The following is a 288,358-nucleotide window of genomic DNA, read 5'->3' as shown; positions in this document are numbered from 1 at the left end:
CTAAATCATGCACACATTCCAAGCAGGAAAAATGACAAAGAAGGTCACACAGAGGTGAAATTACAGTACCTTTCCAAGTCTGTCTCAAATGTAACAAAGATGGATTGCCTGGGCAAAGAAGAAAGAGGAAAATTTATTTTCAACTGTTAAGAATGGTTACATTGAGGGGGAAATAACCTAAAAGCATTCATTAGGGAAAAAGTTCACCTTTTCCTCCGTGTACTTCTGAATCTCTTGCAATAAGTTATTCATATATTGTGTGAATTAAATAATAAGAAAAAATATACCCTTACCTCAGAATGGGAGGGGGAACTTACTGTCCAGATGTCCTGTATGGTGATGTCACTTCCTTTCTTCTTTTGAATCAATGGCAATATTATTTAATTTACTGTGCTGTTCTGTAATTTTAAAAGATTTCACTTACCTTTTTTCAATATATTATCCATAATACTCTAATTGTTGTTGGTGTTTAGTCACTAAGTTTTGTCTGACTCTTTTGTGACCCTATGGACTGTAGCCCACCAGACTCCTGTCCATGGGACTTCCCAGGCAGGAATACTGGAGTGAGCTGCCATTTCCTTAACCCATGTCTCCTGCATTGGCAGACTTCTTTACCACTGAGCTACCAGGGAAGCAATATAGGCAGGTGTTAATTTCCCTACTTAACATATGAGAAAACAGAGTATTAGGGAGGCAGATTGATTTTCCCATGGATATATAGCTAGTGGGCTTCCCTGGTGGCTCAGATGGTAAAGCGTCTGCAGTTTCAATCTCTGGGTCAGGAAGATCCCGTGGAGAAGGAAATGGCAACCCACTCCAATATTCTTGTCTGGAAAATCCCATGGTCGGAGGAGCCTGGTAGATTATAGACCATGGGGTTGCAAAGAGTCTGGGAGGACTAAGTGACTTTCACTTTCACTTTTTCATATAGCTAGTAGTTACAAACCTCATCTATCATTACCACATTCAGAACTTTTTTCTCTAACAGAATGGAATATCCATCTTCAAAATGGAAGGAAACCTAACTCGTAAAATAGAGAATGAAATGTGGGTTATCAGGGTCTGGGGTTTTGGGGAGATGTGGTTTAAGGGTACAGATTTATAACTAGTAGATAAATTGTGGAGATCTAGTGCACAGCATAATGATTAGAGTAAAAAATACTGTATTATGAACTTCAAAATTGCTAAGAGACTAGATCTTAATTAATGTGAAAGTTGCTCAGTCATGTCTGACTCTTTGCGACCCCATGGGCTTTATATATAGTCCATGGACTTCTCCAGGCCAGAATACTGGAGTGGGTAGCCTTTCCCTTTTCCAGGGGATCTTCCCAACCCAGGGATCAAACCCAGGTCTCCCACATTGCAGGTGGATTCTTTACCAGCTGAGCCACAAGGGAAGCCCCCTTAATTGGGCTCACCATAAAAAAGAAATGAGAATTATGTGAAGTGATAGAGGTGTTATCTAATGTTAGGGTGGTAATCATATTGCAATATATAAATGTTCCAAACCAACATTTTATACACTTTAAACTTACATAATGTTATATGTCATCTATATCCCAGTAAAGACATTTTTTTAATGGAAAAAAAGGAAAAATAGAGCTATTGCTGAAGATTCCAGTTTCTCCTCTAAGATTTTTCAATCTAATTCTCAGTCTCTCATACTCTGGTTCAATATTCAAGTGTCAGTCACGTTAAGGCATCTGGATAAGAGTGAAAGGAAAGCGAGAGCTCATCTGTACTTAGATTTGAAGCACTAGAGAAATATTACAAGAATGACTTCAGCATTTGTTCAGTATTTCAGAAAGTACTTAGAGTGTTGCTGTGAAGTCAGTATGTTAAAACATGCAAAGTCTTTAGGAAATTAACTTGCCTGGTGTCGTATTTTGTTTTTGTTTTGTTTTTAGATAACAATATTCAGCAATACTGAGGATTTTGTTAAGGTCAGTGCCTTCAACTTTCCTGTCATTTGTAGTGACTTCACTACCTGAAATATCTGATACATTATTCATAGCTGTAAGGAAACGGCCGTACCTTCTGGTTGGTATTTTAAAATAATGACAGATTCTAGAATGCTTGCTGTAACAGAGAATGTCGGCTGTGGCTAGGGCAGCAGTAATGCTGCCAGTTTCCAGCCCTTTTCTCAGTAACCGGGAAGCAAGCATGTCATTTTGTCAGGGAGACGTTTCTAACCACCAGTACAAGGGGCACTAAGAAAGCACAAGGGCGCCATTGGTTCAGCGGTGGGGTAATTGCCTTCACCGCAGTTTTTGTGCTCCCTCTTCCAGCACTCATTTTTGGATCTGGTCTTGTTAAGTCGCCTGATACGGCAATTTTTAAATCTGAAAGATGAATATGCCTGTCCGAGAATGTTGCTGTGGGACAGTGATCAGAATTGGAAGATGGTTCTGAAAATTACATGACACCCATCTTGCTAATTACTGGCAATTGCCTGTAATTACAGTATGGAGATGGAGAGAAGCTCAACACCCCACCAGTGTGGCTTCTGTTCCGAGCGTAAGCAGAGTCCTATGCTCTCATGTGCTCTGTTATGGGACAAGAAAGTCAGAATAAAGAAGGTAGAGTGGGGATACTTTTCAGTACATTATTAATATAGTAAAGACATGATCATTATTCACAAATTTGAAAATGCTTGGATATTATTATGTATATGCATGAACACTGATGCAAACATATTTGGAAAAAGTATCTTTAGTTACTACCCAAATAGAGAATAGACACTAACTACATATATTGGTGACCATTTATTTCTGTCCTACTGTTAATCATAGGGGGCTCAATGTCATCAAGAAGTAAGGTTAGTTGAAATAGATATTTGACTTCTAGGGAGATTATAAGGAGAGAAAAGAATTATATAGGGAGAAAGAATATGCATTTTCAGATCATTTTAATAGTTTTGTAATATTCAGAAATATTTTCCAAAGACCCATTAATTCTAACACTTAACATTTCTTTTAGGGGACCCTGATTGAATCTTGACTTATTTGCCCAGATGTTTGTAACAAAAGGATCATTATGTTCTTTCATTCTGCGTCACCATTTCTACATAATGGATGTTTTATTTTGAATGAATTGATGAGGCAGCTTTCACAGAAATATCACTAATATACTTAAAAGCACCTTTCACAGCCTCAGAACAATGCCTCCACTTCAGTTCCCAGTTGTCATCCCCACCCCTCTGCACCCCACCTGCTTCAACTTTCACTGTTACAATTCCTAATGGTAGTTTTCCTGAACATTGCCTGTGAACTTAAGTGAAGGAAAATTTATGTCAGGATGTTCCACTGACATAATGTACGCCCAAGAGAGATGCAATCTACAAGGTAGAAAAAGGAGTGCAAGAAGTTAAGTGAGGAGCAGGGCTGCTGACATTCTAAGAGTTTCATAAGTCAAGATGCAACTTCTTGAACTCACCTTAATAAGTTTACATGTCAATCTTCCTTCTAGATTTTATATCAGTTCAGCCAGCTTCCAACACAGACACTCAAAAAAGATTCGTGTGTACTCTAACCTACTCTGTGAACAGTCCATAATCCAGGTTGTCATCAATGTGTGTGAGTAAAATTGCAGAATTACAGGTGATGAAATGGTCATGATAATAGATTCTTTGTAGAAGCTTGAAAGTTAGGGAGGCTTCAGCAGTGAGGGAGCAGGAGAGAGAATTACCCTTACACACTAATTTAATGAGGCCAGAGTTATCTTTAATGTCTCCCAACCAAACTACTTCCCAGGTGGCTCACTGATAAAGAACCTGCCTGCCAATGCAGGAGACATGGGTTTGATCCTTGGGTTGGGAAGGTCCCCTGGAAGAAGGCATGGCAACCCGCTCTAGTCTTCTTGCCTGGAGAATCCTATGGACAGATGAGCCTGGCAGGCTACAGTCCATAGGGTCGCAAAGAGTCAGACACAACTGGAGTGACTGAGCATACATGTACACAACCAAAATACAAAAACAAATGATCCTATACATATACTTAAAATATCTAAAAGTTATATGAGAAAACCTTTAAAATAATTATTCATTGTAAAAATTGGACTTCAACAAATAGAAAAGTAATGTGTTCATAGTTAGAGAGTTCAAGGAATATTGGCAAGGTGTTCAGTTCAGTTGCTCAGTCGTGTCTGACTCTTTGCGACCCCATGAACTGCAGCACACCAGGCCTCCCTGTCCATCACCAACTCCCAGAGTTCACTCAGACTCACGTCCATCAAGTCAGTGATGCCATCCAGCCATCTCATCCTCTCTCATCCCCTTCTCCTCCTGCCCCCAATCCCTCCCAGGATCAGAGTCTTCTCCAATGAGTCAACTCTTCGCATGAGGTGGCCAAAGTACTGGAGTTTCAGCTTTAGCATCATTCCTTCCAAAGAAATCCCAGGGCTGATCTCCTTCAGAATGGACTGGTTGGATCTCCTTGCAGTCCAAGGGACTCTCAAGAGTCTTCTCCAACACCACAGTTCAAAGGCATCAATTCTTTGGCGCTCAGCCTTCTTCACAGTCCAACTCTCACATCCATACATGACCACTGGAAAAATCATAGCCTTGACTAGACGGACCTTTCTTGGCAAAGGAATGTCTCTGCTTTTGAATATGCTATCTAAGTTGGTCATAACTTTCCTTCCAAGGAGTAAGCGTCTTTTAATTTCATGGCTGCAGTCACCATCTGCAGTGATTTTGGAGCCCAAAAAAATAAAGTCTGACACTGTTTCCACTGTTTCCCCATCTATTTCCCATGAAGTGATGGGACCAGATGCCATGATCTTCGTTTTCTGAATGTTGAGCTTTAAGCCAACTTTTTCACTCTCCACTTTCACTTTCATCAAGAGGCTTTTTAGTTCCTCTTCACTTTCTGCCATAAGGGTGGTGTCATCTGCATATCTGAGGTTACTGATATTTCTCCCAGCAATCTTGATTCCAGCTTGTGCTTCTTCCAGTCCAGTGTTTCTCACGATGTACTCTGCATATAAGTTAAATAAGCAGGGTGACAATATACAGCCTTGACATACTCCTTTTCCTATTTGGAACCAGTCTGTTGTAGTTCTTCCTAAATAAATTTATAAAGTCATAAGATTCTAGTAAAATACGTACATTCTTTTTGTAACTTTGAAAACCACACTGTTGTTTAAGATGAATAGTTAGAAAAATCTTTAAAGAGAAGAGCGGTTTGGGGAACGTTACCAAGTTATAATCCTCTGTAATTAAAACAGGATAGTATGGGCTCAGGAATGGACCTACAGACTAATTGAAGAAAAAGTAAATCTCTGAAATATGTGCATGGACATGTGGAATCTTAACATGGACAAAGAAGTTATCTCAAATCAGCAAAGAATGGATGGGTTTTTTAAATAAGTGGTGCTGGAAAATTGGATTGCCATTTTAAAAAGGATAATATTTTTGTACAATGCACCATACACGAAACAAACACCGAATATTTGCGAGATCTTAATGTTTTTTGTGTGCTGTGCTAAGTCGCTTCCGTCGTGTCCAACTCTGTGCGACCCTATGGACTGTAGCCCACCAGGCTGCTCTGTCCTTGGGATTCTCCAGGCTAGAATACTGGAGTGGACTGCCATTCCCTTATCCAAGGAATCTTCCTGACCCAGGGACTGAACCAGTGTCTCTTACGTCTAACCTGAATTGGCAGGCAGGTTCTTGACCTCTAGCGCTGACTAGAAAAGGAGTGGATGGATTTCATTCTAAAACGAAGAAGGGGAAAATTGCTCTATGATTCAAAATTCAAAAGTGATTAAAGAAAATATTGGTGATTTCATTTACATCACAAAACATTTATAACTAAAAGAGCATTGACAACCTTCACCCAAATCAAAATATTGGGGAAATCTATATGGCAATATATAACAGAAAATTTTTCACACATAAGAGAATGCCTAAAAATTAAGAAGAGGAAGACTAACAGAAAAATGGACAAAATATATGAATGAACAGTTAAAAAAATAATTTAAGATGGCCCTTAACTCTATGAAAAGATATTTGCTCTTGGTGATGAGAAAAGTACAAACTTTAATGCTCTTAATGTATTTTGGAGAACATGACTTTCAGTAAAAAAAAAAAAAAAAAAAAAGAATTGTCAAATATTAAATCAGTTCAGTTCAGTTTAGTCACTCAGTCGTGTCTGACTCTTTGCAACCGCAGGAACCGTAGCACGCCAGGCCTCCCTGTCTATCACCAACTCCCAGATCCACCCAAACCCATGTCCATCAAGTCAGTGATGCCATCCAACCATCTCATCCTCTGTTATCCCGTTCTCCTCCTGCCCTCAATCTTTCCCAGCATCAGGATCTTTTCAAATGAGTCAGCTCTTCACATCAGGTGGCCAAAGTATTGGAGTTTCAGCTTCAACATCAGTCCTTCTAATGAACAACCAGGACTGATCTCCTTTAGGATGGACTGGTTGGATCTCCTTGCAGTCTGAGGGACTCTCAAGAGTCTTCTCCAACAACACAGTTCAAAAGCATCAATTCTTCTGTGCTCAGCTTTCTTTATAGTCCAACTCTTACATCCATACATGACCACTGGAAAAACCATAGCCTTGATGAGACGGACCTTTGTTGGCAATGTCTCTGTTTTTGAATAGGCTGTCTAGGTTGGTCATAACTTTCCTTTCAAGGAGTAAGCATCTTTTAATTTCATGGCTGCAGTCACCATCTGCAGTGATTTTGGAGCCCGGATAAATAAAGTCAACCACTGTTTCTCCATCTATTTGCCATGAAGTTATGTGACTGGATGCCATGATCTTAGTTTTCTGAATGTTGAGCTTTAAGCCAACTTTTTCACTAATTAGGTCAAAACTTGTTCATTTGAAATTTAAACTGAAAATATCATTACAAATTCTTGACTTTTTTCTTTTCAAAAACACATATTTCTTTGATACACTTATCAATATAACTTCAAAATACATGATGTGAAAGCAGATAGATATTAAAGGAGAATGCAAGAATCCACAGTTTTAGTTGGAGACCTCAATACTTATGTTTTCTCATCAATACACAGGCACATACAGAATATTTAATGTGATAAGCTATTTTGTTTTTGTACCACACTTTCTTTTACTAACCCTCATTAGTGAATATTTTTGTGGTTTCCGCTAGGTGCTACAAGTGGTACTGCAATCGAAACCATTCTAGCTTTTCATATATATGTAGGTATGTATTAAATATTTTGCTCAACAAATACATTTTAGGTTCCTTGGTACTTTGAAAACCACTCAAAAACATAGAGAATCCAGGGTTGAAACTACTGCTAGAAATATTTTCTGAACAGTCCAAAATATTTTAACTAAATTATGTTTTCTTCGTTATTCCATTTCCTCGTATTTACTTAACCATTAAGTTCACTTCAATAAGCGAATCATGATGGGTCCCTCCATGTGCCAAGCATTGTACTAGTTGCTGTAAGCAACTAGAACACTGCTTAGAAAAAGATACAAACTCTGGAGTCAACCGTCCTGGAATCTTAAGAGTGAACAAATTAATGAATACAGTATGTCTGAAATCTCTCTGTAGAATTTGCAATTCCCTTAATGTCTTGAGAAGTCCCTTTGAAGGTGATAAAAGGGTATGCTAAATCTGAGTGATGGTGGGACATCCAAATGGTGATTCCTACATTCAGCTGATTAGAGAGAATGGCTAAAGATCTGTGAATTGTCATTAAACCTCCTGTTTGAAGTATTGAGAGTATTTGCAGCCAGAGAGAGAGAAAGTATTAGAGAAAATCAGAAGATTGACGGAAACCAGAAAGGGAAAACTACCAGTGGTAAGAAGAGAATCAAGGGAATTCTTTTGGAAAGTCATGGAAAATAATGACTATTTATGTTACCTATGCCACCTATGCCAGGTAACTCCTCCAGTAGATTTTCAGGCCTGCTCCAGGCAGGTGTTGGGATTGTTGTGGGCTAGTTGTGTGCTCTCTGCTTCCATTAGTTAGAATATAGTGTCTGACGGAGAAGGCAGTGGCACCCCACTCCAGTACTCTTGCCTGGAGAATCCCATGGACGGAGGAGCCTGGTGGGCTGCAGTCCATGGGATCGCTAGGAGTCGGACATGACTGAGCGACTTCCCTTTCACTTTTCACTTTCATGCATTGGAGAAGGAAATGGCAACCCACTCCAGTGTTCTTGCCTGGGGAATCCCATGGTCAGAGGAGCCTGGTGGGCTACAGTCCACGAGGTTGCAAAGAGTCAGACACAACTGAAGTGACTTTGCACAGCACTGCAAATTGCCCGATACGACTTGTACGCTCAGATGAACTCTGTCCATCCATATCCATGATTTCAGTGTCCACTACAGTTCACCTGAGGCATTTCCTAGTTTAGGCTCTGCTTGAACAATCCTATCTCTGCCACAGCACCTAATGCAATTGTGACCACAGATTGAGAAAACAGATGTTGGACTTGAAAAAATAGAGCAGGAAATATATCTTCAGTTAACTTTCTCGACCTCCCTGTCGTTTTTAATATCTTGACTTTTATGAGGTGATTTTTACTTCCAGCTTAATTCAATCATTGAATCATAGAGAAGATCACTTATCATTCGTACATCAATTTCATATAGTTTACACCCAATGTTAAATTTAGACATTGACCTTAAGTAAGGGCAATATTTAAAGAAAAACTTTACTCTGAAATGTCCTTTATTTCCTCCCTTTCCATCCCTGAGCACATAAGAGGTGGCCCATTCTGTGGATTTGCAAACCAATGATGAGGTTTTAAAAATGTTTGTAATGGCTTGCTAGTAATGTCAAGTACAGTTTCCAACTCTAAATCACAGTTGCTCTAAAAGTTTCACGTAGGTGATAATTTTCTTTGCTGAGCATTAGAAACTGCTTTATAATAGCAACTCCCACAAAGCCTCTTCAGTTATATGGGTCTGTTAGCATTTTATTTTAAACACCATTTTGACAGGTGTATTATGTAGTTATTATATTTTCCATGCATGGAACATTCTTGACATTCACTTCACTTGCGTTTTCTATTTGGAAAAGAAAAAGTTCAGAAAAAAAAAATTGTCTTCTTGGCTGAATGAGAATAAAAGAGGAGTCCATTTTGTGATGACTTTGTATCATTGACCTGAAGTAAAACAAACCCCAAATTCATTCAGACAACTTTTCATTCATGTAGGTACTCACAGACTCAGTCACTTATTCATGTGTATTATTACTATTTTTATTTTAGCATGCATGGGGCCTTGTGCTAACCATATGAAGTCTAAAGATAAAAAGCTAATTTGTGACTGCACAAAGTTTGTCTTTTTATGTGGGAAGCTGTATTGCAGACAAATAATTATCCCAAAGCAGTTATCAAACACACTGGAAATAAAAGTGGCATAAAGACAAGGATGGTTTCCTGTGTGAGCCAGGAAAAGCCTCGCATAAAAGGTGTTTTTTTCTCACAAGGGTCATAATTCACCAGGTCAATATGGCGAAAAGCTTTCGAGGCTGAGGAAATGGCCCTTGTGGAGGCAGGGAGGCCAGGAAGCACGTGGGGGAGCTAGGTGGCTGAGATAGCTCAGGACAGCTAAGAGAAGCTCAGAGCTGAGCCAGGGGCCAGGACCTGGAGCTGAGTAGTGAGTGGCGTCCAGGTCTTCAGTGGGTCCCCGGGGGAAGGAATTCAGATCTCGGGGCTGCAGAAGTGGGGAGAAACCAGTGATTTCCATAGTGATATCTTTTCATGGTGCTTCAGGCTCTGCTTATCTGACTTCTAAAGGCCTTTCTTTCCACTTCCCCTTTCCTTCCCTCCTTCCAGCCACAAGTGCTGTGTTTTTAAAGAAGCCAAGCGAATTTACCACATTTTCCATCCCTTCCTCCTCTTGCTTCCCTAGGCCATTGTACTTTTCCCTCTGTTTAATTGGTTTGTCTTCCAGTCATCCGTGGTCTTGCCTCCTCGTTTTATTCAGATTCAGCTGAAAGACACTTCCTTGGAAGGTTTTACCTGACTATCTCTTGCAGAATAGAAGCATCTTATCATGTCTGTGCATGCATGCTAAGTCGCTTAAGTTGTGTCTGACTCTTTGCAACCCCATGGACTATATAGCCTTCTAGGCTCCCCTGTCCATTGGATTCTCCAGGCCAGAATACTGGAGTGGGTTGCCATGCCCTCCTCCAGAGAATCTTCCTGACCCAGGGATCCAACCTGCATGTCCTGAAACTCTTGCATTACAGGTGGATTTTTTTTTTTTTTTTAAACTGTCTATCACTGTGCTGTGTGATACTTTGAATTGAACTAGGTGTTACTTGTGTTTGTACCTCGTACTAAAATGTAAGCCCTCCAGGGACTTACCTGGCGGTTCAGTGGTTAAAACTGCACTTCCACTTCAGGAAGCACAGGTTCATTCCCTGGCTGGGGAACTAAAATCCCATATGCCAAGTGGCACAGTCAAATAAAAATATAATTAAAAAAAATATATATATATATAAGCCCTCCAGAGCAGACAGTGCTTTCATTACTACAGCAGTAACCGAAAAGGCCCCTGGGACGTAGGTGAAGGTCAGTGAACATCAGCTGATGGCGAATGCATCAACGACATGTATTTCTGTGTGCACGTGCACACGTGTACAGCTTGTATAGCCCCACCAGAAACGTGAACACAGTACGTGATAACAGAGAAGGAAATCTGGTGAAAGTTGTCCCAGACCCTAGTTTCAGTTTTTGAACGAGCTTCGTGAAGGGCTCTTTACTGGAACTTTCTGTGCTGGGAAGTGGCACCTTTTCCCCCATTATCTCCCCTCAGAGGGTGACAGCCCTGAAATAGGAAAAGATTTGATAAGCAAAGGGCTTGCCAGCTAATTTCTTTCCCTGGGATACTTTGTAGAGTTTGGCGTGAAGCTGACAAAGGAACTGCTATCTGAAGATCTCGCTCTGGCTACCCCAGAACAGCATGCGTTTCCTAGCATCGCTCAATCTTATCTCTGAGGGCTGAGAAAAATCCCATGCCCCGATAACACATCAGATTTAGTCCAGTCTTCCTTAATCAAATTGTCCATCACAGGGGAGGAAGTGGTTGTGTTCAGAGCCTAAGAAGAAGGGAGAAGAGTTCCTTATTAGATGCTTGTGGCACAAGTTCTGCAGCCCCTGTTCATTAAAAATAGTATCCTTTAGGACATCATGGACTTTAGTGGGTCATGTGGGGATCTCAAGTTAGCAGTAGATGGAGGGTATGAAAAAGTTATGTCAGCTGACAATGATTGCCTCTAAAGAGTGGCAATATGGGAGATAGAAATTTCTTTTTCCCTTTTAGGTTATACTCTATTTATTGTTACTATAAAATATTGGCTCTGTTCCCCCATGCTGTGCAATGCATCCTTGTGGCTTATTTTATACCCAATAGCTTGTACCTTTTACTCCCCTGCATATTTCTTTATTGTGGCTAAGTGCTGTTTGACTCTTTTGCAACCCCATGGACTAGCCTGCCCGCCTCCTTTGTCCATGGGGATTTCCCAGGCAAAAATACTGGAGTGGGTTGCCATTTCCTTCTCCAGGCGATCTTTCCAACCCAGGGATCCAACCTGCATCTCCCGAATTGGCAGGTGGATTCTTTACCACTGAACTACCAGGGAAGCCCGTATTTCTTTATACAGTTCTGCAAATTTAATTGTTTCCCAGAATAAAGATGTATTCATTTTGTAATCAGTAAATAAAACAAAGCCCATGTATGCTTCTTTCCTAGTCAACAAATTTAAGAACCCGGCCCTTGTGCCTCCAGGATCTGTTGATTAAAGTAGTTCTTCATTTGGGCAGAATGGGAGCAGGAGTGTCTTCCCAGTAACTGCTGAGCCTTGATTAGCTAGCTCTCTTTAGCAATAAAATTCCAGTGTTACATGGGCACACGCCACCTAGCTAAGGTTTTCCTTTGATGTCCCCAGGAAGTCATTTCTGAGAAGGGTTAATTACCACTCTGCATTGGAGAATCAATCTGATTCTAGCTATTCCCTTTCTCCCTGTCGCCCCTCTTACTGAATAGAGAGAGGAAAATCTGTGCAAAGAAGCACTGGGTTTCATGTTCTTATTCACGCTGACTTGCCATTGCATTTTTGTGCCCCGAACACATAGAACGGTGTTCTTGGTCCTTGTCTGTATCCTTTGCTTAGTTCCTATTTGCTCTATGATGAGTTTGCTGTAATCTCTCTAGACTCTTACCCTCTAACTTCAGGCACCAACTGCTCCACTTCTCCTAATCTCAACCTGCTGCTTACTTTGATGACTTGTATTTCATCTTCTTTGGTACTTCCCTGGTGGCTCAGACCGTAAAGAATCTGCCTGTAAGGCAAGAGACCTGGGTTCAATCCCTGGGTCAGGAAGATCTCCTGGAGAAAGGAATGGCAACCCACTCCATTATTGCTGTCAAGAGAATTCCATGGACAGAGGAGCTTGGAGGGCTGTAGTCCATGGGGTCGCAAAGAGTCCGACACAAGTGAGAGACTGAGACTTTGATATATCATCTCCTTTACCCGGGATGAATATGTAAAGGCTGTGATCGTGACTTTTCACGTGTTGGAGGGTAGGAGTCAAACGCAACAGCTTTCCAGTTAAGCAGCCTTGTTTTCACTCCTGACACGGCTGCCTACTAGCTGTAGGATGTTTTGCTTGGTCCTTCTTTTTCTCACAGGTGAAATGGAATGGGGTCTGGGTAACAGTAATACCAAACGTATGCAGTTATTTCAGAGATTTGATATCATCACAGAAGTAAAGTCTTAGGACTGTGCCTGACACATAGCTGAGATTACAACATTACTAGATTTCTTCACAGGAGTTGTTACCAGGGGAATCATTTCCCCTTGTTAAAGAAATAACTACATGGAATTACCTTGTGGCACCTATTATATTGCTGTTCTAGAAAGGAACAGCTCTGTTGCAAGCCTCCTTCTCTAGGGATTTCCTTGGTGGTCTAGTGGCTAAGACTTCGCACTTCCAATACAGGGGGCCCAGGTTTGATCCTCAGTCTGGAAACTAAGATCCCACATGCCAGGTGGCCAAAACACAAACAAAAACCGGCTGCTCCAGAGGATGGTGGTCCACTCCTGTGAAGTGTCACCTCATCCCATTCACCAAGGTGAATTTCATATATGCCACATAGTCTATATTTCAGGTAAGTCAACTTCAAGCATTAACTACTATGTATAAAATAGAGAAGCAGCAAGGATATGTTGTCTAGCACAGGGCATCATAGCCATTGCCTTGTAATAACTTTTAATGGAAAATGAATTGTAAATACTGAATCTCGCCACTATACACCTGAAGATAATATTGTTTTAATAAATCAATTGTATTTCTCTTAAAAGTTGTGTTTTCCTCAAGCAGCTTTTCCTTGTGATTCGGTAGCTGAAAATTTGCCATGCATTTGTGTAAACACAGATGATGGTTTCTTGCTGTCTGTTCCCATGTGTAATTAGAAGTCTCTTACAAGCTCCCTAACCTGACTCAGAGTCGGAAGATCAGTTTCTCCCTTTTTCCTGTTACAAGAACTTCAACAAGTCTTGTGATGAAATGGATCACAAATTCTTTCAATTATTGGGAGTAAAGGATGCTTCCAGCAGTACTAGTGGTAGAGTCAGTGTTGAGCTAACTCTGTAAGCATGGGTTTAGAGCGGAAATAAACTAGGGCACAATAGAAATGAACGAGGCTGCTTTTGCAGATCCCCTGAACTAGCGCCCACCAGATGTGGAGTACGAAGCCCCGATTTCAGAGAATCTTCTAAAGTCAGCGGTGCCTCTGGTGCTTCTGCTCCAGAGTGAGAAGGGCAGGGAAGAGTCCGAGAGCTAATACCCAATCCCAGAGCCATCAGTGATGGCTCTCCCATTGTGTCTCCTGAAGCACCAAAGCCCACAGGCTGGCCTGCCTCCTATCTTCTGTGACACCCGTAGAGAAGGATGCCATGATCCAGGGCAGAAGTGGTGCCTCCCCTCCTGTTAAAGCGATCAGTGGAATGGATGAGTAATGAGTGAAAGAGCATCAGTGACTTTGCTGCTTAATGAGCTCAGTCCTCTTTGCTACATGTCCCTAATTTCCACAGCTTGCTAAATAAAAGTTTATTTATGTTCCTTAGTGTAAGATAATTTCCGCAAGATGAGCTTTAATAAAGTGAAAGGAGGTAGAAGGAGAAGCTCTACAGGAAACTAATGAAGGCCAAAATGAAGAATGGAAAAAATAATACATTTTTATTAGGGATCCCTGCCAAGAAACCCCTCTGTGTGAGAACAAATCATGAGAAGAAAGATTACTTAACGTTGATGTGTTCTATCTTCAGCAAGAGAGGTGGGTACCCTAGCTATAGGACACTTTATTTTGATTTATTTATTTTTTGCCACACCATATAGCTTGCAGGGATCTTAGTTCCTCGACCAGGGATTGAGCCTTTGCCCCCTGCAGTGGAAGTGTGGAGTCCTAACCACTGGATCACCAGGGAAGTCCCATTACAGGACACTTTAAAGCATACTTGAATTCTAGTCATCATCGTTTGTCACTCTGCCCTACACTTGACTGCAAATTGGTCTTCGGAAATCACAAAAAGCAGACTCTCATGTTATTTAAGCATGTGAAGGAATTTTGCTACTCTGCAGTCCATTAATTGCAGATGCTTTGGTGTTGCCTCTGGGTTACCTACCCTCTCACAACCCTAAGACCCTCACATCTTAAGGGGGAATCTTTTCTTTGATGCATGAGAGAACCACTTTGAGCTTCCTGAGCCATGGGATCCAGATCTGCACCGAGCATCTTTGTTAGGACACAGCAGTCTGTGGGCAAGAGTAGATTTGTTCTGGTGAAGGGTGTAAGAGTCCTGAGCATGGTACTGAGAAGGAGGCTGTGGAGGAGGCTGAGAAGGAGGCTGTGGACTGGTTATTGAAGGAAGATAAATATCTGTGATTTTTATTTCAGTTTGAAAATCCCTAGGGATTTAGAGAAATAGGGAAACAATAAAAAAGTGACCCAAGAAAGAACAACCGATGGAGTAGGAGGAAAACCTAGAGGCCAAAACGTGATTTTGTTTCTAGGAGGAGGGAAGGATCCATGATGTAAACTGCTGTTCTAATGAGATAGGGACTGAGATTTGAGCATTGGATTAATAACACAAAGGCTGTTAAAAACAGGATTTCAATGGAATAATGGGAAATCACTGATTAGCACGAGTGTAAGAGACAATGACTACGATCATCAATTTGAAATACTTCTCATGAGAAGGGGAGCAAATAAATGGGTAGCAGTTTGAAGGGAAAGCATGTGCAAGATAGATTTAGATTTTTTAAATTGAAGTATAGTTGATTTACAGTATAGCAGTATACAATATAGTTGGTATACAGTATAGTTGATTTGCTGTATAGCAAAGTGATTGAGTTTTGCACATACATACACTCTTTTTGAATATTCTTTTCCATTATAGTTTATTCCAGGAGGTTGGATATAGTTCCCTGTGCTATACAGTAGGACCTTGTTGTTTATCTAAATGTAATAGTTTGCACCTACCAGCCCCAAACAAACTCCCAGTCCAGCCCTCTCCCCCTCTCCCCCGGCAAATGTTAAAACAAGTCTGTTTTCTGTGTCTGTGAGTCTGTTTATGTTTTGTAGATCGGCTCATTTGTGCCATATTTTGATTCCACATATAAGAGATATCATATGGTGCTTGTCTTTCTGTTTCTGACTTACTTCACTTAGTATGATAATCTCTAGTTGCAAGATAGGTTTTACTATAGAATAAATAGCAGTATGTTCATATGTTAATATGAATAATCCAACTGAGGGAGGAAACTGATACTATTTGAGAGAGTGAAATATTGCTGGAGTGCTATCCTTGTATAAGTAAGAGAGGAGGGGAGGATGCTTTATAAGGGAAGGCAGATATTAATCTGTTGTAACGTGAGGGAAGGCACAGCATATGAATATAAATGTTGTTCAATACATAGGTGAGTTATAAAAGTCATGAGAAACGATCTTCTGATTACTTCAGTTTTTTCAGTGACTTAAGAAGCAAGATCATCAACTGAGAGTAAAAATGCTGCCAAATGTAATTTGCTCTAAAAAACATAAGGCCAGTTAAAAAAAAGTAAACCCAAGCCTCTTATCATATATCCAAATTCACTCAAAATAAATTATAGATTTATTAATAAGTATAACTTTTAGAAGAAATGATAGAAAGTTTGTGAGACCAAGGGTGTGGGAAATATTTTTAGTCATTATACCAAGCTCATGATTCACTAAAAAAAAAAAAAATCAATAAATTGGATTTTATTAGAATTAAATACTTTCGTTCTACAAGAGATAGTGTTAAGAGGTTGAAAAGACAACCTATGGTCTGGGAAAAAATAAACCACATAGCCAACAAAGGTCTACTATCTAGAATATACATAAAAAGAATGAATCGATCTAGTGTGAAAATTGGTGAAAGAAGTTGAGAAATTCACAAATAGAATAAACGGATGGTAAGTAGGCACATGGGCTTCCCAGGTGGCTCAGTGGTAAAGAATATATCTGCCAAGCAGGAGATGCGGGTTTGATCCTTGGGTAGGGAAGATCCCCTGGAGAAGGAAATGGCAACCCACTCTAGTATTCTTGCCTAGGAAGTCCCACGGACAGAGGAGCCTGTGGGTTACAGTCCCTGGGGTTGCAAAAAGTTGAACACAACTTGGCGGCTAAACAACAACAAACAGGTAAGCACGTGGAAAGATGTTCACCACTCTCAAGGAAGTGTCTTGCCTCTGTACTGCAGGTCTGTGGGAAAAGTGCTTGGTTCTTTCCATCACCATTTAGATCATTCCAATAGCCATTACTTAGACCAGTGGGCTGAGAAAGATCACTGTTCTTTGCTAACAGAGTGGACTTGGGAACCATAGGTCAGAAAAGAAAAAAAAGGAAAAATAATCACAACCAGTGGAGTAGAATTGGTAGAAGAAGATAGATGGAAAATAGCATTATAGTAAGTAAATAAATAAAGGCATCTAAAGGGTTTCAAGTACAGCAGCAAAGAGACTTTCTTGCACAACAAAATCTATCTTCACAAGTAAACATTTTGCAGATTAGTTGAAGAATAGACTGGCCACTATTGAGACCTCAATTATAATAGTTCTCTGAAGGATCAAGTGCCAGAAACCTCTTAAAACATGGACAAAGAATAAAAGGAGCTGATATTCATATGGGAGAAGATAGGAGCCTTGGGGGACCAAGACTTTCAACTTATTAATATATGCATTTCAGCAGTAGAAGAAGGAACAAAGAGTAGAGACAATGAAATGGCATTGAAACATGTAAAATGTCATGTATGAAACGAGATGCCAGTCCAGGTTCAATGCACGATACTGGATGCTTGGGGCTAGTGCACTAGGACGACCCAGAGGGATGGTATGGGGAGGGAGGAGGGAGGAGGGTTCAGGATGGGGAGCAAATGTATACCTGTGATGGATTCATTTTGATATTTGGCAAAACTAATACAATTATGTAAAGTTTAAAAATAAAATAAAATTAAAAAAATAAAAATAACATAATCAAAGAAAAAAAAAATAGTAAAGTTCACTCTGAGAAAGAAAGATCAGGGTTTCCAGACTGAACATGTTGAGCGTTCTAGTCTAAATTAATCAGAAAAGGCACCATCTCCCAGGCATACCTGGTATTTAAGACCTGTGCACTCTAAGGATATAAACCATATATACCTGCAGGCCAAAGGAAGGTAAACACACAAGAAACACAAACTATGACTGCTGTCAGATTCCTCAGTAGCAAAATTTGCACTTAGGAGTCAGAAGAAAAATATCTATACATCATTAAAAAATAAATAATTGAAACAAGAGTTTTACATTTTGGAATGGTATTATTTGACAAATATATCTCTATGTTTATATCCCTATTTATCTGTCTTATCTATCTAAATTTTGAGGAATTTAATTCTTAGAATAATCCATGTGTTAATATTTTCTTCTCTCCTAAAATATATATATTTGAAGCATGCTTCTAACAAAAGAACAGAAACCTCATGAAGAAAAGAAATAGTAAATATGGGATGTTTGGGTGTAGATACAGACAAAGCTGATAGTCAACCTGCTTGCATGAGTACAGCAGTAGTGGTTGTTTAAAATTACTGAAACACTTGGATACCACTCAGTACATGGCTACTAACGTGATCCCTGAACTCTCTCTCACACCTCTGACCCTTGCTACCTGTTCTCTTCTCTATAGATATATGTTGGACCATCTTATAGTCCAGCAACTAAAGGCCTACTGTCTGGACCATCAGAAGGCTTCCAGGTGTTTAAAGTTGTTTTTGTAAAGCCATATGTAGAGTTGTGCATCATGTACTGGGTTGGCCAAATAGTTCATTTGGGTTTTTTCATACGATGTTATGGAAAAACTCCAATGAACTGTTTGGCCAACCCAGTAATTCTCCAACATTTTTGTGCTTCTTGTTCTCTTTCTCTCCCTCTCTCTTTCCCCCTTGGTTAGATTCAATATAAGTTAATCCATTTTTTTTTTCAATCTTCTTAAGTAAACAGTGTCTGCATAATGGAACAGGAATTGATTTCTGTGCTTGCCAACAGAGATTCCGTAATTGATATGCTCATAGTTTCATCACCTGTACATGAGTCCTGCTGCTCCTCCGACTTCCTTGGCTTCTAGATATAGAGACCGGCAAACATAGACATAAAGATTTCAGAAGTAAAATCACACTTTCTAATGTTGTGCAGCCTACTTTTTATGTTTCCTAACAAACATTTTAAGTTTAAATAAAAAAATATTAAAATACTAATACACTATAATTCTACCAATACAATGGTTAATTTATTTCACTAGTTTTATATTCTTAAATATTTAATTTACTACCAGTGTTTTATTATTGTAAACACAGTAGTGAGCACATTTACACTGAGTTTAAATTATTTTCTTAGGGTCATTTCCAACAAGTGGAATTTCTGAATCAACTAAAAGCATAATTTTAAATTATTTGATACACAGAGTCAATTTCCCCTCCAGAAGCCAGATTCTTTGATTATTCAATCAGTGTCTTAAAAATCAAGTTCCTCCATCTGTTAGTGAAAAATTTTTGGACTAATGGGCAATGTATTTTTCTTTTGCCGATTTAATTGGGTAGAAATAGTATCACATTACCTTAATTTGCATTTCTTGAGTTGAAGTCCTTAAAAATATATTCCTTTACTATCCATTCATTTCCCATTGTTTTAAATTGGCCACTTTTAAAAAAATTAATTTTTACTGTGGTATAGTTGCTTTTTGCCACCTAGGAAGGAGGGGCTTCCTAGGTGGCACTGGGGTAGAGTCTGCCTGCCAACGCAGGGGACTCAGATGTGGGTTCAGTCCCTGGGTCAGGAAGATTCCTTGGAGTAGTAAGTCGAAACCCACTCCAGTATTCTTCTGGAAAATTCCAAGTACAGAAGAGCCTGGCGGGTTACCCTCCATGGGGTTTCAAAGAGTTGGACACGACTGAGCACATTCTGGGAGTAGGCAATGGCACCCCACTCCAGTACTTTTGCCTGGAAAATCCCATGGACGGAGGAGCCTGGTAGGCTGCAGTCCGTGGGGTCGCTAAGAGTCAGACACGACTGAGCGACTTCACTTTCACTTTTCACTTTCATGCATTGGAGAAGGAAATGGCAACCCGCTCCAGTGTTCTTGCCTGGAGAATCTCAGGGACGGCGGGGCCTGGTGGGCTGCCATCTATGGGGTCGCACAGAGTCGGACACGACTGAAGTGACTTAGCAGCAGCAGCAGAGCACATTCTACTTCAAACCATCAAACTATCAGTTGTCACTTTACAGTGTTGTGTTAACTGGCCATTTTTCATAAACAAAGTTGCATGGATATTTGGGCTCTTTCTAGCCTTTTGTTATCACATAAAGTAGCCAGTAGTCAAAAATGGCGTTTTAACTTTAAATTAATTACGATGAAATAGAATAAAAAATTTTGTTTCCTAGTTACACTAGCCGTGTTTCAAGTAAGCAAAACAGCCCCCTGAGAATAGGAGCCAACATGCTGGATTGCACTGCTATGGTTTTCCACCATTGCAGAAATTTATACTGGACAGTACTGGTCTTAAATTTCTATTAGATAACACTTCAATAAAAAATTATTAAATTTTTATAATACTTAAAAAATTCATGTAGCTATTACTTTAAAATCTTTTAAATAAAGCCTAACTTAATATCTTCAGATTCATTTGGTATCCAGATATGTGGATTGCATCTTTTCTTTTGAATTGTTACACAGTAAGTCCCCTACATATGCACTTCCAAGTTTCGAACTTTCAAAGATGTAAACGTGCTTGCCAGCCCCATATGCCAGTTCTTGCACTACTATACTTTTTTCATGGTACGGTACTATAAGATTAAAACTGTTTTCTTTATTTTTTGTTTGTTTGTTATGTATTATTTGTGTGAAAAGTGTTATAAGCCTATCACAGTACAGTACTATATGTTAGTTGGGTACCTAGGTTAACTTTGTTGGACTTAGGAACAAATTGGACTCATGAACTCTTGGAATGGAGCTTGTTAGTATGTAAGGAAATTAATGCATATATTTTGTATGGAATTGTGTGAATTTGTTATAGCGTTCTTTAGGTATAAATTATATACCATAAAAATTCACCCCTTGTAAATATTCAGTTAGTTTCAACACATTTATAGAGTTGTGCAACCGTAACTTTAATCCAATCTTAGGATATTTGCTTTACCTCAGAAAACCTCCTGGAGTCTCTGCAGTGAATCATTCAGTTGCGTACGGGTCTCAGCCTCTGGTTCACCCAGAATAAATGGAGAGATTTCAGGCCCCTGTGGCTCTTTGATCTCTGAGAATTCATTGTTAAATCCCTGGCTAGTCAGCTGACCCATTCCCAGTTCCAGAGTGAAGCTAGATGGTTTTGTTTCCTTGCCATTGAGCTCACCATTGAATTAACGTTTGTTGTTCAGTAGCTCAGTTGTGTCTGACTCTTTGCCACCCCATGGACAGCAGCACGCCAGGCTTCCCTGCCCTTCACCATCTCCTGGACCTTGCTCAAACTCATGTCCATTGAGTTGGTGATGCCATCCAGTCATCTTGTCCTCTGTAGTCCCCTTCTCCTCCTGCCTTCTGTCTTCTCAGCATCAGGGTCTTTTCCAATGAATCTGCTCTTCGCATCAGGTAGCTAAAATATTGGAGCTTCAGCTTCAGCATCAGTCCCTCCAATGAATATTCAGGACTGATTTCCTTTAGGATGGACTGGTTGGATCTCCTTGCTGTCTGAGGGACTCTCGAGAGTCTTCTCCAACACCACAGTTCAAAAGCATCAATTCTTTGGTTCTCAGCCTTCTTTATGGTTCAACTCTCATATCCATACATGACTACTGGAAAAACCATAGCTTTGACTGTACGGACCTTTGTTGGCAAAGTAATGTCTCTGCTTTATAATACACTGTCTAGGTTGGTCATAGCCTTTCTTTGAAGGAGCATGTGTCTTTAATTTCATGGCTGCAGTCACCATCTGCAGTGATTTTGGAGTCCAAAGAACTAGTCTGTCACTGTTTCCACTTTTTCCCCATCTATTTGCCATGAAGTGATGGGACCAGGTGCCATGATCTTAGTTTTTTGAATGTTGAGTTTTAAGCTAGCTTTTTCATTCTCCTCTTTCACCATCATCAAGAGACTCTTTAGTTCCTCTTCCTTTCTGCCACAAGGGTGGTGTCATCTGCATATCTGAGGTTATAGATATTTCTCTGGGAAATCTTGATTCCAGCTTGTGATTCATCTAGCCTGGCATTTCTCATGATGTACTGTGCGCATAAGTTAGATAAACAGAGTTACAATATACAGCCTTGATGCACTCCTTTCCCAGTTTTGAACCAGTCTGTTGTTCCATGTTCGGTTCTAACTGTTGCTGCTTGACCCGCATACAGGTTTCTCAGGAGGCAGGTAAAGTGGTCTGGTATTCTCATCTGTTTTGCTGAAAGTTTTCACTTCCATGTTAGGTTCATTTGTTAACAAAATGAGCCACTTGTTATATACAAATAAATAATGCACATATTTATTAGAGAATTATATAGCTTGCTTTCAACATACTAACTTTAAAAGGAAAGAGAAATAGAAAGAGCAGAGGATACATCACCAATTTGGGTTTTGACCAACATCCAGACTTAAATAGCACTGGGAAGTCCTGTGTCACAGCACATCTGGAGTCCCAGTTGGGAAAGGGTCCCAAGCAGCATGTCCACTCTGTGCATGAGACTTCAAAGATTGCAGTTCAGGGTTCGTGCTTATAATCCCAGGATGGATGAAAACTTATATCACCATCAATCTGTGACCAAATTGCAGACCTGGTTTTTTGTTAATGCTGTTTGTTTTGTCTTATAAAACTTGGAATGCTGCTAAGTCTGGGGCTTGGTTGACCAGGCCCTCTCCAGGGGTTCAATAATCTCAAGATTCCTCCCCCCATCACTTCCTTGGTGCTGCAAGTCTTGCACTCACAGCAGGCAGTCACTCACAGTCACTCCTAGTCAGGGCAGTATCCAGCCAGGTTAGAAGCAAGGTCAGAGCCTGGCTCTGCTTTGTCTCTGAAGCCTAAACAAGACTATTCATTTAATTTCCCTAACACCATGTCTTTAAGAATTTTCCACAGTTTGTTGTGATCCACACAGTCAAAGGCTTTAGCAGAGTCAATGAAGCAGAAGTAGATGTTTTTCTGGAATTCTCTTACTTTTTCCTATGATCCATCAGATGTTGGCAATTTGATCTCTGATTCTTTTCTCTGGGCCTTTTCTAAATCCAGCTTGTACATCTGGAAGTTCTCGGTTTACCTAATGTTGAAGCCTGGCTTGGAGAATTTTGAGCATGACCTTGCTAGCATATGAAATGAGTGCAATTATGTGGTAGTTTGAACATTCTTTGGCATTGCTCTTTTTTGATATTGGAATGAAAACTGACCTTTTCCAGTTCTGTGGCCACTGCTGAGTTTTCCAAATTTGCTGGCATATCGAATGCAGAGCTTTCACAGCATCATCTTTTAAGATTTGAAATAGCTCAGCTGGAATTCCATCACCTCCACTAGCTTTGTTTGTAGTGATGCTTCCTAAGGTCCATATGACTTCACGCTCCAGGATGTCTGACTCTACATGAGTGATCACACCATCATGGTTATCTGGGTCGTTAAGATCTTTTTTGTATAGTTCTTCTGTGTATTCTTGCCACCTCTTCTTAATCTCTTCTGCTTCTATTAGGTCCATACCATTTCTGTCCTTTATTGAGCCCATCTTTGCATGAAATGTTCCCTTGGTATCTCTAATTTTCTTGAAGAAATCTCTAGTCTTTCCCATTCTGTTGTTTTCCTCTATTTCTTTGTGTTGATCACTCAGGAAGGCTTTCTTATCTCTTCTTGCTATTCTTTGGAACTCTGAATTCAGATGGGTGTATCTTTCCCATTCTCCTTTACCTCTTGCTTCTCTTCTTTTCTCTGCTATTTATAAGGCGTCCTCAGACAACCATTTTGCCTTTTTTCATTTCTTTTTCTTGGGGATGGTCTTGATCACTGCCTCCTGTACAATGTCATGAACCTCTGTCCATAGTTCATCAGGCACTCTATCAGATCGAATCCCTTGAATCTTTTTCTCACTTCCACTGTATAATCGTAAGGGATTTGATTTAGGTCATACCTGAATGGTCTAGTGGTTTTCCCTACTTTCTTCAATTTAAGTCTGAATTTGGCAATAAGGAGTTCATGATCTGAGCCACAGTCAGCTCCCAGTCTTGTTTTTTGCTGACTGTATAGAGCTTCTCCATCTTTGGCTGCAAAGAATATAATCAGTCTGATTTTGGTATTGACCATCTGGTGATGTCCATGTGCAGGGTCGTCTCTTGTGTTGTTGGGAGAGGGTGCTTGCTATGATCAGTGCGTTCTCTTGGCAAAACTATGTTAGTCTTTGCCTTGCTTCATTCTGTACTCCAAGGCCAAACTTGCCTGTTTCTCCAGGTATCTCTTGACTTCCTACTTTTGCATTCCAGTCCACTATGATGAAAAGTACATCTTTTTTGGTGTTAGTTTTAGAAGATTTTATAGATCTTCATAGAACCATTCAACTTCAGCTTCCGCAGCATTACTGGTTGAGGCATATACTTGAATCACTGTGATACTGAGCTGATGATGTTCTATTTAAGGGGGCTCCATCAGCAGGGAAGGGAAGTTGCTGATTTCCACCATCTGCCCTCCCCTGTTAGACCGACTAACAGGGAAGTGGGGCGTGCTGGGCAAGGATCCTCTGTTATCATCGTAAGTTCAACTGTTTCACAAATGAACGCATCTCAGTCTGTCCTTTGTCTTTGGACAATTTCCAGAGCACTGAAATGGTGGCTTTTGACAGTTTTGGTCAAGCCCTCCTGTTGCTTTTGAGAAGTATATGTGGCCCCCCGCGCTCCATCAGACTTGAGTTATGTAATTTTTGTCACACTCTTTATGCTTCTGGAGGGAGATAGGTCTTGCCTAATTTGGGGAGTTGTTCTTTGGGGGTCCTGAATATTACCTATCCAGGTAAGATAAGAAAACAAATGTTTGGTTTACCCGAGTTTTATTTTGAAATTTCAGAGATGCAGCACCTTGGATGGGCAGGTTTGTAAGGCAGTAGATATGGAAACTGTCAGGACAAGAGCTGTCTCTTCTGGGCTAAAGGGTTTATTTTGGGCCCTTACTGTGATTGCAAATGCTAGCTCAGGTAGCTTCCTCATTTAGTTCCCTTGAATAAGGTGTCTTCTTGCAGTTTTTTTTCCTCAGCGTAAAGATTAGAGAAAAGCTGAACAGTGTGGGAACACACTGAATTTGTGAAAACAGTCACTTTTTCTTTTGTTGGTGGCTTATTTACATTATTAGGTTTGGAACTTTGTATTGAGATGTCATATTAATATAATAGATTCACGGAATACTATGCGGCAGGTTGGATATTTGAGAAGGCCATTGTCTTCCCAGAAGCAAATACATTTCTTTGAAGGATTTCTTCATATCTTTTAAAGGAAAGATGATAACCTAAGACTTAATCCATTGGGCAGTCAATAAGAGTCCAGAGTACGATCCCAATAATTCCCCCAACTTGAACTTACAACAGTGGGAGACACAGGTAGTTAACAGTGGACCTGGGAGAACTGGATGCCAAGATTACCTCTGGGAATCCTCAGGTTACAACAGGCCAGAGGCTACGGATATGGGTAACTTTGTGGCAGTTCTTACACCTTACTTATATTTGTGTGGATGACTTTCTTTATAATGAGAAGAATTCTCCCCAGATCCTTACTTCCAGACTTTCCCATTGCTTACTCAGAAATTTGTATACCTGGTAGCTCATGTTGTTTGGGTGTAAATGTGAATGCATGCTCATGACTGTGATGTTACATTCTGTCTTATGAGTTTGCACTGCCTCCATATAAGAGACTATAAACTCCTTGTAGCCAGGATTGCGAGATAAAATTGAGGGATCCTGGTTGGATTTGAATCTCGGATACCCAAGAAATACGTTGTTAGTATGAGTAGTCCCCAGGTATTGCATGGAGCACACTTATACTGAAATATAATTCACCGTTTATCTGAGTTTTTTCACTGTTTTATCACTGTTTTATTTCATTGTTTATTCACTGTTTTATCCTGATTCCCTGATAGCTCAGTTGGTAAAGAATCTGCCTGCAATGCAGGAGACCCTGATTTGATTCCTGGGTCAGCCAGATCCGCTGGAGAAGGGATAGGCTTCTCACTCCAATATTTATGGGCTTCCCTGGTGGCTCAGCTGGAAAAGAATCTGCCTGAAATGCGTTTGATCCCTGGGTTGGGAAGATCCCCTGGAGAAGGGAAAGGCTACCCACTCCAGTATTCTGGCCTGGAGAATTCCATGGACTGTTCATAGGGCCGCAAAGAGACACGACTGAGCGCCTTTCACTCTTTTTTCACTTTATCCTGATTTTACTGGACTTTTTATATTTATATTTGCTAAATTTAGCAACCTTACTTATAGTATATTGTTCACTAATTCCCATGGTTTCCAGACTTTTCCTAACCTAGTCATCTTCCTCTCGAAATGCCTGCAGCTGTCAACAATCTTCCTAAAATATGATGCTTCTAAGTAAACACGAGAGTCTTGCTGTCCAGATGCCTTGACATCGCGGTAGCATCCTCTGGGCCTGGGTCCCTTTATAGGAGACCACTCCGGGTGAAGGACCGAGAGCTGAGCCCACAGTGCAGAGATGAGGGGAATCCCTGCTGTATCTAGGGACTCTATGTATGCTTCTCTGGACAGTGCAGATTGTGTTTACTCCTCATTTAGGTGCTACCCCAGAAAGAAATAGCTATGTTCCCTGAGAGAATAGAAGGGAACACAGTATGAGGTACCATTCTAAGCACTGTTTCTGTAGTATCTCATTGGAGTTTCACAGCAGCCCTTTAAGACGGCTCTTTGAGTGAGATATCACTATTCCCCCTTGTACAGGCTCAGCATTATTAAGTAGTTTGATTGTGCGAGGTTACAGAGCATTAGGGGCTGAATGTGCCTCCCTCCCAGATTCTTACACTGAAGTCCTGTTCCCCCATGTGATGGTATTAGAAAGTGAGGTGGAAATAGTAAAGTCCCCCTGATGGGATGCTGCTAAGTCACTTCAGTCGTGTCCGACTCTGTGAGACCCCATAGACGGCAGCCCACCAGGCTCCCCGTCCCTGGGATTCTCCAGGCAAGAACACTGGAGTGGGTTGCCATTTCCTTCTCCAATACATGAAAGTGAAAAGTGAAAGTGAAGTCGCTCGGTCGTGTCCGACCCTCAGCGACCGCATGGACTGCAGCCTAACAGGCTCCTCCGTCCATGGGATTTTCTAGGCAAGAGTACTGGAGTGGGGTGCCATTGCCTTCTCCGCCTGATGGGATAGGTGCCCTTAAAAGAAGGAAGAGACCCTCGGAAAAAAATGAAAATAAGTAAAATTTAAAAAAGAGTAGAGGAATTTCCACATGGGATCCGAGATTTTCTTCTCGTTGTTTCTTGCCAGAGTTCCCTGTCCTGCTCGGCTTCTACCTCACAGTTTATGACTCAGGTAGACTCTGTCTACCCGGATGTCCTTTTCTGCTCTCTTGATTCATGAATGTTTCTGATGTAACTCCATGAACTGCAGGCAAGTTCAGGCCCACCCCAGCAGCCTGAAATCTCAAGGTTCCCTACTGAGTTCCTGATGCAGTGTTCTGTGCTCTCGATAGGAAGGTGATAATTAGATGAGGGTAAAAACAGACAGCAAAGCTTTGAATCCAGGATGAAACTGGTGGAACATGTGGAGCATGAGTTAAGAGATGGCTTATTGTTTGGCTAAGAAAACTGAAATTGGGTGGTTCTTAGGAAGAGAAGAGTCCACATTGTTTTGGTCTGTTCCATTGCTCTTCTTTATTCAGTTGCTAAGTTGTGTCTGACTCTTTGTGACCCCATGGACTTCAGCACGCCAGGCTTCCCTGTCCTTCACTATCTCTGAGAGTTTGGTCAGATTCATGTCCACTGAGTCAGTGATGCTATCTAACTATCGTATTCTTTGCTGCCCTCTTCTCTTTCTGCCTTAAATCTTTCCCAGCATCAGGGTCTTTTCCAGTGAGTCAGCTCTTTGCATCAGGTGGCCAAAGTATTGGAGTTTCAGCATCAGTCCTTCCAATGAATATTCAGGGTTGATTTCCTTTAGGATGGACTGGTTTGATCTTGCTATCCAAGGGACTTCAAGAGTCTGCTCTAGCACCACAGTTTGAAAGCATCAATTCTTTGGCGCTTAGTCTTCCTTATGGTCCGGCTCTCACAGCTGTACATGACTACTGGACAAACCATAGCTTTGACTGTACTGACCTTTGTTAGTGAAGTGATGTTTCTGTTTTTTTAATACACTCTCTAGGTTTATCATAGCTTTATGGCTGCAGTCACTGTCTGCAGTGATTTTGGAGCCCAAGAAAATAAAGTCTGTCACTGCTTCTTCTTTTTCCCCTTCTGTTTGCCATGAAGTGATGGGACCAGATCCCATGGTCTTAGTTTTTGAATGTTGAATTTTAAGTCAGCTTTTTCACTCTCCTCTTTCACCCCCATCAAGAAGCTCTCTAGTTTTTCTTGGCTTTCTGCCATTAGATGGTATCACCTGCATATCTGAGGTTGTTGATATTTCTCCCGGCAATCTTGATTCCAGTTTGTGCTTCATCCAGCCTGGCATTTCACATGATGTACTCTGCAAAGAAGTTAAATAAGCAGGGTGTACAGCCTTGACATACTCCTTTCCCAATTTGGAACCAGTCTGTTGTTCCATGTTCTAACTGTTGCTGCTTTACCTGCATACAGGTTTCTCATGAGACAGTTAAAGTGGTCTGGTATTCCATCTCTTTAGGAATTTTCCAGTTTGTTGTGATCCACACAGTCAAAGGCTTTAGCATAGTCAGCGAAACATAAGTAGATGTTTTTTCTGGAATTCCCTTGCTTTATCTATGATCTAGCAGATGTTGGCAATTTGATCTCTGATTGCTCTGCCTTTTCTACACCCAGCTCGAACATCTGGAAGTTCTTGGTTCATGTACTGTTGAAGCCTAGCTTGAATAATTTTGAGCATTACCTTGCTAGCACATGAAATAACCCGATTGTTGGTAGTTTGAACATTCTTTGGCATTGCCTTTCATTGCTCTTGGTGTTGTCTTAAAGGTCAGAGGGATTGTATAGATTTATTGACTGTAGGGGTCCATAGAGAGATGAAGTCTGACATTAAAGTTTCTGAAAAGTCTGTCTGATTAACCCACCATGTTGAAAGGGTTGAATACATTTGCAGTATCTTGTATTGAAGTCAGGGCAATACGGGTATCACAAAGTTCTCTTTTCTTACCTCCGAATGATGAAGACAATGGCAGTATTTATTTCTTTTTTCTAGGCTTTAGGGACAAACTCAGTAAGTGAAACCCTCTGGTGAACAGTAAGGCATAAATACTGAAGGATGCTCACTCCTCCTCATTGCCCAAGAGAGGAACCATGTTTGTCAGAGACACTGTCACAAAGGGTGTTTCTGCACCACGATTTCACTTTCTGTTTTGATTTCTGGCCTTCTGCTGAATCTCCTTTTCTCCTTTTTCAAAGAATCTATCCTCTTGTGTGCCCACAGGGTCTCTATCCCCTGATCAGATTCACCAAGTGATGTCAGTGCCTTGGTCACCTATGCTGTTGTGAGCCAACAGCAGCCAAATCATGTTAAGTTCATTTGATGATAAATGCATTGTTAATGGATCAGGAAGACAAATGGACTCAAGCTGCAAATCCATGTGATTTCATGAGTTTATTGTAAGGGTGAGGTTGGGTCAGTTTCAACATGATATATGGAGAGCATAATTTTTATGACACCAACATTTGTCCAGCATACAATTGAGTTGCAGTAACAGGCATCCAGGGGTAATGAGGTGATTCTCCCATTTTGTGAGTTGAAACTCCAGAGAAAATGTTGTCCTCTATTTGCTGTGGCAGCCACTTCACACATCATGAGCTGCCATTGCCTCTCCTGCAGGGCATGGCCTTCTGTCCCAGACAGAGCTTCTGGGAAACTAGAAAGCTCACCACTGGACTTGCTCGTTTGTTTCCTGTAGGACATTTCCTGACCTAAGCAGTGGCTCTCCAAGTCCACATGCTCTGAAATACCAGTATTCCAGAAGATGTTCAAGGGCACCTTGTATCTGAGGAGGAGAAGGTGGGGCTTCTGATTTAGGCTTTCATTTAAAAATGGATTCCGCTAATTAAAAAAAAAAAAAACAGTCAACCATTGATTTGTGATTTAATTAGAATTTGAGCAGAAAATCCACTTGAGACACATGGATGATCAGATGGGATAGGAAAGAAAAAGGTAACTGACACATTGTCTGGGGCCTGCAGATAATACTGAATTATTGATCCAAAAGCTCTGTATTGTTGTTGTCCCCAAAACAAGCTGTTGTTGTTGTGTGTGTGTGTATGTGTGTGTGTGTATGTTATCACTGAAGGGAACAACAGAAAATCAACTGAAAAAATTGGATTCTGACAAACTACCTTTTACCAATGATGGAACCTTGGGCCATCTAGTGTAGTGATTCTCCTTTTCCTAGTTTTTAAAGAGGGCCAGTAATACCTAGTTCATAGGTGTGTTGTAGGAATAGGAGACATCACAGGTGTGAGCAGATGTTCACAGAAAGAATAGTCACTTTGCCTTTTTCATTTCAGTTCTCATCTAGGTAATAATCACTTAAAGACTGATTTCTTTTGACTGGTTGCTACCAAACCAGTTTCAAAGTGACTGTGTATTCGGTGCCATAAAGAAAAAACAGCACCAGTGTTTTAAGTTGCAACTCAGTCATTTGAAATCGAGAGTTTGTGAACAGAGAAGAGGTGCATGGAGATGGAAGGCAGGATTTCTAGCAAGTTGTCTCAAGGCTCACCCCAGGTTGCTAGGTGAGATGAGTGTGCTGGGCTTCATCTCCCAGAGTCTGTGCACAGACTCAATTCCTGTAGGGACATAGTCCCCGAGCAAGCTTTCCACTTGCTGTGCTGGGAGTCTGGCATTTCTCAGCACTGTCCCTAATCGCTGGTGTCTGATCTCAGCCAGCTTAATATCCAAGTCCAAATGTTGATGGCAACCACTCAGTGCTGCTACCATGCTTGATGCATGAAAAAGAAGAGTCTAGGTTCCCTTGGGGCTCCAGCCAAGGGACCCACACCCTAGCTTAGCCCCACCCCAAATATGACTCCCCGAAGGATGTGGGCAGAGTGGGGCTTGAGATACTTGTCACCCTTTTGCCCAGAGTCCAGGCTGGATTCAGTGGCCTTCATTGGTGTTTTTCCTGGGCACTTAGCTCAAAAACTATAGCTGTGACAGTAATGCTATAACTTTCCTATCTTCAAAGAACTTCCAGTCTGAAAGAAGAGATATAACAAGTATCTTCTCATAGGAAAAGGTGTAGTGCATGTGGAAATTGTTCAGTTAACACCAGGACTGTATTTATTTATTTAAACTGGCTAAAATTGGAAGCTGAAATATATTTAAAGGCCCCAACTGACATCTTTTTGAATGGAATTGGTGAAATTTGGTTAAAATATTTAAATTTTGTGCTTAATTTGTGTGTGTGGTATTTAGTGTAAAACTAATTGATAGTCAAAGGAAAACACTGATTAGATTTTAGGGAGATATGTTTATTAACTCTGCTTTAAATTCTTTAGAAAAATTTATACATAAATAAGAAAACTAATCTAAATTATTCTTATTGTATCCATTAAACATAGCAGTCCCAGAGGACACTAACATGTCAGATTCTATGAATTTAAGATAAATAGAGCTTCATAATAGCTATTAATTCTGAGAATTTTAAAAAAATGAAAATAGGCCTTTCTCCAATGAGTTTAAAATATTCCCGAATTATGATTCTTCTTGAAGACATATTCCTTTGGGTAAGTCATTTAGGGAGGGGAAATGATGGCACCTTAGCAGTTTTAATGATGTTATCAAGGTAGTCTTACTGTCTTTATTATAATATTTATAGTAACTTTGTTTTTTAAAATGTTACATATAATTTATATTATTATTGTCTTAGGCAGCTTGTAGTCTTCCAATATGTAAATAGCTACCTAGTTCCAGACAAGGTCAGCTTCCAGGCAAAGTGAAGACTGAGTTCCTATTCCTGACCTCACAGAGCTTTCAGTGCATCAGAAGAGACAGAGGTTAAACAACTGCTTCTTTACTTATAATGTGATAAACAGAAGAAACAGGGAGTCTTAACGTATCTGGGAGTGACCGTGGGAGAGAGGCTTACCTATTATAATGGTTTACAGGCTGAGACCTAAGAGGGGAGTGAAGGAAATGTACTAGAGGAGAGGGATGATCATTCCATCCAGAACAGAGATCCAAGGAGGAGAGGCCGCAGGTACAGAGGTGAGCAGTAAGCAGAGATCAGGTCATGAGAGGGGAAGTGAAGTGAAGTGAACCACTCAGTTGCGTCCGACTCTTTGCGACCCCATGGGCATCCATGGAATTCTCCAGGCCAGAATACTGCAGTGGGTAGCCTTTCCCTTCTCCAGGGGATCTTCCCAACCCAGGGGTCGAACCCAGGTCTCCTGCATTGCAGGCAGGTTCTTTACCAGCTGAGCCACAAGGGAAGCCCCCTTGTTGGGGGGCTTATGTCATGAGAGGGGAAGGGAAATAAAAACACACAATCATTTATTGACAGAGGGTAACTACAGAGACTGGTTTTAAACAGTGTGCTAGAGGACAGACATATTTAGTAAGGAAAGTAAAAGAAATTTCTGGATGGGAAACGGCTTGAGTAACAGCTGGTCTGGGGCAAATCTTGTGAAGTTAATGCATGGGGAAGATAGGAAAACTGCAGATTGCCTGGGACCAGATGGTGGTGGGGTTTGCATTCCACATGGGGAAATTTGAATGCTGTCCTCATGGCAATGGGAACCCACAGACGATCAGATGGATTTTAGAGAGGCAGCTCTATCAACTTGGGTTAAGCATTGGATGAAGAGTGGTAGCAGTTGCCATAGAGAGTGGAAATGATGAAGGCTCATATGGGAGCGCTGGAAGTGGAGATGAATGGGCAAGAGTAGATTGGAGAGCAATTAAAAAAAATTATCTTCTTGAAGTATAGTTGAGTTTACAGTGTTGTGCTAATTTCTACTTACAGCTAAGTGATTCACTTATATATAAATATATACATTCTTTTTCATACTCTTTTCCATTGTGGTTTATCACAGGATACAGAATATCAGATCAGATCAGATCAGTCGCTCAGTTGTGTCCAACTCTTTGCAACCCCATGAATCACAGCATGCCAGGCCTCCCTGTTCATCACCAACTCCCAGAGTTCACTCAGACTCACATCCATCGAGTCAGTGATGCCATCCAGCCATCTCATCCTCTGTTGTCCCCTTCTCCTCCTGACCCCAATCCCTCCCAGCATCAGAGTCTTCTCCAATGAGTCAACTCTTCGCATGAGGTGGCCAAAGTACTGGAGTTTCAGCTTTAGCATCATTCCTTCCAAAGAAATCCCAGGGCTGATCTCCTTCAGAATGGACTGGTTGGATCTCCTTGCAGTCCAAGGGACTCTCAAGAGTCTTCTCCAACACCACAGTTCAAAAGCATCAATTCTTTGGCGCTCAGCCTTCTTCACAGTCCAACTCTCACATCTATACATGACCACAGGAAAAACCATAGCCTTGACTAGATGGACCTTTGTTGGCAAAGTAATGTCTCTGCTTTTGAATATGCTATCTAGGTTGGACATAACTTTCCTTCCAAGGAGTAAGCATCTTTTAATTTCATGGCTGCAGTCACCATCTGCAGTGATTTTGGAGCCCCAAAAAATAAAGTCTGACACTGTTTCCACTGTTTCCCCATCTATTTCCCATGAAGTGATGGGACCGGATGCCATGATCTTAGTTTTCTGAATGTTGAGCTTTAATCCAACTTTTCACTCTCCACTTTCACTTTCATCAAGAGGCTTTTTAGTTCCTCTTCACTTTCTGCCATTAGGGTGGTGTCATCTGCATATCCCCATGCTATACAGTAGGACCTTGTTGTTCATCCATTCTGTGTATAATAGTTTGCATCTGCTAATCCCAAACTCCCACTCTGCTCCACCCTGCATAGAGCTGCCAAAACTTGGATTTAAACGAAGGGTAAAAGTGTTACTGCAAGGAGATCCAACCAGTCCATTCTGAAGGAGATCAGCCCTGGGATTTCTTTGGAAGGAATGATGCTAAAGCTGAAACTCCAGTACTTTGGCCACCTCATGCGAAGAGTTGACTCATTGGAAAAGACTCTGATGCTGGGAGGGATTGGGGGCAGGAGGAGAAGGGGACAACAGAGGATGAGATGGCTGGATGGCATCACTGACTCGATGGATGTGAGTTTGAGTGAACTCCGGGAGTTGGTGATGGACAGGGAGGCCTGGCGTGCTGCGATTCATGGGGTCACAAAGAGTCGGACATGACTGAGCAATGAACTGAACTGAACTGAAAAGTGTTTTAGGTTTGTTTTGAATTGTTTTTATTTTTCTGGGAAAGATGACCCTCTGGATATAAGGCTTTTTTTTTTTTTTTTTTAAATAGTCTCTCTGCCTGCCTAAAGGGCCAGTTTGAAGAGTTAGAGCCAGTTGGTTCTCCTTTGCTATGACATGTTTCATCCTTCGGATGTTTACAGTTTTGGATCAGAATGTTGGGGAAACATCCTGGAAATGGCTGAAGCCAAGTGGCTGAGGGTGTGGAGCGTGGTCTTGTTGTGTTGTGGACAACTGAGCATGGAAACTGTGACCTAGATGGTGGTCAGGTGAAAGTAACAATGGTTGTCTGGAGCTTCTGGCATCATGGACCCTTGAGGTCACAGGGGAAAAAAAAAAAAAAGCACAACTCAGCAACCTATGTGTTCCTCTCTGACCAGCAGTGGGCCTCACAAGCAGCCATATCTTGAGATTCAAATCTGTGCTATTTCCTGGTAGCATATCCTGAATTTTGCAACCCAGACTTAAAAGTTTCTCTACATTGACATGTCTCTGTTTGCTGCCAGATATGCTCAGTATTTTTCATCATCACATGCAATACTGCACTTGTCTAGTTTTCATTTTTCCCTGAGATGAGAACTGCCAGCTTTCCTTGTTCACTGAAGAGCTGCCACTGTGTACAGATCATGAGAATATACTGCATTTGGCATTTTTCTTTAACTAAAATTGGGCAATTATCTCTCAGAATGTTCAGATAAACTGAAAGAGACAATTCAACTGGGAAAGGTGCTAGTTAAAACGGCAGAGGAGATGCATTCTTGTTATCAGCTTATGAGACCAATTCTAGTGTTACAATAAAAACCAGTGGCAATGCCAGTGAACAGAGAAATACAGAATGAACAGTAAGGCAAGATGTGAGAGAAAAGGAAAGCAAGAGGGATCCTGTAGGAATAGCAGGAAAAACACTGGGGAAAAATAAGTGGGATGAGGGGAGACTTATCTTACATGGTTATGGTAATAGTTTGGATGTTAAGTTACTACAGTGTAAATCTTTGGTGGAGAAAGGCTAGGTCTCTTTCATCTTGCAATTCCATTAGCACCATTCACACTTCAACAGCTCTGAATAAATAATAGTGAATGAATGAATAATGAGTGAAGAAGCAAAATGAAACAGACACAGAATACCACCAGTACTATAAGATGCTTGACTTGAAAGAAGAAATTGTGGAAGCTTAGCTCTGGGGCACAGTTTCCCTTCTGTGTGTGCCCCTTGGAGATGCCTGAATGTGGAGATGGGTCCAGTTGAGAATCTGCATGTTGCTGAATAGCAAATAATCTGTACAAAGACCAGCACCTTTTCCACTTTGGCCTACTTTTGAGATCTGCACTCCTCAAGAAAAAAAAAAAAAAGATAAAAAGCTTGCTACAAAAATGAGTTGCATTAGGAGGTAAGAAGCATGTTAAGGATTCAGACAATGTCACTGAGGGAGTCCATGTGTTTCCTGCAGAGAATTGAGCTGGGAGGAGGCAAGCAGAGGGTCAGCAAATGTACTGAATATAATCAAGGTTTAGCAGCAGAGGCCACTGGATTCAGTTATGCTTTCCCAAGTCACACCTTCAGCATCTCTACCCTCAAATGATGATATTGAGGATAAAGTTATTTTGGGGGCTCAGAGCAGGCCACGTGCTTGCAGCTTGGCAGGCATATCACAATCCTGTGAGAAAAGTAGTGTCGTTATCCCACTTTAGAGTCAAGGAATCCGAAGCTACAGAGGGTGACAACTTACCCAAGGGCACACAGCTGGTAAAGGTTGATGTCATGTTTGTATCCTTTGGGATATAATGCCAAAGGATGTTATACCTCTGATGCCAGAGCCCGTGTAAAGTAGATCACTGCGTGTGGTCTCGGATCCCCACAGTGAGCTTGGATCTCAGATAGTCTTGCAGGGGATGTTTGATCAGCTCAGTATCATTCCTTTAACCCAGTTCTTCTCACACTTTATTGTGCGTATGAATTATTTGGGGGAATGTTTAAGTGTAGATTGTGTACAGTGGGTCCAGAGTGGGGACCCAAGACTCTGCATCCCAACAGGCTCCCTGATGATGGGGCAGCTGCTGGCACAGTCCCACGCTTTGAGACTGTTGCACGGCTCTAAGCAACAGTCAATTCTATTAAATCGAGCTGCAGCCCACCGAGTCACAGCCACAGATACTTGCTTTGATTGGCCGGATGCAGCTGCTGTGTATTACCTTTCTGGGGTCAGTTCACTTAATTAATAAGCTGCATAAGCCATTTCATCAATTTGCCTGCAGTAGATGGAATTACAAAAAGAAATTGGTGTCTCTCCCTCTCTCCCTGATTTCTTTCATGCTCTGGAGCAGGCTGTGAAATAGGTAATTTATGCCAGCGGTTATAGATTACACGTTTATTTAGCTAACTGAGTGCAATAATAGGACCCCACAGGAGGCAAAGCCAGTTATCAGGTCTGTGGAATGCTAAACATCTCTGCCCAAATGTAGTAATTGTGCAGGTTTCAGTTTCCTCCTTATGTAATTTCAGGTAGAAAGGCAATCAATCCTCATGATATTAAATGTGAATCTGGGTGGTGACTGATTGGTGTCCTCGTCAAAGGCTCCCTAGTTCTTTTAGATTGTATTTCTGGGCACATGGGAAAGCTGACCTGAGTGATTAATTCAGTCAGCGATGTATGTCGGGGTGGCTGTAGCAGCGCCGATTACCTCCTTCCGCTGCGTGGGACTCAGGATGAAAGAGACTTGTCTTCTCGGCCGTCTTGGCTGCTGCTGCTCTAAATTTCTTCTCTGGTAATTCCCGACTGCATTTATTTTATACTGATGGAAGGATGGTGTGAAACTATGGGTGTGTTAGCTGATTCCTGGAACCAGCAATCCCCAATCTTTTTGGCACCAGGGACTGGTTTTGTGGAAGGCACCTTTTCCCTGGCTGGGCGGCGTGGAAGGGGTGATTGTTTAAAGAGCATGCCACCTAAATCTCTCAAGTTCACACTTCACAGTAGGGTTCAAGCTCCTATGAGAATCTAAGGCCGCTGCTGATCTGACAGGAGCTGGAGGTCAGGTGGTAATGTGATGGGGAGTGGCTATAAATGCAGATGAAGCTTCACCTGCCCAGCAGCTCACCTCCTGCTGTGGGGACCAGTTCCTAACAGGCCATGGACCAGTACTGGTCTTTGGCCTGGGGGTTGGGGACCTCTGCCTTGGACATTTTGTTTGTTTCTCTGCAGGCAAAGGTCTCAAAGTGACACCACTGGACAGATAGCAAATGTAATTCCTTTGCTGTTAACACAAGTGGGACCAAACCATAGCAAAGCCTGTCTCTAGAGGAGACAAGAAATGGGGCCTTTAGCTCCTCTCTCAGGCTGGTAAAATTCGGAGAGATTACCTTTATGAAGAATATAAATTTAGACGCAGACCTTTTGACGGGCCTGGGACTCTGAAGCTGAAACACCGCCCTCTTTCCGGTCCCTTTGCCTCTGTGCTCTTCCTCTGTGATTTATCTCCCACTTCAAGGCCTTGTTTCTTCCTCACCCCTGTCACTCACCGCGTCAGCTGAGTAGACTTCCTTTGCTTGTCTTGTCACTTCATGAGTCCTCGTGTGCCCTGGCAGTGCTTCAGCCATCAGTATCTGCATTGCCCAGGATGACTTTCTGAGGTGTGCCAGGGCTCCAGAGACACTGAGAAAATTGAATTGTTCCAGGCTTCATTACTTCTTAATTCACTCACTCTTCTGCCAACACTTTTTTCTTTTGCTTTCGTTCCCTGCCCCCACCCTAACTTTCCTCCACAAGCCTAGACTACAAGGAGAAATTTTATTTACTTCTAATAATGGGTTTAGAGTGATATTTAATTTGGTAGCCTCGTTTTTTCCACATTTCATCTTGGATCCGGCCAGGTATGTCCCATCATATTCTGGGTTTTTTCCTCCCCATTTACTGACTCATCGTGTGATCCAGAGTAGAAAGGTACTAACCCAAGCACTTCTATGTGTAATATCTTGTGTGCATGATAAGTCACTTGTGTCTGACTCTTTGCATCCCCATGGACTGTAGCCTACCAGGCTTCTCTGTCCCTTGGTTTCCCATGCAAGAATACTGGACCACTCCCTGCCATGCCCTCCTCCAGGGGATCTTCCTGACTCAGGGATCAAACCTGCGTCTCTTATGTCTCTTGCATTGGCAGATGGATTCTTTACCACTACCATCGCCTGGAAAGCTGGTGTAGTATCTCATTTTTTTTTTTTTTAAACAAATATCAGATTCAAAGAACTGTTACTGATGCTGATCTCCTTATACATGTTCCCATGTGGATCTAAATGAGCGTTTCTGGTGTATTTTCAGGAGTGGAATTGTGTCCTAGAGCAGGGGTCCCCAACTCCTGAGCCACTGACTGGTCTGTTAGGAACTGGGCCACACAGCAGGAGGTGAGCTGCTGATGAGTGAGGGAAGCTTTGTCTTTATTCACAGCCGCTCCCCAATGCATTTATCAACCCAAACACCCCCCAACCCTGGAAAAATTGTTTCCATGAAACTTGTCACTGGTTCCCAAAAGGTACTAAACAGTGCCTGATGTTTTCCTCGCTGGGATTGCTGTCTGTGTGTGTCCTGCTCATCCAGGGCCTGCTTCACTTGCACCCTGCTCATGTGATTGTACTTGCTACTTACTTTCCCCGCCACAGCTGGTGAATGTTGAATTAATGTATGTATAAATGTTAAATTAATGAATGTAATCTTAAATCAGAACTTCTCCACCATGGATCTTATTAAAGGGGAGTGAGGGGCGTGCTGAAGAAGGCTTTCTTCTCTCTTCTTGCTATTCTTGGAACTCTGCATTCAGATGTTTATATCTTTCCTTTTCTCCTTTGCTTTTCGCTTCTCTTCTTTTCACAGCTATTTGTAAGGCCTCCCCAGCAGCCATTTTGCTTTTTTGCATTTCTTTTCTATGGGAATGGTCTTGATCCCTGTCTCCTGTACAATGTCACGAACCTCATTCCATAGTTCATCAGGCACTCTATCTATCAGATCTAGGCCCTTAAATCTATTTCTCACTTCCACTGTATAATCATAAGGGATTTGATTTAGGTCATACCTGAAAGGTCTAGTGGTTTCCCCTACTTTCTTCAATTTAAGTCTGAATTTGGCAATAAGGAGTTCATGGTCTGAGCCACAGTCAGCTCCTGGTCTTGTTTTGCTGACTGTATAGAGCTTCTCCATCTTTGGCTGCAAAGAATATAATCAATCTGATTTCGGTGTTGACCATCTGGTGATGTCCATGTATAGAGTCTTCTCTTGTGTTGTTGGAAGAGGGTGTTTGTTATGACCAGTGCATTTTTCTTGTCAAAACTCTATTAGTCTTTGCCCTGCTTCATTCCGTATTCCAAGGCCAAATTTGCCTGTTACTCCAGATGTTTCTTGACTTCCTACTTTTGCATTCCAGTCCCCTCTAATGAAAAGGACATCTTTTTTGGGTGTTAGTTCTAAAAGGTCTTGTAGGTCTTCATAGAACCGTTCAACTTCAGCTTCTTCAGCATTACTGGTTGGGGAATAGGCTTGGATTACTGTGATATTGAATGGTTTGCCTTGGAAACGAACAGAGATCATTCTGTCGTTTTTGAGATTGCATCCAAGTACTGCATTTTGGACTCTTTTGTTGACCATGATGGCCACTCCATTTCTTCTGAGGGATTCCTGCCCGCAGTAGTAGATATAATGGTCATCTGAGTTAAATTCACCCATTCCAGTCCATTTCAGTTTGCTGATTCCTAGAATGCTGACATTCACTCTTGCCATCTCTTGTTTGACCACTTCCAATTTGCCTTGATTCATGGACCTGACCTTCCAGGTTCCTATGCAATATTGCTCTTTACAGCATCGGACCTTGCTTCTATCACCAGTCACATCCACAGCTGGGTATTGTTTTTGCTTTGGCTCCATCCCTTCATTCTTTCTGGAGTTATTTCTTCACTGATCTCCGGTAGCATATTGGGCACCTACTGACCTGGGGAGTTTCTCTTTCAGTATCCTATCATTTTGCCTTTTCATACTGTTCATGGGGTTCTGAAGGCAAGAATACTGAAGTGGTTTGCCATTCCCTTCTCCAGTGGACCACATTCTGTCAGATCTCTCCACCATGACGCGCCCATCTTGGTTTGCCCCACGGGCATGGCTTAGTTTCACTGAGTTAGACAAGGCTGTGGTCCTAGTGTGATTAGATTGACTAGTTTTCTGTGAGTATGGTTTCAGTGTGTCTGCCCTCTGATGCCCTCTTGCAACACCTACCGTCTTACTTGGGTTTCTCTTACCTTGGGCGTGGGGTATCTCTTCACGGCTGCTCCAGCAAAGCAGAGTACATCATGAGAAACGCTGGACTGGAAGACATACAAACTGGAATCAAGATTGCCGGGAGAAGTATCAATAACCTCAGATATGCAGATGACACCACCCTTATGGCAGAAAGTGAAGAGGAACTAAAAAGCCTCTTGTTGAAAGTGAAAGTGGAGAGTGAAAAAGTTGGCTTAAAGCTCAACATTCAGAAAATGAAGATCATGGCATCCGGTCCCATCACTTCATGGGAAATAGATGGGGAAACAGTGGAAACAGTGTCAGACTTTATTTTGGGGGGCTCCAAAATCACTGCAGATGGTGACTGCAGCCATGAAATTAAAAGACGCTTACTCCTTGGAAGGAAAGTTATGACCACCCTAGATAGCATATTCAAAAGCAGAGACATTACTTTGCCAACAAAGATTGGTCTAGTCAAGGCTATGGTTTTTCCTGTGGTCATGTATGGATGTGAGAGTTGGACTGTGAAGAAGGCTGAGCACTGAAGAATTGATGCTTTTGAACTGTGGTGTTGGAGAAGACTCTCGAGAGTCCCATGGACTGCAAGGAGATCCAACCAGTCCATTCTGAAGGAGATCAGCCCTGGGATTTCTTTGGAAGGAATGATGCTAAAGCTGAAACTCCAGTACTTTGGCCACCTCATGCGAAGAGTTGACTCATTGGAAAAGACTCTGATGCTGGGAGGGATTGGGGGCAGGAGGAGAAGGGGATGAGAGAGGATGAGATGGCTGGATGGCATCACTGACTCGATGGACGTGAGTCTCAGTGAACTCCGGGAGTTGGTGATGGACAGGGAGGCCTAGTGTGCTGCGATTCATGGGGTTGCAAAGAGTCGGACACGACTGAGCGACTGATCTGATCTGATCTGATCTGAGGGGCGTGCCCCTCTGTTGGTTTCCTGGTAACCAATAATCCAACTAGATGTCAGTTTGCTCTATAACTGGTAACATCCCTCTCCCCCCGTTGTGAAAAGTAGTGCCATGTCCTGCCACATGCGGTGGGGTGTCGCTCTGCGACCTTGCTTCAGGCACATAAGACCCCTGCTTCCATTAAACCGTTGCTGTCCATGGTGCTGACTCTGGGCTCTTCAGTCTTGAAGCTGGGCAATTGCAGGGTTTGCAGGCCTGCGGGATGCAGTCCACCATGTTGCCAGTTGATGTTCCTACTAGGAGTGTAAAAGATATGCATTTTCTTACATCCCTGATAGTATTTGATAATATTTCTGTTGTCTAAGTTTTATCAGTTTGTAGGCTTCACTGGTGGCTCAGATGGTAAAGAATCAACCTGCATTGTGGAGACCCAGGTTTGATCCTTGGGTTGGGAAGATCCCTTGAAGGAGGAAATGGCAACCCACTCCAGTATTCTTGGCTGGAGAATCCCATGGACAGAGGAGCCTGGCAGGCTACAGCCTGTGGGGTCACAAAGAGTCAGACACAACTGAGCGACTAACCTATTAATTTGTAAGGATATACATTGGTATCTGTCTTTTCAAATATTATTCTACTGCTTTTACTTCTCAGCCCTCTTTAACTTCTTGGTGAAATATGATAAACCTAAGAAAAAGATAAAATGTCCTAAGTACACAGCAAAGTAAAATTTTAGGACACAACACACTTGTGTAACTAACCTTGAACAACAAAGTCTTATTTTTAATTTATGTTTCTCTGATTATTGCCACCATTGAATTTCCTTATATTCATTACCTATTCGGAGCCTTATTTCATATCCTTAGCTCAGTGTCTGTTGAATTCCTTCTTTTTCTCTTTCTGCTGTGCAAGATTTCTTTTATATTCCAGAAGTTAGTTGTTTGTTTTGCATGTTACAAATGTCTCTTGATGGCCTCCTTGGGTCTTTAGGTGTTTTTAATGTGTAAGTACTCTATTCGATGGAGAACGGGAGAGATTTGTGTTTCAAAAACTAGTGTGCACCCATAAAAAGCCAGGGGCCTAATCTTTAAAGTGAAAAACCTCTCATAATGAAAACTGAGCAAACTCTGAGTAGCAGACAAATTATATAGTGACTTATTTGGTCATGATTGTTCAGTCATTTAGTCATGTCTGACTCTTTACAACCCCATGGACTAAAGCATGCCAGGCTCCTCTTTCCTCCACTGTCTCCTAGAATTTGCTCAAATTCAGGTCCACAGAGTCCATAGATACTATCTTACCATCTCACTCTCTGTCATCCCCTTCTTTTGCTTTCAGTTTTTCCCAGCATCAGGGTCTTTTCCAATAAGTCGGCTCTTTGCATCAGGTGGCCAAAGCATTGGAGCTCCAGCTTCAGCATCAGTCCTTCCGATGAATATTCAGGGTTGATTTCCTTTAGGATGGACTGGTTTGTTCTCCTTGCTGTCCCTTGAAAGGGACCCTCAAGGGTCTTCTCCAGCACCACAGTTGAAAGCGTCAATCCTTTGGTGTTCAGCCTTCTTTATGATCCAACTCTTACATCTGTACATGTATTCTGTACTCCAGTATTCTTGCCTGGACAATTCCATGGACCGAGGAGCCTGGTGGGCTTACAGTCCATGCAGTCACAAAGAGGTGGATACAACAGCAAATAAACAACAATGACAACTCGACATATAAGTTAAATAAGCAGGGTGACTATATACAGCTTTGTCGTACTCTTTTCCCAGTTTTGGTTATAAAGTTTAAAAAAAGACCATCCTTATGGATTTTTCCAGAAAAAGTATAGAGGAAAAAAATTGACACAAACCTAAACTTTAGCTGATTCAGTGTAACACCTGTTGCTCTTCCTTTTCATGAAATTAAGTCTTCTCCTTGGAAAATGTAATTGCTTTACTTTAATCCTATTTCTCTCCCATCTCTTCACTCAGGGGTCTCTGATTGACAGCTTGATGGCCACTAAATGGGTTTTCTTAGAATTAGATCCAAGTGAGTCCACTAAATTAATTGAAAGGGCTGTGGATTTCAGATCACCTGTTCCTCAGCTGTCTTAAAGTTACACACATGTCAGATAGTCTACTGGGTTTAATTTACTTTCTTTTTTGAAACCAAACCATCAGTCAGATTTGTAGAATATAAAAGAAAAAGGCAACGTTTAATTGGAAACTGAGCAAGGACAGACCCCTTGGATCCCAGAGCAACTTTGACTTTGGTGCTCCCAGTGGAAAGTGGTACCCATGTCCGAGGAATGGTGTCAGCAGCCTAAAACTACTAGATGAGCTCTGAAGGGAGAGCTGCCTTGCCCAAGATCTAACAAATAGTGTTTGAAGAGTTCAAGAGCATCTCTCATCCACAAATGGGAGGCTGCTAGGCGTAAATGCAGACTGCACCAGGGAGCCAGCACATGCTGAAATCACTAGGGAGTAAGCACAGTTTCTGTCCTAAGGTCTGTGGAGTTCCTTTATTTAGCTGGGCTTCCATTCCTCCCAAACACACTGATACAGGCTCACACACCTGCCTTTAAAAAGTGCCAGCAACAAGTGCCAGCTCCAAGAAGTGAGGGGAATTGAGACAATTCATTTTATTTCTAGAAATGCTGTATTTAAAAAATTTTATGAACGATATGTCTATACTCACTCATATTTTCAAGTCTTGAAAAAGACTAAACATTTTGAGTTGGGTAATGCTAGTACCTATCATTTTTAGGCTCTGATTGTGTCTGTTGTTTCTGATGAGTATCTTATGTGCCTTGATCTTATTTGTGTTTTGTACTCCTCCCCACGCCCTCTCCACTGTGAGCTGCCACTATAAGCATGAGAATTCCTTGAGGACTGGAGTGATGTGTGGTTTTCAATAGAGAACTTTCATCTGCTCCTATAAAGTGCCTTGAGACACTACACATAAGAAATGACTGTAAATTAAATAGTTTAATTATGCTGGGCTGTTTTAATTACTTTGGACTGCTCAGGTAATTTATTTGAGTTTCCTCTTCTCTATCCTGCAACTTTACCAAATTCATTGATGACCTCAAGTGGTTTTGGTAGCATCTTTAGGATTTTCTGTGTATAGAATCAAGTCATCTGCAGACACTGACAGTTTTATTTCTTTCCTATTTGGACTGCTTTCTTTCTTTTTTCTTCTCTGATTGCCATGGCTAGGGCTTCCAAAACTATGTTGAATAATAATGGTTAAGAGTGGGCACCCTTGTCTTGTTTCTGATCTTAGAGAAAATGCTTTCAGTTTTTCACTGTTGAGAATGATGTTACCTGTGGGTTTGTCATATATGGCCTTTATTATGTTGAAGTATATTCCCTCTATGCCCACTTTCTAGAGAGTTTTATTTTTTTTAATCACAAATGGGTGTTGAATTTTGTCTACATCTATTAGGATTATCATGTGGTTTTTGTCTTTCAATTTTGTTTATATGGTGTATCGCATTGATTTATGTATATTAAAGAGCCCTCGTGTCCCTGGGATAAACCCCACTTGATCATGGTGTATGATCCTTTTAATGTATTGTTGGGTTCAGCTTGTTAGTATTTTGTCGAGGAATTTTGCATTTTTGTTCATCAGTGGTATTGGTCTGTAATTTTCTTTTTTTTGTAATATCTGTGTCTGGTATCAGGGTGATGGGGGCCTTGTAGAGTGAGCTTGGGAGTGTTCTGTGCTCTGCAGTTTTTTGGAAGAGTTTGAGAGGAATAGGTGTTAACTCCTCTCTGGGTGTTTGATAGAATTCACCTGTGAAGCCATCCGATTCTGGACTTCTGTTTGTTGGAAGTTTTAAAATCACAGCTTCAATTTAAGCAGTTTTGATGAGTCTATTCATATTTTCTGTTTCTTCCTGGTTCAGTCTTGAAAGTTGTGCCTTTCTAAGAATTTGACCTTTTCTCCTAGGTTGTCCGTTTTATTGGTGTATAGTTTCTCACGCTGCTGCTGCTAAGTCGCTTTAGTCGTGTCTGACTCTGTACAACCCCATAGACGGCAGCCCACCAGGCTCCCCTGTCTGGGATTCTCTAGGCAAGAACACTGGAGTGGGTTGCCGTTTCCTTCTCCAATGCATGAAAGTGAAAAGTGAAAGTGAAGTCGCTCAGTCGTGTCCGACTCTTAGCGACCCCATGGACTGCAGCCTACCAGGCTCCTCCGTCCATGGGATTTTCCAGGCAAGAGTACTGGAGTGGGGTGCCATCGCCTTTTCCGATAGTTTCTTATAGTAGCCTCTATAAATTCTTTGTATTTTTGTGGTGTCCACTGTAACACCTCCTTTTTTATTTCTGATTTTATTGATTTGAGTCATTACCCACCCCCCCACCTTTTTTTGGATGATGAGTTTGGCTAAAGGTTTATCAATTTTGTTAATCTTCTCAAAGAACCAGATTTTAGTTTCATTGATCTTTCTATTGTTTTCTTCATCTCTATTTCATTCATTTCTGCTCTGATCTTGTGATTTCCTTCCTTTTACTAACTTTGGGTTTTGTTTTTCTTTCTCTAGTTGTTTTAGGTGTAAGGTTAGGTTGTTTCCTTGAGATTCTTCATGTTTCTGGAAGTAAAATTGTAATGCTATAAACGTCCCTTTTCCTCTTCTCTGAAGTACCTGCTTAAATTATTTATCAATTTTTTTCTACTGAATTTCTTGTGTCTTTCATATAGAGACCCAACTATTTAAGATAAGAATAATATTTTTTTGAATACAACACTGCTATTTTTTTCTTAGTATGTGACTTGCCTTAATTTCCCTTACAGTATTTTTTCAGTAATGGAGGTTATTCATTTAATAGTCAAATTTGAGTGTTTCTTCATTTTGTTTAAGGATTGCTTCTTTACAGTCATGTTATAAAGATAATTCATATTTTAAAATTATAAAATTTTATAATTTTGCCCTGCACATTTAAGCATTTTATTCACAAAAATGTTTGTAAAAAGTAGGAATTGCAATGTTATTTTTCCCCATATATGTAGCTAATGTATTTATTTAGTACTGTTCATTGAGTAATACATCTTTTCCCCATTTATCTGAAATACCAGAGTTGACAAGTGTTATGCTAAGTTTCTATATTGCCATCAGGTTGTCCCTGGAATTTTACTCTGTTCCATTGATCTGTTTGTTTGTTACTAAGTCAAAATCTTGCTGATTTCATCAATGGCCTTTAAAAGTGCTCTGTTAATAAATATTTTTTGATAATAGATCTTCGTCTTGTTCTCTATCTAGTCATTTTTCTTTAGTATTTGTCTTTATATTTTTTGACTTTGGCTTTCTCCTAAATTTTAAACTCAACTTGTCAAGTTTTGTTAGTCATCTGTTAACTCTTCTGTTGAAATAGATTGAATCTTAGGTTGATTGTCAGCACACTGACATCTCTACTTTGTCTTCCAGTCCATGAGCATAGTATGTTTCTCCTTTTATTTAGGTCTACTTTACTGGTTTTCAAAAACATAATTTTATCTCACAAAGGATGATACATCATGTGTTTTATGCATAGATATCGTCATGTGTTGCCTGGTGTTTGAAACATGTTTTGTTTCTGCTAATTAAAATACAGCTTTGTTCCTCTACTTCTTACCTGTCAATTTGTTGATAGCTTTGTTTTCATTATACCTGATTAAAAATTTGTGAGATTTTAGTCTCTAAAAATTTGATATTTTTTTTCCTCCAAGAGTCAGGCATTTTTCTATAAAATATTAATAATTAAAAGCATACTACTATAATAACTTACATAACCAAGGAATAAAAAGGTGGTTGAACAATAGGACAGTAGGGGCCTATAGTATAACTAACTTGAACACCTCTCCTTCAGTGATGCTTAAAAATTAGTCCTTATATGACAATCTCTAGTTACAAAAATAGAGGGAAGGAGGACTAAGTTGGGAGATTGGAATTGACATATATGCATTATTATATATAAAACAGGTAACTACATACGGACCTTGGGCTTCCCTGATAGCTCAGTTGGTAAAGAATCTGCCCACAGTGCTGGAGACCTGGGTTCAATCTCTGGGTCGGGAAGATCCCCGGGAGAAGGGGTAGGCTACCTACTCCAGTATTCTTGGACTTGCCCTGTGGCTCAGCTGGTAAAGAATCTGCCTGCAATGCAGGAGACCTGGGTTCAATCTCTGGGTTGGGAAGATCCCCTGAAGAAGGGATAGGCTACCCACTCCAGTATTCTGGCCTGGAGAATTCCATGGACTGTAAAGTCCATGGGGTCGCAAAGAATCAGACATGACTGAGTGACTTTCCCTTTCCCTTTCTTTCACATAAGGACCTACTTACTGTATAGCACAGGGAGCTCTACTTAGTACTCTGTAATGACCTATATGGGAAAAGACTAAAATAGGATGCATGTATCGACATAGGTATACTAGTTAGGAGAAGCCTGGGTATGAGATTTTTAACTGAAAAAATTCTAAACCCGGAATGAAGACACATACCCAGAAGGCTCACCATCTTTCTGTCTTAGGTTACTTCATCAGATCACCCATAGCTTGCCTACCCAGTAACAGAAAGCATAAAATGAAGCCCAGGACCAACTATCCACATTGTTATGTGGCCTGCTTTTCTTTTTGTTGTGTGAAGTTGCTACCTCTGGACCTCAGGATGCAGAGCCAGGCCATTTTGCAGTTTCTTCTAGCAGTTTTCAAAATTCAGAAATTTCAAGGAGAGGATGCAAGGTTCTCAGTGTTTTGGCACACGTTTCTTCATTCTTATTTTAAAATACAAAATAAACGTAAATGGTGCACCAGGGATTCCATGGGCTTCCTAGGTGGTGCTAGTGATAAAGAACCCACCTGCCAGCGCAGCAGATATAAGAGACCTGGGTTCAATCTCTGGACTGGGAAGATGCCCTGGAGGAGGAAATGGCAACCCACTCCAGTATTCTTGCCTGGAGAATCCCATGGACAAAGGAGCCTGGTGGTCCATGGGGTCTCAAAGAGTCGGCCACAACTCAAGTGACTTAGCACACAGGGATTCCAGGTTGCATCTTGGCCTACTTTGTCATCCTGCTTTCCTTTCCTGTCTCCAGCCCCTGATCCTTCCACGTACCCAGGCATTCACAAACACTAGTCTTCTTGCTCAGCACTTTCGATTTTTCTCCAAGTAGATGTTCTCAGCTGACCCTGTCTTGGCTCCTTCCTGAAATAGCTGCGTTTGATCTTAAATTACTGAAATTTATGGCTGAAACATCTAAGTCCATTTGATGTTGTGGATCCTTCTCAGCAAGAGCTTAAGAAGAAAACTTTAAATGGGGAATAAAAATATGATTATGTATGATTTGCTTAAATTTAAGGAGCCTCCCCTAGGAATCCTGGGGAGATGTACCACTTCTCTAAGACTGGCTCCTGCTCACAAATGAAGCTCAATTTATTACTTGTAGCCTTGGTTTTTCTGATGCTAAATTGAGTACTAGAGAATTAATAGTAACAATACATCAAAAACCTAAAACCAATCTAAGTTTCTGCTGCAGAAATTCAGTCGAGGAGAAGTAGTATAAGAATGTTCTGCAAATATTCAGGGTCTTCAGGAATTAAAGGTGATATTATTTCCAAGGACAGCTTAACGTCAGGTTGAAAATTTTAAACTTATTTTGGTAGCTTCAGTTCATCTTAGAACAGTGATTTTCCCCCTTTTCGCATAGCTCAGCAGTTTTGGAGAGGGGACTCTAAACCAGAAGGAATTCCTTTTTCTCTTTCTGCTCTTCTAATGCAGTGGGAACTTAGACTGTGCTTTCTGGAAGTCAGATGTTCTGACTCAACTTTGTATTACTGGTCTCTTTTTTAATGTTGTATTTCTGTTATTTTCAGCAAGTATTTATAGAGTGCCTCTTCTGTACCAGGCACTTTTGCAGATTCCAGGTAGAGAGAAAATTGAGACATTGTTCTACTCTTAAAAAGATACAGTCTAAGAAGAACCATTCAACATTTAGTCCTTAGGTATTTAGACTTGGATTTGTGAGGGAAAATATTTTTTTTTTGGCATTAGAAAACAATACCCAGCTTATGAGACACTGAACTTAGCATGCCTCTAAAATTGTTTTAAATCTTCTTCAGTAAATAAACCTAGCTAGCCCCAATTCTAGGTTTTGAAAATACAATGGAGGTCCATCCAGTCATGGTCTCAGAGTCAACTGGAGAGGTAAATATCTGAACAGACCATTGTGTAATACAAGGGAAGTCCTTTCCAGCTTAGGATGGGCCAAGTAAGATTTCACAGAGGAGATATCATTTGAACTGAGAGAATGAAAGAGTATAGTGCATTCAGTAAAGGGAAGATTTTCCATGTGAACATTTCCTAGGGAAGGGACAAAAGGAGGCTGGTAAGATCATGGGGGCCAGCCCCACATTTTCTGAGAAATTACATGAAATTCTACTGAACGATAGAAAGTGAATGCCTAGAATAAGGATTTTTTTTTTATAAGAATATGTTTCTCGCCATAGATAAGTATTTCAAACAGTGCTTGACTCACAGAAATAGACTGGAACATTCTGTCTCCAGTGAAGGAGAAACTGACTTCTAAACCGCTTTTAATGTCAAGTAACATTTTGTAGCTGTCTGCCTGCATGCGTGAACTGCCAACTCTCATTCATGTTTCCCTGCTCCTTGGGGTCTCTGTTTAGAGACTGTGATCCTGCAACCAGGCAGCTCCTCCTGAGGAAGGTGAAGACCATGTGCCAACTGGAGACTTCGTGACTCCCTTTGCTGTCACCTTTCTGTGCATTTTATTTCAGTAAATAAAGCTTCCTGGTCCAAGGAAGAAAGCTTTGATCACTCGAAGTCCCCTCCGAGGCTAAAAACGGCACCGAAGTTGCTTTTGTGTGGAAATGATAAATATAACTGCTCTAGTCACAGAAAGTATGCCCAGTGCGCTATACAGGGACCCAGCTGTCCCTGACACCCCCGTTTATAAATTACTTGGGAAAGGAAATGAGGGAGGAAGTGACAAGAAAGGCCAAACAGTTCGAAACTGAGGCCCCAAAACAGAAAAGCTTAGCAGGCACTTTGCAAAATTATACCTGGGGAAAGAATCATAGCATTTTAGTACAGTTGAATTGACAAGACAGAATGGAACCAGCTCATTAGCAAGCCTTTTTTAAAGCCTAAGTTCACTTTTTTTTCCCACTGAAATTATCAGCATGGTTTTTCACAGTATTCAAGAATGACAAGTATCAGTATATTTATCAAGCAAAAACTCAGCATTTTAAAATGATTAATCATTCAGTACAGAGAATCTGCTTATGTAACAGGTGAACAAAGCAGGTCCTGTAGGCTGACAGCTGAATAGAAAGTCAGAGAGACCCTCACTCCTCCATGCACTTAATATTTATTACGCCTAGAAGACTTTTTCCCACTCCAGTACTCTTGCCTGGAAAATCCCATGGACGGAGGAGCCTGGTGGGCTGCAGTCCATGGGGTTGCTAAGAGTCGGGCACGACTGAGCGACTTCACTTTCACTTTTCACTTTCATGCATTGGAGAAGGAAATGGCAACCCACTCCAGTGTCCTTGCCTGGAGAATCCCAGAGACAGAGGAGCCTAGTGGGCTGCCGTCTATGGGGTTGCACAGAGTTGGACACAACTGAAGCGACTTAGCAGCAGCAGCAGCAGCAGAAGAGTTTTTAAGAAGGGCGGTTGTATCAGGGATTATAAAAACAATAGGTATTTCTGCCTACAAGGGGTTACATTCTAAGGACAAAGAAAAAGATAAACATAGAATCAAGCAAAATCCCACAGGAGATGGTTGCAAATTAGTGGCAAATGCTAAAGCAGAAATTTAAAAATAGAATGACTGGGTAGATAGAGGTGAGGCTGCTAAGTAGGTGGTCAGGAAGTTCCTTTGAGAAGATGTTTGGGTTTTGACTTGAAAGATTGGAAAAAATCACTTATACAAAGCTGTTGGGAAAGAGTGTCTGAGGAAGTCCGAGTTGCTAGAATCTGAAGAGTAAACTAGCTTGGCATATTTGCGGAACAGAAAGAAGCTATGGAAGTTAGGATTTGGAGAATAAAGAGTTTCAGGAGAATTTCAGAGGAGTAGCTAGAGATTTGTTCATGTAGAGTCTGGATCTGCTGAGGGATTTCTTTTTTTCAAGCTCTGTTGAGATATAATTGACATACAACACTGTGTAAGTTAAAGTTGTATGAAGATTCCACAGTATGGTTAATTAACACATCTTCACCTCACATAATTATCTTTGTTTCTTTGTCACGGTGAGAACATTAGAACTCTACTCTCATAGCAACTTCCAGGTATATGATACAGTAATATTAACTGTAGTCACCATGCGGTATTTTGGATCCCTGGAACTTATCCATCTTGTAACTGAAAATTTATATCTTTTGACTAACATCTCCTCATTTCCCCCACCTCTCAGCCCCTGACAACCACTATGATACTCTGGGTTTGATGTTTTTATATTCCACACAGAATTCAGTGAAATTGAAAACAGTAGAGACAACGCATACGACAAAAAGCTGTCTCTTGGAAAACAAATAATAAAATTGGGGGACTTCTATGGCGGTCCAGTGGTTACAACTTCACCTTTCAGTGTCGGGAGTGCAGGTTTAATACCTGGTCAGGGAGCTAGGATCCCACATGCCTCATGGCCAAAAAACAAACCCCAAACATAAAACAGAAATGATATTGTAACAAATTCAATAAAGGCTTTAAAAATGGTCCACATCAAAAAACATCTTTAAAATAAAATTGAGAAACCTGTGACATGACGGACAAAGAAAAAGAGCAAAAGACAATAATCACCAACATCAGGAATAAAACAGATGGTATCACAACAAATCCTGAAGTTATCAAAAGATAGTAAGTGAATACTAGGAACTATCTGGGGGCTTCCCAGGTAGCTCAGTGGTAAAGAATCCATCTGCCAGTGCAGGAGCTGAAGGAGATGGGGGTTTGATCCCTGGGCTGGGAAGATCCCTTGAAGGAGGAAATGGCAGCCCATTCCATTATTTTTGCTGAGATATATCATGGACAGAGGAACCTGGTGGGTTGCAGTCCTCGGGGTCACAGAGAGTCGGGGATACAACTTGAGTGATTGAGCACACACAAACTATTTTAATTCCTGATTTTACAACTTAGAAAAAATGGACCTATTCTTAAAAACTACAGACAGTAGTCTGGTTGACTAAAAGTCAACCAAATGAAATAGATAGCTCAGATTATTATACAACTATTAAAGGGAAAAGAAGAAGGGGACAACAGAGGATGAGATGGTTAGAAAGCATCACCGATTCATTGGACTTGAATTTGAGCAAACTCCAGGAGATAGTGGAGGACAGAGGAGCCTGGCCTGCTATAGTCCATGGGGTCGCAAAGGGTTGGACACGACTTAGTCTCTGAACAACAACAACAATTAAAGAAGCTGAATTTTCACTTAAAAATCTCCCCACAATGAAATATCCATGCCCGGACAGTTTCATTGGAGAATTTTACCAAACATTTAAGGAAGAATTAACACTTAATTCTATGTAATTACTTCAGAACCTAACTGATTTTATGAAACCAGAATTTTCCTTATATCAAAACCAAAGACAGCTTAAAACAATGCAAACTACACATGAATATTTCTAATGTCCTAAGATATACAAATTCTTGAAAAATTTAGCAAATTAAATCCAAAAATATGTAAAATATGCTTCAAGACCAAGTAGGACTTGGACCAGATATGCGAGGCTGGCTCACCATTCAAAACTCATTTAGGAATTATGCATGGGGAAGAAGGGGACCCAGGTAGCTATAAGATGGTAGCGAAGAAGCCTCCTAGTAATGGTACACAGAGGGATTTGTTTGCAGTGGTGGTTATAAGAAACAGTGCATGAAACAGTTGTGTAGGGATACACACACACACGAGAGCATTTATGAGTGATGAACTTTGAGTAAGCTCTCTGTATTTTAAAGGGCTATTTTAATGCATTTTTATTATTGTGACAAGAGGAAATACATGTTGGTAATGGGACAGGCGACGTGTAAAGGGAGAGTAGCAAAGATGATTCAGATATTGAAGTCACAAAGCTTCATATTAAGAAAGCACAAGAAATCTCAACCACGATAAAGAGGAAAAAAAAAATCCACACTTAGATGCATAGTAGCGAGACTGCACACAACCAAAGAAAAAGATGATCACAGCAGCCATTAAAAAAATCATCTAAAGAGAAATAAGACAGCCGCTTTCTCAGGAGCAAAACAGAATGTAAAAGATAAGTCAGCGATATATCACAGAAGTGCTGAAGGAAACCAAAAGTTGTTCAAAGAGGACAAAATAAAGAAATGTCAGAGAAACAGAAATAAGTTTTTTACCCAGCGAGTTTCATGGAAGGGATTCCAGAAAAGAAGAAAATAATCATAAAAGTATTTTACGATGCAAAAGAAATGGTGAGGCAAAGAATCCATGGGTTACAAGCACTGACAGTATAGAAGAATGTTTTTTAATGTCTAATTTACAGGGTTACAGAAATACACAATATACCCATTTTTAATGCCCGATTCCTTGATAACCAGAATTAACACAAAGTTAAAAATGAAAGGCGGTGTTTGGAGTTAAAACTGACTAAAGCTCTTATTTGTTTAGGAGGAGTATAAGTATATTGATTTGATTGATTTTTTTTGACTGTATTTCATTTTTTTAAAATTTTATTTTATTTTTAAACTTTACAATATTGTGTTAGTTTTGCCAAATATCAAAATGAATCTGCCACAGGTATACATGTGTTCCCCATCCTGAACCCTCCTCCCTCCTCCCTCCCCATACCATCCCTCTGGGTCATCCCAGTGCACCAGCCCCAAGCATCCAGTATCGTGCATCAAACCTGGACTGGCAACTCGTTTCATACATGATATTATACATGCTTCAATGCCATTCTCCCAAATCTTCCCACCCTCTCCCTCTCCCACAGAGTCCATAAGACTGTTCATACATCAGTGTCTCTTTTGCTGTCTCGTACACAGGGTTATTGTTACCATCTTTCTAAATTCCATATATATGCGTTAGTATACTGTATTGGTGTTTTTCTTTCTGGCTTACTTCACTCTGTATCATAGGCCCCAGTTTCATCCACCTCATTAGAACTGATTCAAATGTATTCTTTTTAATGGCTGAGTAATACTCCATTGTGTATATGTACCACAGCTTTCTTATCCATTCGTCTGCTGATGGGCATCTAGGTTGCTTCCATGTCCTGGCTATTATAAACAGTGCTGCGATGAACATTGGGGTACACGTGTCTCTTTCCCTTCTGGTTTCCTCAGTGTGTATGCCCAGCAGTGGGATTGCTGGATCATAAGGTAGTTTTATTTCCAGTTTTTTAAGGAATCTCCACACTGTTCCCCATAGTGGCTGTACTAGTTTGCATTCCCACCAACAGTGTAAGAGGGTTCCCTTTTCTCCACACCCTCTCCAGCATTTATTGCTTGAAGACTTTTGGATTGCAGCCATTCTGACTGGCGTGAAATTCAGGCTCTACTACAAAGCCACAGTTATCAAGACAGTATGGTACTGGCACAAAGACAGAAATATAGATCAATGGAACAAAATAGAAAGCCCAGGGATAAATCCACGCACATATGGACACCTTATCTTTGACAAAGGAGGCAAGAATATACAATGGATTAAAGACAATCTCTTTAACAAGTGGTGCTGGGAAACCCACTTCTAAAAGAATGAAACTAGAACACTTTCTAACACCATACACAAAAATAAACTCAAAATGGATTAAAGATCTAAACGTAAGACCAGAAACTATAAAACTCCTAGAGGAGAACATAGGCAAAACACTCTCTGACATACATCACAGCAGGATCCTCTATGACCCACCTCCCAGAATATTGGAAATAAAAGCAAAAATAAACAAATGGACCTAATTAAACTTAAAAGCTTCTGCACAACAAAGGAAACTATTAGCAAAGTGAAAAGGCAGCCTTCAGAATGGGAAAAAATAATAGCAAATGAAGCAACAGACAAACAACTAATCTCAAAAATATACAAGCAACTCCTACAGCTCAACTCCAGAAAAATAAAGGACCCAATCAAAAAATGGGCCAAAGAACTAAATAGACATTTCTCCAAAGAAGACATACAGATGGCTAACAAACACATGAAAAATGATTGATTTTTAAATTACGTATGAGCGACTTCACTTTCACTTTTCACTTTCATGCATTGGAGAAGGAAATGGCAACCCGCTCCAGTGTTCTTGCCTGGAGAATCCCAGGGACGGTGGAACCTGATAGGCTGCCGTCTATGGGGTCTCACAGAGTCAGACACGACCGAAGTGACTTAGCAGCAGCAGCAGCAGCATGGAAATCAAAAGTAATCATTAAAGAAATATAAAGTGAATTGAAAATTTCCAAACCAGTGAAGAAGAAAAAAGTGGAAAAATATTTAAAACTTCAATATAGTAAAGGAAAGGGGAAATTTTGAAAAACTGAAGGTCAAAGGAAAGAAGAAACATGCAAATGTTGCTGTTGTCACAGTAATAAAAATGCATTAAAATGTCCTATCCAAAGATACAGATTGTCAGATAAGCTAACAAAAAATATAGCTATATGCATGTTTAGAGATGTATATTATATAAAACAGAAGGACAAAGAGAGTCATAGAGAAAGAAAAAATATGTATAGAGATGTTAATAGCCTAAGGAATTTGGACAAGCCATCATAGAATGATTTAAAAAGCTGTGGGGACTTCTTACTTCTGGCACAACGGAGTGAGAATATTGAAAAGCCACTTGCCCCGAATGCATCTGAAAAGTTGGAAAACTTGGTCCCAAACAGCCACAGTAACGCTCAGAAATTCAACTAAAGGCATGCAGCAAAGCATTATGTGTTTATGAAAAATTGCTGAACTTAAGTACAAAGAGTATGAGTGTGTGGCATGCTTGCATGAAGCCGCCTCCTTCCTCCACCAAACTCAGTCAGGAGGGCTTTTTCATCCCAGCGGGTGGGCTTGGAACAATAAAAAGAATCCAGTTGTTCTCCCTTCTAAACCCAAGACGCTGTCAGATGTCCTGGCTGGCTTCTAAGTCCCGCTCTTTCTTCTAAATTCAACAAAAGTCTTTGAGGGAAAAGGAACTACAAAGGACACTCTTTCCCATCTGAGTTTTTGTTTCTTTCTAGCTCTCTTGTTCTGGCAGTTTGTCACAGGTTTGTTATCACTCCAGTCACTTTCAGGCTTTATTTCTAGTGGTTCTAATCATTCTCAGCAAGAGAGTTGGTCTAATTTGCCCAGGCTGCCATTACCAGAAGTGGAAGTCCCTGATACCCCCGCGACAGTGTTCAGAGCCCCTGTTCAGGGTGGAACTTCTCTATTAAATGTACAAGCATGACTTCTCAAGGTCAGAGCATTTAGGTCATCTCCATCCGAAATATTCAAGTTAGGATGTTCACCATTTTCTTAGGGTTCTTATCATCTTCATGATGAGTCCTTTGGGAATTCATGAGATTGACTGGCCTCGTGAATCGTTTGGGAATCAGTAAGCCAGAAATAGTAATTGAAATGTCCATTATCCATAGGTACCACTGTAGAGTAACCAGAAAGAGCCAGGTGAGGGACTTTATGCTTTAGAAGCTATTTAAAGGGAAAATTTAAGGGACAGTGAGAGAAGTGGCTTTGATAAGCTTCAAAGAGGCACTTGAAAGAGATGGGGAGCCTGCTGACTGGGTGGGTGAGTAGAGGTCTCATGGTCATGAGGGCAGTGGTGAGAAATTCAGGAATACATATATAAGTCCAGCAGAGAGACCTGAGTAAAGAAGCACAGGGATCCAGTCCAGGTGCATAGAGTTTGTTTGCTCTATTTATTTTTTGTTTTCCCTTGGCTGGTGGTCAAACACTGACCCTTTTGTAATGGCACCTCTAGATGTTTTGCAGTATTGTAGTGTAGTCTTTAGTCTCAGAATGTGTTGCCATGAGAACCTGAATTCAGACAGACTTTGATTTTTTTTTTTTAACAATGAGATGAAAGCATTTTCCATTCAGGACGTGTGATAAAGCCCTCAAAATTCCCCCACTGGGAAGTCCCAATCCAGGATTCATTTAGAGTTTGAAAATAGTAGCAAAGATATTACAGATAGAGACCAGACCTAACAGTATGACATTACTTTTATTAATAACAATATCAATAATTAGGAGGACTGTGATGGCATCTCCAGTATCAAGCTTCACTCTGCCTCCCCTGAGACTTGTTCAGTCCTGTCCCCTTAATTGCATAGTCTCAATTTCACACAACTTAAAAATGCATTTTCCCATAGACTTAGAATGTTACCTTTAAAAGGCCAGCCTCAGGTAAACTGTAGTACAGTAAGTTCCCTGTATATGAAAGAGTTCTATTCCGATTGCACATTCCTAAGTCCAACAAAGTGAGCCCAGATGCCCAACTAAGACAATAGGCTATATAGTACTCTCCTGTAATAGGTTTATACTACTTTTCACATAAATAATACATTAAAAAAAACAAAAAATTAAACACTTTTATAGGACATTACCCTGAAAAGTATAGTAGGATAGTATGGCGGCGGGCATTGAGTGAGCAGGCAAGAAGAGTTACTGATGAGAGGAGGGGGAAGTTGTGGGAAATGGCAGAGCTGAAGGGTCGTCAGCAACAGGGGATGGAGGGCAGGCTGCAGTTTCACTCACGCCTGATGTTGATGGCACAGGTTCTGGTTCCTTGCTGGATTCAGCTCTATCTATAAAGATAATGTGCTGCTGCAGTCTATACACTGTCCTACGGTAAAGTACTCAAAAGCACAGCCCCTTGTAGAGGAGGCATGCATGTGACAGTATCCACCCGACACATGAACTGATTTATGTGATGGGGCATGCAAATACGAATACTAATATTAGCTTTAATACAATTTATCAATTAAGTATTAAGTATTAAATTAATGTTAAATTATCATATTAAAATTAAATAAATAATTAAAATTAAATAATATTGAACATAACAATTAAGAATTAATTAATACTAATTTTATGTGATGGGGCATTAGCATCTGCGAAAGTTCACAACTTGAAGGTTCATATGTAGGTGACTTATTCTAGTTACTGCGGCATTCTGCAGAGCCAGGGTCTGTATGTGGGCATCAGACTGGCCGTGGTCACCACTAACCCTCAGGGCACTTTTGTGAGAAATTGAAATCACACTCTCTCCCATGTGACGGTAGATGTGTGTGAATTAGAAAAAAGTATGGATGGATGCTTGGTGAGGGGAGTTTGGACTAGCTTTCAGCTGCTCCTCATCCCCTCGGCCAGATATCCTTGGGAAGTGAATTATGTCTGGAATGTCCCTAGAAGCAATCTTATATAAATTTTAGGAGTTGGGCATGTAACTTCCCTGGCACATGGCTCTGGCAAAGTCATTTATCTTTGTTGTTTTGAAGCCTTATTTTGAGGTCCAATTATGGGCTAGAAGATTACACTTCAGAAAGATTCATAATTTTTGCTATAAATAGTAGAATTTTAAACATGAACTTTAACACAGTTGTGTTTGGATGTTTACTATTAATATAGCTACTACTCTGACTTCTAAAAATAATGGCTAACAATTATTTATTTATTTGTTATTTATTGTAGTCATCGCTCAAGCTGATCATGGGTGGCCTTGGCCTGTCATGACTTGAAGTGGGATTTTGGTTTCCTGCCACAGATGGAAGTCAGGCTGCATGAGAGAGAGCACTGAATCCGAGCTGAATGTGACCTTTCAGCTTTGCAGAAAAGCATTTTCACAAAGATGGAAAGTAGTAAAACAAGTAAAGTGTTATGAGGAGGAAAAGCGTACATGTGGATAGATGCATGGGTGGGCTCAGAGAGAGGGTCGCCTCCTTTTGGTTTGAGTCACTTTTATGGGGCCTCTTTTCCTGGGTTTTTTTGATCAGTCATCTTGCTTTGCCTGGTTCAGAGTCCGTATTGGTTCATCTCAGGGTCCTCTCGTGTGTGCCTGAAATCTCGTAGCCAGGATGGAATCTAGTAAGACATCTATGGGTAGATTGATGTCATTCCCTTTTCGACCTCCAAGGAACCTCTTCACACATGTGTAGTTGGGAAGGTCTTCTTGACCTTGAGAATGAGAAATATGTGGCTCTTATCTGGGCAGGGCTTAGCTCCTCCTCTTCATTGTGGAGTATCAGTCCACAGAGGACAGTCTCCAGCTCTTCAGCCTGGGACCTATCTATCTCCTGCCTCAAAGCCAGAGTTCAGTTCAGTTCAGTTCAGTCACTCAGTCACGTCCAACTCTTTGCAACCCCATGAACCGCAGCACACCAGGCCTCCCTGTCTATCACCAACTCCCAGAGTTTACCCAAACTCATGTCCATCGAGTCGGTGATGGCATCCAACCATCTCATCCTTTCTCGTCCCCTTCTCCTCCTGCCCTCAATCTTTCCTAGCATCAGGGTCTTTTCAAAAGAGTCAGCTTTTCACATCAGGTGGCCAAAGTATTGGAATTTCAGCTTCAACATCAGTCCCTCCAATGAACACCCAGGACTGACCTCCTTTAGGATGGACTGGTTGGATCTCCTTGCAGTCCAAGGGACTCTCGAGAGTCTCCTCCAACATCACAGTTCAAAAGCATCAATTCTTTGGCTCTCAGCTTTCTTTACAGTCCAACTCACATCCATACATGACTACTAGAGAAACCATAGCCTTGACTAGATGGACCTTTATTGACAAAGTAATGTCTCTGCTTTTTAAAAAGCCAGAGTGGAAAGTACATAATACATGGACACTACAGGCAAAATATGATAACTTAACAAAATCTATTTTTCTTATTGAAATGGTCTAGACCAAAGACCTTGCCCGTGTGCAATATGGTTTTAGTAATTGTTGCTGCAGAAAGGAAGGAAGGGAAGGAAGAGGGAAAGGAGGAAGGAAGAAGTAACAAAGCAGGAAAAGTAGCTCTGCCACATAGCCATCAAAATGACTCACTGTCTCTGGTGGAATAGCAAAAATCAGAGTTGCTTTGAAGTCAGGCAAATCTGAGTTTGAATTCTGTATCCAGGGTTTATGAACTGGATGGCTTTAGGGAAGTCATCAGTCTTAATAAACCTTAGTTTCTTTACTTGTTTCTATAAAATTGGTCTACACCCTACAACGTTTTTGTGAGAATTAAATAGAAGTACGTAAAAGGCTTTAATGTTGCCTGCTACGAGATGCCAGTCCAGGTTCGATGCACAATACTGGATGCTTGGGGCTAGTGCACTGGGATGACCCAGAGGGATGGTATGGGGAGGGAGGAGGGAGGAGGGTTCAGGATGGGGAACACATGTATACCTGTGGCAGATTCATTTTGATATTTGGCAAAACTAATACAATTATGTAAAGTTTAAAAATAAAATAAAATTAAAAAAAACAAAAAACAAAAAAAAAACACAAAAATACAAATAGGATCTCCCCTCTCTTTATCGGTACAAACATCCACCCAATGTTGAAAGTCAGAAATCTAGAATTCATTCTTGTGCTTCTCTCTTTGCCAGCTCTCCCCATTGTCAAACCCAAGTTAACCCCTCAAAATACTATGCAGGCTAAGGCAGTTGTCTTCCTGAGTTCTGTTCCCACTGTGCTCCTCTTTTGTCTGCATCTTCAAGCTGCCCTCCACCATCTATTTCCTACAAAGCAAATTGTAGACTTTTAAAAACTGGCGTTCAGGGCCACTTACAATCTGGTCTTGCCTGTTCCTTTAGACTAATTTTCTGCCTTTCTCTTCCCTGCACCAACTTTAAGCCAAGAGACTTCTGTCCAGCTTAAAATTCTGTAGGCTTCATTATTGAAACAATGGCTGCGTTAAATGAGCTTTTAAAAACTACTTGTGCCTGCCTCTCTCATCCCCAAGAGGCTTTGTGATAATCCCCTTAGGTGTCCTGTATCACTGCAGTTGATTGAAATTCACTGGGTTTTGATTTTCAGGTATGCTTTCCCCATGTGTGGAATTTCTCCCATCTGCTTCATTCAAAGCAAGAAACTGATCCAACATGCATGCACCAAAAGTCACAAGTTTTACATTTATTTTAGTTCTGCAGTAATTAGGGTTTCTCTCTTAGATTCGGACAAAGTGGAAATACTGTTGCTTCTTTTTATCAGGATGATGGTGAAAGTCATTATTACTACTTGGCCTTATAAAAAGTAATGAAGGGACTTCCTTGGTTGTCCAGTGGTTGAGAATCTGCCTTGCAATGCAAAGGATGTGGGTTCAGTCTCTGGTTGGGGAACTAAGATCCCACATGCTGCACTGTAATTGAAATTGTTCACCTCAGATTGGGACTTGAACCCATGTGCAGAGACTCAGACCTGGCCAAAATCCTGCCTGGGACTTGAAACCCCATGGCTGAGACTGAAATCCTGCCAAAACCCATGGTTTTCCAACTGAGATCACACACCTGGTTTCAGAACCCAACGAAGCTCAGGTTCTTGATGTCTCATGGCATAAAGAATTCAATGAGAAACAAAGTGATAGATAAATGGACTTATTTAAAGAGAAATGCACTCCACAGACAGGGTCTGAGCTGTTGCAGAGGGCAAGTGTGGCCTCGAAATGTGGTGTGGTTAGCTTTTATGGGCTGGTTAATATCATAAGCTAATGAGTAGGAGGATTATCAACTATTTGGGGGGAAGGATGGAGATTTCCAGGAATTTGCCCCCTGACACTTTTTAGTCTTTGATGGTTGGCCTTGGAACTGTCATGGCGCCTCTGGGTGTGTCATTTGGCTTGCTGATGTGTTATAATGAGCATATGCTGAGGACCAAAGGTCTGGTTGAAGTTGACTTGTCTGCCATCTTGGACCCATTTGATTCTAATTAGTTGATGTTGTGTCCTTGGGCTATGTCATTCTTTGAAAGGCTGTGCCCTGTCCCCTTCCCTCCTGTTTCACAACTACTGAGCCATTGCACCACAACTAGAGAGTCCATGAGCCACAATCAAAGATCCCACGTGCTGCAACTAAGACCCTATGCAGTCTAATAAATAAATAGTAAAAAAAAAAAAAAAAGTAATGAAGCTGTGATGCCATACTTACTTTTTCCACTTTTTTCTTTTTCCTCTAATTCATTGTTTGTCTTTTGTTTGCCCTCAGAAGCAGTAATCCTAATGGAAAAAAATTTCCTTCTCTTTGATCTGTCTTTACAAATCAGTTTGAGATTTCTCAAACAGAGAAGTGGATATGGATGAGAGAGGAGTCGAGTCTTAAAACTATACTTGATTTTTATCACCAAGGCTACAACAGTTAAGACTATCCCACCTGTCTTTTGTAAGCTCTTACATAGACAGATATCTTTTTTGGACAACTTTATTTTAGTTATAACCCAGCCACCAGTACAGTAGTAGTAGTATAAAGAGGAGGAGAAGGGGAAGGAAGGGGAAGGGGAGAACTCGGACAACTTGTTCTTATAAGGTGTCCAGGTTGATTTTTCTGTTGGAAATACTACCTGGGAATTGTCATCCTTTTTAGCAAAAGGACACTGAGTATCTAGTACTACTATAAAAATGCAGATCAGATCAGATCAGTCGCTCAGTAGCGTCCGACTCTTTGCGACCCCATGAATCGCAGCACGCCAGGCCTCCCTGTCCATCACCAACTCCCGGAGTTCACTCAGACTCACGTCCATCGAGTCAGTGATGCCATCCAGCCATCTCATCCTCTGTCATCCCCTTCTCCTCCTGCCCCCAATCCCTCCCAGCATCAGAGTCTTTTCCAATGAGTCAACTCTTCGAGCGAGGTGGCCAAAGTACTGGAGTTTCAGCTTTAGCATCATTCCTTCCAAAGAAATCCCAGGGCTGATCTCCTTCAGAATGGACCGGTTGGATCTCCTTGCAGTCCAAGGAACTCTCAAGAGTCTTCTCCAACACCACAGTTCAAAAGCATCAATTCTTTGGTGCTCAGCCTTCTTCACAGTCCAACTCTCACATCCATACATGACCACAGGAAAAACCATAGCCTTGACTAGACGAACCTTTGTTGGCAAAGTAATGTCTCTGCTTTTGAATATGCTATCTAGGTTGGTCATAACTTTCCTTCCAAGGAGTAAGCGTCTTTTAATTTCATGGCTGCAGTCACCATCTGTAGTGATTTTGGAGCCCAGAAAAATAAAGTCTGACACTGTTTCCACTGTTTCCCCATCTATTTCCCATGAAGTGATGGGACCGGATGCCATGATCTTCATCTTCTGAATGTTGAGCTTTAAGCCAACTTTTTCACTCTCCACTTGACTGAGCGACTGAACTAAACTGAATTACTTTACAATATTGTGGTGTTTTTTGCCATATATTCTTTTATATCATCTCTACTTCCCACAACTTGTTCTAGCTTACAGAGTAGGAAGACAGTGCTTGAAGACAGGTCCTGGAAACTCCCACGTGTTAGGAGACCTAGACAGCGCGAAGGGATTCCTTGAGTGCTTCTCAGAACGAAAAACTTCTCATGTTGGTGATCTCCTGTGGTCTCAGCTTGCTTTAAGCTTGTGGCTTAAAGCAGGATTTTGGTTCCCATCCAGGGGTTAAAGGTCAGGCCTCAGCTGAGAGCACTGGGTGGCTAGGGCCTGGTGCATACAGCTTTGCAGAAAATGAATTTCCACAGAAGAACAAAAAGGAGTGAAACAAGTTCTTGTTCAGAAAAAGAGTATGTGTAAATAGGCAAACACAGGCAGACGCAGAGTGTTGCGCCCTCCCAGTAATTTGAATCACTAATATGGGGCATTTCTTTCAGGGTTCCTCTGGCCAGTCGTCTTGCTTTGCCTGGTTCTGGGTCTATATTGGTTTATCTCAGGGTCCTCTCATGTATGCATGGGCTTCTCTTAGCCAAGATGGATTGTAGCAAACAGACATATGAGAAGATTGACATCTTTCCATTTTGGGCCTTTCTGTGCATGTATCAGTTCAGTTCAGTCACTCAGTCGTGTCTGACTCTTTGCGACCCCATAAATCACAGCACGCCAGGCCTCCCTGTCCATCACCAACTCCCAGAGTTCACTCAGACTCACGTCCATCGAGTCAGTGATGCCATCCAGCCATCTCATCCTCTGTCGTCCCCTTCTCCTCCTGCTCCCAATCCCTCCCAGAATCAGAGTCTTTTCCAATGAGTCAACTCTTCACATGAGGTGGCCAAAGTACTGGAGTTTCAGCTTTAGCATCATTCCTTCCAAAGAAATCCCAGGGCTGATCTCCTTCAGAATGGACCAGTTGGATCTCCTTGCAGTCCAAGGGACTCTCAAGAGTCTTCTCCAACACCACAGTTCAAAAGCATCAATTCTTCAGTGCTCAGCCTTCTTCACAGTCCAACTCTCACATCCATACATGACCACAGAAAAAACCATAGCCTTGACTAGACGGACCTTTGTTGGCAAAGTAATGTCTCTGCTTTTGAATATGCTATCTAGGTTGGTCATAACTTTCCTTCCAAGCAGTAAGTGTCTTTTAATTTCATGGCTGCAGTCACCATCTGCAGTGACTTTGGAGCCCAAAAAAATAAAGTCTGACACTGTTTCCACTGTTTCCCCATCTATTTCCCATGAAGTGATGGGACCGGATGCCATGATCTTCATTTTCTGAATGTTGAGCTATAGTTGGAATGTTTTCCTTGACCTCAAGAATGAGAAATCTGTAGTCTCTTATCTGGGCAGGGCATAGCTCCTCCTCCTCTTCATTTTGGAATATGTTTCCACAGGGGACAGACTCCAGATGTTCAGCCTAGGGCCCATCTATCTCTTGCCTCTGTGGAAGCCTTGAAAGTGTCCCGTGGACAGTGACAGAGGCTTCTGCATGTCTTCTCTCATCTCTCAGAGATTTATATAAAGATTATGTTTGCACTTCAGCTTCACGAAAGCCCACTGAGGTTTCATCCTTCTTCTTGGGAAACAAGTTTTCCTGGTTGGAGTATAGAGTTAAGGATAAAAGACCTCCCACCCGCTTACTCCAAGTCCTGGAAGAGATAATGACCTTTACTCCAACAAAGCCTTGGTTACTTTGCTTCTCTGACTCAGCCTGATTCCAATGTGAAATTTCACTAGGAGTCCCTCCCTCCCTGATTCCCAAGGGGTGTCCCAGATGTCTCTACCACAGTCTTTAGAGCTTTACTAACCAATGAACTTAAAACATCCCCTCAAATAAGCCAGTGCCAGGGTCCAAAGCAAAAGAAACTGTTTCCCCCCAAATCCAGCTTCTCTTGGGTTCATTTTTGGCTTCTGGGAGAATGTTTGAGAGTATCAGTAGAAGATATAGAAAAATTCTTAAACTTGTAAATAAATGCATTTACTTCACTTCCTCTTAAGTGCCAATAAAACAGACGGAACAAAAATGTGGGTAGGTAAAGGAAAAAGAAAAGTACATGATACGAGAATTAGTGAAGATACACTATTATCTTATTACAGCTTAATAATAACATTACTGTATTCATAACTTGATACAGCTATTAAGTCAATTGATTTCAGAAGTGGGAAAGAATGTGGACGAATGATGCTGACTCAGCATACCTGATGGAGCTCAAAGTGTACAGTAGGGGAGCCTTGAAGGAAAAAGTTATTCACGCCACAGAGCCCTAGAAAGGCTCAATGATTGGAAGTTCCACCCACCTCTGAAGCTGGGTTCCCAGGCTGGAGTGCTGCCTGGAGGGACAGAAAAGAGAATGGAAAATTTGTTTAAAGGTCAGTTAGACCCATCACTTCATTCTCCAAATTCATACGCCCAGGTAACAGCCCTTCTGTAACCTCATGATGAATTAGGTTTACTTTCTGGAGAAGCTCAATTATGGATCATGTGGTCATGACATGGCTAGTGTGATTGAAATTTCCAACTGAAAACACGTGAATGATGAGAACCTCTGCCTTCTTCCCCTTCTGAAGCCATGAGGCTTTTTATTTTGGCTGTGCCACACAGCATGTGGCATCTTAGTTCCCAGACCAGGGATCAGACCCACACCCCCTGTATTGGAAGCATAGAGTCTTAACCACTGGACTGCCAGGGAAGTCCTGAGGCCACCAGGCTTATCCATTTCGGGTAGATGGGATACTTCCTCAGCCCCAGAAACCATAGCTACAGAGAAGGACATTGGGGTATCTTAATTTAAAAAATCCATTTAACTCCTTATTACTCAGGAGCATTCAGAACCACCTGTCACTTTGCCTTCTGTATGGGCTATCAGGTTGAGGAATATTTTTAGTGACTCACTTGCAAACTTGGACAGCCAAGAAGCAGAGAAAAGCTTAAAGCAGAGCATTTGTTTACAAATTAATGCAAAATAATAGAAAATTAGGGGCTTCTCTGTTGGCTTAGCGGTTAAGAATCCTCCTGCAATGCAGGGGACACAGATTTGAGCCCTGGATCAGGAAGATCTCCTGGAGAAGAAAATGGCAACTCACTCCGGTATCCTTGCCTGGAAAATCCCATGGGCAGAGGAGCCTGGTGGGCTACAGTCCATGGGGTTGCAAAGAGTCGGACACACCTGGGTGACTAAACAACAATGATAGAAAATTAAGCAGCACAATAAAGCTATAAAAATCATCTTCAGAAAATGAAAAAAGGACATTGTTTAACAGTAGAATATGGCTCAGATATAAAATTTTTAAATGGTTATAATAATGTAAATACTTTAGTTAAACCAAAATTTGTGTTATTGTTACCAAATTCAAGCTTGATCTGCTTGCTACATGAGAGGCCAGTAATCCGGAGGCAAGATGTTGATGCAAGGAATAGCAGCTCTGTTCGAAAAGCTGGGCATCCAAGAGATGGTGGACGGGAGTCCTAGAAAACCATCTTATAAGGGTCTGGATGCAGGTTTCTTTTATAGAACAGAGGGGAGAGGAGGTGAGAAGGTTAAGTAAAAAGGCCATACGTCTTGGAAAATATCTCCCGGCTTGGCTAGCACTGGGGAGGGGATGTGTTAATTTCTTTTTTTTCTGCAGCCATTTACAGGTGAGCAGGGTCAGAATGTCTCCGCGTGAGCTGAATAACGGCACTTTAGTTGAATATTCAGGCCGAGGGGCAGGGTTCCCCAGGCCGGCTATTAGGTATGCTTATGGCTGCAGACAGCATCCTTTTGTGATTACAGTAACAAAAGCAAAGAAAAGCAAAGGCTACAATAAAAGAAACAGATTCAATATGGAGTCACATTTTGCTGTTCCCTGTTATAGTATTACCATAGCAGGGAGGTAGAGAAAGAAATGTGTTTATAATCACTATAAGAGAAATTAGTGGTCATCTTCTGTAGTATGAAGTTTCCAGACAGTGTCCACTGTTTTAAAATTCAAGAAATATCTATTAGAGCATATATGAACTGACTCAACCATGCCTAGCACATAATTCTTTGTTTTCAAGATCATTCTAGTTTTAAATCTAAGTAGATCCTGATCATTTTTATCCCTGATATGGATCTCCACTCTTGATTGTCCTGCACTGACATAAAAATGTGATTTTCTTCTAATTAAAAAATTAAAAGTATAACATAGAGTATTTACTGTGTACCATTTTCTCTACTATGTGTCTAAGTTTATGGTCTCAGTTAATCCTTAGGACAACTAGTGACGAAACTATTATTACTACCTCATTTTACAGGTGATAAGAATGAGCCTCAGAAAGTGTGCATAGTTTCCTTTAATTGGTGTTGCGATGATGCTAGCTAAAAATATGGAAGCGTTTTCCAGAAGAAATACCAAAACAAGTTCAAAATATCTGCCTTTAAGAGTAGAAAATAGGAATGGAGAAGGAAGTGTATCAATAATTACTTGCTGTATAACAAACTACCTTATAAAAGCTTAAAATACAACTGAACCTTTTTCTGTTGGATCTTCAGTTTGGGCAGGGCTTGGCAGGAACAGCTCTGTTCCTTGTAGGATCAGCTGGGAGGAGCTTTCATGGGGTTGGAGGATCCACAGTTCTAGAAAATTTGAGAAAATACTGGAAAATGGAAGTATTGGAAAGTGAGGAAAATTTTGGAAAAGTGCATTTGTGTGTGTGTGTGTGTTTGCATCCAGCAGTATTTGCTTTTCATCCAACATCTGATTATCCAAAGTAGCATGATAAGAACTGAGCACCACATTCCAGGGCTAATGTCAGCCTGTCTTAGAAAGTCCCAGCCTTGAATTCCTGTGATGTTAGGATTCACAACTATAAAAGGTTTGCAACTGTTGCAGATAAATAAAGAACACATGTGAAATTGAATATCAGAGCCAAATGCAGTGGTGTTACATGTTCACTGTTCAATGATACGTCTAAACAGGTGCTAGCAGAGCTGAGGCTATGAACATCAATCAGCAGGAATCATAGCAGAGCCCCTAGGATCCCTGACACCAGCATGACACAGACGAGGTTCTGCAGCTGTCAGAATAGCTGGTGCTTGAAGCTGCATTCCATGGCTTTTCAGTGATTGACAGGTCTTTTCCAGATGCCTTGGGATTTTGTTGCCATCTGGCATTGTTCATGTCCCTTATCTTCTGAGTGTTTTATGATGATTAACTGATTACACTCCAGAAAGCCAGCATGGAGTAGACAGGAGCAGTTGCAATCACTCCCTTTCAGTCAAAGGTGGAAATACTCAAGCACTGGGGAGTTAGATGACTCAAACAAGATCACAGTGTCCTAGATTCTGATAGCAGATGATATGTTCATTTCTTATTGCATATTATTGAACAATTGTAAGGGCTGGGGCCCAAGTTAAATACTGAACTTAGAGGAATGAATAAGATGAAAGACTGCCCTTGTGGAGCTCCCAGATTTACAGTGAAAAATATATACACTTGATGTGTTGGAGGAGAGAGGCATGTAACAAGCACAGTGAAAGCACATGGGAGCTTGCAAGGCAGGACTCAAGAAGGCAGCATCTGTCTTTAGTTGTCAGATCCAGTGTGAATTTGCCCTTAAGGTGGTCATGTATGTTTGTTTGAGATTTGTTGTTTAGTTGCTAAGTCTTGTCCAACACTTTGCAATCCCATGGACTGCAGAACTCTAGGCTTCCCTGTCCTTCACCGTCTCCCAGAGCTTGCTCAAACTTATATCCTTTGAGTCAGTGATGTGATCCAACCATCTCATCTGCTGTTGCCCACTTCTCCTCCTGCCCTCAGTCTTTCCCAGCATCAAAGTCTTTTCCAAGGAGTCAGTTCTTCGCATCAGGTGGCCAAAGTTTTGGAGCTTCAGCTTCAGCATCAGTCCTTCTAGTGAATATTCAGGGTTGGTTTCGTTTAGGATTGACTGGTTGGATTTTCTTGCTATCCAAGGGACACTCAAGAGTCTACTCCAGGACCACAGTTCAAATGCGTCAATTCTTTGGTGCTCAACCTTCTTTATGGTCCAATGCTCACATCTGTTCATGACTACTGGAAAAACCATAGTTTTGACTATAAGGACAATTGTCAGCAGAATGATGGCTCTGCTTTTTAATATGCTAAGTTTGTCATAGCTTTTGTTCCAAGGAGAAAATGTCTTTAATTTTATGGCTGCAGTCACTGTCCACAGTGATTTTGGAGCCCAAGGAATTAAAATCTGCCACTCTTTCCATTTTTTTCCCATCTATTTGCCATGAAGTGATAGGACCAGATGCCATGATTTTAGTTTTTAAATGTTGAGTTTTAAGCCAGCTTTTCCCCTCTCCTCTTTCACTTTCATCAAGAGACTCTCTAGTTCTCTTTGCTTTCTGCCATTAGAGTGCTGTTATCTGCATATCTGAAGTTGTCGATATTTCTCCTGGCAATCTTGATTCCAGCTTGTGATTCATGTAGCCTAGGATTTCATGTGATGTACTCTGTATATAAGTTCAATAAGCAGGATGACAATATACATCCTTGATGTATCCCCTTCCCAATTTTGAACCAGTTCATTGTACCATGTCCAGTTCTAACTGTTGCTTCTTGTCATGCATACAGATTTCTCAGGAGGTGGGTCAGGTGGCCTGGTATTACCATCTATTTAAAATTTTTCCACAGTTTGTTGTGATTCACACAGCCAAAGACTTTAGTCAATGAAGCAGAAGTAGATGTTTTTCTGGAATTCTCTTGCTTTTTCTGTGATCCAACGGATGTTGGCAGTTTGATTTCTGGTTCCTCTGCCTATTCTACATCCAACTTGTACATCTGGAAGTTCTCAATTCACATACTGTTGAAGCTTAGCTTGAAGGATTTTGAGCATTACCTTGCTAGCATGTGAGATGAGTGCAATTATTTGGTAATTTGAACATTCTTTGACATTGCCCTTCTTTGGAATTGGAATGAGAACTGACCTTCTCCAGTCCTGGGGCCACTGTTGAGTTTTCCAGATATGCTGGCATATTGAGTGCACGTTCACAGCATCTTTTTAGATTTGAAATAGCTCAGCTGGAATCACCTCCACTAACTTAGTTCATAGTAATGCTTCCTAAGGCCCACATGACTTCACACTCCGGGATGTATGGCTCTAGGTGAGGTGAGTTACCATATTATCATGGTTATCTTGGTCATTAAGACCTTTTTCATACGGTTCTTCGGTGTATTCTTGCCACTGCTTCTTAATATCTTCTGCTTCTATTAGGTCCTTGCTGTTTCTGTCCTTTATTGTGCCCATCTTTGCATGAAATGTTCCCTTGGTATCTCTGATTTTCTTGAAGCGATCTCTAGTCTTTCCCATTCTATTGTTTTCCTCTATTTCTTTGCATTGTTTACTTAAGAAGGCTTTCTTATCTCTCGCTATTCCTTGGAACTCTGCATTCAGTTGGCTATATTTTTCCCGTTCTCCTTTGACTTCTTCCTCTCTTCTTTCCTTGACTATTTGTGAGGTGTCCTCAGATAACCACTTTTCCTTCCTGCATTTCTTTTTCTCAGGGATGGTTTTGGCCGCTGCCTCCTGTCCAGTGTTACAAATCTTCATCCATAGTTCTTCAAATACTCTGTCTAATGTATCTAATCCCTTGAATCTAATTGTCACTTCTACTTTATATTCATAAAGGATTTGATTTAGATCATACCTTAATGGCCTAGTGGTTTTCCCTAGTTCAGTTCAGTCACTCAGTCGTGTCCAACCCTTTGTGACCCCATGGACTGCAGCACGCCAGGCTTTCCTGTCCATCATCAACTCTTGGAGCTTGCTCACACTCATGTCCATTGACTTGGTGATGCCATCCAACCATCTCATCCTCTGTCGTCCCCTTCTCCTGCCTTCAATCTTTCCCAGCATCAGGGTCTTTTCCAGTGAGTCAGTTCTTTCCATCATGTGGCCAAAGTGTTGGAGCTTCAGCTTCTGCACCACTTCTTCCAATGAGTATTCAAGGCTGATTTCCTTTAGAAATTGACTGGCTTGATCTCCTTGCTGTCCAGGGACTCTCAAGAGCCGTCTCCAACACCACAGTTCAAAAGCATTAATTCTTCGGTGCTTAGCCTTCTCTATGGTCAACTCTCACATTTATACATGACTACCGGAAAAACCATAGTTTTGATTATATAAATCCTTGTTGGTAAAGTAATGTCTCTGCTTTTTTAATATGCTGTTTAGGTTTGTCATAGCTTTTCTTCCAAAGAGCAAGCATCTTTTAATTTCATGGCTGCAGTCACCATTTGCAGGAATTTTGGAGCCCAAGATTGATTACATAACTTCATAGGACTAGAGAAACAGACTCTTGGAGGGCACAGACAAAACCTTATATGCACCAGGACCCAGGAAAAAGGAGGAGTCATCCCACAAGAGACTGAGCCAGAGTTGCCTGTGAGTGTCCAGGAATCTCCAGCAGAGGCGTGGGTTGACAGTGGCCTGCCATGGGGTCAGGAGCACTGAATACAATAGTCCTGGCATAAGTCCTTTTGAAGGAGGTCGCAGTTACTTCCATTACCCCTACCATGGAGGCCTGAGGCCAAACTACAGGGAAGGAACACAGCCCCACTCATCAATAGAAAATTGGATTAAATATTTACTGAGCATGGCCCTGCCCAAAAGACCAAGACCCAGATTCACCCAGAGACAATCCCTCCCATCAGGAAGCTTCCACAAGCCTCTTATCCTTATCCATCAGAGGGTAGACAGAATGGAAACCACAATTACAGAAAACTAATCAAACTGATCACTTGGATCACAGCCTTGTCTAACTCAGTGAAACTCTGAGCCATGCCATGTAGGGCCACCCAAGATGGACGGGTCATTGTGGAGAGTTCTGACAAAACGTGGTCCACTGGAAAAGGGAAGGGCAAACCACTTCAGTATTCTTGAGAATACTGAATATTGAGAATATTGAGAACCCATGAATGGTATGAAAAGGTTTTCGGTACTTTCTTCAATTTAAGCCTGAATTTTCAATAAGGAGTTCATGACCTGAGTCATAGTCAGCTCCTGATCTTGTTTTTGTAGATTGTATAGAGCTTCTCCATCTTCAACTGCAAAGAATGTAATCAATCTGATTTCGATATTGACCATCTGGTGATGTCCACGTGTAGAGTTGTCTCTTGTGTTGTTGGAAGAGGGTGTTTGCTATGTCCAGTGTGTTCTCTTGGCAAACTCTGTTAGCCTTTGCCCTTCTGCATTTTGTAGTCCAAGGCAAAACTTGCCTGTTACTTTAGGTGTCTCTTGACTTCCTGCTTTTGCATCCAATCCCCTTTGATGAAAAGGACGTCTATTTTTTGAAGTTAGTTCTAGAAGCCTTCATGGAATTGTTCAACTTCAGCTTAGTGATTGGGACATAGACTTGGATTACTGTGATGTTGAATGCTTTGCCTTGGAAACAAACTGAGATCATTCTGTCATTTTTCAGGTTGCACTCAAGTACTACATTTCAGGCTGTTTTGTTGAATAATGGAAGACTATTCCATTTCTTCTAAAGGATTCTTGCCCGCAGTAGTTGATATAATGGTCGTCTGTGATTTAATTGCCTAGTTCCGTCTGTTTAGTTCACTGATTCCTAAAATGTTCTTGTTCACTCTTGCCATCTCCTGTTTGACCGTGTCTGGTTTACCTTGCTTCATTGGGCCTCTCATTGCAGGTTCCTGTGCAGTATTGTTCTATACAGCATCGGGCTTTACTTTTACCATAAGACATATCCTCAACTCGGCATCATCTCCACGTTGGCTCAGCCTCTTCATTCTTTCTGTATGAGACTAAGGGAGAGGAAGAATCAGTTGAGGATGTGTAGAAAGCATACAAAAAGTGCCTAGGAATGTGACATTGCTCTTGCTCTTGTCTGAACATTCTTTGTACCAAAAAGTGGGCCATGTAGCTGGACAATATCCTTGTTATAATTTGCATTTTCTGAACCATATGGGTGAGACTGGAGTCCTCTTATCATATCTAGAGAAGAGAGCACTAAATAATTATGACAATGTATTAAAAATGGTTATGTCATCTATAAAAGACATAATGAACTTTTTGCTATAAAACATGTCTTGACCAAGAAGAGAAAAATTAATCAAGAAAAATCTATGCTGAGGGAGCACAGAAGTAGAGAATCTAGTGATGGCCCATGTTTGGCTTCTGCTCTTTAGACAAAACTGCATGAGAAGGTCCTTTGAACAGTTTAAAAGAAAAATTGAAGATGACCAATTAGTCCTTAGTCATGGACTCTTTACACCCAACTTGCTCTGGCCTAGAAATGATCAACTTGAATCAGTTTCTTGTTCTTAGCAAATTAACTTCTGCACATTCAGCGCTATATTTCTAATCTCACTTTCTTAGTGTTCACCTTCTTCCTCCACTTATTTTCGTCTTAATTCTCTGTAATCTAGCCAGCTGGCCACCTCTGCTTGTGCTCCAGCCCCCAACACTCATACGCATTGTATCAGTTATCCATTGTCACTTAACAAACCACCCAAACTTGGTAGAATGAAACAAACACAATTTGTTATCTATGGCAAGGCTGTAGGTCAGTAATTCAGGGAGGGTTCAGCTAGGTGGTTTTTTGTTCCTGGTGATGCTGACTGAGGTTACTTCAGTGGCTCCAATCAGCTAAGAATTCAGGCAGAACTGGAATATTCCTGTTTTCAGGTCTCTTTTCAGGTATTCTAATCATTCAGTTCTATAGTTTGGATTTCTTTAGAGTCTGGAGGCTGCACTCCAAAAGGGAAGAAGCACAAGCTGCCTGTTCTTGTAAGGCTTGGGTTTGGAAATCCCAGAATGTCACTTCCACTGCATTCTGTTGATCAAAGAAAGGTAAACCTGTAGTCTCTACCCCTTGATGTGCAGAGTGGCATTTGTTTACAAGGACGGGAGGAACTGTTGGCGGCTCTATGGAGACTATCTACTAAAGACATACACTCAAATTCAATTGCTCCCAGGGATCACAAGTGGCATGCTTCCAAATCAATTATGAACATCTTTTCTCAGATTGTATCCGAGTTTTTTTTTAATTTAATTGGTTTTTTAGGGATGCCATAACAAGCCACCACTTTACTGGGTGGCTTAAAACAACATAAACTCATTCTCTCATAGGTCTGGAGGCCAGAAGTCCAAAATCTAGGTGTTGGTAGAATTGGTTCCTTCTGAGGGCTCTGAGGGAGAATGGATTATAAGCCTCTTTGTCAGTGTCTGGTGGAGGCCAGCAGTCCTTGGCATAGCTTGACTGGCAGATGCATCACTCCAGTCTCTGCTTCTGTCTTCACATATTTCCCCCACATCTGTGTCCATATCTTCCTCTTCTTTTTCTTTCTTTCGTTTTAAAAAATATTTATTTATGTATTTATTTAGGCTGTGCTGGGTCTTAGTTGTGGCATGCAGGATCTAATTCCCTGACCAGAGATTGAACCCAGGCCCCCTGCTTTGGGAACATGGAATCTTAGCCACTGGACCGCCAGGGAAGTCCCAAGATTTCTCTCTTGCTCTCTTTTCTTTTTGATGTGGATTATTTTTTTTTTAAGTCTTTATTGCATCTGTTATAGTTACTTCTGTTTTTTTATGTTTTGGTTTTTTGGCCATGAGGAGTGTGGGGTCTAGTTCCTTGACCAGGGATAGAACCCACAGCTCCTGCATTTAAAGGCAAAGTCTTAACCAGTGGCTCACTAGGGAAGTCCCTCCCTCTTCTTATAAGGATACTAGTCCTGTTGGGTTACGGTGTATTCCCAATGACCTCATCTTCATTTGTTTATATTTGCAAAGACTCTATTTCCAAACAAGGTCACATTCTTAGGCACTGGGAGTTTGGACTTCAGCATATCTTTGGGGGGATATAATGAACCCATCACATACTTTACCAGGAGGAGTGGCACCAGGACTCACATTGGCAGCAACTGCAACTATTTAATACCACCTGCTACCAAAATTTTTCTTAACTTACTCTTGAGAATCTTGATAGTGGTCTTATTTTACGTTTCATAGCACCTAACTTGGTGCTAAAAAAATTATAAACACTCGTTAATATAGTTAGTTGGATTACATGACCTCCTAAGATCATGCATAACAAAGAAGAATGGGATCATTCCCATAACAGCCGCATAAATTCGTAAATTCACACATAAGAAGTCCTGAACAGTTGAAATTGTCTGACAAAGAACAGTTACGAGCTCTAAGTTCAAAAGTGAGCAAATGTCTGCTCTGAGTATAGCTGTGTGTCCCAGTAGGAGGTTGGCTTCAGGTTTATTCAATATGTTGTATTGGAGGGAAATAATTTTATGGAGACTGCTGGGAAACAGACACATTGTTTCAAGCGGCACAGTTTTTTATAGTGCAAGCTCTTACCTATCTTCCTGGCAGATGAATAGTTTAGATTTCTAAATACCAGGCTATTGAGATGTCAAATTTACTCAAACACAAACAGGGTTCCTCAAGCACTCATGGTCATGGGTCATGACCATCAACTGGAACATGTGGTAAACTGCTGATTCTGCTCTAGTCAGTGTGGTTCTCCTTTGTTCTCTCTGGAGGCCATGGTTTGTAGGCATTGAAGTGGCACCCCGTGTGTATCTGTTGAGTCAATATTAATGTCATCAACAGAAATCATTGTGGTAGTAAACAGAGGGTGACGTGATTCCAAGCAATTGTCAACCTACAATTTTCTAGAACGTTGCAGTTCAAAATTCAGTGTTCCAACTTTGGCAAATGGTCTGTGGCTCCCTGATCACCTCATTTATTTTTTTTTTAAAAATTTATTTACCTTTAATTGAAGGATAATTACTTTTATTATTGTGTTGGTTTCTGCCAAACCTCATTCATTTTAATGTCTCTTTATTACAACACTGTTTAACAATGTGACCTTATGGTTATTTGCCTGAACCTCTTCTCCAACTCTGCTTGAAGTCAAAGGTTGGGTCCAATTCATCACCCTTTGTTTAGTGCATACCTTGGATTTAGTAGAAATCGATACACATTCATTAAATTCCATTTAGCAACTTCAGTGTTTTTCTTTCCTCACCATGTGGCAAGTTTTCATGCTCCATGGTTCAGTGCAGACAGTGTCATTGATGTGATCAAATTCTAAAGCAATCCTCATTCTCAGTATCATATTGTCTGAAAAAAATAATATATGAATATATATTAGAAGTAAGAGCTTCTCCTTCAAAAGGTTCTGAGTGGCAATATGGCAGGGGGGTAAAGATGACAATTTGAATATACTTAGGGTTGAATCCAGGCTCTAATATTTATGAGTCATTTCTCCTATAGACTCTGAACTCCCTCATTGCCAAAATGGGGATAATAATGTCAATTGTGTGAGATGACAAGAATGATTAGATTAGATACTTTATATCAAGTGCTTAGGGCTCCCAGGTGGCTCAATGGTAAAGAATCTGCCTGCCAGTGCAGGAGGCTCAAGTTCGATTCTGAGTCGGGAAGATCTCTTGGAAGAGGGCATGGCAACTCACTCCAGTATTCTTGCCTGGGAAATCCTATGGACAGAGGAGCCTGGAGGGCTACAGTCCATGGGGCCACAAAGAGTCGGACACGACTGAAGCAACTGATCAGGCATGAGCACAGTCATATATGTTACTGTGATAACTACCACTCCAGCTACATCTACTACTACAGTGATAAGGGCTGCTACTACTGCTGCTGCTGCTGCTGCTGCTGCTGCTGCTAAGTCGCGTCAGTCGTGTCCGACTCTGTGCGACCCCAGAGACGGCAGCCCACCAGGCTCCCCCGTCCCTGGGATTCTCCAGGCAAGAAAACGGGAGTGGGTTGCCATTTCCTTCTCCAATGCATCAAAGTGAAAAGTGAAAGTGAAGTCACTCAGTCGTGTCTGACTCTTTCTGACCCCATGGACTGTAGCCTACCAGGCTCCTCCATCCATGGGGTTCTCCAGGCAAGAGTACTGGAGTGGGTTGTGCCATTACTGAATACAATTCTAAAGACAGAGACTCACCCTCCAATCACTGCCTTAGCAACAAAGTGTCTTAGACGATGGTCTGGGTCAGAAACAAAGGCTGCATGCCCTTAGAAACAGTCGTGACAGTGTGCATTTCCAATTAGCTGTGATTGAGGAACAGGGGAAGAAGAAATCATATTTTTACAAACATAAAGATATAAAGTAAGTTAACTCGTGGTTCCAAGGAGCCTTAGTGTTATCTTGTTTGGTTCAGGAAATGCAATTAGCTTGCCAAGGAAGATTTCATTATCATTGTTCATTGTGATTTAGACTGAGAAATCGAGGGAGGAAGGAGGAAGAAAGGAGTGACTGAGACAGTCTTGCAGCCTGTGCCTTGCAGGACAGATTTATAAATGCAGCAACAGCCACACTGCCATGCATCTTGCTCTGTAGCAAATACACCAGGATCACTGTAGGCATTTGGTGAAAACACACACACACACACACACACACAGTACATCTTATTGACACAAGGGGAAGAAACAAGAGAACAACTCTCCAGAGTTTCAAAGACATGGACAACTTCATCTAAGAACTCAGGGAGAAACTAGAAATTTCAATTTTTGGTGAGCACCTTATTTGTTCAGCCTCACAAAGTCTATTTTTCTTCCTGACTGATCCCATTTCCAGATAGAATCATCACATGTCCAATTGCTTAAATTGAATACGTGTGACTCACAGCCCTGTTTACATAGTATTCTTTCAGCTCCAGAGACTGAGCTCGTGATTTTGTCATCATCATGGGGACTCAACTAGCCCCCGTCAAACATCCAGGACTCATTTGTTCTCATTAAGAAATAAAATGACTGACCACCTGTGCCTCTGGCATACATGACTAGGGAAAAGGTGTAAAATGGCAGAGAGTTGGGAGAAATGGCACAGAGGCTTTCAAAAATAATGGTTTCTGAGCTTTATGAACCTGAACTGTTCCTTTTGTACTTCTTTATCTTGAAATTATTCTATACCCACATCACAGTAATTTCCTCAAAGCCCAGTTCAGATCCAGCACTACCCTGGTCAGAAGTCCTGTCTAGCATTTTGACTGTCAAGAAGTGATTGTCCAGAAGATGGCATTTGAACTGGCTGCGGCGGTGTGGGTAGGTGTTCTGTAGGGTGGGGCCACGATGCAAATGATCTAGGGGAAATACAGCAGCATGAACAAACAGAGGAGGCAGGAGGAATTTGGGGAATAGCAGATAACTACATTGTTGATGTACAGTTTCTTGGGTCAAAATAATGCTGCAGTGCTAACAAATTTATCTTTTGAGGTCCTTAAATTAGATCACATTAGATACAGATAGATGATAGACAGATAGATGGAATAACTAGATTTAAAGAGAAACGGGGGAATAGAGAGGGAAGACAGAGGAAAAGAGAAAGAGACAGAAGGTGGGGGAGAGATAAAATAAGGGTAAGAAATTTAAGACGAGGACTGTCCACAAGCAAATCCAAGATCGTGAGAAACACCTGTGATTCCATGGACACTCACTGCTTTGCCTTTTAATCTGACTTTAATCTGAGACAGGTATTTACAGTTTTTGCAAACTTTGGTTCATATTGGAAAGTACAAAATTCTCTGAATTATTTTCTTTTACTTTTCTAGCCTACCTTTATACAACTGCTGCAGAGGTTAAAAAGAATGCGAAAACTTTTGAACTCAATGCAAAAAATTATCTGTTGCATATGAATTTCAGTCCAGTATTAGAGTCTCTGCCCAGGTTCTGTCAAACACCTGCCTGGGGTCCCTCTGACCCCACCCATCTCATTTTTTCCCCAGTTGCCCATCATCACCTACATGTTCAAATCCTCACTTCATCAATCCATGCTTAAATTCATTCAACTTCATCTCTTAAAACTCTCCCCCAACTAGCTTAACAGTGACCACACTGGACTCTTTGGAGTTGCTGAAACAAAGCAAACTGGACCTGATTCAGAGTCCTTCACACCTCCATTTCTTCGTTGCATTTCTATTTCCTTGAACTCGACAGGACTTGCTCTTTCTCTTAATGCAGTTCTCTCAAATGACCTCTCCTAGGGAGACCTGCCCTAATCACACTGGCAAAACAAGCCCCCCCACCAACCCCAGTCACTAACATAAATCACTATCAGATGCCTCCATTATTTTCTTTTAGTTTATTTTTAATTGGAGGATAATCACTTTACACTATTGTGTTGGTTTTCTGCCATGTGTTAGTCACTCAGTCATGTCTGACTCTTTGCAACCCCTATGGACTGTAGCCCGCCAGGCTCCTCTGTCCATGGAATTCTCCAGGCAAGAATACTGCAGTGGGTCGCCATTCCCTTCTCTGGGGGATCTTCCCAACCCAGGGATTGAACCTGAGTCTCATCATCACACTGATTATCTAACTTACATACAGACTACACCATGCAAAATACTGGGCTGGATGAATCACAAGCTGGAATCAAGATTGCCAGGAGAAATACCAGGAACCTCAGATATGCAAATGATATCACTCTAATGGCAGAAAGTCCAGAGGAACTAAAGAGCCTCTTGATGAAGATGAAAGGGGAAAGTGAAAAAAATGGCCTAAAACTCAACCTTTGAAAAACTAAGGTCATGGCATCTGGTTCCATCACTTCATGGCAAGCAGACAAGGAAAGAGTGGAAAAAGTAATAGATTTTATTTACTTGGGCTCCAAAATCACTGCCAATGGTGACTGCACCCATCAAATTAAAAGAGGCTCCTTGGAAGAAAAGCTATGACAAACCTAGACAGTATATTAAAAAGCAGAGATATTACTTTGCTGACAAAAGTGTGTATAGTCCAAAGTATGTTTCTTCCAGTAGTCATGGATGTGAGAGTTGGACTATAAAGAAAGCTGAGCACCAAAGAATTGATGCTTTTGAACTGTGGTGCTGGAGAATACGCCTTCTTGATAGTCCCTAGGACTGGAAGGAGATCAAACTAGTCAATCCTAAAGAAAACCAACCCTGAATATTCATTGGAAGGACTGATGCTGAAACTCCAATACTTTGGCCACCTGATGCAGAGTGCCAGCTCATGGGGAAAGACCTTGATGCTGGGAAAGATTGAGAGCAGGAGGAGAAGCGGGCGACAGAGGATGAGATAGTTGGATGGCACCACTAATTCAATGGACATGAGTTTGAACAACCTCCGGGAGACAATGAAGAACAGGGAAGGCTGTGTGCTGCAGTCCATGAGGTCGCAAAGAGCTAGACATGACTTAGCGACTAAAAAACAACAACTTCCACATTGCAGGCAGATTCTTTTCTGCCTGAGCCACCAGGGAAGCCCAAAGCATCTCAGGTTCCTGCCACACATCAACATGCATCAGGCATAGGTATACATATGTTCCCTCTCTCTTGAACCTCCCTCCCGCTCCCACCGCTACCATCCCACCCTCTAGGTTGTCCCAGAGCACTGGGTTTGCGCTCTCTGTGTCATACAGCTAATTCCCACTGGCTGTCTGGTTTACGTATGGTGATGTGTATGGTTCCATGTTACTCTCTCAGTTCACCCCTGCTGTGTGTTCACAAGTCTGTTCTGCGTATCTGCATCTCTATTCCTGCCCTGAAGATAGGTTCGTAGGTATCATCTTTCTAGATTCTCTTAATCTATGCATTGTATCGGTATTTGTTTTTCTCCTTCTGACTTATTTCACTCTGTAGCACCTTTTCATGTGTTTATTAGCTATCTAACTAATGACTTCTTTGGAGAAATGTCCGTTGAGGTGTTCTGCCCATTTTTTGATTGGGTCGTTTATTTTTCTGATACTGAGCTGCATGAGCTGCTTGTATATTTTGGAGATTAATGCTCTGTTTGTTGTTTCATTTGCTATTATTTTCTCTCATTCTAAGGGTTGTCTTTTCACCTTATTTATAGTTTCCTTTGCTGTGCAAAAGCTTTTAAGTTTAATTATGTCCCATTTGTTTATTTTTGTTTTTTATTTCCATTACTCTAGGAGGTGCGTCATAGAGCATTTTGCTGTGATCTGTGTCAAAGAGTGTTCTGCCTATGTTTTCCTTGAAGAGTTTTAGAGTTTCTGGCCTTACATTTAGGTCTTTAATCCATTTTGAGTTTATTTTTATGTATAGTGTTAGGAAGTGCTCTAATTCCATTCTTTTACCCATAACTGTCGAGTTTTCCCAGCAGCACTTAGTGAAGAGATCATCTTTTCTCCATTGTATGTTTTTGCTCCCTTGTCAAAAATAAGGTGCCTGTAGGTGCATGGGTTTATCTCTGGGCTTTCTATCCCTCCACTCTTTTAGATGATCTTATTTCTTCTGCTGTCTGCATGCTGCCTATTTTGTAGATAATGATAACGGATTGTAAAGTTTTACAGAAAGGCACAAAACCTTGACAGAGCACCAAAACACTGGCGAGGAGCAAAGATGGAAGCACGGCCACTGATAAGGAGGCTTACTGTAAGACTGCAGTACTCAGAGCAGCATGGCATTACTGCTAGAACAGAGTCACAGACCGGTGGAACCAAACCCCACGCCTGGAAACACACTCACACAAATATGGTCGACTGTGGAAGCTCTGCTTCCAAGGAGGCGGAGCATAGCTGAGCGCAGCAACTTCCGGAAAGAGCATGGAAACAGCACAAAGGAGAGACTAGCTTTACTGTGGATGAACCTGACACGCTGCTCAGCCAGACCCTAAAGGTCACACCACGGTCATAAGTTATGTTGATGGCATGTGCGCTTGATGATTTGATGAAATTGACACTCTACCTTGTGCCCTCGTCCCCAAACCCACAACCCCAGTCTCATTATGAGGAAGACATCAGAAGAATCTCACTGGAAGCATATTCCTCAAAATGCCCGAGCATCAGTTTTCAAACGTGAAAAGGTCATCAAAAGCAAGACAAGACAGAGGGACTGTTACAACCAAGAGGAACCTCAGGAGACATGACTCCTAAATTAATGTGGTACCCCTGACGGGATCCTGGAACAGAAAATAGGTGAAAATTAAGGAGATCGGAATACAGTGTAAACTTCAGTGAATAAGAATGCATGGATGCTACTTCATTAACTGTGATAAGTAGGCCATAGCCATAGAGGATGTTAATCATGGAAGACACTGGGTGTGACACATATGCAAGAACCCTGCATTATGTTTGCAATAATTTAGTCACTCTAAAACTGTTCCCCAATAAAAGTTCATTAAAAGTGGCAAACTCTACAGTGTCTTCCTTTGTGAAATTAATATGGACATAAGAATATTCAGAGCTGTAAGAAGACATCCAAAAATAAACAAAGACAGTTGAAATCATTAGTGCCACCCAAGTGATTCGGACTTTCTCACTATTGCAGTCCTTCATTCCATGCTGTGTTTCAGAACTACACAGTCTAGAATGCTGGGTTGCGAATTTTCCCTAAAAGTCTTCATATATGCTCACTCTTCACTGTCTCCACATCTTTCTGTAAATTGCTTCTTGTACCAAGAATAGCCTTCCCTATTAACAGTGAGAAGTTAAGTTCTACCCATACCTTAATGCCCAGCAAGAAGGCTGCAACATCGTCCAGCCACTTGCCCCTAACCCTCCCATCCAGTCTTCCCAAGCAGTCATCAAGCTCCAGAATTCACAGTAGCTATAAACATTTTTCACGGTATCTTTCACATGGCCCGACTTTTTCCTCATTTTTGTCCATGTCTTATCCTGTCTGTGAAAAATATAATCTTGATTGCAGGACCCAAGGCTGATTCATCTTTCTGTTCTCTCACAGCCCCTTGCACAAAGCAGAGAGTTGTTCAAATGGAGGGTATTCAATAGATTATCTGCTCCATTTATAAAGGAAAAAGCGCAGTTCGATCCTATTAGATTATACAGACAGGCTCCATTGTGTCTTAATTTCTAACCATACAGGATAGCTGGACCCTGAGAGATTAATTTTCTATGAGCAAGGTGATTGATGTCAAAGGGACAAAAAATAAAATCAATGTGGGCTTCACTTCTGTCTTTGACACATGTATTTTCTTGGACCTCTGGACATCAAAGTCTCCCCTGCAAGCTTTGATGCATCACTTCACCACTAATGAAGATCTTCCTCAAACTCTTCTTATTCACACTTCCAGCTTCCCCTGAAAGATCTGAACAAATGCCAGTTGCTTCCTGTTTCAGTTCATCACTCAAGATGCCTGACAGCATCCAATTTGAATGAACGCCACCAGCACGCCCAGACCCTGTATTGCAGCTCACACCCCTTCTTGGCTCATGGCCCATGCCAACACCACTTTGATGATGTGGCTACAACAGAGTCTGTTGAATAGATGTAATCACAAGCTACCCTCCATTTAACAGTCAATCAACTGAGCTGACATGATGCGACGTCCTTTTGGCTAGGTGTTTACATACTTATAACTGTTCACGGCTGTCTGTAAAATTCTTAATCAGGTCAGTGGCTTGTTGGAAACATGTGCAGGGGTTATGTTCCTTGTTCTGCCATCCAAGGTTTAAAAAAGGTCTCATTATTTGTCTACATCAAATCAGACAGAAGTCTGAGCCTATACTTCCCAGGATGACAAGAGATTCAAACTCAGTCATGTTTGAGGATTCCCTTTTTCTGCCAAAAATTGTTGAGTGAAATGAGGGTTTGGGGGTAGATGAGTTTAGAGATAAAATAATTGTCTCTTAAATGCTCCTTATCTGAACTCAGGAGTTGCCTCTAAGGTAGATAGCTTCCCCCTGTTTCTTCTTCTTTTTTAAAAACTGTTTGTTGAAAAAGAGTTGATTTACGGTTTTTCAGGTATATAACAAAGTGATTCAGTTATACATGGAGAAGGGGGCAACAGAGGACGAGATGATTGGATGGCATCAGTGACTCAATGGACATGAGTTTGAGTAAACTCTGGGAGATAGTGAAAGACAGGGAAGCCTGGCATGCTGCAGACCATGGGATTGCAAAGAGTCGGACATGACTGAGTGACTGAACAATATAAATATGTGTATTCTTTTTCATTATGGTTTATTACAAGATATTAAACAGAGTTCCCTGTGGTATACAGGAGGACCTTGTTGTTCACTTGTTATATGTAGTAGTGGGTATCTGTTACTCGCAAATTCCAAATTCAGTGATAGAATTCTCAGCTGCCCCCTGCTTCTTAAATGGGCATCTTTTGGGGTAAATCTCAGTGCTACTAAGTAATAGCTACATGATTTGTAGGGCTCGCTGTGAAAAAGAAAATTCAGGATCTCTTGTTTAAATTTATTAAGAATTTCAAGATTGAGCAGAGTTTTATTTATTAAGTTAAAAAAAACTATGTATATATTTATTTTGGGCTGTGCTGGGTCTTCAGTATTGCGTGTGGGCTTTCTCGCGTTGCAGCAAGCGGGAGCTGCCCTCTTTAGTTGCAGTACACGGGCTGCTCATCGCGTGGCTTCTCTAGTTGTAGAGCACAGGCTCTAGGCACCTGGGCTTCAGTGGTTGGAGGGCTACTCTTTTTGCTGCATGGGCTTCAGTAATTGCAGCTCTTGGGGTTAGTTGCTTTGTGGCATGTGGGATCTTCCAAGACCAGGGATCAAACCCATGTCCCTTGCAGTGGCAGGTGGATTCTTAACCACTGGATCACCAGGGAAGTCCCAAGAGCAGAGATTTAAAGTGAGTGCCAGTTCTTGTAAGGATGGGCTTCTTGGAGACTGCACAGATCGTGTTTCCATGAAGCCTGCTTCGCTACCACTGTCCTCTGTGTCAGAACTCTGGGTGGGAGTTCCCTGGTGGTCCAGTGGTTGAAACCCTGTGCTTCAACTGCAGGGGGCATGAGTTTGATCCTTGGTTGGGGAAGGTCCACATACCTCACAGTGTGGCCCTCCTCCCCAAGAAAAAGAGAACCCTGGGTCATCCCTGGTCACCTGATCAGAGTTCCTGTGAGTCTGGCTCCCTAAGGAAATAAGTAGGTTCTTGTTGATTCCAAGGTTCACAAAACCCAACTACTCTTTTCTAAACCTAGGCATTTTCCCTTCATTTTGGGAAATTTCCTTCCCTTCCCCCACCCCATTTTTGCAACAGCCATCAACCCTCCCCTTAGACAATCCAGCTGTTTGTCTTCTTGAACTTTAGGTTGTGAGAGCAAAGCCTCTTAAACTTGCCCTGGAGCATCGGAAGTGGCAGTTCTCTGACAGTGGAGCTCAGTGGGGTCCCGCAGCATCACCAGGAAGCTTATTAGAAATGCAGAATCTCATTGTCATACTAAGTGAAGTAAGTCAGAAATAGACAAATATCAGATGATATCACTTATGTGTGGAATCTGATATATGACACAAGTGAAGTTATTTACAAAATGAAAACAGGCTCAGACATAGGAAACAAACATGGTGATGGAAGGGGCAGGGGAAGGATCAATTAGGAATTTGGGTTTAGCAGATACAAACTATGTATACAATGGATAAACAGCAAGGTCCCACAGCATAGCACAGGGAACTATATTCAATATCCTGTAATAAGCCATATAGAAAAGAATATGAAAAAGAATATATATGTATAACTGAATCACTTTCTGTATACTAGAAACTAACACAATATTGTAAATCAACTATACTTCAGTTTTTTAAAATTGCATGTAGAATGTCAGACCCCAGCCAGATCTGCTGAATCAGAATAAGCATTTTTATAAGATTCTCAACTTGAGGGCTCAAAGCATTGCTAATTCTTCTTGGATTAGGGAGGGGCAAAAGGATAATTTGTTCTTGTGTTCTTCTACATTAAGATAAACATACAAGCTTGCCGGGGTCCAGCCCCGGTGGATCCAGGGAATTCGAAGGGGAGACAGCTTCGGTGATCAGGATACGATATAATTAAAGATATAAAGAATGGTTAAATAAGGATAGCTCAGTGAGAAAATTCAGGGGATAAAAGAGGCTGAATAACTTGGTTTATGTGGAAAGCTAATAAAATTCTAAGACAAGGAATTTGTGTCACCTACGTAGGCTGCAGGTGTCCTCCCGTTCTCCCGAAGGAGAGGAGACACTAAGGCCTCCCCGGTCAGATCTTAGAAGCCCAGGCATAATTAGTAGGCTTGACGAGCCTCCATGCTCCAGATGGGAATTCAGCCAGAAGGTGAGAGAAAGAACGACATGGGGAGACCAAGCTTTGTTGAGCAAGACCCGCACTTTATTTTCCAAAGTAGTTTTTATACCTTAAGTTGTGCATAGGGAATAATGGGGGAAGGGGTAGAGTCAGCAGTAAGCCAGGCTTTCTTCCTGCAAACTTATCATATGCAAAAGTTTAGGTGATTTACATCATCTTCTGGCCAGGAGGCCTGTTAACATTTTATGATCCTTTCTTCAGAAAACTTATTTTTCTCTAAAGGTGATTATTCTAAAGTCAGGTGCCACCCTCCGAAAGCATTAGATAAAGTTGCATTCCTATAGGGCAAAGGTGTGGTGGGCTATAACAAGAAAAGAATTAACTCAAGGGTCCAAGGTTACAAACATTAAAGCTATTACTTACATTCCTATACTCCAATTATATTAATCAATACACTCCCAGGGACACAGTAGGTAAGGGATATGGAAACTTAGCAGCAAACATTGGCCCAACAAGTGAAAAACCCTTCACCAATACCATATCTAATCAATCTTTTAACTGCTCAAAGGAATCTGTATTTAGGCAGTTTAGAACATCTCATGCCTCTCACGGTTGGGAGGCTCTGAACAATCACATGTGGCCAGAAGAACCTGTTCAGGCAGGCTAGAGGACTTCCAAAGGAGTTTGTAGGTTGAAACACTCTTGTCATGCCCAGGAACTTTATTAACTGGAGCTGTAAGTTAACTCTTTTTCAGAGAGAGGTGGTGGGGGACAGCCCCCCTTAAAGTCAGAGGTGTAGGTGAGAGCACAAAGCAGTAAAGTAGGCAGACTCTGGTTTTGGGGGTACATGCTCGAGAATTTCCAGGGGGACTCCTGAGGCTCGATCCCGCCTTTGCGTATGCTGAGCCGCCTTCCTCATGACCTTTGCCACGGGCGGAGTTCCTCACGCTGGCTCCCGGCACAAGCCAGTTATCCAGCCTAATATTGGTAGCTATAAATTAATTAACAACAGATCCAAGCCTTTGGTATAGAGCAAGAAGTTATGGAGGCTGATTCTTCCAAAGGCCAGGAAGGTAAACTAGATGCTGGAAGCTGGCTGTGGGTGAGGTGGTAGGGAGTGTTGGCGTGGGAGGCAGGCTGGGGGACACCTTCTCTTCCTTTGCTGCTAAAGTGAAGCATCAGGGGCCAGTGCTGTGGCTCTCCTGATGCTCCAGAGAAGGTGCAAGTTTGAACTTTACTTGAAAGCTAGCAACTAGTACAAAACCTTGAAAACATTTTAAGGGCCAAGTAAAGCACATTTTAAGACATATTTAGGGTGGCAGTGTAATGGCTCATACAGAACTTTATAATACATTTTTTTTCTTTTTAATTTATTTAGTTAACTGTCCAGGTCTTAGTTGCAGCAAGGGGGCTCTCGTTCCCTGACGGGAGATTGAACCCAGGCCCCTGGCATTGGGAGCTCAGAGTCTTAACCAGTGAACCACCAGAGAAGTCCCTGTAATAGTTGGTTTTGCACAGGCATTTGAAGACAGAGTGAAGCTGCCATCACTCATTGTAATCTTAAATAGATTACATGGCATCCTTTTTCTTCGATTTTTCTCATTCATAAAATCTAACCTACATAAAACCTACAGTCTCAGATTAGAAGAAATGGTATGTGTATGCAAAGAGTTCTGGGTTTCCTGGAGAAGTATCAATAGATTGTTACAAAATTGTCTGCAGTTACACGCTCCTCTCTATATCTATATGCCATATGATGCAGCTTTACAGTTCATCTCCTCAAGAGTTGAAGACTGTTTCTCCCCTTCTTTAATCTGGTTGGGCCTTGTGTTTTGCTTTGCTTATTATTGGGTTGGCCAGAGTTCAATCAGATTTTTCCATAAAGTGTTTTGGGAAAACCCAAACACAGTTTCTGGCCAACTCAATAGAATGAGGTGGAAGGGTGTCAGTTCTGAGCCTAACTTCTTCCTCTTCTGGCGTCTCTTTGCTGCCTGGAGAATAATCAGAATAACCTACTGGAGGCTGAGCCAGCACATGCAGCAGATAAAATCCATCCTAGCTAATGCCTTCTGGCCCCATCAACCCAGCAGCTGATCAAACTGATCCATGAGCTCAGCCAAATAACTCAAAACATTGTGTCATTTTCTTTGTATTAATCTTGTTTTGGTTTTGCTGAACTTCTTGAAACTGTGGATTTATAATTTTTAGCATGTTAGGGAAAATCTTGACTGTTTAATTATTGCATCTCTCAGTCCTCTTCTTCTAGGACTACTGTGTCAGGCCATCTGCATCCGACACATTTCCTATGCTGTCCTGCCCTTTCTATACTTTTTGTGCATGTATGCTTTAATTTTAATATATATTCTTATCTGTCCATGAGTTCACTAATTCTGTCTTCTGCTCAGTGTATCTTTCCATCCATGTAGTAGTCTCAGTTATTAGGCAATGTATATATTTTCCAGAATAACCACTTTTATTTTAGAATGCCATTTGATTTGTTCCTATGATTTCACATCTCAATTGAAATTCTTCATCTTTTCAGCACTTAAAAAATCTATTTTTTTCTAACTTCCTTATGTGACCATTGTAAACTTCCCTATGTACTTCTGTAAAGGTCAGTTTTCATTCCAATCCCAAAGAAAGGCAATGCCACAGAATGTTCAAACTACCAAACAATCGCACTCATCTCAATACCAGCAAAGTAATGCTCAAAATTCTCCAAGTGAGGCTTCAGCAGTACATGAACCATGAACTTCCAGATGTTCAAGCTGGATTAAGAAAAGGCAGAGGAACCAGAGATCAAATTGCCAACATCCGTTGGATCAGAGAAAAAGCAAAAGAGTTCCAGAAAAATATCTATTTCTGCTTTATTGACTATGCCAAAGCCTTTGACTGTATGGATCACAACAATGTAGAAAATTCTTCAAGAGATGGGAATACCAGACCACCTTACCTACCTCCTGAGAAATCTGTATGCGGTTCAAGAAGCAACAGTTAGAAATGGACATGGACAATGGACTGGTTCCAAATTGGGAAAGGACTACATCAAGGCTGTATATTGTCACCCTGCTTATTTAACTTATATGCAGAGTACATCATGAGAAACGCTGGACTGGATGAATCACAAGCTGGAATCAAGATTGCTGGGAGAAATATCAATAACCTCAGATAAGCAGATGACACCACCCTTATGGCAGAAAGTGAAGAAGAACTAAAGAGCCTCTTGATGAAAGTGCAAGAGAAGAGTGAAAAAGTTGGCTTCAAACACAACATTCAGAAAACTAAGATCATGGCATCTGGTCCCGTCACTTCATGGCAAATTGATGGGGAAACAATGGAAACTGTGAGAGACTTTATTTATTTAAAATCATTGCAGATGGTGACTGCAGCCCTTGCTCCTTGGAGGAAAAGTTATGACCAACCTAGACAGCATATTAAAAAGCAGAGACATTACTTTGCCAACAAAGGTCCGTCTAGTCAAGGCTATGGTTTTTCCAGTAGTCATGTATGGATGTGAGAGCTGGACCATAAAGAAGGCTGAGTGCTGAAGAACTGATGCTTTTGAACTGTGGTGTTGGAGAAGACTCTTGGCAGTCCCTTGGACTGCAAGGAGATCCAACCAGTCCATCCTAAAGGAAATCAGTCCTGAGTATTCATTGGAAGGACTGATGTTGAAGCCCCAATACTCTGGCTACATGATGTGAAGAACTGACTCATTGGAAAAGACCCTGATGGCTGGGAAAGATTGAAGGCAGGAGGAGAAAGGGATGACAGAGGATGAGATTGTTGGATGGCATCACTGACTCGATGGACATGAGTTTGAGCAAGCTCCGTGAGTTGGTGATGGACAGGGAAGCCTGGCATGCTGCATGCAGTCCAAGGGGTCACAAAGAGTCAGACACGACTGAGCGACTGAACTTAACTGATGTACTTCTGTATCTTATTTATCTTTGCATTTGCTTCTATCTGATGATTATTTTTTAAAATCTATTTACTTATTTGGCTGCACTGGGTCTTAGTTGTGGCACACAGGAGCTGTAGTTACAGGCTGCAAACTCTTAGTTGTGGCGTGTGGGATCTAGTCTCCTGACCAGGGATTGAACCTGGGCCCCCTGCATTGAGAGTGCAGAGTCAGCCTCCAGACCACCAGGGAAGTCCCTCTGATTATTCTTTTTAAAAAAATTATTCTTGTGTGCCTTTTTAAAATTTAATTTGGGCACTGTGAATAAAAAATGTAGAGACTGATGATGATGTTATTTTTTTTCCCATCAAGGGAAAAATAATGAAGTAAATTTATTTTAGAGTGAATAACTACTAAGATGAAAGCTAGAACATCTGGATTCTGCTCCTGACACTCTCACTGTGAGCTTTCAAAAGTCACCCTCAGGGGCCTCTGCTAACATTAAATGCTCTCTGCTGTCTTGTTAGATGCAAGAGATTACAATTCACTGATTTCCTCCTGTTACAGTGATGTATAAAATCTCATGGAAAGGAGAAGAATGAACAATGTTTAAGCTTAATAATACCTTTCTGAGATGAGAACACTCAAGCCACAAACTTTTATTAACTTGCCTGCAGTTGTAGAAATTACCCAGGGCCTTCAATTCAGCTTCTCTAGTAGACATTTGGGTGTGTCAGGAAAATCAATCAGGACCTCATATTTCAAGAAAATCCTAAATATGGTTAATCTATTGTTTCTCTTAGCCTATAATATTGGCATTCAATGAGTGTCTAGTCAGTATTATTTATAGCTGGCATATAAATTTTGTTGTTCGTTCGCTCAGTTGTGTCTGACTCTTTGTGTGACCCCATGGACTGCAGCACACCAGGCTTCCCTGTACTTCACTCTCTCCCCAAGTTTGCTCAAACTCATGTCCATTGAGTCGATGATGCCATCCAACCAGTCTCATCCTCTATTGCACTCTTTTCCTCCTGCCTTCAGTCTTTCCCAGCATCAGGGTCTTTTCTAATGGGTCTACTCTTCACCTTAGGTAGTCAAAGTATTGGAGCTTCAGCTTCAGCATCCGTCCTTCCAATGAATATTCAGGGTTGATTTCTTTTAGGATTGACTGGTTTGATCTCCTTGCAGTCCAAGGGACTCTTAAGAGTCTTTTCCAGCATCACAGTTTGAAAGCATCAATTCTTGGGCGCTCAGCCTTCTTTATGGTCCAACTCTCACATTCATACATGACTACTGGACAAACCATAGCTTTGACTAGACAGACCTTTGTTGTCAAGTAATGTGTCTGCTTTTTAATATGCTGTCTAGGTTGGTCATAGCTTTTCTTTCAAGGATCAAGTGTCTTTTAATTTCATGGCTGCAGTCACTATCCACAGTGATCTTGGAGCCCAAGAAAATAAAATCTGTCACTGTTTCCATTTTATCCCGACCTATTTGCCATGAAGTGATGGGACCAGATACCATGATCATACTTGTTTGAATGTTGAGTTTTAAGCTAGCTTTTCATGCTCCTCTTTCACCTTCATCAAGAGGCTCTTTAGTTCCTCTTCGCTTTCTGCCATTAGTGTGGTGTCATCTGCATGTCTGAGGTTATTGATATTTCTCCTGGCAATCTTGATTCCAGCTTGTGCTTCATCCAGCCTGGCATTTTGCATGATGTACTCTGCATTTAAGTTAAGTAGGTAGGGTGACAATATATAGCCTTGATATACTCTTTTTCCCAATTTTGAAACAGTCTCTTATGGATGAAATGTTACTTGAACCTAACTAAGCTTCCCTGTTGACTCAGATAGTAATAAATCAGCCTGCAATGCAAGAGACCCAGGTTTGATCTCTGGGTCAGGGAGATCTGCTGGAGAACGGAATAGATGCCTACTCTAGTATTCTTGCCTGGAGAATTCTATGGACAGAGAAGCCTGCTAGACTTCAGTCCCTGAGGTTGCAGAGTTGGACACGACTGAATGACTACCACTTTGATTTCACTTTTCACAAACACCAAAGTACCAAAATTACCCAAATGTCCAAAACATTCTGAGAAATTTGATTTGACTTATCTTGGCAAATAATCCACAACTTGAGATCTCTCTCCCTCCTTCTCCCTCACTGCCCTTTTCCCACTCTCTCTCCTCCTATCTCTCTCTCTCTCTCTCTCTCTCTCTCTCTCTCTCTCACACACACAAACACTTCTTTGACTAATATAGCTTTAGTTCTGCTTTCTCTGCCAGGAAAGTCATACACCCAAATAGCTGTATTCAGATGAACCCATTAACATTTCTCCTGAGAGGGAAAAAGAAAGTTAGCAATGCTCATGGATGAACTATCAAAGCTTCCAAACATTTATCCTTCACTACACTGTAATGTCTATAAGAAAACAAATGTAGGCTATTTCTCAGTTACTAAGACTCGCCAAACTTAGAGCTAAAGTGATAAAATGACAACAAAAAAACACCTTTTCCTGTGTGTCTTCAAATAATGTTTACCTTAAAATCTCAAGCTTTCAGGAAAATACAGAGAGTCTGTTTTGCAAACAGGTCTTTAACCATCTATTTTTTTGTGTCATTTTTACATTGCTTTCCTATTTCATATTTCAGATCACTTTGAAGCTTCTTATATAAATATACCTTTTCCATTCTTCACCCTCTTCCTCCCATTATGAAGCCTAGTCTAAATTTAATATTATTCACATGCATATTTTATCGCACATCTAAAAATTATGCTTTATCCATATTCATTAACCATACACAGTATTATTGTGAATGTTTTTGCATTTATTTAAGTATTATATTTTAAGCATTTCTTTTCTCCTTTCATGTTTGTCTGTGATTTGTCTCTGAGATTTTCTCATGCTGAGATGTGTGGCTTTAGTTCATTCATCATTACCATTGTCCCTGACCCCTTTGTATGAATGCATCCATCCATTCTAGTAGGCATTCAGGCTGATCCCAATTTTTCTCTTTTTTTAAAAAACTGACATTAGTCATTCTTGTGTGTTCTTGTTTACCTATGCACAGGGTACTCTGGGCCATTTTTCTACAAGTGGTATTTTTGTATGCTAGATAGACTTATTTCCAACTTTACTACATAATGTTCCTTTTTTTTATCAAAGTGATTGTTCTGGCTTACATAGCAGTCCCACCCTCCACCCCCAGTTGTGGAAAAGAGCTTCTTATTCTCACCTAATATTTAACTGCTGCTCCATTTGTTCACTGTTGCTTGTGTCAATTCACTTCAGTTGCTCGTCAGTTCAGTTCAGTTCAGTTGTTCAGTCATTCCGACTCTTTGTGACCCCATAGACTGCAGCACGCCAGGCTTCCCTGTCCATCACCAACTCCCAGAGGTTGCTCAAACTTATGTCCATTGAGTCGGTGATGCCATCCAACCATCTCATCTTCCGTTGTCCCCTTCTCCTCCTGTCTTCAATTTTCCCCAGCATCAGGGTCTTTTCCAGTGAGTCAGTTCTTCACATCTAGTGGCCAAAGTACTGGGGCTTCAGCTTCAGCATCAGTCCTTCCAATGAATATTCAGGGTTGGTTTCCTTTAGGATGGACTGGTTTGATCTCCTTGCAGTCCAAGGGACTCTCAAGAGTCTTTTCCAACACCATAGTTCAAAAGCATCTATTCTTTGGTGCTCAGCCTTCTTTATGGTCCAACTTTCACATCTGTACATTACTACTGGAATTACCGTAGCTTTGACTAGATGGACCTTTGTAGGCAAAGTAATGTCTCTGTTTTTCAATATGTTGTCTAAGTTGGTCATAGCCTTTCTTCTAAGGAGTAAGCATCTTTTCATTTCATGGCTGCAGTTACCATCTGCAGTGATTTTGGAGCCCAGGAAAATAAAGTCTGTCATTGTTTCCCCATCTATTTGCATTGAAGTGATGGGACTGGGTGCTATGATCTTAGTTTTCTGAATGTTGTATTTTAAGCCAACTTTTTCACTCCCCTCTTTCACTTTCATCAAGAGGTTCTTTAATTCCTCTTCACTTTCTACCTTAGTGGTGTCATCTGCTTATCTGAGGTTATTGATATTTCTCCCGGCAATCTTGATTCCAGCTTGTGCTTCCTCCAGCCTAGCGTTTCTCATGATGTACTCTGCATATAAGTTAAATAAGCAGGGTGACAATATACAGCCTTGACGTACTCCTTTCCCAATTTGGAACTAGTCCATTGTTCCATATCCCTTTCTAACTGTTTCTTCTTGACCTGCATACAGATTTCTCAGAAGACAGGTAATTTGGTTGGTATTCCCATTTCTTGAAGAATTTTCCAGAGTTTGCTTTGATCCACACAGTCCATGCTTTTAGCATAGTCAGTGAAGCAGAAGTAGATGTCCAGAACTCTCTTGCTTTTTCTATTATCCAACAGATGTTGACGATTTGATCTCTGGTTCCTCTGCCTTTTCTAAATCCAGCTTGAACATCCTGAAGTTATTGGTTCACATACTGTTGCTTATGTGGTGGAAAGTAAAATAGTATATGGAATTTTAAATTTATTTCCTGAACACTAGTTATATTGAGCCTTTATTTCAATATGTGTATCGAACAATTTAGGTTTACTCTTCCGTGAATTGATTGTTCAGTTCAGTTCTTTGTTTTTACATTGGGCTGTATGTCTTTTTTTGTAGCTTTATAAGCGTTCTTTATGCATTTTGAATGTGTACAGTATCTTTTAGTCAGTAGCTTCTCCTTTCACCTTGTCATGGTCACATTTCTTTGGAGTCATCTTGAATTTTATGGTGATCAAATTTACTAGTACTTTTTATTTATTGTGATTTTTGTATCTTCGTTTAAAAAATCAATATATAACCTGAGGACATGAGATGTTCTTCTGTAGCTTCTCCTAATATCTTACAGCTTTGTATTTTGTATTTAGAATTTTTCAGCTTTACTGAGGTATAATTGAATAATAAAACTACAAGATAAAGTATCAGCACGGTGATTTGATATGTGTATCTGTAGTGAAAGATGGTTCCTTGACAAGGTAATTAACATATCCATCACTTACCTCATTTAGGATTTTCAGCTACTTTAATGTTGTTTCTCTATGCTTTGTGAGATAAAATATTTTATTTTTTCATAGAGACTACATATTAACTCATTCCTATCATTGAATAAAGTATCATTTCCCCACAGTTAGTGTGTCATTATCTTTATTTGTGGATGTCTTTGGGTCTAGGCCCTTTATTTTATTCCGAGGGATATATTAATTTATTGGTGTGTTAAAACCATGAAATGTTAACTGTGTATCTTTATAAAATGCCTTGATATTTATTTGGGCAGCATCCTCATCTTGCTCCTCCACATGTATTTGATGGTCTTAGCTGTTTGCTGTTCCATGTGAACTTTAGGATAGACTTTTGAAATTCCTTTAAAATAGGTTGAACATTGTTTATAATAAGTTTGAGTTGTTTAATATGTGGAGAATTGATGTAATGAGTCTGCTAGGCTGCCATAGTAAAATACGACCTACGAGGTGGTTTAAGCCACAGAATTTTATTTTCTCATAGCTCTGAAGCCTTCCAGCCTAAGATCAAGATGTCAGCAGGCTTGGTTTCTTCTCATGAGATCGCACATGTACATGTTGCTGGGTTGCATTTGTTAATGTTGTTCAGTCGCTAAGTCGTGCCCGACTCCTCTGTCCATGGAGTTTTCCAGGCAAGAATACTGGATTGGGTTGCCATTTTCTCCTCCAGGGGATCTTCCTGACCCAGCCATCAAACCCACATCTCCTGCATTGCAGGAGGATTCTTTATCACTGAGCCACTAGGAAAGCCCTGCATTTGTTAATATTTAATTGCAAATATTTTGCATCTGTTTTCAAGAATGAGTTTGAATTATGATTTGACTGTCTTTATTCTTTCCTTGTTTTGTTCTGATTTCATGGCTTTAGCACTTATCTGCTGTTTTGGGGGTAGCCTTAAGAAAAATCTAATAGAACACATATAAAGTGGCTTAGTGGGACTCCCTGGTAAACATTTCTGAGACTGGTATTTGGGGATTAGAATATCTTTACTGCAGATTATTTTAATCTGTTAGGTTATTCAGGTTGTGAGTTTACTTTTTGTCATTCTTGGTAATCAATATCTTGTAATATGGTATCCATTTTTCAAATTTATTGGCATAAAGTTGTTCATAGCATCCATACTATTTTTTTTGTTTATAATTAGGCCCCATTTTTCCTTTCTAATATTGTTGTTGTTATTGTTTGTGTTTATTTGGCTCTGCCAGGTCTCACTTGTGACATGTGGGACCTTTGACCTCTGTTGCGGCATGTGGGATCTTTAGTTGTGGCACGTGGGATCTAGTTCCCCAACCTGGGTCGAACCCAAGGCCCCTTGCATTGGGAACATGGAGTCTTAGCCACTTTACCACTGGGGAAGTTTCCCTTTTTCATAGTGTTTTTCTTTCTCTTTTCATCATTCATCCCATCAGAGTAACAACATTTCCATTCCACTTTTATTTATTCTCAGTCGCAGGAAGGACCCAGTGTCCATCGAAGGCTTGCATCTCCTTTTCCATACTGTGGACTTCTTGCTGTTAAGTGGTCCCCAGCCAGGCCCACGTTTCTCAGACTTTCCACGCAATGAAGTGCATCCACATGCACAGAGGGGTATGTCCCTTCTCACACTTCTTATCCACTGACTGGATGCAGAGGACTTAGCCATACAGAAGGTTGACTTCTCAAGCTAAAAGGACTCCGGGTCCCTCTGTACAGCAGCCAGAGGAATGCACTTCTCATGTCTCTGACAGTGGGGACTCTAAAAATTATGACTACCTTTCCACCAAGGCCAACATGCTGCCCAAGACCTTCATGAGCTCAGCAGAGATGCTAAAGTAGGCTCGCTCTCTAGACGTGTGGGTCTCTGACAGAGACTTTGACTTGAGAACTCTCTATAGGTCTTGCTGCAACTTTCTTGAGTTGCTCTGAATTCTAAGCCTTTTTCTCTCTCCTGCACAGATGTCAGACTTGCATCAGGTCAAATGACTCTGATGGCTTTCTGCAGCTCCCTATACATTTCTCCTTATTGAATTTTCCTCCTATGTCTTTAAAAAGTCTAATTCCATCTTGGCATATGCTTTTCAGAGACTTGAACTAATACAGATGGTGCCAAGAGTGGATATAAGATGCCATCCTGAGTTCCTTGGCATGTGGTGGCCTTGCTGAATATTGCATTGGTGGTGAAGGGGTCAAGCCTCATTATGGGGAAGATGCCCTTGTGGGGATGAAAGTTCAAGCATATGAAAGGCACTAGGAGAAAATGTCTACAGGGCAGCAGAGAGGTGAGGTGGCTCGAGGTACTGCTAAGTGGTATCTTCACCCTGCAAGGAGGCTAACAAAGAACCAAAGACCATTCACAAGTCTTTTTTTTTATTTTTTTTAATTTTTTTTAATTTTAAAAATAAAACAGATATACACATGCTCCCCATCCTGAACCCTCCTCCCTCCCAACCTCCCCATACCATCCCCCTGGGCCTTCCCAGCGCACCAGCCCCAAGCATCCAGCATCGTGCACTGAACCTGGACTGGCATCTCGTTTCATACATGACATTTCACATGTTTCAATGCCATTCTCCCAAATCTTCCCACCCTCTCCCACAGAGTCCATAAGACTGTTCTATACATCAGTGTCTCTTTTGCTGTCTCGTATACAGGGTTATCGTTACCATCTTTCTAAATTCCACATATATGCGTTAGTATACTGTATTTATGTTTTTCCTTCTGGCTTACTTCACTCTGTATAATAGGCTCCAGTTTCATCCACCTCATTAGAAGTGATTCAAATGTATTCTTTTTAATGGCTGAGTAATACTCCATTGTGTATATGTACCACTGCTTTCTTATCCATTCATCTGCTGATGGACATCTAGGTTGCTTCCATGTCCTGGCTATTATAAACAGTGCTGCGATGAACATTGGGGTACACGTGTCTCTTTCCCTTCTGGTTTCCTCAGTGTGTATGCCCAGCAGTGGGATTGCTGGATCATAAGGCAGTTCTATTTCCAGTTTTTTAAGGAATCTCCACACTGTTCTCCATAGTGGCTGTACCAGTCTGCATTCCCACCAACAGTGTAAGAGGGTTCCCTTTTCTCCACACCCTCTCCAGCATTTATTATTTGTAGACTTTTGGATCGCAGCCATTCTGACTGGTGTAAAATGGTACCTCATAGTGGTTTTGATTTGCATTTCTCTGATAAAGAGTGATGTTGAGCATCTTTTCAAGTGTTTGTTAGCCATCTGTATGTCTTCTTTGGAGAAATGTCTATTTAGATCTTTGGCCCACTTTTTGATTGGGTCATTTATTTTTCTGGAGTTGAGCTGTAGGAGTTGCTTGTATATTTTTGAGATTAGTTGTTTGTCAGTTGCTTCATTTGCTATTATTTTCTCCCATTCTGAAGGCTGTCTTTTCACCTTGCTAATAGTTTCCTTTGATGTGCAGAAGCTTTTAAGTTTAATTAGGTCCCATTTGTTTATTTTTGCTTTTATTTCCAATATTCTGGGAGGTGGGTCATAGAGGATCCTGCTGTGATGTATGTCAGAGAGTGTTTTGCCTATGTTCTCCTCTAGGAGTTTTATAGTTTCTGGTCTTATGTTGAGATCTTTAATCCATTTTGAATTTATTTTTGTATATGGTGTTAGAAAGTGTTCTAGTTTCATTCTTTTACAAGTGGTTGACCAGATTTCCCAGCACCACTTGTTAAAGAGATTGTCTTTAATCCACTGTATATTCTTGCCTCCTTTGTCAAAGATAAGGTGTCCATATGTGTGTGGATTTATCTCTGGGCTTTCTATTTTGTTCCATTGATCTATATTTCTGTCTTTGTGCCAGTACCATACTGTCTTGATAACTGTGGCTTTGTAGTAGAGCCTGAAGTCAGGTAGGTTGATTCCTCCAGTTCCATTTTTCTTTCTCAAGATCGCTTTGGCTATTCGAGGTTTTTTGTATTTCCATACAAATTGTGAAATTATTTGTTCTAGCTCTGTGAAGAATACTGTTGGTAGCTTGATAGGGATTGCATTGAATCTATAAATTGCTTTGGGTAGTATACTCATTTTCACTATATTGATTCTTCCAATCCATGAACATGGTATATTTCTCCATCTATTAGTGTCCTCTTTGATTTCTTTCACCAGTGTTTTATAGTTTTCTATATATAGGTCTTTAGTTTCTTTAGGTAGATATATTCCTAAGTATTTTATTCTTTTTGTTGCAATGGTGAATGGAATTGTTTCCTTAATTTCTCTTTCTGTTTTCTCATTATTAGTGTATAGGAATGCAAGGGATTTCTGTGTGTTGATTTTATATCCTGCAACTTTACTATAATCATTGATTAGTTCTAGTAATTTTAAGGATGAGAGCCAGAGGGCCTCTCTGGGAGTGCATAAAAAGGCTTCCAACTTCTGCAGTAGGAGAGGGGACACAGCTGAGCAGCAAACATAAAACCTCATAATTTCAGAGCTCCAGAGATACTGAATGTTCAGTTGAATAGGTCTGCAATGCTATAGTCTCTGGATGAGAAAACCAGAAACCCTGGAATGTGGCATAGGGGTGTCCTGATAGAAGGGCCAGGGGATGTTGGTTCTGCAGGCCCCTCTGAACCTTTGGAGGGCGTGGAAGTGGCTCCTCCCCAGCACTTGGCTGGGAATCTCCATGGGATCCCTTCTCCCCCTCAGCAGATGCCCTCTCTTCCTATCCTTGCTGGTAGGCTGATAACTAGTGTTAAATCCCTATGTACACTGGCTGGAAAATCGCTGGTCCTGATAAGGGAGGGAAGAGATGATGAAAGAAAGAAATAGCAATGATTAGAAAACTGTACAAGCAAGACCCAGACGTTAGTTTCTGAGGGTGCTTGATCATGGAGCTAGGATCAAAAGCAAGGCTCCTGACCTCAGGTAAAGGATGCTTTTATCTGCCCTGTGCTGCACATGCAGCAGTTTGTGTGAAGGAATAATCATGTCATGCATCCTCATGGCCAGTAGTACTGACTGATGAATGGCCACCAGTTTGAACAGATCAACCAGTTGGTTGCAGAAGGTTTAAATAAGATTGGGGGTGGGGAGAGAGAGGGACAGAGGGGCAGAGGGAGAGAGAGATGTATGTACTTATACACGTGTGTGTGTATGTGTGTGTGTGTGTAAAATACCCTAGGATGCTGACACAGTGGATTTTGAACAACTAGAGCCTTCTAGGTTCTCCTTGCCTCTTTCATGGATATTCCATTTACAAGTCTACATTTTTGCATAAAAAACAGAATACAGACATCATAGTCCTTGGGCACCGTGCAGATCCTTCATTAATGGAAGGTAAGCTAGCTGAGCCTGAGAAATCTCCAGAGAGGATGGCGTGTGGCCACAGTAAAGCAATAAATCATAAAACCATCTTCCAGCAGCCTCAGCTGCAAGTGTTTTTTTTTTTTTTTTTTTAATCTACTCTTTTAAACAACTCTTTTTAACAGCGTCTCACTGTTTCTCCCTTAGGAAATTATTTCATTGTATAATTGCCCTTGCTTCCAGTGAAATTTTTCTTAATGTCCAATTCAAATTGCTGCATTTTTCAGTCTCAGGCCATTGCTCTCTATTACATTACCATTAAGCACTTTAAGTAACTCCTCTCTCTTTTGAAAAGGATGAAATTGGCTCTTGAGTTTCATTGGAAAGTGTGGCCTCCTCCTTGTAGACAAATTTTAAGCACTTGAAAAAGATAGGTGATTGTCTTATTTCTTAAAAAATTTTTTTTTCTGTTTTTAATAAGCTTAGAAACAATTCATGGGACAGATATATATGATTCAGATGGCACTATATACTTGATGTTTCTTCCAATCACCCTGTAATAGAAGGGTGTGTTTGTGCTTAGTCATGTCCGACTCTTGCGACCCCATGGACTGTAGCCTGCCAGGCTCCTCCGTCCATGGGATTGTCCAGCCAAGAATACTGGAGTGGGTTGCCATTTGCTTCTCCAGTGAGCTGAGGTATTTGATGTAAAAGGGAGATGACATCTGTGCACAGACAGCAGTGCCTACTGACTTACTTGCTGGAGAACCCAGGAGAAGCAGCTGCAAACTCTGTATGCAAAGAAATCCAATTACAAGAAGGTGGGAGTCTTATGATAGCATTATGGCAACACAAACAGCAGTGGTTCCAAGCTGTTAACACAATAAAACCCTCTGGGGTACAGAGGGAGCAGTAAGGCCCTATGTCATCCCCACATTTAACCAGATCTGTCTTATTGGACCATTCCTATGGGGATGTTGGATCCCTTAACAAGAAACATGATTCAAAACCTCACAATAGGGACTTCCCTGGTTGCCCAGTGGTTTAAACTCTTTGCTTCCAGTGCAAGGGGTGTGGGTTTGATCCCTAGTTGGGGAACTAAGATCCCACATGCTGCACAACATGGCCAACCTCCCCTGTCAAATTTCACAATAAGCTGTCCTATTTTTAATTCCAGGACCTCTATATTCTGTGTCCTCTTCTCCTTCTCTACCCCCACATGAGCACCCCCCCCGCCACCACCCCCGCCATCCCCTGTTTGCACCAGACTCTGAAGAAGTGAGGTCTTGAACATTCAAAAAGCAACTCTTTTCCAACAGGATGCTATCTAGCCCAATCAGTCTGACCAGTGCATCAGCGGTATACACATTATCATGAATGCCTGATGTGTTTGCTCCTTGACTGTTCATCAAATCCCGGGTTCAAGGCTCACCCCTCTTCAGATTTACGTCTCCTCCTGTTTGCTCAGTATCTGACTTCCTCTCCTCCTGTAACAACAGTGAGAGGAATATGGAATAAAGCAGTGAAACAAAACAAATCAAATAATAAACTTGAATGTCAAAGCACTCACTGCACATCTGCAGTCAGGGGGCTGGTTATTATTGTCTGAGCAGAAGCAGCCTCGTGCCCAGTAGATGACCCGGTTCTCTGTTAGGACATCAATCAGGAGGTGATTTTCCTCCATGGAAGAATAGTATCAGATGCCTCTCCCCCTGAACGTGTGCACAATGCTGGGAGCAGCAGAGAGCCCAGTTCCAGGAGTGAAAAGCTCTTGCCACTGATGACATGTAATAGGGGTAAATCTACTTTGGAAGGAGAAGATTGGAGGTTGCAAAACTTCACAGAAGGCAACTTGAACTTAAAACAGACACTACAGCTGAGGACTACTGGAAAATAATGTCAAAGCCCTAATGAAAACAGCTTTCTCAGTAAAGAGGGTTTTAGACAGAATAATAGGGGAGGAAGCAAATATTTTTGGTCCTGTATAGAAGAAGTGGTATCCGGCAAAGTACAGGAAAAAAAAACAAACACTGTCTTGTGAGCCAGAATGGATAAATGTCTCACCAGTTTTATTCTGTTTTGTCTTTTAACAAGAGCGACTAGGCAGTTGATATCTGTTGTTGCTGCACATTGGCGGTTGATACAAGATACATCATGATGGAGACTTGGCAGCCCCCCTGTGCTGTTTCAGTTTTCCCTTCAGTCTCATTTACCTTAAAAGGTTGTAGGAACTGTGCCTTGTGATGCAGCTTAAGACAGTGCGCTTAGGTACAGAAGCTTCTGTCCATGAGGGAAGAAGGAAATACGTAGCACTAAAGCTTTGCTGCCCATAAAAACAGAATTGCTAAGACTTAAGATCTAGGATTCATTTCTGACTGAGCCCAACAATGCTGATGCTAACTGTTGCTCAGCACCCAATCATCACTATTACTGTGTTCATCTCTGGTTTCTGAAGGAAGATCCTTTTCAAGTCTCATCCATACCACTTGCTGAGGCCCATGCTTCTTTATGAACCATGGCTGAGATCACATGACTTGTCATTCCCAAATCTTCAGGAGCCTCTGGTTGCATGTTAACTCTTGACCTGCTTTCAAGATCACCCCAGCCAGGCCCTCTGTCAATTTCCCATTATTCAGTCTCTCCTTTTCTTCTGTGCTTCACCTCCCACTCCAGCCAACCTATACAGGAAGTCCCCAACACGCAAACCTTCAAGTTGTGAACTTTCAGAGATGTGAATGTGCTTCTGGTTCTAGCAAGGAGCCAGAACCCATGCCATCAACATCAGGCATGAGTGAAATTGCAGTCTGCTCTCCATCTTCTGTTGCTGACAGTCCTTCAGCTCTGCCATCTCCCACCTGCTCTCCCTCCTCCCGTCGGTAACTTCTTGCCTGTTCACTTGATACCAGCCCCTGTATGCCAGCTTTTGTACTGCACTGCTGTACTTTTCAAGATACTGGACTGTAAGATTAAAAATGTTTATTTTTTGTTTATTTTTTTTTGTGTGTGTCATTTGTGTGAAAAGTAGTATAAACCTATTACAGTACACTACTATATAGCCGATTGTGTTAGTTGGGGACCTAAGCTAACTGTTGGACTTACACACAATTTAGACTTACAAATGCACTCTTAGAACAGAACTTATTTGTCTGTAGGGGACTTACTGTAGTTCATCTTTTTCTTTCTTTTTCTCTCCCTAGGCATTTCTCCTGGCTAGGCTGGGGCTCATCCACACTAAGGTTTGCAGGCTCCAATTCCATCTGTTCAACAGGGCCCCAGTCAAAAGCCTCATAAAACCACAGCCAGAAGCCACCCGTTCCTTCTCCAGAATCCCATTTTAATGTGTCTTATATTTAAAATAAAAGACCTATGACTAGCTTCCTATATTTTTAGTTAGTTATTTGGTATAATTTATTCTGAAAACTCACGAAGTTCCTAAAGGCACAGGCTCCACAGACTGTGGTACAAGGTCTTGAAATGAATAAAAAGGCATCAATGCTTGGATGCATAAATCAGTCTTGTTCTCTTTTACACTCACATAGAGATCTGAAAGATCATTTGGAATAACTATATCTACATAGCTGTATGACTGTTACTACCATGTTAGACACAAATAGAAATATGAAGTCCTTTAATATTAAGAATTGAAAAGTCCAGAAATATTGGTGCCAAGGCTTACCTTTCAGCTCATGTGTTCAAGGAGTAAATAATGCACTCCAGGGGCAGTTACCCAAAGATGTCACAGCTGGAAGTGAGGTTGTAGTATTATTACATTTACCTTTTATAATAGTCTAATATGGTATCTATAGAAATAAAATAACCGTGTTTGTACTCTTGGTTTCAGATGCCTTAATATAATTAAAAATATATGTACCTCATAATATTAGTCTCTTGATATATTCTGTGAAGAGGATATTTCGTTCAAATATGTTTGAGAAAATATGCAAATTATGCTTCCCTGTTATATCATAAAGGTTTCCAGAAATCAGATAGCTTTTTAAAAGATTGTTTGGCCTTCATTAACCTTGTCTTCCAATTATAATTGTCCTGGGAACAGTCAGGTTTAATCTAACAACTATAAATATCCCAAGGAAAAAGTCTTCTATGGAAAGAAAATGTTTTAGAAAAACTGTTGTAAGATATTGCTTGGATTTTAAAGTGTGCAAGATGTGGTTGGACTCCACCTTTAGGGTGAGGTATGTGCAGTTCTTTGATTGTTTTTGGCCTGGGAATGATGAGTTTGCCCATGAGGGCACCCCGGTGCTGGTGAGGGTGGGCATGCCCCTCTGTCCTGGATGTGCCCGTGTATGCAGAATACAGGCAGCTGGGGGACAGGCGCATGGAAGCGGCCTCCCGTGCCAACCGCCGGCAAAAGTGGAGGCTGAGTCCAAGCACTCACTTACTTTGACGGCAAAAGCCGTTTCCGCTGCCACTCTCCTTCCCGGTTGTGCCTGCTTTGTCCTTCTTCTCGAGAAGCTGCTCTGGCTCATATGCACTCCACTTTCCCCTGTATTTTGGCTGCGCCACGCGGCACGGGTGATCTTACTTCCCCCACCAGGGACTGAACCCATGCTCCCTGTGGTGGAAGTGCAGCGTCCTAACCAGTGGACCACCAGGCACGTCCCTACCCCAGCTGTTTTGTTTTGTGATTTATGACTTAGCCTCCAGCTATATTTATAATTAATTACATAATTCCATTTCCATAATGTTGTGTAACACACGGTCTTATCCTACTCCACGTGCTGGCGAATGGTATTAAAACAATAAAATGGCTGAAATTCATTGGTATCCTAGTTAGAACATTCAGTTCTAACCATCACAGGATAACCAAATGTATGAAAAAACTTACAAGAGTAAATCTGTGGGCATGAAATGTATTTGTAGTCTTACTTGGAATTGTGTCACTAATTAGGATATAATCAAGTATGCAGTAAAAGTTTGCTGAATAAATGAATGCATGAGTCAGTTGTGTTCTCTTTTACTTTCACATGGAGAATCATCAGAGATGACTGTATATTTATTTACATATGTATCTATATAAGTTTATAGACATATATATAATTTCCAAATGTGATTGTAATACAGTTTTAATCAATGTGAAAACAATTGAATGTTCTCCTGACAGTAAATTAAATTCTGGAAGTGCTTCACTAATAAAACTGTCTCCCTATGCAGCCATCTCGAATATTCAAATGTAAAGTAAGTTTAACATGATATTAGGAATAAAGTAATACTGGATACAAACATTTAGTGAAAGGAAGGAAGATGGCTCAGCTATAAACAGTAAGTAAAGGGATTTGCTGTGCAATAAAAGTCAAATGTCTAAATATGAGAGTAAAACATTTGGAAAAGAATGGCCAACAACAACAAAGATCTATCTGTCTTTACCCTTAGCATGATGTAGGCTTCAAATCCATGGGAAAGAAGGCTCAGTAATTCTAAGACTCATTAAAGAAGTGCTTCAAATTTCTCAGAATAGTATGAAAAAAAAAAAAAAAAACATTCAGCCTATATTTGGATCCTTGGGTTTGGGATCACTGCCAGGGTCACAGGGCTCCATGGAAAATGTATTTCAAAAATGCGTCCATATTGGTCAGCCGCCTCCTTCCATTAGGGGAAAATACTAATTTGGCGAACACTTTGCTTCTTCTCAGAGCAGCTCTTGGTTTAAAAGCTACTCAACCTATTGGTTTAATGGCTCAATTTAAAAATGCAACATCCCTTTTTCTTAGAACATTTGTCATAGTTCTGGTTTACTTATGATGAAGTCAGTAGACTGAGAAGTGGGGAAATGGAACAGACTTCACAAGGAATGAAGGTGATGATGGTATGTGTGAAATTCCCTTTTAAAGGAAAATTAGTATAAAATTAAGGAGCAGTAATCACCGACTCAATGGACACGGGTTTGGGTGGAGTCCGGGAGTTGGCGATGGACAGGAAGGCCTGGCGTGCTGCGGTTCATGGGGTCAGAAGGAGTCGGACACGACTGAGCGACTGAACTCAATCTGGAAGGTGGTTTGCATCTGGCTGCCTAACTCCATCTCCAGCTAAAGGACATGGACATGAAAAAATCTAATATACAGAATGTGGTAATGTGAAAAATAATGGGAATTACCCATACATACTTTCCAAATCCTTCTCACTGGCAAGTGTTTTTTAGGTATAGAGTTAACAGAACTGTTAGTCATTGTACGTCTATAGCGAAGTGAAAGCTGTGGGGTTTTATTCTCTCATTAAATACCCCCTAGAAGGGCCAGAGATGATACTCAGATGTTATTTTTCAAAGGTTGTCATAAATCGGTCTTACCTGCAGAATCCACAGGGAGGTAAACATTTTGAGATTATACAGGAACAGCCTTTTCGATGTTTTTGTGTGTGTGTGTGTGACTGTTTTGCATCTTGGTAACCAAATGCTTGCTTTATTTTGCCTTGTTTTAAATCATTAGGACAAGCATCAGCACCTTTGAGTTCCTGACTTACTGTCAATACCTGTGGTACTTTTCACTATGTGACCCAACATAATGGGTGAAGTTAGACTGGGCTGGTTTCTTTTCTTTCTTTCTTTCTTTCTGAGTGTGTTGGGTCTTCGTTGCTGAGCACAGGCTTTCTCTCGTTGCGGAGAGCAGGTTTCTCACTGTGGTGGCTTCTCTTCCGGCACACGGGCTCCAGGGCGTGCAGGCTCAGTAGCTGTGGCACACGGGTTCAGTTGCCCCCTGGCATGTGGCATCCTCCTGGACCAGGGACTGAACTTGTGTTCCCTGCATTGGCAGGTGGGTTCTCAACCACTGGGCCACGCAGGGAAGTCCTAGATTGTGCCTCTTTTAATTTCCCTCTAAGCAAAGATTCCTTGTTTCCCAGGTGGTGGACGGAATCTGAATGGAGCTGGCACAGGGTTTAGCACAGGATTTGGTATAGAGCTGCTGTTCGCGGATTTTCCCAGCTGGTGAAGTACAGCTACATGCATTCAGTGGGCCTAAACTAAAGGCCAGGTGTGTGCGTTTCAAAAATGTATGTTCAATGAGTGGATATGCCACATGCCATTTATTTCCAGGAGCCAGCCCTGTGGTATTCACGACAAGAAACTGCAGTTGGTGCCGTGTTTGCCTACTAGTGTGATACCAGTTCATCTACAAACACCCAGAATATCTTTTCTGTGCATTATTTATAAAGTAGTGCTTGAAGGGGATAAAAGTGACACAAGCCAACACACAGGGGAACAGAGAGTGAAAGAAACTGGTGGTAAAAACATGACCTTCCTCCATAAGGTCAAATAGTTTTATTTCGATTAAACACTACAATACAGTATATATCCATTAAAAAAAGAAAACTCTATTGTGTATATAAATTATTCCTTCCATTCATCGATTCTTTTCTTTTCCATTACAGCTTTGGTACAATGTGATTGCAGTATATAATTTTTTTTAAATACTTCTTAGCATCACAAACTCAACACAAAGTACAAAACTAAGAATCCAAATTAGGGATAGTATCGTCTACACAGTGGTATTCAGTGGTAGGAGAAAATCTTACCTTGATGAATTCATGTCACTAGCTAAGCTAGAAAGGCATACCTAGCGGACATGACGGAAATATGCACCATTAACCAGCTAACGTGTGGATTAGTCTTTTTTTTTTTACAGAATACCAGCAGCAGTCATTTGGGTGTGGAGTGAATACTTAAGTCCTCAGTTTGCCCACCTGGCGCCTCCTCCCGCAAAGGGCCACGGTAGTGTCGGAAGACACGGGCCACAGCCGGAGCGCTCAGAACTTGACCTGCCACCCGGCGTTGCTCATGCTGGCACAGTTGGTCCTGCAGCTGGCCGACACCACGGGGACAGTGCTGGAGGGGCAGGGCGGGCCCATCAGCCTAAGGTTGTTCTGAGGGGTCGGCGGTGTGACGTTACAGTACACGGGCATCCCGGCGGCTGGAAGGGAGCCTTGGCCGGCCTGGGTAGGTAGCATGAGTGGCTGTTGGTATGACTGCTGGGGCAGTCCTTGAGAACCCTGGGTCATTGGCACCTGTGTGGAGACACAAGACACGTCCCTGTATGAGGAGAGCCTTCTGGGGTGTCCTGCAAGCTACGGTCGTGTCATCAAAAACAGTCACGCTTTGGGATTGGAGCCCCAGCTCTGCCTTTTATCAGCTGTTTCACACTGGGCAAACCATTTAACCGCCCTGATTTTCTGATTCCACGTGCATAATGACACCTCCTTCAAAGTGGCCCCTGAAATCGAGCTGCAGGAGGATGCAACAGCACTTGGGCCGTGTCTGGTGAGAAGTAAATGCTCAGAAAGTGTTAGCTTTGAGCCTCTTTCCTTCCCCTTTCCTGGCTCTCCAGGGACTGCCGTGTGGACCACCCCCCTCTCTGGATTTCTCTCTGTTTTGGAAAGCCACACTCCCATTCTGGTTTTATGCAAAGTGGCCTGGACCACTGATAATAACAGAGGCTCTTGTCCTACGAACCTACCTCACTCTCAACTTGCAACTTTCAAGAACATTTCATATTGAGTTGGCAGTAGAGACCGGTGCAACGTGAACAAGGATGGTCAAGGCAGGAAGACTGAGGAGAGGGTCTCTAGGGCCAGAGGTCCTTGGTGCAGCTAAGCTGAATGATTAACATACTTCACCAACCCTTCACTTTCCCTCTCAGTGAATTTCAGAATATACATTACAGAAGGGGGTGTGACACTTTAAATACTCAATGTGAGTTTAGTCTGGAAAATGCAACTGTCAGGTCCAATAAATACCCTTTAGATCAATCTGAGATGCCATTTAAAAAGCTTTATAAGTTAAATTTGTGGTGAAATGAAGTTTCTTTGGCTGTGATCAAAACAAACAAAAATTTGTCACGAGGACTGTCTCTCATTAAGTCCCATTTCAACAGAATGTCTAGAGGTCTTCATGAACAGAACTTGAAAGAATTTTCCTTCCTGAATAGAAAGTTTATATGGAACCAGACTTAGAAGGGTATTCAAAAGCCATTTGTGTTATAGAAATGTACATTTTCTGTTTTCTATTTGTCTAGTGTAATCTTGACTCAAAATCATCAACACGACGGCACCTAGCACCCCCTACCACCTAGCCAACCATCTGAGACGGGGACACACCCACAGCCTGTACTTCGGCAAGTTCTGCTTTCAAAGCACTGTTTCCCAAGCTCCAGACACGCACCTGATAATTAGACACGGTTGGGTAGGAGACCATCACGCTCTGCACTGGAGTTCCCTGCTGGCTGCTCATCACGCCCTGACTCTGAGGTGGCTGCTGCACCCCCATGAGGCCTTGGAACCCCTGCTGACCAGACAAGACTGGCTGGTAACCTGCAAAGAGGAAACATCTTTTGAACTGGTTGTACCGAGGAGAACGAAGATGAAATTGCATGGAGTAAGAGAACTTCTTCACCAGCCAACCAGAAGACCTTTCACTCTGTATTAGGAATGCTTATTTCCTAACTATGCATGTTTTGCTTCTCAAGAGTGGATGAGGGTATGACTCCAAAAAATTCACTGATATTTCCATCCAAGGGTTAGTGTTGTGGTAGTGGTACATTCTTCATGACACAAAGATGGGAACCTCTACTGATGTTGGTTGACTGCTGTAAATTATACCTTTCAGATCTGTCTTTTGCTTTGGTTTCAATGATTCTTGGAGAAGTCACAAAGTATCAAGTTTTTCTTTATTAAATTGACTCATTTTCTCACCCTCTGACTTTCCTGCACTACCTCACTTCACAGAGAGATCACCAAACAGCCTCTTAACTTGGGACACGTTCTATTTTCCATGCCCTAGTGCCCAAGAAGACTCACAACTCGACCTAATTCAATATTTGTTGACTCAGACAAAGGCAACAACAGCAGGTATGTCACACTTTTATTCTGTTCCACCACTCGCCCCCGAGAGAACGTTCTGGCAAAACACTCCCATAAGAGACCAGGTATATATCATAGATTATACAGAATACAAAATTTAAAGAATGTATCTGCTGGTGTCCTTCCGGGTGGGCCAGTTGGTAGGGCTTCTTTTCTTTCTTTTTTAAGGGGACCAGAATTTATTCTAATTATTTTAACCCCTACTATAAGATGTGGTTTAAAATGCATTCTTAAAGCAAGAATGTCAACTATTCTTATAAATTTTGGAAAGAAAGTTATGATGTTGGTGAAGATGACATGTGATAGAGAAATAAAACAGATTCCCTTCATGCTATAAAATAAGGTCCTTCCAGAGCTCCTGTTATTAATCGTACTGAAACCAGGCCAACTGCTGTCTTAATACGGTTCTCTGGGAGACAGGCTTTACATTTTCTTGATGCGAACACTAAGTTTTACAATCAGATTTAAAAAATTGAAACAAAGGGTAAAAAATTCCTAATCAGTGCCCATTGTTCATAAATAGCCTTTCTTTTGAGTGTATGTGAGAGTTTCAATTGAGAAAGGATGAAATTACATTAGCGTCTTTACAATAGACAATACTTGGCAATCCTGTGTTCGGCCAAAAATGTTTTCATTCACCTTAGAAATACTGTGGAAGTGTATCTTGTAAACAGCCACTAAGTTAAGAGATCAGCTCTGTTCATCAAATGAGATGAAAATGAAGCAAAGTCAGAGACACTCGAGAGAGCAAACTCGGGGACGAGCCGGGTCAGGAGGCTGGGACGGTGCCTGCACCCATCTGTGAGTGATGCCAGGGCGTAACCTGGAAACCATCCTCTGACCTTCTTTTCTGTGCCCCATTTTTAAAAATGTTCACATCACTCTCCTTACTCCATTTTAATAGTGGTTTTACTTCCTAGGTTATTTTAAATTCTAGTATAGACACCACATACTAAAAATGTAATTAAGGGTCATGGCCACCTTTCCTCCAGTTATTCTGAGTTCATGGGTACACAGTCAAAGCCTCCCTTACATGTGCTCTGCAGGTCTACTGGATCTCAATAACCTCAGCCCAGAGGGTTTATAAATAAGGCAAAGTGTTTGAAATTTATACAATATGGAGAAATCATCAGACTTGGGAACAAGAAATGTGACTTAAGGCCACGCCACGGTCCTCCCTACCTCCCACAATGCCTCATATGCAGGGAGAAATTTCTTTTAACATTCATTGCAAAAATCTGTTCTCTAGGATTTCCCCCTTTTATTCTTATACCCATTGGCCCTGAAAAAAAAAATTCTGTTGCTGTTTTATTATTACTAGGACATTACTACTAGCCATATCAAATTCACTGTAGCAAGGATTGTTGTTATATATGTTAAAAAAAAAAAAAAAACTTGGCATGACTGTAGAAAATTCATGATCACAGCCTCCTTACCATGTCCTGTTTCTATAGCAAAGAGCAAGCAATGTGAGCACATCTTCAGGTCTGTGTAATGGTGCTTATTTCTGGTTGAACAGTCAAAGTACAGGTTGAAAATGAGAGAAATGTCTTTTGAAAAAATCTGGTTTATACTTGGATCTTAGGGTGAACCCCTGTTGGTCTCGGGGGTACTACTGCAGGATACACATGGCTATGATGGAAACAGAAAGGAGAGGGAAGAAGGGGAGGGGAGAGGGCAGGAGAGGTCGGGTGGCCTCACGTCTAAAGAGGATACATTTGCTTATTGAATCCTTCCAGCCTGTCCCGAGTCATCTTCAGAATGACTCTGTTTCACAGCGTCTGTTCAAAAATAAATCAAGATGGCCTATGAAAGATTCATTTATTACATCAGCTCTATAAACCAAAATTGGGGTGAAGGGAAAAATCAGTTGGATGATAATAGAGCTGCTAAGACATACAGAAAACAGAATGTCTTGGTAGGAAGAGGAAGTAGCTATCAGATAATATTCAAGGAGAGAAAAAGAATGAGGAGGTCGGGTGGCCTCATCCCAGTAAAGGTGCGGGCCCGGGCTGTGGTGGGAGGGGGATGCAGTTCATCTTCGCTGAGCCCACGGGTGTGGGGACACTGCCGTGGTGTCGCCCTCCCCAAGCCACTTCTGCCTGATTTGTAAACTTCAACATCCAGTCACGCATAGCAATGGGCTACCAGCTCTGCACCAGGATTCCCAGAGTCAACACACTTAAGGCAAATAAAGATTTATGTGGGGAGCGAATCACGCTATACAATTTCTAAATGAAAAGTTAAGGAAAGTCCAATTTATATTCATGAACCCCATTCATTTCTCAGTTCGCTCTCCAGGCAAGAAAGTCACACCTGGAATGGTTTAATCGGAGGGCCCCACTGCTCTAAGTGATGCTACAGAAGGTAGGCGGCAGAAAGGTCCTTGAGACAGGAGGCTGTGTGGAATGTGAATCTGAGCTCCAGTCTAGGAATAGACAAACAGAAATCTGATAGCAGTGACCTCAGTGAACTAACAGGGTCTGCCCGGGACACAGCTCGCCCGAAGGCGAAGATGGTGGCAGCCTGCTTATCTCGTCTGCTCAAATGAGAGGCCTGTTCCCGTTTGTCAGTTCTTAGCTGTGAAATGATCTGTTTTTCATATTTATTGAGGATTAGCCAGATAGAATGCATCGTACAAAACAGAAACAGCAACAGTAGCTGCCCTGGAGGCTTGCTAAGGCGATCGTAAAGACATTAGCTATTTGTATTATTCCTTTTTCAGTCGAGGTTAATTCAATTTTCATGTCACATGCGTCATTTATTTTCTGAAGGTAAAAAGGTCAGGAATGGACAAATGCCTCCTGACCAGTAAAAGAATACCCCTCTGCTAAGATTGAGGAGGTATAACGTGTAAAATGTCTGGATCTTACAGATCTGAAATTTAACATTGTTTTGACTAAAATATGGCAGTTCTTGAATACTCTTTGTAGTCCAAGGGTAATTCATTAATATTCTGTCAAGGAAACATTTTGCTTGATGTAGTGTATTTATGAAAAATCAGAATGTAAATTGAAATTACAATTTAGGAATTAAAACTTGCATGATTGATACAGATGCTATTTTAACTCTTATTTGTACATACATTGCTATGGAGCCAACATTTTGGAAATGAATGAATTACAAAGTCATGACCTGTGTTTTTAGGTGTTTGATTCCCTGGCTGTTGTTGGTTATGAAGGTTGAAGGTGAGGAGGGTGTATCTTAACTACAAATACTGGGCAAATATTGGGTTGGCCAGAAAGTTCGTTTGAGTTTTCCTGTACCGTCTTACAGAATGAACTTCTTGGCCAACTCAGCATCTACAGAGCAAAGTAAGAAGCTACACAGTTCTCAACACCTTCCCAAGCCACCTAAGTAGTGCAATTTTCCTATTGTGTTTAAGTATTCTTAATGTGGTACAATGTCTTTTCAAATGACTAAAGTTAATAATCTGTAAAAGTAAAACCTGACTTCTCTTGGGTGAACCAACACACACAGGCTTCTAAGGAACCAGGGTAGCTGGTTCTAAATTCCAATTCTGTTCTTCGTACATGGTTTTGAGATGGAATTACAGTAGTTCAGCTGTGACATAGCTGGTGAAGAATATGAAAAAGAAAAATGTTTATCCAGGACTGCCTTCTCCCTTTGCTAAATTTTTACAGTTCATGCATCCCACATACCACTTTCTATTAATAATATCTGCCTGGTTCTGTTCCTTGGTTTCCTATGGATTCTTTTACTTTTTCTTCTTCTTTAAAGATTCTCCATCAGAACTAGCTAATTAGCTATATTGGTTTGATCGCTTACTCTGATCCAGGCAGTAAATTAAGCACTTACACTTTATTGTCACAACAATCCTGGGAGGTAGTCAGTGCTATTAAACTCCTTTTACGAGAGACACAACTATGACCCAGACATTTGTCAGGGTCAGAGTGCTAGTAGGAAGGAAAGCTAGAATTTAGGTTGAGGTTTTCTGGCTTGAGCATCCCTGTTTTTGCTCCCTAAATTGTAGTACTATTCATTGCACATTCTTCCAACTCTCATATATTAACATAACTTCCTTAGCCTGGCGGCTACTCAATGGCCATTCACTGCATTGTTTTCTCAATAGTTAAAACCATTAAGATGATGAGAGTTATGGTCCATAGTCTGTTGAACATGGTCTTGCTGGTATCAAAGAAAGAAAAATCAAAGGTAAAGCATAATTGGCCTGACAAAATCAACTCAGACCACTCAATAATGATTTAAAAGATCGGTCACTCAGACAACAGGATACCAGACAGGTGGTCAGGTTGGAGCTGGGGTTGGGGGGTGTGAGTCAAATGGATTTAGTCCCTTCATTTACTTCATTAGTTCCTAATCAGTGGAAACTACAGTTTTCATTTACTAGGTCCATTTCAAAGAACGCCTCTCCTCACAATCTTCGAAGATTCTGTACATTTACTTTGGATTGTTTTCTCAAAATGCTCTCAAAATATAAGATAAAATAACGTGGGACTTCCCTGGTAGTCCAGTGGCTAAGTCTTCCCACTCCCAGTGCAGGGGGCCAGAGTTCAATTCCTGGTCAGGGAATTAGGTCCCACATGCCACAGCTAAGACCCGGCTCGGCCAAATAAATATTTTAGAAAAAAAAAGAAAAAAAAAGCATTAAAAAATACTTATTTGCTCATTAAATATAACATCAGTTCTGTTGCTTGACTGTATCAGGCAGCTAGCTGTGGCTAAGAAAGTCACGTGACCTTTGGAAATAAAAAGTATCTATAGTATTTGAAAGTTGGTAAGAGAAGATACACAGAAACTCTAGGATGTCAGATGAAAAGTGTTAGTCGCTCAGTCGTGTCCGACTCTTTGTGACCCCATGGGCTGTAGCCCGCCAGGCTCCTCTGTCCATGGAGTTCTCCAGGCAAGAATACTGGAGTGGGTAGCCTGTCCCTTCTCTAGGAGATCTTCCCAGCCCAGGGATTGAACCTGGGTCTCCTGTTTTACAGCCACTCAGAGGTGGCTGTACTTTGGGAGTTTAGAGGCTGCTCTCATGATTGTTCTAATTCTATGAACACTATGGATTTGTTCCTAAGTTTTCTTTCATTAGAAGGGCACTTTTTAAGACAGGGGTCCCTTCTGGCTTCATCTATGTGAACCACCTTGATGTTCAAGGTGGCTAGCCATGAGTGGAGAGAACAGATGTGTCCTACGGGATCATGATATCTCTCTGGTTTCCTGAAAGAGGACCACCTCCTTATGCTTCAGAGGAGTAGGTCTGGGGTACTGGATGCCCGGTGCCCACCTCAGGTAGAGTGGAAGGTGCCCTTGACAGTCCCACTGGCACTGGGCCTCCCTCGGGGTCCAGGGGCACACAGTTCTCTTGATTCCCCTGGCCTTTGCAGACACTGTCTTGCTTCTTCTCCCAGGTGATGACTCCCTGATGTGACAGTGAAGGTTAAGTGGGGTCACCTTTGATAAAGCAAGGCGTGTATCTTTTGAAGCATTTTGCCTTTATGTCAACTTCCCAATTTATGTGCCCTAAAACCCCATGTAGAACTTTTAAAAGAAAAAAGCAGTATAGACTGGATCCGAAGACTTTTTTTTTCTCAAACATGTCCAAAGATTAAGATACAGGATAAAAATATCTTCTCTGGACATCATAAGAAGATACTGTTCTTATATATGAAGTAAAATATCATAAAACTGTCCAAAAAATGAAAAAAGAGGGGTATAAAAAAAACTGTCTTTTTTTTTGCTGTTGAAGTTCATTTTGACGTCTTTCATCTTTGTGTAAGTGTCTGCCTTCATCTGATTTACCAGCCATCTCCGTCTCTGTCCTCTTTCTCTTCCTCGCCATTTATTATCCAGTGGTTTTCATTCCTTAGGAACAAGATGCAGAATGAGTGAGGGAGGCCACACCCATCCCAGGGAAGCCCAGTCCATCCTAATGAACTTGGGGGACGCTGTCACCAGCCGTAAGTGGAACTATACTTCCTGAAGCAGTGGTTTTCCTTCCTACTTTCTCTTTAGCTCATTAGCTTGCTTGCTGCACAGAGTGTAATTCTTAGAAGCCTCTTTAGTGTCCCCCGAGAATGTCCACGCATGGGTCATTTTCCCGGGGCTGTCCGTACACATCAGATGAACCATCCTATTACTGCAAGCTTGGGGCCTCTTCATTGTAATTAGACCATCCGGATCCATGTTATCGCAACCACAAAGCTAGTTTTCTTTCTCTCTTTTTTTTCCTCCCAAATAAGGGCAAACATGAGAGACATTGTTAAGTGACTACAGGAACAGCTCATGCACAGAATTTCAATGAATGCCTCTGAGGGGAGCTGGCATTGAATTCCATTTTAAATGGACGAGGCTGTCATATTATTGAAGTAATTCTCTGAACTTTCCTGGCCCAGAGTGCTGTGCTGACAGCCAGAGAACCTCCACAACCCAGAGGGAGAAAACCTGCAGGAGATTCACAAACGTTTTACTTTCTTAATGAGGCTGCGTGGCTTAGAAAACGTGGCATTCTTGCATTTCTGCACATCTACCAGTGTTAATTATGGGCATGCTTACACCAGGCTGGGTGAAAGCAAATTGGTGCTGAAGCAGCTTAGAGGAGTTCTCTCCACAGACTAAACTCAGGGTAGAGCGAAGACAAAGGTGGGTTTAATCATGGCCCATGGGAGCATTCCCTCTGGGGGGGTGTTCCCATTGACAAATTGCTTTCGATCAGCTGGCTAGAACAGGATGATCATGAGGTCAGAAGTGGGGTCAACCCCACAGTGATTCTATTACTGTCACTCTCGCATAGCTACAGGTTGGAAGCTAGCCCCGGTCAGCTATTCTGAATATAAGTTCTATGGTCATAGATTCAATCTGTAGAACCCTACATCAAAACAGAAAGAAAAACCCCACCTACTTTATAGTTAATCAAAAGTACCCTGTTTATATAAGAAAGCGTTATATATTATTTTCCCCAATAGTCAAAGATAACTACCTTCTTCAGTTGCAGACTGGCAGGGTTCTTACCTAAACTTTATTCTAGTGGTAGATCCCAGCATTTGGGATCTCAGTTCCTCGACCAGGGATGGAACCGATGCCTCCTGCAGTGGGAGCGCAGAGTCTTACCCACTGGACCGCCAGGGAAGTCCCTCTAGTGGTAGATTTAGCAGTAATACTGTTCCAGTGGTAGAGTCTGCTGGGAGGCAACAGCAGTAATCTAGGCCAGAGACGATAAAGACAGATACTAAGGCAGACATGCAGGATGAGAGAGAAGGGACACACCAGGGAGATACTTAGGACATGAACGGCCAGATACTGGCAGCCAAGAGTTTTAGCGAGGTCACCTGTTGGATGTCACTAACCTGGACTTACTGTGCCCTAACCACAGATGTCGGTTGTCCACTGGAACCCAGACTCTGATAAACAAAAGCCCTGATTTGTAGTGCTCACTGATTTCCCTGATGTAACTATCCCCACCAATTTCAGGCTACAAAGGGCTTAACAATCAGCTGGCAAAATTCCTGATGTTTTGGATGTTGCTCATGTGGGCCAAAACAAGAGAGCTCTGGCACACCACTGACCTGAATCCAGTGTCAATCTGATTTTCAGTTTACTTAGGTTTTGCCTCTTTTATCCTTCCTTCTTTGAACCTATTGACTATGCTTTACTCTTTCTTGTAAGAAAGAATGACTGTAAGAGCCATTCATAGGATTTTTATGGACATGGAGAAGACAGGCGCAGAGACACTGGACATACACTGGATATACACTGGAGTGTATACTGGACGTACACTGGAGTGTACACTGGCGTGTATACTAAACTGTATACTAGATGTACACTGGTGTATATGGGACTGGAGTGTATACTGGACTGTATACTAGATATACACTGGTGTATATTGGACTGGGCTGGACACTGGATGTACACTGGAGTGTATACTAGACTAGTAGATGTACACTGGTGTATACTGGACTGAGCTGTACACTGGATGTACACTGGAGTGTATACTGGACTGTATACTAGATATACACTGGTGTATATAGGACTGGACACTGGACTGTACACTGGATGTGTCCAGATGTGCATTTGACTATGCCAGCCGTCCAGATGTGTCCAGCTGTGCATTTGACCATATACCAAAGTGTCAGATGTGTGCTGGCTGTGTCCAGCTGTGCACCAGATGTGTCTAGCTGTGTGCCAGATGTGCATTCGCCCATATACCAGATTGTCCAGCTGTGTCCTTGTACACTGGCCTGGACTAGACACTGTACTGTACAGTATACTGTACACTGGCCTGGACTGTACACTGGACTGTACCATATACTGGATACTGGAATGTACCTTATGATGTGTCACAGACTGTACGCTGGACTGCATGGTATACACTGGACTGGACCCTGGGCTAGACTGCACAATACACTGGACTGTGGAGTACGCTGTGTACAGTGGATGTCCACTGGGATATACACTGGCTTTGAAGAAACTGAAAGAAGTACCGGCATGATGTTTTCTGGTACATCACGGATACACATCCTTTGAACATATATATATGCAGAAGGCCAAGCTCTAATGATTTGGGATTAGTTTCTCCTGATTTTTCCTTGAGGTCCAGGTAGACAACATCAGTCCAGTTTCAATTTCAAGATGCCAAAAAAGTTTAAAGGTCAACTTGCTTACATTTTATTACAACAAAAGAGTGACTGATTCTAAATTACATAATGGGTAACTCAAAAACAAAAATCCCACACCTGAACCTGGTATAAATGGTTTTCTACCCATAACTAATATTTTCTAAGGAGAAAATCGGGATAAACATTGGAAAGGAAATGCTCATCATAGGGTTCAGGGAACATTAATTTTGAATCCTTTGTGTTTCTATCAGTTTTCCAACAGATGGCCCCAAAGTGAAGCTGCTGGATAACAGATGATGTCACAAGTCCAAGCAACAAGAACGAGATAGTTTCTGTTCATCTACCTAATCAACCCATGATTATCCTTGTTAACAGCAATAAGAACAGTCTTTAATCTCACCATGCGGGGAACTGTTATTTAAAATTATTGCTTTTATCTGGTTGAGACAACAGTTAGAAATATACAGGCTTGTCCATGCAAATACAAATGTGCTTATCTTTTTAGCTGGAGCTGCAGGATATGGTCCACAATCACCTCCCATTTCACAATAATTAAAGTAAAAATAAATATGAAGGATGAATGGTCTTCTGCCCAAGGCCTGCTAGAGTTTCATCGTGGTTAGATTCTTTGTGCTGTGCTTAGTTGTTCAGTCATGTCCAACGCTTTGCAACCCCATGGACTGCAGCCTTCCAGGCTCCTCTGTCCATCAGGATTCTCCAGGCAACAATACTGGAGTGGGTTGCCATGCTCTCCTCCAGGGGCTCCTCCCAACTCAGGGATCGAACCCAGGTCTCCTGCATTGCAGGCATATTCTTTACCGTCTGAGCCACCAGGGAAGCTTACAAGCACCCAAATAGAACACGAGCTGTATTGACAGTCACACCCTTTGCTGCCTGCTGAATTCACTGTAACGAGATGATGCCGACGCTCCGGGTCTAAGAGAACCAGTTGAGGCCTCACGCTCTATCTTTGGCAGCACACCAGGCTGCGCTGAGAGTGAGCTAAACCGGGTCCACCTTGCAGTCCCTTCTCAAAGCCTTGAATTCTCAAAGTCTGCCACTCAGTCCTGCTCCTCATCACATCTCCATCTCCGAGCGCCTGCTTCCCTGCCCTGCTTCCCCTGACAATGGTTCTCAACATTCTCCTGTCTCTGGAATCACTTGGTTAAAATGACCAACTTAAAACACAGATTGCTGGGCTCCAACCTCCAGAGGTTTTGATTTGGCAGGTTTGGGTTGGGCCTTGGGATGTGCCATCTTGACAAGTTCCCAGGGGGCTGCTGATGCTGCTGGTCTGGGGACCACACTTTGAAGATCACTGCTGGACCTTGGTTTTCAATGAATTCAGTCATTAAGTCATGTCCAGCTCTTTTATGACTCCATGGACAGTAGTCTACCAGGTTCCCCCGCCATGGGATTTCCCAGGCAAGAATACTGGAGTGGGTGGCCATTTCCTTCTCCAGGGGATCTTCCCGAGCCAGGGATCAAACCTAGGTCTCCTGCTTCGGCAGGTGGATTCTTTACCACTGAGCCAGCAGAGAAGCCCTTTCAATGAATACTTCTGCTTTGAATTCTTACCGTTTAAGCCTCTTACTTTTCCTTTCATATTGTGGCTGATGGGATCTGACACATCACACCTTGTGCGGGGGGCGGAGGGGGACATCTCTCCTCTCTGACTTCATTTTCCTTATCTGTAAATCTGGGACCATCCTCTTCTCAAGGGGTTTTAGTATAGACCAAGATCCCTCTTGTAAGAAACATCCCAGAGACCAAGCACCTAGCTGTGACCAAGACGTGTGACTGCCCTGCCCCTGCTCATCCTTGGAAAAGGAAGCGTTTCTTATACATCTGGGTCTAGCCTGGTATTCTGCATTCAGTGCCTCAAGAACATTTATCAGTGATGTTGACGAAAAACCACCCTCACTGTATTTGCCCTAAAGGAATCTTACAATGCCACTTGACAGAAAATAAGCCCACAAACAGAGACCTGAAGAAAAAGAATGAGGAAGCAGGACTTCCCTGGCTGCCCAGTGATTAAGACTTAACGGCTAAGACTTCACCTTCCAAAGCAGGGAGTCTGGGCTTGATCCCTGATCAATGAATTAGGATTCTGCGTGTTACACAGTATGGGGGAAAAAAAGCAGCAATACACTCAGAACAGAATGCCCCAGCCCTGCCCATGCTTGAGGGATGGCCAAAGAAAAGCAACGGATCACCATCACAGCAGAACAAAGACAAAGCTGACCAGATGCCAACTGTTTTTTCTTGTCCCTTTTGCCTCTGGAAAAAGTTCCTTCCAGCAGCAAGTCATGTGGGCACATCGCAGCTTCCAGTTTTACCTGTGTTGGGACAGGTGCAGGGAGAGGCCTAAATAAGGAGGAGATATGGAAAGGAGCTGAAAAAGGGAGTGGGAAGGGAAGAAAAACCCTCAGACACTGTCTGGTATGCTCAAACCGGTCTGCTAGCACTTGGCCAGGCATCTAGGAAAACAAATCAGATTTCTGAAGCCCCGTGTCTTTGGGACATACTGTGGGCTTGCTTGTATGTCTTGATTGTCACTTGGCCTTAAAAAAAAAAAAGCCAACGAGAACGCTGGCCCTCACCTACTTGCCCTCCTACAGCACATATCTGGGATTCCTTGCTTTTCTAAATCTCTTCTTAGGGACTTGCCTGGTGTTCCAGTGGTTAAGACTTCACTTTCCAGTGTGGGAGGTACAGGTTCCTTCCCTAGTTAGGGACCTAAGATCCCACATGCCTTGCAGCCAAACCACCAAAATAGAAAACAGAAGCAGTATTGTAACAAATTCAATCAGGACTTTGAAAACGGGGACTCCTCTGGTCCCCATGGTTAAGAATCCACCTTGCACTGCAGGGGACGTGGGATCGATCCCTTGTCTGGGAACTGAGAGCCCACCTGCCTCCGAGAAACTAAGCCCGTGCACCGCAACGACTGAGCCTGTGTGCTCTGGAGCCGACGTGACACAACCAGAGAGCCAGTGCACCACAAACAAAGATCCTGCACAATGCAGCTAGACCTGATGCAGCCCAAACAAAAGAAGCTGTAAAAAAGTAAAAAAAAAAAACAAAAACAAAAAAAACCAAGACTTTAAAAATGGTACACAGAAAAAAAAAAAAAATTCTCTCTTGCCCTGCCCTCCCTCCTCCCCACTGCAAGTCTGAAATTGTTCACCTTGAGTGGGAACAATGTACCTGGAGACCTCCTGGCCCAGCCAGCTCAGGGCGATGAAGCTGGGGGTGCTGAGGGCTAAGAAGGCACAGGATTGCACACAGAATTTCTCATGAATTGGGGATTAAATCTCATTCTGCTGTCAGTCCCTTTGCTGGCATATATATGCTATAGTGCTTCCTCCAAATATGACAGACTGGGCTGCTAGGCGTATTTTTGACACACAAACGCTGGCTCGTTGCTATTACCATGTGATTACTAAGCACTTGGAGAATATGCCTTGTGCATGTGACCTGGGGTTCACCAAGCTTGTTTCCAGTAAGATAACCCAAGGTAGGGCATTATGGAGAAAGAAGAGCAAAATCTGGAGATTCAAGGACTATATCATGATTTGCAAAAGATAGGAATCAAACCATCTCTTTGGAAACTCTCAGCCTGACTGCATCCTGATGTTTAGACATAGAAATGAGTGGTTCAGTGGAAGAAACTCTGGGAGGTGGTAAGGGACAGGGAGGGCTGGCATGTTGCGGTCTATGGGGTCGCAAAGAGTTGGACACAGCTTGGCGCCTAAACACACACACACAAAGGAGCAGTTATTTATCAACAGGCAACGTTTTCAGGAGGTCATATGCTGAGTTAGTATAGGCCTCGTTCGCATGAACTCAAACCAGGTGAACAAGCATTCATTCCCCTTTCTTCCTCCAAGCTTACTTATAATAACCTTTTGGCTTGTACATCAACGAGTTAAACACTTGAGGAGCAGTGCCATTATGACTCACTTTACAGAAGATGAAAGTAAAGCACAAGGAATCCCTAGATTGTTTAGGGACACATAGCCGACAAGGATCAGAACTAAGTCAGGGGTCTTCTACTAATCTCTCCCCAGCACCCCCCACCCCCAACTCAGGATCCTGGCAGGCAACAGAATTCCACTGCAGTGATTCACCTGAAGAGATATTAATAAAGAGCATTGCCAAACTAGTAGGCAGGTTAAGACACCAGGATGGACTTCCCTGGTGGTCCAGTGGCTAAGACGCTGCGCTCCCAATGCAGAAGGCCTGGGTTCGATCCCTGGTTAGGTAACTAGATCCCGCATGCCGCAACGAAGATTTGGTGCAGCAAAAAAAAAAGGAAAGACAGGAGAGGGAGACCCCCAGAGCCTAACCACAGAAAGAACGTTCTCCCCTCAGCGTGCAGGTGTTGGGGTAGAGCCAGTGTTCCTAGCAGCCTCCCTGCACAGGGAGGGAGACCAGGCTGAAGAGATTCTGACCTCTCTTCCTCTGCCCTCTTGCTGCTGACGCCTTCCATGGACAAAACCCACCTGGAAGCCACAGGACAAAAGAAGCTGAGAGATGCAGTTTGTGGAGTCAGAAGAGAATGGCTATGTGACGAGAGGAGAAGCAAACAGAATCCAGCCCCCAACTTCCCTTCAAAAATTACACAGAATACACCCTCATATCAAGCAGTATTCCCCTAACCACCCTGCCAACCTGATCAAACGAAGATTTTAAAAATGAGAGTCGGATAATGATGTTAGCAGAGTCGTGTCTCTTGGTTTTATAGATCTGTGTTTTTTTTTTCCCCCTCAGAAATTATCTTTTTTTTTTTTTTTACACCTGATAATGTGTCAGACTGTGCACTTAGCATGACTGCCTCAGCAATTAAGTAAATGTTAACTCGTGAATGTAGATGTCATTGGCTATTAGGGCAGAATATTTGACTCTTGGCCCTCGTGCCTGCCTTTCCATTTTGAGGAAATGGCAATGTTTTGTAGGGAATTGATAATAACTTAGGAAGTATTATTGAGTAATATTACTGTTTAAATATCCTGTAGGGCAGAGAAAAAAAAGTTAAATTATGATTCAGCTCCAGCAGTACTACTCATTCTGTTGAATTTGACATTTTCCTTTGCCGGCTGCACCACCAGATGGCTGAGATCAAATGGATAACTATGGGCGAAGGATATTTTAGGAGAAAATGAAAGAAAAAAAAAAAGAGGGTCTAGTTTATTATTTCCACAGTGACCCTAACTGAGCCTTGAATTCCCAAGCACATTTGGCTTAGAAAATGCTCTGCTATAAATTGGTCTCCAGTTTAATACATTTCACCATAATTATCTCAAATATTTAAAGGAATTAAGCAAGATGAAATGGTATGAAAGAATACTTCAATAAGACTTCAAATTAGCCTTCTGGTGTTAAATCTGAGTTTGTGTTTCCTAATAGAAAAATCACAGGCTCCGTAATCAGACAGACAAGAGGCTGAGTGCCACATCTTCTACCCACTGGCTCTATTATTCTTGAGCTGTGTCTTGCTTGCCTATTAACTGGGTGCTACTAATTCCAGTAGTCATGTATGGATGTGAGAATTGGACCATAAAGAAGACTGAGCAATGAAGAACTGATGCTTTTGGATTGTGGTGTTGGAAAAGACTTGAGAGTCCCTTGGACAGCACGGAGATCAAACCAGTCAATCCTAAAGGAAATCAACCTTGAATATTCATTGGAAGGACTGATGCTGAAGCTGAAGCTCCAATACTTTGGTCACCTGATGCAAAGAGCCAGCTCACTGGAAAAGATATCTACGCTAGGAAAGATAGAAGGCAGGAGGAGAAGGAGACAACAGAAGATGAGATGGTTGGATGGCATCACTGACTCGATGAATACGAGTTTGAGCAAACTCCAAGAGATAGTGAAAGACAGGAAAATCTGGTGTGTGGTAGTACATGGGGTCACAAAGAGTTGGACATGACTTAGCAACTGAAAAACAACCACCAATCTCCAATCCCCAGGGCTTTTATGGAGACCAAGTAGATATAAGTCATACGTCCTCACACATGGCAGTGTCTGCGATAGGTGGCATCTGTCTCCACCAAATGATGCTGTGTAACTGAAAGTGTTTCCACTCCCCCACTACTGTCCCTTACATGAAGAACCAACTGGGTGTTGATACTACTAGGGAGGACTCCACATGTCAAAAAAATGCCTGGAACTGCCCCATCTAGCTGACAGTGTTCAGGCTTCCGTACCCCAGATTGCCTAGGAGACAAGACACAGTCCTTAAGTGCAGTCCCCCTGGGCGTGACCACGGGCGTTGTGATGACTCTGCCTTTCTGACCTGGGTTTCTGTGTAAAGTGTAATGGAAAGCAACAGGAGCAGCTCTGAATGTGAAGGCAGGCCCAGAACTCAGTACACAGTGCGCAGCGAGTGGGCGAGGTGAGCTCATCACAGCCGGGGAGCCCGGGTCCAGGCGGGCGTCATTTGCAAAGGCCTGGGGGTCCAGACTCTACCCACTGGCGGAGCACCGATTTCTAGGCTGTAACTTGAAGACAGCCAGGGTGCCTGTGTCCTTTGTCTAGAAGCTGTGCTCCAGGTTTATCAGCAACGACTCAGAGAAACCTGAGACTCCCCTTTGTTCCCACCTGTGGCGGATTCATTTTGATATATGGCAAAACCAATACAATATTGTAAAGTTAAAAAATAATAATAAAAAAAAAAAAACAGATCCGGCTTCCCTGCATCTTGTGTTCTAATCTAAAGCTGTCTCAGAGCAGAAGATGGCAGGGGGAATCCTGGGTTCAGGGAGGTACCTTTCCATCTTTTTTTAGGGGATTCTCATCACATCAAAGATGAGATATTAATACCAAGTGGCAGCTCCCTCCTCTGCTCCCCCTGGCCACCTGCTCTCACTCAGGGTCCATTTCTTAACTCAGATTATGATCATTGTTCGCAGCACCTGGAACCCCTGAAATCCTTGCAGAAAGACAGAGAATGTTCCCCTTTAGGAGTATTGCTAAACTAAGCATTGTGTGCTTTTTTTTAATGCAAGATGATTAAGCAAGTGATTTTTAGGAAGAAAAGTATATTTTCAGTAAATATATTATTTTTTATTTACTAATTTATTTACTTGTGTGGGGTCTTCGTTGTGTAACTTGGGATCTCCTATTGTAACACATGGGCTTAGTTTTTCTGCTGCATGTGGGAATCGTAGTTCCCCAACCGGGGGTTGAACCCATGTTCCCTGCTTTGGGGGTTGAACCCATGTTCCCTGCTTTGCAGGGCAGATTATTATTTTAAAAGATAGTTTATTTTTTCACTGATACCTCTGGCATGCAGCAGGGTCTTAAGTTCCCCAACCAGGGATCAAACCCATGCCCCCTGTGGTGAACTGTGGAGTCTTAACCACTGGACTGCCAAGGAAGTCCCTGAACATATTATTGATTATACTACAGTAGTCTTTCAAATGCAATATTTAACAATGTTCATAATATATCTGGACCAATTTTACTTTTTCCTGTTTAACAAATGACACATGATGTTTCATTTGCTTTCTGTTTAACTGTATGAGAAAAAAATAGTGATTGGTGAATAAATATCTTTCAAAATGTTGAGCTTGGGGAACAAATGAGACTAAAATAGGCATTGCATTAAAGGCATCTTCAAGTGCCAAGACAGATTTTCTAAATGCTTTTTGACTTGATGTTTAGAAATATTATACCTTATGCATTATAAATCAACTGGCCGGTTTTGATAATTTTTGTGTTTTGTTTCTAATTGATGAGTTAAGACAAAAAGGATTCCTGCTGCTCACTGAGCCCTTATCCACAAAAAAAACACATTGTAGATTATAGATAGGCTTTCTTCTTTTGAAATAAACAACCGCATTGGATATAAACATCATTATTTCCCTCTCTTAAACTTTGGAATGTATTTATTTACTTCTAATCTTTATTTTTATCTATTACATATTGTTCAGAGGGGCACAAAATTAAGATTAAAATCGAACTCCCTCATTTCTAAAACTTTTTTTTTCCAAAATCATTGAGCAAATATTGCATTTATGTATAAGGTGACCACATATGTTTACTAACGCCAGTTACTCTAGTATAATTATTAATAACCTTCCTTTTCATTCTCAAATGAGCATGGGCTCAGATGAGAAATTCTGCAGTTATTATATATAGGTATATGTATCAGATGACATTTACACACATATATACATATACATGTGTGTCTGCATATGTATGTATATGCATATATGTAACTGTACACATAAGTATACATTTTTAGGAATTAAGGGAAGATTTTTATTGGTGTGAATTTAGAGAAATGTCACTCTTTTTGAGCTCCTCATATCTTGGATTGCAACATTGGCTATTTCCTCTGTTCTAGTTATGCATATAAGCCAAACAATGGATAGATTCAGATTGAAACTATTTACATCAATTTGGCAGATAACTGGGTTCAAAACAGTGCCAAGAAGCATGAGTGACTGAGTCATGGCAGCTCTCTTATCTAATCTCTCCTATGAGCCTCCCACTCAGAGTGCATCTGCTAAATTCCTTTCTTGGTGGAGAGGGTGGGGATGGGAGAATGCTTGTAATGATTTGATGTATTAATCTTTTTCAAATTGACATACTTACTGTTTTTAACAGCAGGAACTTCCAGAAGCCCTGATGTCCAGTTTGGGAACTGCTGCTTCATTTCCTCACTAACCTTTGAAAGGGAGGCAGCAGAAACAATAGGCACCCCGGAAGCGTTATTGATCAAGGACACTGACATTTAAGAGTTACTGAGGATCGTGAATCACACTGAAAATTTAATGAAATGTCTCTGAACCTTTTTTTTTTTTCCTTTGGGTCAGTTTTACCCTGGCACATAAAGAAAAAAATACTGTAAAATTTAGCTGATTTCAGGAACTCCAAAAGCCCAGTCCAGAATTTAAAACTCCTGATCTAGGGACTTCCCTCGCTGTCCATGGTGAAGACACTGTGCTTCCACTGCAGGGGGCGTGGGTTTGATCCCTGGACTGGGAACTAAGACCCCACCTGCATACCTCAGAGCATGGCAATAAAAAGACTAACTCCAGATCTAGTGGCCAAAGATGAGCAGCCCTCATTCTTTACCATTCAGATATGACAAGATTCAAATGAGTCAGTTCCCATCACATTCTTCCAGCAAGACCCTAAATATTAAAAAAGAGAGGGAGAGAGGGCTTGAGGAATTCACAAGGAAGAAATCTGCATTGATAAAGAACAATTTAACATCACTAAGACAAGTTCAGGCATCTCTGACTGATCCAAGAGAGACTACAACAGAAGGAGAATGCTCCTCCCTCCTACTGTGTTGGTGGGAATGTGAATTGGTGCGGTCACTATGGAAAACAGTATGGAGGGTCCTCAGAACCTCAGCATGGAGTTGCCATACGGCCCAGCAATGCCACTTACATATACCCAGACGACACTATAATTTGAAAAGATACACGCACCCCTATATTCACAGCAGCATTGTCACAATAGCCAAGATGTGGAAACCTAAATGTCCGACAGGTGAGTGGATAAAGAAGATGTGGTACATATATTCAATAGAATATAACTCAGCCAGAAAAAGAATGAAATAATGCCGTTTGGGGCAACATGGATGGCCCTATAGAATATCATACTAAGCAAAGTAAGTCAGAAAGACAACTGCCATATGATGTCACATACATGTGGGGTCTATGATGCAAATGAACCTGTGAGACAGAAACAGACTCACAGACAGAACAGACTTGTGGTTGCGGAGGGAGAGGGGTGGGGATGGGGTGGACTGGGAGTGTGCGATTAGGAGATGCAAACTAGTGTACAGGATGCATACTACAGTAAGGTCCTACTGTGTCGTACAGGCAACTATAATATTTTCAATATCCTGGATAAACCCCAGTGGAAAAGAATATGTATAACTGAATCACTCTGCTATATAGCAAAAATGAACACAACACTGAAAATCAACAATACTTCAATAAAATTAAAAAAAATAAAATGTTTCTCATTTAGTAATATTTCCAGCCATGTATTTTTTTTTTTTAAGTTGCTTGCCCTTAGGGAAATCCTTTCTAACCTGTTATTAAATTGCTAAGTACATTTTGGGTGGGGCATTCTCCATCCTACCTCAGCGACATTAAAATAAAAACACCCTGCTGAGCTGATAGGCTTCTGGAGACCAAATGCTCTGTCTCCCAGCAGACGCTGGACACAGATACTGTCCTCCAAAAGGGTTAAACCGAAATGGAGTGGGCAGACCCTCCCCAAAACACATCTGCTTAGCTAACAGTGTGCCTTCCTGACGCTGCCAGGGAACACAAGCCTACAAATGCCCATATTTAAATAGCTGGAGCCAAAGCTGCAGCCAACCATGATAATTAGTTTCATTATTAACTGACTAAAAAACACATAGAGCTGTTTCTTTGGAGACTAAATTTTTAATTAAGCAAAGTTGGTGTTTCAGCAGGTGAGAGACCCTGGAAAGCTTCTATGATGAAATTTCATGACTGATAACTCCTAAGCGGCCTGGCATTATTAACAAGATCATGATGAAGGACATAGCTGAGCAGTTTAAAAATAGATGATTACAAGTGCTTTCCCTAGGTGTGAAAGAACCACTATTTGATATCTAATACCTGGGCCTACACACCTAATGATGTCTCAGCGGACACAAACACCTCATCCTAAGGCGATGGAAAACACTTCTTTGGGAGAAAGCAAAGATGATTACCGTTCTATTTTGTAGGCACAACTGTCAAATCACAAGAGGCCGTATATATTACAGTAAAGACCCAGGGCTGGGATTCAGACTCCTTGCATCTCCTAGGGCAGTTACTTCCACTTACCCAGCCTCTATTTCCATCATCTGTGAAATGGAGGAGGTGATTCAATTGACAACATCAATCTTACAGGATTGAGGTGAGGATTAAGTTGATAATACACCCCTAAGCACACTGTCTGGCATATAGAGAGAAAATACTCAAGTTGCTTTAATTTATAACTCAAAAAATGATTTGAAGTTGGAAATTCACTTGTGGCCAAGAGTGTACCCCGCCCCCAGGGTTCACCCCAAAAGGCATCACACACTAATAACATGATTTATCCTGGAGATGATATATCTTCTACTCATTTTTCAAGACACAGCTTCAAGTTCCATGAATAAAAAGAAACTCAATGTTTAAGCTGAAGATATGCCTCAGAAAGCTATCTTTTAAAATACAAAATCCCTTTTATCTCACTTCCATAAAAAGTAAAATATCTGTGGGGAACAGCTGGCTATAGGCAAAAATAATTGTAATCTAATGCGAGGCTCCATTACAGAAGCGCCCTTCTAGAGTGGAGCAGCTGAGCCAGGCTCTGGCCGACACCCTGTGCTGCGGGGCTGAAATCAATGCATTAACCCAGCCGAAGCCTGGGTAGCTGTTCGCAAACATCCGACGCCCTTTAATTTATCTGCAACTAAGAAATCTCTGATCACCACACAGATGATTGCCCAAAATAAAGTGGAATAAAAAGAGAGGAGGATTATGTACTGTAGAGGTGAATCTACTGGACTGGAGAGAAAACAGCTTGGCTCTGAAAAAGACAAGATCTAAGTGGGAGGAGGAGTCAGACTGTGAGGTCCACCCAAGAAGCCATGGCCTCACATCTGGATGCAGGAAACACCCTGATCTCTGAAACAAGGTTGGCTGTGCTGATCACTGACCCGTTGTACGGAAACCTGAACTTCAGCTCATGACTTTTACTCCACTGTATGGCTCTGAGCAAGTGATGTAACCACCCTTGGCCTTGGGTTCCTCACCATATGACTGACAAGCTAGACGGTGGTGGTGGTGGTTTGGTGGCTAAGTCATGTCCGACTCTTTGGCAACCCCGTGGACTGTAGCCTTCTAGGCTCCTCTGGCCATGGGATTTCCCAGGCAAGAATACTGGAGTGGGTTGCCATTTCCTTCTTCAGGGGATCTTCATGATTAAAGGATTGAACCTGGGTCTCCTGCATTGCAGGCTGACTCTTTACCAACTAAGCCACCAGCAAAGCCTGACAGGCTAGGGTCCAGAGCTAAACTGGATCTAAGATCTCTTCTAACATTCAAATATTTAAACAGGATTGCTTTATGGAGGACAACTGAGTAGGTATTTTGTCACATACTTTTGAAACTCTGCACGATGTTTCCTGGAGAAGGCAATGGCAACCCACTCCAGTACTCTTGCCTGGAAAATCCCATGGACAGAGGGGCCTGGTGGGCTGCAGTCCATGGGGTCGCTAGGAGTCGGACACGACTGAGTGACTTCACTTTCACTTTTCACTTTCATGCATTAGAGAAGGAAATGGCAACCCACTCCCGTGTTCTTGCCTGGAGAATCCCAGGGACGGGGGAGCCTGGTGGGCTGCCATCTCTGGGGTCGCACAGAGTCGGACACGACTGAAGCGACTTAGCAGCAGCAGCAGCAAGATGTTTCCTATTTTTATTTTTCACTTTTTAAAAATTTTATTGAGGTAGGTATGATATAAATTGCAATAAACTGCATATATTTATATTTTAAGGAGATGAAATTTGACATTTATAAAATATTGTAGGCTTTATAAGAATTTTATTAAATAAGGCTGAAAATCATCACCACGATCATGAACATATCCATCACCACCAAGAGTTCCTGTTTTTAAACAAAATTTGATTGGAGTATAGTTGCTTTGATGTTTCCTATTTAAATATGCTTTCTTTTTATCCTGCTTCCAAGAATAGCTGATAAGGATACTGGATCCTTCAACACATGCTCCCAAATGCTTCAAATTCAACTTGCCAAATTCATCAAAGGTTACCTCTCTCATTGGCTGCAGTAACCAGCTGCAACCAAAATTAGAACTCTGTGATGGCTTCAGAGAGCAGCTACATTTGCTGCTTCAAAAGACAGTATCGAATCTGAACTAAATCTGATACTAGATATGTCCCCCGACCCCATTTTTTTTTTGCCAAATGTAAATTGGGTTTTCACAGACTCTGTTGAGGTTAGTGTGTTCAGTCGGTTTATATCAACATTTTGGGGGGAGAAAAATAAACATGAAAAAAACCCTCTTGACTTGAAAATAGTTCAAAAGGTCTTAAAAAATTATTTTGCTAATGTATGTGACTCCGTGCTTATTGTGAGTCGCTTTTCTCTCTTTTGACTAAGTCCTCTTAAGAGACTGTTTCTATGTTATTCTTAACCTTTGCTACATGGTTCCCGCTGTGCTTATCCCATACCCTCCATGCAGTTACAATTCCTGCACATAGCAGAGGCTTAATAAATATATTGTTATTGCTGAATGAAACTTGATAGATAAAACAGCATTACAGATGTCTTATTTCTAAAGAGCAGAATCTAGAAGCCAATAAGAAAAACAGGTAATGGACACCAACATGCACTTGGGCAAGGAGACTGAATTTTTTTGTCCTGCTGGGAAGGACTATGGTCCTAGTCATCTGACCTCCTGTCTGGCTAAGTGTGCCTCTAGCTCCGAGGAACAGGCAGTTTCCAGCACAAGTTCTCTCCCAGTGGAACCTCAGGTCGCACATAGATGGATGCTGTCTGGGGCTCTGGGCTGAGCACGTAACTCATCACACCCCAGTGTCTTTGGTGACAAATGAGAGAGCTGGACGATTCCTCCAGCTCCAACAATCCAGGACTTTCATGTTTTGCCAACATTGACTGACCTTCTCCTTTGAAAATCCAGTGTCTTTACTGACAGTTAATTAATTCTGGTTGCCACACCAAATAACCATTTGCTGACCAAAACGATTCACTACAGCAATGAATAACCTCCGCGCTGTAAATCACGTGACTGACATAGACCGACTATCAGGGTATAAAGCATCATGGCAAGGGAAGACAGCAGGCTGCTGTGGGTGATTTTAACATTTTGTTTAGTTTTTCTGTAGGCTATCTCCCAGGCTCGAAAATGATGCTCGGCAGTTATGGTATCGCGAGAAGTTAGGCAAAGTCACTTCCTACCTGGGAAAACTCACAATCAAATATGTTCACCCTTCTGTAGGCCAGGCCATCCTTCAAGCGTCTTCTTAAAGCATGGCAGGAACTGCTTCACCACAAACAGTAAGTGCTGTTTGTGGTCAGAACGCCCACAAGCTCTTTCCTAATGCTCTGTCCCAAAGCATGCAGATGAAGGCTCCCATTCCAGCAGCAGAGGTAGCCGAGACTCAGAATGCTCCACCGGTTTACTCACCGTACTAACGTCCACCCTTCAAGACACTACAGTTGGTAACACCCAGCCGCTTTCCTACACCAAGTGGGTGAAAAGAAACAAGTAAAAGGAGTGCCTGGAGACATCCAAAGGACTAACTATGTTCCTTCTTTAAGAAAATTAGAAGCCCAATTGGGGGCCTCGCTGGGAAGAACATCACATAAAGCAGGTTTGGAGGGCTTCCCAAACCAGGTTTGGAGGTGGTTCAGTGGTTAAGAATCCGCCTGCCAATGCAGGGAACACGGGTTCTATCCCTGGTCCAGGAAGCTCCCAGACGCCATGGGGCGACTAACTCCACGCGCATAGCTACTGAGGCCACGTGCCCTAGAGCCTGTGCTCAGTAACAAGAGAAGCCAGCACAGTCGGAAGCTCATGTGTTGCAACGAGGAAAAGTCCATGCACAGCAAGGAAGACCGAGGCAGCCCCAAATTATATAAATAATAATAATAAAAACAAGTTTGTTTTAGTCCCAGAGACAACAAAAAAGAAATCATTTCCAATGAGCACTTTGCAGTCAACAGATGCTGCAGTTGAGCAGCTTTCTAGGGCTTCCCTGATGGCTCACTGGGTAAAGAATCTGCCTGCAATGCAGGAGACACAAGAGACACAGGTTCAATCCCTGGGTCAGGAAGATCCCCTAGAGAAGGAAATAGCAACTCATTCTAGTAACATCTATTTCTGCTTTATTGACTATGCCAAAACCTTTGACTGTGTGGATCACAATAAACTGTGGGAAATTCTGAAAGAGATAGGAATACCAGACCACCTGACCTGCCTCTTGAGAAATCTGTATGCAGGTCAGGAAGCAACAATTAGAACTGGACATGGAACAACAGACTGGTTCCAAATAGGAAAAGGAGTACGTCAAGGCTGTATATTGTCACCCTGCTTATTTAACTTATATGCAGAGTACATCATGAGAAACGCTGGACTGGAAGAAACACAAGCTGGAATCAAGATTGCCGGGAGAAATATCAATAACCTCAGATATGCAGATGACACCACCCTTATGGCAGAAAGTGAAGAGGAACTCAAAAGCCTCTTGATGAAAGTGAAAAAGGAGAGTGAAAAAGTTGGCTTAAAGCTCAACATTCAGAAAACGAAGATCATGGCATCCAGTCCCATCACTTCATGGGAAATAGATGGGGAAACAGTGGAAACAGTGTCAGACTTTAGTTTTTTGGGCTCCAAAATCACTGCAGATGGTGACTGCAGCCATGAAATTAAAAGACGCTTACTCCTTGGAAGGAAAGTTATGACCAACCTAGATAGCATATTCAAAAGCAGAGACATTACTTTGCCAACAAAGGTCCGTCTAGTCAAGGCTATGGTTTTTCCAGTGGTCATGTATGGATGTGAGAGTTGGACTGTGAAGAAAGCTGAGCACCGAAGAATTGATGCTTTTGAACTGTGGTGTTGGAGAAGACTCTTGAGAGTCCCTTGGACTGCAAGGAGATCCAACCAGTCCATTTTGAAGGAGATCAGCCCTGGGATTTCTTTGGAAGGAATAATGCTAAAGCTGAAACTCCATTACTTTGGCCACCTCATGCAAAGAGTTGACTCATTGGAAAAGACTCTGATGCTGGGAGGGATTGGGGGCAGGAGGAGAAGGGGATGAGAGAGGATGAGATGGCTGGATGGCATCACTGACTCAATGGACGTGAGTCTTGAGTGAACTCCGGGAGTTGGTGATGGACAGGGAGGCCTGGCCTGCTTCGATTCATGGGGTCGCAAAGAGTCGGACACGACTGAGCGACTGAACTGAAACTGAACTAGTATTCTTGCCTGGGAAATCCCATGGACAGAGAAGCCTGGCGGACAATTGTCCAAAGGGTCACAAAGAGTCAGACATGACTGAGTGACTAAGCACACCAGTTGCCTTGATATTTGCATGATGCAATGGGTTCCGTGAACTGTGACAACACAGCAGATTTAGGGACCGAGTCCCCTGAATTGTGAAAGCTCCTAGTCCCACACTCTAGTGGGGTTGTGGGATTGTTATTTTTGTGGTTGGGGGAAACTTCTGTGAGTTTTCAAATCAAATTACCACCTGCTTTTCTAAGCAATGCCTCTTACTCCCCTGCTGTCTCCATGTCAACTGCCATTCCTGCTTCTTGACGAAGTAGCCTGGCTCTGGCTACTGGAATGTATATTTTCTAGGCAGGCAGCAAAGAAAGTTGGCCCCAAATTATCATCAAAGGGGTCTGGGTGGATGGATAGAGACTGTTTTAGCACAATCATCCTAAAACTACCAGGGGAAAAAACTGTAATCTGACAAATTATTACTGGCTATGAGGGAGGCCACAGAGCAGAGGAACTCGCGAGTGTCTTAGCAACAATGGAGAGAGGAAAATACAGGTATCCTGGGGAATTTAGATAGCAGTAAAGGGAAGCAGAGTTTTAACAGGCTTAAAGCAAAGTGGGCTGTGTCAAGGAGTTAACATCCGCGCCTGCACAGCACAACGCACCCGGGGTCCCGTTTCCTTTGTCTTAAGCACAGAGTTAGGATAGACGCGGAATGTTGTGTCCGGAAGGATGTGTCTGAACCCCTGCACGTGGGCTGTCAATCAAGGCTGCTTCTCTGTGTCACAGGGACTCAAGCGTCCTGGGCGGGAGTGGCAAGTTTTATTCTTCACTGATGTAACTTCACACTGTCTGTAATCTAAGAGGACAAGATTTCCCAGTGAATAAGTGGGTAGCAGTCACTCAAGAAAGGGGGTTACTGTGACTTTACAGCTCCCTGTCCTTAGAAGACACATTTCCAGTTAATGTGGCCCCTACTGTTTTCTGTGTCTGTTATTCCAGCCTGATGAATGACTGTGCAGATTTTTATTTTCTCAGCCTGAGCTAATTTTTACTCTTTGAAGATACAGATATATAATATAGAACTCACTGTGTGTGCAAGAGAGAGATGGAGGAGGAGGAAGGGGGACGGAGGGAGAGAGAGAAAGACAAAGAAAGCATTATTTCTTCATGGATTCTCAGTAATCTTTCCCTTGACCTTCCATCCGGGCTTAACACAGGCTGACACACCAAAGGAGAATTTCATTTATTCTAGCCCTTTTTCATTTTCATAACATTCCTAATTTAGTAAACTATGCCTGTGCAGTGAACTCAGGATACTGAAAATTATCATGTCTACATAAAGAACACAATGGCAATATGATAATAAATTGTAAGCATCATAATGATAAAATAATTATAGTAATAATACTGTAATATTGTAATAATTTAGAAAAGGATGCAGGTGGCCCTTCAGTGGAAAGATAGATAAATGAGACTGAGTCATGCTCAATTAAGCATTTGAAAAAATGTGAAACTCAACATGCACAAGTGGAATTTTTTTAGAAAGCAAATTTGTGAATGGGATTTTATATAGAAATGTTGCCAATTAAATTTTCAAACAGTCGGCACTTTCATGGTGGGTCAGTGGTTAAGACATGCCTTCCAATGCAGAGGGTGCAAGTTTGATTCCTGGGTGGGGAGCCAAGATCTCACATGCCTCATGGCCAAAAACCCAAAACATAAAAGAGAAGCAGTATTGTACCAAATTCAACATAGATTTTAAAATTGGTCCAAATAAAAAAAAAAATTAAATTTTTTTTTTTATACCAACAATCATCCATGACAGCTGGCTATTTCTTTACTAGATGGATCTTTTCTTTCAAAGACAAGCTGCTAATAAAATGAATGATACTAAACATACCAACTCTCAGTGGTTTTTCCTTTTTAAATGGGTATTTATGAAATAGTGATAGTCCCTTAAAGATACGGTTTTCTGGAAGAGGAGTAATTAAAATCTCAGTGTTAGGCACTGTCCCATATGTAGTGAAAATGAGCAAATCTTCCAAAAATGACTGTTTTCTTTCCACTTAAACTGTTGGGAGCAGAGTTGGCCAGCTAATTGCCTGTTCCCTAGAACAGGCAATTCCTTCCATGGATTCAAAGAGAGAAGGCCATGGGGTGAGGGCCTGGGGAAAAAGAAGAAATACGAAGGAGAGGGGCAAGATTCTACCTACTTAAAGCAGTGGAGTACCTAAACCTCAGCTCCACCTCCATCCTCCCCATCCTTTATGCCCAGCCCCACCCCTCCTCATAGGAATGAATGGCACCCAGCAGGGTGTGAGCCTGGAGCTGGGCTGGGTTTGCCTCGGTTAGGCATCAGAAGGGCAAGGAGGTGGCTGGTGGAGTCAGAAACCATGTAAGTGAATGGAAAAGTCATGGGAAGAGAGAAGTCTTGGGATGCATCCCGAGTAACCTGTAGATGATAGGGGAGCCCATGCTGACTTGAACACTGATGTTTAAGAACTGGTAAGCAGGGACTTCCCTGGCAGTTCAGTGGCTAAGACCCTGAGCTCCCAATGCAAGTGGCCCAGGTTCGACCCCTGGTCAGAGAACTAGGATCCCATGTGCCGCAACTAAGAGTTCACATGTCACAGCTAAAAAGATCTCGAGTGCCACAAATAGAAAAAAAAAACGATCCTGAATGCCACAGCTATGACCCAGTGCGGTCAAATAAATAAATTTAAAAAACTGCTAGGCATGGAGTTTTATTTAAGGGGTAGGATGTGACTGCTACTACTGAGTGTTTGGAAAACATGGACTTAAAAGATCCTATAATCAGGCAAAAAGGAAGGGTTTGTGATGTTCTTAACCATAGCTACTGGGCAGTTTGATATAAAAATAAACAGCACTGTAAACTTCAAGAGATGGATGGAAAAATCTAAGATTCCATAGCAGGACATAAAAGCCCCCTCTTGATAATAAAGACAGGAAGAACTAAAGCTAATTCAAATATTGTAATATGCATGGGAAAACACTTGGCTTTGAAACAAATAAATTAGTTTCTAATTATGAAACCTGGCTTCTTTACAAACATTGTTTTCTCTGCTTGGAGTGAGCTATTGAGGCAATTACGAACAAAAGTATTTTCTTATCACGGAAGAAGTGATGGCAAATTAGTTTATAAATATTTAGCAGTTATGCAGTCAAGCCAATAAAAAAGAACACATTTTATTGTCCATCATGCTGATTAGAGTCCTGAAATAGTGTTAAAATTAGGTTATGTTTTCCTCATTGGGAACTTCAGATATAATATTGTTATGTAATCCATTTCCCTCTCAGGAGTCTAATGGGTTCAAGTCAGGTTTGAATTCGGGTTTGGTCCTTGTGAAATGAAGAGGAAATTAGAAGTCAGTCCCTGAGATCACCAAAAATCTGATTCTGGAGCCTGATTTACTGGAATGGCTGCCAATAGAGTCATCAACAGAAATGGATATTTATGAAACATCAGGTTTCTCCAACTTGTGCCTGGCAGACCCAGCCGGAACTGCATGTGCTCAGTCCTGTTTCTCTGTGGACTGGTTTCACTGAGACACTGGAGCAGTAAAGAGCTAAATGACATTTAACCCCAACTGCAAGCATTTAATGCTCACATCATTATAGTAATAATAAAGAAATGCTACTACAAAATAAGCAGAATAAAAAAATCTTATTTCTTGGTGAGCCTCCACAAGTTCCTTGTAATATTTCCTTGCACCTTAACAAAAAGTGTGTGTGTGTATATATATATATATATATATATAGAGAGAGAGAGAGAGAGAGAGAGAGAGAGTGCTTCCCAATTTCATTTTTGGAAATGGGTTTATGATGCATTACGATTTACACAAATAAAAGTCTCAGAGAGCATTGCATCTCTAAAGCATGAAGATAACTTATTGTTCTGGCAAATGATAAAGCTGCTTACAGTGGCAGCTTTGATTTATTGAAGCAATTCACATACACTTGGAAAGTATATTAGCTTTGCCTCTGCCCACAAAGGGCACATTTGAGCTGGGTAGGACACTCCAGTGATGAATTACAGACCAGATCCAACTGAAGGCAACTGGCACATCAAATGCCTAAAGGCTCCAAATTACAGCAAGAATGTGTTTTCCATGGTAATCCCTCACATGCAGTGGCATCCATGGTAGGCAAGGAAACAAATTAGGGCCTCACTGTTTTATTTCATGGCAGGGTTTTTTAGTAACAAAGCTTCTCTTGTTTTTTATCAGTAGAGAGACTGGGATCCCCACACTGTATCCAATATTGGCTTAGGCATGTGTGCCCTTAAAACTATAACTGGTTACCAATTGGTTCCAGAATGAAACTTGGCAGAGCCATGTACCCAAACACCCAGTTTCCTCTTTGAAGAAGAGAAACATGACTCCAGCTATATATATGACCCACATTTGAAATCTAGAAAGTTAAACCCCTAATGGATGATCACTTGGTAGAAGATTTCACCGCACTGGATCTTAGATAGTCCCCCTTCACAGAAAAGAGGTACCTGAGCATAGAAAGTCTTCAGAATCAGAGCCCGTTTCTTCCACAGGCTCAGTGAGGGCCCCAGAGTGACATGACTCATCAGTCACTGTGATCTGGGTATCAGGCACTTAGTCCCCACAATCTCAGCCATCTCCTCTCATTATTGCATTAACCACGGTTGAGCCAGTGCTGGGATTCCCTTCACTTTGCAGATGAGAACACCGAGGTAGAATGGTTAAGTCCTCACTAAGGTCACACAGCTATAAAGGCTGTGTGAAGCCAGGTCATCTAACTTCTCAGTTCTTATTTCTAACCATTCCATTATATAGGACAAATGACTTCTGCGTCATAATTATGGAGGCTGATCTGTTTTAAAGGACTAATTTTTATCTTTGCCATCTTTCTCATTTTTGATCTCAGTAGGAGGAAACTACTTACACTCGATTAATTGAATAAGTACTGAAAGCACTTTACTTGCCTTTGCATTCTCATGTCACCTCTTTGTTTCTTGGAATGGCTGAGCTTTGTTCCTTGGCAAGAAAGCATGCAAAATTGCATCCCAGCTGACAAGAAGGATGGGTGATTGATTTTCAGTGCGCCGATGCTTCACTTAGGGAATAAAAGGAAGGAAGCAGGGCAAAAGAGGGAACCCAGTTAACTACTTGTTACCGTGTTTCTGTACTAAACCTCATGCTTTTTCTTCTTAGCTAAGCTTCTTAGCTATCACTCAGAATCAGTCTTAGACATGTCTCTCACAAGCTCTGTTATCACTCTCTCAACCCAAGTCAGAGCAGAAGGAAAAAAAAGGGGCAGAAGCAATCCCGCTCAGAATTTGACATTCTGACAGACATAACTCAGCAAAAAGAAGTGCAGTCTTGGGATAGGGTAAGAACAATGCTGTGTTGAGTGAATCTATTCTATTTCGTCAGGTGGGAAAGTGAAATTATTTCGTACAATTTCTATCCAGAATTTAAAATCAGCTGCTAAAAAGGATAATTTTCTGTCTTTTTTTAAAAAAACCAACCTAAGCATAATTTTCCCTGCCCTTCAGCAATAGTACATACATGAGACAATAATGTATGTCTCATTATTTAAATCCTGATGCTGTGGCTTTGTATTTAGCCAACAGAAGAAAGAGAATCACTTCAGATTCTGACAAACAAAGAGGTTTTGGAAATAACAAGTGTTAAAACTCCTTGCCATAACTTCAAAATACTTAAAAAAAATCCACTCTTGATTGTGTTAACCTATGTTTACATGTATATGGATTCTGATCTTTCATATACAAACAAGAGAAATTAACATTTTTGTAAAAGTGGTAGATTTACATTTGTTTCTCTACAAAGATTTAGAAAACTAAAATGCATATATATTATATATATGTATATTATATATTTATATGCAAACAGAAAACTAAAGCCCCATCCGTCCCAACATTATCTAAGGTCTCTTTTTTGCCCAGTAATTCTGAGTTTCTCCTGATCTCTTTTGTGACCAAAGAAAACTGTGCTTGAGAGAGTCACCTGAGTCCGGGATGAGGGTGTAACACTTTCTGAGATCAATTCCTGACTTCTATACACTGTGTCCTACATTGCTATCTCCCCACGGGCACGGAGGAAAGCAAGAGAAGATCCAAATACACCCAAGGGGCACGCATCAGCCCTCGGAGAGACAACACATGAGAGTCCATGGAGACAGAAACTGCTAAATCTGTTGCCACACCACTGTACGCTGGTTACATCTGTGACATTTCTAGTGCAAGCCATCAGCCTTTAAAATCAAAGCCACCATATCACAAATAAACATGTCTAAAAATGCTCTTATTTATCATGCATAAGTATGCATATAAGACAGCTCTAATTTTTCTTGACAAGTATGTCTAAGAAGGACTCACACTATTCTTTTTCATCAAACTCCGGGAGTTGGTGATGGACAGGGAGGCCTGGCGTGCTGCAGTCCATGGGGTCGCAAAGAGTCAGACACAAGTAAGCGACTGAGCTGTACTATATCTATACTATGTATAGATATAGTATATATATATATATTTTTTTAGCTTACCCACAAAAGTTAAAGCATTCACCATATTCTTTCACGGGACCAGAATAGACACTAACATTTAATTTCCTAAAGCAAGTGAATTTCTTTTAAAAATGTACCTTTTTAAAAAAAAATTATTTACTTGTCTTTGGCAGCACTGGGTCTTCCTGGCTCCTGGGCTTTTCCCTAGTTGCGGCACGCAGGGGCTATTCCGTGCTGTGGTGTGAGGGCTTCTCACTGCAGTGTCTCTCGTGGAGAACGGGCTCTAGGGCGTACAGGCTTCCGTAGTTGTGGCATACAGGCTTAGTTGCTCCATGGCAAGTGGGATCTTCCCGGACTAGGGATCGAACCTGTGTCGCCTGCATTGGCGGGTGGATTCTTTACCACTGAGCTACCAGGGAAGCCCCGAAAATACACCTTTTTATTTTAGTGATTCTTAGCAAATCAATCCCTTCTGAAGATCCTATTTGAACAACAATTTCACAAAATTTTACTGTGGAAGAACAATTTCTGAATGCTTCCATGAATATTAGAAAGTGATGGAAAATTTTGAAATAATACCCCTTAGTACACAATTTCTATACTGGGACTGGGGGTTTGCCCCTACCTAGGCCTCTGCATCAGAGAAGGCAATGGCACCCCACTCCAGTACTCTTGCCTGGAAAATCCCATGGACAGAGGAGCCTGGTAGGCTGCAGTCCATGGGGTCACAAAGAGTCAGACACCACTGAGTGACTTCACTTTAACTTTTCACTTTCGTGCACTGGAGAAGGAAATGGCAACCCACTGCAGTGTTCTTGCCTGGAGAATCCCAGGGACGAGGGAGCCTGGTGGGCTGCTGTCTGTGGGGTCGCACAGAGTCGGACACGACTGGAGCGACTTAGCAGCAGGCCTCTGCATTGTTAGTTATGACTTCAAACTCAAGGTCAATGTACTATATTCACTTCTATCAAACGTATTAGGGACTTCCCTGGTGGTCCAAGGGTTAGTCATCTGCCCTGCAATGCAGGGGACACGGGTTCGATCCCTGGTCAGGAAACTAAGCTCTCACAGGCTACGGAGCTACTGAGCCCGTATGATGTAACTGCTCAATCTGTGCACTGCAACAGAAGATCCCTCATGATGCAATGATATCCCCAGTGCCGCGTCTAAGACCCAACGCAGCTGAATAAATAAATATATAACATTTTTTAAAAATGCATTCGATTTTATGGTGATCCCTAAAGGACTTGTGGTTGTCAAAAGAGAATTGCTGGGTTGCCATTTTGATATTGGATGATTTCTATGTGGTTCCATGGCATTTGGTAAAGTTCTCTTCTTTCGAAGAAGGAAAACATGGGGGAGGAAGTCAACACCCGCCTCCTCGCTCTTCACAAGGCATGCCACTGAAAGGCAGGTGGATGCTATAAGCTGCTGTTCAGTTGCCAAGTCCTGTCCGACTCTGCGACCCAAAGGACAGCAGCACACCAGGCTTCCCTGTCCTTCACCATTTCCTGGTGTTTGCTCAAACTCATATCCATTGAGTTGATGATACCATCCAACCATTTCATCCTGTTGTCCTCAATCTTTCCCAGCATCAGGGTCTTTTCCAATGAGTTGGCTCTTTGCATCAGGTGCCCAAGTATTGGAGCTTCAGCTTCAGCACCAGTCCTTCCAATGAATATTCAGGATTGATTTCCTTTAGGATGGACTGGTTTGGTCTCCATGCTACCCAAGGGACTCTCAAGAGTCTTCTCAAGCACCATAGTTCAAAAGCATCAGTTCTTTGTTGCTCAGTTTTCTTTATGGTCCAACTCTCATATCTGTACATGATTACTGGAAAAACCATAGCTTTGACAATATGGACCTTTGTCAGCAAAGTGATATCACTGCTTTTTAATATGCTATCTAGGTCTGTCATAGCTTTTCTTACAAAGCCTTTTAAACACCATCAAGCCTTTTAAACACTGATATCAGATGCAGAACATGCAGTCCTAGGCAGGATTTCCTCCACGGGACTGCAAGTCACATTATGTTGGTGACTCCCTGATGGGCTGTCCTGAGGCTAGGCAAGCAGACCACCTCCCGCTAAGATCCCCGTTGGGATGGGTGGGAATGATGAAAGCGGAAGAATTCTTAATCACAGTCACCAGCAGGTTAATACAACAAAAGTATGTCAGTTTATTCTATGAGAGAACTTTTGATAGGTTTCCTCACCCCAAACTGTGTAATCATTTAAAAAAGACATACAGCACCACTAATCTTAGAACTGTGGCCCTGAGATTTTTCTTCTCCCACATCTAAGTGTTTGGGTCTCTGTGTCAGCTACTGAGGCCTCTGATTCACTTCTCTAGTGATTATTTCAGAAAGATTTCAGGACTTCACTGGTGGTGCACTGGTTAGGAATCTGCCTGCCACTGCAGGGCACACAGGTTCACTCCCTGATCCAGGAAGATCCCACACTCTGTGGAGTCACTAAGCCCGCGAGTCGCAACTATTAAGCTTGTGCTCTAGCACTCAGGAGCTGCGACTGCTGAAGCCGGTGCTCCCAGAGCCCATGCTCTGCAGGAAGAGAAGCCGCTGGAAGGAGAAGCCCACACTCTCTGACTAGACAGTAACCCCCACTCGCTGCAAAGGAGAAAAGTCCGAGCAGCAGTGAAGACCCAGTGCAGAAAAAAACACACTCAAAGAAACCCCCAATAAATTAAAAAAAAAAAAAAAAAAACATTTCAGAGCACCTGGTCTAAGAATCCATAACATTTAGTGAAAAAAGTCCTCGAGGGATAGAGGGGAAATGACCCCTCCCCACTAGAACTGAGCAATCCTGGGAATGATTTCGAGTTTATTTGGCTCCAGGGGTCAATTCTGATTTTGAACTTCTGGCCATCAATACAACACTAAATTAAGACTTCACAAAACAATATGCAGGTCTTTAAATTAGGGTTAAATTGGACATTTAGAACCATCTTTTCCAACATTTGGTCTTATCATTTTAGGAAATGCTACCATTTGTTCATTCAAAAATATTGATTGTGTGCCTGCTACGTGAGATTTACAATGACACAGCTGGTCTCCACTGGTCTCCACTGGCAGGTCAAGGATGCTTTCCTTCTCCAGCCCTTTAGCCTTCACGAATCCAGTGCTGATCAGGCTCAGGCGGTAAAAAATCTGCCTGCAACGCGAGAGACCTGGCTTGGGACGATCCTCTGGAGGAGGGCATGGCAACCCACTCCAGTATTCTTGCCTGGAGAATTCCATGGTCAGAGGAGCCTGGCGGGCGACAGTCCATGGGGTGGCAAAGAGTTGGAGATGACTGAGTGACTAAGCACGGCACGAAGAGTGAGAGAAAATGTGTGAGGATCTGAAGGTCCCAGACTGAGGGCTCTAATATTCTAACAGCTGGAGAGTACCACGCCTGTGGGTCACGGGAATAGTGTTCCATATGTACATGGACACGGCGCCTGTTGCCAACCTCAGTGATTGAATGTGAAGAGCAAATAGGTTAACACGGAGAAACGGTATCAGCATCTCCTCAACAGCATCACAGATATCACTTTTACAATGTTCAAAGTATAGTCTATCATTATTAACACAAATATTTTCCATGACAGAATATCTCTGTAATTTTAACTAACTAATTTTCTTTCTTTCTTTCTCTCTTTTTTTTTATCATCTACTATCTATCAGGTTGACCAAAAAGTTCATTTGGATTTTCCTGTAACACCTTATGGAAAAACCCAAATGAACTTTTTGGACAACCCAATATCTATCCATCTATCTACTTATTTAAATTTTTATTTTATATTGGAATATAGTTAATTCTCTGTAATTACAGTTTAAAATAGGTGAAGAGATAATCACTGGAAAAATTTATGTGGAATAATAATGATGTATTCCATATGTGTGCACATGTGGGTGGTGAGTATGTCTGTGTGTGTAGCTGTTATAGTTTTTGATTTGCATGTTGAGGACACTGTGTTACTTAAATATGTTATAAAATCACAACAGATCTGAGCAGATGCCTGGTTGGGGGTGCAAGTGGCTTACTTGTGGGATGACACCAGGCCTGTGTCTCCAAATATCACTGAACTTCTGCCTGGTTTTACTAGGGGCTCAATGAATAAATGCCTGATTACAAAACCACTTGGAAATTAAATCTGTACAAACAAAACTCATGATACACCCGAACAAACGTTTTGGTCATTCACATCATTGGTGGCTGCAGTGCTAATCTTTCCAGGCTCTACATACTGGAAATTCACAGTATTTTAGTTTTTGCTTTCCATCATTTAATAATGAAAAGTCATACTGGTTCTTAATTCTACTTAGTTTTCCCTCAGAGAAGATTAAAATATGCTCCACAAAGACATACTAGAGGGACTTCCATGAAGCTCCAGTGGGTAAGACTCTGAGTTCCCAATGCAATGAGCCTGGGTTCGATCCCTAGTCAGGGGACTAGATCCCACATGCCACAACTAAAGATCCTGCATGCCACAATTAAGACCCAGTGCAGCCAAATAAATAAATTAAAAAAGATCCCAATAAACAGACTAGAACACTAACTCTGCTGACAATCTTGATGGGCTACCTCCATGCACATCAAGGCACAGAGAGGAGGAGGAGGAGGTTCAGAGGGCTGTTCTCCAATAGGAAGTCCCTGGGTTCATGGGAGCAGTGACTGTGTAACTGTATCCTGTTATTGTAATAAAACAAACAAACAAACAAAAAACCACCCAGGAAGGCACAGAAGTCACGTGACTAGTCTATAAGTGGCTTTGCCTTATAAGCAGTCAGGAGAGAAGGGATATATGTATGTATCTTTCCTGATGGCTCAAATGGTAAAGAATCTGCCTGCAACGCAGGAGACCCGGGCTCAAGCCCTAGGTGGGGAAGATCCCCTGGAGAAGGAAATGCCTACCCACTCCAGTATTCTTTCCTGGAGAATTCCATGGACAAAGGAGTCTGGTGGGCTACAGTTTATGGGGGTGCAAAGGGTCGGACACAACTGAGCGACTAACACTTTCACTTTGAACATACACGTACGATCCACAGGCTGATTCACTTCCTCATACAGCAGAGACTGACACGCTGACTCAGCATTATAGATCAGTTATACTCCAGTTAAAAAAAGTAACAAAAAAAAGAAAACGCTGGTCACTTTTGTCACGCACCTTGCTTACTCTAACCTCTTCATCTTAATAATCATCTCTGAACACATCCCTCAATCTAGAGAAAGCCCACATTTGCTGCATCTGACAGGATTCTTGACAATGCAGACGTCTTGGAAGATATGGATGGAAATCTCCCCCAACTTGAACCCGATGGTATTCCTGTTCATAAGGATTCTTTAGAATGTACAGAAGGAAATAAACATCAGAGGAATTCTCAACGTAGATTAACTTTAGGGCAACTGTTCTTAAAGATTAATGGCCTATTAATTGCTTGAGAATGCATTTTGCAAAAGCTGATCTGTCTGATTAGTATCAGTTGCACTTAGTTAAAATTAAAAAAAAAAAAAAAAAAGCTTTTGAAGAGACTGAAGAAATGTACCCTCTCTACAAAAGAAGAGTATTCCTGGGGGAGAGGTGGTACCAGTTATTTGTACTTTTGATAAGCTCCCCTCCCCATCCTAATGCAGAGGGACCATCTCCTGAGACACAGTGATTTAGGAATGATGAATGCGCCTTTTTCCAATGGCTAATCCCCAACATATCAACACCTCTCCTGAAGAAGAATCTAACAGCCCCAGTTCCGTGATGGGGTCTTTAGAATCTTTAAAGTTTCAAATTGCTTTCACAACGCTTCCGAATCTTTCTAGGTACATAATAGCATTCTAATAAATCAATGAAATTCATCTCAAGCCCCCTGAAGAGAAGGAGACATCAAATTCCCAGCTGATTTATTTTTCTACTTCCTGCTTCAACTTGCATGCCTGTTAGCTCCCAAAATAAAGCCATCTGCAGTGATTTCACAGAGGTTCTGGTTTGCCTGGAGCCTCTCACATCCCCTCCACCCAACAGGGGCTTCTGCTGCAAACGTAGCAGAAAGAGCCAGATGGCGGTTGTCTTGTACAAGTGCTGGCTGTCACCACCAGGCAAATGTACAGGATTCAAGTAGCCGGTCTTCCCGACAGTCCTGCGGACCCTGGGGGCCACCAGTGTGAGCTGGGACAGGAAGAGAGCTCGTGGGATGCTGCGAGCTGGCATTATTGATTCACATCATTTATAGTCAGTTACTGTCACTACAAACCAACAACAAATACAAGAACAACAAAGAAGGGAAAAGGAAGAAGAAAGCTTTTGGTGTCTTTTTAACTCTGTGTTTCACAGCCTCTTGAATAAACCCCAGCATATCCTCTCAGGCTTTTTAATCTCTATTTATAAATATGCACAGGGACAATGTGATGTTTAATACTTGCCATCTAGTTCCAGAAGGTATAATGTAGTTCCTGCAACAATCAAGTAGCTCCAAGTGGGAAGTCACACATGATTGCTGTTTTTTTCTGGTTAATCCTAGTCGGTGATGGGGAAAACGATCCGGTGTGTTAGTGCTTGTTGACAATGTTATGAGAACTCCTTGGCAAAACACACTCATTTTCTACACTTACTATGTTCTTGTTTTATTTTGGCAGCACCACACAGCACGGAGGATCGTAGTTCCCGGACCAGGGATTGAACCTGCACCCCTTGCAATGGGAGCACAGAGTCTTAACCGCTAGATCGCCAGGGAAGTCCCTGCACTTAATATCTTTTTTTCAATCCTTCACTTTAGAAAGAACGGGTAGATTTCTGCAAGGAGAGAGACTTCAGAAGAAACCAACTTGTCAAAAACCTGACCTTGCAGTTCCAGCCTCTAGAAAGGGGAGAAGTAAATTCCAGTTCTTTATGGTACACAGACACACACACACACACATACAACACACTCAACACATACAACATGCACACACACACACACACACACACGGCAGATACTAATTCTCTTATTTTTTTTGCTACTTGTGCCAAATACTTGTTCCTGAAAAAGAGACAATAAATCTCTTGGCAAACACTTACATTCCTGAAGTTCCAAACTGAACAGGTGGTTCAATTACCTGGAAAAAGAAGCCAAAGCCCACAACACACTAAATATCCTTCCACAGCTGACAAACTCAGCAGCACTAGAATTTAGAAATCAACAGTTACACGTGCATACTCTCTATCATTGTTCTGAGGAAGGAAAAACACAGAGGAGAGGGATGGAGTGCCTTAGGAAGAGGGTGAGTTTGGAACGTAGGCTGATATGGGATTATTGACTTCCTGGGACCTTAGGAGAGCTTAGGACTGAAAATCGCATCAGCTGGTTCCCATACCTACTGAATGATGTCCCTGGAGTCAGACTTCCTAGACTCATCTACCTATTGATATAAATTCACATGCCAGGATTTGTCTTGCCATTTCTAACACAGGCAGAAAAGCATTTTGAGCTCATGGAATGTTTTTAGAAGCATACTTAGTATGTCCTAAGTTCTGCCAAATTAATACATTAATTTTCACACCAGTCACCAAATATGCCATCATATCCTGCCAGAATTTAGAAAAAACCTATTATGCAAATTCATAATCGAAAATAAATGTAAAAGGAAGTGTTACCAGTCATTTAAATTCAGTGTACATGGATGAACACATTCATGTACATAGGCACACACACATACAAACATACACACAAACTCCTTAAAACCCCATTTCCTTTTCTCTGCTTGCATTTCTAGAAAATACCAGCTAAGGGAAATAATGACACAATTCCCATTCACAGATGAACTATTTTCATTAATGGGATGAGAGAGCAGTGATCGGTAGTGGGGGTCAATGGGTAAACATGTGGAGGAGCGCAAGGAGTCTTGTCTCCAGTTTAAGTTTCTGTGCCTGACAAACAGCGGCGCCAAGGGGCCCCAGGGAAGGAGGTAGGGAGCGCACGCTTCCATGCTTGCTCCCCAGGTTCTTGTTGCCAAGGAAACCTTCTCCTTTGTGTGACACATCCCAGAGATGCTCGAGGTCGACTCCAACTCTAGAGTGTGTGAGCTCCTTGAATTGTGTCATTTTAACAATGGGAAATTAAAAAGACAAGACTGCTTGACAGAAGGTAGAGAAATACTCTGAAATTTCTGTGAAGCCCTCCCTGTTTGGGGAGAGAATAGCAAATAGCAAAGCCAATAATGACAGTCTGTTATGAAATAGTCCTGGGATGTGGAAGTTTAAAGATAGATAGATCAGAGAGGCATTTGAAGGCTTTCATTCCCCCACGACGTATGCTTTTATATTTAATTTCATTTATTATTATTTTTTAATTGAAGAGGAAACAAGAAGTGCAAGAACTGTTCTGGGAAATAGTGCATGTTGTAACTGTTGTTACTATGCAAGGTATTTCGGGATGTTTGGGGTGCTCCTGGGTGTTCCCAGGTGACTAAGGCAAGGCCGGACCTACAAGGCTGGAAGCAGGATGATTCATTATTGCCATCAAAATTATGCCACACACCACACTGTTGTAATTAAATTTTAAATATTCACTTGTTTGTTGCCAGTATGTACAACTATAATTACTTCCTATATTGTATCCATCAGATCAGATCAGTCGCTCAGTCGTGTCCGACTCTTTGCGACCCCATGAATCGCAGCACGCCAGGCCTCCCTGTCCATCACCAACTCCCGGAGTTCACTCAGACTCACGTCCATCGAGTCAGTGATGCCATCCAGCCATCTCATCCTCTGTCGTCCCCTTCTCCTCCTGCCCCCAATCCGTCCCAGCATCAGAGTCTTTTCCAATAGTTTGCAACAATGTTAAACTCACTAACTAGTTCTAGTTTGTAGACTGTCTTGAATTTTTTATTTAAACATGCATGCCAGGACTTCTCTGGTGCTCCAGGGATTAAGAATTCACCTTCCAATGCAGAGGACTCGGGTATGATTCCTGGTCAGGGAATGAATTTTCCACACGCCACAGAGCTTAAGTCCGAGCAACACAACTATGGAGCCCGCACACCATAACTAAGATCTGACACAGCCAAAAAATAAAACATTAAAAAAATAGCAAATGTGCATGTTCATCTGTAAATACCGTTTTGCATAGAAATATAGTGTTGCAGAACTGTTCTGATAATCAGTCTACATGCAAGTAAAACAATAAGGTGTTTCCAATAAATAAAAATGCAGTATTAAGAAGAAACTGTCATGATCTACGCTTATTTGCCTATATACAACAAGCATATGCATAAGTTCAAAGGCAGAAAAAAAGAGGCAAAAATCAAAAAAAACCCTGTTCTGTTAGCAAGGAGTTTTTGTGTTTTTCAAAAAATTCTTTTCCTATAAGTACTGTGCTGTTTGTACAGTTTATAAAAAGTTATACGTTCTAAATAAAATGACAAAAATTACCTCTAGGACTGAAAATTGCCACAATTTTCAGCTAGACAGGAGCTTAACGCTTTGATTTATCTTTTGTCCTTGGATTTTTCTTTTTGACTAGCTTCCCAGTAAAAACAGAGCCTTTCCTCCAAGACAGACCTAGTTGGTATCAACTGAGTGTTAGGTAGTTAGAAGAGGAAAAAGGAGTTCAAAAGGGTCGTGGCTAAAAGACAAAGGGGAAAGCCCACGAAATAGAACAAAGGAAGGTCCGAGGACCAGAGTGAGGACCTCAGGTAAATCAAACAGCACTCCTGGCTAGCCCATTTTACATAGGGAGGCCCAGGGGGAGGAGAAAAAACATATAAAAAGAGGAGCCAAAACCGGGCCAGGGACTTTTCGCTTCTTTGTCTTTTAGCCACCACCATTTTGGACTCCTTTTTCCTCTTCTAACTACCTAGCATGAGGAAGCCAAGGTGTTCATCAAAATTCATCAAAGAGTAACCCAAGCCGTTTGACCTCTATCATATAAAATTAACACTTCACAGTCCAGTCAACACGGTCCACACAAAGATGAATCATCAGAGTGATAGCTATCTATGCATTGTTTTCCTTGGGAAAGAAATGCACACAATCCCACCTGGAGCTAAGTCTGACGCACCCTCCTACGCGTTCTTACAACCCCTTGAAATGTGTCCTCCACTGCAGTAGCCTGCATTTTTTTGGGGGGAGCTCTCTTCTGACTCCTCTTTCTGCCATTTATTTTTTGTTCTTGAAACAGTTATGACCCACAATGGCTCATAAAAAGTTCAGTGGTGCTGGACCTACTTCAAAAATAAAAACAAAAAAGCAACAGAGTAAGAGCATCTGGGAAAAAATTAAAAATGCAATTTTAATGAGTCTCTAGGCGCTTTGAGGAAATGGTGTGGGAATCAGGGAGAAGATGTCAGTGGGCGATTAGGGATTGGTGGCTGTCCTCGAAGGCCATCACAGTCCTCCCTGCAGCCAGGGAAGATGAGCTGACAATCGGGAAGAGAACCTGGAAGCAACCACACAGGGGACTGTGGCCGTTTCAGGGATCCGAACAAGAGCATGGGTGTGAAGCCCGTTGCACGCTGCTCTTGCAATGAAGAGCTGTGCAAAACTGCCTCTGCCGTGGAATCTTGCTGTTACAAGTGAGTTAGTGATCCTGCTTGAAAGCAGGCAACCCCCATCTGCTTTAAAGAGGGTATGTGAGCCACTGTGCGTCTTTGAGAATTATACTAATTTCACGAGCCTCCTATCACCCTGCAGCCTTCCTGGCTTACAGTTACTGCTATCTGGATCTAGAGTTATCAGGTTCATGAGGCATCATGTGGATAGAGGGGCCAGTGGCAATTCAAAGCTCAAGGGGGTGATCACAGTTTTGTGCTTGTGCTGCTGGTTTGAGGAAGGGGCAAGCTAGGATGTCATGAATACAGTAAGTCCATGCTGAATGGCTTGGCTGAATTTATATATATATATGGTGTCCCTAAAGAAATAGTCACATCTGAAGACAGAGGAAAGAAGAAAGAATTTTAGTATTAGTTGCTCAGTTGTGTCCGACTCTTTGCGACTCCATGGACTGTAGGCTGCCAGGCTCCTCTGTCCATAGAATTCTCCAGGCAAGAATCCTGGAGTGTGTTGCCATTTCCTCCTCCAGGGGATTTTCCCAACTGAGGGATAGAGCCTGGGTCTCCTGCATTGCAGCTAAATTCTTTACCACTGAGCCACCTGGGAAGAGGAGCCTTTTCAGGGCTACTTCCTTGGAGATAGTGTCCTTTGATGTTAGTGATTTGCACAGTTTTCTATTCAAAATTAGAAAAACATCAACAATGTTAAGCAATAGTGAACTCCTTGGAAATGACAATTTTAAAGACTAGGCTAATACTTTTTTCTTGGGTACTGTGTTAGCTTGGAATTTGGAAAGCACGATGTAAACAACATAATTCAAGATGCTGTTCACTGTTTTATCACCACAAATTTCTAAGTGAAATCAATACCCTAAGGCTCACTTGATGCTGGCTCTAGGGACAACACTGGAAACAAAAGACAGTCGGTAAGTTTCACGCTCTGCTTCGAAATGTAGGGAAAATCCAGCTCATTTTTCTGAATCATCTGAATGTTAGATTGTGGACGTCTTTGGGGGAAAGCAGTGTGCTATCCCTTAATGGCAAGGGATGTGTAGAGTGGAAAGAAATGAGATTGAAAAACTAAAGTAAAGGGGGAAATGCAGACAGTGAACACATGAGATGCAAGCACCCAGAGTTTGCAGGGAAAAATCTTATTAAATACAAGGAAAAATGACAAGGAAAACAAACGACAAACAGGAGAGAGAGAGACCGACTGTTTATTAGAGTTAAGAATTAAAGATAGAAAACAGGGACTGCCCTGGTGGCCCAGGGCTTAAGACGCTGCACTTCCACTGAAGTGGACATGGGTTCAATCCCTGGTCAGGGAACTCAGATCTCACATGCCGTGTGGCCAAAAAGTAAATATTTTAAAAATAAATTAATACAAGTAAAGATGGAAAATAAAATAAGAAAATGGATTTAGGGATGGGAAGGAAACGGAGACCATGAAGAATGAAAAAAAATTTTTCTAAAGAAAAATGCAGCTGAGAAATGAAGTCATTCGTAGACCTAGGTGACAGCTGACAGCAGAAATTGCTGGCAACCAATTTGTAAGAAATAAAAAAATGCAGCACACAAAAAGGGAGGGTCAAGACTATGTACAGCACAAAACATCTTAAATTCTCTTAATTTACTTTGGCTTTATAGCATCAGGTAGATCTGACACCTTGGAACAAGTAGTTTGGGTTCTCTGGATTTCACTATTGCGTTCATATTCTCTTAGGACATCACATATGAAAGATGTTCGAGTTTTCAAAAAACAGTATTTGTGTGCTTTTCTGGCCACAATTCTTTCCTTATCATCCTCTAATCTGACTCTCTTTTTCTTTAACAAGCTATGTTTTCCACTTTCTGTTGCATAAGCTAAAGAAAAGAGATAATGTTATGATCTGTCTTAGGATCTTTACAGGAAAGCAGAAAGTCTAACTGTCGCAGTCATGTTTAACTGCGCAACAGATGAATACATTCACACCAAAGGTACATAAAATGCAAAGTGTTAAAGTGACTATTTCAAATATATTGAATAAATTCTTTTACTGTGACCTGGGGGACAGAGGGACCTGGCCATCTGTATTGCTTTCCAAACCTGTAAGATTTTCAGACCTAAAAACAGCACGATTCTCATCATTGCTTCTAATAGTGTTAACCTTTCCCAGAATCCCAGCTTAACACTTCTCATTCCTATTTCTGTAAATGGAATAATTAGACCAATTAATGAAAGAAACACATGAACATTTCCATAGAAACCTTTTCCAGACTGATATTTTCAGAACAGCGTGTTCCGCAAGGATTTATCCATGTGACTTCCTCTGATGTTAACAGAAATCAGACAATTAAATTCTCCTGTAACTCTTTTATAATTTACCCCCTCTTCTCTTAGGAACATAATAATGCAGACATCCAAAGCGCAATCACTTCCTTAGAGTTGTCAAGTGTAAAAATTTTTGCATCGCTTCTCTGAGTGATTATTGGTTATATATTCTTTCTCAAATTAAAAAAAATAGATTAATGAGGTTTTAAATATTAAAATGTATGGAAATTATATGAAGGGTAATTAGGAAAATAGTTCTCTCTTTTAAAAAATAATCATCAAACTTGGGAAATAAATTTAAGATAAAAAGAGAAGGTCCCAATTTCGATAAATGAGCATCTCTTATTGGTCACACCAGTCAATCACATTCTTTCTTTAGCTCTGATCTCTGATGCTCTGTCTCCTCAGCTTAGCCAATCCTGAGAGGGAAAGAAGTCAAGATGAGGAATATCATCCTAAGAACAAAGACGGAGAAAATGTTTTTAAAGATAAAACCCTTCTCAATTACATCGATACTGACTGCTTAATAAGTAAGGCTAGAAGGACAGGAGTCACTGTCAAGTTCACGCAACTGATCTGGTTAAATAAATTTATAGACTCCATTAAGGTGCATTTTGCCCCATCCCAAATGCGTTTCAGAACAACATTAAAGAGGCAATAATCTTCCTTCTCAGTAGGAGCTGTTAATAGGAACAATATGCTATTGCAACAAGAAATATTACTCCTGAAAGAAAGAAAAAAATAAGACGTTGCTTTTCCTATCAGGAAAGGAGCACAGGCTTTGGTTTATCTTCAGATACACACAGGTCACAGATAATTCTATCTTCCTGCCAGGAATGCCATTCAACCCCATTCCATTGTTGAACATCCAGAAGGCAACTAAAATGATTAAAGGAAAGCCCTGCCACAGCCAAAGGGTGATGTGGGTAGGTTTCCAGGGCCTGGTTATTCCCTGCCATCTGAATACTATCAAAACTAGTCCAATGTATGACTTATGATGGGAGCATTATTATTTTACAGACATTCCCAAATTGCTCAGTATATGGAAATCCAAATAGGGGACTTCCCTGGTGGCTCAGCCAGGAAAGAATCTGCCTACAGTGTGGGAGACCTGGGTTCGATCCCTGGGTTGCGAAGATCCCCTGGAAGAAGGCATGGAAACCCACTCTAGTATTATTGACTGGAGAATCCCAGTGGACAGAGGAGCCTAGCGGGCTACAGTCCATGGGGTTGCGAAGAGTCTGACCATGACTGGGTAACTAAGCACAGCACTGGGGGTCCAGTGGTTAAGACTCCATGCTTCCACTGCAGGGGGCGTGGGCTAGATCCCTGGTCAGGGAACTAAGATCCCACAAGCTATGCAGCACAGCCAAAAAGAAACAAACAAATATAAAGAAAATCCAAATTTATGGTATCCCTGACTATGGATCTACGACATAGTCCTTGGGCATTCAAACTTTGAAAACATGTGTATATTTGTTTGTTGAAGTGGATTGGTTGGTTAGGCTTTGACTTGATTTCATAACACTGAATTACTATGATCTTTTGATGATTAAATTGGAGGGGTGGAAAGTGAAAGTCGCTCAGTCATGTCTGGAGGGGTGAGCAGTTTTCATTTAATATTTTAAACCTTCACATTTTTCTCTCACTCATGTGCACATGCTCCCTGGCCCTGATAAGAGAGACTCCGCATTGGGCAGGAGATTGATCTTTGGTTTCCTCATCTAGCAAAACTGAGTGTTTAACTTCCACTTCCATTTCTGTCAGTGCTATTTAAATCTCATGATGACTGATGAGCTGAGTTTAAGATAAAGTCCACGTGAGGTTTACCTTAAATACTAATGAAAAAAAAAAAAAAAAGAATCAAGTTTAAAAACTTCTAAAGACCTCCACCATTTCCTCCTGCAAGAAATCCCAACTTTCCTATCACAAGGCAGGGTGGAGTTTCACCAGCCCAGCACAGAGATGTGAGCAGAGCAGAAGTAAATTAGGTAAGCCTGCAAAAGCCCCACAAAAGCTGCAGGGGGTTTTGCAATACGATGTAAGCGTGTTAAGACTTTCATTGTTTCCTTTTGAACTACAGTTTTAAAAGTAAAACACTGTCACGGAAAACGCTCTATGAAATAGGTTTTATCCAAAATGCCTCATTTAGCAGATGGTTGGGAGCAGGAGAACATGGGAGAGGAAAAGGATTTAAAAAGTAGAAGTGAGAGGCATCTCCAAAATCGTCAGAATCCACCTCAAATGACCCACAGGAGTTAGAATCTAGGCTAATGTAAGATTCCAGCAAGTTTCGTGTTCTTTTCCCCCCTTTCTTCTCTGAAGCCATCCATGTTCTCTTCCTATTATTCTATTTTTTTAAGTTTTTTTTTTAATTTTTAATTAGAGGATAACTGTTTTACAATATTGTGTTAGTTTATTTTCATGACAATCAAGAATACAGAATCTTCTGCTCTATCAGGAAAGCAGACCACTGGACTGTCCCTTGTAAAGCAGTTAGCTTCATGATTTTTATACCTAGACCTAAAGTCATATTACTGCCACTAAGCAACAGGGCTGAAAGCCTGGTGTGTGAGAGACACGGCAGGAGCTTATAGAAGACCTTACCCAAACTCCAGTGGTCAAAGGGCCTTTCCCTTCCAGACTATGGAATGGAATTTCTGTGGAATGCTTCCAGCTTCTTTTAGGGAAGGAAGCACTTCTTGTTGATTTGGGAAAGGAACCAACATGCTCCATACAGCTATAGACCTTCCTCCATCCTTAGACTTCAGGGGTATGGGGTTGGGGGTGGGGGCAACCTTTGTCTTGAGATTCATTTCAGGACTTTAGGAAGTCTTATAGTTGAGAGTTGTGAAGCTCCACCTCTCAGCAACAGACAGAATGAGCAAATAAAAAACCAGCAAAATTATAGAAGATCTGAACAACAAAATAAATAGGATTTGATTGAAATGTATAAAACATTCCACCTAACAACAACAGAATACCCATTTTTTTCAAGTGTTTAAAGGAGCATTCACCAAGAGAGACCATATCCTGGGCTATAAAACCAACCTCAACAATTTTATAAAAACTGAAATCAATTACAGTTTTTGGCAATAATGAAATAAGTCTAGAATCAATAACAGAAATACAACAGGGAAATCTCCAAACACTTGCACATTAAACAACACACTTCTAAATAAACCATGGGTCAAAGAGGAAATCTCCAAGAAAAGAAAAAAATACATATAAATGAATGAAAATATGACATATAAAAATATGGGGGGACACAGCCAAAGTAGAGTTGACAATGAAACTTAGACCATTAAAACCTTACATTAGAAAAGAGCAAAGGTTTTAAATCAATAATCCAACTTCCTACCTCAAAAAACTATAAAAAGTAGAGCAAAATAGGGCTAAAATAAGCAAAAGGAAGAAAATAAGAGCAGAAACCAATAAAATTGAAAATAAAAAATAGAAAAAATTAATGAAACAAAGAGGCAGTTCTTTGATAAGATCAACAAAATCGATAAATTTAGCAAGACTGTCTGATTTTTGAGACCCCGTGGACGGTAGCCTGCCTGCCAGGCTCCTCTGTTCATGGAATTTTCCAGGCAAGAATACTGGAGTGGGTTGCCATTTCCTCCTCCAGGGGATCTTCCAGACTCAGGAATTGAACGCAAGTCTTCTGCATTGCATGTAGACTCTTTCTCAGTGGAGCCACCAGGGAAGCTCTTATGAAAATTAAGAGAATTTAAAAATTATCATTATCAAGGTGGAACAAGACATCACAACATATTCTGCAGCTATTATAAAAATAATAAAGGAGGGACTTCCCCTGTGGTTCAGTGGTTAAGAATCTGCCTTGCAATGCAGAGGATGCGGGTTCAATCCCTGGTTGGAAGCTGAGATCCCACATGCCACAGGACAACGGTGGGCCACATCCACGGAACCGGCACAGACACCTAGAGATGCCCACATGCCACCACAAAGAACCCCCGAGTGGCAACAAAGACCCAGTGCAGCCAAAAAACAAAAAACGAAAGAAAAACAAAGGAATAGGAAAGAACTACTGACAACTTTATAGCCATAGATTCTACAGCTTAGAAGAAATGGGCCAATTCCTCAGCAACCACAAACTACCAAAGCTCAGCAAAGATAAAATGGTAATTGGAAGAGTCTTATAACCATAATGAATTTATAATGAAAAAGTTCCACACATTATTTTCAAATAAAAAGAAAACAAAATATTTCTCATTCCGCAAATTCCCAGGCTCTGACAGTTTCACTGGAGAATTCTAACCAACATTTAAAGATTTAGCACCAGCTTGACACATTTGGACCAGAAAACAGAAGAGCAGGAAACACTTTCTAATTTATTTTATGAAACCAGCAGTACACTCTAATACCAAAATTAGGATGTATTCATTCCCAAATGCCTAGTTAGGAAGGTATATGGGGCTTTATAAGCTCATTTTTGTTGCTTTTAGGACATGCCCAAGATCTTGGAGAACCAAGAATGAAGCTATATATACATATATTTTGCTTTTTAAGTCAACTAAAAAGGGAATTTGGAATTGGAGACATGATCTAAAAGGAACTCTTATTTGTTTCCTTCCCAATGTGTGATTCCTATGCAGATGTCTCAGCTGCTCTCTGCCATTTGTTCCTGACCAGCTCTGCAAAATAACATGGAAGCCCACGTGAGTTGGGAGGCAAGAGTCCAGGTTTTCAAGTTGTTCTGCTGTTAGGCCAACTTGTGTACTTAGAGAATTAGTTATGTGTTATCTGCCTTGGTAACATGCTGGCTTAGTTACCAGCATGTTAATTTCTATAGGATCATCCACACCAGGAAGTAAAGGCAAAACTAGTAAGTATATTTATGCTGTTATGATAAAAATTGGTTAACACGCAGGCTTAGGAGGCTCTCTCTAAGAGAGTCCACCGACACAGCGGCTACCCCAAATAACTCGCCATGTCCCTTTCGGAAGTCACTGTTGGTGCCGCTAAGCTCGGCTAAAAGCTTCCCAGCTGTAGGGTCCCAGAGCCCCTTCTACCATCACGGAGCCATCGCTGAGCTGTGTTCCTTGGGTTTTATTAGCAGAGGTGATTCTCAGGGAGATGACCAGCTGCCCTCCCAAACACTCAGTAAATTCAGGAGAGGTGGAAAACGCTGGGGAATGTTAGGCCTGACGTCAGGGGTCGTGCTCCCTGAACTAGGAGCTTAGGGCCCGCATGTGCACACTATGTTATCAATTTCAAGGATGATGCCGTGCACGTATCATTTTGGCGTTTCTCATCTCCCCACCCCCCACAGACACTGCCACTCACTTCCTTGACACCTGAAGCACCAGCTGCTATTTTGAGCAAGAATCTGACTTAGAATGCCTTCTTCTAATTATGTGTCATTATCTCACCCTGGGGCGGCAGTTCCCTAGTGACGTGGAGCCATGGGACATGTCAGACCCACTGGGTTGTCATAAATGCTACCAGTTAGGTCTCCCTGAGATGGGGAGAGTGGTTTCTGCATCCCCAAATTCTCCCACAGTGTTTAAAAAAGAAGAAGCAAAGGCCAGATGGATTCTCCTTTGTGCTGACATGCATCAGTGAAGGCAGTGGGGAGTCTGAGGTTTGCTCTAAAAATCTTATTCTGTTACCTAGTTAATACATTCATCCAACTTATTCAGCCCCTCACACAGACCCAGAGCCAGTGCAACTGGCTCCAGCCCTGGATCTGCATTCTTGTATGTGAACTATACACCAACAGAGGACTAACATATCCTTCAGAAAACTCTCAAACAGTGGCACTCAACTAAAATTTTAAAACTTCTTATAATTAGATATTGACATCTTTCTTCTTTTAAGGGCATCAGTAACCAAAAAGGAAACTTTGCTATAGTTTCTGGCCAAGAGCTAGATTATAAATTAATTCTTTGATAAACATGAGCAGACAAAAAAAAAAAAAAAAAAAGACGGTTCAGAATGCAAACAACACTAGAGACTGTTATCTAAATTGACAGCACAGTTACCACCAGCTTGAAAGAGATAACATTTTCCAACAAGGAGAGAAAATATGGCCAAACACCTATCTTAAAATAACTAATAATTAGAAATCCTTTAGTGCTCTCATTACGGCAAAAGTGTCAATTCAGAGGTCGAAATATATTCTTTCCGAAACTGACACAGGGTTGAAAACAAGGCAAAGTCTGGTTGCCTGCTATACACGTCCTATCTTCTCCCACAGACGTTAAGTAGGTCTTGAGATGAACTAAAGAACAGATAGCCACTCCCAACACAGTTAATAAATGATCCCTCCCAACTGACAAAATGCCAGCCCCACCAGCATGAGTATTCTTAGGTGGGGATTTGCACTCATCCTTGGAAAGGATGGTGCTTTTGGTTACAATGTACAAAAGCTGTGTTTTTCCTGTATATTTCCCACCCCCACGTCTCACACATTACAGAGGCACATACACAGATCCAGTGTGGAAGTCGGACGACAGATGGGAACACGTGCTCTAACGTATCGCCCTACTCACGGAAGGCAGGGGCCCCCGGCCAGGGGGTCTTCAGCAGGACCATCGGCGGCTCCCCCCACTGTGTGGGCAGCGGGAGGGACACCCGTGCGTCCCCACCGCAGGTCCCTCGCGCCTGCCGGCTTCCTGCTGCTGTTGGGGTGGCGGCGTCCCGTCAGGAGTGTGACACAGTAGGGAAAGAGACCGGTTCACTGTGAGACCTGCTACTCACTCTCGGACAGTGCCTCGGCCCCCCTTCCCACTGCACAGCGGCTGCCGCAGGCGGTGAATGGCCCTCCAGACTGTGAGCCCAGGTCCGAGTCCCATGGGGACACAGGCTGAGGTGTCAGTGACCTTCTTCTCAAGACACTGCCTTTTTTTATGGTGCTACAGAAACATCCTAACATGGTCCCCTAGCCTTAGGAACAGGGGAAGACGGGTGGGGGAAGAGTATGAACTAGGAAGATGGGGAGGTGGTTGGCTCTCAGCTTTCAGAGGAAACTAAGAGGGTCCCCAAGTCAGTTATATAGACTGTGTTTCGCATGCGTGCTGGGGAGGCCGGGTAACGTGAGTTTCACCTCGTGGGACCTGTCACTTATCCACACAGAGTTAATCAAAATGCTCCGTTATCTTTCCCGGGGAAGGGAAATGAGCTGATTTGAACTGTGAAGCTTGGATGCTCATCCAAAGAGGACAGCTGAGAGATGTATGTGCAAAATAACTCATCTGGAGGAGGAAATGGGCAACAGATTCCAAGTACCTGCTGGCTGCGCCGTCGGCGGTATCTGCTGGCCCCTCTGAGCACTGAACTGAACCGAGGCCATGGGCCGGTACTGCTGCGTGGTTGAGGTAGGGTACTGACCAGACGGATAATAATACACAGGCATCTGGGGAAGGAAGGGGACAATGGCAGGACATGAGGGCTGCAAACGGAGTAATGTTTTTACACATAAAATACATTGTCATCTTATGACATAATGTGAATACAGTAAATTGCAAAGATGGCCACCCGGCCTACATGCATATGCATGGAGTGAGTGAAAGTCGCTCAGTTGTGTCCAACTCTGTGAGCCTATGGACTGTAGCTTGCCAGACTCCTCTGTCCATGGAACTCTCCGGGCCAGAATGCTGTTCCCTTCTCCAGGGGATCGTCCCAATCCAGGGATCAAACTCAGATCTCCTGCACGGCAGGAGGCTTCTTTACCATCTAAACCACCAGAGAATCCCAAGAATGCTGGAGTGGGTAGCCAATCCCTTCTTCAGGGGATCTTCCCAACTCAGGAATCTAACCGGGGTCTCCTGTATTGCAGGTGGATTCTTTACCGGCTGAGCTGCCAGGGAAGCCCATGTATGTGTCACCAATGCCATGACACAGGAATGATGATTTCTGAGGCTTGTATGCCTGATCCTTAAGAAGACTTGCAGCTTTCACTCTTTCAGGAGAGAACCTAGCCACTAGGAGAAGAAGTCCAGACTGCCCAGCTGGAGAAAGAGGCCATGTGGAGGCCAGAGGCTGCCCAGCCAAGATCCCAATGCTCTGACTTAAGAGTGAGGCCCCACGTGACCTTCCAGTTCCAGTAAAGCTGCCTGGGACAGCACCACGTGGTGAAGGGGCGGGCCATCCCCACGGAGTTCCGCCACAAATTGCCGACCTGGCTGTGAGCTAGACAATGCCTGTTGTTTTAAAGTGCTGAATTTCGTATTTTTTTAAATGCAAGAAGAGTGAATGAAACAGTCAACAATGACAACACTTTTTTAGGGTAGTTTTAAATGTGATTGGGCTTCCCTGGTGGCTCAGCTGGTAAAGAATCTGCCTGCAGTGAGAGACCTGGGTTCGATCCCTGGGTTGGGAAGATCCCTTGGAGAAGGGAATGGCAACCCACTCCAGTATTTTGGCCTGGAGAATTCCATGGTCAGAGGAACCTGGTGGGCTACAGTCCATGGGGTCGCAAAGAGTCGGACATGACTGAGTGATTTTCACTTCACGTAAATGTGATCATCTAACTTGAATCGTTTTTCTAATGGAAACACAAGTAAGTCATGAAATCTAATCTCCAGCCTAAAAGGATCAGAGGATGAAATCATGAAATAAGGGCAGGTCCAGCAGAGCACTTATTAGAGTGGCACATAGCCAGTATCTCCCCTCCGAAAAAAAAAAAAAAAAAGAATATTCAATCTAAAAAGGAATATAGGTTAAAAAAGAATATTCAGTCTAGAAAGGGATATAGGTCAAAATTATTGTTTATGTCACCTTCTGTCACTTTCTCCTGACTGGGAATGACTGAAAATATTCTAATTACTTCCAGTAAGATTCAAATCAAATATCTACTGACCTGGAAAGATTTCTTGCCTGTCTCAGGTCATTTATATGAAGGCTCTTTTCTTATTAATCAATTACCTTTTATTTCTAGGCCTCTGACTTTTCTTCTATCAACTTCTTTAAAATGTAAGCAGAGGCATGCCAATTCACAGCTTACAAGGTTTATCTGTTTGGAATAAAGTGAGGAGCCACCTGCTTGAGCATGGAGAGTTTTATGGCTTGCCCTCTTTGCCTTGTCCATGCATATTTGCTTCACTCTTCTGGTGGGTTGGGTATTCATGGCAAGTCAGACAAAACTGACCTTTATAGTTATTAAATAGGTTCATTTTTCTGCATAAATTGAGCATATTTTCATATATGCCCACAGACCATACCGCATGTTCTTTTCATTATTATACATCATCGAGTCATTGAGTTTTAAAATGTTTAATAACTTGAAAATCACTGTGGGATATATCCTATACCTTTACCTGTGGTTCTTTTACAAAGAAGTTCAGAGATGTTCAGACTGGTCATGAACATGTGTTTTCTGGTTTTTTCCCCCTTCCCTCTCTCTATTTTTAAATCTATTAAAGAGAGAATGAGAGCATTTCCATTGCAGATACACCAGTGCTCTGGGTTGTCTTTGCTCTAATATTTGCTCTAGTATCTTTGCTCACTAAAACTGGAATTCCTTCAATCAAGCAAGTACATCTTTTTTTAAAAAAGGCTTCAACTGAATATTCTGCCAAGTCTTCTCTTTCCCAATAATTAAATATTCTTAAAATCATTAATATATTAGTGAGGCCTGTTCTCCTGTAACTTAAAATGATTTTCCACATCTCCTTAAACCCGACCCTGATAGCTCAGTTGGTAAAGAATCTGCCTGCAATGCAGGAGACCCCGGTTTGATTCCTGGGTCAGGAAGATCCACTGGAGAAGGGATAGGCTACCCACTCCAGTATTCTTGGGTGGCTCCAGTATTCTGGAGAATACGGGTGAATACTCCAGTATTCCCTGTTGGCTCAGCTGGGAATCTACCTGCAAGGTGAGAGACCTGGGTTTGATCCCTGGGTTGGGAAGATCCCCTGGAGAAGGGGAAGGCTACCCACTCCATTATTCTGGCCTGGAGAATTCCATGGACTATAAAGTCCATGGGGTCACAGAGTCAGACACGACTGAGCCACTTTCACTTTAAACCCCACCAGTGACACCACTACATTGCAGAGAAGGCAGCTAGAGGTGACTATAATTATCACTCAAGATAAAATGAATGACTGGGTGAAAATCACTTCATGGCGGAGGATTCTGCATGGCTGCAAAAGCAAATAATTTATTCAAGATGTTAAGGCAATGCCACACATGATACAAAGGTAACACTGTACTTGAAACAGCTCCTCCAATGAGATATTTCATAATTAGCATGGAATTTGCTTGGGCTATGCATGCCTTGAAAATGGACCAGAAAACGCCTCAGTGCATTTTACATCTTGACAGTAATCACTTGAAATATTCAGCAAGGGATGCCCAGGAGAGCCCCAGAGATGTTTGGTGGTAAAGAGTAACACATAATCAGTCTTTGAGAAGACAGTAAAAATCAGTGATCTGTGGTGTCTTACATGCTCAAGTCAATTAAATATGATTAATGGCTACCTATGGGCGGGTGTGGGAGGCCGTAGCCCCCAGGGGAGAGGAGAGTACAGTGGAGGGGGCTTAGCTTCCTTCTTTATATTCTGAGAGGAGCCCCCGATTAGCTCCAGAAAGATGCTTATGAATGGATAAGAAAGGAAACATGTCTCCAGAGCAGCAGCAGGAGAGATGCAAGGCCCCCAGGGGCTGACTTCCCTGCTTCCTTCCCCAGGGCTTTCCTGCCCGGAGCCATCACCATAGTGAGCCTCATCCTGCAGGAGGTGATGCTCTGCCATGGCCTCTGCACCAGCGGCCTAGACAGTGGGCCATTCCCTCTGGTCCTGGGGACACAGGTCCGCTTCACCCAACTTCCTTTCTGAGCCCCATAAGCACAGCTGGTGGACAGGACAGACCAGGACCTGTAGGCTGGGAGTATCAGCATGCCCCAGAAGCCCGAGGTGGGAAGAGTTGGCGATATTCTACACGGAAACCGAACTCAAGGTGTTCTGGCTCTACCAGCTCTGGGTCCCACTCACCTGTGTGGGTGGAGGCTGATGCACGAATCCCTGTGGCGAGGCAGGGGGTTGGAGGACTTGCTGGGAGCCAGAGAAGCTCCCTGTGGGAAGCTGCTGACCCGTGGAAGCAATGACGTAGCTTGGCTGCTGGGTGGGCTGAGGCAGGAGGGACGGCGGGTAGACGGGACCGGCAGGGGGCTCAGGAGTCTCCCCAGAGGACTGCCGGCTCAGGGTCATCTGGCCGAACTGCGTGGCCACATCCTCTCTCTGCAAGCCATTGAGAGAAACCGGGACATCAGCAAGGCTGGCTGAGGAATGGCAGGGGCACACAGAAGCAGACGCAGGACACAGGCTTGTCCTTACCAGAGACAGAGGGGGCACGATTTGGGAAAAAATAAATGAAAGGAACTCTCTGTCCAAAACAAGAGAACGTAACAAGGGAAAATAGATTTTAAACTCAGAGATGGTCAATAGGTTGACCTGTATTTCTTTCTTTCAATGGAAACAAATGATTATTTTTTCACTGTGGGCTCAAGATCCTCAGAATAACAGTAGAATGAAAAGGACTTGGTGGTCTATCCTAGAGGGTCATCTGGTCTACCAACAATAGCCCACAGGCTCTGCCTACTGGAGAGAGACAAGAGGGACTTGTACTGCCCTTGGCTGCTGCAAAAATGGAACCAGGGCTAGAGTCATCAGCAGGCTGGGTGGAATTCCACTTGTAAAGGAGTATTTATTCACTGCCTGGCCTAAAGTTAAGAGAGAATGCTCACTCTCATTGTCCAAAAGGACCTAGTACATTGAGGGGAAATGAGAGGGCTCTGGAGGACTGGGATACTAGGGGAACATCTCTATCAGGAGCAGCAGGTGATGTCAGTTACCATCTAGATATTGACTTTAAGTTATTTGCGAACCCTCACACCAAACTCATGTGTCTCTCTCCCCCTGACTTCTAACTCAGAGGACATCCAATTCCTGCTTAGCTTGTACATGCCTTTTTATATTTTTTTGGCCGTGCATCATGGCACATGGGATCTTAGTTCCTCGACCAGGGATGGAAACCCTGACCCCTGCAGGGGAAGCACAGAGGTCTTAACCGCTGGACTACCAGGAAAGGTCCCAAGCTGGCAAACTCTTAAAAAGGGTATCAGACTGCAGGAGCATTAAACATAGGACAGATGACAGAAAGGAAAGCATTCTTTCTGGAGAGGAGTGGCAATGTTCTGGAATGAGACATTCACACACCACGTTCCCGCTGACAGTCAGCTCAGGGCCCCCCACCCAGCATCAGTCCACCCAGCAATAGTAAAACCAGAGAACACGCTCTCCCAGGAGAAACATCATCCCCACAAGATACAGTACCAGGGGGAACTGCGGCGTTGGCGACACAGGCAGGAGATGCTGGGGAGGAAAAGACACAGCTGGGTATTGCACGGACTGGGAGGAAGCCTGCAGCCCCTGGACAGATTGGAGGAAAGAGAAAGCTGATCAGGTTAACAGGTGAGTGCTGGGGGTTGCAATCCCACTTGCCTCTGAAGCACACCACCATCCCGCACAGGCAGTCTTGGTTCAGTGCATCTGGAGAGGGGGCCAGCCACTGATGGGAAGACAGAGCCAGGCAGGCTGGCACCAGCCAGCCTTGGGGAAGGCTTGCTGCCCAGATAAGAAATCATGTGTGTGAAACGTCTGAAATAACTGTAAAGCACTACAGAATTTAAAGAATTTCATTTAGTTTTTTTAAGAAATATTGTGAGACTTTTCATGTTGCTGTTGGTGGTCAGATTCCCTGGCTCTAAAAATATAGTCCAAAGGCTAAGAGTTGCCAGGGTGAAAAATTTTCCTAAGAAGCAAGAAAAAAACAAAAGAAAACTGAGGTTCACCTTGGCAACTTCCCTGGACACCTCAGGTTTCTGTGGCTATTTCCACGTGTTGCCCTAAAACAGGAGGGGAGCCCTACGTCTGTCCAAGGCGCAGGTGAACAGCCAGGCCACCTTGGAATGAGCTGGTTTCTGTTCTTCCCGTTGGTAAGACATTTCATATTGTGTCTTTGCAAACACGCGCACTGCTCTGCATTGGGAATGATGACAACGGGCTGAATGGGATTGAGTTCTGTCCCCAAGTCAGGCTCCTTGATCATACAAGCAGCGTTTGTCATTCCTGTTCCAAGCACCACGCCTCAGCATGCAAGTCACTGGATGGGGTGGGTGCTCAGATCTATCAACACTTAAGGATCCAGGTGAAGTCCCATTAGCCTATCAGCCAGGGCTCTCAGTGGCCAGCTTTTATGATGGAGTTGAGTGGACAGGGGTGGTATCCATGGGAAATAGCCCCCTTCCTGACGCGTCACATGTCTGAGGCTGGCGTGACCTCCATCTCTGTGCGCCTCCCCTCCAGGTCTTCCCACCAGCTCTTACCTGAGTGACCAGGGGGCTGGCCATTTGTGGCTGGGCTGGCTGGACCTGCTGTTGGGGTTGCGGGGAGGGCTGCTGCTGGGGCTGTGGCTGGGCCTGCCCCACCATTGCACTACGCAGGGGCTGCTGGCTGGCTGGGGGGTTGTAGATGGCGGGGGTCCCATCAGGATTCACGAAGGGCTGGCCTGCAATGGGACCATACCTTGGTCAAGGAAAACGTCTCAAGCCCTCTTTGGACACAAAGAACCCCTCTGAGAGATGTTCAAAATGGAACCTGAAGACAAGGGCCAGTGGAACCCCGGGATACCAGAACCTTCACCAGGGCGAAGACTTGACAGTTTAAGACTCATCTGGTTGAGCAAAATAACGGTATAATAAGCCCAGAGCAATTTAAGATACTGCAAATAAAGCCACCACCTTCAGGGTGATTCGCCAAAGCTAGGAGTACTTGTGCGTAGCAGCACCCGGAGAAGGAGGCCCATGGAGCCCTGGGTGTGCTATCCTGTACCTCGCAGCCACCAGCGAGGTAACTTACACTGAGATTAGGGCTGTTTTGCATTGACAGCTCCGCGGCATTCAGTGACTCATTATTTACCAGTACGTTTGCTTTGCTTCCACTGGGCTGCTCACCAACTCAGAATCATTATCTGTTCCACAAATATATGTACAACCGGAATATACAACACGCATTCATTCACTTCTCTAAGTAGACAGCAGCCGGGGAGGGGACTGAGATTTTGAAGGCGGTGCATAATAAATCCATCACAGAACCATCTGGTCACGGGGAAGCAAATACACATTGTCTTGTCCTGTGAAATACTGGCGTGGTTCACTGTTATTGCTCCTGCCATTTGAGGAGTGTTTTATAGTTTACAAAATAGTATCACTGGGACCTCATTGGGCCTCCGAGGAAGAAAGGTGTCATTGTGTTGTGTTTCTGAAGAGGAAAGACAGGGCCACTAGGAAGGTTACAGGAATGAGGGGCTGAAAGGAGAAGGGTAAGGAGAAGCAAATGAAAGAGAGGGGATAAGAGGAAAAGGGAGGTGAGGGAGAGAAGAAATGGGTTTCCAATATGGCAGGTGCAGCAACAAGCATCTCACACCCAGGGTCTTCTCTTCCAAGAATCCCACAGATGTGCAATCTCATTCCACTCTATTATTTTTTATTCATTTGGCCATGCCACGTGGCTTGTGGGATCTTAGTTCCCTGACCAGGGATCGAACCTGTGCCCCCTGCAGTGGGAGTTCTAACAACTTAACCTCCAGGGAAGACCCTCATTGCACTTTTAGAGACAAGATAATCAGGGTTCGGAGGGCCCAAGCAACTTATTCAGAAATAAATGAAGCAGTAAGTGAGACAAGCAATGACTCTGGTCCATTCACCTCCCATCACACCAAACAACTTTGGTGAATTACCCAAGTTTGCATGATGAATACATGGGACAATGAATGAGGTTCCATGAAAAAAAAAAAATCCAACCATAACTGAAAACTGTTCATTAACACGTGAGAAGTTAGGAGAGGTGTGGGTCATGTTTCAAGGTGGGATCACCCTCAGGATTGGTAGAAAAAGAAGACCCAGAATATGGGTGAAGAGATGGGCAAGGTGCCTACAGGTAAAGAGCAACGGACTTAATTTCAACTCATTTAGGAGCTGACATGGGACTTCCCTGGCCGCCCAATGGTTAGGACTCTGTGCTTCCACTGCAGAGCACACAGGTTCAGGATTGATCCCAGGTCGGGCAACTAAGATTCCAAATACTGCATGGTGTAGCCAAAGAAAACAAAAAAAACCACCTTCCTTTAAATACTGATGAACCTATGTGCAGGGCAGGGAACAGAGATGCAGATGTGGAGAGCAGACTTACGGACACAGCAGGGAAAGGACAGGGTGGGATGAACTGACAGAGTAGCACTGAAACATGTGCATTACCATGTGTAGAACAGATGGCTGGTGGGAAGCTGCCATATGACACAGGGAGCTCAAGCCCGTGCTCTGTGATGACCTGGAGGGTAGCATGGGGGTGGTGGGAGGGAGGCTGAAGAAGTATATGTATATTCATGGCTGATTCACATTGTTATACGGCAGAAACCTACACAACATTGTAAAGCAACCATCCTCCAATTAAAAATAAATTTTTAAAAGTGAACAAATAAACACGGATGGCTCTGGAAAAAAACACCTTCCTTTAAAAAGATTAGGAACTGACATGAAAGCTTTAGCATTTCCCAAATTTTCAGCACTGCCCTCAATGTGTGTGTATCCAACAAGTAACTTTATATGCTGCATATTCATGAACATACCTGCCAGAATCACAGAAGTTCTAACAACAGTTTCATAATTAATCACAACATGCTGTGATAGAAAAGCAAATGTGCTAGAATTGTAGTCACAGAACAATGACTAAATTTAGAGGGTTTTTAAAAAATGTTCTCCATAAGCACTTGTTTCTCTATCATTGTTATTTAATTTTAGCTATGTTTTATTGTCTTATTGTTCTTTTTTCCAAAATAACTCTTCTGAATTAAAAAAAAATCTGCAACCCATTTTTGCCTGTAAAACCCAACAATTCAAGAAAGAATGAAAAAAATAGCTCAGTTTACAAAAATCTACTGGCCCATTTGGGGTTCTAATCCTTTGTTCTCTCCTCCTATTTTGTATCTTACTAGGTAAGAGGAACATTTTAGGTTCTTAACATTAAAAAAAAAAAAATAGCAACTACATATGAAATCACTTTCAAGTCAGCCTTACTCTATGCTCACACACACACATAAACACAAACATGCAAAGATGGAAAACAAAAAGAAAATGAACTTTACTATTTCTATCACTTTTTCTTAAATTGGATTTTTTTTTAAACTGCTATTTGTGGATTTTTGGTCACACCATGTGGCATGTGGGATGTTAGTTTCCTGACCAGGGATCAAACCCGTGCCCCCTTCATTGGAAACGTAGAGTCTTAATTATTGGACCAGAGAAGTCCCACTATTTCTGAGACTTTTGATTTACCCCAGTGAGAACAAAGGAAGTGTGAAAAATTGACCATACTTAGGGAGAAGGAAATGGCAACCCACTCCATTATTCGTGCCTGGAGACTCCCATAGACAGAGGAGCCTGGCGTGCTACAATCCAGGGGAAGAATTCACTTGGGTAGGGAGAGGGGACAGGCTCTTCTGGAAAGAGAACATAGTATAAAAGATTGCTTTTTATGCTCACCAAGGAACAATGGAGAGAACTGAGGAAAATAAAAAGAGTCAAGACAGATGCCAGGGAAGAGACCAAAAACAATTTCCTATGAGGGCCAGGAGGTGACTCTTGGTTTTCAAATCAGGCTCTGATGGCCTCTCTGTTTTCTACCTATTCACCAATCCAGGTGCAATTACGACTGAGTACAGACAGCTAGTTTGAATGACAGCAGCTGAAAACCAGAGGAGAAAGGCTCACGAGCTCTAGGACTATCCCACTTAGCAGAGGCTTTCACGTCAGAATTGCAGAAGCGTGCCCAGCAGGCCTGGCACGGGTCCTGGCAGGTAGAGAGGGCGTAGTGACAGCAGTAAGCCAGGGCTATGAGCCGAGCCCGGGTTTGAATGCAGAGCACCCACCACTCTCAAACACGTGCCTTGCGGTGAAAAACGTCTCCGCTCTTCACATCGACATGTGTAATGTGCAGCCCACATTATGTTACTAATGGATAATGACTGAGCCCCTGCATGGGACCAAGGCTCTGTTATCCAGGGATGCAAAACAAAAACAAAAAACTCAGTAGGACGTCTCCTCAGAAAGGGCTTACAAATGGGCTGGTAACAAGGAAATGAATCCAGGGGCAGTTCACACTAAAAAGAAAATAATTATAAGCTCTTGGTTTCCCATACTAAAGCATGGCCACTATGTACCTGGCAGAAGGGTATTTATTTATAAAGAAAGGGAGGGTATGTTGGGAAAAATGTTTTCCTTCCTAGTTCTTAAAAAGTGAGCAGTCAAATGACAAAGAAGCTGATGGTTATGGATAAGCAAAGATTACTTCAGGTCTTGCAAAGACATGTTTTTAGACAGCACACAAAAAAATTCATGGCGCATTCAAGCTCAAGGCAGGAGAAGTTCAGATAAATTGATTCTAGACGTCCTGTGAAAAACAAAACACAGAGCATTATGGAAGCCCACGAGGAGCATTCGGAACTAACCAGCCCTCAAAGGCAGCTCAAAGTCCTTGCAGATGGTGCATTCTTGCATCTCACGCTCCTGAACTTTAGCCAGACAAAAGCAGAGCAAAGTGGCAAAACAACATACCCAGACACTAACAAGGGCGTGAGGGATGCCAATGCCTGTTGACATCTCTGGATAGCACCACGTTGACAGAAAACTGCCAAAGGTGAGCCTTCGGCTAGAAATTTCCCGCAGGACGCCGAGTCTAAGACAGCTGGAGGAAGGTACATCTCAAGAGTCAAACCCAGGCTTGCCTGGCAAGGATGAAGGCATGGTCCAGAGATAACTCTCGAGCAAAGAGCCTCTGATTCCTTCATCCAGATGCACACAAAGCAAAGAAACAGCGGTCAACGCAGGTCCAGAGTTAGAAATGGACCAAGTGGGAGCTGAGTCTAAAGCCAGACAAAGTAAAAAGTCCTGGTTGTATCTGGGGAACCACAAGAATGTATATGGATGGGTTGGTTTCAGTTGCCAAATATTCAGTGTCAAGTAAAAGCCCGGTCTGTTGTGCCAACAAAGGAAGTTTCATTTTTGTTTCAGTTAGCAGACAAATGATGGACAGGCACCTTAGAATTTCAAATCATTACTTGTCTTCTTCCTGCTTAAGACAGATATTTTATCCATCATCATTTTACACATGAGGCACATTCTCAGATATATGACACTGGATGAAAAACTGCTCTACTCTCCACATCAGCAGGGATGATGAATAGTAGACACTGTTTCAAAAATATGTAATTGTTGAGGACCTACATCTGAGCACAGTGCCTCAGGCTACTTCATCATCCACTCCAGGGAGGCAAAAAATATAACCAAGTGTGGCTCCTCCCCGCAAGCTCAGGAATGTGCTGGTAACTGGGAAATGGACCCTGAAGCAATTTACACAAGAAGCAAAGGAGTCACAGGCTCTGGGTTGCGTTTCTATCATGTATTGGCAGATAGGTAGTTAGGAAAGGGTTAAGAAAGGGTAAGAGGTGTGGATTCTAGGAGGGGGCAGCAATGCCAGAGAAAGATGAATTTCAGCCCAAAGGAGGCAACTTTCCAGTTTTAATAGTAGTATCATGTAAGAGATTAGATAGGGACTTCCCTGACAGTCCAGTGATTAAAATGTTGCCTTCCAATGCAGGGATTGTGGGTTCAGTCCCTGATTGGGGAGCTCAGATCCCACATGCCTCACAGAAACAATATTATAACATTCAATAAAGACTTTAAAAGTGATCTGTATCAAAAAAAATCTTAAAGAAAGAGAGATTAATAGCCTGAGACAGACTCACATACAACACACCAGAAATACACATATACACACATAAATATGATATATGACACATATATATCTATATATGTACACTTTTTTTTCTTTCCCTTTTTTGGCTGTATCACGTAGCTTGCAGGATCTTAGTGTCCTGGCCAGGTATGCAGTGTGGGGCCATGGCAAGCCCAAGTCCTAACCACTAGACCAGGAGGGGATTTTGTGCATATTTTTAATTGACAAAAATAAACACATTCTGGAAAAAAAGAAACATCACAACTTAACATCTCACCACTCATCATGGCAAGAATAATTCAGTACATTTTCCTCCTGGTCTAGGGAGAGTGTCATGAATGGAGACTCTGTTCAATAGTGTTATTAGATCCTTTTCTTTAGTTAGGACTCTTTTGCAAAAGAGATATTTCAATAACAGCTCTAAATTACTCATGCCAATGTATAAAAATTGGGACTTGGCACCAGGAAGCACTGTCTTCCCTTTTCTATAAACAAGATTATAGATGATAATATACACATACACACGCACATCCACGCTATCATTACAAATCATTGTCCCCTAAAAAATACTCTGTTGAGCTTTTTGGAAACACTCTGAAATTCTGGTTAAAACATACCACTCAAAACTACGCCTAGTGGATACTCTTGTCTACAAACCCTTCCTATCTCAATTAAAAGTGAAAGAATTTAAGCTGACAGCATCAGATCACACTTTGATCTGTGCCCAGAGTAATGGATATGATCTTGGTTTTCTTTTCATTTCCTTTATAGTGCTCACAATGATCCAGATAAAATAAAAGCAATCTAATATCCTCCTTACAAGTATCTAATCTGAAAGCTTTCAAATGGTTTTCAATAAAATGATTACGCCTTCTTTCCCCTCAAGTTTATGGCATTTTCAAAATGTCTCAGTCACACACTGTGCCTTGAGAATGTGCCATATGCTTTCATGAAAATGTCGCAATTATTCAAGTAAGTATTTTACTATAATGCTTACGCATCTCTGAATTTCCTAATTACTAGACATGTGAAAACATGGAGTCACAGCACTTTTATGAGATTCTTAACCAGCGCTGCATTTAAAATTTTAGTTCATCAAAGAAATACTCTGGAATAATCTAAACCAAACCACAGATAAATTTTGAGAAAATTCAAAAATTTTTTCCATCTCTTTCAAAGGTTTCTAGAGAAATGACTTACTGATGTCAAGCCTCCCAACCCAGGGTTCCCCAGCCCTGGCACTACTGACATCTTGGGGATGGATAATCTTCTGGTGTCAGGGGCTGTCCTATGCATTTGGAGATGTGTAGTAGCATCTCTGGTCTCTCTCCTTAGATGCCAGTAGGAGCCCCTCCTCCCCAGGTCATGTTAATCAAAATATCTGCAGATATTGCCAAATGGTCTTGGATGCATGCGAAAACTGCCTCAGGTTGAGAAGTATCCCTCACAGAGCAGGTGTTCATTAGTCTATCTGCCCAGTGCTCTGGGTCCTCTGAAGTTATTGTGCAAGTTAACTGAGCACTGGAGAAATTAAATAAGTACTAAGCAATTTAAGATGTACAAACTATTAGGTGAACAAACCACAAGGATACATTGTACAACATGGGGAATATAGCCAGTGTTTTACAATAACTATAAATGGAGTATAAACTTTAAAAATTGTAAAGCACTGTATTTCGCACCTGTATCTTACACAGTGTTATAGAACTATACTTCGATTTTAAATAAGTAAAAAACAAAAGCCAACAATGCCCATTCATCATGAAAGAAACAGTAGTCATGAAATGAGCAATTTTCCAAATCCCACCAAAACCAGCCTAACCCTAAAATTCCCGAAATACATAAGACCCTGTCCTCTGTATTCCCTTGCCACTGCTGTCCCTTATTTCCCAGTGGGATACGTGTGGGATTGTCAGATGAGAAGACAGTTTATGTAATGAAGAATCTGCTCTGTGTCCAACTGAGATCTCAAGTTCCCGAAATTATCTTGGATGTGAAAACACTTTGAACAACAACAAGCTAACCATGGATTTAGCCTGAGAAATATCCATTTTCAATGAGTACCTCACAGTTTATCACTCAACAGTTTCTGATCTTAGCTCCCAGGAATACATGAGGGAGACCATGCCCAGAGAAGACAGACCAGAGAGAAAAACATATTTCTGGAAAGTATCTGTATTTTGATTTCCACATCAATATTGATATTGATACTGAGATACAGATTCCAGCTCTCTATAGATCTGCTCTTCCTAAAACAAGACCCTCCACCACCATTTAGGCCCCAGGAATTTTCAGACCACTGGATAGAAAATTCAAAAGCTCAAATTCAAATTCAAGACTTCTGATCTTGTGTCTCAGTCAAAGAGAAGTGATGAACAAACCTGTGTGTGGATTAAGGAGGATGCTTCCGGGTGGGATGCCTGTGGCAGCTTCGAGCGGAAGAAGGATGTAGCTGGTGCTGCTGGGAGCGACCTGGCCCCCCATCCCATTCTCTGGGTAGGTCACACAGCCAGGAGAAGTGGCTGCCATGCCCGAGACCAGCGGAGTGCTCTGGAGAGGCGGATACGTGCGTGACAGCGATCCTGAGGAGCCTGCACTGCTGGAGGACTCGGAACCTACCAGAGAGACATGTATCAATGAGTCATTCCACATGGAGAAGGGGAGAGAAACCACTCCTTACTGTGAACAGTCCATCACTAAAGAATCTGAGGTGTCTGCTGCAGGATGAGACTAACTAATGCCTCTCCCACATTTTATTGAAATATTTGTCACATATTTTTCAGATGTATCAGATTCCCAGGAAAAGAGAGATGAAGAATGAGCCCTCAGTTCCTGGCATCTCGCACACTGCTAGGGTGATGAGCTGGTAAACGGTACCATAAAGCTCGGAACTCAGTGCCTGAAAATTCCTGTCTCCTCAAGTAAAGAATGATGTGGAAAGGTCTCACTGAGCTTGAGTACAACACTAAAATAACTGGGGACTTCCCTGGTGGTCCAGTGGTTAAGAATCCACCTTGCAATGCAGGGGACATGGGTTCCATCCCTGTTGGGGGAACAGAGATCTCACATGATGTGCAGCAAATAAGCTCACATACCACTACTAGAGAGTCCATGCACTGTAATGAAAGATCTCTCCTGATTCAAAGAAGATCCTACATGCTGTTAAGTAAGACCCGATGAAGCCAAATAAATGTTGTTATTCAGTCACTAAGTCCTGTCTGGTGTCTGACTCTTTGTAACCCCATGGACTACAGCATGCCAGGCTCCTCTGTCCTCCACTGTCTCCCAGACTTTGCTCAAATTCCTGTCCACTGAAGCCAAATAAATAAATATATAAAAGTTAAAATGACTGGGACGGAGGTTAAAATGACTGCAGTTTAAGGAGGAGTCCACGGTCATGTAGATGGTTCTAAAGTACTGGTTCTTCAACATCCATAAACCTGAATTTTGAAAAGGTCATAATCAGAAGTGATCTTTCCCTTCAAATGTGAGTAGAAGAACTGGCTCATTCCTTTTAATTAAGATCTAGGAAGTACTTAAGACCTGCACCAGATCTTGCATATTCACATTATTAATATGATCGAGAGGTAAATCAAGGAGGTCTTGGCCATTATGATAATGACTGATTATTCTTCAGATGACACAAGACCACGGCGGGGACTTGTGGACTGACGATTTTTCACATACGCAGGTAACTGGGTCAGTGTACAGAAGTCACCGAGATGGAATTAAATGCTAATCATCTCCCTTTCCCTCCAATGTGGACAAGAAAAGCTACATTCCAAGTCCATGAGACACCAACAACCAGAGCCAGGCAGCTCCAGCGCCCTTGACCGTGGTTGTTTTGGGGCCCTGAATATTAAATCAGAGCCTCAGAGAGAAACTGCACCAAGCCAAATTTCTACATCTGTGGATTCAGACTAATGGATTGAGTGACATCATGGCTTGTAAGAGTGGAGTATAAGAAACTTTAAAATCTATTAGCCCACACTATTGATTTATACCATTAAAAATTCATTGTTCTGTGTCACTAGAGGTTAATATATATATAAAGAATATTTAAGATTGTTTTGAGGATTCTAAAACATGCCCTTAAACTGGAGAATGTTTAAAATAAGTGAGAGGAATATAATGTGACTGCAGAGAAAAGGGACCACTAGAGAGTGCGGTAATATTTTTGTTTTTATTTTTGAATACAAGGTGTGAATTTATTTTCAAATTCGAATCAAACATGGTAGAGTGGCTTAAAATCTTAAACTAAGTTATCTGAATTGAACACATTCAGAATTGGGCAAAAATAGTCATGACTATGTTGCCGCATTCCTTCTCAGAGAGACCATTTCTTGTCCTTCAAAGTAGAGTATTATCAATGTTGGAGTGTAATTAAATTATTTTCTCATTGACTCTTTCAAGGGACACATAAGAGTATATAAAAATAAAAGTCAAGTTATCCTGAATTAGAAGGATAGTGATATTTACTGGGTGCGTAGTATGTGTGAACATCTTGATAAAACCTGTAATTTGAAGGACTATGACTGCGCACACAGGGAGGGAAATGGAAGCACAGAGAAGGCAGCTAACTCAAGCCAACTCATACAGCCAGATAATGACCCAGCTGGGATGTGGTCTAGGCAGACTGATCTAGATTTGACCATGACCCAGTACTGACCGACACCAGGGTTCTCGGTGGGAATCTCTAGTGCTTTTTTGATTATTCAGAATGATCAAGTTGCAGGTGAATTCAAGATGGTTCATCTAACTAATGGTGATACGGCTCTGAATAATATATGGGTGCAAAGGAGGAGGGATGAATCAGGAGACTGAGACTGAAGTATGTGCACTACCGATACTATGCATGAAACAGATAACTAATTGGGAATCTACAAGGAACTCTAATCAATGCTCTGTGGTGATCTAAATGGGAAGGGAATCCAAAAGAGTGGAAGTGGAAGTGGAATATATGTATGGCTGATTCTGTTTTCTGTACAGTAGAAACGAACACATGGTCAAGTAATATACTCCAATAAAAATTAGTTTAAAAAACATATGGGCAGAAAAAGAAAGGATCTAAAGGGAAATGTGGGAATGGTAAGGGTAGCTGTGGGAACACACGGCTAACATGCCTGATCCTGAAGTCGCTGCTCACTGCAAGCTGTAGTGTGTGTCTGTGGACTTGTGTCTATGATGTGAGGCTATAGTCAAAGTCTGACACTTAAGAGTCAACAACAACAACAGCAGTAATAATACAGGAACACTTTCTGCCTCCAGGCATTGAAGGTCACACACAATTGATTCAGCCTGCGTCCAGGCAGATGGGTTAGACAGTGAGAAAAACTGGGGCCCAAGAAAGAATCTAGGCCCAGCCTGGGCATGTGTGTTGGTGCTGGAGATGGATACACATAGATGGATGTGCCTCTATAAAATCCAAAAGATGATTTCACCTTGGCTTTTGGAAGATGGCCACTGATCATTGACAGGCAATATCATTTCCTTCTACTGGCTGAGAAAAAGCAGCAGCTTCAATAGGAACAGTGACGAGATGAGGTAAATATAGGGGCCACAGGTTAAAAGAAAGAGAAGAAGGAAAAGTAAATTCGGCTTAAACTCTCAACACTTGCAAAGATGGAACCAGCGAGAGTCTTTGAAGGGATGGCTCAGCCATGATCGTGCAGCCTGGCTGGTGTCTAACCAGCTTTGAACAGTTTCTGAATATCAGTCATCTAGAATCAGGTAAAGCAATATTCTACATATAGCCAGAATTAATGGCAGTTCTTGATTAAAAATGGATGCTACCAATGGTGAAAAAAGGCACAGGAGTAGAAATGATCACAGTTTTATAAAAAATTAATATTTGAGAACTTTACTACTTTGGGCACTGAGAGGGGTTTGTGTTTTCTTTTTTCAGGGACTTAATGATAGCAACAGCAAATATTTAACCAGTATGTCAGTGTGGCCAAGTGCCACACTGATAATTCTGTATGAATTATCTAATCTACCTTGCACAGCAACAGTGCTTTGCAGATGAGAGCTGATCCTCAGAGATACTAGGTAAATTTCCCAAGTGCAGTGGAGAAGTCTGAGTTCAAACAGAGGCAACACAATTCCAGGGACCACGCTTGAAGCCTACAGGTGACGTGTTTACACTAGGGTCATTCCAGCAAGAACCGGTGGGACCAGGGCCCTCACCAGGCCTGATCAAGTTCCAGGAGATACTGCCCAGAAACGCAACACTATTCACAATGGGTTGCTCAGAAGTCGGAAGTTGGACCTGGAGGGGCAGCTGGTGGGAGGTGAGGAGAGAAGATTCCAGGGTGACAGCCATAGGTGAACACGCAAGAGGGACACATGAAAAGGGAAAGATGGAAAGAGACCGGGGAAGAGATAACAAGGCAGACAAAAGGAAATCCAGGGAAAGGCTGGGGCAGAAAGGGAAGGGTAGGGGCAGACTCCCTTGGAGAAGGGAGTGCACCATTCATTCCCCAGGGAGGGAGTTTTGGCTCTAGCTCTGCCAGAATTCCTTGTATTTTCCTCCGGAAGTGACTTCTTTTTTTTAGATCTCAATGTCTTCTTTTGTAAAATACAAGTCACCAGACGAAAGGATGAGTAGAGATGAGGACGATGCCCTTGAAGTTTCCCTTAGTTTAACATGCTTTAGATAGATTTCTTCCTGATTATAGGCCGCCTTCCTCCCTTTCCATAGAGCATCTTTGTTCCTTTAAGATGCAAATCTTCTCCCAGTCTCTTACCAGTTTTACAACCAGGAAAGGTCTTTCTTAAGGATGTGGGAGCCATGCCTTTGAAGTATAATCCTCAAGAAAAAAATGGTGTCTTTCTCTGCTAGTCTCTGCACCAATCAGTAAACACAAGGGGTCTAATTAAATTGACCCATCACCTATGTAAGCTCCTCTAGCATCTTTCTGTAGCGCACTTACAGACTCTCCTGTCTTTGTTTCTGAGTTTAGTTTCTCTCTCCTACTCCAAGAGTCTTGACCTCACTGGATTAGATATGGGTAAAGTCTTTCTTGCCTGTTTAACTCATCAGGGACAATTTTTCTTTTACAGGGACCCTGAACAGGAAAAAGAACTTTTTCCTCCTGAATCCAGGAAAATGTCTCCAGAACCAGGGATCAGAGTTCAGTGGAACTCTGAACTAAAACTTCTGAAATAACAAGGGAAAGGATATCCAGGATGCATTAGCAGAGTAATGAATATTAACACAAAGAAAAGGAAGTGATGGAAAGATGATGTGTCTTGCATTGGTTCCAGAGATATCCTGGGGCACAGACCAGCAAGATGACAACAGCAAGGATACCCTTGCAAGCAGAAAATAAGATGCCAGGTCATGTCAATTTTGTGAAAACCAAGCAGAAGGCGGTCTTACTTTTCCAGAGCAGCTATTTCTCAAGTTTGGTTTGTAGACAAGCCGTCTGTGCTTGAACAAACTTCTCCTGTGATCTCGATGCAGCTAAAGTCGAGAAGCCCTGCTCTGACATCAAGAGGGCAGGACGGTAGTCAAACAACATGGTGTGGCCAGTGTGGAAAGAAACAGAGGTTACCCACTTATTTCTCAACCCCATGTCCACAGCAGCACAATCTACAGTAGCTAAGACATGGATGCAGCCTAAATGTCCATCAGTGGATGAATGGATAAGGAAGATGTGGTACATTTACAATGGAATATTACTCAGCTACAAAAAAAGAAGGAAACAAAGTCATTTTGCAATGACATGGATGGACCTAGAGATGATCATACTAAGTAAAATAAGCCAGAAAGGCAATTATCCTATGATATCACTTATACGTGGACTCTAAAAAACTGATACTGCTGCTGCTGCTGCTGCTAAGTCGCTTCAGTCATGTCCGACTCTGTGCGACCCCATAGATGGCAGCCCACCAGGCTCCGGCGTCCCTGGGATTCTCCAGGCAAGAACACTGGAGTGGGTTGCCATTTCCTTCTCCAATGCATGAAAGTGAAAAGTGAAAGTGAAGTCGTTCAGTCATGTCCGACTCTTAGCGACCCCATGAACTGCAGCCCACCAGGCTCCTCCGTCCATGGGATTTGCCAGGCAAGAGTACTGGAGTGGGGTGCCATTGATACAGATGAACTTATTTATAAAACAGAAACAGACATACAGACTTTGAAAACAAACTTACGGCTCCCAAAGGGGGAAAAGGGGATGGTGAAAAATGAGGAGGCTGGGATTAACAGATGCACACTACTATATAAAAATAGATAACCAACGAAGACCTACTGTACAGCACAGGGAATTCTACTCAACACTCCGTAATAATCTATATGGGAAAAGAGCCTGAAAAAGAAAGGATATGTGTGTATGTGTAATTAAACCACCTTAATTAAACATCTGAAACTAACACAACATTTTAAGTAAACTATACCCCAATATAAAATAAAAATCCCCCCAAACAACCAACCAAAAAATAAAAACACACAACATGGTGTTGCCAGCGTGGAGAGAGACAGATGACACGGTATTCTTAATTCTCAACCCCACTGCCACTACCAAGAGAGAATGGGGCTGCAGCCATTCAAGTCCTCTTCCCCATGAGGATGTGCTGAAATCAGCTGCCTCCACAGACCTTCGCTGGGCCCCTGGTAACTGACCATGGCCATGCATAGGGCAGAGGGTAGAAGACGGGAAATGCAGCCCAGATCTCAAGAGGATGTGCTTGCACGTTTTGACTTCAGTAACATGCTTTTCCCCAAATGTAGGAAAATGTATTTCCCATCTGGAAAGCATCTCATTACTATCTATTTGAAGCTAGAACGTATGTAATTAGAGGAGGAGCAGGAGAACTTAAATGTCTCCAGACTGAGTTTCGAAAAGGTCAAAAGAGCTTGCCATTCCACTGTGAACAATAAAGTAAAAAAAAAAAAACAAAAACAAAACTGGAAACCTGGTGTGATTCTGAAGCTCCATGACAGCAAAATTGACAGCTTTGCTTCATAAAACCATCCTGGGAGATTGTAAGTTTGTTTTGACACCCTATCTTGATCTCCTGTAATTTTTTTTCTTGCCATTCCTATACCTTGACAGGCTTTCAAATGGAGATGCTTAGATGAAAAGAAAAAAAAAAATGTCTGAAGCACTTACAGCTTCTAATCATTCTTCAAAGAACATGGCATTTTAGCATTCTTGAAGTGTTTTAAATGTTTCCAAAGAGCTCTGCTTTGGAGATGACTGGTGGTTGGTGTGTGGAGAAGAACAATTAATTTGAAAATCTTAAGTGCTCTTTGGGTGTGTTGGAATTTTTAAGTGCACCATTTAAGGTACTTGGTTTCTGCATTTGAAGGAGATTTAAAACTATTTAACCTTTCTTAGTTTACAAGAGCTCAAGCACCACGGTGGATTTTCTTGACTCCAGTTGCTGCAGTAGTGGGGTATAAGAGCAATTGATTATAGGAAGAAACCAAGAATTCACCAAATGGTGAATAAAAATGCCAAAAGGCAGTGCAGGCCCACCTGACTTTCCAAGAAGCAGGGTGTGTGTGTGTGTGTGTGTGTGTGTGTGTGTGTGTGTGTGTATGCATGTATGTATATATAAAGTAGTGGCTGAGACTAAACACTATTAATTTTCTGCCTATATAGGAAAACAAGATAATTTCTTACGAAGCACTTGTCAACAACATAATTATGTTAAGCCATTAGCATAATGAGCCGAGATTTCACAAAGAGTCTCTGAGCAGTTGTGAGAAGCTTGGTTGGGACTGTATTAACAGTGGAGAGTTGCATGTTTTTTAACCTCTGGTTGGTGTTGCCCATTCACCATTCCCCTGGGGTCCTGGCCTCCCACTCTCCACACCCAGGCTAGGAATCCAGGAGCTGTGTATCCTGACTTTCAGACGCATCCCTGGACCACAACTCTCAACTCTCAACCTTAGCTGGGAGTCAGGGCCTCCAAACTTCCAAGGCAAAATCAAAACCAAAGGAAAACAATTCCATGCTAACATGGCAAACTTAAAGTTCATGGAGAGCTACTGAATGGTCACTCAGTCAGCTTCCAGGGATTTTTTTTCCAAGTTTTTTGATTGTGGCCATTTGAAAATAATTTGAAACTGATGGTGAGGGATACTTGTGAGACAGAAGAGCTAGAAAGGGCAGACCATGAGGGATATTTTGTAGACTGCTATGAATCCCACGGTGTTATGTGTCCATCAGTGGTAAGTTGTTTCAGGTTAATGGTTCTCCTAGATTTTTCATCATTGTGCATGTCTCAAAGACTGTTCATGCAAACCTGAACCAACTATGTCAGAAGATCACTATTCACTTGTAAGAAAAAAAAAATAGGAAAACGTTAAAGAGATACATGCACCTAGCTACTTGGATGGAGAAGGCAATGGCACCCCACTCCAGTACTTTTGCCTGGAAAATCCCATGGATGGAGGAGCCTGGTAGGCTGCAGTCCATGGGGTCGATAGAGTTGGGCACGACTGAGCAACTTCACTTTCACTTTTCACTTTCATGCATTGGAGAATAAAATGGCAACCCACTCCAGTGTTCTTGCCTGGAGAATCCCAGGGACGGGGAAGCCTGGTGGGCTGCCGTCTATGGGATCGCACAGAGTCAGACACAACTGAAGCGACTTAGCAGCAGCAGTAGCAGCAGCAGCTACTTGTAAATGAAAACTTTCTGAGGCTCTTTTTCCTGAACAGCAAAACATTAAAAAGAAATAATAAAAATAAGCAAGAATTAGTGTTTATTGAAGGCTTATAACTTGCTAGCATGATTGGAATTTCTTTGTGTATATTAATTCTTAGTCTTTGCAATAACTTGCAATATAGGTACTATGATTAGACCTATTTAAGAATGAGGAAACAAATAAGTTAAGTAACTTACCCCAGATCATACTAAGTAAAGTGTGAAGTGTTAGTTGCTCAGTCATGTCTGACTCTTTGCAGCCCCATGGACTGTAGCCCACCAGGCTCTCTGTCCATGGGATTTCCCATGAAAGAATCCTGAAGTGGGTTGCCATTTCCACCTCCAGGGGATCTTTCCAACCCAAGAATGAAATCTGGGACAGATTCTTTACTGCCTGAGCCATTTACTAAGAGTTAACCAGAGCAAGAACTGAAACAATTAATATTGTAATTATCTGACAATGTAGTTTTAAAGAATAAAGCATAATATTAAATGTAAAAAATAGCTAACCTTGGTTAAATACTTGGCTTGTGCAGGTGCCTCAGTAACTGATTTTATATAAATGATCAAATTTAAAATTACAATAGTTCACCGAGGGGACTGAGAATAACATTCTATTATCACTTACATTTTGTAGAGAAGGAAACTGAAGATAAGAACTGGGTTCAATCATGAACCCCAGGCACACGACTCACGAGAACAGTACGGTTATTTCAGTGGCAACTCCTGACTTTTGGGCTATCCCAAGGATTAATAACATTCAGCTCATCATCATGGGCTTCTCTGGTGGCTCAGACAGTAAAGCATCTACCTGCAATGTGGGAGACCTGGGTTTGATCCCTGGGTTGGGATGATCCCTTGGAGGAGGGCATAGCAATCCACTCCAGTATTCTTGCCTGGAAAATCCCCATGGACAGAGGAGCCTGGAGGGCTACAGTCCATGGGGTCACAGAGTCGGACACGACTGAGTGACTAAGCACAGCACAGCACATCATCTTTAGTTCAGGGAACTCAGAGAGTGCACTGACCACGCAGCTGGAATGGAAGCCAGAAACTCTCATGGCACATAAACCCATTCAGTACTAACTACCTGCTTTGGACAGCTTCCCAGTACTTCTGCTACTGGACGTGCTCTCAGCCCTGCTCAGCACCGTGATGCCCCCGAAACTCGCCGTCTTGGTCATGGCCGGCTTGAGATTGCGGTTGGAGCTGTCGGAGTCTGTGCTGCTCCAGGCCCGCTGGTGGTCAGGCCACTTGAGTTCATTCTCGGAGCTGCTCTGCCTGCTTCCCGAAGTTCTCCCTGAGCCATCTCGGTTGCCCCTGGAGCATGGCCACCAGAAAGATGCATGGAACAACGTTAGATTCCGTGAGCAGAATGGACACCAAGCGGGGCCTTTCTTGTAAGAATCATCTAGGCAAGACCCTTCTTGTCAACCCTTCCCAGGGGACCAGCTGCCTCACCAGGGACATCACGGACACCTCACTGACGTACACACAGGTCACACATCACACAGAACGCTCATGTTGCACACAGAAAAACCAAACTGAGAAAGGTCACAAAATCCCTCTGCCAGTGAAGGAGCACCGAGAACAATAGGATATAAAATATAATTGGTAACTTCTCCCATGCAGAGAAGAGACGGGGGTACATTCTCTGGACCCAAATCAATAGTGAATCGATGTTTGAGAGCAATTATGATGCTGAATGAACCTAAAAGCAACTCCCACTGAAAAAGACTTCTTTCTTTTTAGCATTAAGTAACTGGACCATGGAAAAATGGAATGCACAGTTCCAAAGAAGCCATTTACTAATTTAGTTTCGAACTTCATGAGAGATATAGATCTGAATGTATTAAGGCTTTGGCAGATGGCACAGAAATCACAGGAATTCCTCTATTAACCTATGGTGAGAATTCTGCCCGGTGAGTTTAACCTTCATGGGCAGAGGAAAGAGCCCTTTATCCCTTTCCCGCAGAAAAACTTGTGATAATAACAACAACAGTGCAAACACCACACTGACATGAGACTTTCCAACGAGATCAATGGAAATAACAAAATTGCTCCATAGGTGAAATGACACATTTGTTCAAAATTCAAATAGAAAAACACTGAATTTACTGGAAGAGATCCAATAGCCAGAAGTCAATTTTGAAGACTTGAGAGCCTTTCTAAGCAGTGTGCAAAACTGCATGTATTTCACAGAGGAAGTTGATGAAATTTGCATTTTCATTGGTTTCCAATTGCTGAAAGAATAACTTGGTTACCGTTTTCAAAGCCTGTTCTGCAGTTGGAAATTATGGATCATCAAAATATCCTAAGATGCTCATGGACTATAAATAAAGAGGACAAAAACCATAGGCAATACATATAACCCCTAATTTCATATCACTGTGTGATGTGACATAAATCTTCATCCAAACCTCTAAGATGTGAACAGTGGCTTTATTAATATTCTTCTAAAGACAATCATGGACTGTTGAGATGCTAAAAGAACACAGATCTGACTGAAACACTCACCCGCCACATTGGACAGAAGGCATACAGAAAATTTCAGATTTTGCTTTAACTTTTTCTTTCATTTCGTGAAAACTTAAGAAGGTCAATGAATCCAAGAGATAATAAAAATGAAACAGCTAGTTTGTCATAAGATTTTGCACAGTGAAGGGAGGAAATGCAACAGAAAACTCACAAAACAAAAAGCACTCAGCACCCTGCTCTCTTCTCTCAATGTTTTCTTACAAACATCCTCTCTGTGTTCAGTACCTCAGGGATGGGCTAGTTTTAGAAACAAGGACTGTTTAAGAAGACTGTTTTATGAGCAGGACGTATCAGACACTCACCAAGGGCCAGGTAACTTTAGTCCCTAAACACCTGTGAAATTCAAGCGGCCCAGAGGAGACTGAGTAGAGAAAATATGATTATTTCCCTTTCAATCTCTAAATTCAGCTTCAATCTTTGCTCATATAATTCTGATTAATTTGACCCACCCTTGACAAAGCCCAACTAAAGTATTATTTAGCAACGGTGAATGTACCAGGGATGTGACAATAATCTCACTTGTTGCTAATATGGAATATTTATTATAGGAAGAGATTTGGGGTGGTCCTTAGCATTCAGGATGTGTCAGAAGGCAACTCTCCATACGGGGGTGATCATCACCAATTCTGCTTCAATTATCCTCTCCGCATCAACTCTTCACCTCCATGGGAGGAGGAATTCAGACTTCCTTTAAATGCCAGTGTGGCGGAGCCTTTCTCTGCAAAGGAGGTGTCGGCCACCGTTCCTCAGAGCATTTTGGCATGTTTCAAAAACACTGGGTAGCTCTTCTAAGACTCATTTCATCCCCTGGCCAATAAGGCAACCTAAGATTTCCTTCACTCCTACCTTCACTCCACTGGCTCAAATCTTCAACCCAAGTCAAGATCTGTCCATTCATTTTAAAAGCAGAATTTAAGCTTTTGCTTTAGAGAGTTAGCTTTAATGAGATTTAAAATGATGCATTTAATTTATGGTCTCTAGATACCGATACCCAGAAATTATCTTTTTTTATTGCTGTATTCATCATTCACTTTAATACTGGCAGGGTGAGGTCCAGAGTTGAACTGCGTATCCACTTGGGTGTGGGATCATAGGGATTACATCCACAAGTGCCTTCCCATCACTCCTAAGCCCAGGCCTGATTCCCTTCTAACTGGGAATCAGGAAGATGATGATAATGCGTTATCTGGTCATCAAGAGGCACTGACCCTCTTGTATGTAACTATATAGAATTTGACCCCAGAGTAGTCAGAGAGCAGGTACTCCAAGTTCTGCTTCTGTGCTGAGTAATGTAACTGATAATTTTTATTTTCTTTCATGTCTGAACATGGCTTTTTTTTTTTTTTTAACAAAGTTAGGTATGATGTAGACTTTGAATTACTTTTATCAGCGTGTGGATTGCTTTATACTAAGTCACATTCCTGAGTCTGTGCTTGGTAATTTTATACTTGCGATGGTTGACCTTAGTAGAAGGTAGTTCTGGCTAGGGATCCAGATTTGGGGCTATCTTTGCGACCCCATGTACTGTCCATGGAATTCTCCAGGCCAGAATACTGGAGTGGGTAGCCCTTCCCTTCTCCAGGGGATCTTCCCAACCCAGGGATAGAACCCAGGTCTCCCGCATTGCAAGTGGATTCTTTACCAGCTGAGCCACAAGGGAAGCCCCAAAACTAAATGCCTCTAGGGGTCAAGAATTGTATCTCTACTGGTCTCAACAAACCAAGCCATGGTGTGTGACTGTATGAGCACTGGTGAATCATAGTATTTTCCTGGGCTTTCAAGGGAAAATGTCAAGGTTATTTTCTTAATCTTCAAGTATGAAAATAAACTGTCTAATGATACAAGAGGAAGGTATTAGAAATGTTGTTCAACCTAGAAAAATAAAAGCTTAAAGAAAAACAGATCCTGTTTTTTGTTTCTGCCAGAGTGTAAAGAGAAGAAATGAACTTTTTTGATGTTGGGGTCATAAGCTCAGATTTATAGAAAAAAGATATGTTCAAAGCCCAGAATCCATTTTTTTTTTTTTTTGGTATTTTCTTCCTTCTAAGTGGTCAGTAACTTTTATTGTTTTGTTTGTTTTGCCTTTCCTACAATAGAGATGAATCCTAATAGTCATAAAAACACTAGCATATTAAATATATGTGTGAGGTATTCAATATACACACACACACACATATAGCACAGTATATCCACTGCCCTACAATGGATGCTAGAGATACATTTAATAAAGTGATGAGAGAATGGCTATAGACCCTTTAGTTCTCTGGCACTCTCTAGCCTCGTATAAAACTTTATATATATACATTTATATATATATATATATATATATATATATATATATATATACACACACACATTTCCCTTACCCCACACAGATCTAGATTTTATGTAATTCATTATAATTGGAGACAATCCCATATCTTTCTTTAGAAATAAAATCTGTGCTTGATAAAATGTTGTTTGAAATATTATGATGGATAGTAGTGGCTAAAAATCAACTACTCAAATAGCATTATCATGGATTTGTATTCTAGTATCGGGAACATATACACAATTGCAACCTGCCAGAGAAATATTCATTCAGTGTAATTTAGCAAAGTTGATTTGGGAATGTGAAGTCAGTGTATTCCCAAAGTCAACCCTGGAGAAAAACCCAGAGAATCAGAGGAAGAACCCTAAAAGACTGTAGACCAAGCCATGGTTTGCCAGTCCTGTGTCTTAGAGGCCCCAATAAAGCTTCAACACTAGCTCGGAAACAAGCTTTACAAAGAAATAACCAAACATATTTTCCTTCGTGAACAGAGATAGTTTACACTGATACACTTATAGTTAACATTGATTCCGGCACATAATCTGAAAACACAGTTTTAAAAAAGGAAGCCATACCAACCGAAAGAGCTGTCTTTTCTTATAGGTCTCACTGCATATGTTACTGTCTTCCAAGAGCCTACTGGAAATGAAAAACATGATTTTTATGATATGAAATCTAAGGGTGCTAAGTGCCCTAGGTCAAATGGATGTGAGCCCACTACAGCACACCTGTCTTGCGGATCAACCCCATATGCTACGGTTTATTTGAATTTTGCCCTCATAAATGAATGGCAGCCTGATTTATCCGTACCCTAGGATTAAGGCACTGATACTAGACAAGGGAGAAAGAAGGGAAGAAAAGACAGAGGGAATGGGAGAGGAGAGGAAAATCAAAGAAACTGACAGATATAAGAGATATTTAAGTAACTGCATGTATCAGTTGTGATTTTTCTCTTTGGATAATATTAAAATTATTCTTTATTTTTGGGGCATCACGAAATACGACCTTTCAAAGGCAGGTACCCAAGAAATATATTTATTTTTGTAGAGAATCTACTCAGATTTTTGCTTCTGGGGACTGTCAAGACTTAATATATGCAATGAGTATTAGTGACCAATTATATGAATAAACTCCAATTTGAATATTAGGGACACAAGTGCACAAGAAGTCTTTTTATACAAAACACAAATAAATGACTAAGATTAGGGAGTAAGCAGGGAAAACGACTGGCCATAAAACTAGGGAATGAGCGTCCTACTAAACGGAATTCTAAATGCTCATTTCATCTTCTGGGTAAGGACAGAGAATTTTGGCCTCAGAATCATACCTAAGATGTTAAAACTCAGGGGTTCTTAATTTACTGTAAATACAGAATATTTGTTGAAATCTGTATGGATTTTCAAGGATGTTTTTAGATGTCTTGTAAAGACTTGCTCACTACTCGCATCCCTTTTTCTATAAGAGCTTGTTCAATTGAGGGAAGTTACTTGAAGATTTCTAACTGCTAATATGAATGATGGCATTTTTTAAACCAATCCTCTCTAATGTTCAAGTTTTCTAAGTACAGGAATTTAATCAAATAGCCTCCGTTTTAATCAATTTTATAGGGGTGCCTATTAAGCCAACACCTGAAATGAAATTAACCACCCCTTTTTAAATGGAAACCATATTTCCAATCCAAACTGCCCATTGTGATGTATTTTAATGTGATCAGTACAGCTAATGTGGAATTCCTTAATTCCCCTTGAAAATATGCAATTAAATCAATGGAGCATTTTAATATCTGTATCAGTTTAGAACTATTTTTAAAAGGTACATGCTAAATTTGAAAACCTCTGCTCTTATACACAAGACTTTGTATAAATGTTTTAACCCATTCATGTCATAACCATCCCTTCCCCTACTAACACCCAGCCAGGTACACTCTACAAACTAGATCGGTTTAGATAAGTTTTCCAAGTTAGGCCTTTTATGAAAACCAGTAGATTACTTAGAATAAGAAACATAAAACAATATTATTCAAATTATTATCTGTGTAGCTACATACAATGAAGGGGCCCACAAAGTGGCCAATAATACCATATACACTAGGATGTTAGCAGCCTATTCAATAAGCCAATGAAACTGCAAGTTCCTGTCTCAACATTTATACTTTTTAACGCCTGGGAAAGGTGACAGAATTATATCTTTGTTAGGACCGGAAGTTGAGACTTTAAATATGGAAACTGTTGAAAGCTATGTTTGGAAATAACCGAGAGAACTTTTGTCCCAAATTAAATAGCTTCTGGATATGCTAAATAACATATATGTGAGCATATATATGTGTGCACGCATAGATATATGTATTTATTTATACATATATTCAAGCACACACTTATATATGGCATATATATATGAATAAACAACACACATGTGACAGACTCTGTTCCTTTAAAGAGATGAAAAAGCAAATTTCCTTTTACCTGTTTTCCACAAAGAGGCTTTCCTGGGAGCAAACTGACTGAAAAACAAACAAAAAAAAGGCATTGGATCAGATGTTCAGGATATGCTGAGGGAGCCCAAATCCTGGCCTGATTTTCAAACTATTTTTTCCTCCAAGAGGAAAAAAATTAAGGAAACTGTGCAGCATTTTTAGAAAAAAAAAAAAAAGAAGAAGAAAAACAAAAAGGTTAGAGTTAGAAGTGTCAACTTTCCCATATGGTGTCTCCAGGTTTCAGAGAGATTTAGCCCAGTCAGCATCAAGGTCAGGAGGAGAACAGAGAGGCGCTGTGAATGAAAGTGCGGCAGAGGCCTGCGAGCCACAGGCCCTGAGCTAGTGGGTCCTCTGGGCAGCCGAGACCCAGCCGCCACCTTGGACTAGAGGCCACGTGTGGGTGAAGGCAGAGCGTGTAGGCCTGGCGCGATCCGCCAGAGGATGGGAGCGCTGGGAAACCACAATCCTGAAGCTAGGACCTGGCCCCGATGAACTCTCACAACACAAACACTTGACCTGCGAGACTCTCAAAACTGAAGCGATGTCCTCAACCAATGCCAGGGCAGGGAGTTAGCAGAGGAGGGAGGGAGGGAGGGGCTCAGAAAGCAAGTGAGAATAAAACGAAGCTAATCGGGAAAGAATATCAAACCCATCTAATACATCTTAGTTTCACACAAAAAACCCAGTCACTTTCCTTTTAGCTTCTGTTCTCTAGTATTCATGTCTCTGCTATCTTGAGTTTAATACACAACGTAAGGAAGATAAAATTCCATTATCATTAGGTGCTGGGGAAAGGGGGATCAAATTAAATTTTAACAAGCAAAAAGAGAAGTCTTAACAAAATATGGTACAACAGTCGTAAAATACAAAATACTGTGCTTAGGAACTAATATAAAACCGTTTTCAAAGCACTAAGATTTTAACCACAAACACAGGTAACATATGTGTGGATATTCTAAATGATGAGTAAGTTCCCCTCCTAAAGGGATCAAAGAGACTGAACATGCTCATTTTTAAGAGAAAATAACATAAAAATAAAGAAATAATAATGACCTTTCAATATAGAATTTTTGAATTAAAAATGCTATTAATGTAACCACCTCTCACAGAGGCTGGCAGGATGCTGGTTTCTTGCTGCATTTTACCAGAGAGATCATTTCCTTCTATAAGCTGAAGGGCTAGATTTGGGCATAATGTCCTTTTCTCAGTGGTCTGAGCTTTTTAATGAGGGCATCTCTAAAACTTTCTGTTTTAACCCCTATGCATTTAACATGCATCCTGAAGATGAAGTGTGCAAAAAGTTTATTTAATAAAAGGCAACCATAGCCAATTAAGCAACAGGCTTTTCAGAAAAGTAATTTGATATTTAATTTTATAAAGGAAAACAAATACAAATGATGTGCCCCTGACATTATTCCTAGGAGGATCTCTTTAAAGAAAGCTAAATATCCCATTGCTTCTTCTTCCTTTAGTTGGGTTTCCCAACCAGTTAGAGTCAAGTCTAAGCCAAGTCTTGGTATATGAACAAAGTGATACTATGCCAGATATCCACGATAATACTTTGCTACATTTCAGCTCTTGAGATTGGAAATAGGCCAATTACATTTAGGATGTTCTGGCTGATTCTGAATAACTGAGACTTGACTACGTCTTTGAAGGAGCTATCAAAGACATGCTGACCTCTTTGGACTTGTTCATTTAATAGCCATTTGGTAAGGGAAGCAGCCCAAACTCTTCGAACTAAAAACTAAGGCACGTGCAAATTAAAGATGATGCTCTCTAAAAACCCATCTCCAGAGCATCTTCCTGATTTTTGTGGAAAGGTCCTAAAAAAAAATCATCTCATCATCCATCCACCACACTTTTCATAAAGACAAAGACAATTATGGGTTATGATTCAGTAACTGATTAAAATGTATGTGTGTGCATTAAAAGAAGCATTAATAACTTACAAATTTTAATAGCAGAGAAAGATAAAATTAGCTGTGAGGTGTATGCATTCTCAGATATATACATAAAGGGCTTTGTTTAAAAGGAGAAAAATGTTTTTGCCTAATGAATTATAGAATTCTCTTCCACATGCTACCCCCAAGCCAGGTGGTACCTCACAACCTCGTCATTGGCTCCCCATGAAGAAAACCAAAGATGAAATCTTCCTCAAATCCCTATTTGCATATAAATATCCTTCAGAAATTACCCTCTAGGCAAAACAAGTCTTTCTCAAATATATTGCTTTATCTACTTAACCTTCCTAAAGGAAGCAACATTGCATAGGATTAATCATAAAATAAGTTGACATGCTTGCCAAAAGGAAAGAAGAGTTATATTTCAAATATTTCTGACTTCAAAAGTACACTTATTTATTATTTGAGAACTAAATTGTTGTGTGCTCTGAATTAAACATTTCAGTTCTCAAATAACAGATGAACTGGTCTTATTTCAAGATACCCAAATTCTCAAACTATATTTGAAAAGCCTTTTTTGGAAAATCCCCAAATAAATCTGCATATTTGGATTGTGCACCTATGACAAAGCACACACACACACACACACATACGTGCATCCCTTAGCCATCAAGGTACATTTGTAAAATATTCAAGAACACTTCTAATTTTAAAAGAAATTGGGGTTTTTCTAAAGTATAAACATCAGGAAGTATTTTTCTATAAATGCCTATTGTAACTTCAAGTAGAAAAATAATCCTACTTAAGTATATTGACATTTGAACCTGTTTGAACTACTCTACGACTTAATAACTGGCAAAGAAAGCTGGTTTTATTACCTCTGTTTATAAGCTATGAGGATGCTAAATTAAAGACCAGCTTAAAAAAATTATATGTCTATAACTTAATTTCCTTATGCTGGATTCCTTGCATTTGTTTTATAAATGAGTTAATATACTTACTATCTCGTGTACCTTAACAATTTGGGTAGTTATGATCATTTGAGAATCTGGAATTATACAGATAAAGGCTCCCTAGTGGGTCCCATCTTTATGTTACCATACATATTCGAGAAAGTTCATATTGCTGTTGTGCCCTTGAGTTTGTGTTTAACAGAGAATATGGTAATCTCCTGTTAATACAGGGTGGCCCCCCAGGGACCCTTGCCTTGTGTGGTACCACCCACGTGCAGCAAAGCTGGTCTGTGTGTCTAAAAGAATACAGCAGAAGGGAATATATGTCACTTCCAAGATCAGCTTATAGCACCGGGCTTCCATTTGGGACCCTTTTCCTTTCCCACTCAGATCACTTGCTCCAGGGAAAGACAGTTGCCATGTTTGAAGATACCTGGCAGCCTACAGAGAGCTCCCCATCACTATGAGATCTCTAGCTTATAGCCAGCAGAGAACTGAGGGCCGGCAATATGTGAGTGGTTCTTGGAGAAGACCACTGCACCAAATCTGCAGATGACTACAGCCCAAACTGATAGCCCGACTGGAGCCTCATGAAAGACCACGAGACAGAATCACTCAGCTAAGCCACTCCCACATTCCTGAACCCTGCAGACTGTGAGATGAGAAGCTTTTTTTCTTTTTTTAAGCTGCCAAATTTGGGGACCACCAGTAGAAGGTATGACTGCATTGTGTCTACAACAGCTATCGACAAGGGAGAAAGACATTTGGCATTTTATTTCCCGCTAGGACAGTGGCTCATGGTCGTTCAAGTGTCATGAAAACTTAGAATAATGTGATAAACACTAGAGAGCTTATCCTTAGAAAAATGTACATATGCTCATGAACGTAATATTTTACAGGTGATATCAAGGATTTTAGGTCATCTCTGAAGCCCTTCATGAGCACACTCTGGGTTGTTTTGGTCATGCTCAGTCACTCAGTCGTGTCTGACTCTGCCACTCCATGGACTGTAGCCCGCCAGGTTCCTTTGTCCATGGGATTCTCCAGGCAAGAATACTGGAGGGGGTAGCAATGCCCTTCTCCAGGGAATCTTCCCAACCCAGGGATAAAACCAACATCTCTGGCATCTCCTACATTGGTAGGCAGATTCTTTACCACTGAGCCACCTGGGAAGCTCTCTGAGTACAGAAAGCCAATTAAAAAAACCTACCGCCCTAGGAGATCAAGTGAAAATCAGCTTCAGAAACATGCCAGTCTCCCACCTGAATTAGTAAAACCAGAAGTGGTGGCCACCAGAGAGTCTATCAAAAGTGTTTACTCCTCCTCTCCCACAAGGAGAAGCAGCTACAGCATTGCAGAGAAGGCTGAAGAAATATTTCATGGAATAAAAGGGCTATGACAATAGCTTTCCATTTAGGCTATCTCACATTTAGGTCTGCTTTTACTTGATAAAAAATAATAATACAGCATGTGGCCACAGAGGCTTTAAACAGGGACCCTTGCCTCCAATCTTCAGCCTGGAACCCAGGTTCCTTACTCCTAAATCTCCTGAACAGGGATGTGAGGAAATGCGCTGTGGACTAGGAGTCAGGCTGACCCCTCCTCCCTTCGATGACCTCCTACGGGCACGAAAATACAAAAATGAAGGCTAGCAGGGCAAATGTCACCCCCATCACAGGCATGCATCAGTGATGCTACTTGCTGTCAACCGGCACTTGAGTGTCTGGCAATGTGACAGAGAAGAAAAGCATAATGTTGTTTGTACATTATGTGGGTGACTACTCTTTGCTTTACAATGTAACAACTCATTCATAAACTATATGGCTTGCCAGAATTATACTAAGAGGAAGAATGTGTGTTTGTGTGTGTTGTATGTGTGTGTGTATAAAAGAGAGAGAAAAAAAGAGAATAGAGAATAAACTGTCTTTCAGAAAAATTTCTCATCTTGAAGGTCATCAGATAGGAATATTCTATCTCCAGTCCAAGATAGGTTTATTACAGTATTATGACTAGAACAGAGCCTCTCATTACTGCATTCTTATATCCAGCAAACACAAGGAAAGGTCTACCATGTGTCAGGCTGTCCTTTGCACCATCAAGAATTCTGACCATAATTAAAAGGATTTTCTAGAATCTGCTAGAATTGACATCATTCAACAATGGCTACCTCATCTCCTTCTCTCACACTCTCCTACTCTGCAAGCTTTGGACCAGGCTATTCAATTCACAATTGTATTTTAATGTGTCTAAGAAAGGCAGAGAGGTTCTAGAGCAGATGGCAGAAACCCACATGCGTGTGAAAGAAGTGCAGAGTGTCACTTCCTCTGTAGCTCAATTAAAGGATTCAGCAGAAGGTGGAAGATCAGGGAGGCTAGCTTGGGCTTAAAACCTCTGGGGACAGCAGGCCCCTTGCATGTTAAGCATGGATGCCTAGGTGTCTGGATGGCTTTTTAAGGAACAAATCATGAGAACAAATCACAGAGGAAGTCAGATGCCCATCTGACTTAGGAAAGACAGAGGTGTCGGCCACAGAGAATCTACACAAAGGTGCTCATGGCTATACCTCTGCAGAGGGAAAAACCCACAGCATTTTCTAGAGGCTGCCAAATGCACCCATAGAAGGGAAAGCGTATGGAAACAGCTTGTCCTTTCCATTCCATTGCATCTAAATTCAGCTTTTTTTCACCTTTTAATTTGTATGGAATTTAATCACATTTAATTTTGGCCACAGTGAGCAAAAGAATAAAAAAAAAATAATCCCAACCACATTTTCTTTGTTGGGATATGAACAAAAGAAATTGTTTTCTGATCATTCCCTTGAAAATGGGTCATGGAACAAATTTTATCTGAAAATGGGGTGGGGGAGGGGATGAGTAACTTTATTACCTTTGATATAATAAAGTGTCCATACTTGCTAAGAATGCAGAAAATTCTGTGTGTGTATGCTCAATTGACTCTTCTCTTGTTTTGGAATTCTTTCTTCTGCACAATGTGGGTCTGAAGAAGAAAACCACGTGGTATCTGTTGGCTAATATAAATCTGAAGAGCTTTCTGCAAAACTGGCAACCTCTCTCCATATTTAAGGTCTATATTATTGACCCCAAATAGTACTTCGCTATTTGGGAACACACACAAACCTCTGGCTCCTTTTCCATCACTTCCCTGAATCAGGTCCTCTTCCAGAAGCACCTCTGGTCTGCTGCCCTCCGGCAGCTCCCTGCCTCCAGCTTCCCTCATTCCTATCAGCTTCCTGTCTGGGGAACGAGGCTGCCTTACTGCTGACGGAGGGACCGCACTCAAGAGGCAATGAAAACAACTACTCACATCATGTGCAAATATTCTCTCCCTCACTCTCTGATACTCCTCTTCTCTCTCTTCAATTGATTTACTTCGTCTGTCATCTCTAAATGGATGCATTCTGTTTTGCTGAACAGAAAAGAGAAATCAGGAGGGTTACCCAAGGTGAGCCGTTGGAAATCTGCAGTCAAGAAAAACTGTCAGCTGAGAGTAATAAATGTTCACTTAAATAAATGGGGCTTGACAAGTCTCACTCCCTCTGGTCCCCGAGGAAGTCGTGGTGGGTGATGTGTGTGGGGTGTGTGCCTTGTGATGGCAGGGGTGCTCTACTCCTGGCTGTTTCCTTGTTGGATGCAAATAGCTCGGTGTTTCTGGAAGGTAAGCTCTGAATGTGCCTCAGGCATTCAGCCCGGTTGCTCTGTGATGGGTTCTGTCTCCTTAGCAAAGATGTAACGCCCCAGGAGGAGGCGGAATGGTGGTAAGAAAAGAGGAAGTGGCGAGGCCAAGGTGGCCACGAGAATAAATGGCTTTGAAAACTTGTGGTCAGAGAAACAGAGCAAGAAGGGGCAGAAAGGAAGATGTGGATGCCATTTCTCTGCATCCTAATTTGCGTTTTTATTCACTCAGTGACTTATTCTGTGAATCGCAGCTGGGATAAAAGGAAGAACTGAATTCTAACAGCCTGTCTGTGGATTAGGGTCAAAATCCAGAAAACTAACAATTCAAAGAACCCAGCATGAGGCCTGCTCTTCCTCCGCCTTCTATTGGAGTCACTTCCTGTGTTTCTATCGCTTTTGCATCTTATCCCTGCCATTCCTCTCCCAAACGCCCTGCACTAACCACATCCATCCATCCATTCAACAGACATCCACTAAGTACACGACACGGGCACATGTGTCAAAGTCAACTCAAGCCATGGTGTGGTTCAGGGGTGGTGGTGGTGGGAGGAAATGAGATACAGATGATGGACAGTTTTTTTTGTTGTTGCCTTTTTTTTAAAGTGTCAGAGATGCACATACTGGCTCACAGTGACTCACTGTGGGTAATTAAAATAATAACTTGAGTGTGATGCAGATTGTCTTACCTTTCAGCATTCTAAAGCAGTCATTTTCATAAAAGCTCTATTTTCATTGTCAGGGACAGGAAGTGTAATTGTAATGGCATTTGTATGACTTTCTATGGTTCTCCTTATCACTGAAAATGTGTTTTCTTTTGCCATTTACTTAGTTTTCTTCTTCATCACCCTGGAACCCACCCCCTCCACAAGGAGAAAAGTCTCTCTAGCCTTGTCGAGTTCCCGTGAATAAAGCTATTCTAGAACCATGTAATGTTTTATTACAAGCAAAAAACAGGGAAGGAGGAAGTTCCGCTACAGTTCGTGCAAAACAAGCAAACAACTGACATGGAAGTTAAAACACAGGAAGGGGTGGGGGACTACAACAGAAACTGATTCTTTGTTGCGAAGACTTATTTTGGGAGAGTTTGCAAAATCCACCTGGCCTCACCATAACAAGGATTGTTGTTTACAGCTACATCAGTTGATCAGCGGTCCGTATTGACAATCCAGCGCAATGTGTGCAGAGCGGAAGGATAAAGCTGTAGGGAGGGGAACGACTGCCAGAGTTACACAGACACCTGGAAATGCGACTGACAAAGCTCTTCCCATCAGCTCAGAGCCTGCGGCACCCCGACCCCCCCAGGCATGCAGCAGAGCCTGCGCCAAGCACCACCCATGCAGCCCAACACAGAGCCAGCGCTGAAGCAACCATGACGTGGTCTTTTGCTACCCACCAAATGCCAAAGGGGTAGGTAGGGGTGGGGGGCAGGAGGTTGGGGGAGGGGGTTCTTTTCAGAGGCAGGGGAGATTCGGGAGGGGGAGCAGGGACAACAGAAGAACGACAAGAACATCAGGCAGCCCACCTTCCAAAACGACAACGTCACCACTCTCAAACTTGAGAACCAACCTGAGTGTCTTCTTTATCAATACTAGAGTTATCTCGCTTCAAGATAAACCGCTTCTGGGATTCTTCACCTTTTTCATCTTTTAAATGTTCACAAAACCTTTGCTCTGGTCTGCCAGCAAAGTAAAACATATCAATAAAAAAAGTTTTTTCCCCTGTTTAAAGTTATTTCTTAAGTGTTTTTTTTTTTCCCCCACAGTGGCATTCAAGAAAAAGTTTACACATGGTTTTGAGACTAGAATTGCTGGCAATATATAGGGAGGTAATACTGTGTCACTTCACATGTGTTGTTAGGATACCTTTGCTTTGTTTGTTCACCATGGTAGAAGTTAAAACAAAATTTTAAAGGCCTGCAAATATATAGTGTGTATTTTCTATTTTCTATAGTTATTTTGACCTCTGTCAGTCCTGAATTTCATTAAGTCCCTACCCTTATTCTCTATATATGTTTAGAATTTGGGATTACTACATTAAAACTAGGAGAATACTTCCTATTATGTTTTCCCTTTCGAGAGCTTTCTGAATGTCCAGTGAGAGAGGGCTGTCTATGAATTTTTTCCATCTTTCTTTAATGACAGATGCCCTGGAATCTGGCTCCAGCAGCCTGACATCCTCGACCATGTCTTGTAAATCAGTTGAGTAACTGGGGGAAACTGGAGATGTTTAGCTTAAACAACTTAATTCCTGATTAGCATGGGGAAAATGTTGCAAGCAGTTACATGGTATTGATTAGTCAATTGACTTTTTAAAGATCCTCTTAATCATCTTGTATTATTACAGGAAAGGGCTCCAGTACCCTGTTCATTTCTCACCAGCGTCCCTGCACACCAGAGAACTTGGTGAATGGCTTGTGCGCTGGTTAATCACAGAGGACTAAAACGTCCATTTCTAGTATAGAAGCAGTTGTAATTGATGGCTCTCAAAACGTGTCTTTCAGGTCTGATGTATTACTTCTGAAGCCACATGGGTTTTCTGTGCCCCCCTGGGTTCAGTATGCGTTCAGGAAGCCAAATCACTGCATCGGTTGTTTAATATGAATGGCTAGTAAATAAGAGAATCTCATTGTTTCCTTATAGCTCCAAAATAAGCAAACAACACTTAAAAAACAAAGGAGCAGTTTAAGTGTATAATTCAAATCTTGTTGAGAAATACTGTTTCCTTAAAAACTCCTTCATCACTTATTATAATACTGGGGAGCAGACAAAACCAGAAAACTGAAATAATACCAGTTATAGCTTCTGGAATCAGATGTAATTTCTGCATTCTTTTATTCAGTCTTTGCAATAAAACTTTGATGTAGGAGAAACAAAAAAAAATTTTTTTTTTGCCTCTTTACAGATAAAGAAACTATCCCTCAAGTGACTCTTGACTCCAGTTTATATATTTTCCCACTAAGCCACAGGCATCAAACAGCCTGCTTTCTTCCTTACAGAGAAGTGAACAGTCTCTCTCTGCTTACATTGTACTCAGTTGGCTGGAGGGCCTCACACCTCAGGATAAAGCACAGAAAACCTGCATCATATCATCTTCAATATTAATGTAAATGTTATCCACCAGAATTAACATGGAATAAGATACAGCTGTCTGGATGTGCGGATATGACATTTTAAGATCAGAGCACTAAGGAGATGGAGTAAATTTGCACTTTATAATGAAAAGATCATTGACAGTAAAGAAATTAAATATATTTTGGTGGAGCCCAGTCACAGGGCCCTTCAATCACTTATAACACTATAAAGTCTGACAATATTATAATAGCCTGAATAGCTACAGGTCACTGTAAATGAGAACAATTCTCCAGGAGTTTTTTTTAAAGCTTCCCAACATTTTCAACCACTCAGACATTGTTATATACATATTTTTATGTAACAAGGGAAATTAAGATATTAACTTCAACACGAACGCTAATAGTAGCAATGCTAATTAATCCTCTCCTAATGGCAAGTGGAGAGTGAAAAAGTTGGCTTAAAGCTCAACATTCAGAAAACAAAGATCATGGCATCCGGTCCCATCACTTCATGGGAAATAGATGGGGAAACAGTGGAAACAGTGTCAGACTTTAGTTTTCTGTGCTCCAAAATCACCGCAGATGGTGACTGCAGCCATGAAATTAAAAGACACTTACTCCTTGGAAGGAAAGTTATGTCCAACCTAGATAGGATTTTCAAAAGCAGAGACATTACTTTGCCAAAAAAGGTCCATCTAGTAAACACTATGGTTTTTCCTATGGTCATGTATGGATGTGAGAGTTGGATTATGAAGAAGGCTGAGCGCTGAAGAATTGATGCTTTTGAACTGTGGTGTTGGAGAAGACTCTTGAGACCCAACCAGTCCATTCTGAAGGAGATCAGCCCTGGGATTTCTTTGGAAGGAATGATGCTAAAGCTGAAATTCCAGTACTTTGGCCACCTCATGCGAAGAGTTGACTCACTGGAAAAGACTCTGATGCTGGGAGGGATTGGGGGCAAGAGGAGAAGGGGACAACAGAGGATGAGATGGCTGGATGGCATCACTGACTCGATGGACGTGAGTCTTGAGTGAACTCCGGGAGTGGGTGATGGACAAGGAGGCCTGGCGTGCTGCGATTCACAGGGTCGCAAAGAGTCGGACACGACTGAGCAACTGATCTGATCTGATCTGAATAGCTCTGAGCTCTGAACATCTGATGAACTCCCGTCAGTGAAATGATTGGAGAATGGCTAAACATACAGATCTATTTCTTGTATTTGTTGTTGCTGCTGCTGCTACTAAGTTGCTTCAGTCGTGTCCAACTCTGTGCGACCCCATAGACGGCAACCCACCAGGCTCCCCCGTCCCTGGGATTCTCCAGGCAAGAACACTAATCATCTGTAAATATTCATTTATAAATGAAATGGCACTCATGAACATAAGATGAATTTGCTTCAGACTCAATTCTCCTTTTGGATAAGGAAATGGCAACCCACTCCAGTATTCTTGCCTGGAGAATCCCATGGACAGAGGAGCCTGGTGGGCTAAAGTCCAGAGGGTCGCAAAGAATTGGACATGACTGAAGTGACTGAGCACGCATGTAAAGTGCTTTTTAAGGAGAAAAATATTTAGAGTGAGATTTCAGCATACTAATCAGAGATGGACTGCAAGTTCCATGTGGGTAGGGATCTTGCTTTTTTAAATAGTGTATCCTTGGTGCCTAGAACCATGCCTGGCATTGGGAGGCATTTGGTTGGGTGAATAAATGACTCAGTGTATGAACGAATGAAAATTTAGCACAGCTGTATATAAGTCACAGTAACTCAGGGACAGATCAAAGAATCACTAAGATCTGTGGTCATAAATTCATAAATGTTTAAATTGTATAAAAGAACAGAATAGAGTTGAGTTAGTAGGAACATAAATTCAAATTTAGAACATTAGGAACATCTTTAAAAATCAGATTTATGTTTGACTGCAAGCTGACCAAAACTAATGGTGTCATTAAAGAAAAGGTATTCACACTGGAGAAAAAGAGGTGGAAATGGGAATTTTAACTTCTTTAGGTTTGGGAACTTCTCAGTTTAAAGTGTCATCACAGTTACACAAGAGCTATTTAACCATTATTTTTGAAACTTCATTTGCATTTCTTCATAGTGCTGGTTTATTTTTATTTCATAGCAGGACATATTCAGGAAAAACACATCCATCACTTAAGCAGGGGTAGTCAAAGGAGCTTGTCTGAATCAATAATGTAAATATTATTGAGAGCAATGATATTTGTTACTCTGATATAAATTATGCAAAGGGTATCATCCACAACTGTTTTCAAAAAAATTTGTATTCGAACATTAGAAATTAATAGTACAAATAACTAATCATTTCTTGACTTACCAAAAGTGTTTTGAAAGATTATAAAGTAACCATTTGAAGTTTGCATAATAGGAATAAAATAAACATAATAAGATTTTTCCAGGTTGACTTTATAGAGACTTATCTAGAGGTAAGAAGTAATTTTAAGTTTAAACTCATGCAAACTGTAGTTTATGACTGAAATATTACATGTGACTACACTAAAAATTACCAGTAATGCACTGTTATATTAAAGCTTTTAAAAATCCTTTTAACCACTAATTTAACATCATAGCAATATTATTTCTTAGCCACAAAATGAATGAAACTGCAGTAATATGGTATGGACCTTCATTTAAAACGGTGATGAATTACTTTCAATGGATCAAGATGAGGATGTAACTCTAAGAAAAACTCCTCAAAGCTGCAAAAGGTCACAGTATTTATTAAATGAACGATAACTAGAGTTTACTATGTATCTCATGGCCACGCATTATACTTGCCTGCATTTTTTAGCATATGTGCTGCTGAAGCAACCGCTACATGCCTACATTATTTTTCCTGGAAGATTTTAGTCCATGAGTTATTTCTACCTGTTTATCATTACCAAAAAGCAGAGAAAACAAATCTAATGTTTCTTCTTGATTAAAAAAAAAATAGTGTCTTCCCACAATTTATAGCAGGTATCTACTGTGGCACTCATTGCTCACGTGTGGAGGACAGCAGTGGCATTTCCAGTCTGTCTTGGGATCCCCTAGTCAATCCTTTCAAAAGTCTGAACCAACTCCTCACTGTTTCTGATTAGACAAAGCTCATGAATTGAGAGGCAGTATGGTTGAGCACAGGGACTTCCCTGGCGGCTCAGGTGGTAAAGAATCTGCCTGCCAATGCACAGGAGACGTGAGTTTGACCCCTACAAGATGCCCTGGAGGAGGGCATGGTAACCCACCCCAGTGTTCTTGCTTGGAGAATCCCATGGACAGAGGAGCCTGGCGGGCTACCGTCATGGGGTCGCAGAGAGTCAGACACAACTTAATGATGAAAAAATAACGGCTGGGTGAAACACCATTGCATCAGACTACCAAACTGTCTTACTCAACTGGTTCCAATTTTAGTTTTTCTCTCACCTGAAGCTTAAAAAAAGATGAGCGTGCTTTATTGCGTTTTTTTATCTTTTTGATCTAGAAGTATTTTCAGTGGTTTATTCCCGCTGCCAGTTTCTTGAAACCAAATATATACTTTTCTTCCAAACAGTTCAGCTTAATCACTCCCCACTTCCTCCCCCAACATACACACAAATGAAGAATTCAGTTCTACTAAATGCAGAGGAGCATCAAGGGACATCTTTGAATTTCACCCTGAATAATGGAAAGATGGTCATCAACATGCATACATCTTAACAAAGAAATGTGGCTGTGCACAACAGGATGAAATGCTTTATGTGTAACATTTGTCGAAAATATTTTAATAGTCACACATATTAGAGAAGTCGAAGTGGCCCTGTTCCCTTCACACGGGAAAATATTCAGTTACAACATTGACACAGCTTTATGTGCTCAGTTGCGTCCGACTCTGCAACCCCATGGACTGTAGCCCGCCAGACTCCTCTGCCCATGGGATTATCCAGGCAAGAATACTGGAGTAGGTTGCCATGACCCCCTCCAGGCACTTTCTGACCCAGGGATTGGACCCATGTCTCTTTCGTCTCCTGCATTGGCAAGTGGATTCTGCTGAGACACCTGGGGAAGCACATTGACAATTGATATTTCTTATTTATAAAAGAAAGTCCTACATTCTTCTTTACATATTTTATAGTTTCCACTTTCATCCTGTCCTTTTGATTCTCTTTTAAATGAGACTACACCTTACAAATTCAGTATTCTAGCATTTAAGTCTGGAAACCAAACAGCTTCAACCAACAAACTACAACTTCTCTTTCTACTCTGTACCTCAATTCCATTTTTCCTAGAGACATAGTGATACGCTCACAGCCTCCCCAGTAGCAGAAATCTTAAGATTAATCAGACACAGGAACTACACCAAGAAGATTCATTGCAAACAGGCTCTGGCCTTCAACTTCCTCCAAGTTACAAGTGCTAACATGACTGCTGCTCCTCAAGGGGGATCTAGAAGCAACGAAGGGAGCCTGCAGAAACTGGGTCTAGTTCTGCTGCCTACAGGAGGCCAAGCTGCAGATGGAATGAACCAAGTCACCATAATCTGTCTCCCTCCAAAACTACTGTACGTATAGGAAAATACCCTATGTAGTATTTATAGTAAATACTATAAATAGTTCATGTATAGTGAACCTTCCTCTGCTGCTGCTGCTAAGTCGCTTCAGTCTTGTCTGACTCTGCAACCCCATAGACAGCAGCCCACCAGGCTCCTCTGTCTCTGGGGTTCTCCAGGCAAGAATACTGGAGTGGGTTGCCATTGCCTTCTCCAATGCATGAAAGTGAAAAGTGAAAGTGAAGTCGCTCAGTCGTGTCCGACTCTTCGTGACCCCATGGACTCCAGCCTACCAGGCTCCTCCATCCATGGGATTTTCCAGGCAAGGGTACTGGAGTGGGGTGCCATTGCCTTCTCTGGAACCTTCCTCTAAACTGCTGCAAACTGTAAAATACAGATAACGTCTTTACACACTTATACACCTAGGCTGGCACTTACACACCATGTGTTTACACACACATGTACAGAGTCCTGATCAAAATGTTCCTGGCTCCTCCAGTAAACTCTGAATAGAAAAAAGATGGATCTGACGTATAGCCTGTACTTCCCATGGAAAGTATGGCACTGAATGTCTGAGAAATGCTTGGCCCTTGAAAGAATTGAGAAAATGGGTCTTATCTCAGTTCTAAGTTTTGCCAGGACCGTTTTTAATCCAGTGTGTTCTGTGGTTCTGGAGTTTTGCATCACAGTTTTAGTATTCATTTTTGTATTAACATTAATTGAGTTCTCTGTTACTTTTTAAAAAATTAAATGTAAATTAGGATTTTGTTTTTAAAAAAAGAAAAGAACAACCAAAAAACAAATACAATGGGTCTGGTCTCAAAGGATAGAGTTTGGTTTGTTTCTTGCTTTTATCATCATTTGGGGTTATTGATTCTGTTCATGTTGATTCTTGTTCTCCAAACCTCAGTCGTGGCTGAGAGACAGGAGTGGTGGATTTCAGGCTTGATCTTCTGTGAATAGATCTGATAAGATCAAGACATGAATCTCAGCCTAGCTCTAGCTGCCTAGAATGCTGTGAGTTAGTTAGCTAGATACTTGGAAATTATTTTTAATGCATATAAAAGTTCTTTTTAAAAAAGTTACATTCAAGATATTAATATTATAGAAGGTACGTGCATGTTTCATTCCAAAGTTAAACAGTAAATTATACATTCAATACTCAGAGGCCCATAAATAATTTCACATTGTGAAAAGAACATGACACACTTTATTTTCTCTCCTCAACGATGTATGTCTGTCTCACCTACAGACTCTGATGTTGTCTGAGGTATTTGAGGAAAATGATATGAGAAAACACACTGGAGAGAAGTGATATGCGGGTTGACTGTGGTTAATAAATAAGTCTTAACTTCAGGCTGGAGTACTGTTTAAAGAAGTAGGTTGTGTGTTTAGGAAAAAAAAAATTGTCATGGTTTTCTTGAGAGGAATGTAATTCTTCATTAGGTTCCTGACCTTTGGCTTCAAGTCAGATGATTTTCAACACTCTTCCTATAAACAGTGTAGAGTAAATTTGTCCTGTTTAGAAATGACGGGATACCAATCAACCACTCAAAGAGTTTCCAAGAGGCGCTTGGAGACAGCAATACTAGGTCCTCTTCAGAAGGTTACTAAGCAAGCATCGGCTCAGGACGCTGCTCAGTCCTTTCCCACCGCTGCTCACATTCCAGCCAAAGGAAAAGAAGAAAAATAGACGTGGGAGGAAGAGCATGGGTCTTTTGGTTTGTCTTGGTATAAATGCACGTTATCACCAGCCGGGAGTGAAGCGGTTAAGGCTCAAGCACTAAAGATTCCCACCTTCAATCTGAGCCCCTTCAGGAAACTAAGCAGAACGGACGTCCCTTGACCCTGCCGGGTTGCTGGCCACGTCCCACTAGTCTGCCCGGAGAGGGTGGTGGGTCCCCCGGTCCTGTTCACATTTCAGGGATGTTTAACCAAGTCAACTGGGCTCAACTGCTTCACCCAGAGAGAGGCTCTGTTTGGCTGAATCAGAACAAGGTTCATGGTTCTTGAGATTTATCAAATAGCTAGCTCAGTGGATCATCCTTGGGGCAACAAACAAGCAAACCATGGAGGTCACTATATACCACTCCTCATGCTTGGCCAAAACCCACGTCCACACTGGGAATCAGGCACTTGGGCTCCTGAGCACTAGACTCCTAAGTGTCACCCTCAGCATCTGCCTTTGAGTCCTATTCTTGTTTCCTGCTTTCGAGGACCTGTAACCTCTCTCCCCAGCAGACCTACTATTTCTTCCTTGCTCTGTGCTCTTGGACTAGGGGATTGGAGGCAAACACAGTGGGACCAAGTGAAAGACAAAAGAAAAATATGTTCAAGAGATGACAATGTTTTAATATGAAGATTTTTTTAGAACTAGTTAAACAGGTGCTCTGACACATGCAAAGGCATTCAGATATACATGGGATTCTCTCTGCCTATGACTGATCTTGGCCCTTTGGAAAATAGTAGGGAAAGTAGAAGGTTTCTAGTCTTCAAATGATACACCTTGAACATGCATCTTTTCTCTCGGAGGGACAAAAGGAGAGAGAGGTGTAGAAATTGTCTAAGAAAAGAACAATGAACTGCTCTGGGCTACACAGGTAGAAAAATAAGCAAAAGAGAGAAAGTGAAAATTAGAAGTAGACACAAAGAGAAGAACAAAGCTTCTCATAAAAAAATAGACCCATGTATTTGCAGCATTTACACATATATATTTTAAAACACGGTTCATCTTTTAACCTCAATCCTAAACATCAAAAGTAACATGGGACTCCCCTGGTGATCCAGTAGTTAAGAATGAAAGGGACATGGGGCACGAGTTCAATCCCTGGTGCAGGAGCATTCCATGTGCCACAGGGCCACTAAGCCCACGCACCACAGCTACTGAAGCCCGAGTTCTAGAGCCCCTGAGTTACAGCTAGTAGAGCCCACATGCCTAGAGCCTGTGCTCTGCAACCAGAGAAGCCGCCACGATGAGAAACCCACAGTGAAGAGTAGCCCCCGCTCTCCACAAATAGAGAAAGCCTGTGGCTCAGACGGTAAAGCGTCTGCCTGCAATGCGGGAGACCCGGGTTCGATTCCTGGGTCAGGAAGATCCCCTGGAGAAGGAAATGGCAACCCACTCCAGCACTCTTGCCTGGAAAACCCCATGGACAGAGGAGCCTGATAGGCTACAGCCCATGGGGTCGCAAAGAGTCGGGCACGACTGAGCGACTTCACGTTCACTTTGTGCACAGCAACAAAGACCCAGCACAGCCAAAAATAAAAATAGACTTTAAAAAGTAGCACGATAGAAAGTAAATGCATTTTAATTATCACTTGCAGTACCAAGGTGCACACACCCTAATACCTCTGCCCCAGATTTCCAAGGGGCTCATCTCGTGTTGCCAAATAATCTGACAGTTAACAGAGAATTCCAACAGAAAAAAAAATTGTAAGTGCTAGAGATGAAAACATACTTCTGGCCATACGCTGGGGAAACAGCGCCCAACTAAAGCAGAAACAGGACCGAGCCTCAGTTCAAAAACTCCATTGGTTATTTCACCAAGATGACAGTGCATTCTAAGCAGAGGCATCGCCAATCATTCAGACCTGCTTTGCGGGCTGAGTGTTGTGCTGAGTGGCTGAGGTGGCACGTGCTCACCTGTCCTCTCGCTGCTTAGCCCTGAGAAGCGACGAGGACACGGTGGTGCCGGGGGAAGGTGACTTTTCTTCGCTAACTCTCCATAGTGCATCAGTTCACTTGGAAGAAGGCACCTTTGGGGAATGAATCCCAAATGAACAATTCTTATTTCTTCCTCTCTCTGGATGACTACACTCTTAACCCCACACTCCTGTGGCTATGACATGAAAACATGCATTTGGACAATTGAGTTGCTTGGAAGAGTAATTTTGTGTTCACACGAAGGACAGGCTCATCTCCTGCACTGACGTTACCCGTAAACATAGTTTTTTCATTCTTGAAAACACCGATTGAAACGGAGTATAGGAAGTTTCCACTGACTGGATATCACTCCCTCTAAATTCTACATATTTTTTCCCCAAATATTGCACCTTGTAGCTGTGATAAAGAAAATCTGGCAAATGCTGTCATATGGGAGGAAGTATCTGTTATTTACTGACACCACTGAGTGAACCTTCAAAAAAATCTTCTCCCTCAATGATTATTTCTTGTCAGACCACAAAAGATTTAGGAGTGGGAATTCTCAACCAATCCAGGAGATCTTGAGGATGTCCATAGTCTGGGTTGTTTTGCCTTAAAGAGAGTTAGATTACTTAGTAACATTGTTCTTGGCATGAGACACACTGGGTTGAGATTCCAGCCATGCTGACCATTGCTTCTCTGGAGGTCTAAAACTGAGTCTAGCATGCAAGCTTCAGTAGTTCTGGAGCCCTGCAGGACATGGAATCTTCCTGTACCAAGGATCAAACCTGTGCACTTAATGTTTTTCTCTAATGACTTAGGTTATATGTTTGCTTTTAATATTAAATGAAATACATTAAATAAGTTGTAAAGTATCCAGTACAATTGAACAAATAGTATGTAATGCTATTATAAGTGATTATAACTATCTGAAAAGTCTGAGATTTTTTTCCATCATGAAAGGATGGATGGATTATATTTGAAGATATCAGAGAAAATACTAGAAGTGACTGTAGTACACACGCATGTGTAAATATAATCCCCACAGTCTGTTGTCATGACTTAAATATTTTGAACTTCAGGTGGGACTATTTTCTCTCCATGCAAAAGTTAGTATTTTCAAGACACATTCTATAGGCACTAAACTGCAGACAATCTAGAAAAACAGGAATTCTGGAAATAAATCCCAGCCAATATCTAGGTGACAGGCATCCACTTCAGAGGACCACCTTACAGGCCAGTATGGTCACTGAAAACGAAAAATTAAAAAAGGAAGTGTTTTCCCTTCCTCAGCCCTTCAGTTCATTTTTGTATTTTCCATCCAGGTTTTCTGCATTTCTCCCAATCTACAATGACATTTATGGAGAAGGCAATGGCACCCCAGTCCAGTACTCTTGCCTGGAAAATCCCATGGACGGAGGAGCCTGGTGGGTTCCATGCAGTCCATGGGGTGGCTAAGAGTTGGACATGACTGAGTGACTTCACTTTCACTTTTCACTTTCATGCATTGGAGAAGGAAATGGCAACCCACTCCAGCGTTCTTGCCTGGAGAATCCCAGGGACGGGGGAGCCTGGTGGGCTGCCGTCTATGGGGTCGCACAAAGTCGGACATGACTGAAGCAACTTAGCAGCAGCACAATGATGTTTAAACTATGCATCTCCATGCATTTGTTTTGGGGTACCATTAAAGTGTACACATTGAAACAGTATCTCCAAAACACAAAACCCACAAGGAATCATCTGAGGAATTTCCATCTCAGCCTCCTTCCTTTATAGAAATGGAAACATTTTCATCTAATAATATACCTAAGCCAATATGGTCCCCACAACCATCATAGGCCAGTTGTCCTGATGGCACAACTCTCGAAATTATCAGAGTCAAAAATACGCAAGATACCTAGAACCTGAAGAGATGTTCTCTTTTGAACTTTAATTCCATGAAAACATGGCAACAGACTTTCAACGTCAAATATAATTTCCCACAGAACTACCTTCCTCCTTTGCTAAAACTGCTCCAATTGATTCAGGTCCTGAAAATGTGACTGGATACTATTTACAAAAGGACATTAAATTCATCTTTTTCTCTTGTTCTGAAAGATATTAGCTTCCCCCACCCCCATTTCAATCCCTGGCAAGAGCCACTCAAATCAAGGATGGCCAGAAAGGTGTCTGGAATAGAGTGGTGGGATTTGACCCAGCTGTGGATGAAAGATGATTAAATTCAACTCTTCAGGAAATACCCTGAGTGTCCATGACATACAGTCATTCGTCTTTTTTGTTTGGGAGTCACAGAGTGGGGACTAAATGTTGATGATCAAAGGCAGGAACTAGACAGAATGCCTAGCAGCCCAGCACTTTGTTACAGGAACAATACCTGAAGGTGTTCCCTGCTCAAGTTCTTCTGCTCTTCCTCAAGGCATAAACATGTGCCATCTATTGGAAATTGGTCATTAAAGGAAAAAAAAAAAAAAGCTAGTGTTCTTTTGCAAGTGAAGAAGTCTGATTATATGATGCTCATTAGCAGAAAAGAAAAGTTTTAAGGGACAAATTATGTTCTCCAGTGGTATTTGGAAACTTGCAAGAGTCACAAGGATTCTGAGAAGATTGGACCTACAGAACTTTCTGAAATAAAGGGAATGTTCTGTATATTCTCTAATAGGTGCACCTGAAATATGGCTAGCCTGACTGAGGAATTGAATCTTGCAGCTTAAATTATATTTCAATAATTAATTTAAAATTTAAATAGCCATATGTAACTAGTGACTACTATATCAAACTGATTGCAAGTTTAGAGCCATTGCTGAGTCACCAAGAGCCTTTATACAAAGAGTGTTTTATTTTCTCAAAAACTGTTTGACAAGGAAACAGGTCTCAAACATGTGTATTAATATTTATGACTATGCGACTGCAAAATCAGGGTGAATTAAACATAAATGCACTGTCTCTCCTAGGTGAAACCACATCAATCTATTTGATCTCTGGGCTTTCCCACGTCTCTTATGGCCTTATAGAGAAAGAATTAAAAGGACAGCAATGCTTGCCTAGTCTGCAGTCAGTGTGTGCCTGCGTTATAGTATCTGAAAATCATAAGAAAAACCAGAATGAAGAATGAAAAACAACAGCAACAACTAGGCATATTTAATAGAGAGGGAAGGATTAAAGGACAGTGACCTTCCAGTCCTACTCCTGTTCAAAATAGGAGGTCCATGTGCCAACAATCAGATAAAGTGGAAAGTTGATAAATTTTAAGATGTGTTTTGCCCTCACAATAAAATGCAACCACCAGGACCCAAGACTTCTGAAGCTCAAGGGCCTTTAAACATAACCATTCCAAACTCTCTCCTGCAGATAAATAAATAATCTGAAGTCCAGAGAAGAGAAGCTCTCAGTGTCCCTGAGATAATAGCCAATCTCAGTAGCCCCGGATCTCCCAGCTTGAGTTCTCCCGACTATGACCTTCACACTCATTCTGCTCAACACAGACTGAGCCTTGAGCAGAGAAGGGGCATCATCATCTCCACCCCAACAAGCCCCAGCCTCCAGAGAACAGAAACTGATGTCTGAGCCACCCTGCTGTGCTTGACACAAAAGTTCCCTTCAGTGACATGGCATTCCTAACAAACCACGCAATGTGCACAATTTACCAAACAAATGTCTTAAGAAATTGCTTTATATGAGGACAGCTTTTCAGTTTAATGTGACTGTGCTATAAAAATGGCCTGCGCTTCAAGGAGAGGTGGGTTCAACAGACACAGTTCGAAGTTTCTAAAGCAAATGACCACTCATTGTAAACATAGTGAGATAGAAGCAAACAATTATTGAAAGAAGCAAAACCAAACAAGCAACCTGCTTGTAGAGCCAGAACTTAGATATTATCTGGCTCAAAAAACTCTGATTTTATAAGTGAAAAAAACCTGAGAGGGCACATTTTACAGGACTTATCTCAAATCACCCAGGTAGTAAGTAAAAGAATTGGGTCTTAGAGGCCGGACTACTGTCTCCCAGTTTGGAGTTTTGTTATTCTATAAACCACAGTAAGATCAATGTCTTGACATCAGAAAAAGAAAGAAAAGAGTAATTATCCTATATATGTTATTGTTTTTAAATGTCTGTTATTTTTAATCAGAGTTATAGCTGACATAACATGTTCCATGTTTGGTATATAACCACATGGATTACTAATGGAAAGAAGAAAATTGTGTTTCAGGAGCTACGTAACAGATCAGGGAATAAATACACTTTACAGCCTAAATTTTATCAACTTTCCTGGTCCACAATCTTCTATAGATAAATGCCACTATTGTTGAGAAGAGCAAGAGATAAATAACACTGTACATTTGAAATGCCATGTACTTTGAACTGTATACTGCGTTCTTATAAATGAATCCACGAGAGAAAGAGAAAATGCTAAATAAACACAGAGAAGGGGCTTACATTCTCGTGTTGCTGGTCTTGTTGATGATGACCGATTTCCCTGTTTGGTCCACGTTGTGATCCAGCCCAAAGTAAGCGGCCACGCGATGGACAAGCATCCTCTGGTAGGATGACATCTGAGGAAACTTTTTATAATGATTACTGGAACAGAACACAAGAAACAGCACTATCAGCATCTTCGTTTCTGGCCCGTAGTACATTTGAGAGACACACACATAAAACCGTTTCTTTTTCATCCGAACCATTAAGCTTATTTCATTCCTGGCATCACTCAATGTTCTCATTTCCAGACCAATTTTCCACTTATAGATGTATTGATTAAAGTACAATAAGTGTTTTTGTTTCAGAGTTGTGCATTTCTCAGACCACAGGGAACTCAATGTTTGCTGGAAAGTATATTCTGTTTTAGTCCAGGAGACCTTATCCACAGAGCCAGGCGCAGCCACAATGACAGACATAATAGGGGACTGCAGATGTCTATCTGGAGATGTCACTACACGGTTGACACTGAAAGCAGCACATTTATTTCCAGGCATAACTGACTACAGCCAGCTGGAGCCCATTAAAAAACTATAATAAAAACGAAAAGGGTCGCTTCTTGTTACTGCTACTCAATGCTAATCAGTGGTCTCCTGTTTATAGCCATTTTGTCCGGAATTTAACAAGCAGGACTACACATGACCCAAGCAACAATTCCCATCAGCACATAGCTCCTAACTCCAACAGCATCTCTATTTAATGAGTCAGCAAACATATTAAATAATGTTTTATCTACCCCTAAATCTTTCCAGAATGAGTGATTAAACCCATACAGCAAACCAAGACACATCAGATTCATTAACCGGCACTGCGATTCAACATACTTGTTGTCACCAATGAAATCAATAATTTCCTGCTCCATTTTCAGGAGTATCATCCTGTCTCTGCAAAATAAATGTTAAAATGAAAAGGCTTTATGGACTGTCCATTCCCAAAGACTTAACAGTTTCATTTACATGTATGGGAAAATTGTTTAAATCTACGTAGCTACAAATCGGCATCTAACTGTTCTCTGAAATGTGATGTCAAACTATCTGTAATTCCATTCTCCTTAAGGTGATTCCTCATCTGTTAAGTATGTTCTGCCATTGAAAGCTTTGTAGTTTTTAATGTTAATTAAGACATGCAAAGTATTAGGCCCATAAAACACACCAAGTAAATTGTATATTTTAAATTAATAGGAAACTTTAACAAAGCTAAGCCCAAATAGTTGGTTCAATAGCTGCCCTGAAGCATATTTGACATTGCTTCTCATTCTCTCTATTTTCCCCCTTAATAAGTATCTCTTTGTGACCAGAAAAGCAGAACTTGTAAACTATAATTTATTCACTGGACAAGTACCCAGGAATTAAGACTAGCTAAAAACATAAACATGAAAACTATTAGCAGAAAAGAGAAAATACAAGAGACAGTTTAAGACATCAGAGATGGACTCAGCCTTCTACAGCTTCCCTCTTAGAAGTGTTTGCATGAATGACTTTATTGTAACATTCTACTTGACTCCTCTAAAAACAAGATTTACTTAATGATTTACCTGGAATTATTCTTTAATGTGTTAATCAGAAACTCATGTAAATCTATGCCTGTAGAATCCGTATATTCTTGGCTGCAATCTGAAACAAACAGCAGGACGGAGTTATGAGAAAGGGCAGTGGGAGGAGGGCTGAAAAGGGTTTTCCCAGCCTTTCCCTTTTCCCTTACGCTCAGGCAAACTTTAGGTGAATCTACTGGTGTTAGAGGCACATGTTACGAAACTAGCAACCTGGCAACATTAAATCAGGATGAAAATTAGATTCGGGGATTAAGAACACCCAGTAGATTTCCAGTGTGGAAAGACCTAGCTGTCATAGGAGAGGAAGTGGGCACGGTCTGGGTGGGTGGGTGGGCGGAGTCAGATGTCATGAGTTCATTTTGGGCTGTCAATCAGCAAGGGCATGACCTCTCCATGGCAGTGATGGGTACTCCCAACCCACAGAGAGAACTCTCAAGAGCTTGAGATACCATGGAACCCTCTTTCTCTTAAAATGGAGAAGGCAAAAACTGAATGCTCTGTTGTAAAACTGTCTAAATATTAACTGATACAAAATATAGGAGGGCATTAAATATTTCCACGTCTTTCAAGTCTTTTGATGCTGTCTAAAGCTTAATTTCTAAAGCCATCTTAGGAAGCTGTACTTGTTTACTCTCAGATACACCTTGGTTTTTAGATGTTCAGCAGCTGAGACAATCATTTTAAGCAGATCTGTGGTTATGGAGCATATGTGAAGTAGTTGTCATCTCTCAGCTGATCAAATGCCTTATACTGTCTCAGGTATTTAAAAAAAATTAAGTCTATTGCCAATCTGTTTATTCATGGAATTCTTCATATCAACTTAATTTTGTTTTTACTTTTGCTTTCTTTTTTGTTTGTTTGTTTTACTTTTGTATAATTATATGTAAGGCAACAAGTTGAAAAGTCTGGATTGTAGCTTTGTGGTTTTATAAGGAATGACTTTTGGGGAAGAAATTTTTCCTGAAGTAGAAGTGTGTATATTTTACATGAAACATGACGGGGCAGTATATGGGTTGCAGAGACCAAATTCATTTAGTTCAGATAAAATGTTAATATGTGTTCCACTGACATTGACATATACATCTGCGCTCTGGGGACACCACTTACCACTTATCAACTGAGAATTGCCAATTCACTATCTGTCTTTTAAGATAAGCATGAAACTTAAAAGATATAAAACTGGGTACCATTACTGTTCATCAATTCAAATTAACTGTACTAATAAATCTGAATTAGGAACAGATTTATATTCACTCCCTTGTACAAACTTCTCAAAAATAGATCCAAATGAATATCCAAAGAAATATGTGATCCTAAAAATAATCTTTTTAGATACACAAAAATGACACCATGAACAGAAAAAAATCAAGTTGACATCATCTTTTACACACACACACATACATACACATATAAAATTTTATGCAAATTTTGGTGGGAGGTGATATTTGTGTAAAGTCTAGAATGTATTCTGTAACTAGTTATATATAAACTGAGTAAGTTAAGGAAACATTTTTCACATTCACCTTTTGATAACATTCTGATCTTGGGTTTTTCAGAGGTTTTATCTTTGTTTTTATCCTTTTCTTTTTCTCTTTCAGAGTCATCTTTCCTAGATTTATCCTCCTCTTGCAGGCTGGGAAAACTGGAAAGCTGTAAATGAATTGATTCCTGTTGGGGAAAAAATATAATAATTTAGGGCCAGATTTAAGAATCTCTGTCTGGTTTCCATTTTGCATAGAGATTATTAAGAACAGGAAAATGAAAGCCAGGTACAGATTTTTTTTTCTTAAATGGTAAAAAAATTATACCTGTCAGAAAAATAATTGCTCTTTAAGATGAATTAACTTTGGAGGTCAATGGAAGGTCATGAGAAGGAGCTAGTACTAAAACTTTGCCTTGTGACTATTAACCGCAAGCAAGCTAAATTCCTGTAGATCACAACTCTTATTTTCTCTATAGGTTTATTTTTAAACACTTAGGAAAAATTTCTTTATCAATAAGTTTGCATCACAGCTACGATCATGTCTTAAAAATTAACATAAAAAAGAGGCTTCTGCAAGTCCTTTTATATAATTCCTTGAACAGAAAAAATTGGCACAAGCACAGACAGACAGATATTACATGAATCATAATTACAGGAAAAAACAGACATAAATACAGGCTATAATAGCCCATTTACAATTAAAATGTTGTTTCAGAGCCACATAAATACTGATTTCTATCACTATGAAAAATAAAAATACAGAATTGAAGGAATCCTAGATATGGGTTACCCTATGTTGCTTACAAAAGCTATTAATAAAGCATTAAAACTTACAATAAGCACTGCCTTTTGGAAAAGGTAGAAAATAGGACTCTATTTTCCATCAATTAAATATAAATATTTAATATTATTTTAATTCTAGTATCAGTGAATCCTTTCAAGATGTAAGAGTCTCTTGAACTAATGCTTGGTTGACCATTTACAGTATTTGGACTGGATCCACTTTTGTATTTATTGATTTTGTACTGAAACAGATCATTTCATATGAACTCATATATCAGCCATTTGGATGATAGTATGTTCACTGTTTTGAAGAAGAATGAGCCAAATTATGTTTTTCAGTTTTATGAAAAAACTATGCTATGATTAAAACTATGACAAATGAGCCAACATTAAGCCCACTGGTTCTTATGTAAGAGATCATCTAATGGGAAAACTTTCTTCCACTGGCGACATTAACATTTATGATGCAGGGGAAAAAATATTCCCAATGACTAATAGTGTTTCCCACTGAAAACTAAACTAAGACTTTTCTACATGTGACTAAACTGATGTCTCTACATCCTCAAATTATGGCCAAACTGGGATTCTTAATGATTCTTGGTAAACCTAGCTGATCTGACAAACAGAAAACCAAAGTCCTCCAATGGCAAGTTTCTTTTTGGGGAGGGGCTCTATTGTGTATTCTGGGCTGGAATAAAAAGTCACCATGGTTGGAAAGCTGTATGATATAGAGGATGCATTAAAACACATTCTCATGGTAAATAGTTATCTTAGCCGGGTTTTCTGATATCCACATGTTTATCCCGGGGATGGCCATATACAAAACTGAGTGTAATCTGATAATAAGGTCTTTTATCACAGCACTTGGGACAGAAATGTCTTAGTCTGCAAAGATTCAGGCAGACTTTGGTGTTACAGTTTGCTTCCACTTGCTAAGGAAAAAGCTGGAACATTTTTGTTTCGAGTGGGGAAGAATCGATTTGACAGTGGGTCAGGAGAGGAAAGCGAGGGTCCCAGGTCAGGAAGTGGTCTCATTACTTCTTCAAAACTGATTGATCCATCCAGCCTCGGCAAGTTTAAATCTAAAATCAAAGAGGCTTGGAAATATGAATGCGACAGCAGAGGCTAAAGGATATTATTTTTTTTTTTAAAATGTACAAATTCCTGCCACGTGCCTTTTCTACACGTTATGGTGTTGAAAGAACACACGAAGTGCTATAGAGTTGGTAAAAAACAATCTGTTCTTTTTTAATATTTTTATTGATATGCTCAATAATAAAATACAAGTGTTAAATACATCAGTACAGGATAACTTTATCTCCAACAACAGGAAAAGAATGATTCAAGTTGCAGCAATACACTGATAGGTAAAGAGTATAACATTAGAAAAGAAAACACTTCCTTTAACTTAAGGACAGACTGAACCATCTGCTATGGGTCTGAGATCAAGTAATACAGGTAGCAAAAGTTTTTTCCCACACAGGAAAATGAAGGCAGTTTTCCAAATACTGTGAATACACACACATTGGGGGAGCCATACAATCCGTATGCCGTACACTTCGGCCAGTGTTGTCGGGGATTCAGTTCCCACATGTTGTTAAGTGCCGGTGGTACCTAATGCAGGCATTGGATACAAGCTCAAAGGTCTGCTTCTTTATTCTCTAAAAGAGCAGCATGGCCACTTGCTTATATGTGTGTGAGGGGGTGTGGGGGGCGGGCCCTGCTCCCACCTCCTCAGCCAGTCCCAAGGAAGGCTTGCAAGTTCTAATTCCTACAAAGCTAGTCTCAAGTTACTCAGCATGGGGCCAGCAGGAGCAAAGTACCATTTGCCTCTTATTTCTCTGCTCCAATTGCAAGGAGTAACCTAGTCTTAAGTCCAGGGTGGGTACAATGATACAGATGATCACTTGAAAAAAAACCTCCTCCCAGTACCTCATCAAATAGGATTAAAAAATCAGATGAAATCTATAAAGGCTGTGTTCTTCTGCCTGGCATTCGGAGTAGGGGACCACTGGGGCATTATTTCTCTCAGAGTCTGTCATTCTGCAGAATTAACATGTATTGTGTGCATTACATCACAAGCCATCCATCCACATTGAATGATATAAGCTGTGATATTCGCCTCATTCCCCCTTTTAAATCTCCAAACAAAAAAGAAGCACAAATAAAATGCTGAACAAAAGCCACACGTTTCTCAGAGCCCAAGGAAAATAAAACTTGTATAAAACATAGTGATGGCTACTGAAAGCTAGCTCGCCCTTGGCGTACGACATGGGCGGCAGGTTAAGGAAATGAGGCTGGGGGAAAAAATACTCTAAGGATGAAATCTACGAGGAATTTATTTTTGGTCCTTTGAAAGAAAGTGCTCTCAACGCTCTCTGTATCCAAGAGGAAAATTTTGAGAATTTTAATGAAATTATAAAGAGAAAGGCAAAACACAGCCCCTCAAAATAATGCTAACTTAATTTTTCCTCCTCTGAGTTCAGATCAATCATTTTACTTTTGTCCTGACTGTTCTCAGCCTCTGATAAAACAAGGAAAAATTTTAACAGCAAGACCATTTTTCTAAAAGCGAATATGATGCCTGAAAGGCAAACAAAAATAAATACCATGTGAAGAGTTTTGTTGGAAGTTGAATTTTTAGAGCTGAACAGCCTTGCTGTAAGGAGCAAAAATTAGGTGTAAGGATGTGCAGCAAAGTATTAATAATATTAACTTAAATTCACATTCATCTCAGATTTATTTCTGGACTATTTTTCCGGTAGTGAGAAATCTCCACCAAAGGCCCTAAAAGTATGTGTCCAAAGCTCAATGCACCTTATTCACTATTTCTGAAACTTCCTAAGAGCCAAAATTTGTGTTTTTATAGGCAAGTGCAAGACTCTCCACTAAGGGAGGAGACGTGGTACTTAGGACTGTATTTGGTTCAGTCTGATCAAGAGAGAGCCTTTGAGGAATAGCAGCACGACCGTGCTTACATTTTAATCTAAATTCTTTTGAATTCCTTTCCATGTGCAGTATTCAGAGGGTCTGGAAAAAAAACAAATGTAATACTTTGAGACTGTTCAACTAATTTAGGGTGTCTCAGAAACGGGGGAGGAAGCTGGACTTTGTCCTTCTTCAACTAGTTTGTGCTCCCCCCAAAACACTGTTTAATGCCAAATGAATCCTCATGCACACCAAGTGGGTCCCGTTCCCCCATGACCCATAAAGACAGGGCGTATACCTGGTCCTGAAGACTTTCCCCTCCTGGTCTGGCCGAGGACTCTTCACAGACAGCAAGGCTGCGAGTCAATTTACCTTTTCCTGCTCCTGACTGGGGAGGCGAAAGAAATGGGAAGGAAAGGAAAATAAAGGGAAAAAAAAAAAAACAACCAGGAAATAAACTCAGGCTGTCAAAACATCTCCACCTTCTCTGGACATTCCCAAATCGAAATTTTTAAAAGCCAGCTTCAAATCCATAGCTCAGGGCTGTCTACACTGGTTCCAAGTCTTGGACCCCTAGGCTGATGGGAACAAAGCGTCTACTTTGGCTCAAAGCATCAGATCTGTGTTGACGGCGATGCAGGGGGAGGAGAGCATGGAAGAATATATTTAAAGAAAACTCTTAGCAAACTGCCCATCGCACTGGGAACATGCAAAGAATGTACAAGCAAGGAAGAAAAGACAACACAGATGGATTCTACTAAAACTGGATTTGAAAGTGATCTGACTGAGAAAATATGTTAAAAGTTGAAGACTGTATCCTAAACATCAGAACCTGTTTACTTCAAGGCAGAAACTAATTGGACATACAAAAAAATTTCCCCCAAATTTGATTTAAAATGAAAAAAATGAGCAGCGATTCATTTGTAAAGCACTGTCAAATTTGCCAGGATCAAATATATATACACTGCAGCTATGTGAACCCTAAATGCTCTAATTAAAAAGCACACAGAGCAAGAAAGAAAGAGCAGTGTCAACACGACCACATTAAACACAGGCAGCATGGGGGCAGCCAAGATCTACATACAACCCTGTGCCTCCTTGGCAAACCCTCTACCCCTATGTGACATGGATATCAGGTCAACGCAGAACTCCAGAACCCTACCTTGGATTTTCTTCTCTCTTGGTTCTGAGCCACCAGCCGCCTCTGTATGTTAGAAACAAAATCAAACAGACAAACAAACAACCAACAACCAGGAGAGGGAAGTGGGGGGGACAGAGAGAGAAAAAGATGTCACTAGAGTTGAAAAATAAATAACAACAGCAATCAGGCATTATAACCATGGGGGAGGAGGATTCCTGCCCTTGCTCCCCCAAAACTTTTGACCATTTAGCTTTTCTCCTTCCCTCCTTACAGAAGCTCATGCATGCTTAGTCGCTCCACTGTGTCTGACTCTTTGTGACCTTATGGACTGTAGCCCGCCAGGCTCCTCTGTTAACATGATTCTCCAGGCAAGAATACTGGAAAGGGTTGCCATTTCCTTCTCCAGGGGATCTTCCCGAACCGAGGATTGAACCAGTGTCTCTTACATCTCCTGCACTGGCAGGCAGGTTCTTTACTATCTGAGCCACCAGGGAAGCCCCCACAGAAGCTTGTTGGGGAAGGCAAAGGCTGGCCCTGAGGTCATTTGGCCATTATGCCATTATCTGCCTTTGTGCATTTATGACATAAAAACAGTTAACACTTTTGTAGTTTGGTTCACAGAAAATCAATACAGGTTATTTACAAGTCTAGTTTGTTTTCCCTCTACCAAATCTCCTTCTCTCATAAATCCTGACCACTTAAACATATCACTTGTTGAGTACTCTGAATCACCCCCAAACTGTCCCCTGCCTCTTCCAGGGCATTCTCTCTTCCTGGCTGGGAATTCTAAGCTTTTCTGCTGATAAGAATCGATGCTTAGCCTGCGCAAGAAGGTCAACAGAGCTCATGTCTTTGATATTTCTTGGTCTGTCATGAGCTGACCCTTCCTCTTTTCATGGAATACAAATCTATTTTTAAAACTCAGCTAGTATAAAGCTGCCTCAGCAGAAGCCCTCCACAAACTCCTTGAGGTGGTCTGGAAATTAATATGGAGAAGCTGTGGGAAAATTCAGTCATTAAATATGTTCTTTGTGTGTGTGTATATATATATATATATATATATATATACATACACATACTATTTCAAAGGGCATTTTGACCAGAATGTAATGTTTAGTCAGAAAAAAAGGACTAATAAATGGGAAAAGAGAAGATTTGTTTTATGAATTTTCTGTTCATTTAACTTGGGATTCCCAGGTGACTCAGTGATAAAGAATCTGCCTGCCAATGCAGCAGGGAGATGTGGGTTCAATCTCTGGGTCAGGAAGATCCCCTGGAGGAGGAAATGGCAACCCACTCCAGTATTCTTGCCTGGAGGATCCCATGGACAGAGGAACCTCGGGGGCTCTGGTCAATGGGGTCTCAAAGAGTTGGACATGATTACACATGTTCATTTTACTAGTCAAACTCTTTACAAGCAAGAAGACAAACAAACCTTCAGAGTATCTTCAAAATGAAAGAAAGGGGTGCACACAGCAGTATGACAAATGGGATTTCTCCAGGCTCACCTGTAATTCCAGTTTCTCCTCCTCGTCCAGACTTTCAGATTTAATCACACCATTCTCCGGAGTGGCCGTCTCCTGCTCAGGCCCACCTTCCTCCACTATGGTCTGACTCAGGTCTCCTGGCTCAGACATTCTCCCAGATGCAAATTAAAATCACAAGGTTTGACACCCTATAAGGTGAAGACATCAGAAAGTAAAGTCAGCGCAGGGTGAAGTCTTGACCATTATGGTTGAGATACTGGATTCTTCCCTTTGTTCTCAAAATCAAATGAGCAACTCCAGCCTCCCTGCCAATTGCACCGAAAGAGAATAAAACAAGACCAAATCAAGGACCCCAGACAAACACCAAGAGCAGATTTGGTCACTCAATCCACGACCCTTGACACACACATACACACGCTCCTATCAATACACCTTGCTGTCAGGGTGGATCAATACATCTTAAACTGAGACACCCAAGTCCCACACACCTCCCGGTTCCTATGCTCCACTCCAAAATGGAAGCAGAAGAAAAAGAGAGTATTTCCCCAACTCTTCCTCCGCTTCCGAGTTGGGAGGTGGTACCTGTTCTACAGCATCTCTAAGATGACTCACAAATGATTTGCAAGTTTCAACCATAGACATACCTTCCTGGGTCTAAGGGATTCAGTACACTCTACAGGGGGAGAAACCAATGTAAGAGGTAATAATTCAGAATACATACAGGATCCCAATATGGCAATAAACCATCAGGGACTTCAGACTTCAAACTGACAGAGATACTATTAAAAGCAGAAGCTCTCCCCCAGCCCCTGTCAGTGGCTGGTGCTGTGGAGATCCTTCGGAAGTAACTCTCAGGCAGGGAGCTCCAATGAAGTTATCAAAACTGAACTCTGATGCTCCAGGCTCATAAGAGATGACTACACAGATGCTAGAAATGACTTTTCTAAGTATAAGCCTGTTATTAGTATTTTTTTCTCCCTACCTCCATAAAGCCCCTGACAGTTCCCCTTCTGATGTGCTGTCAAATGAGGCTCATGAGTAATTCAGCTTTTACTTCCTCCTCAGTTTTTTTTTTTTTAAGAAAGAAAAAAGGAGAAAAAGGAAGGAAAGGGAAAAAAAAGAGGAAAGAAAGAAGGAAATAAAAAAAAGGACAGGAAAAAAGAAGAAAGGAAGGAAGGAAAAAAGAAAAAATAAAAGACAGAAAGACCTTGTAGCCTAGAAAGTCACTTCTTTCACAAAAATTCCCAAGTAATGACTGCCCTGTTCCCAGTCATTACAACAGTAATTATTAATGGACATATCAGTGTCTTGATATGTTTATCTGGGAGTGTTTAAGTACCATATACTAATTCAGTAACTTTATTTCCAAGTGGACATAGGAAGCATGAGAAAAATCTAATAACACAGTAATTTCTGTTGCAAATATGCTAAGACCTACCATGATAGGACAGATGGTATTTAATGATACTGTTAAAAAAACACAGGCTCACTTGGCAAAGGATTGTGGGGATGGAAAAGGAAAAGTTTTCATCAGGGATGATGGAGTTTGTGAGGGGCCAGTGAGCAAGGCTCAGAGGTTTGAGGAGGTTTGAGGATATTCCCTTCAGTGTACCCGACAGATCTCTCATATTTCAGTGACACAGGGGAGAGATGCAGTTAACCAAATAAAAAGTTCTGTTTCTCAAAGCAAACAGTTTGTTTCTCAACGTACTGAGTCGGGGGAGGAGACAGGACTTCTGTTGCCCTAACTTTTTTTCCTGGAGCATTTCAATCAAAAACAGATCGTGACCAGATTTTTTTTAAAAAATGAAATGCACAAATTGAGCTCTAATTTTACAAACTCTGAGCCAGCTGAATCCCTTATACAGATGCTGTCTGTTTGGGTGGCCTTTCAGGAACTGTTCCATGCAAACATGCACATTTACAGACTGAGGAAAACATACAGATGAAGTGATAGCCATCCGATGACAGCTCTTTACCTTTCGTGCAGGAGTCCGGCTGCCGGTCTTGGCAACTTAGGAGCGGCTTCTGTCCTTCTTCGCTGGGAAAATCCACACGTGGGATCAGAGACAACGGGAGTCCCATGTCCCCATTAACAGTTCAAAACGCCCATCTCCATGTGATTCCCTTACACGGTCTGACACATCATCCACCTGAAAAAAGACGAAAAGTCAACAGTAACGATAATGGCAATAATCATGGTAGGGGCAAAGGACTAAACAAACAAGACTGGGTTCCTAACACTGATGACCGGCCTCCAGCAAACCACGTTCACGGCTTGATCCACTCCACCTGTCCCAAGCTGCCTGCTTCTTCTCTAATGAAGGCTCCAGCCGGCTGTTCAAGTCAAGAGCGGCACCCACGCAACGAGCTAAAATTAACAATTGCATTATGCGCCGAAGATTACTCACTTCATTTTTAACCTTTTTTAGTGAAATCTCGCACTTTATATTAAAAAAAAAAAACAACAAGCTTGTGTGTTTGCCTCCATGACAGTCCAGATCACCTAAGAGCAAAAAAGTCTTGCCTCCCTTTTTTAACCCCAGCCTTTGTCTTAATTATAGATCAATATAATCTCCAGAGTACTGTTTTTTTTTTGGTGACTCTTTTCTTTAGGAAAGCTATCCTAAGAAAGCACGTTGAACGATTTTTGACTTAATGAGGCATTAGCTGTAAAAGTGAAAAAAAAAATACAAAGAAAGGAAAAAGAAAACTTTCATAATGATATTGTTGAGAGTGCTCTTTTTTTTCCTCCACTGACAGTTCAGGAAGAATTCCTAATATTCTCGTCGCTGGGTGAACACCATCAATCGGTCCCCCACCCTCCCCATGAGGACTGCCACCACCAGCTGGGTATTCTGTTTGACAGCGAAGCAATCCTGCCGGAGGGATTCAACAGACATGCAAACTTTTGAACCTGTTGAAAACAATCCCTGCTAGAACGTGCACTTTCCTTTTCTCGCAACTCCTCCAGGAGCAGCAGCGAAGACAGCCTGAATGCAAACAGAGACGGATTCCTAATACCCTTTGCCCAACCCAAGCTGTATCTCTCTCCCAGCGCTGCAACTCTACCCTGGCGCACATCTGCTGAGTATAACAGCCTGCACACGTGTTCCGCCACAGACCCGACTTTGAAAACGCTCAGTGCATCTCAGTTATTTACTCTGAAGTTTAGAAACCCTCCCTGGCCCCCCCTCGCTCCCCCGCCCAAGCCGCCAGGAGCACAGCTGGCTCCTCATCAGGTTTTACTGCAGCTTGATGAACAGCCTATTGGGTTATGACTCCATTTGTTGTGTGAGAGGAAAACAACTGTTGAAAATTCAATCGTTTCTACAGTCAATCCTTTCCAGCTTGATTGACGGCTTTATTAAAAAGGCTGTACAAAGTGTTTCTTGTGCTGTTAAAAATTATATAACTATTTTTTAAGGACATATTGGCGAAGGAAATAAGAAGTTAGAATCAAAATGCATTGGTCATCGACAGTAATTTTAATTTTTCAATTTTGACCAGTTTTGCATCCTAAACACTTGATATTAAATAGAAGTCAACATGCCTTAAAATTAGGATATATTTAAACAACGGGCCACATATCTAATATGTCTTAAAATAGAGGCACCTGTGATGGATGGATTTACCAAATGCTTTCTGGCTTCTGTTTTCCTTTTGTCAAAGAGAATGAAGTTATCAATGATCACTGCAGCCTTCCCATCTCCTTTTTCTGATGCTCCTATTTGCACAGCGGGGTTAATCCAGCCGGTGAAGTGCTCGTGCGGTTTTCAGATCTAAGCCTTAGATGCCTTATTCCAGCCCCAGTAGGTGGATGCAAGATATAATTCTTTCCACGAAGAAAGAACAAACTGATATTCACGTAACCATCTCAGAGCGTGAACAGCCTGGATATATAGTGTGTGCGTAATTACCAGGACACGTTTGGAAATAGCACTGTGCTCTAAAGCCAGCGAGGTATTATTCTTGCATTCCTGAATCATAAAGTCATCATCCACCAAGATAAAAGGGAGTATGGGCATATGGGAACGAGCAGAGAGGAACATATGGATCACAAATATTTTTGTAACTGATTAAAATTGTTCTCTTTGCTAAGAAAGTGTTGCCAGGAAATCAACCCTAGTCCAGCTTTTCTGTTCCCCTAACTAACCCGACTCTTCCTCTGTCATTTAATCTTCACTTGTTCCGATTTCTCCCATTTTACACAGAGAGGCAAAACCATGTCTAACAAATATATTTTATCCAACATTTGGTTAATGGATATTCTGGCCAAGTGTCAAGTGTTATGTGGTTGTGGTATGGGGGGAGGGAGAAAAAGAGGAGACACTCAACAAATGCACAAAATAAAAGTTACTGCAGTTCTTTCAGTTACAAGATTTTAACCATAGATTAGGAGGTGATATTGAGCAAAGGCAGGCAATGAACAAGCTATAGGAAACTGATCAATAACACTAGCAGCTATTTACAATGAGGACAATAGTGACCATTTCACATTCTATTCATGTTGTTTCTTATTTTTTTGGCTGACTTTAGAGTCGGACACGACTGAAGTGACTTAGCAGCAGTAGCAGCAGGGTTGCAAATAGTAGCAGCTGAGTTTGTGGGGATGAGAAAGAGAGGGAGAGAGAAGTACAATGCAAAAGACCAAATATTCTGTCTTTCATCATCACCAACAAAATAGGTGTGTCCTAATTGTCTATGTGTGTGCATGTTACATATATTAATCGCTGGGCTGTTGTGTGGAGAAATAAAGCTTGAGGTTTGATTCCAATTCTAGCAGTGATTTATTTCTCAGAGGATATCTAAAATGGGACATCAAATTCTATTTGCAAGCTGGGAGGGCCACTTTACTAGTCACTTTTGTCACAGTCCTTCTACTCAAAATCAGCAGAGGATGACTCATCCCAAATCACTATAGGTCCTTTATGATGAAGCAACATAATCAAGATTTCCTTATGTGAACAATTGAGATGGTTCTCGCTTCTACACCATTCCTTCTTTTTTTAGCTGGTCGCAGTTCTGCAAATGTAAGCTGCTGGCGAACTGTGATATTAGTCATCTGTCAATTGGCTGCAAAAGGTATTTAAATGCAACCCCTTAGCAACCAAAGACACATCCTAGTCTCAAAGCAGTTATTCTGTTAAAGTTTTAAAAAAATAGGTTGAAGGTTTAAGTTTAAAGACTTAAAAAGAGAGAAAAGTAATTGAAATGTAATCCTTTTAGAAATGAGAGCCACCATGGCATCAAGGCATGAACAGAAGGTACAGATTAATACCTTCAGTGAGCTTGAATATTCCCCCAGGTTACAGAAAGATGTCAATACGAAAATTTCACATAAGTTTACTTTCCCAAAGAAAATGTTTTCCTTCAATATACATGTATAAGAAACACTCAACCAGGAGTTCTATCCTTTCATTAAACTCCTTTTGGTCAACTCCATGCACAAGCATTCTGTAAGATTCTTGAACCACCCATGCAAATGCCAAAATAACCAGACAACTGTTTTGGAGGAAGAACCTAGGAGGAGATTTAAGAAGAGGAATTTTCATACTAGGGGTTTAAGGGTAGAATTATTTTACATGAATATTCTTATTTCAACTTGGATAGCTAAGCAGTTTATAAATATACAGTAATTCATATGAAGAACAGCACTTTTTCTTATTACAGCAAACTGGACACAAACATAACCTTCATCAACATTTATCAGGCTTCCAATAATGCAAATAACTGATGTCAAAGCTTTGGACATAAGAACAGTACCACAAAAATCATAAGTGCCTTTAAAAATAAGAGGGGTCGGATCTCAATAAAAACATTCCAAGGAAAAAAAAAAAAACAATGTTTCAATTCTTTACTTTCCTAAAAAGTGTTCATGGAATCTCTACCATGTACAAGGATGTGCTAATACAATCTCAAAAGGAAAAATCTTTTTTTTTAAAGAATATAATAAAAGTTAAATAATTCTTATGGATCCACATGAAAAAATTTAAACAATTTTATTTTCATCATCCTCTTTTTGATTAGTCATCAACTGGAAGATAAAGATGTATTCTGTTTTATAATTCTTAAATGTTTTCTCAGTGTATTTCAAAAGAAGAAAGGCATAAACTTGGGAGAAGGAAATAATGTACTGGGTCCCATAATAAATATTTGGATATCCCCACAGAGTGAACTAGTTGATAAAATTAATAAAGCAAAATGTAGCAGAGACTGACATAAGATTCTACATTTGGGTTCAAAAAAATAGTTGCATAATTTTGAATTTTTAGTTTAGACAAGAGAAGACTTAGGGAGGACAAATAGCTATTTTCTTATGCTATTTTAAAACATTCAGAAAACAAGGAATTGGTCTTACTTGGTATTGCTTCAAAAGTTAGCACTAGGCAAAAAAAAAACAACAAAAAAAACAACACAAAGAACAACCTACCTTTTTAAACACAGAACTACCATATGACCCAGTAATTCAACTCCTAGATGGATATCAAAAAAAAAACACAAAACCCCAGAAACCTAGGACTAGAACACCAATGTTCATGGCAGCATTATTCACAATGGCCGAAAGGTATCCATCAGTGGATGAATGGATAAACTTAATGTGGTATACAGACGATGGAATATTATTCTGTCTTAAAAAGGAATGAAATTGACGTTGCAATATGGATGGACTTTGAAAATATTATTCTTAGTAAAATGAGTCAGACACGGAGAACAAATGTGGTGTGATTCTGCTTACACAAGGTACCTAGAACAGGCAAATTCATGGAGACAGAAAATAGAGCAGAGACTATCAGGAGCTGGAGGTAAGGAAGGAAGGGGTTACTGTTTAACTGGTACAGAGCTTTGTGGGGGATGATGGAGAAGTTGTGAGTATAGATGTGATGGCTTCACTGTTTAATGCCACTGAATTGTATACTTAGGAGCAACTAAAATGATAAAATATTACGTATATGTCACCAGGAAAGAACTTAAAAAACTCTTTTCTTCTAGAATATGATTTAAAAGGAAACAAATCAATATACGTACAAACAGACCAAAGGCAGAAAACGACAGAGGAAGTGGCCTTCTACTTTACAAAACTGCTTCTGGGGTACTGATAACACTGATATATGTAAGGACAAGTGTGGTGGATGTAACCTGCTTGGTGTGTGCTGATTCAAAAAGGTACCCAATAAGGACCATCCTCCTTCTCCTCATGGTCATCTTAGCAGTCTCGTCTTTGGCAAGACGAGCTTTGTTATTTAACCATCCAAAGTGGAAGCTGCAGGGATGAAAGGTTAGGATGTGACGATCTTCAGACTCTTCCACTGCATCTCTACTAGAATCAAGGTGTGTTTGGCCAATGTGTCTTCATCCACAAAAGGCAACAGAAACTACTTCTAACTGCAAGACAACCCCGGGTGCATCTTACTGCAATACAAACACCCACTGTCAATCATCTGGATGAGAGGGCTGGAGCTAGCCGCTCTGTCACATCACTGACTCAGTATTTCGCACACTTTTTTTTTAAACGGCAGATAAGGAGAGTTTTCTGACCAAAATAAATAGCACAGAGCACAAGGCCAGTGGCCCTGCTGCCACGTTAGACTGAGAAAGCATTGAGGGTCACTTCAGTTTGACTGGGCGACCCCTGGGACCACTCCCAGGATTTTAAAATAGTCTCAAACTTTCATAAGCCATGCAGGGTAATCACCACCTTATGCTTCTTGCCTCAATCTGTTAATTGTCTAGGCATGACTTATCTATATACAAGGTGGTGTCACCAACCTCCAGTCATGTGCAAACTCAAAGAAAATGTGCGAGTACTCAGAGAACCAGAGTCTTGCCAAGAACCTTGAAATCAGCCAGTCTAGCTGATACTAAATGCATTGTCTTGGAGAAGATCCATAACCAGATAGTGGCAGAGCTGGGTCAAAAACACTGTCATTTAGACTGAGGATCAGAGCTCTTCTTAAAACCACATGTTCCTATAGTGACTGGGGCTTTATTAGAAACATAGACAAGGTGAATCTAATCTGTTCCATTAATTTCCAGGGTATTTCAAGAGATACATTTCTTCCCCTGAACCACTATCTTCTTCCACTAGCCAGTGTATCTTCATATACTGCAGAGAGTCTGCATGAATAGTCTGCCTGATAATGGCACGTGTCTTTCTTGATATTATCCCTAACACTTTATGGACACATGGACCTCTAGACATCATGCTTGGCATTGTTCTTTGAAACCCCCAAAAGCCTATAAACCACAGTCATCAGAATGACCTCAAGTTATAGGCTAGCCATCTGCCCAATTTCCTCCTTCACTTCTACAGCTCATGGTACCTTCTTTCTAGAGGCCATACAGGAATCAGATGCCTGCAAGATTCCCAGATAAAGTGTACTCATATTTGTTAAAATGTGGAATAATGTATTTGAATCTACTGGGGCCAGAACACGTTTAATATTGAGAAATGAATGTCTTCCTAATCTTTAAGCAAAGAACCGGAATCTTAGACTTGGGAAGTTGTTTTTTTCTTCTGAGTGTAACTAAAGCAAATTTTCTGGGAACATAAGTAACACTGCTGGGATCTTATAGCTAACAATGCCATGTAACTCTGGTTTCTTAATAGACCTTCCAGGAATTCTACCACATTACACACTTACCCTAAATATTTCCCTCAATATCACTGCTCCATAATCTCCTGGGACAAACAAAACTATTTTAGGGAAGGGAGGGGGGATGATCCATTGAAATGATACATTTGCTTGAATGTTATTAATCTCACAGATGTTAGAACTTCTGTATTCTCAATTTAGTTCAATAAAGTATTTTAAAATGTCCTCTTTCAGCGGATCTAGATGCCAAAGATATATAATCCATTATTTATGTCCATTTATGTATACTGGTGGTGAAGTGGTACAGAATTCGCCTGCCAATGTAAGAGATGCAGGTTTGATCCCTGGGTCGGGAAGAGCCCCTGGAGAAGGATCTCCAATACTGGAGTGGCAACCCACTTCAGTATTCTTGTCTGGAGAATTCCATGGACAGAGGAGCCTGGTGGGCTGCAGTCCACAGAGTTGCAAAGAGTTGGATGCAGCTAAGCACACACACATGTATACTGGAGACACCTTGTAATCGGACGAGGATATATCACGAAATGCAGATTTTCAACTGTGGCTTAAAGAATTCAAAGTTATACAAATTCATCATGAAGAGGAAAAGCCCTTCAAAAAAAGGCTAGGGATAAATATTAATTTTATTCAGCACATCTGACTGAACACTTTTGTCTTTTATTTCTATAAGAAGCGGAAGTAGAATCTGTCATTTCAAAAAGAATGAAACTGAACAAATGTGACGCAGTTATAGGTGCCAGAATGTGAGCTGTTTGGGCTACTAAAACCTTTCTTGCAGAAAATAAGAAAAGAATAGACACTTAGGGAAAATGAGAAAAAACAAAAATAAGTGGATAAATTATTATTCTGTTAGATTTTTGAAATGGTGATAAGGTTCGTGTTCTGTCCATTTATAATCTGGGAAAAGTAAGAGGCTTTCATGGCCACAGTGTCTTTATTTTCCCTTATGTCAGTGGATAATGTGTGGTGCCATCGCCTGTGAATACTTCAAGCCTTAAGGTTGCTTTTTCAGAATTATTACTAGCTAATACCATCAGTATGTCTAATCAAAAGCAATCAACATAGAAGTTTAAATTACCCACCCATGACCTCAGCTCTGCCTCCGCCCACCCCCGCACGACGGCAGAAGAATGGAAAGATTCTCCACGGGAGCAAAGGAATTAAAGGATGCTTCATCTCAAATAAAAAGCTAAAAGGTGGGCCTAAAGGTCTGTGAGTGCAGGAAGTGACTTCTACACCCATGAGGCAGGGAGAAAGGCAGGAGAGATTTACTAGAAATGGATATCTGCTGCTGCCATCTCAAGAAGAGCAGGGGAGATTTCAAGAGACACAGGAACAAAAGAGTTTTAATTCTGTCGGGCGGATCTGGGCTACAAATTGAGTATTAACATACTGACAGCAAATGGCAACTCACTCCAGGATTCCTGCCTGGGAAGCCCCATGGACAGAGGAGCCTGGCAGGCTACAGTTCATGGGGTCACCAACAGACAGACATGACTTAGCAACTAAACCACCACTGCATACTGACAGCAAGCTCTTTCCACAAGATCCAACAATCACACCATTAAATGCGTTTATTATTTACCTCCACATGGGTGATTCTGGAGCGTTTTCCATAGATTATTACACTTTATCCTCGTCTCAACTGCACTATTCATTGCTAGCCTCCAGTGAGTAAGACAATCGGTTGCCTACTCACCCTGTCTCTTTAGTGAGAGGGCAGCTGGCTGTTGGCTCCGTCCATCACTGAAATCCCCAGGTCTTAGAATCTCAGATGAGTCACCCTTTAACAAGGCTCAATGTTCTAACTAAGTAGTAAGAGTCATTCTCCCACTACTGTTACATAAACTACACAATGGCTGAGATTTTTGCCTGGCTAGCCTACTTCTGTACTAACTCCAGTGCTGAGAACAACCCCTAAAACAGAGTAGGACCTGCTGACTCAGTGAATGAAAAAGGGCTCCAAGTTCTACCTGAATTCTGATCAGTGATGGCTGGGTCACTGTTTTTCTGCTTCTTCCATCTAAAAAAGCCAGGGCATGTACCCACTCAGAGACCTATTAACCAGTGTGTAAGGTTAAAGGAAAACACTCAACAGTGGCTAAAAGGGCAAAACCATGGCATGCTTTTGGACGGGTGATTCTCAAGAGGGCTTTGGTCTGACCGAGCTCTGTGTGTCTGTGATAATGGGCCAGGCCATTCACAGACAGCACCTGCCTTTGGGGGGCCTTTTGGATAGGATGCTAGAGAAAGGAAAGAGATGATGCTTGTCCCAGGGGAGCTACCAACCCAATGAGAGAGCTCAGCAGACAGAGGGATTTGAGAGCAAAGCCATCCCCTCCAGATGACTAATGCATACAACACAAACGATACACTGTAGCCTGCCAGGGTCATAAGAGTTGGACATGGCTTAGTGACTAAACAACATACATAAAAGAGATAACTAACAAGAACCCACGTTATACATAGCACAGGGAACTCTACTCAATCCTCTGTGATGGCCTCTATGGGAAAATCATTTAAAAAAGAGTAGACATATGTATGACTGAATCTCTTTGCTGTATACCTGAAACTCACGCAACATTGCAGCTCAACCATACGCCAAAAAAGAAAAAAAGAAAGATAAAAGGAAAATGTGAACCCCTGACCCGAAGATCCACACGGAGGTGAGTGTTTTCAGGGCCTTGACAGTATGAGTTTTCCTGAGAAAGTGACTGCATACATTAAATATATGATTTATCACAATTAAACTGGCCAGACAGTTAGGCCTTGCTCACATTTCCAGACTAAAAACAGATAGAGAAGTAGTGTCCCATTCCTTTGAAACTGCTTTTTTGGTCGGAAACTCTGCTTTTTTGGTCATTATATCGAGTTTCATGGACTCTCATCCAGTGCTCACTTCATTGGGCCCCTCACCTGTGCCATCAGGCCCCTGACCTGTGTCATCAGGCCCCTCACCTGTGCCATCAGGCCCCTCACCTGTGCCATCAGGTCTCTCAGATGACATACCCCCACCCCTCAAGATGCAGTGGTGCTCAGCCCACAAAGAGAAGGATAATACACCTACAGACTCCTGGCCATCTCTGCTCCATCTTGAATGCAGGGACCCTTTTCCCTCTTTTGTTTTTCCTCTTTCTCTATGCTGCCTAGTACAGTGGGACACAAAATTACACTGACGCCCCTGAGGACTCAGCCATGAAAACTAAAAAGCCACTGTCCTGAGGTCAACAACCAGATTCTAAGAACAGATACGCTAAGAACACAAGCGTTCAATAAATGACTCCTTTGATCCTCAGACTTCCTGGGAGCAGATGCACTTGGAATGCAGGATACATGAGTTCACTTGACATCAGCATGTTTTGGGTATTGGCTAGCAACACGGTGTTGGAGTTTTTCCTCCCCACAGTGAAATCTCTAGAAAGACCATTTAAACTGTAGATGTGGGAGAGTAAGTAGCAACAAATCCATCATGGGGTGCTCAGGAATGCAACGGAGGAAAAAAGCCTGCATGAGAGACCTCAAGCACTGCAGAAAGTGGTGGGAAAACCTAACGTCTCCATTTCTGGAAGAGACAGGGAGTGAGAGGAGCTCTGTGGCTTCAGAGTCAGGACTTAACAGATGCTCAGGGAGGACAAATCTCTAGAAAAAGAAGGCGAATATGCAAAAGCAGTGCCTTGAAGTCTTTCTTTCTAAGCCATCAATGGTCTGGCTTGGGTTTGGACGCAGCTTTAAATATACGTGATCTAAAGCATTCCAGGTGATGAACATGGCGGGAGACTGACTCTAAATTCCCTGGACAGAAGTCCCTTGGATTGGTGTCTACGGGAGCACTGACAGTCTTTCACACACAGCAAGAACATAAGCCCTACCAGTTTGCTGGAAGGAGAAAAGGATATATTCCCTGGAGGGAAACAATTTCAGGAAACTTAACAATGCATCGGTGGAGCAGAATCTGGTTGATTTGCCAGGTGTCCCAGGGCTTGGCCAGCAGGTAATTTCCTACTTAAGAAAGGAACGTGCATGTGCCCACTGGTGCTGCCTGCCCCCCACCACCCCAGAGCTGGGGCCATCTGTGGCCGTGCCAAGGAGACCCCAGATGCCCTGTCGGCAAAGACACCTGCAGGGAGCTGTGGCTGGCCACCTGAAAGATGGCGGCTGCTGTTTATGTTATTTCATCATTATTATTTTCTTGCCCATGCCTTGTGGCACCTGGGATCTCAGTTCCCTGACCAGGGATTGAAGCTGTGCCCCCTGCAGTAGAAGCGCTGAGTCTCAGCCATTGGACCTCCAGGGACGTCCAAGGGGCTGCTGTTTAAAGTTAGCTGTGTGCTCTCATGAACTGTCACAGTTGCAATCACATGACTGCTCTCTACAAAATCTTGGTTAGACACAATAACCTCTCCCTGCTCCCTGTCCTAAGCCAGGCCTCAAAGCTCTTTTTTTTTTTTTTTTTAAAGAAAATACTCTTGCTCAAAGGAACTGTTAGAGAAAAGAGTTACACTGTGCGAGGATTCAAGGCTTCCTAATGGTGAAGTTGAAGATCTGGGGTCATTCTATTCATGGGGTCTACGATGCTTAAGCTAAGGGTCAATGGGGGGCTATTAGCTTTGCACATGTGTCAAATGATTAGAACAAAATAGTCTTGAAGCATACTTGAGTTGCAGAGACTTTCAATAAAATGTCCAAGTTGTAAGCCTAGGGAAAATTATACAGTGGGAAAAAGATCATAACTTTTTTTACTTATAACAATTCTTGGAGGGAAGGAAGGAAGTGAGTGAGAGAGGGAAGAAGGGACAAAAGCCATGAGGCAGGCAGACCAGCCAGCTGTCAGAAAAAAACATCCAGAATTAACATGTGAAAGTAGAACATGAAATATTTGGAGAAATTCATGAAGAAGCCCAAGACAAATTTTAATTTTCACAAATAGATTTAAAACTAGGAAGGCAAAAAGAATCATTCACTCATTATTATTGGCATCTAAGTGGAGACAGGATGGTTCACTATTACAGATAAAAAGTATATCAGGAGAAGCATTTTCCGGGTTTGTTAAAGTATGGTATATACAAAAATGTATTTTACACTTCAAATGATTACTCATTTTCACTGAAAAAAAGTGTGAAGAACATGATCGGATCCTGTTGCCTCAAAAGTCATGATGACAAGAAAGGTAATTTAAATCTGTACGAATCAAAGGATTCTAAGTATGTTAATCAAAGGATTCTAAGTATATTAACATGAATGACGACTTTGAGCCTCAGAAGGTATTGTTAGTATTTAAATATTAAGATTTAAGATATAGTATATGTGTGATATGTGTGTATATATATGTATTCATGTGTCTATATATGCGTGTGTATACGTGTGTATGTGTGTGTGCATGTAGGTGTGCATAGGTGTCTGTGCATGTGTGTGTACATGTATATACAGAGAGTGAACACACATGTGTAATGTGTACATTTCCAGGTATCTGACATCCCATCTGGTCCAAAAGTATCCTTCTCAGCTGGCAGGTTGTCTTCAGTCTGGTGGGGGGGGTGTTTCTGCTGGAAATCCTGTGGCCTGACACCATTCCTTCGGGGGGCTTGGCATGCCCACGATGCCCAGCCCATATTCTTTCTCAACATGACAGACTCCAGAAGGAGCAAGGGCAGAGTGGCACAAGGACGGAAAATACTGTTCCCTCCAAAGGCCATCCCTTGACTCACTGAGACGCCAAACTTCAGGAGACTCTCAAAAACTGAAAAGAAAGCTGCCTGTCTAAATACTCCTGGCTTGCTGTACTGTTCACACACAAATTCAGTCAGTCAACTTGGGGAGATTTTTGTTTAAAAAAAAAAGGCTTTGGTTATAAGCAAAACCTGCCTTGTCTCCTGGCTCTCTCTAGACACAACTTAGTGGGGTGGCCTGGGGTTTCCTGCAGATTCTGTGTCCTGGCAACATTCTTAAAAACTGGTAGAAAGTAGGAAGCTGTCTCTTTACATGTATTGTCATGCAGCATTTTCATATATTTTATTTTGTCAAAAGTTATATATGCAAATTAGGAGCAATTTTTTTTTTCTGCTCACTGTTTTCCTTTAAAACATTACAACTGAATTTGCGGGGTAGGTTTCTTAGTGGATTTTGAGATACTTGTGCCCCTTCCTTGAAATAAACACTAGAGCAGAAGTTCGTTTTCTGACCATCAAAAACAAACGATTGATATTATACTGACCATGGCCAATGTATAGTCCTTATCCATCTTAATTCAATCTCTCTAAAGATACACATTCATACACACACAGACACAAACGCAGTCTCACTCACACGTGGGCTATATACCTGAAGAATGCAATAACAACATTTATCAGATGCAGTGTTTATAGCTTTGCTCCTAAAAAGCTTCATAGGTTCTCATTTTTTTTAATTCTTTTCTATTTTCAGTATAGATATGCTCAGGCAAAAATGAACACTTCTATATTTAAGACTACTCCTCACCCCAAATGGATAAAAACAAGTTCAGAACCAGCAGAAGGATGCTCCAGTCACCATGACTGACAGTCACTACACTCTTGGTATGGCTCCCAGACCAAGGGTCGAAGTCAGGCCCCTGGTGTGGAATCATGGAGTCCTAACCACTGGGCTACCAGGGTAGTCCCAAGGTCTACGTTTTTAAAAGCAGTGTCTACACAAGAATGTACATGCTTTCAGAGTGCATTACTTTGGAGAAATTTCATTCTGAATTACATTTTTGTGCATTATATGCTCCCATTTCAGATTATATTTTCCTTTAATTAACTACTAAAAATAATCTTACGTTGCTTCTGCCTCTTAATTCAGCACCTCTCCCAAATCTATTAAGAAGTAAGCCAAATGGAGCCCAGCTTCCAATGAGCAGTGCAGAAAAGACTGTTGCTTCTTCAGGAATAATCTATAAGTTACTCCTCCCTCTCTCCTCTCATGTAAATTCTTTTAAAAAATGGGACTATTCTTTTTTTTTTGGTACTGAAATACAGTGGTAAGTAAGGGTTTGATGAAGCACTTATTTAATGAATTAGTGAATGAATACATCAATTTAACAAGTCTTGAGATTATAGTGCCTAGTCATAACGCAAAACCACTGAGGTCTTGCTTTCAAACTAGCAATTATTTCCCCATTATCATCATCCTGGCCATAAATCACATTGTAAAGGAAATGACTTTTACTGTGAACAAAGAAGAGGCTTTTACATAACAAGCAAGTTTAATGCTAATGTAAATAGAGCCAGTTGACAATGGCTTTAATATATCTAGGGGATACTCATTAGTGCCTGGCATTATTTTGATGAAAAAAAAAAAGGATAAAAAGATTCACCCTCAAATATCCTATTTTAAAATAGAGGGAGCTGAGGCACAGAGACACTGAGTATCAGAGCTAACACCTCACTCTAGGAAAAGCTGGGACTGGAGTTCAGATTCTGACAGGCTGGCCCCAAGACTTCAACCTCAACAATACTGTGAAACGACTGAGGTTAACAATGACCACAGGCCAGATGATAAGTAACCAAGGCAGCCAAGCTGATGCCACGGAGACCCATGGCATGGAACCATGAGACATTTGAGGGTGCATGCTTACCCTAGTCCTTCTAGATTTTCTCAAATGAACCTATTTTAGTTTTACAATTAGCAGTAGTAAACGTGAAGATTGAGAACAGACCACAAAATATGGAATAAGTTCAAACAGGCTACTGGCATTGTTAATTGCACGGTGAAGTATGTTTGTGGTTGCCATGAAGTTACCCATTCAGTTAGAAAGCAGGAAAGAAAGACGATGCAAAGAACTGTCAACCAAACCAAAAGTACAGAGTAAGTCCATCGAATCCAATGTGCAGTAAAAGGAATTAAATCCATGAAAAGGTATGTTTTAAATAAATGTCAAAGATGAAACTTCAAATATACCCTACACACAAACCAAATTATATAATAAAAATTTAAGAACTATTTTAATAATGCCAGAAGAATCTCAAGACCAGATAGGTAAACACTTATCATAAAATGTGTTTTTGGAATAAACACTAAAATCAAAATGACTCAAATGCATTAAAAATAAAGTTGAGAACAATTAACAATCAGACTGGGCCAAAATGTCTAAAGAATTCAAGGATGTTTTTGCATGGAGCCATTGATATGAATATTGGGTTCTAAGTTTACTTGCTTCTACAAGGAATCAACCAAAAGTTTTCAATGAAAATTAACTGTTTGTGGGGTGACCCTGTACGCTCATTTTTTAAAATGTGCTTTCCTTCTGCTTTCTAGGTTTGGATTCCTGCAAGGGTCCTGGGTGACATGTGAACCTTTTTGTGTTCTTCATCTATACCACCTATAGATGGGCTTGGAGTTTTTTATTTTTTATTCAGCAGCCGCCTATAAGTTTGACACTTTTAAACAGCTTCTGTCTACAGCCACTGTTCTTGGAAGGGCAGGCTGAAGCTAAGAGTCTGGGGAGAAGGGCAAAGACCAGAGGAGCTGTTGCGTGCTGAGCAACGATTTGGGTATTTTTGAAATGACAACACACGTCCACACAGTCGTCATCATCATCATATTACCTTTCAAATCCATAACAAACAGGATAAACTGAATACATTTTCATTTCTTCCACATACTTTTAACAAGTACCTTGGATAGAAGCAGTGGATACAAAGGTGACTAGAAACCGGCCCTCCCCTCTGGAGAACTCACACTTGAGGAGGATGTATTCATTGTTTAAAAAGTGGGGTAGAGTTCTTAAGAAGTGGCTCTTTGTCAACAGCAGTGCTTTTAAATAGTAGGATAGATTCATGAACTCGTGCAGTGTTTATGTGGATGATTTTTTTTTCTGGTTTCTTAAATACAGGAAATAAAAAAATCCTGAATGCTTGATAGTATCTCTTACCTCCAAATGGATATGTTTATATCATATAACACAACTCTATCCTAAGCCATTTTAAAGACCTGTCAATTCTTGCTGTGTAGAAATAGAAAAATTCACACTATTGTATATAAAATAGATAACCAACGCGGACCTACTGTATAGCACAGGGAACTCTATTCAGTATTTTGTAATAACCTATATGGGAAAAAAGAATCTGAAAAACATTTATGTATAACTGAATCATTTTGCTGTATACCTGAAATTAACACAGCATTGTAAATCAACCATGTGCTTAGTCGCTCAGCCCTGTTTGACTCTTTGTGACCCCATGGACTAGAGCCCACCAGGCTCCTCTGTCCATGGGATTCTCCAGGCAAAATACTGAAATGGGTTGCCATGCCCTTCTTCAGGGGATTTTCCCAACCCAGGGACTGAACCCAGGTCTGCATTGCAGGTGGATTCCTTACCATCTGAGCCACTAGGGAAACCAATACTTCAATTAAAAACAAAGGGGAAGAAAACAGATACATAGGAGAATGTGTGTTGACGAAGTACACATTGTGATTCTGCAGACTGTTAAATTGGAGTTTTTCAGCATTCCATCCAAAACTTCCTACTTAGTTTAACTTTTGTTACTCCCAAAAACAAACTCTTGTCATCTGACCTGAGAAATGAATTGTGTTCAGCTGGTGGGCTGCAGTCCATCGGGTGGCGAAGAGTCGGGCACAACTGAGCGACTTCACTTTTCACTTTCATGCATTGGAGAAGGAAACGGCAACCCACTCCAGTGTTCTTGCCTGGAGAATCCCAGGGACAGAGGAACCTGATGGGTTGCCGTCTATGGGGTCTCACAGAGTTGGACACGACTGAAGCGACTTAGCAGCAGCAGCAGCAGCAGCAGCAAGTTAAACAAAGAAACAAAAACCTTCTGCTGAGAACAGTGATGGAGTTTGGAATCATAGACCTATCTTTGTAAGGGCCACACAACCCCTAGGATTCAGTTCTTCTTGCTCCTAGTACAATATCCTTTCCAAGCTGCTTCTGTGCATATGTAGAGAGATGAAATGATAAACCCAAATATGCTTGTGTCAAATGCATACATTCCAAGTTAGGATGGTGCCCTCAAGCTTTACCTTTTAAAATAACTCATTTCAGATCTGCAGATCCATTGACCCAAAGGAATGAAAAGTTGTCTGCTTTTTTTTCACGGAGCTCCATTTATCTCACGAAATGCAGAGGTCAGAGAGGTGTCACTTAAGCCACATACACACACGTACACACCCACGCGCATGCACGCACACACAAATAGCAGGTGGGGTAAGTCACTCATAATGGGCCAGTGACACTCCTCTCGGGCCCCTCCCCAGATGCCAGCTCGGGCCACCCTGCAGCCTGGACTTGGTTCCAGCTCAGAGAACAGAGAAGCAGCTGCCCCAACTTGGCTGTGGCTCAAGTCTCAGCTGTATTCTTGGCCTCCTGCCTCCTCCTGAGCACTTAGGAGGGGCGCGTGACCAAGGAAACAGCTGAGCCCCCACCTCGGAGAGGAAGCGCAACCGCCGCAACCCCCACCCCCCACCACCTGCTCTGGGGGCCAAACCACCGCCCAGTTCCTGCTGGATCCACAGGGGCAGAGCAGAGTGCTGACTCACTCCTCGGCTCGGGGCACAGCACAGCCTCAAGGCCGGGACATCACCCTGGACAGCCCAGGGGCCTCAAACTTGCTGGGGCATCAGAAGTGGTTTGGGTGTTCAGGTCACAGGTTCTCATCAGATCCCCAACCAGGCGCTAGAAATTCTCTATAGAATTTGCCTACAAGGCTCCTTTTCTATACAGAAAGCTTGACTCGGAGGCGACACCAGGCTGAAATATTGCCCCAGAATGGGGTGGGCTGGCAGGTCACTTCTGAGTCCATCCATTTCCAGGAAGCCCCTCGGCACCACAGAGTTCTGGAAACAGAGCGCACGAGTTACAGGCAACCTTTGTTGCCCTCTCGGGTGCCACGAACATTGTTTAGATAGCCTCGGGCTTCAGCCCACATTCCTGGCCCCCAGCTAATGCCCAGGGCCCAGCTGCAGACGCAGGACAGTGGAAATGTGAGTGGCTGGCCGGCCGCTGCTTTGAAGATCTGGTGGGGCAAAGAGGGTGAGCGGGCCGCTTCCTGGAACCACGGATCTGACAGCTCCAAGTGCGCTCACGTCAGTGCTATTAAGAGACATTCGTGACTTCAAACGTTGTGAAATCTCACCCCGCTCTGAGGACATGCCCGTCCGGATCTGTCTTGGATGAACACGGGAGGCTGTGCCTTCTGTGTGAGAAAACACTCTGGACGAAGAAGGGGAAATGCTGACACTCCCTGATACATCCGTGGGGGGGGGGTCGGTGGTCAATAATCTGTATTTTCTGTGAGTGTTTTAAAGATTTCCATAATGGAAATCTGAATGTATGACGTGTCCCCTGAGATTAAATAATATAATAATATCAGACAGAAATATTCTGCACCCAAAATGGGCTTCAGTCCTGGTGGGAGAGACTGATTTGGAGACAACTGATGATTATCTCTAGGCAGAATGGGAGAGGTGTGAAAACCTCTTAGAACCACAACTTCTTTGGGAAAAAACAAAACAAAACAAAACTGACCCACCTCCAGTTAAGACTTATCTCCCAAGGAGAGATGCAAGACTATTTTTATGCAACAATGGGACAGGCACTAAAATACATGTGTTTCAGGGCATCTTGGTGGTCATGACAGAATCCTCTTCAAAGGAGGACTTGCTGCCTCTTGAGGGGTTATTTCAGCTGCAGTCTGAGTCCCCGAGGCCACACCCTTTCCTGCTGCTGCTGCTGCTGCTAAGTCACTTCACTCGTGTCCGACTCTGTGCGACCCCATAGATGGCAGCCCACCAGGCTCCCCAATCCCTGGGATTCTCCAGGCAAGAACACTGGAGTGGATTGCCATTTCCTTCTCCAATGCGTGAAAGTGAAAAGTGAAAGTGAAGTCGCTCAGTCGTGTCCGACTCTTCATGATCCCATGGACTGCAGCCTACCAGGCTCCTCCATCCATGGGATTTTCCAGGCAAGAATACTGGAGTGGGGTGCCATTGCCTTCTCCGCTGCACCCTTCCCTAGGGAAGTCCATATCTGATAAGTAATTGATGTGGGAAAGTTGGTACAACCATCTCCACTGTAGGCTGACACCCAAGGTCATATAAACTGACGAGCATCACCAGAGTTGGCCAAGGCTGATGGCATTCTCTGGCCTGAACTGTGGCTTACCTCTCCCTTTGTCCATGCCTGTGCCCTTCCCTGCCCCTCACAGTGTTGGTGCCAAGAACTGTCCTAAGTAAACTTCCTGCACACTGAACTCCATCTCAGAGGTCGCTTCCCAGGACTTCGCCTGCCACATCTCAGGACTCCCCTCTGGAAGGTTGAAGTCACACGGTGGTGGGAACAAAACTCAGCTTCTCTAACCCTGGACACGTCATTGCTGATCCAAATCTTACAATCCTGTGCAGGTAATACAACTCATTCATAAATCGTGCATTTGTATATCAACCTGGACTTCTGGGTGACTACTTCTTCTGGGACCCCATATTTAATTCTGGTCAATTGAAAAGAAATCCATGACTCTCTCCAAAGTTGTGACTTCTCACCTAAAAACAAAAGTCTGATCCTATTTTTTACTTCTAGTTCTCAGAGGCCACATAGTCTTCTGACCTCAAATCTAATATATGTCTACTTGCAGGCACCTCTGAAGTTGACATTTCCAGATGTCATTTCAAAACCACAGTCAGCTAATATCATGCCTGATACACTGCAGGCACAAAGACACCATGATAACACGTTAGATAACATAAGCAGCTTATACACAGGATCTTAGTGACTCTCTCACTTCTTGTTCAGTCACTAAGTCATGTCCAATGCTTTGCAACCCCATGGACTGTAAACCGCTAGGCTCCTCTGTCCATGGGATTTTCCAGGCAAGAAGACTGGAGTGAGATGCCATTTCCTTCTCCAGGGGGTCTTCCCAACACAGAGATCAAACCTGTGTTTCCTGCATTGCAGGCGGACTCTTTACCACTGAGCCACCAGGGAAGCCCTCACAATTGCTAATAATGAGCTGTCACAGCTTCTATTACACAGATGGGATAACTGAGGCTCAGTGGGACCAAGAAAATTGCCCAAGATTATATAAGTTAAAGGGCATCCCTGGTGGCTCAGTGGTAAAGAGTCCGCCTGCAATGCAGGAGATGCAGTTTCCATCCCTGGGTTGGGAAGATTCCCCTGGAGGAGAGGGCATGGCAACCCACTCCAGTATTCTTGCCTGGAGAATTCCAGACAGAGGAGCCTGGTGGGCTATGGCCCATGAGGTCTCAAAGAGTCAGACATGCCTGAAGCAACTGAGTATGCATGCATCATATAAGTTGAACGTTATCAACCATGCCTCACTTTCACCCCAGAAACATTACTTATTCTTGCCTATCTAAAGTACTCTTTGGAGGAATAGGCAGGGCATCATCATGTCCATTAATTGCATACTGTTGAATTAAAATTTTTTATAGCCATCTATAGGAAATTGGTAAGTGTTCTCATTTCCCCAAGCTACTCTATGCAGAGCGAGTGCCTTAGCACTGCAAAGATTCTGATAAAGGAGCAGCCTAAACATTTATAATAGCAGCTAATAAGTATTACTGTGGTCCTATAGGCTGAGCACCATTCTATAAACTTTACAGGTGAGAACCCACAGAGTCCTTTTATCTCCTTTCTTCTTCATGTGGCCTCCTTCACCACTTCTCTCGTGGCTTGGCCGGAGGAGGTAAAACTGCAACAACATGAATCATTATTCCCACGATCACAGCTCAATAACGGATTTTCATACTATGACAATGAATCAATAAGAGAATATTAAGTTGTATTCAGTATTGGATCTTTTACAAGGCTGAGAAGATGTGTATTTAAATTGGTCTCAGTAAAACATTCAGTCTCCTGGAAGACCCGACTTAAATTGCCCAGACAATCCGTGGTGTGTGTGATCATGTGTGTAAATCAAGGCTGTTAATGCTAGTGGAATCAATAAACAATTATTTACTCAGCTCCAACGAAATACAAGCCAGTCTGCTAGGAACAGTGAGATGTACAAAGATTGATATGGTCCAGCTCCTGCCTTCAAGAAATTTACCATCTGCTAAAGCATGGAGTCACTCAACTTGGCTTTCCAAGGACTTGCCTTCTCTGTTTTTCGGCAGTATGCTAAACAGTGAATCTCAAATGAATCCTTACTGGTCTCTCATTAAGCTTCCAGGATAACAATCGCACTAGACTATAATTTGAAGAAAATGCCCTCTCAATCAATACAGTGAAGAATACAATATCCTACCAGTGAGGAAGAATTTATCCAAGTCCTCAGTCAAGAGTTAATAATTCTCCGTTGGAGTCTGACAATTATTTTCCATGTTCTGAACTCGAAGAATGAAGTCTATCACTAGGTAAACCTGTGGTTCCACCCAGTGAAGAGCTGGGAGCAATCTCCCTTCCGTTTTCCGTGAGATCCCAGACCTCTCTCCAAGGACAGGGCAGCAGAGATCAGAAAGGGGGGACATGGTCAACAATCGGTGGCCAGGATGGCTCAGAGGGGCAGGGGAGCAAGGTCAAAGTGGGATGCGCCCTTCGGGTGTGTATGCAGGAACAGGGGCGGGGACAGAGTTCAACCGCTCCCACCCAGGAGGATCAGACTATGATAAGCAGCTGAGGTCAAGAACAGACACAGAGGAAGTGGTCTTTGATGGCCACAAGATCCTTTGCAAGTCCACAGATCACCTTGCTCATTTCTCAGGGTGTGGACAGACCAGCCCCGCTGTGTCCCACTGGAGAGACTGAAAAGAACCATTTACATGTATGCATTTAAAAGCATCTTCAGTAATTTAGAAGAGACACCTTAATATTATATATTTAACCATGTCTGGCCTTGAACCCGGTCAAAAAGGGAAAGAAGACAAGGTCCACAACCTGAGAACCCCGAGAGGGATGCCAGGAAGGCCTGTCAGGGCTAGAACTTCAATCTGGCCCTTGGCAATGAGTCTCATATTCTCCCGGCGCCAGCAGATGGTGCAATGCACACCTGTGACACTTGTCACAAAACAGCTCTCTGATGTTTTTATTACAAGAACTAACATGAATCACACACACTGAAGCCTCACGGTCACCGTGTTCCCGTGTGATTCTTGGTAGGCTGCTCCGGAAAGGCACAGCGCTTTGGAAATAAAGCAGGAAGGCCCTCCATCAGTTGGGACCATGCCCCTGCCTCCTCCATTCTCCAAAGGAGAAACTCACTTTATGTCATGTGAGCGATCACTGCTTTCAAACCAGTATACTAACCAACAAGATGAGACTCAGAAGTCACCTCTTCCCCCTAGAGCTCCTGGCTCTGTGTCCACTCCCCAGGGTCTAACCCTCCTCTGTGCTCACCCTGACCTCCATCAGAGGGTGCATCTCCATCTCAGCCCTTATCAGAGGGTCCTGAAGTGACCCGAGAGCCAGGCTGTCAGTGCCTCGGGAGTGGGGACTACACCTTGCTTGTCTCTGAGTCTCCAGGAGCCACCAAGGCATCTGGAATATAACAGGGCATTACTGATGGCTTCTAAAAAAGACAAACAGCTTCTGGGAATATCTCCTAATCATCTTAACTGGTAAAAGTGTATTAATTTTTCAGGTGGTTAAAAATATTAACTGTTTATATTATATTCATAGTATAAAAATTTTAAATGTGTCCTTAAGACTTATGTCTTTAAAATCCTGATCCTGTGTGCGGTGGGAATATGAAGGACACACTTCAGATCAGTAAACATGTCCTAGGAACACAGGGACCCCTTCCTTGTTCAGGATGTCCCTCTTCTGGAAAAACCAGATATAGTTGATAATGATTTCTACTCAGGAGTTCCAAAATAATGTATGACTCAGCAATAAGCCCTGATTGAGTGAACTGAGGTCATTATTGTTTTAAAGGGGTACAAATTGGCATTTATTCAGTAGAGGAAATGTAGACATATTTGGATCACTGTATTATGATCATGCATAGCTGAAGATCAGAAAGGCACTGTAATGCCAGAGGCACTTCCTTCTTCTGCAAACACTGGAAGAGAAGACAGCATCCGAAGTCAATTTATATGTAGATTCATGTTTTTCAAACTTTAGGTTGTGATCTGTTTGTAAATCAGAAAGTTGAATCACTGGTTGTAACTTGGAACTTTGTAAAGGCAGTAGAATGGAGTGAAATGAATGGAGTAAAATGAAATGCACTAGAACAGACTAGCTAAGAATTAGAGTACAATACCCTGGGGAAGGCTGTGTCTTGTTGTATAAAATCATATTTTGCATGTGTGTGTGCAGGTGTCTGTGAGGAGTGTGTCTACGCACGTGTAAGTATGTACGTGTGCTGGGAACTCATGTAAAAGGCATTTAAAAAATAGACCTGCGTCCAAACCGTTGCTGGAATAGGTTGCATAATGTTTTCATAACTGTCTGAAGAATAATCTGAAATGTACATGCAACTTACGCCTTGATTCCCCAAGTCAGAGAGAGAAAACACAGGCTGGGGCAGAGTTCCTCCTGTGAAACCCAAACACGATTTGTGAGATTCAAAGACCTCATCATTTAAATATGAGGATTGATGCCTCGGAGGAAGATAGAGCGTCTTAGTTACAACAAACAAATGATTATCTTGGACAACAGTGCAAACAAGACCCTAATTCAGGAAGCAGCTAATTGCTGTTCCCAGCTGCAGAAGACTGGCTGGGGCTTCGTCGCTCACACGCAGACTGTGCGTGACACTTGTATACACACTCTTGAGGTTTGCCCCACACACGTCCAGACACACACACACACACACACACACACACACACACCAGAGTCTGGGGGCCAAAGAGGGCTCAGTTCAGAATGAAGCTGTCTAAAAGGAGCTACTTAAGATGTCAACCTCTTCATTTAATAGACATATCTGCTTCTCTGGCTGTGCTGGCATGAAACTCCTATTTGAATTCCTTTACTTCTCACAAGACTTACTGGGAAGTTACCAAGAGAAGAGTCTTGGGAGCATCCTTTGGCAGCAAAGGAAACTGATCCTCCATCTCACTGGTATAAAGTAAATCACAAAACTGTGATCCAGACAATGGTAGTCACAAACTTCCACAGGTGTTCATATTGATATTGATACTGCATTCAACTTGAACACAGATGCATGAACTTACACTATAAGAATAATAGCTACCATATTTTTCTATATCATGTGTGTGCATGAGAGCTAAGTCGCTTCAGTTGTGCCTGACTCTTTGCAACCCCATGAACTGTGCAGCCCTCCAGGCTCCTCTGTCCATGAGATTCTCCAGGCAAGACTACTGGAGTGGGTTGCCATGCCTTCCTCACGCTAATGTTCTCAACCCAGGGACTGAACGTGCGTCTCCTGTGACTCCTACATTGTAGGTGGATTATTTAGGGCTGAGCCACCAGGGAAGTTCTTCCTATATCATATTATGTGCCAGATGCTGCAAAAAACAGATTACAGTGAGTACTTTTAGTCTTCACCACTACTAACGTCATTCACACATATTTTTAAAAAAGGAAGGAAGGAAGAAAAGATGGTGGGATGGCAGGAGGAAGGAAGGGAGGAAGAAGAGGAGGGATGGAGCTGAGGAGGAGGGAGAGAAATCTGAAGTTCAGAAGGTCCAAGGTCCAGAGGCACTGATATTCTTCAAATGTTGGTCTCAAAAACTCCTGCGCTGTCCACCGCCTCCCACAACATCGTTCAATCGGTGCTGCCCTCACTGCACGTTTGCCGAGGAGCGACTACATCATGCGAGCTTATTCAAGAACGATAGCAAAACCACACTTTTTACTGCAACAGAGGCTTGTTTCTGCTATCCTGAGCCAGAAACCTGCAATTACTTTTTTTTTCCAGTAGAGTTGCCTTGGATGTCCCAGTAGAATACAAACAAGCATACTGAATGTTTGACTTTATACAGCTGTATCAGGGAGAAGCAGACAACCAGCAGAAGGCCCTGCTACTGGACAATGAATACGTGCCCTCTGGTCCATGCCCATGTTACCCCACTGGGGTGAAGGGCTGTTTCTCAGGTTCCTGAGGTCTCCCTGTGACCCCCATGCTAAAATTCAGCAGTGGAGATCCCTTTGGGACATGGAGCCGACCCCGAGGCGGTACAACCTCAGTCCACACCTGTCTTTGGGGACTGAGGTGACTATGTCTAATAAGGAGGGTTTCTGCGGGGACATCCTCAGGGCCCAGCACAAAAAGGAGCTGTTTTGCACTGAGCCTAAGGAAAAGCCCTGAATTTCTAAGGTCTGGATTGGATTCTTGTTCTCCTCTGTCTGCTCCATGAGCTGAATCGGAGAACTAATGAAGAGAAGGGATCTTTTCTCTCCATTCCAAAGCCAAGTTCTCCTTGGCTCACCCAAGGTGGTTGGAAAAGCAGATTCCCTAGGCCAGGAGCAGGCTTCCTGGACAAACCTCTGATTTCACCAAGCGACACTCAGGTCTGAGAGTTTCCAAGCACTGTTCATCCTGAGGACCAAATATATGGCTCTGTGGCGTGTGCCAGCCTGGACACACTCACAGAGCCGTTTGCTGCTCTGGGCATCAGCAGGCACTTCGGCTGCCCTCTCTCTTGGCCCACGATTGTAACTCGACCCACACAGGAGGTTCAGGTAACCAGTGGCTTCCTGTGTAACTGGGTTTACATGCGACAATCTGTACATCCTGCCCAGCTGGTGCAACGAGGTCAGGTGTGTACAAGAGTCAATGAATGACCTCGGGGCTTTGGGGTCACGTGGAAACTGAGATGCACCATAACACAAAGATCAGCCTGTCTTGAAAGGAGAAAATGTAGGGAAAAAAAAAACGGAAGACATCACAGAGATGTACACTTGCGAAACGGCTCGGACTCTGAAGCCAGATATCCAGAGCTTGAAGCCTGACCCCGCCACTCACTGAGCAAGTAAGTTCCTTTCGGGTTTCTGTGCTCTGTTTTTCTTACCTGAAAATGGGAATAATGACACCTCCCCCACCTCACAGAAGGTTGTGAGGATTAAACCAGTTAAGGGAAGTGAAGCACAAGGGCATTGTCTGCCACTCATGGTTAGCAGTCTATGTCCCACTGAGACAAACACAGGCACCCATTGAACAGATCCTTCTTGATCTTACCGGCTTAGAGCCTGGCTAGTATTAAACTGCCAACACTTCTGCAGACCCAGGTCTTCTAGATACTGAGAGAGACCTCAGTGTCTATCAACCTTACAGCTGTTTCCAGACACTACTGACAGCCTTCCAAGGCTCCCAGGAGCCGTCACTGGGCTACGCAAGGTGTGGGTGCAAGGTGACTGGGGCTTCACACATAAATATGGGAAGTACCTGGATGACAATGCTGAGTTGTCTGTATTTTTCAGTGAGTAAAGATGAAATTCAAGTGCCCTTGAAATTCATTTTGAAAACAATAAAGCTTACAGAGAAGGATTCTAAGAAAAAGTACAAATGGGAGAAAGATCTTAGAGGGGTCCCAGGTCAAGACTATGTCAGGCAGAATTTTTTCTACTTCCAAATTTTCCCTAGAATCCCTGCCTGCAGCAAATGACCTTAACCATTTATGAAGATCCGTTTTCATGAAGATCATGCTTTTCTTTTTTGCTTTGCTTGAAATACAGCTTTTGTATTTCTTTAAATACATTGGTACTTTTACCTGATATAATGGCACAAATCCAGTTACTTGGTATAAATGAAAGACAGCACTATTACGATTTTAGTTTTCTTCACTTAAAAATTATAATAAATTTGACTTGTTGGGAGCAGAGGGCTGTGTAGTTCCATGAAGCTTAACACCTGTATATGTGTGTGTAATCACCACCACCACCAGGCTACAGAACAGTTTGATCACCCAAAACACTGCCTCATGCCTTCTCTTTCCAATCACACCCCCCGGCCCCGCCCCATGGATACAGCTCCTGCATTCACTGGTCTGTCCTCCTCTGTCACTATAATTGGATCATGTTGAGATGTTACAAAAATGGGGTTATAAAGTCTCTGATGCTTAGAGACCCGATTCATCCACTCAGCTTAACGCCCTTGAGATCCAGCCAGTCTGCTCCTTCTTGCAGTACTGCTGAGTGATATTCCATTCCATCGTATGGATGCACCATATTTTATCCAGTCACTTTCTGAAACACGTTTGGATTACTTCTGGTTTGGGACAATTATAAATAAAGCTCCTCTAGACCTTTATCTACATGTTTCTGTGTTTATAATTTTAACATCAAGTGCTCACCACTTTTTAAAATTTAAGCTTTTCTGGCTCCTTAGAATACCCAATCTTGTGAATTTGGGATTATTCTATCTCCATGGAGTTTAGATCCTATCCTGGAGACTCTTGGAACACACCCTCATGGGAAAACCTGCCTCTTCCCAAAACCATCTGAAACAGAGGCTCCTAACTGTTTCTGTCTAGTGGAATTTGTCATCCTCATCTCTTCTTTTAAGATGCTAATGTTTTAAAAATAATTTTAAAATCAGGATCAATCAATTCTGAGATTTGTTTTGAAATTTTACAGTGTTCCTTTACTATTTCAGATTAGAGAACATCAGTCATACAAGTTCTACATTCTGATAAAAAGTTTTATGTTTCAGATCAGCAGTTCTCAAATGGTGGTCTGTGAGCCAGCAGCATGAGCATCAACTGGAAGCTTGTTAGAAATGCAAATACGCAGGGCCTCACGTCAGATCTGCTGAATCAGAAACTCTGGCACTGGGGTCCAGAGGTCTCTATTTGAAGAATCTCTCCAGGTGATTTCTGATGCTCATGTAGGTTTCAGAGGCACTGCTTTAGCGATCAACAAGCCTGTGCAGTACAGACAAGAATGCCACGGTCTGAGACTTCCTCTTGAGATGACATACTTACTCACTTACTCACAAGTACTTCCTTCTGGAGCAGGAGCCACTTAAAGATAAGATGGTTCATTGTGTTAAAAACATGAGTCCTAGATCACCCACTGACATTTACAAGACAGCTGGTGTAGTTCATTTTTGGTCACCGGGGGCAGAGCTCTGGAATCAAAACCTAAGTTGTGCAGAAATCCCTAACTCCTCAGTTGAAACAATGAACACATCATCTTACCTTCTCTTTCCGTCTTGTCATTTTATCAGTTCTGATGAGTAGAGAGCAGGGCAAATGCAAGTTTCCTCTCTTCCCTGGCTCTGTTCTGTAACCCTATCCTTAGTGGGATATTGTTCATCGGCAGTGAGATAAATGAATTCAGAAGGGAAATGAAGTGGAAAAGCAGCCAACTTAGGTCCCCTCATCACAGATCTCACAAAAATAGGGATTACTGTTTCTGTAATATAACAGGATTCCAAATTGATATATATATATGTGTATATAATATATAATTTATTATGTTACAAAATTTAATATATATGCATCTATATAAACATATATATCAATTATAGCATTTAATTACTAAAATTAAAGCATAAGTAACAAAGTGAACTGGTGGTTGCTTAGGTGTTTCCAGCTCTTTGCAATCCCATATACTGTAGCCTCCAGGCTCCTCTGTTCATGGAACTTTCCAGGCACAAATACTCGAGTGGGTTGCCATTTCCTTCTCCAGAGGATCTTCCTGGCCCGGGGATTGAACCCTGGTCTCCTACGTTACAGGCAGATTCTTTACCATCTGAGCCACCAGGGAAGCCCCCAAAGTAAACATAATCCTTAAATACATCTGTACAAATATGTTAACAAACCCACTACCTTCAACAAATAGCTAATAAGTAGGGTTTATTAGACCTACTACACTAACTTTTATTTCGGGGAGGACTGAAACTGCTGTTAACCTTACCACTTCCTGTATCTGAACAACCGACCCCTGAAGGGTAACAGGATAAAGGGACCCCTTTGATCCTGTACATCTGCCAAAAACAACCGTCACCCTTTACGCAGACACATGAAAGCTCAGGAAGGGATGGATGAGCCTGTGTTCCAGGTGTTTAGGGCTGGCTTGCTAGAAGACAAACTGAGGCCAAACCATCCATGAAAAAAGCTCACACTGGCTCATTCCAACACAGGTTTTCCAGAAGATAATCTCAGGGGAAAAATACTAGTAGAACTGATCACTTCATCTTCAATATTCGGAAACTGCAGAAGTGTGTGTTGGCCGGCAGACTTAAAGCAGGTTTATCTACCTGGTATCACTTCAGGCAGAACAAAGGACAGAACACAGAGGATAACTAAACTTTTTCCCAAGCTGACTGACGGATGGCTCAGAACACATATTTGAAGAACAAGGCAATATACCTGAACTATAAAGAATCACAAGTGTAGCATCAAACATGCATTTGAAAGCTCAAACCAGGACTTCCCTGGCAGTCCACAGAATTACGACTCCATGCTGCCAATGCTGGGGGCATGGGTTCAATCTCAGGCCGGGGAACTAACATCCCACACGCCACATGGTGGAAAAAGAAAGAAAGAAAAGCCCAAACCTCATGAATCCATGAGAAGAGAAAGTGGAAAGGCAATTTTTTTTTCTTGAAACTTCACTTATCACTTTACTATCTTCAAAACCAGGATCTATTTACTAAAATGTTTTAATTAATATTTTGTTCCTTAACCAATTATCCTTGGGCATCTATTTATATTTAAGTATGAACCATTGGGTTTCCCAGGTGGTGCAGAGGTAAAGAATTCATTTGCCAATGCAGGAGATGCAGGAGACATGGTTTTGTACCCTGGGTCGGGAAGATCCCCTGGAGAAGGAAATGGCAGCCCACTCCAGTATTCTTGTCTGGAGAATCCCATGGACAGAGGAGCCTGGTGAGCTACAGTCTGTGGGGTCGCAAAGACTAAGACGTGACTGAGCCACTGAGCAACCCACATACATGAACCATTGCGTCTCTTACATCAATAACATGGTTTCAGATTGAGCTGGGTGGTGAGTAAAGATACAGGCTAGATGTGGTGTCGTTCCCCCCCCCACTATTCTTTTCCTTAACTGTGTGATATGTATCGTAAACATCTTATAAAAGCCAACACAAAAGAATCCCACCATCCACCAAAATCAATTTATCTTTTTTTCAGTCATCTGTGGACAGATGATATTTGTGACTCAAACTTTATAGCATTTTTATAACAGGTATTGATGTGTCATTCATTACATGTGCTCATAGAGGTTTCAACGTTTTAATGAATTAATAGTCAGACCTTGCAGGAGGAAGTCAGAGAGAGACAACATTTCTCTTTTGTGGCAAATATTTCGCATGTGATCCTTCATGAAGGGAGTTTTGTTGCCAATTAAGAAAATGAACGTTCACAACAGTTAACTGACTTGATTAGGTCAGTGACAGGCGGGGACAGAATTCAAACTTAGGTCACCTTGACTTCAAACCTATTGCCTATCCATCACACCAGGAGAAACTGTCCCAATGACAGGTGAATTTATGAGCTAGGTGCTCATTCTTGCCCAGATGGCAGCCACAAGTACAGATTTGAGACACATAAAGTTCCACCCACTCTATACCAGGTCAGAAGTTAATTTTCATGCCCTTCTTTGTCATGGCTTCATATATACCTTTCCATTATCCATCTATATCCTGTTTCTTAATTCCTGATGCCTAGATTAGACAGAATTCTCTGTGTTCCACATGGCTATTGCATATCACAGTGTGAGTCTTATCACAAAAGAAAAAAAATAAAAGAAGAATTAAATATACCTCTTTCTTTTCCCCTGCAACAGGAATCCCCAAGTATGATACAACAGAAGTATCCCATGCTGTGATCAAGAGCTGATGGGTGTGACATCATGTGGTCGTGCAAGTCCCTCTCTTTTACAAGAGAGGTAGTTCATAAATATATGATAACATTTATGATGGTTGGATGGCATCACCAACTTGATGGATGTGAGTTTGAACAAGGTCCAGGAGTTGGTGATGGACAGGGAAGCCTGGCATGCTGCAGTCCATGGGGTCACAAAGAGTCAGACACGACCGAGTGACTGAACTGACTGAACATTAACACTGAAAAACAATGAAACAAAATCTTTCTCCAAAATAAAGGTTAAAAAAGGTAGAGGTGTGTGCTCAATGTCTGACTCTTTGAGACCCCATGGACTGTATCCCACCAGGCTTCTCTGTGCATGGAATTTTCCAGGCAAGAGTACTGGAGTGGGTTGCTGTTTTCTCCTCCAGGGGATCTTCCTGACCCTGGGATCGAACCCTCATCTCTTGTGTCTCTTGCACTGGCAGGCAGATTCTTTACCATTGCGCCACGTGAGAGGACTGTTTTCCAAAATAATAAAGCCACAAATAGCTTCTGATCAAAAATGATCCAAAGGTTAACCAACAAGGTCCTACTGAATAGCACCAGGAGCTCAGCTTACTGTTATGTGGCAGCCTGGATGGGAGGGGAGTTGGGGGGAAATGGATACATGTATATGCATGGATGAATCCTTCTGCTGCGCACCTGAAACTTTCAAAGTGTTGTTAATCTTACAGGCTCAACTCCAACATAAAGTTAAACGTTTCAAAAAAATGATCCAAAGGTAAATTCAGAATCAGTAGAATTATACTGACTTTTCCTCATCACTCTCACTGTGGCTTCAGCAAATGCCACAGGCAGGGCCACAGAAATCTTGTACCTCTATATGAAAAAGAAATTCTGCCTGAAGAAACACAGTAATACAGAGAGCAGACGGTGCTATCCACGTAAAATAACTCCTGCAAGGCCGAACGAATGCTGCTAATGACCTAATCAATACAAAAATAAGCACAGATTTCCCCCACAAATGGCTATTCAGTAGCTTCCCTAAAAACATTAAAAAAAAAATCGTTTCTCTTTCATTTAAAATTTTCTTGCTGTATTTATGTACTTCATCAAGAATACCCCAGAAGTTGACTTTCCCCCAACACATCTGGTCAGGTCACTGGGAAGACCACCTATCAGTCTACTAGAAAGTACCGTCTACCAGTCGTTTCGAGTTCTCAGACCTGGGTCTGTCTCACTGCTGTGAAATTCATCACTGACAGTACACACCCTCTGATTCCTGCTTAAGCCCAAGGATCTGATGTATAAACAATGAAACAAGCGATATCTCCTCATCCTTTCTTAAAACATCCAAACCAATCTATTTCCACAGCCAGATCAAAACAATGAGGTAATGTTTTCTAGTGATTTTAGAAAAATCCATTTCAGAGCTCTCTTCTCTTGCTAGACTCATTGGGCGCATCTCTGATTATACACATGGCCTTCTGCTGGGTATAGCCATTGGTATTATCTGCAAAGTGTACAAATGTACAAATCCTAAGTCAACCACAGTATTACCTGAAATCAGCCCTGGTTCTTAAAGCCCCAAATGGCCCCAGAAGGATGCTAAGACTAAACTATGTCACTTCTAGACAAATACAGAAAAACCCCTAGTTAACATTCTTTGTAAAGCAGCATCGAGCCACAACCTTATCCCCTGTGAGATGCCATTAACAGAGAATGAAATATTGTGTGAAATTCTGTGTATATGTGGAATTCTAAACCACCCATGCCCACATCTCTTTTTCAAGATGCCTACCGTCCATCTAAGCTTCTAAAATGTCAAACCCTGCTGTCTGTGCAAAGGAGTATCTTCTAGAAAGCATCTGGATTTTAGAGGTTCCCAGATGGCCTTTCATCACCGAACCACTGGCTTGAAAGTGCATACCATGTACTGTATGAGTGGACTGAAACTGGAATCCCTTTATGCATGAACAAGATACCCGAGGTAACTGCCATGTCAAGAAAACACGCTCAAGACTGGGAGGGGTCTCAAGGGGGTGCTTTTTTGTGTGTGTGAGGCCTATGGAATCAAGCAAAGATAGTGACAAGGACAAAGCAAACTGAAAATACGAGCCACCAGGGAATAAATGAATACTACGAATTGGAAAAGCACAGACACCATCTTTAATGCCTACAAGCCCATTTTAGAGATGAAGAAGCTGAGGTTTAGGAAAGCTTGAAAGACTTACTAGCAAGTTGCAGATGGGAATCTGAACCCAGCTCTGGGAACGCATATTCTCTTAATTGCTTTACAATGTTGTGCTAGTTTCTGCTGTACAGTGAAGTAAATCAGCCGTGTGTATAGACAGATAGAGACACAGATATATATACACACACTCACACACACACACATCCCCTCCCTCTTGGACCTCCCTGCCACTCTACCCCCATTCCACCCCCTAGGTCTTCACAGAGCACCGAGCTGAGCTCCCTGTGCTGTACAACAGCTTCCCACCAGCTATTTTACACACGTCAGTGTAAAGCTGTCACTCTTAACTATTCTATTCATGATAAGTTAGCTACGTGCTCGAAGAATGACAACCTTCTAATCATTTCACCCATTCTGTAGCATTAGTTCTTCCTTGAAAGGCTAAGAGAAGAAAGTATGACCAAAATTTATGGGCAATTCAATATGAAATTGATTCACAAATATTATACTCTCCCAAATCATTCAGTAATAGACACTGAATACTGGAAGAGATTTTAGAAATCATCTGGTGTAATTTTTATGCTTTATGGGTGACTTCTAAAAGTAAATTCTTTCTTAGTGTCTGAGGGCAAGAATTTTTCACATGGTGCAGGTCTTAGGACAATGTATCCAGATGTCCCTCTGCTTCCAAATACCTGAATCTTTAACTCTGTCTCAGCCAATGGAAAAAAATACATTCTTAAGAGAAATTATCCTTCGAGTAACTTACAGATCAAAGCTTTTCCTCCTAAAGTTTCCCAGAACCGTTTGTAATCCCATCTCCATCTCATCACAGGCATTATTTTTTAATCTACCAAGGATATTTATAATATTCTGAAACTATTTCAGTCTCCTTTTTCAAACACACAATGTAGAATATAACAACAAATTCAAAAAATCATTTGCTTTCAGAAAAACTTTCTTCTTAAATCTAAACAGATACGTTAGCTTGATCTGATATGAATTTGAACTCTGCAGTTCGTAACAGTGATATTTGCATGAGTTGCTTGCAGCTCTAAGAACAGTGTAAATGTGTGATTTTTATAAATTCAACAAAGGAAACCAAATGGCTTATTCCAGTTCCATATACATTTGTCACAATCAGCTTGTCTTTCTCTTGTGAGAGAACTTCCCAATTCCTGCTTTCATGGTTTCAGTCTGTGCTCTATTACCATCAACAGAACTTTCCCCCATTAGCGCTGTTAATTCTTCCTTGTTTGCTTTCTGGAAACAATATGGTCTCCACTCTCGAGGTGTACTTTTTGTCAATTTCCTCAATGAAATTTATGGGTTAAAAAAATTGATTTTTCTGATTTGTCAAATTAATTCATATTGTTTATCATCCAAGATATTCTCCATTTATCCATTTTGGAGTTTCCTTATGCTCTCATTCAATTCATTATTTAAAGGGTTCTAGTGCATGTCTCTCTCCTAAATGCCTACAAAATGCTACAGAGCAAATTTCCCAAATATTTAGCTTGAGACATGACAAAAAATATTTATTTTCAATAAATATTTGAAAACGAAAAATGAACAAGTAAATGAGTGAGTATGACATCTGATGCAACAGACAGATCTTGCTGACTCTCACACAAGAACTCTGTCTCTTCCATTCAGCTCCCATGGAAAGTCCCCTACTTTGACACAGTGTGGTCCAGAAAATATTTTTCTGGTTTCCTGTTGAAAATGCCGGGTGTGGCAGACTCTCTTGCTTTCTACATCTTCCTAAAGCCTGCCATAGCCTCAAAGAAGACAGAATGTTCTCATCTTTCGAAATTAAGGTACCAGGTTTTGCTTTGCTTTGTCAAGTCAGAAAGGTATGCAGACGTTTCTTCCATCAGAACCACGCTCAGCATACCCTAAAACGTAGACGTTAAATTAAGAAAGCAATTCACTCTACTCTTACTCAATCAGATCCCACCCTTTAGGACTAGACTGTTTGGAAAGAGAGGGGTAAGACCTGAATTCAGTTCTCTGGTCCCAAGCAGATTAACTGGTTTGCCAGTTGCTGCTGCTGCTGCTAAGTCACATCAGTCGTGTCCGACTCTGTGGGACCCCATAGACGGCAGCCCACTAGGCTCCCCCGTCCCTGGGATTCTCCAGGCAAGAACACGAGTGGGTTGCCATTTCCTTCTCCAATCATGAAAGTGAAAGGTGAAAGTGAAGTCGCTCAGTCGTGTCCAACTCTTAGTGACCTCATGGACTACAGCCTACCAGGCTCCTCCATCCATGGGATTTTCCAGGCGAGAGTACTGGAGTGGGGTGCCATCGCCTTCTCCGGTTTGCCAGTTAACCCTCATCAATCCGTTCCCTGCTTTCATATAATAGGGAGGGTAGGGCAACTCTCCTTAAGGCAGGAAGAAAGGTTAAGGAAACCCAACTTTTCAGTATTCTCTTCATTCCTCCTCCCCTGCCTTCATACATCACTGCTACTTGCCCAGTTCTTCAGAGGAGTGAATTTCTTCCCCACACCCTGGATAACCTTCACCAACGTTAATCCCTCCAAAGGCACATTTCCAGTAAACAGGCATTATTTCCAGCTCTGTGTGTCAGCAATTGGGAAATTGTTTGTGCACTTGCCTCATCTTCTCTCCCAAGACCACATTAACTGAGTGTTAACTATGATTTCCTTTCACATAGATGGAAAAGTGATCTAGGTATACAGTTTAAACGACTGATGTTTTAGGGACCTTGCTATCTCCATAAAAGCCTGAGTCACTGCTTGAGATCTAAAGGAGAAGCTTCTTTGTAAGAGCCAAAATCATTTCTAGTGAAGTTATAATTCTACATATAAGGGCATCTCTTTGTTCTCTTTTTCAGAAAGATGAATGTCAGATCCACTTAGGCTGAAACTTTTACGGGAAAAACACAGTTAAAACTTTACTTAGAGCTGATTTTAATCCTGAAAAATAGAAGCCATCAACAATATTATAAAGGTCAATTTTTAATTCCACAAGCCTATTAAATAGCTGACATGTGCAAACAAGAACAGCTAAGGACAGTGAAAAAAAAACACACTGGGAAATACACACAGGGCTTGTTTAATGGCACTTGATTGCTGTTTGTAGTTATTGTCTTTTTATTTTTTCCAAATTAAAGGTTTATGGCACCACTTCATCCAGGGGGTCTATTGGTGCCATTTTCCCCAAGCGCGTTCGTTCACTTCCTGTCTCTGTGTCACATTTTAGTAATTCTAATATTTCCAGCATTTTCTTTATCATGATATTTGTTATAAAAGTGATCTGTGATCAGTGATCTTTGATGCAACTCTTCTAAAAAGATGCTTGACAACTTGCTGAAGGCTCAGATGAGGGTTGTTAAGTCTCTTTTAGTAATAAAACATGTAAGATTTACATTGGTTTTTTTAAAGACAGGATACAACTGCACACTGGGAACCAAAAAAATTTCATGTGACATGCTTTATTGCAATGGTAGCTTTATTGAGGTGGTCTGGAAATGAACCCCCAATATCACTGAGGTTTGCCTGTACCTGTATACTTTTAAGATAAATTCATTTTTTGCTTAATGCCAAATGGATAGCATTTAAGCATATATATTATGCTGATTCTAGAACATACATATATACACTATATATATATATATATATATACACACACCTACATACTATATTAGTGTAGATATATATATGTGCGTGTGTGTGTGTGTGTGTGTGTGTGTGTGTATATATATATAGTATATATAATACATATTGGGTTGGCCAAAATTTTCATTTGGAATATCTTACAGAAAAATTCAAACTTTTTGGCCAACGCAATATATATATATATAGATATATATATAGATATAATGCTGTATATACTCTCTGCTGCTGCTGCTAAGTCGCTTCAGTTGCGTCTGACTCAGTGGGACCACATAGATGGCAGCCCACCAGGCTTCCCCATCCCTGGGATCCTCCAGGCAGGAACACTGGAGTGGGTTGCCATTTCCTTCTTCAATGCGTGAAAGTGAAAAGTGAAAGTCAAGTCGCTCAGTTGCGTCCGACTTCATAGCGACCCCATGGACTGCAGCCTACCAGGCTCCTCCATCCATGGGATTTTCTAGGCAAGAATACTGGAGTGGCTTGCCATTGCCTTCTCCGATATACTCTCTGCTGCTGCTGCTGCTAAGTCGCTTCAGTCGTGTCCAACTCTGTGCGACCCCATAGATGGCAGCCCACCAGGCTCCGTTGTCCCTGGGATTCTCCAGGCAAGAACACTGGAGTGGGTTGCCATTTCCTTGTCCAATGAGTGAAAGTGAAAAGTGAAAGTGAAGTCGATCAGTCCTGTCCGACTTTTCGCCACCCCATGGACTGTAGCCTACCAGGCTCCTCTGTCCATGGGATTTTCCAGGCAAGAGTACTGGGGTGGGTTGCCATTGCTTTCTCCGATATACTCTCTAACCTTTCCTAATTTTTTGTTCTAGCACTTATTAGAATATTGAAGGTTTATAAATGGATTCTCAGGTACCTTCTGAGAAATTTCATTGGAACATTTTTCTGATGGTACTATTTCTCTGAACAGTGTGTGTGTGTGTGTGTTCAGTTGTGTCTGACTCTGTGACCCTTTGTACTAGAGTCTACCAGGCTCCTCTGTCCATGGGATTCTCCAGGCAAGAATGCTAGAATGGGTTGCCATTTCCTTATCCAGGGGATCTTCCTGACCCAGGAATAGAACCTGCATCTCCTGTGTCTCCTGCATTGGCAGGTGGGTTCTTTACCACTGTGCCACTAGGGAAGTCCCCTCAGAAGAATGGCTGATATTTAATTATGATTTTTAAAAAGTGTGGTTGTCTGATGAATTAACTGCTTTGCACAGCTCAGCCTCTCTACGGAACACCTTTCATGGTTCTCCATTTTCTGATGGGGACCAACTGATTAAAACCCAATTATGACAGACATCACCCTCTGACCATTTTCATGTAAGGGCTGAAATGATTCATTTCAGCAACATTAACTGAAGATACTTTAGAGTCTGAGGCCATTATCAGCGGCGCACTCCGAACAGCTTTCTCAAGGCTTGGAGACAGGAAACCAAAGCCGCCAGAGGGGGCGCCAGAGAGCCCAGCAGCAAGCCCACTGCTCTGCTTGCCTTAACTTCCGAGAGGATGCTGGGAAATGTTTCCACCTCCCCTGCCACCCCAGAGTTGCTGCTCCTGGTCGCACTCCTCAGCGCAGGATGCAAGGTAACTCCTTCCTGGATCCATTTCAGTTCCTTCGCATTCAGTAATGACCTGGCTCTTCGGCCACCCCTTTTGGATGGTGAAAATTACTCAATTAAAAAGTTTTAGAGAAGTCTTCTCCTTTCACTTTCCAGACAACTCTCAGTGGGTCCATCTCTGCCCCTAGAGACTGACAGGAGAGAATGACCTTACTAAGCATTCCTATCCTCATACAAGGCCCACCTCCTAGATTAGTTACTACCTCTGCTTGGCTGTTGATATTTTCTAGACTCACAGAAAATATTGCGCCTAGAAAAATCTCTCTCTAGGCACAGACAGAGTAAGCTAGTTTCCAATTTCAACCAGTAAAAATGGTTACAGATTGGAAACAGAAAAGAGATGTACTCTAAATTACTAAAACACAGACACACAAAATGTTTAAAAGGAAGTTTTTCTCATTCCATGTAATCAGGTTAAATCTCTCTAACATTTTTTATATGAAAAGGTGATGATTTCCTTTTAGTGAATAATACCAAGGTACCAGGGACTTTGTTTCTGCTTCAGTCTTGCCAAGCAGGCCTCAGGTGTCCCATATGCTACATGAAACACTGAAGCAAGGAGGAATGAACGAAATCGCTATGGTCACATGATGGGCATTTGTTTGTGACTGAACTGGTGTTACTACAGTCTTGAGGAAACTAGGAAGCAGAGAGGGGTTGAGAGTCTTGGCTGTGGACACATTTTTTCAGTTATTTACTTAGACCCAGAAGGTAAACCCCAGGACGGGTTGCTCAGGTGGTAAATTGCGTATTTACAGAGCTAAGCTTTGGAGAAGTGAGATTTAGGTGCACCACCACATTTAGACTTTGTTTTCCGGACCTTTTCTTTTAATCCAGATTTTTCATGTTTCTCTGATCTGCAGAATCCCATGGAGGCCCGTATCTCAGTGGTACAGTCTGTCATCATGAGCACACAGCAATTCCCCGCCTGCTCTCTGATGAGTTCCAGCATCCTCTAGCCCACACCTCTCCTTTAATTTTAACCTGATAAGGGATCCAAAGCTCCTCTGAGTTCAAAAGGTCTCCTTATCTATAGCTTCCTGCATCATATCTGACAAATCATGCAGACGTTGCGATCATTATCATTGTGAAATGATATCCCTCTTGGACAGATATTTACATCCATGTCTTACGATATGAATACATTTTTCACATATAAACTCTCTTAACTAAATACACTCTCCCACCTCTTCATGCTGAAAAAAAAAAAAACACTAAAAACAAAGCCACATGTAGTTCCAGATGAAGTTGATAATTATAATAGTAATTAAAAATGAAGGAGTCCAGTTGTTAAGGGTGCTTCACGGAGCTTAAGCAGATAGTAACAGCATGGACTCACATCATGATGGCATGCTGTATCATTTCATCTTTCCCAAACTCTACCCATGATTATGTGGAAATTTCAGGGTTAGAGAAAGATTTTAATCTTCACAAAGGAAATATGAAATAAATGCTGAACGAAGTTAAATAAGCACCGAAGTGAAAATAAAAAGACAAACCATTAATACCAACTAGTTGGTTCCAGTGGGATTTCTAAATTCGTCTTTAGTGCCATGCCATTTGTTTGATAATTTCCTAAAATTCTTACAGTGCTAGTATATCTAAGTAAATTTAAAATAAATATAAAGCTGTATAACTTAAAAGTGTTAGTGCCATTATTCCCATAAGCCGGATAAAAGAAATAGGATCACAGATATGACTGCAATGTCCTGACCATGAATGAATTTGGCAGAGTTCAATAGCAATTCAACATAACTGTGTGCTTCGTTGACTTAAAAGAGTGGTCATCTGAGTATAAACCTTAATCTTCTTTCTCTAAAAAAATAAATGCTATATTTATAACAAAAAGATCTTTTGACACTCATTTTTAAAAATTGCATTTTAAAGAATCGAGTGTTTGAAGCCTGTAAACAATGCTGAAGTCTTGATTCTGTCACATATTCACATGGCATCTACTTATTTTCTAACAGCTCTTTGATGATTAAATTAAGTCAGATGACAGCAGCCCTGGGATTTCCATCAGAGTGGTATACATATTAACCAGCAAAATGCTAAGAAAAACCTGCCAATGAAGAGTGTGGATATTTTCTTAACAATAAATATTAGAACTTCATGTGGGGATTTTAGCTGGTGGCTTTAGAAAGGTATAAAAAAACTGCAAAATTAACACAATAGCTTTTTATTTGCCCATGGAGTTTATGAGCAAGAAAAAGTCAAACAGTTATGCATAGTCCCTGAATTTCAGAGAGTTGCCATGCCCCTCCTTCATTCTCTGCCGACCCATGGCTGGATTTTTCTATGTGATGGTGATGAAATCACCTGAAAGCAACTCAGACGACGGAACAATCAGATGACAGCTGGGCCTTCTAATTTCCATGTCAAGGCATATCATATTTGAACTTGGAAGATCGTAAAACTTTTAGAAATTGATGTTCCTTTGTTTTCTGAAGATGTGGAAACAGTTTACCTCAATTATTGGTGCTGATTTTCCATTGCAACCAGATCAAATTATGTCAACATGCATTTTTAGTTTTCCCTTTAAGGTATGATGCTGTGGATTAGATGGTCCTAAAGTGAGTATTGGATCTTGACAACTGGAAGAAAATCTGCAAAATATGTGAGATCATTCCTCTGGTTTGCATTTCCCTAGAGATGATCCTCACTCTGATCACGTTTAGTGCATGATAAAGAAGCAACTGACAATAAAGGAAATGTAAAAGAATGTGTATCCATTATTAAAAATTCCAGCACTACATCCATCCATCTTAGGTTGAAAAGTCACAGAGTTCTTTTGGAAGTCTTTATCACAAACACTGATTTCCTATCTTGTGTGGGTCCTTCCTATCAGGAGGTTGATCTGGGTTTATTTAGGTAGATTAGCTTTGTGAATATGTCGCAGTGAAAAAAACTTGCAGAAAAAAAAGACTGTATATTACATTAAGTGATTCTGCATAGAATCACATGCTGCGTAACCACAGAAATCTCTACAAAATTTGCCTAAATATTTGAAATAAAATGTGACGCAGTTGTTTTCCTGTTAAAAATCTTAAATCCTTCCCTTCAACTGAAACCGAATTTCATTTTTACTTATATTAAAACCAATGTTACTATTCACAGAAGTGAAGTTGTCAACAAAATCTTAATATTTTGTGTGTTATCCACAACACATTTTTAATGTAAGAATTGCACCATTTTAAAATGGTGTGAAATGTAATAAATTGATTAAAGGCCTGTTTCTTAAAGGGCTAATCACTAGTGGGACCCTCTTTCCTTTACCTGAAGAAAATGAAATATTTTCTGCTGCTAGATAAAAGAAACAATTGTAACATATTAATACTTTAAAAATGTTGTAAGAACTTATGACTGAGGGAGAATTATGACCTTGTACCTTGAGTGAGATAATTCTGGGTGAATTCTTTGGCCTTTAAATAAGTCACAGATGCAATTTTATCCTAATAGATATCACTTGGTCACAGAACTTTAAAAAATCTCATATAACCTTTGGCATGGACATTGTATATTAGGTAGGGGTTATAAAAAACTGCCAGGAGAAATTTTCTCAAGAAAAGTATGTAGAGGAATTTAAAATATTGATCTACTGTGGCTGCAGACCATGGTTACCAGTCCTTCCACCTGCCGATGTGAAGATCGCTGCTGGCGGCAAGGGAAGAGCATAACATGATGCTAAGGACTCAGTTTGAAGGTAGAGTCAGTTTGGTGTATTGCAAGTCAGTTCCTTTTGTTTTTTCAATTTCTCCTCCATTGTCCCGATGGAATGATTTCAATACATGTTTTGTTTTACCTGCGCAGCTATTTCCCAGGGCACAGATACCTCCCAGTAATTTTAGAGAAAGGTGCCTTCAAAATGCTAGATGGGCATTTCATGACTTACAAAAACACAATATCACCAGATTACAGAGGATTCTGAAACCACAAGCTAACACTGCTGCCAAACATTAAAAACTGCAGAGTAAACTTGAAACTCTGTCTCAAGGACTTGATTTTTGATCAAGCAGATGATACTAATGTATGCAGTTTAAATACTGTGTATCTCAGCTCCCATTTCATCCTCATAGAAATGAAAGGGCTGTGATGTAAATACAAATAATACATAACTTTGAACATCCAGAGCCAAGTTTAATCCAAGATGAGCAAAATTAATTTAGATTATAAGACTCTGATCTACTGAAAAAATCAATTTATTAGCACTTGGCATAAATACATATTAAATGAAACCAACCTCAGAAGCAAAGATAGCCTGAGAAAAACAAATCCAGTCACAGATAAGTCTTGTTAATGTTCTTTTTCTACCTTCAACAGTCCTTCAGCAGTGACTTCTATAACTGTTTGAAATTATTAAGCATATTTAACTTTCAATGTTAGAATGAAAAATAAAAGAAAGAAAGCAAAGTCAGAAATGTAAACACTCTGGAAGCACCGATTTAAAAAAAAAAAAAATGAAGGTCGTTTGCCTAAAGAGAGGAAGTACGGATAAGATAAGTTCATCATCACTGACTTAAAATATGTTCAGAACTTCGCTGGTGACATAAGGCATTTTTGAGGAAGCCAATTCTTTTCCTGATTAGAGATTCACAAATTTCTCAACATGCACCACTGTGGGGAACCAGTTAGGACCATGCCAGTACTTACCATTTGAAGAGATGGCTTTCAGTGTCCACATCACCTTTAAGCCCCAGATTCTTTCCTAACCTTGTCATGAAGCAGATCTGAATTAAACTAACGTATATACAAAGGGTTCATTTGCGATTTTCAAGCTTACGGACTTCAAACTATCTCCCCATAGTAATGAGGATTTTCAGTCCTATCCACTTCTGGCTATATGGTATATTGTGTCTTCACCGGCTGACTCACTCCACACTCCACTCATGCAGTTTATCATGATCTTGTGCACAGATATAATCCACATTGAATTCAGATGAGAATGCCCATTGCCTAGAGAATCTGGAGAAAAGTAGCAGCACTGTGGTTCAAATAATATTTCTCCGGTAAGAGAAATACTATAATCAATGTAGATTACTTTCTCTCTCTCAAAGTAGAAGGTGGAAAACAGAAGCAACTGCAGCAAATTATACTAACTCTCTGCAATGTATTTTTCTTTTTTTTGGGGGGGGGGGTTTACTTCTTGTAAAAATTGACAAGATTCAGGACAACTTTGGACACTGTTCTAACAGCTTCATTTAATAAAAATTATGACTCATTTCTCCACTTAATACAAACGTCTCACTTTCTCTTGTGTTTATTACTTTTGAAACAACCTAGGCATTTTTCTAATTAGCTTTACTCTGCACAAAGAAATAACCCGACTGCAGTACTTTGTTAATGTGAAAGTGAACGACAGGGACCTTTCTGATTGAACATTCTCACTTCCTACCTCAAGACAGGCGTTCTGCACATATGCAAATAACTGCAGACAGATGGCTTTGTATATCTTACGCACTATAACATTAAGACATGTCCCCCCTCATTATAAAATCCTGAAAATTACCAGCGCTGCCTCTGCCATCTACATTTAAGAAATAGTTAACCTTTGGTAACATCATCTGTTGTGCTTATCTCAAAGTAAGGGGGGAAAACAGCTTAAATATTCTATCAAGTTCAGCCAAAACTTCCTACTTCACTTCATTGTCACAATACTTGGTCTAGACTCCACATTTATAAAAGAAAACGAAAAGCAAATTCACAAGGCAGAGCTTCAGGTCATCAGCCTATCTTAGAAGGATTTAGTTATTTTATGCCCGGAACATTTTACAAGCTCCAAACCGTTCCCCAGTACAATATTTTAGGAAGGTGAAATTACTTCTGCACGTCTTACCACCCAAGTACCTGACAGTTTGGATTAAAAATAGTATATACACAGCAACTCCCTGGTTACTATTTCCCTGAAGTTTTAAGGCACTCAAATTATTGAATCTTCTTTCTAAGAATTACTGGAGAGGTTGATGAAAACACATATCAAACTATTCACAGGTAATTCTCCCACTAAAATCAACTGGCCTCTGTCAGTGCGATTCATTAGGACTAATGAAAATTACCATCTCCTGTAGCCAGTCTGTACCTTTCCAGACATCCTTCCCCAGGATCCATCACCATGCCCAGCTCTGCCTTCCATCCTGCTCCTTGTAGTGCTGAGTGAGGCACTCACTCCTTCATTAAATAGCATTAAAAATAGACCGCACAGAACTCCCCAGTGGAGCATGCTCTAATGGGGCTAGTGCCACAGTTCTCAAGGTAACCACACTCAGCTGGTATCCAAGAAGGAAAGTCACTGGGAGACCAGCAATTTACTAATTTAATAGTGCAGTGCACCCAAACCTATCTCAGTCTGAGCTGAACACTGTAAAAGAGAAATCAGCATGTAGTGAAATGAAGTCACAGAGAAGCTCAAGGTGCATTTCTGGAGTGTGTAAGTTTCTTTAAATACACCTCTCTGAAAAAGTACTCTGCTGAATAGACATTCATCCAAAGCAACTTATTTCAAGAATTTATTGGACAATATTAATCACAAGCACTGAGGATAAGTTAAGACATCTCTGTAGAGCAGTCTGAATGTCTTAAAACTGTATTTAAAGCAGATTACTTGAGACCAAGTGATAGTATTAATAAGCAAGGGTAGTAACAGCCTTTTGCAAGGAGGAACTGTATTCCTTAAAGAATATTCTAAACTCCCTCTCTGGAGCCTTGAAAAACATTCTGTTCAAGTGACAAAGTATAAGAATGTTATTAGAAAGGAAATTCAGGATCAAACACACATACATACCTTAGAAATCCATGTCAACCTGAGATGAGGGCAAATGTTATTATCTCCCATGCGATCCTTATTGGGAAAAAGCAGAGGCAATCACTGCCAAGATAACCAGACTATTCGGCTACATGGCTAGAGCTCTAGGCTTCCAAACGACTGCCCTCTGCGAAAATGACATTGCCTAAAACCTTACGAAGACATGTAAGCCCCGTGGTGACAAAACCCGAGCAGTAGCTGCATTTATTTTAAAGTGGCAAAGGTTTCCTAACTTTTACCAAATGAAAAGTGATTTCCTGTCAGCTCCGTTTCTCCGTTTTCTCAAAACAATCACAGCCATTTTGGTCACCAAAGTGGATGAAGAAGAGGAGGTGGGGATCATTTGGATTTCTTCAGTATTTGAGTGAAATCTTGTCCACATTCAGCCTAAACTTTGGAGATCGTCATCTTTATTTGGGGAGGCTGAAGTGTCATACCAACAGACTTGAAAAAAGTCAAAATAAAATGGGTATCTGCACTCCAAACACAATCTCGTGAAAGTGATTCTTACCAGCCTTCCATCCCTCTAACTTTCAATTCTTTCTTTGTCTTTCCAGCCCAGATTCTGTGCTTGCCTGTATCTTCAGGATACTGAACTGACAGCAACCACATCCACTCCAGCCCCATTTCCATGCATGAACACCCAGAGAATCCATTTCTCTTCCTAGGAAACTTTCTATACACCTGTCTCATTCAACTACCACTGCATCTACAACCCTGAGGCAGAAGATGTTAAATTTGGAGTTTGCAATGATACAGAATTCAGATACATAAAAATGAGACTGAACATCTTTCCTCTAAACCCTGGGGGAGCCAGGATCTCAAGTCCTCTGAGGGCAACAAACAGATGACAACTTTCTGCCCCTTGCATAGCTCTCTTCCAAAAGAAATATGCACATTCCCAACTTTCTACAGAGAAGCCTTTAAAGATCAACTGTATACTTCTCTGATGAAGAGACCTGCTCTTTTCCATTCTCTTCCTGCTTTTCATTTTTGCCTCATTCTGGGGAGGGGGGAGTCTACCCCTCCTCCGACAAAGCTTGAAAACACAATACATACATAACAACAGCTTTCTACAAACAGGAAGGAGAGATCTAGACTTAAAGACAACTCGAAAGAAAAGCACAGATGCAAGGCAGGAAGGAAGAGAAAAAAAAAAAGAGAAAGAAACGACAAAAGGCGTGCAATGTTCACGTCGGAAGACCTTAAAATTATTTTACCTTGACCGAAAAGTGGACGTCCCCCCAGCGTCTCTGTTCCTTGATTGATTTTGGTTTGTGGCTTTTATTAGTATTATTGTTTCTCACGGATGACTTGGCTGTATTTGTTTGCTTTGGCTTATTATTGTTATTATTTTGGGTCGATTTATTTAACTGCTAATAAAAGGAGCCTTCTGCGGCGTCGGCGGGGCTCCCGGCAGGGCTGCGGCACCCAGGGCTGCGGCCACAGCAGCGGCTTCGGCCGGTGACCCCGAGGTCCCTGCGGCTCCCCGCTGCTCAGATGCGCTCGGGGGGCGCTGCCGCCGCCTTCTCGGCCCCTGGCTGCGGAGAGGGAGCGAGCTCCCGCCTCCTGGCTGCCAGTCCGTTCCGGGCACGTCTGTCTGTCTGGCCGTCTGTCCCTCAGTCCGGCAGCCCACCGCGGGCCTCCCGCCGTCCCGCGATCCGCTCTTCGAGCTGCCCCTCGCGGCGGTCCCTCCGCGCCTCTTGGTCCCACTAGCGAGGGCACCTTCTCCCGGTCTTCTGCACCCGCATCTCTCTCGTTCTGCCACTCCGCGCCCCCGGCCGCTTCCCTCGGACAGAGGAGGGCGTCTGCAGGGAGGGCGCGCGAGGCTGCTGCTCCCTCTCCCTCCTCTGTCTGCGTCCCCTGCCTCTCCCTCCCTCTCTCTGCGTGCCGGTCTCCGCGCCTCCAGTTGTCTAACTGCTCCCACCTGTCCGTCGCTCTGTCACTCTCAGTCCCTCCCTGAGCCAGCCAGCTTCGGGCGTCCCTGGGTCCCGCGCGCCCAGCTCCCCGCCTCCGCGCGCCCCTGCCCTCCCACGCGCCCGGCTCCTCCCCGTAGCCCCGGCCGTGTCCGGTCCCCGCCCGGGCTGGCGGCAGAGTGCGGGTGGCATGTGGCGTGGCAGCTGCTCAGCCGGCAGACTCCAGCCTCTGACCCGCCACACCCGGGAGATGGCCGCGGTCGGGCGCCTGCGGGGGCCGGGCCTCGGCCACCAGGCGCAGCCGGAGTTGGTCGAGCCGGAGCGCGGGCACCTGCCCGGTGTGCCCGGAGCGCGTGGTGGTGCCATCCGTCCCCTGGCTGGTCTACTCCACCGGCCCCCGGGCTAGAGACAAAGCGCCCGAGCCACGAACGGCGCGTGAACATCATTCATCAGAGAGAAAACTGGCACGTTGCCCCCTGCCCCTCCACCATGCGTCCCCGCTCTCGGCCAGCGCGCATCCCTCCCCGCCCCGGGCCAGAGCCCCAAGTACCTCTCCTGGGCGCCTCCCGACTCTGGCGGCGGACACCTGGCCAAGCCGTGCTCACTCCCTTCCTCCGGGGCTCACTCTCCAGGCCAACTCTGCAGAGAATATCCCACAACAATAACACCTCACTCCACCCAAATCCCGCCGAAGCCTCAGCGCTCTCAGACATTCGCGGCTTTGAGCAGGACCCCAAGTCCTCTTGTGCGGCGCCCACTCCCCGTGGGCGCCCGCCCAGCCCGCTGCCCACCCGGGCGCTGATTGAGAATCACAGAGGTGCCCCAGAAACCCCTGCAGGCTAGGGCGTGGGGCAGGGCGCAGAGTTGACATCCCAAGAAATAAAAGGGCTGCATTTCCTGTTTGGAGATGTGCTATTTTTATTATCTGTAATTCATTTTCCCCCCCATTGTTTCAAGGTACACACTACCAAAAGAAAAAAAAAAAGGGATAGTGAAGGAATGGGAATACATTTCCGGAACACCGCCCACCCCTCCTGAGTGAATGTAGAGCCTACTTTTCCAACATCACAGGTCACCAGCCAAGATAGATCACTCTGGCGTTCTGCCCCCAGCTGAGAGCAAGGCATTTGATTCTGGGCTTCCTTGCTAGGCTGTTATTAATGGGAAGCAAAATTATAGTTGTACACGCCTGCATGGAATTGCCAAAGCTTATTCTGACAGTATCCAGCAATTCAGCTTCTGAAATGTAGACGCTGAATAACTATGGATCTGGTGCAATGAACGCCCCATCCCACAATAAATTGGAGAAGAGAAAATCAACTTTTACCAGCTGCAATTAGTAACCCCAATGAAGAGACAACAAATAAATAACTAGGATAAACTGTGTCATGAAGATGTCCACATCCTTTCAGTTCCATTTATTGATACCATTCCTGATAACAGATATTATAAACAGATTTATTAAGGTATGTGCCTTCCAGTTTTTATAGAAAAGTAATTTCAACAGCAGTAGCCCTGTTTATATATGCTAAGATATTGATTAAGATACCAACCATATTAGTGCACTGCTAGTAAATGCTATGGAAAAAATTAGGATGAAGTTGTACTGGTCTTTGGTGAATAGATAATTATTTCCCAAATAGTGGAAATTGTTTCCCTCGGGAATTGGCTAGTTTTGGAATAAGAATAAATCTGCTGTATGAGGTTTCAGCAAATGAAGCCTAAAGAATTTAAGACCCTTATGTTGATCTATTTTTTGAGCATTTCAACTCAAATGTTCCTCTCCAAAAGCATTTTGACAGGCATTTCTCTCCTCCTTCCAGCCATATGGAATTCAAGGGAAAATTCACAAAAAAAAGTATTTCTAATTCTCCTCCTTTCATCTCACGTTCGAAAAAAAAAAAATCTCCTTTCCTTGGGGGAAATTGTTGTGCCAAGTTGCTATATATTACATTTACACAGTTGGGACTGCACGGAAAGAGGTCATTGTACTTGACTTTCCTTTTGGACAGAATGACACCTAAGCATCCTCTGAATGGGTGGATGAGTAATCTATTAAGAGGAAACCTTTAAGAGCTTGTTCTTAACACAGTCTTCTAGATCTGACTTCACACTGTAAGTTACAGACACACACACACACACACACACGAACTCCTTTCTATAAACTGAATTAGAAATTATAACTACTGAACAGGGGGAACGGGAATTCAATCAGCATTCTTACTACAAATGTCAATGATTATGTAATAGAACAAGACACAGTGTTTCAGTATCTTATCAGTGTATAGACAAGCTTGATGAAACAATGCAATTTCTCACAGAGTTTAACCTTTACTTAAAAAGGAAAACTTCCCAAAGAAGAATAACATTCATTTAATTAGGCTAACTTTTTCTATCTTTTCTCATAATATGTTGTCAACAAAGGAGGAACTAGAGAAGGTTCAAGTTTATTTGAGGCCACCTAGGTAATTAACATTCAGCTATCCAATTTTAACTGTTGCATCCCAAAGTGGGACTGAAATATCCTTCTGGGAATATTAGGCAGGCAGTGAGCAGTAGGCATGCGTACTTCCTACTCTTCTAGGCATTCAGAAAGTATTTGTATTTCCTTAATTTGAAACAGTTACCATACCTATGGCCCTTGGTCTATCCTATATTAACTACCACTAAACTCAGTAGAACTTTTGTCTTCCTTATTGGACTTCTGAATGATATCTATGATGCTGATGTCCATGCAGAGGTATTTCTGCACTGAAAACATCCTACCTTTAGGGGTGAGAAGTGGTGGAAATGGGGGAACAAGGAAGTGTCATAGGGAAGAACAAATCTGACTCCATATTAGGTCTGTTTCTTTTAAGCTTTGTATTCTGTTGCTTTTGCTTTGAGTTAAGAATGTTGCCTACAGCTTGAAATATACAGGATAGCCCATTCTCAAGGCTCTGACCTTTAAGAGTATAACACTTTCCCATTCATATAGAGATACAAGAAATTTTCTGCAGTACAGAAAATAACATTTGTCATGTTGGAGGTTTACAGGAACATCATGACTTGACCTATCTGGACAGCTGCAAGAACAAAGGATTCCTGCACCAAGAAATTTGCAACACCAACCAACCATATCCCTCCCCTTTTTAGTATTAAAAAAAAGTCTGTATTCTTACTAGGGTAAGATGGTTCTCTAGGACATTAGTCTGCCATCTTTTCTGTCTTTTGGCTTTCTAAATAAAGCCTCTATTCCTTGTCCCAACAAGTCATCTCTTGATTTACTGACCTGTTGTGCAGCAAGCAGAGGTGTTTGCAAAAGCTGTGTTGCTACTCTCTTGGTCTGGATGCTTTTGAATTTATTTCATATCACATTTGAAATGAAAGGGCATATAGGTAACCAAGTAACCCCAGCTTGGGGGGCTGAGCTCACCTACACACTGGCAAACATCTTAGACTGTCGACAAGCTCCTTTACACGTATTCCCTTAAGACACCAAATTAGTGCCCTTTAATGAAGCTTTCAAATTGGATTTTCAAAATAAGGCAAATTGCTAAAATAGCCCAGCTACCTTTATAAGCACCTTTTCAGCTGAAGCGAGAAGTAGAATTTCCATGCTGTTGAACTTCCATCATTTCTCAACAATTAGGCTTCTAGGAACTCCGCTTTAGGGCATTCTTCCCCATCACAGCAAAGACCCACAAACCCCACAGAGAGAATTCTCATTTGCCCTGTTTCCAACAAAACAGTCTCGGGTCTATTAAACACCAGTCTTGGGTTTAACGCCCTACAGATATGCCTGGTACAGAAAGGCAAGGGAGTCAGAAGGGAGAGTGGGGGGAGAGTAACATTTTAACCAGAAAAGTTTAGTTCCCCATTCTTAATTAGTGCTAAGCCAAAATAACTCTAAAACACATTGCAGAACATCAACAAAGAATGTTACATCACGTATGCATCTGAGCATGAAGAAATGTCACGATCAAAAACAAAGAGGACTTGGGAGCCTAGAAACCAAATGTTCTGATGGCACAGATCCTTCTGGAGTCTGCTGTGCACAGTACAAGAAAATGATCTTCACGAACCCTTGGTGTTCTCACAGGCAGACCAGAAATGAATGCTGGCCGGCACACACAAACGGTGATGCTTGGCTGACAGGGCAAACTCAGAAATTTCCTCAAAAATGAACCTGTGTAGTATTTTCTTGGAGATGCATCTGAATCAGAGGAGGGACAATGAGAAGAAAGAGCTGAAGAGAAGCTTAGGAAACCTTTCATCTGAGCATCGAAAGACAAGAAAGGCTGTTGGCTCAACTGCATATTTCTTTTCAGCATCTTTTGGGATAGAAATACCAGCATTTAGACACAACCTTAATATCTGGGGGTTTGGGCTCCTGCTGCCCCCGCCCCACCTCCAGAGTACTGTGCGTCTTCCTTCTCTGTATCTAGTGCCCTGAGGGGCCCATGACTTCTGTATGGCCGAGGCCTGTGTTCCAGGCAGGAGGGCACTCAGATGCAGGGACTCTGACTGCAGAGCAGGCATGTGCTCAGGCAGGATGTCCAGTGGCCTCTCTACCTCCCTGAGGTGGGCACTGCCCTCTGGGGTCTCTTCAGCATGAAGTGTTTTCAGCTTCCTATGGAACTCACGGAAGATGCTTTCGATTTTTAAAAACTGGGCCCAGAACGGAAAGCAGCAATGAAGCAGAAGCATCAAGGGAATATTTGGGAAGGGCAGAGGAAAATGTTTCCTCCTGCCATGCAAGGAATGATCCAGAACATAACCTAGCATCTGCCAAAGCCCTGTGTAATCCTGTCTCTAGTTCTACATTCCTGGTCCTGAGATACAGCATTTCCTTCTGCAATGGACACTGTTCCCTTTTTTCACACAAAGCAAGACAAAAAGGTTACCAAGTTATTCAGAACTGAAATAATATATCTGGCTTCCTCACAATGACATAACATTAAAGGTCTGTGAATTAGCCTCTAGAATAAAATAGCTACAATTCATCTCTAATAAAATGTAGCACATTTGGCATTTTCAACTGTTCTTCATAGCTTTCAATGGTGGGTGTGTGTGTGCGCATATGTGTTTAAAAGGTAAAACATATTCAGTGTTACTATTTTAAGAGTACTATGATCTTATTGGAAACCCAGCTGTAGGCCAATATCCAGCATCTAAAGAAGCACGATGTACAGATTTATAATGTGACATGGATGTACAATTCGTTCTCAAAAGCGACTCTCTGAAGAACTTTTTAACTTTGGAAATAAATGTGCACTTGCAAAATCTATAGAGATTTATCACCAAAAAAAAAAAAAAAAAATGAGGGTGGGAATCAAAATTAAAAAGGAACAAAATAAAATCTCCCAAAATACCACCACCAACAGCCATCACTTTTATGCTTAGCCAATTTCTGTGCATATCCATAAATATATAGGTCTATTTTGCATACATGGATTGAAAAATGCATATCACTTCATAAAGCGCTCCTTGTTTTTCTATATAATAAATCATGGGGATTATTTTCATGACACTGGATATTTCAATATATTAATGACAGCAGAGTGGAGTGCTGAAGACAAAACTTGTGTTACAGACAAGTGAAAGCTATTGGGGAGTGTGGTCTCCAAACTGGAGGGTTACCCCTTGGGAGGGTAAGTCTTTAAATCTGAATTGCTTATCAACCATGTCTCTATTTTACATTTTGGCATAATTCTAGATTCAAAGATGCTACATCAGCCTCAGAATATCTTTTGTTTTGATTACTAATCTTTATTCAAGAGCTGGTTGACCTTTGCCTCCCTGGTAGAAATTATATAAAATAACATAAATACACCATTAAAAACATACAAAACATTGCTATGTGTGTATTTTTAAGTTAAGGCAAAATTTTCCTTTTGGAAAGAGAATTAAAATTTTGTGAGTTTACCAATTACATTTTTGCTTCAGATTTTTCCCTTAGCACAGACACCATTTTCTTTTTCTATTAAAAAAAAAATGGTAAATTTTTGAGAAAGCTGAGTGAACGCTTTCAGGCCAAGAAATTACCCTGTTTTGGTGGACTCTGCTCTCTTTCACTCAGAAATAAAGCAGATCCCTAGGAGCCGTGAGCAAGCCTCTAAACCATTTTTGCATCTTCTTTTTTTTTCTTATCATTTTAACCATTTTAAACACAAAGAGCCCAAATCATTGATTTGACATATACTTATCCTTTGATTCGATTCTCAGGATAAGGGTACAGACACAGGATGTCAGAAATTTGTTAGGAAACCAGAAGCTTCTGTGGGAGAGAAATCATCACGTAAGAAATTGCCAGTCTGATACAGATGGCCAAAGAGCACATGGAAAGATTCTCAAAATCACTATCAGAGAAATGCAGATCAAAACAATACCTTACAATAAGCTATTACCTCATACCAGTAAGAATGGCCATCATCAGTAAGTCTACAAACAACTAATGCTGGAGAGAATGTGGGAAAAAGGGAACCTCCTTACACTGTTGGTGGGAATGCAAACTAGTACAGCCACTATGGAGAACAGTGTGGAGATTCCTCAAAAAACTGGAAATAGAACTGCCATATGACCCAGCAATCCCACTGCTGGGCATACACACCGAGGAAATCAGAATTGAAAGAGACACGTGTACCCCAGTGTTCATCGCAGCACTGTTTACAATAGCCAGGACATGGAAGCAACCCAGATGTCCATCAGCAGATGAACGGATAAGAAAGCTGTGGCACATATACACAATGGAGTATTACTCAGCCATTAAAAGAATACATTTGAATCAGTTCTAGTGAGGTGGATGAAACTGGAGCCTATTATACAGAGTGAAGTAAGCCAGAAAGAAAAACACCAATACAGTATACTAACGCATATATATGGAATCTAGAAATTTGGTAATGATGACCCTGTATGTGAGACAGCAAAAGAGACACAGATGTATCGAACAGTCTTTTGAACTCTGTGAGAGAGGGCAAGGGCAGGATGATATGGGAGAATGCCATTGAAACACGTATATTATCATATGTGAAATGGATCACCAGTCCAGGTTCGATGCATTATACAGGGTGCTCAGGGCTGGTGCACTGGGATGACCCAGAGAGACGGGATGGGAAGGGTGGTGGGAGGGGGGTTCAGGATAGGGGACATATGCACACTCATGGCAGATTCATGCCAATGTATGGCAAAAACCACTACAATATTGCAAAGTAATTAGCTTCCAAGTAAAATAAATAAATTTATATTAAAAAAAAAACTAAAAATAGAGCTACCATATCATCCAGCAATCCCACTTCTGGGCATATATCTGCAGAAAACCATCCTTTGATAAGAATGCACCCCAATGTTCATTGCAGCACTATTTACAACAGCCAAACCATGGAAGCAATCTAAGTGTCTCTTAACAGAGGAATGGATAAAGAAGATGTGGTACATGCAGTAGGCTATTACTCAGCTATAAAAGAAGAACAAAATAATGCCATTTGCAGCAACTTGGATAGGCCTAGAGATTTCCATACTTAGTGAAGTAAATCAGACAAAAATAAATATCACATGATATCACTAATATGTGGAATCTAATTTTTTAAAATGTAATGAACTTATTTGCAAAATACAAACAGACTTACAGATATTGAAAACAAATTTATCAAAGGGAGGAGGGATAAATCAGGAGCTTGCGATTAACATATACACACTACTATATGTAAGGTAGATAACCAACAAGGACCTATTGCATAGCACCAGGGAACTCTACTCAATATTCTGTGATAACTCATATGGGGAAAAAGTCTGACAATGAATGAATATATGTACAAGTATAACTGGATCACTTTGCTGTACATCTGAAACTAATACAACATTGTAAATCAACTATACTCCAATAAAATTAAAAATAAAAAAAGAAATTGTCAGTCTATCAATTCAGTTACTTCCATTGCATCACACGCAGTTGTAACCCAGAGCTCACCTCACCCATCTCTTCTTTCCTTTAGAGGACAGCACATGCCCTAGCCTTCTTGCATTCAGGACTGACCATGTCACAAATTCTCACCAAAGACAAGAGAATGTGACTGTACATACTGCTACTGGGCCAGGGCAGTGAGAAGCCTCTGTGAAATCCTCTGGGTTCTCCTGGCCTCCACACAGACACAGAGGGGGTCAGAGGTCAGACAGTCCAGCTCCACGGTGATGGAGCCTGCGTCAGACGGCATCCCTGAAGTGGAGTAGATGTCAACGCTGACCTATGTCACACAAATAAACAGAGCAAGAAAAATTGTTCTAAGCCACTGACTCTTACAGATTTTGTGTTACCAAAGCACAACCTAGATTCTCTGATTTATAAACCCTCTGCTAGTTATTCTGTGAGACAGCAACATATACTGGAGTAAAAACACCAAGAATAGATTTTAGGAGACCAGAGTTTTGGTCCTGAATCAGCTATCAAATCACTATGAGATTTCAATGAGTCATTTCCACATTAGAGCCTCGGTCATTTTGACTTGACTGTGGCCGGCAAGTTGCTAGATCTTGGGATTCTTTTGTGTTGACTTTTATAAGATGTTTATGATACATACCACAGTTAAGGAAAAGAATAATGGAAAAAAAAAACTATACCACATTTAACCTGTATCTTTACTCACCACCCAGCTTAACCTGAAACAGTGTTATTGATGTAAGAGACCCAATAGTTCATGAATGTGAGGGTGCTCGGTGGCTCAGTTGTGTCTGAGTCTTTGCAACCCCATAGACTGCAGCCTGCCAGGCTCCCCTGTCCATAGGATACTCCAGGCAAGAATACTGGAGTGGAGTGCCATACTTTCTTCCAAGGGATCTTCCTGACCCAGGAATTGAGCCCAGGTCTCCTGCATTGCAGGCAGATTCTTTACTGCCGAGCTACCAAGGAAGCCCAAGTATAGTGTATGCAACACTAAAATAAAATTTCAGTTTGATTAAATATTTAAATGTAAATTTTAAAAGCACAAACTACAATTCAAAAAACAAAAAACAAACTCAAGTGGGTGCATAATCTGGGAATGTGTAAAACTCTTTTAAATTATAGAACTGATATTATTCAGATTATGCCAGGCTATGCTTTGAGGAAAGGAATAAACCTCCAAAATCCTTTTGTTTTTTCCTAAAAGACTTTTTTGGGGGTCTACATATTTAATGTGTGTTGGTGCTATGCTCTTTTGTAGTTGATCAGAAATGGAGGCCCTCTAGTTCTGTCTGGTGCTCCATCTCAACATAGCTATGATTGGAGAGAGCTGAAGGACGTCACACCAGCTCTGAGACGGCACAGACATGACACATGGTATATACTTCTGCCCATAGTCCATCACACATGGATTCAAGGGGGCCAACAGGAGGACCGGAAAACTGTCAGAGCATGGATAGTTGGAAAGAAATTTAATTTATCTAAATTTATTCATTTTACACCTGGCTATATGGGATGTCTTGCATTGGAAAAGGAAATGGCAACCCACTCCAGTGTTCTTGCCTGGAGAATCCCAGGGACGGGGGAGCCTGGTGGGCTGCCGTCTCTGGGGTCGCACAGAGTCGGACACGACTGAAGCGACTTAGCAGCAGCAGCATATGGGATGTCTACTTTGGGTCCTGGGCATTCAAGAGCCCAGGATTTTATGAGAACACACTCACAAATTAAGGGATACATGTGCCTCAGAGCCGTTGAAGATGAAAGACTTGGCACAGTAGAGTATTAAGTCATACCACTGAACTTCCACTCCCATGACTAACCCCATTTTAGGTCCCAGGTGTTAGGGGAACCCGTCTCTAAGACTTCTGCCTTATGGCCTAGAGACAGAAGACACCTATGTTTGACTACCTTGAAAATACCTGACATTGCTAAGTATGGAGACGGATGCGGCCTCAGAATGCGGGCAGAATTTGAGCAGTGGAAGCACTGAGGTAAGAGAAAGCACAAATTAATTAACATGTCATATCTATCCTCTGGGCGTGAATTTAATTTTTTTTAATATATTGAAATATGTCCTCTGTATTGCCAAGTGTCTGTTTTGCTGCTACTTGTGGTTTTCAATTAATTCCTCCTCAGATATTCATTTATGTATCACCACACTATTTGCAACAGTTGTATCTAGTGACTCTGGAACATGTTGCAATAAGCAAATTCTATTACTCTTAAATTTACATGTACATTTCCAGATCAAATATAGGACAATCAGTGTAATTTAAATTTTAGATGAAAAAATGAGTAACTTTTTTCGAGTATGTCTAAATGCAGTATCAGAGTACACATGCATGAAAAATCATTGCTATTTATCTGCAATCCAAATTTAATGGGCTGTCTTGTATTTGTATATGATAAAATTGCATAACATGCCTAAAGGGCAATACTGATGGTTTATGTTGGAAACTAGATGGACATTAAAGGCTAGAATTGTGATTAGTTTTATGTCTAAAAAGTAATGAATTTGATTTAAATAATTTAAAAAATATAAATGAAAATTAATTTATTATACTTTGTTCAAATTAGTGATTTTATTTTTTTATTTTTAATAAAAATAATAAATATTCTAAAAGAAAAATAACATTCCTGAAAATCTATATTCTACAGTTTTCAATTTTTTGCGCTTGTTTCATATTCAAATTGTCAGCACTTTGAATGCATTTCTATTTTATATTTTAATCTTGTCTGTTACTAATGTTGGGCTTCTCAGGCAGCTCAGACAGCAAAGAATTCACCTGCAGTGCAGGAAACCCAGGTTCAATCCTGACAGTTCAAAAGGGGAGAAACTTTATATAAAAATATAATTATTGATTTTACCTGAAGTGTAGGCAAGAAAAGCAAATGCTACAGAATCAGTGCACATTAATTTATATAGTGTATATACCTTTATATTATTACTCTTGTAAGCATGGCTGAGCTATCAAACACCTAGACATGAACACTAATTATTAAATTCAGATATCCTTGATATTTTTAAATTTCAGACATATAAATATATAAATACCATAAGTTTTCATCCTAGTGATCACCATGTAGGTCTTTGTTCGCTTCTTCTTGCATATTTAGAAAACAAACAACAATAAAAAACTCACTTGTCGTGGGAGACAATCCCAAATTCCAACTAATCAACGTATGTATTTCAAAGTCTAGGATCTCCTAGTGATGTGTGGTAACTACTATATCAGGTCCACAAGGACTTTCCTAGAATGTTACAGAAATTTGTGAATTAGAAGGGATTTCCTGTCACCCTCTCAACCCACCCCTAAATGCAGAGATCACGCAGGGGAGAGTAACCGCAGTAAGCATACCTCCCCGGGAAGTGGAAAGAATGGTAGATACATACCACCCATAGGTTGGGAGCAAACTTTAAAATCCTCTGGACGACCTTCTTAAGGTCTTCCACTCTCCGGATACTGAGAATACTTGATTCCGGTCTTGTGAAGAAAGAACCTTGTTTTTGCTCATCGGGTCTCTAGACAATGCCTTCGGGGAGGTGGTTCTTTTTCCATCATCCTCTTTGGCCATCCTTGAAGGTCGTACAACTTTTTTATTCTGCCTCTTTCCTGCAGAAATTTGAGAGCCAAAGGGTCACTTTAAGTCTCAAGCTCTTGGTTTCTTTGTAACTATCTTTCAAAACTTAACTTGCCTTCTTATAGTATGATTTCAGTAAATTCTATGTACGTATGGCAGTTTTCTACTCTTTTCTAGCCCTCCTCCACACCCTGCCCACCCGCCACTCCTAAACCTCTGATTCTCTCTCTAGGGTGTTTTCAAGGCATCTGCAGTAACACATGTAAAGGCCAAACAAGACTCACTTACTTGTCATTTGGGGGACAATCCCAAATACCAACTAATCAACATATTTATTTCAATCTTTCCCCTGAAGCAAAATAATTCACTGAAAAATTTTAACTTATGTATGTAATGACACTCACGTTGCTTTTTACTTAACATCATTTCAATCAGTCGATCAGCTTTAACGAGCATATTTCCATTCAAAGCCTCTTTCTCTGCCACTTCACTAGGATTTAGAAGCAGTATACTTTTCTAACAGAACTTTTGCTTTCTTTCATCTTTATTTGGAAACCAGCCCATTCTATCTGGAGTTAATCCCCTTTTTAAACACTTTGCCAAAGCATCCAATAATATTCTGCACACGTTAATAACATGTTCTATCTTCATAACTTTCCCCCTATGCCGTCATGTATGTAAGGGATGTGATTTGCTTCCTAGTTACTGGAGGTAACAATTTTGTCAGATATTTTGCTCTTTTCAGCCTCTTATATCAATCTTCTTACATCTGCTGCCTGATTGCTAAGCCAATACCTCCTAGGGTAGGTTTTGGTTACAGTCTGTCTTTTGGTATAAATTTTTTCTTAGTCTTGGTAACATTGAACTATGCTTCAGATTCCTGTCTTCAAAAAATACTGGATAATTCAATTCAACCCCACTTCTTATCTGAAGAAGAAAATGAAACCCAAAGAGTTTATGTCACTGCAAATTCACGTATTTACAGTGTTCTGTTAAGGTCTACAGTGTTGGGGTCAGGACTGTGATCCACACATCTCCATTTGGTACTTTGTGTTCTTTGAATTCTATTGTGTAACTACCTAGGAAACTGCGGTTCTTCTTCAGGACTGTTTCAATCAGGTGTGATGTGGTTTTCTGCACTCCATTCAAGGTGTTATTTTGAATAACGAAATGTCAGAGTCTTAAAACTTCCCTGCTGCTGCTGCTGCTAAGTTGCTTCAGTCGTGTCTGACTCTGTGCGACCCCATAGACGGCAGCCCACCAGGCTCCCGCGTCCCTGGGATTCTCCAAGCAAGAACACTGGAGTGGGTTGCCATTTCCTTCTCCAATGCATGGAAGTGAAGAGTGAAAGTGAAGTTGCTCAGTCGTGTCCAACTCTTAGCAACCCCATGGACTGCAGTCTACCAGGCTCCTCCGCCCCTGGGATTTTCCAGGCAAGAGTACTGGAGTGGGTCGCCATTGCCTTCTCCTAAAACTTCCCTACAAACCATGAATTAGAGGTCCCTGTTTGTATATGGGTCTCCTCTTCATGCAAGACCTTCCTTAGCTGCTCTAAGCAGAGTTACTGCCTCCTCTTCCAAGTCCCCAAGTGGCAATTTATACAGAGTTTGTTACCTTTAAGAATGCCCCACATTGTTACTTTTACTTCGGATGTTTTGAGGTAAGATTTTCTGTCCTTTTTATTCTTATCATCACTTAAAAGAGTGCTTCAGTTCAGTTCAGTTCAGTTGCTCAGTCGTGTCTGACTCTTTGCAACCCCATGAATTGCAGCACGCCAGGCCTCTCTGTCCATCCCCATGAATTGCAGCACGCCAGGCCTCCCTGTCCATCACAGCTCATGGAGTTCACTCAAACTCATGTCCATCGAGTCGGTGATGCCATCCAGCCATCTCATCCTCTGTCGTCCCCTTCTCCTCCTGCCCCCAATCCCTCCCAGCATCAGAGTCTTCTCCAATGAGTCAACTCTTCGCATGAGGTGGCCGAAGTATTGGAGTTTCAGCTTTAGCATCATTCCTTCCAAAGAACACCCAGGACTGATCTCCTTTAGAATGGAGGTTGGATCTCCTTGCAGTCCATGGACTCTCAAGAGTCTTCTCCAACACCACAGTTCAAAAGCATCAATTCTTCGGCACTCAGCTTTCTTCACAGTCCAACTCTCACATGCATACATGACTGCTGGAAAAACCATAGCCTTGACTAGATGGACCTTTGTTGGCAAAGTAATGTCTCTGCTTTTGAATATGCTATCTAGGTTGATCATAACTTTCCTTCCAAGAAGTAAGTGTCTTTTAATTTCATGACTGCAATCACCCCAAAAAATAAAGTGATTTTGGAGTGATTTTGGAGCCCCCCAAAATAAAGTCTGACACTGCTTCCACTGTTTCTCCATCTATTTCCCATGAAGTCATGGGACCAGATGCCATGATCTTCGTTTTCTGAATGTTGAGCTTTAAGCCAACTTTTTCACTCTCCACTTTCACTTTCATCAAGAGGCTTTTTAGTTCCTCTTCATTTTCTGCCATAAGGGTGGTGTCATCTGCATATCTGAGGTTATTGATATTTCTCCCAGTAAGCTTGATTCCAGCTTGTACTTCTTCCAGCCTGTGCTTCTTCCAGCCCAGCGTTTCTCACGATGTACTCTGCATATAAGTTAAATAAGCAGGGTGACAATATACAGACTTGACGTACGCCTTTTCCTATTTGGAACCAGGCTGTTGCTCCATGTCCAGTTCTAACTGTTGCTTCCTGACCTGCCTACAGGTTTCTCAAGAGGCAGGTCAGGTGGTCTGGTATTCCCTTCTCTTTCAGAATTTTCCACAGTTTACTGTGATCCACACAGTCAAACGCTTTGGCATAGTCAATAAAGCAGAAATAGATGTTTTTCTGCAACTCTCTTACTTTTTCCATGATCCAGCGGATGTTGGCAATTTGATCTCTGGTTCGTCTCCCTTTTCTAAAACCAGCTTGAACATCAGGAAGTTCACGGTTCACATATTGCTGAAGCCTGGCTTGGAGAATTTTGAGCATTACTTTACTAGCATGTGAGATGAGTGCAATTGTGCGGTAGTTTGAGCATTCTTTGGCATTGCCTTTCTTTGGGATTGGAATGAAAACTGACCTTTTCCAGTCCTGTGGCCACTGCTGAGTTTTCCAAATTTGCTGGCATATTGAGTGTAGCACTTTCACAGCATCATCTTCCAGGGTTTGAAATAGCTCAACTGGAATTCCGTCACCTCCATTAGCTTAGGACACTGTAATTAGCTTTGCATGTAGAAAATATAAAGCAGAATGAACATTTTAGAAGTTTGCATAAAGTACCATACTGGAGACAAAAATGTTAGGATTGGGAATGCTGTGTACCACATTTTATTCATTTTCTTTCTCATCCTCTAGCATACCAGAGGCTCTGATGCTTGTCAAATCAATCCTAAGTATCTTGCAAGTAGTTCTTAACTAAATAACAATTTATCATTTGAAAATTAGTTACATACATTATAAAGAATTCAAGGTTAAATAATCTTTATAATGTGTCTGTTCTCCTTAAACAAAAAAATATATATAGGTAGGTAGCCAGTAGGTAAGTAGGTAGATATAAACAAAACCTTTCAGAGGAATTTTATAGTACATGCTACTTTTAATAATAATAACTTACTTGGGTATAGAGTAAGGAGAAACAGAAGCAAAACAAAATGATTTGTTAAATAATAGGCGAACATTTTACACTTTAAGTGGTGGGATTGCCCCAAAGTCCTGTAAGTATGTAAAAAATACTATGAAAAACAGTAACAGGTTGAGCGTAAAACATTTTGTGAGTCCAGTGTTTCAGTTTCGGTGGGTCTCATGCTTAGAAAGAAGAAGAAATATGCAGTTTTGCACTCTGTCTCTGTGCATGCTTGGTCAGTCGGTTGTATTCAACTCTTTGCGATCCTAAGGACTGTAGCCTGCCAGGCTCCTCTGTCTGAGATTTCCCAGGCAAAAATACTGGAGTGGGTTACCATTCCCTTCTCCAAGGGATCTTCCCAACCCAGGGATTGAACCCATGTCTCCTACATTGGCAGGTGGATTCTTTACCACTGAGTCACCTGGGACGCGCCACTTCTATCTATATGTCTCCCCAATTTCTCAACAAATATGAAGAGCTGATTGTAAAATACGAGTCAAGCAAATGAATATTCTTACCAATCAAGCTTTACTATTAATAATAATTTAATATGCAAGAATTGAGAAGCTCAACCAAAGCAAACAGAGGTTCCAAAGACCATTCATGATTCCTCAGGTTCTTCATTCCTTTGCCAAGGTGAGAGGTCTTTGGACCAGAGCAATAAATGAGGCCTCTAATTGAAATCTGCCAGTCTTACACAGCGGAAAACATTTTGGTCATGAAACATTTTCATTTGATATTCCAGATAGTCATATGTCTTATATAATATCTCTTGGGTTATGTTTTATAATGGGGCTTGCCAGAATCTGCCTGCCACTACAGAAGATGCAGGAGATGTAGGTTTGATCCCTGGGTTGGGAAGATCCCTGGAGTAGGAAATAGCAGCCCACTCCAGTATTCTTGCCTGGAGAAAATCTCATGGACAGAGGAGACTGGGGTGGGGGGTGGGGCTATAGTCCATGGGGTTGCAGAGTCGGACACAGCTGAACAGACACACACACACACACACACACACAGAGGTTTCATGCATCCATTTGTACTGGTCTTGTTCATCACAGGCAATTCTAACCCATGAGTGTTCTGTTAAGGTAATTCTATAGATAAGAACCCTGCCTCCTACCAAATGTCATCATTAGTTACCATTTTAAAAAAGATTAGGTGAGATCAACAGCTTTTTTCCTTCCCCAACAATATTCTCCCAATAATTACAGATTAGCTATTTTAACTTATTTTCAGCCAGTAACAGTCTTTATTTCCATGGTCAGAGAATAAACTATGTATATTCTGTCCTGTAACTATAATTGTTTCACCTTATTTTGATGGATTCCATGACCATAGTTTTTTAATGTTTATTTTAATTCATCTTGTGTGTGTCTGGATCTAGTCAAATAAGTATTTTGAGAAGGTCTCAAGGATACTTTTTTACCTTGAGATTTCCCATGTTAAACAGTGTTGGCCAACTGCTTTGAATAATAGCTTGACAGGTAATATTAATCTGAGGCATCTCTCCAAACCTAGCAGGCATTGGTCAACTTTATTTTCTTACCTTGACTAATAATGTTTTGAACAGAGAAGGCAAATAGGTTTTAAATGAAGGGCAAACGGTGACTGGTTGGTAGGAACTGACTAGAGCACCATATTCCAAGGTAGCATCTGGACTCTGCAGGAAGGAAGACCTTGATCAATTAGCCAAGTCTGGCAAAGGCCCAGGAGGAAAGAGAGATGCCATCAATACCTGGCGATTGCCAGGCCAGCTGGAAGTATCACCTTTTCTAGGGCTGGT

General features: G+C 41.6%; 1 protein-coding gene across 19 annotated transcripts; it reads right to left on the bottom strand.

The window, feature by feature from the left end:
• Nucleotides 1–107,932: 107,932 nt before the first annotated feature.
• ARPP21 (cAMP regulated phosphoprotein 21) lies at nt 107,933–272,225 on the bottom strand. Of its 19 annotated transcripts, none has more exons than XM_061395814.1 (21): nt 271,968–272,225; nt 224,948–225,121; nt 222,990–223,156; nt 221,503–221,544; nt 220,639–220,728; nt 216,670–216,814; nt 215,129–215,207; nt 214,419–214,478; nt 213,556–213,696; nt 199,452–199,560; nt 197,515–197,616; nt 191,323–191,360; nt 189,440–189,499; nt 185,099–185,331; nt 175,735–175,968; nt 167,890–168,071; nt 166,838–166,933; nt 165,497–165,742; nt 161,793–161,919; nt 109,865–110,013; nt 107,933–108,711 (listed from the first exon to the last, which is right to left on the bottom strand). In XM_061395814.1, exons 3-21 carry the CDS (start codon nt 223,116–223,118, stop codon nt 108,454–108,456), a joined length of 2,520 nt encoding a protein of 839 aa, XP_061251798.1. In that variant the 5' UTR covers nt 223,119–223,156; nt 224,948–225,121; nt 271,968–272,225; the 3' UTR covers nt 107,933–108,453. The 19 variants fall into 19 exon arrangements, with proteins under 19 accessions (XP_061251798.1, XP_061251796.1, XP_061251803.1 ...); XM_061395812.1 differs by lacking the exon at nt 271,968–272,225 and adding an exon at nt 270,722–271,496; XM_061395819.1 differs by lacking the exon at nt 271,968–272,225 and adding an exon at nt 270,722–271,496 and having other exon boundaries at nt 185,102–185,331.
• Between the last annotated feature and the right edge of the window lie 16,133 nt (nt 272,226–288,358).

The sequence above is a fragment of the Bos javanicus genome, chromosome 22, assembly GCF_032452875.1.
Source record: "Bos javanicus breed banteng chromosome 22, ARS-OSU_banteng_1.0, whole genome shotgun sequence".
Classification (NCBI taxonomy): Eukaryota; Metazoa; Chordata; class Mammalia; order Artiodactyla; family Bovidae; genus Bos; species Bos javanicus.
This window is presented reverse-complemented; position numbering and strand designations above follow the sequence as displayed.

Bases quoted from the DNA above. Each gene is read 5' to 3' on its own strand.
- ARPP21 (XM_061395814.1), bottom strand. From the start codon at position 223,118: ATGTCTGAGCCAGGAGACCTGAGTCAGACCATAGTGGAGGAAGGTGGG. The intron at 161,920-165,496 runs GTGAGTGGGACC...TTCCTTCCCCAG, and splicing joins ATCAGCCTCCACCCACACAG to ATGCCTGTGTATTATTATCC. The intron at 108,712-109,864 runs GTGCGTGTCTGG...GTCTCCACACAG, and splicing joins CAACCGTGTCTAATTATCAG to GTGCCAATGACCCAGGGTTC.